The sequence below is a fragment of the Manis javanica genome, chromosome 11, assembly GCF_040802235.1.
Source record: "Manis javanica isolate MJ-LG chromosome 11, MJ_LKY, whole genome shotgun sequence".
Taxonomy (NCBI): Eukaryota; Metazoa; Chordata; class Mammalia; order Pholidota; family Manidae; genus Manis; species Manis javanica.
The window spans coordinates 4,748,604-4,992,396 of record NC_133166.1 but is presented as its reverse complement, the minus strand read 5'-3'; the positions used below and the strand labels follow the sequence as shown (position 1 = coordinate 4,992,396).

Below are 243,793 nucleotides of genomic sequence, written 5' to 3'. Positions count from 1 at the left end.
TCATTAAGACAACTGCTGATATATTTGGATTTAAAAATACCACTTTTAACTTCTAATATGTATTTCCTGTTCTGTTTCTTTTTTCTCTCCTTCCTTTCCTATCTTTTATTGATCAGTAGGGTATTTTTATTATTTCATTTTTCTCCTACTGGTTTTCTACTTATACAGTTTGTTTCTATTCTATTCATGGCTAACCTAGAGCTGTGTTCCCCAATACAATAGGCACTAGTCACATGTGGCTACTTATATTTTAATTAATGAAAATTAAATAAAATAAAAATGCAGTTCCTCAGTTACACTAGCCATATTTCAAGTGCTCCAAAGCTATATGTATTTAGTGGCTTGTATATTAAACTGTATTAACTATAATGGAACATTTTCATCATCTCAGAAAGTTCTTTTGGATAGAGCTGCCTTACAAACTGCAACATATATACTTAGCTTATATGTCTAATGTAAATTAATACCTCCAACTACTTGCTAGGGTAATTCAAGGACTTTAGAACACCATAACTCAATTTAACCCATCCCAATTTGTATATGTTTGCTGCATATGTTAATTCATTAAATCTTACCAGGCAGTATTATTATAGTTTTATACAGTCAATATTCTTTACATATGTCTATATTTTCCACTCTATTTATTCATCATTCCTTCTTATGGTAATGGTAAACTCTCTGTTTTTATTTGCAAATATCTTTATTTCACCCTCATTCTTAAAAGATCTTTTTCATGGATAGAAGATTCTAGGTTGTCAAGCAGTTGATGAATAAAAATATTTTGCTAACTTTCTGTCATCCCTTGGACATAGTTGATTAAAATTTGCTTTTTGAACTACTGAGTGGTGAGATGTATAAAACAAAAGTCACATAAAATGTGTCACTTCACATAGACACATTTCTAGTGTTTAGGTACCTATTACAGCTTTATCCTGTACGAACAATGTAGCCACTCAAAGCCCCAGCACAGGAGGGAGTTTGACAGAAGAGGAGTAGGACTGGAAAGAGACAGGTGGGGATCCTTCAGGTTCCCCGAATCAAGTAGAAGAAATGGAATTCTCCCACCACTGGGAGGCAAGGCTATCAAAACCAAGACCCACTGACAAAGTTTTGTTTCTTCTGGACAGAAAAAAGAAATCAGAGCAGAAGTGGCTTCAAGTTCTCTCTGTTTTCACTTCCCTTAGATTTTGGTTTAGTGAATCTTTGGTACATGTGATTTCTCTTTTGTTCTGTTAAGAAGGTTATTTTTTTTTTTTTTGAGAGGACATCTCTTATATTTATTGATCAGATGGTTGTTAACAACAATAAAATTCTGTACAGGGGACTCAATGCACATCATTAATCAACCCCAAGCCTAATTCTCAACAGTCTCCAATCTTCTAAAGCATAACAAACAAGTTCTTACATGGTGAACAAGTTCTTACAAAGTGAATAAGTTCTTACATGGTGAACAGTGCAAGGGCAGTCATATCACAGAAACTTTTGGTTTTGATCACACATCATGAACTATAAACAATCAGGTCAAATATGATTATTCGTTTGATTTTTATACTTGATTTATATGTGAATCCCACATTTCTCCCTTATTATTATTATTATTATTATTTTTAATAAAATGCTGAAGTGGTAGGTAGATGCAAGATAAAGGTAGAAAACATAGTTTAGTGCTGTAAGAGGGCAAATGTAGATGATCAGGTCTGTGCCTACAGACCAAGTATCAATCCAAGCTAGACAAGGGCAATAAAACATGCACGGATGCAGAAGATTTCTCTCAGAACAGGGGGGGTGAGGTTCTAAGCCTCACCTCTGTTGATCCCCAATTTCTCACCTGATGGCCCCCCTGCGACTGTGCCTGTCTTAGGTTGTTCCTCCCTTGAGGAATCTTACCCGTCTCTGGCTAACCAGTCATCTTCCGGGGCCATACAGGGAAATGTAAAGTTGGTAAGTGAGAGAGAAGCCATATTGTTTGAAAAGGTTAGCTTTTTATAAGAAGGTTATTTTTAATCCAACATTTAAAACTCAAGGAGGAATGAGATACCATTTCATATCCAATAGGATGTCTACTATCAAAAAACATACAACAATGGCCCAGCTATTGTGGAAAACAGTATGGGGGTTTCTCAAAAATTAAAAGCAGAATTAAATATGATCCAGCAACTGTGCTTCTGGGTGTATATCCAAAAGCACTGAAAGCAGGGTTTTGGAGAGATATTTGCATCTTCATGTTCACAGCAGCATTGTTCACAATGATAAAAGGTGGAAGCAACTGAAGAGTTGATTGACACGTGAATAAACAAAATGTGGTCTACACATACAATGGAATATTACTCAGCCTTAAAGAAAAAAGAAATTCTGACATACGCTGCACCATGGGTCACTCTTGAAGACATGATGGTAAATGAAATAAACCAGTCAAAAAAGGACAAATACTATATGATTCCACTTATATGAGGGACTGAGAGCAGTCAAATTCACAGAGACAGAAAGCAGAATGGTGGGTGCCAGGAGCTGGGAGGAGGGGAGCAGGGGAAGTAGTGTTTGATGGATACAGAGTTTGCCTTTGGGAAGATGAAGATGTTTCAGAGATGAATGGTGGTGGTGGTTTCATAACGTGGATACCACTGAACTGTACATTAAAAAATGGTTAACATGGTAAAATTTTATATTACATGTATTTGGCCACATTTTAAAAAATTATAGGAGGAGTGTGGGCCCCAATAACCTCATTGACTCTTACTGGACATAGAAGCTGGGGCTCACATTTACATTGAATCCTGCTCTGTGCCATAGGTGATGTCATGTGCCCACATAGTGCTACTTCATATAATTAGTAATAATTTAAGTAAGAACTACTTGTGTATTTGGCAAGCAGTCACTGAGCACTTACTATGCACTTACTACGTAGGCATTGAACTAATTACTGGAGATTCAGCAGTAAGCAGCATTAGCTCAGTTCATGCCTGTGGAGGGCGGGATGCAGACACCATTACAGGAAAGATGATGAGAACAGAAAAGGGGCAGCTGCCCCTGCCTCCTGTGTTCCAGGCTTCCTGCTAAATATTTACATACATTATCTCATTTAATTCTCCCAGCAGCTCTAAGAGTTGGGACTTGTTATCCCCATTTTACCAAGGATGGCCTTTAATCTCAGATTTAACTTACATAAGACTGTATAACTAAGTAGGTGGTAGAGCTGAAATGCAAAGACTAAACCTGCTGTTCCAAAGCCTGTGTCCTCTCTGAATATGGGATCCCCAAACACTTCTGTGGATGCAGCAGCCTCAAAGAGAGTTTCACCATGAACAAAGAAAAAATAGTAAAGGCAATACAGTGAGTCTTCTATTTCTAAAAAAATCTTATTCCATTCATAGGCTGTCCTATATACTGCCATTGGCCCCTCTTTACAGTTTGGTACTAAATGTTTTTTACTTTCATGAACTGATGGGCATAATAGGTGGTAGCTATAACTCTTTTTTGGGATCCTAATATCTATAACCTATTCCTATGTTCAGGAAATTCTGCATTTTATCAGTCTTGCCTCCAACCCTGGAACCTTACTTGCCATGAGGACATGAGCTTCTGAGCTACCCCCCATCGATGATAAATTCACCCCAGACTTTGAATCAGAAACTGGCATTATGAAGAAGCAAGGACTGCCCAGAACCCATTCCAGGGATGAATGGTGGCCATGGCAATGGTTGTACCTGGTTCCAAGCACCATGTGTCAGTCAGTGAAGCCGTCCAGCAGCAGCACTGGCGATGTCAGCAGTTAGCCTATGGCAGCAACAGCTTAATGGCAATGGTAGCAAGGGTATCTTTATCATACCAGAGATTTGGGCAGGGTTCTTGGTAGCTTGGCCCTAAGCTACCAAGACGAGTTTGTGAGCCACACAAAACCCTCATCATAAATTCCTTCCTACTTAAATCAGCCAGAATTAGTTTCTCTTGCTTGCAGCTAAGAACCCTAACTACAAGAGTAGTTGTTTAAGAATCATTCTTGACAACCTAGAAAGTGTCAACTTTAAGCAGTTCCCCCAGCATTAAAAAATATATATATACAATTGGTTTATAGAATTAAAAAAATATTTAGGTAAAAATGTAGCATACTGCTATATATTATAGTGCCCTAATCTGTGCATTCAAAACTCTATCTAATGGACAAATAAACTAACCTAAATTGAACTGATTTTCTCTTGGACAGTATAGTGACTAAATATAACTCTGGATAACCGTGTGGTCTGTTTTTCTTAGTTGTTAATATGGCCAAAGTAACTGGACCGACTCTTGCAATAAGTTTGCCTTCTTAGCATACAAACCAGATAGACAATGTGTCTATATAATTGCTTTCTTGGCTGTTGTAAAATGTTTCATACAGTTAACAGTATAGATCAGCTCCTCTTTTAAACAGATTACAACAGCATGTAGTTAATTAACCAATTACTGTATTGATTCATTATATTTACTTACTGAGTACAACTCTAGGGTTTCATCAAGCAAGATACCTGGCACGCACAAAAGATTTGAAGCTCATGATTGCAATTAGAGACCATTCTTTCCACCTCTCTTGCAACGTCATTAGTGGCCAACCCCAGTGACTTGTCACTGGGCTCCAGTTCCTGTAATTGTTCCCAGCTAGTTTCTTTTCTTCTGCTCTTGCCCTGCTGCCATCCAATTTCCACTGAAGAACTAGGGCATGCTTTTAAGACATTAATTGGTTCAACTACTGTTCTGCTATAAATTCTTTAAAAATTTTTCCAATATCCTTAGCTTTAAATCCAAAGTTCTTAACACAGCCTGGAAGGCTCCACATGATCTGCCTGTATGTCTAACCTCATCTCACTCCTGCCACTTGCCCCTGCTACACTGTCCCAAACATACCATCCTCTTAATGCATAAAATGCCTTGATTTCTTTCCTGACTCAAGGCATTCAAACATGTAATGCCTTCTACCTGGAATGTTCTTCCTGCTGTTCACCTGGCCTAGTCAGCAGCCAGCAGGCTAAGCCCTACTTAATGCTTTCTGTTTCAGAGTTCACTTCCTCAGAGACACCTTCTCTGACCACCTAACTTAAGATAGACCCCTGATTTACTCCATTAACATATCTGAAAGTTTTCTTTCAGAGTCATAATTGCGATCTGTGATTCTGTATTTACAGGTTTGTTTACTTATTTAATGTCTGACCTCTCCACACTAGTTTGTAAGCTTTAAAAAGACAAGGACCATGGCTGTCTGGTTCACCACCCAGCACCCAGAAAAGCACCTTGTATGGCTGGCTTTATTAAACATTTATTGAATGGATGAATGAACAAACGAATCCAAGGCTTACACAATTCTGTAAAAATGTTCTGGTCAAAAAGTGCTGGAAATCATGGAAAAGGGAACTCAGAGGAGCCTTGGAAAGCTAAGGAAAAGTTTCTGGGGTGATAGCACCACAGGCGGGCTCCAAAGGGTGGGTGATATGCAAACAAGATGTAATGAGACCTGTGGGGAGAAGCTTCATTTTCCAAGGGAAGGGTGGGACCAAAGAAATGTGGCCACTTAGCAGAAGACAGTGAGGGATCATGCCTGGGTGCCACCTAGATGTCAGTGAGAAGTTGGTGTCCAAATGTACAGCAAGGCCATGAAGTGACTTCTCATTACTCTTCTCTCTTAAGTAAACACATTTATGCAGTGAAACTGCTCAGAGTATAGACTGCCAGGTGTGGGGTGTGGCACTGTGACAGACACCTCAGGCTGGCTCCCTCAATTCTATGTCAGCCCCTGGCAGGGGTGTGCTTGCTACGTGTTTGGGTCTAGAGACCTAAGGCTACATGCCCCGACTCTCTTCAGTCCCGTCTAGATCCTGTCAGGCAGAGAGCCCTGGGCCAGGTTTGGAGGAAGTGAACATCACACACAAGAGGCCATACTTCTGCTGCTGGGTTTTGCAAGCAGAGTTCTAAGCACTTGTGTTGCTCAGACAGCAGTAGCAAAGGTCCCTAATTCTGGTCACTGGCTTGCAGGTTATGGAAAGGCACGGCACACAGTATCCTTTTTTGCTCATGCAAATGATGGCCAAGGTAAAGCGGTTCCAGGAAACCTCATAGAGAGTCTATCATTTTGGGGTCTCAGCTAAGACAAAGTTCAAAAGTCACTTTAGATTGCAAACACAGTGTCAGTTCAGTAATTTTAAGTGCTCTCTAAACTTGATTTAAGTTAAAAATCTCCTTTCTCACATTGAAACTAGAGCCTACCCTAGGCTGGCTACTTCAGGGGGTTGGAGAATATGGTCTTTCTTTCTTTCCCTTTTCTTTTTCATCCAGCTTGCTTTCCAGCTTATGATCCCACTGGGACTGGAGATCAGAGAGGTTGGAAAGGAAAGGGGAAAGAAGAGTTTTCATTTTACTTGTACTTTTGTAAGATGTTTTCATGTTAAGAGTTGACTCACCTTGGGGGCTCTTTATAGACCTCAGTATCAAGGTAGTTTTTCACCTGCTGTTTCTCTGAATCTGGGCAAATGCATGCTATTCCTGCACGTCAACAAACTCTAGGGAATGGGTGACCCACCTCAGCTTCATTTCTGATGAGGTCTCATTTTTCCTCCAATGTTCCTAATAGAAAAGATCTAAGATGGTTCTTGCACTAGTCTAAAGTTCTTACATTTAGCCCACATCCTGGCCATAGGGAATATTCACACAATCCTTGTCCTGAAAACAGTGAGAGGAGGTCCATCATAGCAGCAGCTCTCTTTCACTCAGCCACCAAAACAGCTTGCCAGCCCATCTCCAGCCTCTACATTTAAGCAACATCCATGCAGGGGCAACAGCAAGCTACCAAGGGGTTCCCACACAGCCCCTCTTACTCAGCTTATGCTAAGAGCAGGCACCTTTCTCCCTTAAGATGCAGGCTTGAGACTCACAGCATACCTGCATCTCTTTCTTTAAAGAATACTTCATGCCGGGGATGTGGGAGAAAGGGGAGGGCTGTACAACACAGAGAAGACAAGTAGTAATTCTACAACATTTTGCTATGCTGATGGACAGTGACTGTAAAGGGGTTTATAGGGGGGACCTGGTATAGGGGAGAGCCTAGTAAACATAATATTCATCATGTAAGTCTAGATTAATGATAACAAAAAAAAAAGAAAGAAAAGGGGGATTACTCCCTCATAGGATAAAACTAACTGTAAATCAATGATTAATGCATGCTTTAAATATCCTTAATTTTGACCACTTAAAGGGTGTCAGATGATAGGCTATGGAGGTACATTTTTCTGATAATATTCCTTCCTCTTAAAAAAAAAAAAAGCAGTTCCTGTGTGGTGACCTCCAGTGAGTTCTACACAATGGTATAAAGGGCATATAAAAGTGTAGGCAAAGGGTCTGTTTGTGTTTATACAGAGGATCAAAGCCTAATTTGGCTACCCAGAAAATGAACTAAGATATGATATGAAAAAGAACTTCCAACATCAGTACTCTCTGGAAGACTCATGCCAGAAAATGATCATCAAAAAACCCCAACAACTGCTACAGCTGTAGATGCACTCATCCCACCAGTTCCTGGACTTGCCATGGGAATGAAGAAGGATATATCTAAGCTGGCCTGTGCATACAGTAAAACAACAAATTTGACTGGATCTATACTGTTGGAACTCAACCAAGAATTAGGAGAAGTGCAAATTGTAGCGCTCCAAAATCTTACAACTACAGACTATCTACTGTTAAAAGAACATATGGGATGTGAACAGTCCTCAGGAATGGGTTGTTTTAATTTGTCTGATTTCTCTCAGACTGTTCAAGTTCAGTTGGACAATATCCACCATATCATAGATTAGTTTTCACAAATGCCTAAGGTGCCTAACTGGTTTTCTTGGTTTCACTGGAGATGGCTGGTAATTATAGGTCTGCTTTGGTTATGTAACTGTACTCCTATTATGTTAATGTGTGTGCGCAATTTAATTAGTAGTTTAAAACCTATACATGCTGAAGTTACTCTACAAGATGATATGTCAAAGAAATAATCAATCTTCCCATGTTTTCTTCTGCCTGCTACTTCTATAGCTTTTCTTCTTCCTTCCTAATTACAACCCTTAAATAGAATTCATGCCTCATATCGAATTTACCAGGTATCATAATTCTTCCAAGTGGTAAAGATACCTCAAGACAAATGCTGGGCATAGAAGCCACAGGGCATAAATATGCAAAGAAGTAAAAAGCTAAGCTTTTCAAACAATAAGGCTTCTCTCTCACTTACCAACTTTACATTTCCCTGTATGGCCCTGGAAGATGACTGGTTAGCCAGAGACGGGTAAAATTCCTCAAGGGAGGAACAACCTAAGACAGGCACAGTCGCAGGGGGGCCATCAGGTGAGAAATTGGGGATCAACAGAGGTGAGGCTTAGAACCTCACCCCCCCCCTGTTTTGAGAGAAATCTTCTGCATCCGTGGATGTTTTATTGCCCTTGTCTAGCTCGGATTAACACATAGTCTACAGGCACACACCTGATCATCTACATTGGCTCTCTTACAACACTAAACTATGTTTTCTACCTTTATCTTGCATCTACCTACCACTTCAGCATTTTATTAAAAATAATAATAATAAAGAGAGAAATGTGGTATCCACATACAAATCAAGTATAAAAATCAAACGAATATTCATATTTGAACTGATTGTTTATAGTTCATAATGCATGATCAAAACCGAAAGTTTCTGTGATGACTGCCCTTGTTCTGTTCACCATGTAACTTATTCACTATGTAAGAATTTGTTCTCCATGTAAGAACTTGTTCGTTATGCTTCAGAAGACTGGAGACTGACGACAATTAGGCTTGGGGTGGATTAATGATTGTGCATTGAGCATTAACTCCCCTATACAGAATTTTATTGTTGTTAACAACCATTTGATCAATAAATATGAGAGATGCCCTCTCAAAAAAAAAATACTTCATGCCAAATCCTCTCTCAGTCTCTACCCTGTCCCATCTTAAGGCCTGATAGGCGTAACTCCTCTAATCGTTTCCCCACCACCTCTGTCGCCTCATTTTGAAATTTCTGCAGAGCTATCTGCTTTACAACTCACTGATCATATCACTGCCTCAGTTGACACATGCATGTGACACATGCACATCTTTTTGCACCAGCTTTCATCTCTCCCCTCTCTCTTTTGGGAATCCATCCCATCTCTAGCTCCCTATGTAGATCCTGACTAGTATAACCCACCTACCTACAACTGAATCAGGATGAAGGCTGAAACTTACACAGGAAAATATTCTCTTGGTCTGTTAGTGGCTCAGTTATAAATTAGCCCAGTTGTATCAAAGGGCAAGATGCTTCCTCTCTGTTTCACCAGCTTGGTATGAGAAAGGAAGTGTGTCTTCCTAGTTGCTGCTGGCAGCCTTCTTGTGGTCGTGAGGAAAAACATCCTGGGAATACTACTAACTCGTGAATGAGGCAAAGCCAAGACCTGGAACCCTTATGATGGTGTGGGTTGGATGGCTCTATCTTTGGACTGCTTGTTGTAAGAGAGAATAAATGTCATTATCTTAGCCAATTTGAGTCAGAAATTCTGTTGTTAGAAAGCCAAAGTTAGTGATATTCTGTAGATTCACTGTGTCAGATCATAAGTCCTGAACTATTCACAGTGGAAATGGAGGCGTTTGGTAATGGAAAAAAATGGGAACATAGAGTGATGGATAACATTAATTGGCATAGCAGAGATCATTTCTTTCTTCCCTGGAACTGGGGGTAAAAGTAATTTTCCAGGAACCCAAGGGTTTGTTCATATTATGGGGGAGGGAAAGAGGTAAAAGAATTCTAAAGAGGCAAATACCCCACTGAGACTACAGGCAAAAGGTTTTGAAGCAACTTCTGAAACGATTATCTTTGGTGGTTGCAGTTTTAATGTTCCAGTTGCCTGGGCACTGTTAATAGCACTGGGGAAATTATTATCATTTGAGATTGTGTCACAAATACACTGTTGAAATCCACTATGCTTGTTTATTTCCTTCCCAATGAAATTTTTAACCTAGATGTTATTAATTTATGAGGCAACTAGGTATTTCGAAAAAAACAAATGCGAATGTATGGTATAGAAAAGTATCAAATCAACACATGAACTTACGAACTTCATTTTTAATTAAATAACTGCCTTTATGGAAAATTGCTGTCTCCCGGAATAAGGCTCTTGAGTTAACCATTTTGTTCTTATTCTATTAGACTATTTAATTCTATCAGTTTGGTTAATTACGTAGGCACTCTGCATATTTCTGGGAAGCTCAGGATGTCTTGGTAAGTATTTTGATGTGTCCATTGTGAAGAAATATGATTATACTATAAGCAGAGCCATTCTGCTTCTAGCTACCTATGGCAACAATGATAAAAATAGACAGGAATGAGACACTTAGGATGGCACCGTCTGTATTATGGTTGTAGAAATGATCAGTAACCTCTGAATGTCTCCTGCCTCTTCCCCTTCCACCACTTCAGTTCCGACTTTCATTATTTTGCTGGATTACTGCAAAGCCACTGAAGTAGTATCTTTTTAATCTCCTGTCTTCCCCTCTTCAGTCCAGCCTCATGCTGTTTCCAGATAAATCTTATAGGCACACTGCTCCCACCACATCACTATTTCACTCAAGAGGCTTCAGGGACCCTCCACTGCTGACTAAAATCAATGGCCCTGGTATTCAAGGGCCTTAAAATGTGACCCAAACACAACTTTTCAAACTTTCCTCTCAGTCTTTCCTGCACGCACGGTATGATTTCAATCAACTGGACTGTTAGCTGTTCCCCAAGTACCCCTCCTCCTCCCAGTTCCGAACCTTGGCTGTGATCTTTCTGCAGTGATGACTGTTTCTTCATCTGTTAGGGCTGCTATAACAAAACTACCATAGGCTGGGTGGCTTATACACCAAACATTCATTTCTCACAATCCTGGAGTCTGAGAAGTCCAAGATGAAGGCATGGGCAGAGTGGGTGTCTGGTGAAAGCCCACTTCCTAGGTCATAGACAGCTTCCTTTTAACTGTCGGCTCATGTGGATAATGCTCGGACAGAGCTGCATGAGAAGGGGAGTGCCTCACTGCTTGAGAACGGCCAGAGGCTACAGTGCTGGGGAAAGAATCCAGAAGGAGAGGAGGGCAGGGGAGCTCCCAGGAGAGAGGAGGACTGAAAAAGAGGCTATGTGACTAGCAGATATGTCCCTGGGTTAGAGAGCTCCAAAGGGTGACAGTAGCTTGGGACTTTATAACCACAAGGCTCTGTCTTAGTAATGGCCAACTTATGTGGGGCCAGGTTTCATGGGGTATACAAAGCAGCAAGACTCTAAATGGCTAAAAATCAGTTTGGGCTATTTTTTAAATGATTGGATGTGTAAGTGTTTCAGTGTGGTGCCAGTAGGCTTTTGAACTAACAGATCTCGACCTTCAGTGAAGTAATCAATAGCCTAGGGGTCAGTACACAAAGACCACCTTCGGTTCATTTATATAACATATTGGGTGATTACTAGCAGTCAGTGCTACAGCAACCATTTACAAATGGCATTAAGTATTAAACATGCACAATTTAGGTGGTACTCTGGCAGATGACAAGATAGATCTGTAGAATTATAAACTTGGAAAGAATGAAACCAGTTTGATTGGTGATGGCAGTTCTCAGGAATGGAGGCTGGGGTGAAGAAAATCAGCCTAGATGGTGCACTGTGGTTTTCGTCAGAGGGGAAATCATCACTCCCCCTCCCCCTTTTCTCCAAAGTAAATCCATGGGAATGCTAATCAGAGCTCAACCCAAAATGCCTGAACTGAGGTGATGACAACATTAATGGTGACCCCCAACAGTGGCTGTGTGTAGATTGTTTCTGTGAAAGGACTTTCCTTTAAATGGAAGAGAGGAAAATTGGATAAAATGTATTGCTCTTCCATAGGGTGGTGGAACATTAGAATTGTTTATGTAATCACAATTTTAAAATATCCCACAATTTATATTATTCCCTCAGAGAGTTTATCTTCTTTGGTTTAGGACAGGAAGCCCCTACAGCTTGGACTCATTTTCTATAATCTAGTGTTGATAAATACCTCAATAATTTGTTTGCATATAAGTTCAGAAGCACGAACAAGATTTTTGGCAAAATGAGAGCTTAAGCATATTAGAAATTCACAAGTCTCTTAAGAAGTTTCTGGGACATGGGTCATAATATAAGATTTTAATTATTGCTTAATACTCCCTGGGATGTTTCCTAAGTTAATTTGAAGGGGTGGTTTTAAACGTCTGACCCTTGATATCTATTTTTTATTCAACACATATTTATTGAGCACTGCTATGTGCCAGGAACTGGGCCAGAAAACAAGGACATGGCACAAAACAAGTTCACTGTGATTGCTCCGCCAACAATGTGGAGAATGATGCTGTGGGCTTAAAGCTGCCCCAACCCCTGCCCCCAGATTGAAGATTCTGACAAGGTAAGACAAAAATAAGCAGTTTTGCTGTTTTATTTCTTCTGGCCTGGGCTCCCCTGAGGGTGGAACTGATTGACTCCAGTTGCAAATCCTGCTGGAGAGAAAGTGCTATTTTTATTTTTTATTTTAAGGGAATTGATAGCTGTGTAAGCATATCACTGGCCTCAAGAGTTGAGCTTAAGCTCCAATTTGCTTCACCTAGGTCCCTAATCATCCTCAAGGAAGCCAGTCCATGGAATTCCATATTCTAACTTATGAAAATATTCATTTGACCTTGAAAACATTCTTGTTGATGCCATGCAGCTAGAAAACAAAGTATTTGAGCAAAATGTTTGCATCAGTGACTCCAAATTGACACAAACTCTGTAGGTTGTCTAGGATGAGAAACATCTCTAAGGCTCATTTTGTTTAGTGCCTGCAGGGTTTTGTTGTTATTCTCTGTGCTAAAACATGAAAACAGCATGTTAATTAAAGAACTGACATTCTTTCATTTACTCTTTTCTCACTACTTGCAATATTCCTCTTTCTCCCCTAACTCCCATCCCCACTCCTGCCATTCCCAAACAAGTGTAAATGAAAGGTTTCACAGTTTTTACATGAATACTTTTAGGACAGATTGAGCTCTTCTCATCAACCACTTTATAGCAAAGTCAAATTGTGTGTCCTGTTATGTTAAAATGTGATCATTTTAACACAAGAAAAAAATCATTTTGATAAAGGTCAATGCCTCCTTAATATTTATATACTTGAATCATATTGAAACTGCATTTTGAAATTCTGAAATCTTGAATTAATATGACAACGTGCAAAGACTGTGTGACACTATTTGTAATTCATTAGCACATACTTTACAATATATTAGCATCAAATGTGGAATGCTCTGTAATGGTTCTGGCAAGCCTGTGCGTTTCATCCTATTCTATTCTGTAGCACTTCAAGGTTTTGACATGGATGTCCAGAGACAAGTCCAAATGATTCTTGCAGATCAGGAATAAATTAATTTATTCAGCAACCTGCTAGGTATAATATATTACTCTGAGAAATATGCTCACCTAGCAGCCATCTAGCATATGTTTATCTAGTTCTGAGCAGATTTTGAACACCAGATTGCCATAATGTGAATGAATTGTGACATGGTCCTGGTAAATTGGGGACTGAATCTGCTGTACTGCACCTGGCATGTATCCTCCTTGCATAGAGAGTCTGAAGATGATTAACAGTCCACAACTCACATCATTCTGAAATAGTGCCTGGATCGTCAATGGCTCCTGGAACAGATGGAAATTTAACAGTGTCATAGATTTCATAAGTTTGTTCATTGCTGATGCTAAAATCCTCTGGAATATTTATTTTAATGACCTTTTCTCCCGGCAATCTGAACACCAGTTTTTGGCAGATACACACAGTGTCCAAAACAGTCATTTAATGGCTACACTTAGTTTAACTATCACCCCAAGTATTTAATATTAGCTCTTAAAAATCCCCAAATCTCCCCAAATCCTTTGGCATCCTAGAATACTCAGAGTTCCCTTGAGATTGAAAACTTCTGTAAGGAACATAGCATAGAAGTTTATGTTTTAAAATATTTATAAGGATGTTTCTGCTTTTATTATTATTAAACAGAAAGCTGAATCATCTGAATTTTAAAATTGGCAGGGATGTTTCATATTTATTATTGATCTTTGTGAGTGAACTATTTTAGAACTGTTAGAATTTTTTCTTAGTTAGAACTAATTAGTACTTTTGATCCATTGTATAGTGTTTATGCATAAGTGTATGTGTTTGTGCCCAGATCTTTATGGAAAACAGAAAAGGCATTTTTGAATGCATGAGTGTAGTGTTGCCTGCAGGATCATCTTATTCTTGATTCCTCCCTTTGAACAATGATAGACAGCTTTGCTTTTAACCTCATCCCAGCCATGCTGCTTCATCCTTCCAGTACTGTGTCAGGGGCTGCTGATTTCCTAATATCCATTTTCTCCCCTTTGTCATAATATAATGCTGTGTTTTAGCTAGACATATTGCTTCCCATCCAAATACACATTTTCCAGTCTGTCTTGCAGCTAGGTGTGGGCAATGACCTCATTTTACATAAGACATAAATGGACTGACCCTCCTTGGACCCTTTCCATCAGCCTGCAACCTGCTGCCTGGAATACCAACTTGATGGCTTGGGCTCCAACAGCCATCTTGTATGAATATCAGGTGAGGTCCATGCACTGAGCTGGAGGGAGTGTTTTGCTCTGACAACTGGAGGACCTCACCAGTCCTGTGCCCCCTATCTTCAAGTTATTTTATGTAAGAAAGAAATAAGCCTAGTTCAAGGCACAGTTTTTCCTGCCATTGTGGGTGTAGCCAAACTGAATCCTAACTGATAAAAGGGTCCTGGCCATTTTTTCCATCCCTGCCATTGATGCCATTTGTCCCTTCTCTGAGCCCTGCCATCCATGTTATCCATTGTGTTCCCAGGAGGCATTTCTTGCCTGCTTACTATCCTACAATAATCACGGGAGGTCTGCCTCTCTGTCCAGCTTCACTCTGCCAATCCTCCTAATCTTTAAACTCCATGTCTCACCAATACTGCTGTGTTTCCTCACACTTCTGGTTTGTGTTTATTCTCTGTCTAGAATGTGCCCCCTGTTCTCAGCAACTTAAAAACCTCAAGTCTTAACTCAAGTGCTCACCCCATTCTTTGAAATCTTCCATGATTCCCCCAAACAGATCAAGCTCATGTGTCCTTTCTCTTATATACCCCTTAACTGGGTTAACTAATTGCATTGAAATTCTTTGTATGTCTGTTGCCATGTTAAACTATAAGCTCTGGAAGCAAGACTCAGTTATGTATTCCTTATATATTTTATAAGAAGCACATTATAGTCACTCAATGTATGTATGCTGAATGAAAAAAAGTGAATGAATGAATGGTTCAGCTAGGGACCTATTTCATTAGGAAGTGCTCCCCCACTTTAGATAATCTAGTGTCAGTTTCTTAGTTGCCTAGGTGACCAAGAGTCTCAATGAGTTGTTAAACCATGATAGAACTTTATAGTATACTGTTTTAATTTTTTTAATTTATCTTCTTAATCTTGAATATTTTGGGGTAAAAAAAAGTGTAGAAAAAGATGTTTCATGCAAACAATAGGGAGAAAAAAGCAGGAATACCAGTACTTGTATCAGATAAAATAGATTTCAAAACAAAGAAAGTAACAAGAGACAAAAACATTACATAATGATAAAGGGATCTGTCCAATACGAGGATATAACCTTTGTAAATATCTATGCACCCAACAAAGAAGCACCTAAATATGTAAAAATAATTAAAGTGGGAAATAGACTGCAACTCATTCATATCAGGTGACTTTAACACACCACTTAAATCAATGAACAGATCAACCAGACAGAAAATAAATAAGGAAACACAGGCACTGAACAACACATTAGATCAGATGGACTTAACAGATATACACAGGACATTCTACCCAAAAGCAACAGGATACATATTTTTCTCAAGTGCATATGGAATGCTCTACAGAATAGATCACATTTTAGGACACAAAAAGAGTCTCAATAAACTCAAAAAGATTGAAATTGTATCAAGCATCTTTTCAAATCAGAATTATATGAAAGTAGAAATAAATTACATGAAGAAAACAAAAAACCCACAAATACATGGAGGCAAAACAACATGCTTCTAAATAATCAATGGATCAATGAACAAATCAAAGAAATCAAGCAATACATAGAGTCAAATGAAAACAAAAAATACAACAGTTCAAAATATGTGGGATACTGCAAAAGCAGTACTGAAAAGGAAGTACATGGCAATACAGGCCTACCTCAAGAAACAGAACAATCCTAAATAAATGGTCTAAAGTCACAACTAAAGAACTAGAAAAAGAATACATGAAATGCAAAGTTAGTAGAATTAGGGGCATAACAAAGATCAGAACAGAAATAAATAAAATAGAGAAGAATAAAACAACAGGAAAAAAATCCATGAAACCAAGAGCTGGTTCTTTGAGAAGATAAACAAAATAGAGAAATCCCAAAGTAGACTTATCAAGAAAAAAAGAGAGAGGACCCAAATAAACAAAATCAGAAACAAAAAAAGGAATAATTAGAATTGACATCACAGAACTACAAAGAATTATTAGAGAATTCTATGAAAAATTATGTCAATAAATTGGACAGCCTAGAAGGAATGAACAATTTCCTAGAAAAGCACAACCTTTCAAAACTGACACAGGGAGAAACAGAGGATCTGAACAGACCAATTACCAGTAGCAAAATTGAATTGGTAATCAAACAACTCCCAGCAAACAAAAGCACAGGACCAGATGGCCTCACAGATGAATTCTACCACTTAAGAGAGAGCTAATACTCTTCCTTATTAAAGTATTCCAAATAGTAGAAGGGGAGGGAATACTTCCAAATTCATTCTATGAGGCCAACGTCATTTCAATATGAAAACCAGACAAAGACAATATGAAAAAAAATCACAGACCAATATCCCTGATGAAGATACATGTGAAAATCCTCAATAAAATATTAGCAAACTGAATTCAAAAATACATCAAAAGGGTCATTCATTATGACCAAGTGAGATTTATTACAGGGATGCAAGGATGGTACAATATTCATAAATCAATCAGTATAATAACCACATTAACAAAAAGGAGGATAAAAACCATATATATGATCATTTCAATAGATGCTGAAAAGTCATTTGACAAAATTCAACATCCACTCATGATAACTCTCAACAAAATGAGCATAGAGGGCAGGTACCTCAACATAATAAAGACCATATATGACAAACGCACCGTCAACATCATACTCAATAGCTAAAAGTTTTTCCTCTAAGATCAGGAACAAGACAAGGATATACACTCTCATCCCTTTTATTCAACACAGTCCTGGAAGTCCTGGCCATGGCGATCAGACAAGATTAAGAGATAAAAGGCATCCAAATTTGTAAGGAAAAATTATCACTTTTTGCAGATAATATGATATTATACATAGAATACCCTAAAGACTCTACCAAAAAACTATTAGAAATAATAACTGGATTTAGCAAAGTTGCAGGATATAAAATTAACACACAGAAATCTATTGTGTTCCTATATGCTAACAATGAATTAGCAGGAAGAGAAATAAGGAAAAAAATTTCATTTATAATTGCATCAAAAAGAATTAAATCCCTAGGAATAAACCTAACCAAGGCGGTGAAAGACCTATATTCTGAAAACTGTAAGATGCTGCTGAGGGAAATTAAAGAAGATACAAATACTTGGAAATCTATCCTGCGTTAATGTATTAGAAGAATTAATATTGTTAAAATGGCCACCCTGTCCAAAGCAATTTAGAGATTCATTGCAATCTCTATCAAAATACCAATGGCATTTTTCAAAGAACTAGAGCAAATAATCCTAAAATTCATATGGAACTACAAATGACCCCGAATAGCCAAAACAATCCTGAGAAAGAACAACAAAGCTGGGGGTATTATGTTCTCTAACTTCAAGCTATACTACAAAGCTAGAGTAATCAAAACACGATGGTACTGGCACAAGAACAGGCCAGTACCTGTTCTAGAGAGCCCAGATATAAACCAACACATATATGGTCAATTAATATATGATGAAGGAGCCATGAATATACAATGGGAAAAAGACAGTCTTTTCAGTAATTGGTAATTTTCAGTAAATGCAAGAGAATGAAACTGGATTACTGTCTAACTCCATACACAAAAGTAAACGAAATAGATTAAAGATGTGAATATAAGATGAAACCATCAAGCTCTTAGAAGAAAATATGGACAAAAATCTCTTGAGCAAAATCATGAGAAATTTTTTTCTGGACACATCTCTCTGGACAAGAGAAACAAAATAAAAAAGGAACAAGAGGGACTAGATAAAACTAAAAGCTTCTGTATAGCAAAGGATATCATCAACAGAAAAAGGCAACCTATAGTATGGGAGAATATATTCATAAATGATTGATCTGATAAAGGGTTAATATCCAAAATATAGAAGGAACTCAAACAACATCACCAATAAAACAAATAACCCAATTAAAAAATGGGCAGAGGTCTTGAACAGGCATTTTTCCAAAGCAGAATTACAGATGGTTAAAAGGCACATGAAAGGATACTCCACATCGCTAATCATCAGGGAAATGTAATCAAAACCACAATGAGATTACCTCACATCAGTTAGAATCACCATTATACAAAAAAAAAAAACCCTTCTAACTGTCCCTGTCCCTGTCCCTCCCTCTGACTCCACCTCTACACCATCTTTAACTGTATTCCTTTTCTTATCTGTAACTATTCCTCTCCCATCTCTATCTCTATCCCCACCTCTGTCTCAGTCTCTGTGTCCCATCCCTGTCCTTACCTCTATTTTTCCAAAAAGTCCCTCTTCAAATAGCAATTGATGTGGACATCAATATACTACACTTACATTGTACCCTCTTAACAGCCCAAACAGAAAGCAAACATCAGGAAGCATCTTCCCCACAGGTCTGGAAGTAAAGTTTCAGAGAATATTTGACTGGCTGCCTTGAGTCATCTGCACGTCCTTAAAGTTGATCTTGATTAGGGAGACGCCATGCCTAGATCACACCCAATCATGGGAAGAGGATAGAGTGGGTTCAGCCACTACGTGAACTAACCACATGAAATGAGTGTGCCTACAGGAAAGGATTCCAGAAGAATGAAATGCTAGGCAGGCAAGAATTGAAGTTTTCTATCACAGATATGTTCTGTCCTTACAGATGAGAAAACTGAGCCCAGAGAGATCATTTTATTTTCCCAAGGACACACAGGAGGTAAGTCATGGAGCTGGGATTCAAATCCAGTTCTGAGTGATTCTAGAGTCTTTGTTCCCTAACTACTCTGCTGATTATGTTCCTTCATACAGTATTAAAGATTTAACTGGTGACCCAGAAATTTAAAAAAAATAATTTGCCCATATTTATGAGTTAGCACTAAGGCTGTGTGATCTGCATTGTTACCCCATATCCTACAACTAAGTTAGGTCTCCTTACCAAAACAGTATACTTATTTATATATTATTCATAAACAAAAATATACATGAGTCACTTCATGCCTTTAGAGATTTTATTGTTTCATTTTCCTTAAAGGTTTATTCTTTACATAGATAGTTCCTACAGAAATATTTTCTAAATGATACTTGAATTTTTAATACCTTTCCCTGGCTAGATAGAATCATAGTAACCTTAAACCACCCAAATGGATTCCCACACACACTGTCCAGCCATTGCTCTTAACACTGGTCTTGCTTTTTTGATTTGCCTAAGATAATACAGGCTACCCTACCTACATACTTTCTAGTTTAAGCACTTATCCATAGGACTCTTAAAAGATATAAAATATGCCATATCAATATTAAGGAATTTGGGTGCAGGGAAGGATCTTAGAGACCATTAAACCCAATCATCTCATTTTATACATGAGAAAAGTGAGATTCAGAGGTTAAGGGGCTTGCCCAAAGTCATACTCATTTGGCAGAACTGGAGGCCCTATGATTTCTGATGCATTGTCTAACCTCGTACCAGTGATGTTGCAAACAATGATGAATGGTACAAATGATGTTAAAATCACATTTAACATGCACCATTAGATGTTCCTCTTCAGGACATGAGATGCAACCTCCTCTGAGGCTTTGTGGGCCATAAAATTCAAGCCTTAAACTTTTGCCCTTGCACACTATAGTAATGTGATTAATACAAAGATGACACAAATGCAATCCAAATTCCAAGTAATATAAAAGTGCCATCGAAACATGCTGTATTTTAACAGATGCTGTGTTTGATGGAGTTAAGTATGCTTCTATGATGAAACTCATTTTCATCATAGACAAATAATCCCACCACTGTAGATAAAAATGAAAGAAAGAGAGAGAGAGGGAAGTAAGGGAGGGAGAGAGGGAGGGAGAGAGGAAGGAAGGAAGGAAGGAAGGAAGGAAGGAAGGAAGGAAGGAAGGAAGGAAGGAAGGAAGGAAGGAAGGAAGGAAGCAAGGAAGGAAGGAAGGAAAGGGGGGGGCAGAGGGAGGAAGGAAGGAAACTATAATAAAAGAGTAACAATAAGTCCTTGCAAATGATTGTTAAAAATTGTCCAAGTAATTCTGGTACTCTATTTTTCTATCACCAAGCATTTCTTTTCTCTTCCTTTTAACATTCCCTTTTCTGAAGCTGTTTAAAACTCGTTAAATCGTCCTATTGTCACAGTAGCCTCATCTCCAAATGTAAATTAACTGTATGTTGATTTGAACATTATTTTAAGTGTTATGCCAATATCACTAGTGTAGAGATTTGTGCTACTTTGAAAACTCTCAAGTAATAAAATTCTATTACTCATAATAGGGTAAAGCTTCAGTATATCTTCATGTTAATGTTCAGAAACCTAAATCACTTTTCAACTGCAGCAATTTCACCGGAATAATAGAGTTCCATGGTGATGACTTACGTCCTTTAATTACAATGTGTGTCAGAGTTCCATATACTGGACATACGTTCTAATTCTGTTACCATAAAACGTCTTCTGAGCTTGCTTGCATTTAAGTTCAGAAATGCAAGGCCAGGCCTATAAAAGATTAAGCATTTCCTCTCAAGCCAAGAATGGCAAATAGTTTCAACTGAAGACCCAACTCCAATATACCTGGAACAGGCATTGGGAAGGATTGTGAGTCTGCCGTGAGGCTCTGAGGGGACACAGAGCCGCTATCAAGTGGTAATGTCTCCCATGGACAAAAAAGGAAGAGGTGACACCATGCACATTTATACTCTCTAAAAGATAGTTCTTTTGGTCTCTTTGCTTGCTTTCTTTTCCATTTTAATTTTCATCCAATGTATACATATACATGGTTAGAAAGTCAAATAAATAGTCATGGTTAGAAAACCCAATAGAAAGACAAAGGCTTCTCATGAAAAATAGTAGTTCCCTGATCAACCTCTTCCCACCCCTGATTTTCACCCCCAGAGGCAACCATTTGAAGTTCATTAGCTATTCTGTTGGTGTTTGCCGCTGCAGTTCTCAGAGTTGTTAACAGCAAACAACAGACTGTCTCAGGATATTGGGTTTCTTGATGTGGGGATGCTAAGCTTCCAAGAACAATGGTTTAAACCTGGCAGCAGACTGACCTGAAGAAACACTTTTCCCACTGTCTGCCCCACTGATGCCACTTCGGCTGTGGAGCTCCACCTTGTGGCCGCCCTCCAAAGTGGACTGACTTGGCCACAACCCTCACCAGACAGATGTCCCTGTGTAAGGTGCCCCCTTCCTCAAGGTGCTCACTTCTAAGCCAAAATCTCAAGTGAGTGAGTCTGGTAGTGAAGCCCAGGTCACATGTATCTGTGCTAGCTGCAGGTGGCACTGGAACAGAATATGGGGGTTCATTTTGGGGATACAGGGCTCCTCCTATGGCAGTAAATTCCCAAACGTAATAGGCAGCAAATTCCCAAAGAAGCTGGACAGCAATAAATGATAAATGTCTACCACAGCTTTTTACATAAACAGGTTATTTACTATTTTTTAATTTTGTGTTTTAGATACTATCTAGCCTATCCTCACTGTTGAAGACTCATCATAACTTCCTGAACACCCACACACTTCCACACTTCTCCTACTTCATCCACCCATATATATATATATGTATGTATATGTATGTATATATATAATATATATGTATATATATATATATGTATATGTATGTATATGTATATGTATATGTATATAAATAGCTATATCATGTTTTTCTTACAGATCAGTATTTGGATTTGCATTATTCTTCCTACATAAACATCATTTTTATCTAAGTCACATACTGTTATATCCCTTTCTTATATAATGTTATGTTTTCCCTAGAATTCAAAATTATCTTTCTTCAATAGTTTTCTATATGCCTATCATGAACACAATCGAATTTTATTCCAGAATTATTGCAACTCCTTACAATTCTGCAACTTCTTGTATATTTAAAAATTTTTAAGAAGTCTATTTTGTTTTCTAAATGTTCTTTCTATAACGTGTGTGTGTGTGTGTGTGTGTGTGTGTGTGTGTGTGTGATGGCTGTAATGCCTTTTCCTATTGCCCTAAAAATAACTATTGGGTATTTTCCTTCTGCTTCCTACACTGTTTGCCTCATCCTTGTTAACTTTTCCTATTTGTTTTAGCTTCTCTGATGTTACAGGTTTCTCTGAAATTTCTCTTCATTCCTATTTTGGCTCACATTTACAAAAAAAGGTCCTAAAATTGTGGAAGAGAGTAGACTGGGCTTCACTGAAGGATAGTTGGATCGAACACAGCCATTCCATTGATGGACTCCAAGTGTCAATATTTTATTTTTCTCATTTTTCTCTTTGGTTGATACCTTTCCTCAGAGGAATCCTCCAATCTCCTGCCTTTAAATATGACTGCCAGCATTCTAAGAGCCGAGCCCCAGAAGAGACTGTTCAGAATAGAGGCTTCAGTTCCTGTTTTTGCTGTGGTAATCCTGTCCTCTTCTTTGCCAAATGCCTTAAGTCCAGAGATCTCTGGTTTGACATCACCAGAGAGTGAACATCTGATTTTTGCCAAATTCAAGAAGAGAGAGTAACCCACCTGGAGAGTGGTACTGAGGAAAGGACCTGGGTAATAATCTACATTTTATGTAGATTTCCAACCAATGAAAGGCAGGGCTGTGAGAGGAAAAAGAAATGAAAGGCAGGGTTTGCAGAGGGCAAACAATGCTACAGTTAAGAAATGGCTTCCCAGCAAAGATCAAATATGGGCCATTTCCAGGAAAACATGGTTCTAGAGATGAGGCTGAGGGTGCAACTATAAAACACCTTGTTTGTGACCTCAGAAAGATGGTGCCTCAGAGAACTGTTCAGTCAAACAGAGCTTTGAAGAAGCTTAAGGATAGTGTCCTTCCACGGTTCAGCAGAAGCCCAAGGTAGAAAACAATACCTTGAAGAGCTCTGTGCATGTGGCTTTTGCCCAATGAAGGGAACTCTGATAAGATTCATAGGTGGCCCACAAATCTGCTAAACCTAATTATTAATTATAGAACTACCACCAGCTTAGACTGAAGGAGACGGAACTAGTACACAATGAAAAGAGGCATTTGGAACTCCAAAATTTTTCTGAGAAAACTACACAGCTCCAAAACAGGCTATCTTCCAAGGAAAAGGATGAAACACACATAGGAGGGAACCATGATTCCAGAGGGTAGAGCCAAGTGCCAAGTACAACTGAGTCTGAATCAAGAAATTTCCAACACGTGGCCCAGTGGATTTCAGAATTGCTAAGAATAGTGATTGCTTTGGGGCTTCCATTTTCCTCTTTCTGAACCAGAATGTCTAGAGCAGTTTTCCTATGCCTGTCCCACATAGGTGTGTTGGGTGTGTATGTGAGCAGAGAGCTTGTCTCTTAAGCTCACAGGGCTTGAGATAGAAGGAACTGTACTCAAGCTGCTGCACTTAAGGAATGACACTGGATCTAACTAAGATGACCCACTTCTGGATTTGAAACTGATGCTGCACAGGGTTGAAGCTTGGGTCTGGCAGGGGTCAGGCAGAGGGGTTGAAAGGGGACAAGTATTATTTTCTGTGTAAAAATAATTTTAATAATTTGTGGCCAGAGGACACATTGAAATAGTTTTAAAATATATCCAAAAATGGTTCAACAGTTGTCCCTCCAAAAAATGGAGCTAAATTTGCTGGATTTGGTTACTTCGAATATTGTCAAATTGATAGAATATTGACTACAATATTGACAATGTAGAACATTATAGAAACGACAGTGTGTGACTTCTGAGATTAGGTCATAAAAGGCATTGCAGCTTCCTTCCTGCTCTCTCTGGGATCCTCTGGGCAAAGCCAGCTGCCATGTTGCGAGGATGCTCAAGCAGCTCTGCAGAGAGGTTCGTGGGGGCTGCTTGGAGAAAGACTGAGGTCCTCTGCCAACAGACATGTGAGTGAGCTCCCTTGCAAGCAGATCTTCCTAGTTACAATCAAGCCTTCAAAGACTGCAGCCCTGGCCCACATCTTGACTAATCTCATGGGAGCCCCTTAGCCAGAACCACCCAGCTAAGCCACAGCCAAATTCATGACCCTTAAAAACTGTGAGATAATAGATATTTGTTATTTTGAATTGCTAATTTTGGGGATACTCTGTTACACAGTAGTATGTAATTAACATAGGGGTATACTATTCTGTTGTTCTCCTTCTTACCTTTTTTGCCATTATAAATAATGCTGATTTGTTTCAACATGATCAGCAACATAGTTTGCAACATACTTTGTATGTATCTTTATGTTCTCAAGGCATTATTTCTATAGGATGAATTCTTAAAATTGAAATTTCTGGGTAGGCATACTTTGAGTTTAAAACCACATTATCAAATTGCCTCCCCAAAATAATTGTAATAATTTAAATTCTCCCAAACAGTGAATGAGAGTATCTTTCCCAATTTTAAATGTTATTAGTCTTTCCTAATTTTTCTCAGTCCTGTGACAGGAAACATCTGGCATTTTTATGAATTTGTATTCTTTAACTTTTGGTAAAGATGAGCATCTTTTTATATGTTTATGGCTGGAAAAGAGTACCTTGCTTATTTCAGACGAATTTTTTTTGCATGTGCCCATCCCTTGATCTTTTCTCTTCACAATGCCTAGCATAGAGTTCACATTACATGAATGTGAAGTTTTGAGTGGATCAATGGTGGAATAAATGAAATTTGGATATGCAGAAAAATCTCCATTTCACCCCCATGGGATTGACTTTTAATTGGAAAAAAATACTTGGCAGCCAATTAATTTAATTATATTTCCCTTTCTCCTTTATCACTATTCAGTTATCATTCAAGTATTCTCTGACCAAGCTCTTTATATCTTTTTCAGGATAATCTGCTTCTGAGAGTTTACATATACTTTTTCCTTCTGAATGTTTCAACACAGCAGAATAGCTATATAACAACAAATAATAACAAATACAATAATAATACCAGTAACAACAATAATAATGATGCCAGCTGCAACATTCTTGAGCACCTACTACATGACAGTGCATTATATACATAACTGACCTAATTTAATCTTTTCTATAGCCCTGTATAATCGGTTCCCACTACAGAAATGAGGATATTAATATTCAATTAGGGTAAATAAACTAGCCACAGTCCCATAGCTATTAAGCGGTACAGTTGGGATTCAGACTCCTGTCTTTCTGAATTCAAAGTCCACATTCTTTCTATAATCTTTCTATAATTCTCAGCTGACTTTCTTAGAAATAAATCATTTATATAGCTGTTTTCCCTTATATGTTCAGAGAAAGATCAAGAAAAGAAAAAAATTGTGCAATTTTAAATGATAAACTTCGAAATTATATGATTTCCCTGCCTGGAGGATAATTACTTATGCTATTGGTTCGTTTTTCAGAAGAATGAATGTTTTCCTTTCTTTCATGGTTTACAAACCTAATTCAGCCATCACCGGATAAGTGACTTATTCGCAGTGTAAGTGAGAAAATGCAACTGAAACAGTAACTCTGAAAAGAGAAAAAAAGAAAATGTGCTTTCTTCTCACAATGATCATCAGTTTCTACCATCTAAGGATTTATGTCAAGCTGAGAAAATCCTCTCAGTCAGTTCAGAAATAAGACAGCATAATGAATTTCAACACAATGCATGATGATGAGATTGATGCCTGCTTTACAAAGCAATTTGCAAACTTTCAGAGATAATTTGGGTTTCTGGCTATTGAGATCACCACAGACAGAAGGCTAGCCTACTTTTCAGGTAACATTGCAAAATGTTCCATCAGAGTGATGTAAATTCATTTTGGGAGGAAGATAACTCCCCTGAACTGTCAAGAGTTGGTTTCTAACAGGCTGTACACAGAATCATAGCCCTGTAGACACCGACAATGCGGAACGTAGACAGCACTGTGTATATGGGTACTATGACGTGAGTTTCGTGGTACCAGTTTCCTGCTTCCTTTTTGGAGATATTTAGTCTAGGAAAAGGAAAATAAAAATGTTTGGAGTTTTTTGTTTTCCTACTGAATGTGGCAAACTCATGTTCCCTCAATGCTGTACTCAGATGCCTCCAGGAATAACGTTTTGTTACAGGCATAACAACTCATATTCAGTAAAAACATCAACAATGCTAAATGCTTTATGCCAGAACATAAAGAGGCATAAAGGTGGCAACATAATCAGTAGTCTTGCAACACAAGCCTAAGTAACAAAGGGATTGGGAGTCATTTTTCTTTAATCTGCGTATTATTCACATGATCACTGAAGGATGACAGTGAAGTGGATAGAACACTGGTATCTCTCTGGAACAGGTGCTGCAGTCGCTCGCAGTGGTGACAGGATGTTTATTCACTACTGTGTGTTTGAGTATTTCTTCATGTATCTCTCACTAAGGTTTATTCTGCCATTAACCATTAACCATTGTTGATAGGACAACCAGAAAACTTGACACTTGGAGATGTACTGAAAGTAATTCTCAATTCATAGAAGTCATTTCAATAAAATTAGTAATAAAAGAACAGTAACTGAACTTCCTAATACAAAATTCTGTATTCCCAATATGTTTTAAAGCCATATTCTCTTGCTATAAATGATGATACAGTGTTAATTTTTCTCTAAAATCACCATGTGTGGCAGATGGGGTCTGATCTGGAAACATTATTTGTTTAACCCATTCATAACTTTTATCCTTCCTGTTTCCAAAAACAAAGTGATATGAAAACTTAAAAGACATTTATATATAATGGAATATGCAAAAAAATTTTAAATAATGTAGAAAGGACTTCCATTTCTGGCAGCATGTTTGATTAGATACCCTGAGTGACCCTTTTCACTGAAACAAATAAAATACTGAATACATAAATGTAGCACTGAGTTGGAATGAAAAGAATGGAACAATAGGTTTCAAAACCCATGTGCAAGTAAGAAATCTAACAGGGGAATGAGTGCTAAAAGTAGCTTTGCCCTTAATGTTTTTGCTTACACTGTGATGGTTACATGCAGAAATGAAATAGGATATAAAGTCCAGGACCAGGCCAACTGAGGATCCCAGTAGAAGACTTCTGCATAAAACTGGTATCCCACAAGGCTACCCTCTCTATAAAAGTAAATGAGATACAAAGAGTGAACCTTACTGTATACCAATGTTTAAAAGATAATTTAGAAGGTTGAAGGATGGGATGCAAAATGTGACAAAGAATCGAGCTGTATTACAATGCATGAAATAACCTCCCTGAAAGAGGTGGGGGAAAAGACGCCCATCTAACTAACTTTGGAAATGCATAGAATCTGTACACCCAAAGGCAAAATTAACTGTACCTAAGCACCGTACTCTAATTAACAAAATTGTTGTCCACAGGATACATACAGGTTAGCAATTCTGATATGGTCATACTTGTGTGCTGTAGATGGATAATTAAGTAAATGGATGGAGGACGGTGGGAGCCAGCTTTTTAGTGTTAGAGTAGAAGTTTACAGAAAAGCAAGGGGGAGGAAGCTACAATGATCCATGTGGGTTAAAGATTAGAGTTGGAGATTACAGCAGGAACTCATATTTAGCCTATTAAAGATACAAATGGTAACACATAGAAATATTTATAGATATTTATATATGCATGGATTAGTACAGACACACATTTTCTTGCTTTGTCAGCCAAGAGGGCCTAGAGTCAATGACTCCCAAGTAGCAGTGAACACACCTAGTGCTCATATGGTTTCTAATTGCATTTTAAAGAAAAGGAACCATGTTCCTTGGAGAAATACCTAATTCTAAGACTGAAGCAGGAAATATATATATACACAAGACGAGCCTGGAACATCTTATAATGCCAGAAAGTAATGCAGTGCTCCTGAAAAACAAGACTAAACTAAACTAAAGTGCACAATGATGAAGGTATGTCAAAGGGACACAGAAGTTGAATAAAAGAACTCTCAATGGCTAAAGCTGGAACAACTTGAGAAACAAAACAAACAAAGGAGCTTTGGGTTATAATTAAAAGTATATAATAAATATTAATAGTCTATACTGATATAAATAAATGGGAGCAATGAGGCAAATATTCAATGCAAAAGAATTCTAAATAATTTATACAGATACGGTACCAACAAGGAGGTGATGGAGCATAATTCCCGACTACTTAAGTGTGGACTACACATAATGATTTCCATCTAAAAAGTGCAGTGTGGAAAGAGAAGGGGGAGTGACCCTACAGTGGGAAGACCTGACAGACACTGTCTCATCTGAGGATTGAGATAATATCAACAGTCATAAATCATGCTGATGGTATGTATCCTTGGTACAATGTGATGAAAATGGCAGTTTACTTCTGGGATTTTTCTCCCCGAAAATCTGTAATCCCAGTCTAGACATGAGAAAAACACCAGACAAATTCCAACCAAGGGACATTCTACAAAACCCCTGACCAGCACTTTTCAAAACTGTCAAAATCATAAAAACAAATTTCTAGAAGCTGGCACAGTCAAGAGATGCCTAAGGAGACATGATAACTAAGTGTGGTGTGTTCTCCTGGATGAGACACTGCAACTGAAGAAAAGGACACTGGGTAAAACTAAGAAAATCCAAGTAAAATGTACACTTTAGTTCATAATCATATGTCTGTATTGGCTTATTAAATGTAACAACAAATGGGTCATGCTAATGGAAGATGTTAATAATAAGGGCTACTGAATGTGGGGCATATAGAACTCTATATTCACAATTTTTCTATAAATCTTAAACTTCTCAAATAAAAGGCTTTTTTTTTAAGTCATAAAAATGGAATAACAGAAAACAAACCTATCTTGACTTTAGTCCTGGGTAAAAGGAAATTCTTTCTCTGGAAATTTATATCATAACCTGCCCCGACACTTGTTTTTCTTTTCATTCATTCATATTACCTGTACTATATGAAAAATCTCCATGAAGAATTTAATACAAATTGATTTAGGGTTGGCTATGCCCCAAGGCAACTCTCAAAAGCAAATGTAAATCCTCTCTGGAGGAATTTAACCTCATTATTAGCCTCAAACATGTCTCAAAAATAAGTTTTTCCCCAAATTATCTCACAGTCATAAACCATAGAACATGCAAGAAAACAAGACAATGTAAGACTTAGTAGTAGTTGATTCCAAAATTCAGAGATTGGAATTATAAGATATAAAATAGGGAATGACTAAGATTAATATGTTCAAAAATTTAGAAAGAACACTTTGACAAGAAATGGAAATTATAAAAAGTGATAAAGATAATTTGCAAAATAACCAAATTATTATTATTTTCAATTTAAAATTAAGCAACTTGAGTACCCACTATATGCTAGGGAATGTACTAGACATTTTCATATATAGTATCTGTTTTTATTTTCATAACAATAAATAATTCTGTTAGTAAGTACTAAAGTTGTAAACCTCCATCTTAAATATTTTTCATTATTTTATCTTTGCCCAACAAGGTAGAAACTTTCTTCTGATCTGTTTTCCAATTCACAAATTCTCTATGCACCTGTATTAAATCTACTATTACACACATCCGTTGTTTTCTTAATTTTTGTTATTAGTAATTTTTTTCATTTTAGAATTTCTATTTGGTTCCTTATCACATATGCTAAGTTACTTTTTATATTTAGTGTTCCCTATAGATTTTTCAATGTTGTGGTTAATTCCTTTAAATACACTACCCATATTTTTATAATCTTTGCAAGATTCCAATATCTAAAGCTTCCGTGGTTGTTTCTATAATCTGTAGTTTCTACTGGTTTTCTCTGATGGTATCTTGTTTGCTGGTTCTGGATTATATTTCAGTGTGTTCTGCTCACTGTATTTGAAAAATTATGTTTAGGAATAATCTGAGGCCTAGAATGATTTTAATCTTCACCTGAGAAAATATTTGCTTGCTTCCTCCAGGAGTCTCAATCTACCAGTGCAGCACTGCCTCATCCATGCTCAGAGACTGAGGTTGCCCTGGATTAACGGGGTGATCCAAAGTTGGGCTGCAAGTCAGTGGGAGTACTGATTTATTTCCACTTCACTATGTTCCTGAGGGCAATGCCCTTTGGGGTTCCAGCTTAAAGGCAGAGGGTGTTTGGGATTTGTCTTCACAAGATTACCAAACCTAGTGGTTCAGTTTGATATCACATCCCTTCTAGGCAAAAGCAGCATTGAGCACTGGACCCACTTTTTAGGTTCCTGCCTCTTCCCAGACTTTGACCCAATAATTTCTCACTATCATATGAGCTTGGGACCTGAAACATTTTAACAGAGATGAGCTCTTGGAAAGCGTGGATCCGTGGCCCCCACTTTGTTCTCCCCACTGGACCTTTCCCTTCAGCATTGCCCTGTCATGCCTGATTCTAGGAAATAAGCTATTCCATCTGTGCAATTCTAGCTCAAGACTGTACAAAATCTTTGGTTCCCCCTAAAATCCAAGAGATGATGACATTTTCAAAACCACAGTCCCAAAACACTAAGAATCTAAAAGAAGGAAAAGTTCTAGGAAAAAATACATGACAGCCATTTTCCAAGGAATTTGGTTTTGTTTACTAAACCTAAAAGGAGACCTGGTATTTATCACCTCCCATCAGGAGGACACACTCCTTTGGTGCCCAGGCCCCTGGTCAGTCAAGACCAAGAGGTAAAGGCCCCTCTATTCTGAAGTCTCTTTGGAGAAGCAGCCCTGGTGAGGGAACTGACAGGACTGTGTGTGGGTCACGATGCAGTGAAGTTCTCCCCCTGACTGGCTAAGGGCCCCAGTTATGTAAGTCTCTTCAAATGTCTGATTCCTCTTGGAACCCAGAGAAGGCTGATGAGGATTTTGAGGGAGGAGACTTCCATAGTCCTTCAGAAATCACACTTAAATAATTTAGAATCTCTTTCACTGCATGACTCTTCACACTTACAGAGTTTAAGTACACTGACCAGGCACCTGTATTCTGGAGCTGTGCTGTCCCATACGGTAGCCACCAGTCATGTGCGGCTGCTACTTGAATATGGCTCTATGAACTGACTGTGCTGTAAGTGCAAAGTACACACCCTATTTTGATGGCTTAGTATGGAAAAAAATGTAAAATATCTCAATTTTTCATATTAGCTATATGTTGAAATAATATTTTGGATATATTGGGTTGAATTAATTTCACCTGTTAATTAGTCATTGCTGTCTCTTGGGTAATCTTGGTTCTAAAGTCTGAATCTCCTCTTTCTGAATGGTTCTTTTTTTCCACAATTAGAATATGCATTGAAGCATCTCCAGAACATCCCTTAAAGTTGCTCACATTTGTAGAAGTAGCATGATATAATAAGAAAAAACAACTTGGGTTCTGATATTTATTTTTGTCATTAACTACCAATGAAATTTGTCAAGTCATTTTTAACTCTCTGGGTCTGAATTTCTTTATGTAAAATGAATTGGGTGGACTAGGTTTCCTCTATGGTTTCTTCCAATTCTATGATTATTTGATTACTGTTATGTTAAAATTTTTCCATGCATAAGATAGATTTAGATCTTTGGTATGTTGCACATATAATTTTTGACCCTGCTTTTGAAAACAATATAAAAATTTAGGATACTTCCATTGTTAAAAAGGCACCCAGCTGATTTGTATAACCTTATATATGTTAAAATTGCATGTTTATTTTCTGTGCTGTTATAAATTTTGCCATGAGAATTGTTTTGTTAATGAAGGTTCTTCAATTTTTAAGGTTCAGCCTCTGGCTGTGATTATTATTATTCTATATTTGGTCCCTTAGCTTTTCTTCCATAGATCATCCTCATTCCTCTGCCATGTATGTCTCCATACTCTCTTTTGACCATTTCTGGTTATATTTTATATCTTATTCTGACCCTGCTGTGTCCTGGAGTTCTCTTTCAGGACTGAGCTCTCAACACCAGCACCCTTGTCACACTTTTCCCCCTCTTTAGACTCTGAGACTTCCTGATGAACTACCCATTTCAAAATGACCTCATCTGAAAAGATCTAATAATAGGTAAATTTCAGGGTAAATTCAAGTCTGTGCAATTCTTACTTGGGGAGTGGGGGTATGCCCTTCCATTTGAAGCCTTAAGTCTTATCTGGAAATGAAAGGCTTTATTCTTATTACATTGAAAGGGATGTTTCTATTCTATATTTAATGTTCTTAAAATCCATCACAGTATGTGAACTCTCACATACTTAATGCTTTGCAAGCCCTGCACATACTCATTCTTTCTCATGAAAATGTGGCTTTAAATACATCTGCAGTTACTATGCAAGATTCTGACTGCTAAATAAACCTATTCAACCTTCATCTTGCACAGAGTTCGAAGAGCACTGGTTTTGGAGTAACATAATCTAGGTTCATGTTTTAGCTGCTCTTGAACTAGATATATCATCTTGGACAAATTCTTTCTTCTCCCTAAGCTGTAGGTTCCTAATCTGCTAAAAAGAGCTATGATAATACCTGTTGAACTTGTATCACATGGTATGCTTCTGAACATCTAAGGAAATAATGAACTTATACGAAGGTACTTATCAATGGTAAAGATCTACACAGCATGAGTGATATTGAGCATCCTGAAACTCATTAAATTTCATTCCTCATTCCATTTTCCCTTCCTCAGGTCAGAATAAATACATTGACCCATTCAGTTTAGACAAGAACAATGAATATGACTAAGATTTTCAGAATAATGGAAAGTTTCAAGTTAAGATGAAATGATCAGTCCCTTCATTTAATCATGGTCTGAGAGCTATGAAACACTTCTTAGAACTAATAACCTGAGTTCCTTTACACAATTCACCTATGAAACTCAATGTCAAAAAAAAACCTAGCAAATAATTTTCTGAAATTCAGATAGAACCTGGATGGAGGGATCGAGGTCAGGATTAAATGGATAGCCATATTAAAGGAGCAAATTAATGTGAACGTTATCAAAGTGGAGTGAAATAAAAGATTTTAAGAATTAGAAGTTAATCAATGGGATATATTGGGAAAGAATTCTGTCCCTAAAACAGACTCAAGAATATTTTCCAAACACAAAATTCATTTACTAATATCACTCAAAGTATCAGTCAGAAAAAACGTGTGTGTGTGTGTGTGTGTGTGTGTCTGTGCATATATGTATATTCTTCCCTATCATTTCTTTGAAATCAGGAGCGTTGAGACAGAGCTTCTGTCATCAGTTACTCTTGGAATTTGGTGAAAAAAGGAAAGAATCTGGAACCGTCACTCTGGGTTCCCTCTGCGTTCCTCTCTTAGGAGCTATTTCCTCCTCCCCGGAAGGGAGGCAATACCGTCTGCTCCGCCCGGGTCGCAGAGTGGTTCTAATGCGCTGGGTGGGAAAGACAGGTGCAGCCGGCCGCTGGGGCCCCGACCGCAGGAGCTGCGCACCGGGCAAAGCAGTTAAGAAAACACACAGCTCTCGCCCGCTGGGCGGCACCGGACGAACAGGATGGCAGTTGTCTTTACCCCAAGTCTATTTCTTTTTCATACCCTTTCAAATGTGTATAACAGGGAGGAGGGTCTGGGAGGCTTAAGGAGCTTGGATACAGAGCCCTTCCCTCCCCACAGCTATTTACACCTTCTTCCATCGTTATTTCGTTCGTTCGTTCATTCAGCATGTATTTCTCGGACCCCCGATGGGCGCGGGACGCTGGGCGAGGCGCTGAGAGCCGCACTGAGGCAAGGGCCCCGAGGTGGCGTCGGGGAGCCTCGGTCTCGGGGCGGCGAGGCCCAGGAGCCCCGCCCCCGTCTCCCAGGCCGCCCGCGGCGGCGGCCCGGCGGCGCGCGTCCCCTTGGCGACCAGTGGGGGCGGCGCACGCGCGGCGGGCGGGGAGGCCGAGCCCGTAACGGCCTCGGGGGCCTCGCGGCGAGCGGGCCCGAGCGGCGGGAGCGCGGCGGCGGGCGGCGGGCGGCGGGCGGCGGCGCCCTCCGAGGGGCAGGGCTGGCGGGGCCGCGGCGTTCCCGCTCCCGGGGCCGCAGACCTCCCGGAGAGCGCGGCGCGGCGCAGGTAACCCGCCCGGTCCCCAGGCCCTCGAGGGACCCCGGCCCGGCCTCCCCCGGACGGCGGCGGACCCCAGCCTGCCGGCTGCTCCGCGGAGCCTGGGCTTGAACCGAGGGAGAGGCGGGGATGGGGGTCGGGGTCCCGGGGCGCGCGGCCGGGGGGGTGGGGAGCCCGGGTTGCCGGGGCAGTGCTCGTGGAACTCAGAGCGGAGTCCCTAAGCTAGAAGGTCTAGAGGCTCGATCTGTGCGGCCTTTGGGCAAGTCACCTAACTGGTCTGAACCTCAGTTTCCCTGACGTTAATGTAAGGGATTGAGAACCTCGAAAATCAACTTCCCCATCTCCGGTCTGCTTATCTTTCCGTTGCCCATCCCTGCCCCTCGCCCCTCTGCTCCACACACACCAGTCTTAAATGCCTTTTATTAATTAGGAAATGAAGTGAGCCTGGCAGTTTTCTCATCCTACCCTCTTGAATGCTATTTCATTGGGTTTAATTCAGTGATCCCCAGGAGTGGAAGTCCTTTTCAATACTTTATTATTTTTATTTTTTAACTAAACCTTTGCTGCTGGGAAACACTTTTTCTTTTCTTTTTTTTTCATTTTACTTTAGGCAAGTGCAAGCATCCTATTTTGTCAAAAGAGTGACCAGGTGTCCACAGAGCAATTGAGGAATTGTAAAATTTCTGTTTTTAGGCAATTCTTCAGCTTGTTGTCCTAAATCTTGTGGTATATTCATTCTAACAAACCTCAGAAAGGGCCACGGAAATAATTTACTCAAAGGCAAACTTTTAAGGGATCCACAAGAAAAGTTTGGGAATATTTAGCTGGAACTCCTCTACAATAGGAATTCTGTTTTACTCATGTACTGAGCACTTCGCAAAGTACCTGCACTAAGGTAGTGAATGGGTGTTCATGTCAGTACCGTGTATTTCACCTCATCACTGAGCTAATGTCCTAAACGCAAGGGAGCGCTGGAAAAAAAAAACCACCAAATGTATACATTTCATAGAATCATGAGCTTCTACACTCAGAAAAATTCATACTCCATGCTTTGCCAATAGCAGAATTTTCTTTTTTCTTGTTTAACAGGTTAATAAATATAAGTATTTTAGGAGTCTACATCATTTTTCCCCCTAACAGATTAAAATTCAAGAATTATAGACCAGGCACAGCAGATTCTTGACATGGAGAACAAAGCCCATAATACAACAGGGTAAGTGCTGAAATTTTTTACTTAATAATTTGGTGCTTCACTATGCCAAAACCTCCTTGATCATATATGAATTTTGAAATTGAGTATTAATAGAGGAGTGTGCCAATTATTTTTGGTGAGGAAAGTGGGGAGGAAATTTAAGTAACTCTAAGACTTTATAGTGTCTACGTTTCCAATTTTGACTATGCATCTGCACTTGGAAATCACCATTTTCCAACTTTTCATGAGTTTTCCCAGTGTTTTAGGGTGATGGGTGCCCGCCCAGGCCTCATGTGCTCTTGGGCTTCCACAGGGCAGCAGCTCCTAGCCAGCTTGCTCCTTCCTTGCTGCCTCAAGTGTCCCAGTCTTCCCTCCACAACTGCTCCTAAGGCTGAACTCAACACTTAACATGGCCTGAAAACACATATCGCTCCTTGAACAGCAACAAGAACTCAATATGTTACCAAAAGTTTCAAGAAGAGAGAAGGTATTGACCGTGTATAGAATTTGGCATTGTAAAAAGTTAACTTCCTTTTCACCAATATTTGTCCCTACCCCTTCCTTGCTACCAGCACCACAAAGGTGGTGCTTTGTCTTCCTATCATTTCATTAGCCAACTAATGGGTGGGGGGGAACAAGGCTGTGTGTCCAGGTGGGGTGTTGACTGTGACTGACTTTGGCACTAATGAAACCGCGTTAGGTGTCTCACTTTCAGTTATTCTGCTCAGACCATCACTTTGACATCAGGCTAGAGGAAAGTTGCACGAATCTGGATAGCTATCACTTTTTAAACTCCTACTGCATACTCCTTCTTACAGCAGTTCTGCTAGGTATCATTCTTACTTTACAACCAAGAAAATTAAATGTATTAGTTGTAGTCTAAGCTCTTGGAACAGAGAGACCCCAAAATACAGTGGTTTAAATAAGATTGAAGTTTGTTTCTGTTTCCTGTACAAGTCCAGGGATAAGCAGACTGGGACTGGTAGGCCAGCACTGCCACCCTTACCATATGATTTCCATCTCTGGGCTCCAAGAGATTGCGTCGGCTCTGCCATCATGACTGTGCTCTGCCAGAGGGGAGGAGAAACAGTAAAAAGACAGAGTAAGACCTGGAAGTGGAGGCCTCACTTCTGTTCACTTCCCATTGGCCAGAGCCTAGTCTCAGCACTACAGTTAGCTTCAAGGAAGGCTGAGAAATGTGACCTCTAAATGGGCAGCCATATGACCAGCTAAAGCTTAGAAGTTCTATAATAAAAAGAAGAAGAAAGGATATTGGTGGACAACTAACAGCCTCTGTCATGCTGAGCTCAGAAAGGTAGAAAAAAGTGAAATAAAGCAGGAACATACCCCAGAATATACATCTGGTTCATGGAGGAGGTAGGATTGGAATGCAGATGTTTCTGGCTCCAATCCCTGCATTCTTTGCTATGTTGGAAATGGATGGCAATGAGACCCAGAAAGCAGCCTACTTGGTATCTGTAGCAGTGCCAGGTTAGGATTCTGGACTGAGCAGGTGTTGTCCCTGATGTGATGATAGCACTATGGGCTAAGATGCAGTTTGAAGGTCTTGGACCTAAGGTTGGGTACCAGATATCACTTCATTCCTGCAAATGTGAGGCCATGGAGACTGCTATTTCTCTTCATTCACTGATTTGGAAGAAAAAAAATGATATATGCCAGGCACAACACTAAGCCCTATGGTTCATACAAAGAACATTAAGAAATAGACCTTAAAGAACTTAGAATTTAGTAGGGAACCATAGAGCTTGTTTGAGTACAGCATAATTACAAATCAGAAGCAGATGAGAATTCCTGGAGGTTTCAATGAAGAATTGCCCCACTCATTACAGCAGACATAGGACTAGACATCACCTCCCGTGGTTTCCAAAGCATGGAGAGACAGATTGGCTTTGTCTCTGTCCTGCAAGCTGTTGAGAAATGTGTAAAAATCTAGATCATAAAGACAATAAAATCTCATTCATCTGGGTCATGTTATGTAGTCTATCAGACCATGTCACCTACATACACAGTAATGTTTTGTGGAGCAACCTTAATTTATCAAATATTCATCTAGCATTTACTATGAGCCATTAATTGATGTGAGCACCAGGAATACAGCGGTGAACAAAACAGACCACTTCCCACTTATACGCTGGTAGAAGAGAAAGTGGGAGATACAAACATTTTCATAGGGTGATAGGAAGAAGGTGAATGGAGTGGTCAAACAAGGATTCCCTTGTAAAGTGGCATTTGGAGAGAGATTACATAGGAAAAGAGAGTTCCAGAGAGCAGGAACAGAAAGTGCAAAGGCTGAGAATGGGAGCTTTTACACAGAATACTTACAATGTGGGTGAATCACTATTCTCTGACATCTGGGTTATAACAGGGTTTGGTTTTAATTTATCCATGGTTTCTCCCAATTATAGGTGTTTATATTTGTGCCATAACAATCAATCTAAACTCCTCCTAATTGAAATAGTTACATTTAAGTGAGTTCATCCTTTTTTTTTTAGAATGCATGTGTGCCCAAAACATAATTATAGAATAAATAAAAACTATTCTTATTGGTTTTTTAAAGAGAACCATGTCTAGATTTTGCTTGTTTTCTTGTTCATGAATTGCTGCTCTTATTAATTTGGCCTTTTATAATTTATTTTAATTATCTTGTTCTTCTTATTTTTGAGTTGGAAAATATGGTTCAGTTCTTTTCATGATTTCTGATTTCATGATTTCCTTAAATAATAAAGGTATTTAGAACTAAAGTTCCTCTTGACCACATCTTTGCTGTGGGCCATAGGATTAGTTTTCCCACTATGCTACTTAGTATTTTCTAAATAGCTTATTATTTCTATTTTGATTTCTTCTTTGACTCAAGAAATAGGAGATGAAACTTCTGGGGGTGGGGAGGCCTAATTATCTTTTTATTATTACTCTCTGATCCCCCTAACACCATGGTTATAGAGTATAGTCTATATGATATTTCAATTTCATTAAGATTATTTTTTAAACTATTGCATGATCAACTTTTATAAATGTTCTCTGGGCATTTGAAAACAAATGTATATTCTCTATTGTCTAATTAAAAGTTACATATACAATCAGGCCTTTTACTTTATTATTATTTACCATATTATGTTTAAATTATGTTTTTCAAATATAGTTACATTTTTATCTATTTAATCAAATTTTAAGAAAGATCTTTATTATAACTGGTTTTGTCCAAATCTTCTTGTATTTCAAGCAGTTTCTGTTTTACATATTCAGCATTACATTCCTCAGTGTATGGGGTTTGTGGATGTTAAATCAATGTAAATTGCATGAATTTGTTTTATAAAATAACTCATAAATATAAGTTAATTTTTTTGTTTGTATTCTACTTTTCCTGATTTTGTCAAGGGATTTTTAATTGTCCTAGAGATTGGTTTATAGGATCTAAGCTAGTCCACATATAGGTAAATGTTTATTATTAATTGTATCATACATTTCTATGCATCAATATGAAATAATATTTCAGATATATAAGTTTATGGATAGTGGAGTTACTTACATTTCTAGATAACTGTAAAAACCAGCCTGAAGATAAAAGGTTTGGGCTTGCTTATATTTCACTGCCTTCTTACCTCATTCAGTCTCTAAACCAAGATGTTACTCAGATATGAGTAGTTACTATAGAAAAAGTTTCAGGAAAAAGTTTACCCGAATGTAGGTATCTTAACAGATTTTCCATTCATTTTAGAACTTAAAAAAATGAGACTTTAAATTTGTATGTAGTACGTAGAATTCTGATAAAACACTGATAGGGACTTGGGAGCTATTGCATTGCATTTTATTTCCATAAATGTCTTTCTTTGAGTATGATGATGAAGGTGTTAGAGTAAGACCTTTATAAGTACATGATTTTTCAGAATAGTGAAATTTTATACCTCCTTCACATCCCAACATTAAGCTTATTGCAAAGGAGAAGAATGGACTGAATATGGGCCACCATCTCAAATGTACAGTAAGTAGATATTATAATGCTGCTAAGTCAGCAACTCCAAAGATGACAGTAAATAACATTTTTGGGAAACAAGAAAAGTGCTTAAGGAAAACCTATTTTTAGCTATAATACAATAATTAATTTTGAACAAGGGCAGCCATGAAACTATGACCTAAAAGTCATGAAGAAATAAATATTCCACTTTACTGATTAGGAGAGACAATTGACTAAAGAGCAGGCTGACCCCACAGGCACATCTGTGAAAGTGAGTTCGAGCACTTCTCCTGGAGCCTCTCCTGTTTGCTTCCATGTATGTTTCTGATGTGGCACTGTGTTTGGTGTACAGAATAGGGTCTGTAAACCATCACAGAGAAGTTAAATTATATTTAGCTTAGCTAAATGTAATATAACTGAGACAATATGTTAATACATTTTAGAATCAGTTTCATTAAAGTATTTGAAAAAGTTGAGACCTAATATGGTTGTTCACATTGCTCATCAGCCTTTTAAAACTCATTTTCATGAAATAGTCTTTTTTTGCATGAGGTAGTCTCCTATTGTCCAGGAGATATTCTCTCAAAATCGTCCTAATTTGGATAACAGATCACATGGTCCCCACAGGTGTCTGTCTGATGAAGATCTGCCCTTTTAAGAACCGGCATGCAAGCTGATATGTCACAGGACAGTTGAGTGGCTGTATGTCCACGAATCTTACCCCAGCTCTTTTCACTCTGAATGATTCTCTTCACGTTACATTCCCCTGCCCCTCCCAACGTACTTGCCACTACTGCCTCCATTATATCCATTTCTCATTTTGCTTTCTCTTCATCTCACAACTTGATATCCTGATACTCTGACTCTAGGCTCCCCAGACTGGTATATCACCCTGAAAGTCTTAGCATGCTCCCTTCCTCCCGGTTAATGCATTTAGACCTCCAGCCTGACTCAGGATCCTTCTCTTGTGAGTTTCTCCCAAGGATAAACCCAATAGCAAGAGCCATGGTTTGCATGTCTTAAGTAGTATATAGGCAAATCCATCCAGTCTCCAAAGTTGGAAGGCTTGGAGGATTTCTGTTCTTTTTTAGCTTCTCAATTAACTCTTCTAAAATTGGCATAATAAAACCTACTTTATGGGATGTTGTGGGGATCCATGAGAAGAAGTACAAGAAAGTAATTAGCATTGTGTTGGTCAGCATTTGACTAAAGGAAAAAATGAAAAAAGAAATGTTGGTGCCCAGCTCTGCGAAGGAGGCTCAGTAAGTCTTTTGAATTTCATTTTAAAGTTCACTAGATATAGGAACAAGTGTTATTGTTAATGAGACAGCCAAACTGCTATTAATTATCTCTGAAAAACTAAAGAAAGGAAGATATATTGAATGATTGGGCAACTGAATTTCAAACAAGAATATTAACTTTGACAAAAAGCTTAGTTTAATGTAAAAGTGAGTTTGACCAAATCTTAGGTAAGACTGGAAGAAATCACTGGTATTTGTGAGCAACCCAGGGAGGAAGCCGTGGCCACCAGGACTCAGCGTGGATGCACCCTCATCTCTGCATGCCAGACCAGCGTGAATTCACGGGCCTCCTATGCTGGTGCATCAGGAACATAGAGATAGAGTTGTATTTGAGCTTCGGCCTGATATCTTACAGGGCTTTTCATGACGTTTTTTGTGGGAGGAAAAGAAAAAATTGTAAGGTTAATTAAGTGGACTCTCATCTGATTATTATAAAAGAAATAATAATAAAAGCCCTTTTCCCTGAAGGACTTGGTAGTGGAATGCCTTGGGGCTCTGTCCTTCATCCTGTCCTTTGTGATTTTTATAATCACTTGGATGAAAGAACATATATATAAAAACCAAATAGTGTTTATCAGATCTTCAGCTGACACAAAACTGGGAGGTATAGTGAATACATTCTCTGACAGAAACAGGATGTCAAAACACAAGCTCACCTTAGCTTAACGTAAGTTACCACCTTAGGAAGGTTTCTATGGTAGTCTTCCCTGTCTGCATTCGGTGCCTTCTTTTCTGTTCCCAAAGGAGCTGCATGTGTTCATCAGGCTCTTCTTATACCTGCCTTGAAAGTCTCTCTGTGTACAGAAAGTTCTTCTGTGTCTCTCTTTTCCCAGTTTTTCACAGAGTGGGCAGCAGTCACTTAATGAATCTTTACCTCTTTAAGGAACTAGTGATGACCATCCATATTGAGAGGCTGAAACTATCAAGTTGAAATTTAATAAGGATAAATATAAATCCCTGGCTGTGGAGCATCCCTAAAATACTAAACAGGCGCAAGATGGTGACTAGGTGGCTTTACTTGTAGTGTGCATGAAAAAGAATGTGTTCGGACAAGAATAAACTCACCTTGAAATGGTGTGTTAGCACTGCTTTGCCTGTCAAGCCTCCCAAATTCCAAGCTAAGGTGATCTTCAGCTGCTTGAATAAAAGTATACAGCCCGGAAAACAAAGTCTGAGAGTCCCTCTCCAAGCTGTTAGTCCACATTTAGGATATTATGTAAGGTTCTGAATGGCACATTTCAAGATGGAAATCAACAAACAGGAACTTGTTCAGAGGAAAGCCACCAGGATTATGAAGGGTCTGAAAATCTTACCATCATCATTCACTTTTTCATTCATTCAACAAATGTATGTTAAACATCTAGTATTTTTCAGATACTATAGTAGGTTACTGAGTGGTGGAGAAAAAAAATTTATGAGCAATTGAAGGAAATAGACACTTGTGGAAATAAACAGAGACCCCTCAGATGAGAACAAATGAAGCCCATTAATTCAGAGCTTGCTATGTAGCAAGGGAGTCAGCCACCATCACTTGCATTTGGCAGAGGCTCCGAAGCAGGCAGGGGAGTGGGAAAGCTTTATAGCAAATGAGAAAAGGCCTCCAGTGTATTCTGACTTGAGACTGTTGGCACAGGGAAGCTGAAAGCAGGCTAAGTAGAAGCAGGGCATCTTATGTGACTAGTTTGGGGCATAACTGGCCTTCTCCAGTTGGTCCTGAGTTGGACATGGGGGCAAAATAAGGAAGCTGTCAGTCATTGACCAAGTCCTGACCATTCTCAACTATTGACGTAGAGGTTGTAGGTCAGAGTCTATTGTCATATATTCTGGACATTGTACATTCAGTTCGTAATATTTAACATAGAGAAGAAAAAAAATAACTGGTAACTGTATTGAAGTACTTTAACATCTGTTGTACTGAAAAGGCATTTACTCTGAATGGTTAATCAAATTAGGAACAGTGGTTGAAGTCCTTCAATGTAAAAAAGAACTTAAAAACTCATTGCTATCTAAATACAATCTCACAGTTGTTACCTACTAAAGGAAAGAATTTAGACCTAAGCTGGGTGACCTCTTGGCTATGATATTTTCAAATAGATCATATACCTTTGTGTGCACCAGAATCACTTGATATTTTTGTTACCAATGCAAAGCACAGCAGCTCTGTACTAGACCTGCTGAATCTGATCAGTGGGGTATAATGGATGAGTCTCTTAAGAAACATTTGCAGAAGATATGCAAATACTGAATGGGTAGTTGGATTAGATGACTTGTAAAAGTCTCACATCCTAACATTTGAATACCATAGTGATAACCAGGAAATAAACTATTCATTCATTTATTTAGCAACATTCATTGAATAGTTTACATTATGCCACATTCTATTTAAGGCCTGTATTTTAATTCCATTAGCATGGTGCATTCCTACATGCCAAAGATATAGCAATGAAAACTCATGTGTTCATTTTTCAAAGATTTATTGATATCTGCTATGTGCTGGGGCACTGCGCTGAGCCCTGGTGAGATGGTGATGAGCATGGCTGATATAGTGCTTTTTCTTTCAGAGCTTACACTAGAAAAAATAGACAAAGTATATTTACAATGAAGGGCAATCCATGTTGTTATGAAAAAGAAAATGGTATGAAAACCAGTCTTTTTGTTCTCTTGTTTTTCCCCACATCATAACTTCAATTAAAATTCAATCAGGTTATTTATAGAGGAATTAATACTTCCTTTAGTCAGGTTTGTTTTAGGTTTTAAATAAAAACAGAGCCTTTGGGCCTTAGCCCAGGGATGCTAGACTTCAGAATGGCCCTTTGTACTTAAACCTCTATGAGGTCAACACTGGTGAGTCAGCCTTTGAATGAACCAATTGGAGGGACATCCCTTGTTTAGGTTTCCTCTGGGTTCTTTAGAAAGTCATTCTGGAAATTCTGAGTTCTTTGGATTTCTAACCCGACTGCAGTGGGGCTAATTTGTACTATATTTTTCAAGCAAGTTTTTATGTAAAATACCGTGTCTTTTGCTGTGTGGTATACAGGAAGGAGCTTAAAATGGGAGACAGCTGCCTGGGATCTAGTTCTGGCTCTCCTACTGATTAATGTGTGACCTTAATTTCTCTGGGCCTGTTTTTTCACAATGCTAAATGATCCTTAATTAACCCTAAAATTCTGATGTGGTGAAACTAAATAGAGGAAATGTCTTTTTGCACCTGTCATTCCCTCCTACCTTCCTCCGGGTATGCAAATACGTTAGAAGCCCCCTCATCACCATTGAATGGACACTGAAATAACTTGCTTTCCTAATCTGGACATTTATGTACTCCTTAGGCTGAAGTTTGAGGCCTCAAGAGCTACCTGTTTAACTTGTATGGACAATGGCTGGGTTTACGCCAGGTCCCTGGGAATGCTTCAGCTGCTCTGAAGGAGGAGAGCCCTGCCCTGGGATCACCCAACAAGCTGTCTTCTCATGAGCCTCTGGTCTATAATCCTAACAACTACCAAGAGTCTTGTTTCAAACACAACAGACCCTCCAAGAGCCCAGACATTGCACCTATCTGAGTTACCAGTATCCCCTTTGTCTAAAGACTTATATGACTCTGCCCACACCTACCTGATCAGATTCCTTCCAGACACCAGCCAGATGATTCCAGGCTCCCCTCCTGGAGGAGAAGCACTGTCGTTCAGGTGGCACCCTTGAATCTGATCGTGTCTAGCCCAGGCTTGCTTTTCTACCCCTGACACACGTGACTAAAGTCCTCTGTTATGATAGCCAGAGGTACCTGTAGTATTTGCATATAAGAGTATTGAGCCATTTTTCATAATTAGAATATTTATTAGAATTATCTCACTCCAAAGAAAGTGTTGTTTTATCTATTTACTTAATTTTCAGCTTGCTTTTTACTGTGACCTTATTTCTGACATAATCTGCATAATGTATTTTCATTTTTCGATTTCCTTGTCTAAGTCAGAACTGTGGTGTCAGGGAGATACACATGCTACCGTCTGCACTAAGAAGAAAATGCAGGCAGTAGTGAGTTATCAATGCATTGCATTATGATACTAACTCTATTTTAGAAAATGTCATTTAAAAATATCTAATGTGCTGAATATACACTGTGAGCTCTGAAATTAACCTTCAGTTTTAACTTTAAAAAATTAACCTCTAGCTTTCTGACTTCTTCCTATTTACGTAATTGAACAATCTGAGGAAGTAACGATCCAGCTATTCAGAGCATTATAATAATGTTTCTTGTCCTCACCTTTCACTCATTTAAAATGCATTTTACTTTTCTACAATTGCCAGAGCTTCTCCTTGTGAGGCTGAACTTCAGGAATTAATGGAACAAATTGATATCATGGTAAGCAACAAAAAACTGGATTGGGAAAGGAAGATGCGGGCCTTGGAGACACGATTAGATCTTCAGGATCAAGAGTTGGCAAATGCACAAACTTGTCTGGATCAGAAAGGTCAAGAGGTATTGAATGTGTTAATAAATCATTAATTCCTCAGACTGTTATAAATAGTATTCTATCATAATATGTTCTTCATCACACATACTTTTTATCATGGCATTAGCAATAGCATTTATTGATTGAAGTTCTGTCATAGTGTGTTATATGGGTTCTGTTAAATAAGTGACACTCACAGCCTAAACCCATAAAAGTCTGCTGATGCAGACAGATACATAGTGTTGACACCATCTAGAAAAGTGAGCAAACATTCAGTATAGACCTAAAATAATAATTGTTTGCAAGCAAAGGCATCAGTGCGTTTGCTGTTGTAGAGATAAAGAAGTAGTTGTGAAAGCTGTATCTTTGGACAAAGCAGAGTTCAAGGTCATCTGCCTCTTCCAATCTACTAGCAAAATATTTCCTGCAAAGAGTGAAATGTCCAGACGTGATTGTAGGGCAAGGGAGAAAAGAGTTTGGTCAAGGGGGTGTCTTTCTGACACCCACTTAAGAGGGACGCCCTTGGCCCCTGCGAGGCTGCTTACAGCCATGCTGGTGATTATAGAAGAGTGTATGAGTGGCTCCCAGGCCTGCAGAGTAGCTCAGGAAAACTGGATGGCTCACCTAATGTGGACTTTGTGAAGCTGACTCATGGGTAAGGCATAAGAGAAATGCTCACTAATCATATACTGAAACATCAGCAGATGTTTCAGTGGAACTTAGTTTTTGGCCTAGTTAGCTACATTATTGTTCGGCATAGTCAGCTTAGTTATGGGCATCTGGTCTCCCCGCATGGTAGGGCCAAGTCATCAGACCTCTCATACACCTTATACCTGTAGTGACCCAGATGTGTAAACAGATGCTTCACTTGCCTTTTAAGCAGACAAATTCCGTAAGTCAAATCCTCAGAATGTTTCTTAGACATTTTCCTTTTTCTTTTTAATACATTGCTCATTCTTCCAAAAATGTAACAATTACTCCATGGTATCACCAGAGCAGAGTGACCACCGAAGGCAGAGGGACCTCAAGTAAGAGCTCAAGTGTGTCCATAGAGGTTCTCCCTGAGTAATGATGATGTAAGCCTCTCAAAAAGGTGATGCAGAATAGATTCCAGACCTTGATTTAAAATGTGATGGCGACAGGAATCTTTTGTCAAACATCCATACCGAGCTGTCCTAATGTGTACCCAGTGGAATAGTGCTGACAGTGTTTGGTTTTTGTGATTTTAATGATTAATCACTGTTTTAAGAATGGCAGTAAATATTTATTCTTTTTTTGGGTACAACAGTTTTATTTGAATTGTACTCTTCTCTTGCACATCTTCTGATTTTGTTAGGGAAAATTCAGAAAAAACAAAATTAAATTTTATTCTTAATGCAGGTGGGACTACTTAGACAGAAGCTGGACAGTCTGGAAAAATGTAACTTAGTGATGACTCAGAATTATGAAGGCCAACTACAAACTCTGAAAGCTCAAGTAAGGAAACATATTACAATCAAATATCACACTTCTAAAAATTGTGTTAATTTTATTTAAACAAACTGTCTTTAATATAAGCAAAAATTATTATATTTTAACTACAGTTATATGTTTGGCCCTGTCTTTCATTGTTTTATATGTATTGATTTTGTTTCTTTTACTAGGTGGTCAGCTCTCTATCCCTTTAATTGTTAGCACAGTACTAGACTAATAGCTTTCTATTTATTAAGTGACTTGTTGATTAATTATATGATTAATTAGCTATGTGAACAATAAAAAAAAATTATCTTTTGTAGTCATTATTCTCTGCTAGGGATGTCCCCTTTTTCTATGGCAATTTAAAATATGGCAGTTTGCTCTGATGAAATAGATTGATCACAAAAACAAAATTGATTTTTATTACTTTGGTAGGGCTGTTTCATAAATGACAGGCATTTTGCATACAGGATGAGAGAGATACTGATTTCCTTCTTTATCCCTGTATCTCCCCACTGGGCTGGCAGGCATAACATCTTCTCTCCCTTACTACAGACAACACACAGGGCATAATCATCTGAGCATCTGGGTCTAGTAGATGCTATATCCTTGCTGCACTTAGCAAATCAAGGAGAAATATGGTTTGATTATGAAATTTTACTTTACAACCAACATTTTTTGGAGTACAAAGATTTCATAAGTGACAATATAATTAAATGAGCTCAAAGTAGTTAAAGCTTTCTTAAGTACCTTCTTAAAGAGGTCATCAGCCATTAAGATTGGAATATGGAACATTTAATGCCACTTAATAGGTATGCTTTTACAAGACTAGCTCTTAAATCTACCCAGACATTTGCCTGCAATTTAAATAGCTGCCACTAAATGTATCTTGAATTATGAAAATTTTAAGTTTTTTCTTAGCTAAGACTAAGCATTTAACACTTAAGGCTGTCAACTTTGCTTTTTCTATGTAAAGTTCTAAAATAGCAACATAAATATTAAATCATTGTAAGTGTTCAATGTAAACAAAAAAATCACAATCTGGAATAAGTATGAAATATAGAAATCTAGATACAAGTAAAATACCATCTCTAAATTATATTTAATCAGTTCATCACTGCTTACCAATTCTTTAATTTCTGGGCTTTTCATTCAGGTCTGCTGTTTATAGTTTTGGGTTTGTTTGCAGGTGTAGAGTAGCAGTCACTTACTATGTGAACCCTTGCCATTTGACGCATTGCAGCTCCATTTTATTGCTTGGTTGCTGCCTAACCAACAAATGTCTTTATGGCAATTTCACAAAAATTTGTTCTGTGGATGTGAATACTGAGAGTTTAGGACATGCAGTTTACTCCTTCTCCGCAAATTCACTCTGGAAATTCACTGTGCATGTTAATATTAGCATATTACAGGCTGGGAGAAATCCTGCTTTAAACAAATTCCACTTGGCTTTTTCTAATCTACCATTTTCCAAACAGATTTGACCTTGAATCTCTTTATCTTTAAAATTTAAACGGACTAATACTGCAGTAGAGTATCACAGTGTAAACACTGTAAGCAGGTTTTTCATAGAATACACTTTGGAAACGCTACATTATTGTTAAGAGGACAGCCATCGGCTTCCACTCCAGTTTTCTGCTTCTTTTTCCTTCTCTGGTTAAAAGAAAAGAAGGAAAAGAGTTAGGAGAGGGAGCAGAAGTGAAGGAAAGAAGGAGGGAGGTAAAAAAACAGAAAGAAAAATAAAAGTACTATACACCTGACTTGGTTTGCATAATAGCTAGTAACATATTTTTCTAACCAGAAATGATGTCATGTGACAAACATGCTTTTGGCTGCTGGATCACTCTGCGGCTTCCTTCTTTGAAATTCCTTGCTTATTTACAATTTCACTTCCCTAAAATATCTTAAGGGTACACTTTAGCACACTCTGTCTTGAATAACTCAACTTTGTCAAAATTTTCTTGTAGAAATTGCTTCATTTTTTAAATTGCTTCATTTTTTAGAAGGGGCATTTTCTTTTCTTTCTAACCATGGCAAAACTATAATCAAACTACATACATTATATTTGAGATTTCTAATTCTGGAAAGATGGAATAGATGTTCTTTTCCCTATTGCTCCTGCTAAGTGCAATGATAAATCCAGGACATTATTTATAAAACAACATAAGAAGACTCTGAGAAGTGGAGGGAAGGGACAGGGTGTTTAGAACCTTGGGACCCAAGGACCAGCACAGAGGTGAGCTCCCCGGGACTTCTTTTTGCCTCTCACATCTCAGACTGGGTAACAGAGAATCCAGCAACCCAGACACTCCAATGGGCACAAACAAAGCCCCAGAGAAAGTCTGCTCTCTGCTGCCCCAAGACCAGGAAAAAAACTGCCTAGCAGGATTAAACACTTAGATAATAACTGCTCTACTTCAGCCAAACACAACAAGACTACATCCCACACCCACCCATCAGCAGAGGACAGCCTCGGTTTCCACCCTCACCAGACTAAATCATGAGATAGCTAGGACCCCCTGCCTGGGTGGGGTCATGGAGGACTGAGTGGGGAGCCAGAGCTCTCGTCACCACAGCGTTAACAAGGCCCTCCCCAACGCATGGTGTCAGTGGAGACCCTGCGAGAAGCCTGGCCTTCCGTGCCCATCTGGTGGCGATGAGGCACCCCTCCCCTCCTTTTGGAATGTATCAGGGGAAGCCTAGTGAGGAGTCAGGATGTCCACCACCTCTCAGTGGTAACAAGGCCACTAATGCTCACTACAGAACCACTGAAGGCCAGGTGAGATGCAGTAATAAGGCACCTGTGCCCCTCCAGTCAAGGTGGGATAGTGAAGGACTAGTGGAGAGCCTGAACCCCCAGTCACACTCTGCAGAAGTAAGGAGCATCTTCCCTGGAATGATGACTGAGGCCAAGTTAAGAACAGGACTTCCTCTGCCACCTGGTAATAATGAGGCAGCATACCAGTTTCGCTGCTAAAATGTTGTCCAAAGAGGGCTGTTAAAAACAATATTTAAATAAAATCCAAAGTCTCCTAACACAATACTCCAAAATGTCCAGGTTTCAATAAAAAAATCACTCATAATACCAAGAACCAGAAAGATCTCACCTTGAATGAGAAAAAACAATCAAGAGATGCTAACACTGAGTTAATACTTATGTTGGAATTATCTGACAAGAATTTTAAATCAGCTGTTATAAAAGTGCTTCAGTGAACAATTACAGACACTCTTGAAACAAATGAAAAATTGGAAAGTGTTAGCAAAGAAATAAAACTATAAAGAAAAACCAGTTCAAAATTTTACAAGAAAAAAATACAATAACCAAACTAAAAAATTCAATGGGTGGGCTCAAAAGCAGAATGGAGATAGAGGAAACAGTCCATGAAATTGAAGACAGCAAAATAGAAATTACCTAGTGTGAACAACAGAGAGAAACAAACTAAAAGAAAATGAACCTCACAGACATGTAGAAAATAACAAAAGATTGAAAATATGTGTCACCAAGGCCCCAAGATAGGATTGAACTGGAAAAATGTCCACCTCAGTAGACTGTAATGAGTTGTGTATATATAACATAATACCTAGAACAACAACTATAAGAGCTATAGAAAGATACATTCAAAGATACTATCTATAAATCAAAATGGAATTCTAAAAATATGTTCAGATAACCTATGGGAAGAAGGAAAGCTAAAATGGAGAAACCAAAAACTGGGTGGCAAACTGAAAACAGATGAAAAGGTCAGGCTGAAACCCTACAATATCCATAATTACAGTAAATGGAAATGGACTAAATGCACCAATTAAAATATGGAGATTCATAAAGTAAATAAAAAAATATGACCCGACCATATGATCTGTTCCAAAACTTCACTTTAAACATAACTATATAAGTAAGTTGAAAATAAAAAAATAAAGAAAATATACCATGCAAATATTAATCAAAGGAAAGCAGATAATTCAATGGAGAAAGTATAGTCTCTTCAACAAATAATGAAGGGACAGATGACCTTCCACATGCAAAAGAACTGAGTTGGACCTTTACTTAAACCATGGAAAACAATTAACTCAAAATGGATCAAAGGCTGAAATGGAGAAACAATCTATAAAACTCTTAGAAGAAAACATAGGAGTATAGTCTTCATGACTTAGATTAGGCAATGGGTCTTTGATTTGGCACCAAAAGCACAAGAAAAATTAGATAAATTCAGCTTCATCAAAATTTTAAGAATCTTTGTGCTTCAAAGGACACCATCAAGGAAGTAAAAAGACAACCCACAATATGGGAGAAAATATTTGCAAATCATATATCTGATAAAGGACTCATTCTGTATCCAGAATTTTAAAATAATAATTCTTACTAGTCAACAGAAAGACAAGTGACCAAAATTTAAAATGGCAAAGATATGAATAGACATTTCTCCATAGGAGTTAAAAATGGCCAGTAAGCACATGAAAAAATGCTAACATCATGAGTTCTTACAGAAATGCAAATCAAAACCATAATGAGATACTCCTTTATACCAACTAGGATGGCTATAATGAAAAAGCTGGACAATCTCAAGTGTTGGTGAGAATGCAGAGATAGTGGAACGCTATACATTGCTAGTGGGAATGGAAAATGATACAGCCACTTTGGAAAACAGTTCAGCAGTTCTTAAACTTGGAGTTCCTGTATGATTCAGCAATTCTGCTCCATATATATATATATATATATATATATATATATATATATATATATATATACCCAAGCAAATAAAAAATACATATCCACGTAAAAACTTGTACGCAAATGTTCACAGCAGCATTACTCATAATATCCCAAAAGTGGAAACAACCCAGATGTCCATCAGTTGATGAACGGACAATAAAATGTGGTCTATCCATGCAATGGAAATTATTCAGCTATAAAAGGGAATGAAGTTTACAGCACTAAATTATGTTTTCTACCTTTATCTTGCATCTACCTACCATACCTACCACTTCAGCATTTTATTAAATAATAATAATAATGATAATAAGGGAGAAATGTGGGATTCACATATAAATCAAGTATAAAAATCAAACAAATAATCATATCTGACTTGATTGTTTATAGTTCATGATGTGTGATCAAAACTGAAAGTTTCTGTGATATGACTGCCCTTGCACTGTTCACCATGTAAGAACTTATTCACTATGTAAGAACTTGTTCACCATGTAAGAACTTGTTCGTTATGCTTCAGAAGATTGGAGACTGTTGAGAATTAGGCTTGGGGTTGATTAATGATTGTGCATTGAGTCCCCTATACGGAATTTTATTGTTGTTAACAACCATTTGATCAATAAATATGAGAAGCCCTCTCAAAAAAAAAAAGGGAATGTAGTACTTATCTATGCTACAATCTAGATGAATCTTAAAAGCATTATGCTAAGTAAAAGAAACCAGACACACCAAAAAATACATACTGTATGATTCTATCAATATGAAATGATCAGGACAGGCAAATCTACAAAAACAGAGCAGATTAGTAGTTTCCAGGGGCTGGGGCCAGGAGCAAATGTGTAGTCATTGCTAAAAGGTCTGGGGTTCTTTTTGAGGTGAGGAAAATATTCTGAAATTAGATAGTGTGATGGTCGCACAACTTTGTGAATATACTACAAACCAATCAATTTATATTTTAAAGTGTGGATTTTATGGTAGGTGAATTATATCTCAATTTTAAAAAATTACATGAGAAAGAAAAAGCAGAAGTGACCATATTAATACCAGATAAACAGACCCAATTATGCAAAGCTTTATTTGTAATAGCCCAAAACTGGAAACAACCAAAATGCCATGATACATGAATGGTCAAACAAACTGGTTATATCCATACCATGGAATCATACTGAACAATAAAAAGGGATGAACTATTGATACACACAAGCATCTCCAGGGTATTGTTCTGAGTAAAAAAAAAAGCTAATCTCAAAAGGTCATATATTGTTTGATTCCATTTTATAACGTTCTCGAAATGACAAAATTGTAGAGATGGAAAATAAATTAGTGGTTTGCCAGGGGTTAGGGGTGACAGGAGGAGGGGGATGAGGGTCATTACAAAGCCCCAGGGAGATCTCGTGGTGATGGAACACCTGTCCCAGTTGTGGTTGTGGTCACACAGATCCGCATGTGATAAAATGGCGTACAACTACACACACAGTGTTGTACCAGTGTCAGCTTCCTGGGTTTGATAGTGCACCATAGTTCCATAAGATGTAAACCCTGGGGGAAACTGAGGGAAGAGGGCCCAGAAAACCTCTGTAATGTCTTTGCAACTTCCTTTGAATCTATAATTATTTCAAAATAAAAAATTAACATAAAATCCTTTTGTAAATAGTTATATAGAAGTTTCTGCACCGATGTTAGCAGACCATGTTGCTTTTAATGTATTAGTGAAGGCAGAACAAGAAACAGAAAAATTAATACAAAGTCTACGTTATACAAAGAATTATTGGTGAGAGATTATTTCAGTTTTGCTATTTGAATTTATTGAAACATATCAACATCAGTAGCTTGTTTCTTTTACATTAAGTATTTAGTTTTTGTGAGTAAAATATATGCTGGTTATTTTGTAGATTGAATTACAGAAATTAGAATTGTCAACACAAGATGGCACTAAATAAAAGTAAAAAAAACTTGGTTTTTAGAAATTGTGAGCTTTGCTACATATGGTTAAAACAAAACTCAACCAAATATTTATCAAGTGAATCCTTGTTTAACTGTGCAGTTACTGAAGTCCCACATTTACACGAAAGCTGAATTGTGTTCAACTTCAGTAATTTAGTTTTAATAACTGGTTCTGTCTTCACTAATTGAAACATTTAAGCTTTACTGCCTTCTCTAATCATCACTTAAATTTTCAGAGGTACACAAGAAAAGATCTATAGTGAAATCAAGTTAGAAATACCCAGTAATCATAAAATGTTAGCATTCTCTATTTACAGTTTTCCAAACTAACAAATAGCTTTGAAAGACTGAAATTACACCAAATGAAACAAAACGAATTTCAACGAAAAGAATTACAGCACCCTGAAGAAGAAATACCCTTTGAACTGAGCAACTTGAACCAGAAATTAGAGGTGAGCTATCTTTTCTTAGTTTCTTCACATGTATTGTGAAGATTGATTTTCGTCGTCGCTGTTCTGAGCTGTTTGTCTGCAGCGTACACAACAGCATGTACAGCTGTGGTAACAAACACCATTACAAATCAACTTCCCATTGAATATATTTTCTTAGGGCACCTTCCCTTCAGGCACTTAGTGAATTAAAACATCACTTTGATTTATACATCTTTTATACATATCAGCATTTTTGGAGAGCCAGAAAAACAGTTCAAAGAACCTGCAGATGCTGAGTGAAACTGAAGGACATCCCTAGGGTCAGTTAAATCGAATAGCTAATAAATCTTTTAATGGCTATTTAACTATTAGGTTATTAAATCCCAGTGAAGACTCATAAAGGTTTGCAGAACAGGGCTTGGCGTTTCCTTAAAGAAGTAGTGCCACTCCACTATAGCACCCCCATATCACCCAAATTTCTAAAATCTTGGTCCCTCAAAAGGCTTACTGTGATCTAGGTGCACTTCTTCTTATCTCCTAATTTCCCAGCCATGGAAAAACAAACGAGCTACTTTTCTTCCCTGTGCTCTTGAGCATGCCTGCTACAGGTCACGTGACAGCAGATAGCTTCTGTAAACTCTGATTCTCTGCTCTTAGCTGAGTTCCAGTGCTGCTCAAGTATTGCTTTTTAATTGACCTCAAGTTGACCCTTTTTATGTTAGCCCACTCAAATTCCTCTTTTATTCTCAAGCCCTAAACCCCAACTTCTCCCTATCCCCAGCCAATGATTTCAGTTTCTTCTATTTCATTGGTAGGTAATGGTTCTGCACCTCCCAATCACCCAAGTAGAAACCTTATAGGAATCTTTGAGCTATTTATTTCTCTGAATCCTCCCGTTCCAGCCGAGGTTTGCCCTTTCCCTGGTCTAATGTGTCTTATATCCTTCTTCCTCCTATCTAATTGTCATTGCCCTGTCTCATATTTCACCATTCTACTCTTCAATTAACAGTCTTCCTCAAACTTTTCTTCCAAAATATCCTTAATAGAAGAAAGAAAAAAAATCTAGGATTACAGCCCTAAAACCAGTCTGTTGGAAAAACACTGTTGTTAGCCTTTAAATTCCTGTAAATTTTACATTCTACTGAATAATGTACATTTTTTTAAATACAAGTTACTACCACTACGTAAAGTTGATCCTTTAGGAAAATGCATCAAGTATAACCAGACTGGCTTCAGAAATATCCTTCTCTCACAGAAGATGCCCAAAGATGTACACTGTAATGCACATGTCTTCATGGAAAATGTAAAGATCAAGTCACTGATTATCCATTTGGCTGACTTTTGGGGGGATTAGTGGGAGAACCACATTCTTATAAATTGTTTAAACTAAAAAAAGCCTTAAATTAAGTACTTGGAGAGTGCATATTTTACATTTAAGGAATTAAAATGTTTACATAACTATATCTCATGAAATTATAGTGGAAATTAGTAGCAAAATATGGCTCAATATATTAGTACCTATATGAAACTTCTAGCACACTAAGTAGATAGTTTAAGCTGTGTGATTATGGAAACACTTCATGTACCTGTTGTTACTTTAACCTGTGAAAAATCAATGTGTAAGAGATGGAACTGTTCCAGTTTTAGTCTACATCTCAGCATGTTTTTCCTTTGGAACAAATATTTATACATTGGTATAGTACTAGAACAATGGGAAGTAGCAAGTTGTGGAAGAACATCATAGTTTATAACTTAAAACACTTCCTGACTAATTTATTTGACCTGTGACCTTTCGACAAATTGTTAGCCTCACAGAAATACCATTTTTTCACCAATAATTGTTGAGTTAAAAATATCTTAAAAGTGGCATTGTGGTTATGTAAGAAAAATGCTTGTGTGTGTGTGTGTGTGTGTGTGTGTGTGTGTGTGTGTGTGTGTGTGTGTGTGTGTGTGCTTAGATGCACACTGAAGCATTTGGGGGTGAAAATACATGAGGTCTAGAAGTTGCCTTAAAAATACTGCAACAAAAAAAGGTGGAGAGAGAGATGAAATAAAGATGGACTAGGTCGATGGTAGTTAAATTGGGTGAAGGGTACATGGGTTTTTTTTAACTCTACTTTTATGTAATTATGAAAATTTTCATAATGTTTAAACTATTTTACAGGTGGAGGTTTGTAGAAAACCTGACATACAACAATTGACAAAAAAGCAATTAGTTCCATCCCTGTATATTTAGTAGAAGGATTTAAAAATCTAATCATGTGGCTTCCCCTAGAAATCCTAATTTTAATGACCCTAACCTACTCTCAGCCTTCAAGACCAGAAAAGCTTTTCCAGTCATGGGGAACTTACTCTGGAGGTTTGGGCAAGTCTATAGACTCTCTGAATCAGCAGATACCTCCCATCTCTACAAAAACCTTTATAAAGCTCTCTAGGTCTGTGTATGCTCCATAGCTACTGGATAAACTGTGCTAGCTTGCTCATCTTGAAACCAGTATATCTGTAAGACCAAGAAAGCCAGGACTGTTAACGTACACCAGCTGATATGTCTGTGACACATATTTCTAGTCTTGCTTAGCTTCATTCTTGGCCTCATTTCTACCTGTTGTAGAATTTGTAAGGAATTGAGGTTAATGCCCCTGCCGCCTCCTAAAAGTATGCTGAGAGATGTTTATTGTCAAGACTGAGATTGTTGGGTTGGTAATACTAAATATTAGTCTTATCTCAAAGATATGAACTGTATAAATCAACCTGGCCCCCACTTCGACTTTTGACTCTAAAAACCACTTTCTAAATTAAAAAAACATTTTAAAATCTACATTATATTGATTTGAAACATTACCTATTCTGTGCTAGAGCTTAGTTTTTTGTAAATTTGTTAGTATTACAAAAGACCCTGTTTTCATGTACCTAATTTTGAATTCCTGAATGTCAGAATCAGTCAATAACTTTAATTGAACTACTTTTATTTATCTTAATAAATGTAGTTTATTCATCATAACGTATTATTATATATTTAAGAGGGGGCCTACCCATATTTCTCCAATCTTGTTACTACCATTCAATTTCAGGTCACCTTTAATTACTATAGAAACCTAATTTATAGCCTGCCTTTACTGATTGTTTTGGGACTTGTGGATTTATAAATTGCAAATTTCCCCAAATGTCTGTCAAAATCATTTCTCTGTAGAAACTATGAAATGCCATGTTTTCTCATTTTGAGCAAGATGTAGCTTTCCTTCTCTAAATTAGTGTATTTTCCAGCATAGGCAATCCAGTCATTTCAGCTATCTTCAAAACAGTGCAAATCACTTTCCAACTTGACATATTACTGAAGATGGCTAAGATCATCATGACATTCTCTACAGGGCTTTTATGTGTCACTATTATTGTACTTAAAATTATTTGCTTACATGTGCATTTCCCTACTTTGTTATATATTTCTTGATTTTTTTCTTTCAAAAATCTGTTTCTTTTAATCATGAAATATTTCCAAATTCTTTTCTCTTCACAGCAGCATGTGGACACTAGGTGCTTAATAAAAATTATTGAATTGATGCTTGGAAACATCAATACATTCATGCCATGTATCTATATGAAATAATATATGGTCATGGACTCAGTAGCTACAGAGTTTACTTCCAGCCATGTTGTTTGTTTTCTTTGCAAAGTTTAGTGAGAAATATATAAATTCTAAGAAATATTAATAGCATGCTTTTGTCTGTACATTCATGTCACAGCGTGGTGCCTGTACTTTGTTAGGCTCTGTGAATGATACAAAAGTAATGAAATACATAGTCGTTGCTTACAGCCTGGACAGAAAGATAAGATATAATGGTTAGCTCTAGGCAAAACTAAGAAGCAGTGGAGTTTTCTTTGGCCATATCTTTTCCTTGGGTGAAATTGTGAACACTCATGCTCCGTCAATACAAAACTTGAGCAAAAACTTGAAGCACTGAGCATGTGGTATCAAGCTGTTTCCTCTACTTCTTCCCCTGGTTAACCCAGCTGGCACTGCCTCAGTGAGGCCTGAGACGGTTATTCTGTTCCCAAGAATATGTTAATCTTGTCTTCACTTAGTAGCTGTGAAAGCCACAAGGGGACAAAGTCACTAATCAGTCCAAGCTCCAGCCCCCCAACAAACAACGGAACAGGTTTGGTGACTGAGTGTAGCGAATGAAAGAAGGGAAATAACTTAGGGTGTCAGCTTCAGGAAATAGAAAAGAATTACTGGTTGATGTGAAAAGCTGTTTGAAACTCCCTTCTTAGTAATCAGCATTTGTTATCAGAGAAACTTTTTACATCTTTGACAAAATATTTAATGTTCAAGATAATGCAGTTTAGTCTAGATAACTCCCATTGAATAAGTATTCAATTATTTTTTTCTTATTTAAAAACATCCTATAATGGAACACTTTAGAAAATAAAAATATGCTGTGAATACACAAAATGATTATTTTTTTAATATAAGGATTAAGTCACAAATTCCACATTTACTAGCAAAAATTAGAAACTACATTTAGTAATAAATCCTTGGATTTGATGCTTAATTTGTTTTCCTAATGGGGAAAGAGAGTATGTAGTTTTTTTTTTTCTCAGAATGAAGATGAACAAATGAAAGAAGCCCCTATTCATTATAGTTTAAAATGAATACTTTTCTTCAGTTTATGTTTGTCCCTTCACTTTTTTTTAAGGAATTTAGAGTGAACTCCAGAGAATGGGACAAGCAAGAGATACTATATCAGACTCATCTGGTTTCTTCAGATGCTCAACAAAAATTATTATCTGAGAAGTGTAAACAATTTCAGGTACATTATCTAATACTATCCTCTAAATTAGAAGAAATTAGAGGTTAAATTTTAGTATCTTTGCCATTTCAACATGTAATCTTTTTACAGGTAGAAATGCCAACTAAGGAAAATATAACCAGAGTAGGTCCAGCACTGGGTAAAGTCAAAAGTGTATGAAATATCTATCATGGTACATTTATTCTACATGTCTCAAAGGATGGTACTCTTAAAAGTGTCCATTGTAATTATGTCTAAATAACATGTTTTCGCATGCCGGTGGGAAGGCCCCTTAGAAAGCCTAAGATTGTTTGGTCCCTGCCCTCAAGAACCTGACAGCTCAGATGCAGAGATAGTACATGTACATATTTACAGATAATTGACAAGTAAATGGAAAGGGTCCAGATCCTTCTAGAATGCCGAGGAGTAAGAGAAAAATTGGGGCTGAGATAATGAAAAACTGTCCTCCAGCAGGGTTGGGACTGGGCCTGGACCCACATATTTTGAAAATGTATTCTAGGTGGTAGCATGAGCAAGATCACGAGGGAAGGAAGAAAAAGGCAAATTCTGGGAATGGAAAATGGGCCCAATGGCTGGAGTGGGGAATGGTAGACGGCAAGCCTGGCAAGTTGGATACTGATTATAAAGCCTAAAGGTGTGAGTTTGGAATTTTCATTAAAGTCAGTGAGAAGCTATGGCTTTTGTTTGATATTCTTATTTGTCATTCTTTAAGTCACTTATTATACAAGTTACATATGTTCTCTGAATTCATCAATACAAAATGATCTAATGTAAAATTAATAACTTCATCCTCTACTCCATTCTTACCCATTTAATTTAAACAGTGTTAACAAGTGTTTATCTTCCCGTACTTTTTCTTTATACAAACATGTAAAATACGTGTTTGTGTGGAAGTTGTATATTTTTTCTTTTTAAGATTTTAAAATAATAACAAGCCATGGATATCTTTTCAGGTCACTGCATAAAGTTCTACTTAATTCTATATAATATTTCATAGTATATGGCTTATATACCAAATATATGATATAGTATATAGTAGACATGCCATAATTATTTCAATCATTTCCTTATTGATGAACATTCAGGTTGCTTCCAGTTTTTTGCTCTTACAATATTGTAGCAAATAGCCTTGAATACATGTATCTTCAAATACTAGTATTTTCCTTTTGTTATATAAAAATCCTAGAAATGATTGTTGAGCCAAAGGGTATGTTCAAATTTTTAATGAATACTAGCAGATTACTTCCCAAAAGGTTATAGTAATTTACAATTCATGAACAGGCCATGGGAGTGCCCATATTCTCCCCAGCTTGGTGAAAGTCTCACCAGTCTTTTGATTTTGGCTTGATTTTGCGATTCTCTGACTATTTATAAGCTTGAACACCTCTTCATATGCTTCTTAGCTTCTTTCATTTCCTCTTCTGTGAATTGCCTGTTTAAAAACTTTGCTCATTTTTCTTTTGTGTTGGTTCTCTTTTTCTTACTGATGTGCAGAAGTTTGTGTTCATTAGGAATTATTAACCCTTGTTATATGTATTCACAACTTTTCCTACAATCCAACTGCTTTTTGTTTGATTTTGTTTGTTTATTTTTGGTCATAGAGACATTTTCAACCTTTGTGTAATTGAATCCATAATTTTGCTCTTTTTATAGCTTCTAAATTTTCCTTCTTGCTTAGTAAGATTTCCCTATGCCCAGCCCCCTACCCTACTCTACATCTCTGCTCTGAGGCTATACAGATATTATTTTCTCTTTATGCCATCTGAAACTGAGGTTTTAGAATAAACACAAGACTGAATTACAAAGGGCAAAGCTTCATTATCTAATAAGATATTTAAAGATGTTTCTCCTAAGTCTTTTCTGTCATGCTTGAACTTTACATAAGCTTAAATATGATATTCTCCACTTTATTGACATGGTCTTCATATTTCTCAGAAACAGGCACAAAGTTACCATACTCAACTAAATGGTAAGAAACAGTGCACAGAAGACAGCGGCTCTGAAACTCCTCAGCTGATTCATGAACCAGATCACAGTTTTGAAAATGAAAGAGATGAGTTCATTATTGAAAAATTAAAATCAGCTGTGAGTGGAATAGCATTAAGCAGGAATAAGCTACAAGATGAAAATCAGAAGCTCTTAAAAGAACTGAAAATGTACCAAAGACAGTGCCAGGTGATGATTTATTTATTGTTCAACTGTTACTGCAAAACAGTTATATAAATGCTGATTCAACAGGTGTAAGGATTAGAAAGCTTATTTTCTATTACATGTGGAAATTTGGTTCATATTACCTCTGAGTAAGTAATTCTCACTTGAGGAGTAAATTCAGTAATCCCACAGGTACTTTACTCCATGAGAGTGAACTTTGGCTCTGCCACCGTATGATGATATGTATTACCAGCGCAGTATAACGTCAGTCACTTGTAGACGTCTATGCTTAAAAACCATTCTCTCTGACCTTATGCCTCTTTGACTCACAAGAATCCTGCATCAGAGAGCCAGGACAGCATTAGGGGTTCAGCAATGTGATAACTCGAGGAAGCCATACATCTCTAGAAATGGAAAAGGTGGTGGTGATGTTTCCTCTAGCTTTGCTATAAGATAAATGAGATCAGCCCTCACTCTTCCACTTTAGAGGTTGTCCATGTGGCTTCTAACACTTAGCTTGCCAGCCAGCCTTCCTGGTCCCGTCCGAGCTGGGTTTGCAAGACTGCTGGTGCTGATGGGATTTTGTCCCTCTCAGGAGCTGCTTCCCATTCTTCTCCCGGGTATGGGACCACTGGCCATGCCCCTAGCCCTGATTTAAAGACATTCTGCAGCTGTCTGTCCTGCCAGCATCTGAACCAGGAACACAATCAATAAATAAGGAGATTATTTTTCTGGGTACTTCCCTAATATTCTCCCCTGGACTTCAGGTCATCCTGAATAAACTGAGGAGCTCTCTTTGTCCCTTCGTGAGGTTTTCTTGGCCCTGGTCTCTAGAAATGTGTTTTCTGTTCAGACCTATATTGTTATGTTCTCTTTCATTTGCCTGGAACATATTTCATTAGTGAGTCCAGTTATGAAGTCTTGGTTCTATCCTTCAGTGAGGTTCCACTTCTCCACTAACATCAGTTCCTTATAATCTCCCCAACAAGAATTCTGTTTGGACCTATTAACAGCATCCAAGAACATCCTTTTTTATAGGCTGAGGTCAGCTTTGGGCTCTTTGGCTTACTGGTTGAATAGATTTCTCTTTCTCTGTTCCCTTTTCCTGGCAGCATGACTGACTTTCTCTGTAATGCTTTCCTTGATTGACCCCACCTTTCTCCTTCTCAGAAGTTAGAGAATCTTGTTAAAAAAAGAATGTTACAAATAGAGGATGAGTGTAACAGTAACATTCCCAGTTCAGATTACAGTCTTTACCTCCTCTCCAAGTAAATGCCTTAAACCCCTGCTTCTTGCACTGACACACTCCTGCTGACAAGAAGAAATGCAACCTGGGAATGTGAGTGTGTAGCAGGAAGGTAGAGGACTCTGAACCACCTGACGGCCAAAGAGACATTGATTGTCCTTTAGTAACGCCATTTAACCGACTTATCCTCCTGCCCCACGTGCAGCTGGATATGATCATCCCCACCATGATCTCTAGACACTTCCAGGGGCTTATATGCATTCCTGAGAAGGCTCTGTAAATTGTTTGGGCTAAGGAATGTTCATATTACCCATTTTGACTTTTCCTTATGTATCAATGTATTAATGTACTTAATTTATTAATGTTCCTGAACATATACTAATAAAATAAAAACCCAGTTACTCTTACTCATAGAAGTTGACATAATTATGAAATATTTTTTGTTGATATTTATACCAAAGGTTATAAAATAACAGTCTCAATTGCCTAATCGTTATGACATTTCTTTGAATCGGTGGTTTCCTACTGGGGTGATTTGTTTCCAGGTGACACTTGACAGGAACTGGGTCCATTTTTGGTTGTCACTACAGAGGGAAAAGGTGTTATTGGCACTTGGAAGGCAGAGGCCAGGGTTGCTGCTAAGTGTCCTGCAGTGCACGAGACAACCCCTCCCAATGAAGAATGTTCCACACCAAAATGTAAAAAGTGCTGTGGTTCAAAACCTTGCTTTAAATTTTGAAATGTAATTTTTTCTCATATTCTTCACTAATAATTCTCTAACTCTACCTTATGGTGGTTCCATAGTTAATAATTGATTTTAATGTTAGTTATTTTTTATCCACCAATTTCTATGAGAAAATTTACCAGTCATTTTTACAAAGTTTTGTTCATTAAAAATTTAATTATTCTTGGGTCTATGAACATTATTCAATTTAGATGAAGCATCTCTGTTTTATATTTTACAAAGGAGTTGCATGTGTTAAAAAACATACCAAATTATTCTGAAATATGTTTCACACACATACACTCATAAATATGTTATAGTTCTAATGAAAAGGTTTTTAAGAAGTTATTTGGTTAAAAAACTTAGAGCTGTCAAAAAGATAAGATTTCTACTCCCAGGAAAACACTATTTTTGATGCATTTAGGGAAAAATGCTAAAAATAATGCTTTTCTTTAGCTTTTTCCCTATTTTATTTCCAAATTTTACTTGTTTCATTCTTTTTTGCATTAGTAGATATCAATTATTTATTATTTGGTAGCTGATTTGAAGTTTTTAAATCATTGCTTCTCTCAATAAACCATTAGGCAAATTTCTAACTAAACAGATGGGCCTTAACTTGTTTTACAAAATTTACATTTTACCAAATGGGAATAATTAGATGTAAATAATCACTGTAAGCAGTGCATGTATTTAGAGAGAAGTTTCTCTTCTCTTTTCGCAAAACCGTCATGACAGTGTTCCACATCTTGCACGTGAATTTAAAAAGACAACCGTTTCAATTTGAATGACTGTCACTTATTGCATATAAATTTCTCTTTAGTTTACAACACACTTTAATGCCAGATGCATCCCTGAATTTCCACATGAATCACATCTTCTCACTTGTCTTTCTACAACCTTGAAATGTGCAGTATACATATTCCATTGCATATATTTATTTACTATGCTGCCCTACACTCCCATTTTTTGAATGTGCAGTATTTCCCATTAAAGGTTAATGACAAAAATTAATTGTTCTGCATTTTTCTAACATTTATGCCGAAAAACCTGACCTTTTTTGTTTGCTTGTTAATGTACCTTAAGGTACTGGAGCAACAACGTTCAATAGAAATATATGAGCCACAAATCTAATTTAAAATTTCCTACTAGTCACATTAAAAGAAGCAATAAATGGGAGAAATTCATACGTAATAGTAATATATTTTACTCAATACAACATATATCCCAGGTATTATCATTTCAACATGTGACTGATGTAAAAAATTAGTGAGATATCTACATTTCTTTTTATATAAGTCTTCAAAATCTGGTGTGAAGTTTACACTTACAACAAATCTCAATTTAGATGCTAAGTAGTCACTAAAATTACTTGATTACCTGTATTTAGATTTCATAAAATTTACAATTAAAAAAAGTAGATTTACATACCTAAGTTGTTATGAACAAACTTAAAAATGTTCCAGTAACTACATCAAGTACCAGAGAATCATCTTCCTGAAAATTTGCATCCACATTGACAAGTAATTGATTTAACTTTTATGCAAAAGCATGCCAATTTTAAAACTTCATCTAAATTAAATAAATTCACCACTTCTTATGTCAACTCAGTGTTACTAACATTGAATTCAAAGGGATATTGCATAAGTCAAAAAACAACCCACCATTTATCAATATCAACAAAGCCTCTTTTACTTTTATATAATTTACATAATGCTGTCAATTATAATATAAAAGTTTGCCTATTCATACATGTTATAAAAATGGATCAAATCATCATTATTGATTTGTATTAGGAAAAGTTTCCATTTTAATATAAATACCTGTGTAGCTAGATAACAAATAAGTTTTCCCCTTAATAACATCTACAAGTGTCACCCTGCTGGGCATTATTTTCTAATAACAGTAAACAAATAGACTATTACCATATTTTGCATAACCTCAGTTAACTCTAGCCTACAGTGACCCTATAATTCACTAACCTGCCCCTCTCCCACAAGTGAAGGTAGTCCTACCTTCCTACGTATTAGATTGCTCCCTGGGGGCAAATGTGCGGATAGGGAGCCCGGTTAGGGTCCCCTTTGGCTGGGCAAAGTCTGGATGACATTCACATCAAATTAATTTGCTTTCTATTTGCTTATCTCTTGTTTCAATTTTCTTTTATTTTGAAATTTTAATCTCATCTGAAAAGTCCCTTGAAAGAGGGACTTTAACCAAACAAATCTTTATCCAAAAAATTAAATCACCTATTTGAATATATTGTTATACTTACTTCCCAGTCAGCCAGGAACTTCTGCAATTAGGTTCTTCACTGAACCCAGGTCACTAGATCTCCTGGAAAATAATAAATGTTTAAGGTTTTCGTAAAAAAAAGTTTGGGAACTTGTATGTCCTATATTGTCTACACAGTCATTTTTTTAGGTTTTGTGAATTTTGGGGTAGGAATTAATAAGAAAGCATATGTCCACATAAAAGCTTGTACATGAAATTTCATAGCAATATTGTTCATAATAGCCAAAAAGAAGAAACATCCAAATGTCTATCAGCTGATGAATAAATAAGCAGAATGTGGTTTATCCATACAATTAAATATTATTCATCAATAAAAAAGGAATGAAGTGCTGATACATGAGCATGAACCTTGAAAGCATTATGCTAAGTGAAAGAAGCCGGTCACAAAAGGCCATATATTGTATGATTCCATAAGTATGAAATGCCCAGTGTGGGCAATTCCATAGAAACAGAAGTGGCTGCCAGGGGCTGGGAGGAGGGACAACGGGGAATGATTGCTAACGGGTGTTGGGGTTATTTTGGGAGTGATGAAATGTCTGGAGTTAGATAGTGGTGATACTTGCATGACTTCATGAATAAATTAAAATCCGCTGAATTGTATGCTTTAAATGGGTTAATCCCATGGTATGTAGGTTATATTTGAATAAATCTGTTGATGTAAGGAATTATCAAATGATTTTTAAAAATCTATAGTGTTTTTTATAGCCTTCATTAGCCTGCAGAAACTTATGCCCTTAGAACATCCCACCCTGTATTTACCAATAAACTACAGGTCTGTTTCACTTATTTTACATGAAGCACATTATTTTTGCATCTTGCATGTTCTAATTAGGCGAGCAGACAAAAGATCTGGAATTTTCTGCTCCAAAATCTGCCACTTATGTGCTGTGTAACTTTGGATCAAGTCTGGCCCTCAATTTCCTCAACTATAAAAATGGCAATGGATAGGATGGCTTGGGTCAGGTACACTTTACAAATACTAGTTTCCCTGAATAATTGAGTTAAAGAGACCTGATGATAGGGAAGGACTTTGCCATTCCTCTGAGAACCTCCAAGTACTGCTGGAGAAAATGGCTTAACAGGTCATGGTCCCAAACTTCAAATGAGTACTCAGCACGGCCGGGACTCCTAACTCTGTTACTCCAGTCAGCAAACTTCTCCGGTCCCACTGCAGGTAGTTGAAACCTCCACTCTGCAAAATCACTCCACTACCACCACCTCCCCTTCTCCTTCCACTGATGTTGCCATTTTACTTCACAAGGAAAACAGAAACCTGTCTATCATATTGCCAATGTCTTAACTCTCCATATGCAAATGCGTATACTTGCCTACGTTCCATCTTCCTTCCTTCCTTTCCTATTGCAATAGCAGAGGGTCTCTCTTGCTTTCAGGCAATTCTTCCACTTGTGCTTTGGGACCCATCCCACCTACCTTCTCAGGAATGTGACACCGTTACTATTAACACCTTTTCTCTCCTAACTGGATCCTTCCCAACAGCTTTTAAATGTGCTTAAGCTTTTCTTATGAAGAAAATAAAACATGAGACTCACAGGATTGCTGCTATTTCTAGTTACCAGCTAAAGTAGGGCTACTCTTGGGCAATAGTGGAACCATTTACCATGGTTTACAATTTACCTTGTTGGCCAGCTTTGAAATTCTTTATTTTGGTGGTGGGGGGCTGTTATCTTGTTTAAATTGGGAATTATTTGCATTCATCCAAATTTTATGCATTGATGTTTTATTCATACTTTTATGTTTTCTGCTTTCAAATTTATATACAGTGTAACCATATTGTGTGATTAGTTATTCTTTGTCTTTATCACTAGACTGTAAGCTCACTGAGAACCAAATCAGTATCTGTATCGTCAGTGCTGAACTCATAAGAGTTCAGTAAATGTTGAATAAATGAATGAAGGAATTAAATTCTGTAAGACAGAGCCTAAACATAAGTAAGGACTAAATATCAGCTCATTTGAAATCAGGCTGGTTCACAGATGTAAAATATTTTTTAATGTATCATATGCATCATGATATCCAAATATAAGCATTGAAAATTTTTGATATTTTTATTTAGGCCATGGAAGCAGGACTCTCAGAGGTGAAAAGTGAGTTGCAGTCACGTGATGATCTCTTGAGAATTACAGAAATGGAACGACTGCAGTTGCATAGAGAATTATTAAGAATGGGAGAGTGCCAAAATGCTCAAGAAAATAAAAAAAGGTAAATTCTTTATATTCAGCAGCCTGACACTGTTCAAAACATGATGTTTGAATATTTTTAAGAACTTTATATTTGCAAGTAGAATTAAAAGTCTATTTGTTTTGTTTTGATACTGTTAATTATTGAGTAATATTAGATATTAAAAGTAAAATTAGTGATTATTTTATCTTCTAAATTAATATCTTTAACTAGAAAATTATATCATGTTGTGATTTGTGAACATTTAATGTGTCACACTGAGTCAGAAATTTTCATAGAACTTTTATTCTTTAGGATATTGCAAAAATAATAGTATTGAGCTGGTATTTAATGTTATATGTTGATAAATAAGATTTATTCCATATTTTCCAAATGCTTTTATTTTGACTGTCTATAAACCTGTTATTAACTTGTTCACTTGTAAATATTATTTATATTGGCCTCCACATTCACCATCTTGTCAGTTCCATTATGGGTTTTGTTAGAAGAGATATTTTTTTTTCTTTTAAAATCAGACAGATATTGCAGACTCCAGAACCACAAAGGTAATGGGATTGCTGAGGATTATTAAATGTTTTATGCTTATGACTAGGCAGTTTGACTACTGTAACCATTCAGTGATGTTCAAAGTCTCATTAGAACTTGAATCCTTCTTAAATCTCAAGGCTAAGGACAATTGATTAGCCAAATGGTGAGTGAGGAATAGTTTACTGAAAGATAATCATACTGCTTTAAAGGCAATAATTATTTCTTCAAAGTTGTGGGACCTGCTCACATTTCTTTAAGGTCTACACTTAACAACAAATGCCAAATTAAAATCCCCCAAAATGGCCTACTGTATGTCTCACTAAGGATGGCAGAATGCCTATGAGCTAGTCAGCATTATTGAACACTCCATGTGCAAGCTATATATCATCTTCACCAGTCATTAATAAATATAATGGAAAAATATTATATGCAAGGTACTGTCCCTGTGCAGTGAGTTGGTGAGAAATGTCTTCGCACAAAAAAATGTACTTGCCTAAAAGCATAATTGTCTAGAAGAGCAAACCATTCGGCCCATGTGTAGCTCTAGTTCTGGGAAGAGGACTGTGCGTACTTTCTACAAAGCTGTCTCACGAGGCCTCTGCTGGACTGCAAACATTGCCAACTTTCCTTCAACACATGATTTAATCTAAAATCTTGCAGTTGTTCACATATTTGACCAATGTCACTTTTTTGTTATGCCTCATTGCTCTCCTTTAAGTTGGTATTTATTTTGGTCTCCAAACTGTATTTTTCTCTTTTCACGGTTTTCCTCAGTTCTAGTATTCTGAGATTTGATGAAAGATATTTAACTTTTCCAGATTACATTGTATTTTAGACTTTGTGTATAAGACTCCTTAGCTTTCATCATGCCCATTTGAAAGTTTATAATCCTTTGAGTTGGTTCTCATGTGAATGTAGTTTTATCTTCTTTAATGTTTTGGTTTCTTTTATTTGGACTCTGTTTCTTCTTTACAGTTGTATTAAGGTAACGCAGCCCAGATACTGAATGCAGCTCAAATGCACACTAGTTTTATAGAAGTAGCACTGCAGTGTTTTCATTCATTTTCAGAAACTTTTTCATTAATGCTAAGATTTTGTTAGCTTTTTGTTTTTCTTTTTTTCAGTTGTAGAAGCACCTAGGGTTGACATGTTCTGAGAGTTATTAAAAATAATTCCAACACTCCTTTCCTACATGACAAATGATTGTTCCTTTATATATTTATATTAGCATGATTACTGTCTTCTTTGAATTTGTCCACTTTGAAGTTTGACATTTGTTACATTCACTTAATGAAATTTACAAGATCATGAGTTTTTTATCCATTCAGTTCAGCATTTCACTCCCTGAAATTGCTTAGGAAGAATTGAAAAACAGGAAATTTCATTTTTTACCTCTTCCAAATCATAGCAAATGAGAAACATATAAGACTGGTCCTGAAATAATGCTTTAGGAGAATATTGCATAAAATGCTCACAGTATATCACTGAGTGGGAAACAAAAGGGGACTGAAAAATAATGTGTACAACACATTCTAATTGTTTGTACTAGAAAACTAGAAATGTTTCCAACAAACTAATAATCTCTGTAAACTACAATGATCTAAATTTACAATATATCATACCAATTTATCAAGTTAAGCTTAATTTTTACTCATTTTAATTTGCAGACTTGAATCATCTTATTCACCTCCTCCTAAAGAACCAGAAAGGAAAAAGAAAGAGGTGTTTTCAGTGACCCCAGATAAACCAAATCATGAAAAAGAATTGAGCAAGGTATGGAAAATAATGAGTTCCATTCTCCAGGTAGATAAGAAGTTTTTTAATAGAAAGGGGGAAAAAATCTTCCTTCTCATTCCCTTCTTCTTCCTTCTATATTTTCTAAGATAATAGCCTATCAAGCCACTAATTCTGACACCCTTCTGTGTGATGCTATAAAAAACACAAATGTTGGGTCATCACTGTGTCGCTGGGAGACAGCCTGTGAAACATGGAGGGCCTGTGGCTCTGTGAGAAGCAGCTTACAGCAGGAAGTATGAAAGCACAGACCCTGGCACTCGGCCACATGTTAGGTGCATAAGCTGGGGGAAGTTGCCCTTGCAGGTTGCTCAGAGCCCTCCTTTGCAGGATGGGATAATTAGTACTTACCTTTAAGGCTGTGATGAGGGTTAAATGAGCTACCAATAGTGGCTACTTAAACAGCACTTGCCATATGCCAGTTGCTGTTCCAAGGGTTTAACAAATCCTAATTCATTTATTCCTCACAACTATCTTAACAAGATTGATATTAATATTATCCTCTTTTTACATTTACAGTAACTAGAACACAGAAAATATTACACAGCTAGTAAGTGGCAGAGGCCAAATTTGAATGCAATCAGGCTTCAGAGCCCGTACTTTTCCCTTAGGTTAAAATCCATAAAGCAATACATGTAAAGTGCTCAGAACAGGGCCTGGCTAGCTCAGAAGTAAACCTAGCAAATGGTGGCTGCCCAATTTTATTGGTTACACCCACATTTTGACACTGAACATCTAACTTGTACCTGGTACTCTCCCAGGAGCTAGGAATACAAGGATGAATAAGACCTGGGCGCTGTCCTTGAAGACCTCATGGCTCTCACTTCTCCTACAAAAAGTATATTCTCTTCTCCCTCTAGTAAGATCCAGTGGTGGCTTTCTTTGCATGAGTTTATCATACCTACTACCCACTTCTCTGGTCTTTTGGTTTGTGGATCAGACAGAATATTCAATGCTACATAATCAAACAATGGTGAAAAGTAGGAAAAACTTAGGCATGGCTTTGAATTATCATCCAGTACCAGATACACAATAAATAAAAGAAATATTTAGAGAATGAATTCATTAACATTAACACTAAGGTCTTGCATAATTGTGTAGGGTCATAAATTTAGCTGTTTATATACATTCAGTAAACATTTATTGAGCATCTAGTAGGACAATAGCCATTCTGTTTATTTCCATAGGAAATACAATAATGCAAAAGACAAATCCTGTCCTCCCAAAGAGTTGGCTGTCAGGTGACTGTTCAGTGTAGAAAAGGTGTTATGAATTGATGATCATTTTCCTTATGTTTTTCACATAACTCATGAAACTTATTTTCCTATTTAAAAATAGAATTTAAAAAACTGCTCTTGAGTGGTGTCCCCAGTGAATGCATTATGATACAGGTGTGACTAATGCCACCTAAAGTAGGATTAAAGCGTTCTTAACCTCATAGATTTAGGTAGAGTAACAAAACTTTGAGTAATATAAGGAATCTACTGATTTTGCATGGTTTTGATATGGAAGGAGAGAAGCCGAGGCACAAATCTCTTCATGGGCTTTTGGAGACCTCTAGAGAATGCATTGCTGTGTAGAAGAGGTAACAAATGAATTGCGTATAAATAGCAATAGCTTCCCAGAAGTGTTTGTGTAGAGGATTTTCATCCTCTTGTAATAAAACCACCAAAATCCATGTATTATGAATCTTGCCAGTGTTATATTTCTTTTTTTTTTTTATCCAATCCAGGACTATTTTTAGTCATTTATTTTGTGATAAAATTGACATTTTTAATAAAGCCCAAAGTCATTTAGCACTAGATAAATTAATTTCATTTAGAAAGAAGCTTTGCAGTAGAGCATGTTGTTTTAAGATCTAAATGTTGTGAAAATAAGAATAGTTTACTCCTTTTTCATAATAGTATATTCATTTTTTTTTTCCAACTTAAAAGTTCTATTTTAAGAGCACATGTTAACTAACTGCACCACAGGGATGCACTCAGCAAAATCCAAACTGGGGCAAACTACAGAACAGCCCATTTATTACACCAAATAATCATAAGGAACAAAACGGGAGAGAGAAGATGGGAGATGGAAGGCGACGTGGAGCACTGTCCTCTGGGTGAGGGTATTTGTCTCCCAGTCTCCTAGGCTACTCTTTTGCTCTAAGCTGCTGGAGAACTTAGGCCCAGTCAGTTCCCTTCCATGTGCGTCGGGTTTTTTTTCACTCTTTTAAATGATGGGGTTAGATTGTGTGATTTTTAGAGTCCTGTCCAACTCTGAAATTCTAAAAATGTTAGTAGTAAGAATAGAATCAAATGAGGGGCTGGTGGTATGAAGCCTGAGGATGGATCAAGCCTGTCCTCTGGACTTGCATGCTTTCCACATCAGGTCATCCCACTGTATCTCTTTCCTGCCTAGGAACCACCTTCTAGGGCTCTGCTCACAGAGGTTACATGCGCGGTTGGTAAGGTCCTGGAGTCAGACTGCCTGTCACCAGGAATGTGACTGTGAAAAGCTGCGTACCTTAATTTTCTAATCTGAAAAACAGATACTGTGGGGATTAAATGAGATCATGTATGAGTAGTACAAAAAGAGCCGCTTTAAGAAGGTATGAGCCAGTCTCAATTCAAATAAATTTAAAGAACATTCATTACACTTGTGACACAATTTTAAATTTGAATACTGCCTGGATATTTCATGATATTGAGGAATTATTATTCATGTTTTAAAGACATTATAGTGGTATTCTGGCTATGTTGAAAAAAGTGCCCTTATCCTTTTAATATATCTTTTATGCCTCTTAGACACACACACACACACACACACACACACACACACACACACACACACACACACATACACAAAGATATATCCTATGTTTAAAGATTAAATGAAAAAAAAATTAAGTTTTAAAAGTAAGTGTCTGGTGGCAAATTCATATAAATCTCTGTGGGTTGACCTCTACTTAAACTCTCCAGCTTTATTTTTCAAAACATGCCACATTCCAGCCCCTCCAAACACTTTCAGTTCCCCAAACGTGCGCTCTCTTGTCTCTCTGCCTTCACTGTATCCTTTGCCTGGGAGCCCTTCTGCATCTCTGTCTTCTGTCTGGCTTCCATTCATTCTTCAGTATTTGACCTGATGTCCACTCCTCTGGGAATCCTATCCTGAGATCCCCATGGGGTTAAGTACCCCTCCACTACCTACTACTGACATCCGTTGCTACACTGTGTTATAACTGTTTATTTTTCTGTTTCCCCCAGTGGACTATGATTTTTTTTTAAGATTGGTGATTGTGTACTTTATCTAGAGGCAATGAATGATTTCCAGAAAGACAATAAGAGGCTGGACTAAGACAATAGTAGTAGGAATGGAGAGCAGAGGTGAGATTTAAGAGAGGTTGAAATAGAAGGGACGGAATTTGCTGCCTGACTGGACTTGGGAGACCAAAGTCAGGACGGAGTCAAGGCGATCCAGAGGTCCCTCACGTGGAAGGCTGAGCTGTGATTAAGGACCTGAGAGTCCACTGGCTTAAGGGGAGGAGCTGATGCATTTTCATGGACATATTATGTGTGAAATTTATTATAACATGATTCTAAAAAACATAGTGTGTATTTACAAACAGGACAGCACAATTTAGTTCCCCCAAAAGGCACTCAGTTTAAAGCCAAGAGTCCTAGGTTCTAGCCCTTGCTCTGCCAGTTAATAGCTTTATGCCTTTGAGCAAGTCACTTAGCCATTTTTTTCTGCTCCCAAAAATGCTTGGTCCTTCAACTTCTGAGTTGTGGCTCCGTGCTCTTCCACCACACCACTCTGGAGTAGTTGTTCAGTGGGTATGAAGTTATGTTAAACATGATGAGTAAGTTCCAGAATGTGCCACACAGCATAGTGCCTGGAGTTAACACTAAGGCATTGTGCACCGAAGAATTTGTGAAGAGGGTAGTCTCATGTTAAGTGTTGTTGCCACACACCCAAAAAAGTTAAAAACAACAAAGGAACATGAGGAGACTTTTGGAGTTAAGAGGCAGATGTATTACCTTGATTGTGGTGATAGCAACATTTGTAAGTGTGTACCCTAACTGCACACATTAGTTATGGGCAATTATTTTGTATACCAATTAATAACTCAGTAAAGCTGGGGAAAAATCCTATAATACTTTCTCCACCTTCCCATCAAAGTAGGTATCAAAGTAATATCAGTAAGAGGTGATGATTTGCATATAATAGAAAATAGAAGTGAGAAATGGAAATATGAAATTGGAAGGAAAAATTCAAATGAACCATTATTGTAAGTACGTGTTTTTAATTTTGCATTGATCAGCTAAGGTGGGTGAAATAGGGCTGCCAATGTTTTAAGACTGAACATGCCTCAAAAAGCTTTAAGTTGCTTTATAAATAAAAGGATTTGTTAATATTTTCCGGAATATATCTGCTGCAGATAAGAAGCCAACTCTATCAGGAGGAAGAGAACCGCAGCTCTGAGCGGGAAAGAATGAGGCATGAGATCTGCGACCTAACAGAGGAGCTTCATCAGAAGGATGTCACTATAGCAACAATCACGAAGAAAGCCTCCCTTCTGGAAAGACAGTTAAAAATGGAATTAGAAATAAAAGAAAAAATGTTAGCAAAACAACAGGTATGCAGGTGGGCAGGACAGCACCTGCCCAGGTCACCCTCTTGCTCAGTGCACAGAGCACCCCTCATTATTGTCTAATAGAAGCATAAAAGTTCTGGTATTGTTTCTGTGACGAGACTAATGTCACAGAAATGCTTTATGGAGTCACCTGACACCTTTGTGAGATAATGCGAATATCACCAAAAAGAACCAGGGAAATAAGTGGCAGCACAAGATAATTTCATGAAATCTCATCCTAACATTTTCTTGTGACCCATATTTTGATCACCCCCCACAGAATGCTCTAGTCAAAGACTTCTTCCTCAGTTTTTCTATGTTCCCTTCCATTAACACTTTTATCTTTTTTAAAAAAAGCCTCTATTCCAGCTTTTCTTGAATATTTCCCACTCCCAGTTCATATATTTATTTTAGGATTTAGAAATATGGGTGTTGAAACATGAAAATCAGTGCACTGATTTCATGGTTCATGGGGGAAAAGCAGCAATTAAAACATTCTACTGTAAATATACTGCAGGTAATTTCTAAGTCCCCCCCCCCCTTGCTTCCTTCCTACTTATTTTGAAATTCCCTCAATCCCTCACTCTTCATCAAAATGATGACCTGCTCCCAAGAGCAGAGTTTATCTGCTTTTTTTACCCCACATTAGAGGTTTTGAGAGCACCAGTCAATAATTTTCCAGGCATTTGATAGTCACTCCATAGCTGTTTAAATCCTGTGCATTATAAAAACAAGAAAAGATTCAGCCTTTGCCCAGGTTTAAGTCTTAAACTGTGATTAATTTGTACAATACACAGGAAAACCTCATAGATGGGATAGCATTGGTAGTACCTGAAAAGGGTATTTTACAGATGTTAATGTTGATCCAGGTAGTTGGATTATAAATGACTTTTACTTTCACCTTTATATTTTTCTATATTTTTTCATTTTTTGTCAAGGAGAATATATTTTGTAATTTGCAAAAGTAAATCCTTTTAAGGGAAGTGTTTTATGTAGGATAAATAAAAGGGCATATACACTGTCAAGTAGAAGAAATAAGGGGAAGAAGTTAGGAGACAAAATGTAGTCACAAAAAAAGAAGGAAAATTTGGCAGAAATATCAGGAACAAAATTAAACATGAAAGTCATATTTGCATATTATAAAAATGGATCAGATAGTGAAGAAATTTAATGGACAGTGTTATTCAAGTATGTTTTTAAATTGTGCTTTTCTGGTGACAATTTGAGTTCAATAGAAAACAGAAGCGAGAAATGGGATTTTGGAATAGGAAAGGAAAAAAAATTAAATGAATCATTATCCTAAGTATCTGTTTTTAATTTAGCACTAAATTTGTATAAAACAAGTAAAGTGGGGCCTGCCAAAGATAGAAGACAGCACGAGATACCTGATTTATGATGCCCATGCCTAAGAAGTGTTTCCCTTCAGCACACTTATAAAGTATTTATATTAACAGCATATAACTAACTTTAATAGAATTGTGAGCTTTTCTTGTGAATTCTACACTTTACTTATTAATCAATCTCCTTTCAGGTCTCAGGCATGAGGTATAAAGCCGTCAGAAGTGAAAACACACATCTAAAAGGAATGATGGGAGATTTAGACCCGGGACAGTACATGGTAATATGCTGAAATCATTCAGTAAATTGAACCAAAAGCTGACTTAGGTGGTTATTTACTTAGGCCGTTACTTACTGAGCCCTTCCTATGTGTCACACTCACAGGAGTTGGGGTTGGGAAATAATCTTGCACTTAGAGTGAATTTACTTTGATCCTCAGGCCAGCACATGTGAATTTCAATTTTTCTCCTTTGTTCTTGGATGGGGCTCATTCTGATCATTTCCTCCAACATGCTCCTTCCTTGCATTTGCACTTGCTGATGCCTCTGGAATCCTCCATCCTACATGGCCTGACTCAAGCGTCAACCTGGCCCTGGAACTCGAGACAGAATGAATTGCTCCATCCACACTTGGCTTGTATTTTGGCCAGACTTGTTTTGTAGCTTGTCACTTCCCCACTGGGTGGTGAACAGACACTGTGTATTGTTTGTATCACTAGCGCCTCCCAGCGTCAGGGGTATAGTTCAGTGGAAGTTAGTTGAATAAAAAGAAGGATGTAAATGAATGATTGAGGATTGACCTTGTGGTTTAAACCAGTAGCTCTACAGGTTTACACAAGGCAACTTAAACAGGCTCTGTGCTTTTCGTTTCGATTATTGAATATAACAGTTGAAGGTAGGTTTTTATATGTAAATAAGAGAACTTTTATTTTTTGAACTAATGAAATAAAATTGTTTTTTGTTTACCATTTATTTGCTCTGTGAGAAAATTACGAAATAAAGTAATTTTTCAACCATTCAGGGAATGGAGAGGATAAGAGATGAGTACAGTAGTTGCTTTACCTGGCCTCAGTGTCCTCAGCTATGAAATAAGGACGTTAGGTTAGGCATTCACCACGGTCCCTGCTTACGCCAGTGGGCTGCATTTCCATGATAGTATGAACTTGTTCTCATATTCTATCATCAAAGATCAGAAGCATTCTGGAAGCACTCTGCCTTCCTCTTTAGGCTGGTTATGGATCCCGTGATTGGAGTATAGGTAAAAAGTATATGTGGTTTTCTACCTGTTACATAAAAATCTGTGTGACACTTAGGACTTTTATTTCTAAACATTGGATCCTGCCCCCATGAAGGTCTTCTTTTTCTCTTACAAAATGGTTTCCTGTTTTTTTAAATTTCAGTCTGAAGGTTTTTAGGTGTGTATTCTCGCCTGCTCTGAGCCTGCTTCACTCTGGCTCCTGTAGGCATTTGGCTTTGCTCATGTCTTTTTGTCTTTCTGAAACAAAACATCTAAAGATGTGTAAAAGAAGCCACTAATCATGCCCACTCCTGTCCCCAACCCCTGTCTGGGCTCAAGAGACAGCCAGTGCTTACACGCTCATGTGGGGCATCCTGTCACTTTCTCCTTGCTTGTGCACATGTATACAAGGGCTGTGTTGAGTATTATTTTACAGAAATAAATGTATAAACTGCCTTTGACTCTATTTCATGGACATCTCTGCAAGACAGCAGAGAAACATCTTTATATTTATCTTAATGTCTTAGGAAAGATAAATACATACTCATGTAAACATATATAATTTTAGCAAATTGAATCATAACTTTCATACCAGTGATTTTAGTGACGTTTCTCTTTCTTTCCTGCTTCTCACCTTTTCCTTTCCTCCTTTTCTCTACCCACCTCATACCCAGCCACCAGGTAACACATGTTAAGTCTTCAGTATTTTTCATTTTGTATTTTTTTACATATATGAAATCATATATATGTGTGAGAATATATATATACATGTATGTGTGTGTATATGTAACCATTTAACTTTTTTCAAAAATTGGATTATATTATGCATACTTCTCTGTGTCTTGTTTTTCTTTACTCAATGTCCTTTGCAAATTCTTACAACCAAATTGGTCTAGGCCTGTTTCATTTTGTATATCATTTTGTATAATGGCTTAATAATATCCCATGATGTGAATGTATCAGATCTTATTCAACTGTTTTTCAGAACTGAGTCATTCATAATTCATTCAACTCTGTTTCTAGATTTTTGCACAAACAATACTGTCAAAAACATGATCTTGGAATAGCTTTTAAGAATAGAATTGCTGATTCAAAGGATATGTGTGTTTTAATTCTAAAACATTTCTTGTCAAATTGCATTTTTACCGTCCCTATATGTGAGTACCTTCTCATTCATCCTTAACAGCAATAGTTACTGCTTTTTAGGATTTTTGTCAGCCTGATGACTATAAAGTGATTTCTCAATAGTACTTAAATTTGCATTTCCCTGATGACAGTGACCATATTTTTGTATATTTATTGGCAGTGTACTATGAATTAGTCATATTCTTTGCTCACTTTTCTGTTGGGCCAGCTTTTTCTTATAACAGTACTTTTCTAAATTTGCTGTAAGTTTATGTTATCTTTTTACCTTACAAAAAGTTTTAAACTTTCATTTGTCAAATATGTATATCTGTTTTTTATAGGTTCTAAATATCCTTTCTTGAATAACAAGGTTCTTCCAACTTCTAGACAATATAGTTTCTTAGAGTTTTTTTCAAAGATTTAAAAAATTTTCATCTAAGTTCTTAATTCATATGAATTGTAATTTTATATGTGATATAAAACAGGAACCCAAATTAAAATGCTATATGAATGTTGGCTCATTTTATCTAGTTTCTCCTGATAATTTCCTCTTGGATTTATTTGGAATCAAAGTAAATATATATATTAAGTTTGAAAGAATTGGCATTTTTATGATAATAACTTTGCCCATCCAAAGATATGAAGTGGCTTTCCATTTCTTCATATGTTATTTTATGTTCTTCAATAAGATCTTACACTTTTCGTTGCATAGTTCTGTGTCTTTTTAAAAAAATTATTCTATTCTCAGATATTTTATAATTCTTGTCGCTGTTTTAAGTAGAATATTTACCTTTCTCCATACCTAAGAACTTACTGCTAATATATAAAAAAGGCCAAATTATCTTTTAAATTTAGTAGGCATTTCATTAGAAGTTCTTAAATTTCTTTGAGATCTATAATCATATTAACAAAAATAGTTTTATCTCTTCTTTTCTACTGTTCCTATTACTACTTTTGTCATATTGCATTTGCTAAAACCTCCAAGAGAATGTTAAAAAAAATAGATTGCTGACAAATTCTCTTATTCTGATTTTAGATAAAATCAACTTAGAGTTTTACTGTTTAGGATAATATTTGTTCTTGGCTGCTGGTCTGTTATATCTATTCCTAATTTACCTGAGAGTTCTTAAGATTTTCTGCCGGTTTTTATCAAATGCCTTTTCAGCATAATGACATCATGTATTTTTTGTCCATTAATTTGTTGATGTCTAATAGACCATGGTTGACAGATTTCCTGATCTTGATCTACCTTTGAATTCCTGGAATAAACCTTGGTCATTGTATTTATTTGTTAGGCTGCCATTAGCAAAGTGCCACAAACTGAGTGGCTTCAAACAACAGAAACATATTGTCACAATTCTGGAAAATTAAAGTCCAAAATCAAGGTGTCAACAGGGCCAAGCTCTCTCTGAAACCTACAGGAAGGAGTATTCCTTGCCTCCTTATAGCTTCTAGTGACTTGCTAGCAATCTTTGGCAGTCCTTGGCTGGCAGAGGCATCATTCTAACCCCCTGTGTTCGCATGGTATCATTCACATTTCTTCTTCCTGTTTCTTATCATCTTCCCTTCATACCTGTCTGTCTCTTTGTCCAAATTTCCCCTTTTCATAGAATACTCATCACACTGGAGGAGAGCCCACCCTAACAACCTCGTTTTTGCTTAAATACTTCTGTAAAGATCCTATTTCCAAATGAGGTCAAATTCTGAGATACCAGGGGTCAGGAACTTCAACATATCTTTTTGGGGGAACAAAATTCAACCCATAACAGTCATATTCTAACTAAATTTTGATATACAGCTGTGTACATATGATGATATCTTATTTAGAAATGAAGATGTGTGTAGAAATGAGATTATTTGTGTATAGTTCTTTTTTCTACGTGTTTTAGTTATGCTGGCTTTATAACAAACTGGGGCTTTCCATCTTTATGAGTGGTTTAAAATAGTTTAAGTAATATGGAATTATCAATTCTTTAAAGTTAGAAGGAATTTAGCTGTAAAACCATCTGGACATTGAAGTTTCGATGAAGGAGATCTTCAATTACCGTCCCATTCTCTTTTAGGGTACCTGGTATATTAAAATCTCCCTTCTGAGGTTGTTTTTGGTAACTTATATTTTTCTGGGAACTACTTACCCATTACAATTTGTTTCCTTATCACTAACGGTAGTACTAGTACCCTACAATTCTTTTCAACTTTTCTTTATTTGATGTTTATGTTTCCTTTCTTATTCCTCAACTTGCATAGTTCAGCTCACCTCTTTCTTTTTCTTAAGTCTGGTACACTAGGGAATTATATATTTTATTACTATTTAAAAGTATAAGCCATTTGGATTTATTATTATTTAATCTATTCTAATTTCATTATGTTTAGCTTTAACCAGTTTTCTCTTCCTGGTTTGTTTTGTATTTTGCTGCACTTTGTCTAATTTCCCAAGGTAAGTGCTGACTTTCTTAATTTTATTTATTTTTCTTTAATTGTAAAGGCTTTTAAAGTCAAATATGTTCCTCTGGATTTAGCTTTTGCTGCATCCCTTCAACTTTGCAATGAACTGCTCTCCTGTATTCTTCTTTCTGAATGCGTTCTCCTGATCATAGAGTAGAGTGGGCCTGGTCTCTGAGAGCAGGGAGGGGAGACCACGCTTACTCAACAGCTAAGGTAACACAGCTGAGCAACAGAAAGGAGGAGCAACCAGAAAGAAGACTGCAACAGATGGCCTACATCTGTGAAAGAGAGAAGACCTCATGGAAATGGGTGAAGTAGCAAAGCCAGGATCCCACAGAACCCAAGCCCTCTCCCCACCCCAGCTCACTGGTAGGAGGAAGAGAAACATAGCAGAGATGGAGTAGAAGCCCAGGACTGCTAAATACCCACCCCTGGAGATCTACTCCACCAGCATGAACCCACATTACATGGTGCTGTGGACATTAGAGGGGTTGGAAAGCAGAGGCAGGTGGAATACTCAGAAAGACTGTGAGTCCAGCCAATTGTGGAAAACAGGTACAAAAGAAAGGCGGGCACTTTGAAAAACTTCCAAACAGCAAAAGAGCTGCTAAAGGGGCAAAGATTACACAGCTTGCTGCCAGGGAAAAAAAGACAGGTGGACAAAATTGTCCCAGCACACTCAGCCCAGCAGCTTGGGAACTTTCAGGAGCTTCACATGCTCCATCCCCCTGACTGGTAATGCAGCACCAAGGCCCTCCACTGCTATATGCAGCCTGCTGCTCCCTCCTCCCAGCTAGCACTGGTTCACAAACCTGCTGTGCCCGCCATCACACCACGCCAGCCAGAGGGTGGCCCCACCTACAGCAGCTACAAGGGTGTAACACAGAGGCTCCTCCCTGTGCACTCAGTCCACTGGACCTGGCTGTGGAGGCAGGCACTGCAGCTGGGTAGCAGGCAAGAGCTCTTTCCTTCCTGTAGGCAATGGACTTGTGTGCCTGCGACCCCCACCTTGCTCCAGGGACTTAGAAGCTCAAAGAGTAGAGATTCCTGGCACTAGAGGGTACCACCGACACAAACTTATTACTCCATAGTAATCATTAGGAATATGAAATGGCAAAAGAACCTGGTACAAACCCAAATCTCTCAAACACCACAAAGAGAGAGAACTCACCAATCTTCCTAATAAAGATTTCAAAATAAAAACAACACATGGAGTTACAGAAAAATATTCAACACATCAGAAAGGCTTCAAGAAAGAGATAGAAACTTTGAAAAATACAGTATCTAAAATGAAACATACAATGGAGGGATGTAAAAGCAGATTAGAAGAGATAGAGGAGATGGTAAATGAAATAGAAATTAGAGAGCAGGAATACAAAAAATTGAGGCCCAAAGAGAAAAAGGCTCTCTAGAAATGAAAGAATATTAACAACTGTGTGACCAATCCAAATGGAACCATATTTGCATTATAGGTGTATCAAAAGAAGAAGAAGAGAGAAAATGGGATAGTAAGTGTCTTTGAGGAAATAATTGCTGAAAACTCCCCCCTACCAATCTGGAGAAGGAAGTAATTACTCAGGCCATGGAAGTGCACAGATCTTCCAACACAAGGGACCCTAGGAAGACAATCCCTAGACATATAATAATTAAAATGACAAGGACATAGTATTAAAAATAGCCAGAGAGAGAAAAAAGATCACATACAAAGGAAAACCCATCTGGCTATAATCAGACTTCTCAGCAGAAACCTTACAGGCCAGAAGGGAGTGGCATAATATATTTAATGCAATGAAATAGACAGGCCTTGAACCAAGAATACTCTACGTGGCAAGATTATCATGTAAATTTGAAGTAGGGATTAAATAATTTCTAGATAAGTAAAAGTTGAGGGAATTTGCCTCCCACAAATCATCTCTACAGTGTATTTGGGAGGGACTGCTCTAGATGGAAGGGCTCCTAAGGCTAAATGGAAGTCACCAGAGAAAATAAAACCACAGTAAAGGAAGTAGACCAATTATTTACTAAGCAAATGCAAAATTAAATCAGCTACCCACAAAGTCAGTTAAGGGATACACAAAGAGTATAGAATATGACACCTAATATATAGAGTAGAGGACGAAGAAAAGGGAGAAAAAAAATAACCTTTGAATTGTGTTTGAAATAGTGTAATAAGCGAGTTAAGTTAAACTGTTAGATAGTAAAGAAGCCGTCTTTGAAACTTTGGTAACCACAAATCTAAAGCATGCAATGTCAATAAGTACGTATCTTTCAATAATCACCCTAAATATAAATGGACCAAATGCACCAATCAAAAGACGTAGAATTACAGAATGGATAAAAAAGCAAGACCCATCTATATACTGCCTACAAGAGACTCACTTCAAACCCAAAGACATACACAGACTAAAAGTGAAGGGATGGAAAAAGATATTTCATGCAACTAATAGGGAGAGAAAAGCAAGACTTCCAGTACTTGCATCAAACAAAATGGACTTCAAAACAAAGAAAGTAACAAGAGGCAAAGAAGGACATTACATAATGATAAAAGGGTCAGTCCAACAAGAGGATATAACCATTATAAATACTTACACACCCAAAAGAGGAGCACTAAAATATGTGAAACAAATACTACAGAATTTAAGGAGGAAATAGAATGCAATGCATTCATTCTGGGAGACTTCAACACACCACTTACTTCAAAGGACAGATTAACAAGACAGAAAATAAGTAAGGACACAAAGTCATTGAACAACACACTAGGACAGATGGACCTAACAGACATCTGCAGAACACTCCACCCAAAAGCAGCAGGATACACATTCTTCTCAAGTGCACATGGAACATTTTCCAGACTAGATCACCTCCTAGGCCACAAAAAGGGCCTCAGTAAATTCAGAAGGACTGAAATAGTACCAACCAGCTTCTCAGACCACAAGGTATGAAACTAGAAATAAACTATGCAAAGAAAACAAAAGCCCACAAACACATGGAGGCTTAACAACATGCTCCTAGATAATCAATGGATCAATAACCAAATAAAAACATATCAAACAATATATGGAGACAAATGAAAACAACAATTCAACACCCCAAAATCTGTGGGATGCAGTGAAGGCAGTTTGAAAAGAAAAGTATTTAGCAATACAGGCTTACCTCAAGAAAGAAGAACAATTCCAAATGAACACTCTAAACTCACAATTAATGAAACTAGAAAAAGTAGAACAAATGAAGTCCAAAGTCAGGAGAAGGAGGGACATAATAAAAAACAGAGCATAAATAAATAAAATTGAGAAGATAAAACAATAGAAAGAATCAATGAAACCAGGAGCTGGTTCTTCAAGAAAATAAACAAAGTAGGAGGGTGGAGCCAAGATGGCGGCGTGAGTAGAGCAGCAGAAATCTCCTCCCAAAACCACATATATTTATGAAAATATAACAAAGACAACTCTTCCTAGAATAGAGACCAGAGGATACAGGACAACATCCAGACCACATCCACACCTGCGAGAACCCAGCGCCTCACGAAGGGGGTAAGATACAAGCCCCGACCAGGCGGGACCTGAGCGCCCCTCCCCCCAGCTCCCGGTGGGAGGAGAGGAGTCGGAGCGGGGAGGGAGAGGGAGCCCAGGACTGCTGAACACCCAGCCCCAGCCATCCGGACCAGAGCACAGACACAGTGCATGCGTGGGGTCCTGGACACTAGGGAAACAGGGCAGCAAGACCGGTGAGCAGGTCCCTGAGGTCAGTGCCATAGGACAAGGAAAAGCGAGTGGCTTTTTTTTTTAATTATTTATTTAATTTTTTTTTTTGGTTTTGTTTTGTTTTGGTGAGTGCTTTTTGGAAGTCTTAAAGGGACAGGGACCCCAAAACTGTACGGAAGCATCCCGGGACACTTAATTCAGAGACAGGGAATCTGGGGATCTCTGGACACTCTAACCCCCTGGGCAGCAGGGAGCACGGAGGCCCCTCACGGAGATAAATAGTCTCCCGGCCACTCCCCCTGCAACGTGGCTCCACCATTTTGGAGCAGCGGCCTGAGCCAGACTACACCCACATCAACAGCGGAGATAAACTCCATAGTAGCCGTGCAGGAATCAAAAGCCCTGTCTGTGCGCAGCTGCCCAGCACAAGCCACTAGAGGTCGCTGTTTTCCCAAGAGAGGAAGGCCACAAACCAACAAGAAGGGAAGTTCTTCCAGCCCTCACTCGTCCCAGCTCTGCAAACTATTTCTATGACCATGAAAAGGCAAAATTACAGGCAAACCAAGATCACAGAGACAACACCAGAGAAGGAGACAGACCTAACCAGTGTTCCTGAAAAAGAATTCAAAATAAAAATCATAAACATGCTGATGGAGATGCAGAGAAATATGCAAGAGCGAAGGGATTAAGTCTGGAGGGAGACCACAGATGCCAGGAAGGAGATTACAGAAGTGAAACAAACTCTGGAAGGATTTATAAGCAGAATGGATAAGATGCAAGAGGCCATTGATGGAATAGAAACCAGAGAACAGGAATGCATAGAGGCTGACATAGAGAGAGATTAAAAAAAAAGAAAATAAACAAAGTAGATAAACCCCTAGCCAGACTTAATCATGAAAAGAGAATCTGCACACATAAACAGAATCAGAAATGAGAAAGGAAAATCATTATGGACACCAAAGAAAAACAAAGAATTATTAGAGAATGCTCTGAAAAATTATATGCTAACAAATTGGATAACTAGAAGAAATGGGCAAGTTTGTAGAAAAATACAACGTTCCAAGACTGACCCAGGAAAAAAACAAAATCTGAACAGACCAATTACCAGCAATGAAATTGAATTGGTAATAACAAACTACCTAAGAAAAAAACCCCTGAACCAGATAACTTCACCACTGAATTTTATCAAGCATTTAGAGAAGACCTAATACCTATACCTATCCTTTTCAAAGTTTTCCAAAACATAGAAGAGGAGGGAATACTTCCAAACTAATTCTATGAGGCCAGCATCACTCTAATATCAAACCCAGGCAAAGACACCACAATAAAAGAAAATTACAGACCAATATCCCTGACGAACATAGATGCAAAAATACTCAACAAAATATTAGCAAACCGAATTCAAAAACACCAAAAAGATCATCCATCATGATCAAGTGGGATTCATCTCAGGGCTGCAAGGATGGTACAACATTTGAGAATCCATCAACATCATATACCACATCAACAAAAAGGACAAAAATTATCTGATCATCTCCACAGAATCTGAAAAAGCATTTGACAAAATTCGACATGCATTCATGATAAAAACTCTCAAGAAAATTAGTATAGAGGGCAAGTACCTCAATATAATAAAAGCCATATACAATAAACCCACAGCCAACATCATATACTTCACAGCAAAAGGCTGAAAGCTTTTCCTCTAAGATCAGGAACAAGACAAAGATGCTCATTCTTCCCACTTTTGTTCATCATAGTACTAGAGGTCCTAGCCACAGCAATCATACAACATAAAGAAATAAGAAGCATCCAGAATTGGTAAAGAAGAAATTAAACTGTCATTGTTTGCAGATACCATGATGATGTACATAAAAAATCCTAAAGAATCCACTCCAAAACTACTGAAACTAATAAATGAATCAGCAAAGTTGCAGGATACAAAATTAATACACAGAGATCTGGCAATCCTATACACAAATGATGAAACAGCAGAAAGAGAAATCAGGAAAAGATTTCTATTTACAATTTCATCAAAAATAATAAAAGACCTAGGAATAAACCTAGCGAAGGAGGTGAAAGACCTATACCCTGAAAACTACAAGATACTCCTAAGAGAAATTAAAGAAGACACCAATAAATGGAAATACATCCCATGCTTATGGATAGGAAGAATTAATATTGTCAAAATGTCAATGTAATCCCTATCAAAATACCAACAGCATTCTTCAACAAACTAGAATAAGTAGTTCTAAAACTCATATGGAATCACAAAAGAACCCCAAATAGCCAAAGCAATCCTGAGAAGGAAGAATAAGCTGGGGGGATTAAGATCCCCAACTTCAAGCTCTACTAGAAAGCCACAGTAATCAAAACAATTTGGTACTGGCACAAGAACAGACCCATAGAACAAGGGAACAGAATAGACAGCCTTGATATAAATCCAAACATATACAGCCAATTAATATACGATAAAGGAGCTATGGATATACTATGGGGAAAGGACAGCCTCTTCAATAACTGGTGTTGGAAAAACTGGACAGCTACTTGTAAGAGAATGAAGCTGGATTACTAACTCCATACACAAAAGTAAACTCAAAGTGGATCAAACACCTGAATGTAAGTCATGAAACCATAAAACTCTTAGAAGAAAACATAGGCAAAAATCTCTTGAATGTAAATATGTGCAACTTTTTCCTGAACACATCTCCTTGGGCAAAGGAAACAAAAGCAAAAATGAACAAATGGAACTACATCAAACTAAAAAGCTTCTGTACAGCAAAGTACACCATCAGGAGAAAAAAGGCATCCTACATATGGGTGAATATATTCATAAACAGCATATCTAATAAGGGGTTAACACCCAAAATATATAAAGGACTCACACCTCTCAACACCCAAAAAGCAAATAACCCAATTAAAAAATGGTAGAAGATCTGAACAGACACTTCTTCAAAGAAGAAATTCAGAAGGCCAACAGGCACATGAGAAGATGCTCTTCATCGCTAATTATCAGGGAAATGCAAATTAAAACCACAGTGAAATATCACCTCACACCAGTTAGGATGGCCAACATCCAAAAGACAAGAAACAACAAATGCTGGCAAGAATGTGGAGAAAGAGGAACCTTCCTACAGTGTTGGTGGGAATGTAAATTAGTTCAACCATTGTAGAAAGCAATGTGGAGGGTCCTCAAAAAACTAAAAATAGAAATACCATTTGACCCAGGAATTCCACTCCTAGGAATCTACCCAATGAAAATAAGATCCCAGATTCAAAAAAACATATGTACCCCTATGTTTATCACAGCACTATTTACAATAGCCAAGATATGGAAGCAACCTAAGTGCCCATCAGTAGATGAATGGTTAAAGAAGGTATGGTACATATACACAATGGAATATTATTCAGCCATAAGAAGAAAACAAATCCTACCATTTATAACTACATGGATGGAGCTAGAGGGTATTATGATCAGTGAAATAAGCCAGGCAGAGAAAGACAAGTACCAAATGATTTCACTCATTTGTGGAGTACAATAATGAAACAAAAGTGAAGGAACAAAACACACTCACAGACTCCAAGAAGGGACTAGTGGTTACCAAAGGTATAGGAATAGGGAGGGTGAGTGTGGAGCGAGGGGGAGGGGAATTAAGGAGCATTATGATTAGCGCACAGAATGTCATGGGGTCATGGGGAAGGCAGTAGAGCACAGAGAAGACAGGTAGTGACTCTATAGCATCTTACTATGCTGATGGACAGTGACTCCAATGGGGTGCATGTGGGGGACTTGATAATATTGGTGAATGTAATAACTACAATATTTCTCACATGAAACCTTCGTAATGTTGTATATCAATGATACCTTAATAAAAAATAGTTATCAAAAACAAATAAATAAAATTAATTAATTTAAAAAAAAGAAATTAAGACTTTTAAGTTTTTAAGTAACTTGCCCAAGATCACATAGTTTGTAAGTTGGTTTGGATAACTCCAAATGCATATTAGCTGTTACAGTATCCTGTAGTTTTCGCCATTTCTTCTGTTTGCTCCTCTGCATGTTCCCCCGGTTTTGCCACTGGCCCTCTGCTCCTTTGGCCATAAGCTTTCCCTGCAGGGTGATCATCAGCCACCTCAGTTCTTTCCTCGGGATCACCAAGTGGCTCCCAAGCTGTCCACTTCCCAAACCAGATGTACTTTCCTTACATAACCTTTTCTGAGTCATTCTTCCAATCAATAACATGGGCTCGATTTCCGGTAGCAAGTCAGAACTCTTCATATTCCATGGCTTCCTTCCCCTCCTTCTCTGTGAAGTTAGTGGGCCAGTGACCTGCACAAACCCTCTGCTCTGACTAGACCTGTCCGAGCCTCCTCTGCGTATGTGATGCTTATTTCTCATGCTCCTCCTTCCTTCCAAGTCTTCCCACATACTCTCCTTCTACTAAAAATCCCCCTTCCCTACCTAACATGTCATGCCCTATTAATGTTTGAGGTTTCTCAGCATAAACTTTACATGTTACACAAAAATCTTCCACGATTTTTCTCCTTTCTGTTAAGTGACCCTCCTTGAAGCCATCATAGCACCTTTTATAACACTTATCATAGCACAATATTAAAATAACCTCTTTCTTGTCCGCTACCCATCCCGTCACCAGTCTACTCACCAAGGGCAGTTCCGGCCCTAGTTTACCAGTACACCTTAGCACTTAGCACAGTGCCTGAATACAGAGGGCAGTGAAAACAATGTTTTGTTAGATGAATGCCTGAACAAATGAATGAGTGAGTGAATGAACGAATGAATATATTATGTCTTCCACTTGAATGCTTTTCCTTTACTAAAGTAGATATTCTTTGCTCTACTAAATCCTACCACCCCTTTAAGACCAAGACTAAATTCTCTCCTTCTTGAGTTCATCTGTTTACTCTAGGCCCCATTTATGTCTTCCTCGTTGTCTGTCTTTAGTACTGTCATAACAGTTCAACACCAAGTTTTGAATTAGTTTTGAATTCCCTTCTTTTAGTTTTTAAATGTTCAGTATATGTATGTTTTGTCTCCTCAGTCATTGACTCCTTGAGGGAAGAAGTAGACTGTATGTCCGACTTCAGAGAGGGTTTGATAGAGGGCAGGGCTTCTTGATTTATGGTTCTCACCTTTAGCCTAAGAGGTATGAATAAATTATAAAGGTTTATTCTAAAATTAGGGCAGATTTGCAATAAATATAAAGGAAGCACAGTCTTAAAATTTTTTTATAATGGAAATTAATGTTCCTGTCATTAAAGATACCACCAAAGCTTTGTCTTACCCCATTTCCTGCATTATCTCAGTCCCAATAAGTGTTGCCACTCATTGATAAAAGAACATTTGCATACCTACTTGGTGCAACATAATTTAACACATAATTATACCTTATATTATTCACTATTTTTTCATACATGTTAGTTTAGTCAATTCTTTGTATCTTTCATGAAGGTAGGGTCACTTTTTCATATTTGGTTACCAGCACTTAGCACATACATGCACAATACATATTTATTTAAAGATTGGTTAATTGGATATCAGAAAATGGAATGCCATTTATGTATAGTCCTCAAGGTGATGCTTACTAAAATAATATTAATCATATATATTTTATGGAGGATTGTAATTCATATAGGAAGCTGACTTTATAATTGTATGTGAAGATATGGAATTAACTTTGATAATCGAAGTAGTCAAGCCACTACCTGAAGAGAAAAATCTTAAGTCTCTATTGAATAAAAAGAAAGAGTTATATTACAATTCTTTGCTCTTTAAGAGTTTACAATCTATTATGTCACTTGTTTAGCAATCATTACTTTAAAGATTTCCTGTGGAAATCTCTTATCTGTTATGTGTTAAGATCCCAAAATTTAGACAGTTAATTCTTTCGGACATAAGTGGAATGGATAAGTAAGCATAGAATTAAATACTGGTGCTGAAATTTTACCTCAGGCAATAAGGAAGAAAATATTTATATCATTATTTTTAGGTCTTCTAAAATATGTGGTATTTGGATAATATTAAAATAACAATTACTTTTTTTTCCTTTCTAGACAAATGAAATTACTGATATTAAGGTAGGTCATTTCTAAATAATTAGAGCTTTGAAAATTTTTCTACTTGACTTACTGTGGCAGTCCTTGCTTATTTTACACTTAGAGAAAGAAAATTATAGAGAAGCACCCAGCCAGTGGTAGGCTTAGGAGCCCTGCACTCAGTCAGCGTCCCCTGCACCTCTGGAGCCATGGCAGCTCCCATTTCCCTCTGAGAATGGACTGATGGGACAGACCACCTGGCATCTAACTTCTCCTTAGTATCAGTGAGATACTTAGAATAGTAACAGAACCAGCAAGACATTCTTGGCTCAGAAAATGATGCTTTCCTTAGATTTGTGCAAAAACCTGGCTACATGGAGAAAAGTAAGGAGTTTACCTTTATTCTACTTCTGGAAAACTAGAAGAATCAAGTTTATTATGATTTTTGCAATCCCATATTTACTTAGACCTGTAATTGTATTTATCAAATTTCCTTTCATTTAATGAAGGCATCACAAAATCAGATTTAATCAGAACTCAGAATTTATGGTAATTTTTAAGACCAGTTTGCCTTTCACTATCCATAAAGTTTGCTATACAAAATAGTAGGATAAAAATGAGTACCTTCACAAGTATCTAAAAATATCCATTAACATACTAACCATAAAATATGATTAAAGCCAGTCCTTCTGTAGAAATACTTTGTCAGCCTATCATTGTTGATTATACCAAAATTTAAAAGAAAAAGTATATATATAAAATACTATTATTCAGACACTGCAATAATTCAACTGGTCTCATGCTAGTGCATCCAGATAGATACTAGGAGGTTTTGCCATTACAAGAATAAAGAAATGGATTAAAACTACAGAACCCTAAAATTAAAAAAAAAGAAAAAGAAATTGAGATAACAGGCCTATAAAATAACCCATCAGAAATATAAAAGTAGAATTTAAGCAATACCTATTTTCACATGATAACCATCTAGTGGAAGATAAGGTCCTGAAATTGCTAAAAAAGTATTTAAGAAAAAGATGAAATGAGAAAGCCCAAGAAAGTTGTCAAGGAAAATGGGATACACTTTTAAATATAAATCATGTAAATACTTTGCATAATCCTTTCAGGTCATGCTCTCAACATTTATTTAATTATGGTACATTAGAAAATTGTGGGTTTTTTAAAAAAAACCATCACTTTCATTCTTAATTACTTTAAACCCACACTGGACCAAAAAGAGTCACCGTTGAAATCTAATTTTATAGAAAAAGCTTGAATAAAATTGTACCTGAGCAGCAGACCATCAGGAATTACATGACTGTAAGATGCCTTTTTAGGAGTAAAATTTTAAATCTTTTCCATGACCTTTTCCTATTGGATCTACTTAAATGAATATTTTCCTTGTGAAGGGCAAAAATTTTTAAGACTGTGCTTCCTTTATATTTATTGCAAATCTGCCCTAATTTTAGAATAAACCTTTCTCTTTTAAATCAGACTACAGAGTACTCTCTTATCTGTACTGGTGTATCTCAAATGAACAAATGTTAAAGACATAATAAAGGGAAGGGCCTAGAAAGCAGAAAAGCACCTTCAGTGGTCCTTCTTTTCCAAAGGACACCTTGATCAGTAGATCTGTAAGTACTTAACCCTTTCTGAATTGTTTGAAGAGGTTTGCCCTCTGGGAGCATTTTCTTTCATTCACAAGTGAGACCTTCCTAAAGATTTATTAACTCACAAGGGTGTGTTCTTTTTCTACATATATATATGTAGTAGTATATGTATGTATATTTATGTATGTAGGCAGTATATATATATGTAGCAGTAATAGTAGTATAACTCCATTCGGGTACCTGTACCAGATTTCAATGTGTGTAAGTATGTGAGAGGTGGTCTTCCCACACATACTTACACCAAGCAATTCTCAAACACCAGGAGGGTGTTGGAGAACTCAACTCTAATTTTGATGCTATCTGCCAGTACATAGCGCCAGATTCCCAGGTTAAGGGCTCCATCCTACAAGACTGCCCTTCATCCCCCACTCCAGAATCCCGTCACAAGCCCCAGGCAGTTTACCTCTGCTTCTGACCTACTGACTACAGACTGGAGGTTCCCACGGCCTTCCCCTTAGGTTCGATTAATTTGCTAGAGCGGATCACATGACTCAGAAAAACACTGATGTTTACCAGTTTGGTAAAGGGTACAACATAACAGCCAGATGAATAGAGACATGAGGCAAGGTCCCAAATAAAGGAGCTTCTATGTTTGTGGAGCCTAGGGCCTGGCTAGGCGGCATGGGGAGGCGTTCTGCTTCCCCAAGCTTAGAAGCTCTCTCTGACTGAGAAGCAGAATCCAAAAGAGTAGAGAGAGAAGCTCTTCTCAGGGGGTTTTGTGAGGGCTTCATTGCATAGTCATGACTGACTAAATTCTTGGCCATCGGCTGATTCAGCCTCCAGCCCCTGCCCTGGGGTGGGAATCCAGAAGCCTTTCATTAACTTGAGGAGACACCCATTTCCCCTTTAAGACCCTGCAGTGTTTTCAGGAACTGTGGATGAAGACCTAATATACCTGGGAAATAGATACTTGGTCATATGAGTGACCAAATATGTATTTCGTATGACTCATTATATTGCAAAACTAATATGTTAGGCAGTAAATAGAAAATGTAGTAAGCAGGCTTGGCCTTTGATGCAAAAAATAAAGCAAACAGGTAAACATTTTTAATACCTAATATATATATATTTCTATACTTTGTATCAGAAATAATACTAATATGATAGTAGATGAATAACTCAAAATGTACAGTTAAATTTGTTTGAATGACTTTATGGGGTGCTAGCCCATATGAAATGGCACTCACGTTCTAAAATCTAGGAACTTCAAAATCAAAGTTCTAAGCCATACTTTTCTGAAGTCTCATGGGCTTTTAATTGAAATTTGAAGCTTCCAAGGAGACATTTTATCTATGTGGTGCTTTTTGTGCTAAAATACTACCCCTCTGACAGCAGGGAACTGTACTTTCATCAGCAACTATGAAACTCACAAATACTGAAATCATAGGACTAAAAAAGACTATGTAGAGTCATTTAAAACATTTTCATCAGTTTTCATGTGAGAACATACCCTGTTTTAAAAACTTTGTAAAAAGAAAAGTTGAGACCCTCCCTAGGAAACTACTTACAACATTTAATTCAAACAGCATCAGAAATACTTGTTCTTGGTCTAAATCTCTCATTTTCTGATTTGAACATGTTTCTTCTCTTCCAAAGACACCCTAAAATCGGTGGGCACATACCAGATAGTAAAAGTTTATCATGAGGCTACGCTGTGTGTGGCACTGGCACGATCTCAGCTGTGAGGTCCTGGGCCCTGAGGGGCCCAGCATCAGACCCCGCTCTGCATGGGATTCAGTATCTCGTTTGCTGCAGCATCCAGTCTGTGATTTTCTAGTGACATATATTCGTTTAATCAGAAAAAAAATTCTTTTAAAATTGAAATGTATTAAATTCTGCTTCCATCCTTAACCAACACTACAAAGCAAACCCTATAAACACCAAAACACTTAAGTCTAGCCAACTTGTTCTAGATACAGATACTAAGGCATGAATGAACCTTTTCTGTGTCAGAACATAAGCGGACGTGTATGCATTACTTTTGCTGCAATGTGTTGAGCGGCGGCCACTGAGTGTCTGTTGTGTGGTGAGGAGGTGAAGGTGGGAAAGAGCACTTGGAGGCACGTGAGGGTACAGCTACGTCACTGGACTCAGATGAAAGGGCCTTTCCAAGTACACATCCAAGTGCACAGAAAATATGCATCACTTATAAGGAAGGATTTTTTCAGTGATGGTTTATTCTATTCTTTAGGGTATGGGCTTCACTAACAGGGAACATTCAAGGCATGCATCTGTTAACAAACTGGAATATGAGAATGAAAGGCTCCAAAACGATCTTGCAAAACTCCATACCAGTGTAAAATCAGCATGGGCTAATCAAAATACCTGTGAAGAAACAGGACGGTACGCCTACCACAGCCAAATAAAAATGGAAAAAGATGAAGATAGGTATGCTAACTGCATTCTATATGGACGTGAATGTATAAACATTTAATTGAAATTTATTTTTAAATAGTTTAAATTATAATTTTATGCACTTTCTCTTCAGTTTAAATTTTATTATAGTGATAATGCAGTAATATAGAACACATTGCTTTATATGAAATTCTGTGTTCTCAATAGCTTTCCAAATATAACAGTGAAATGGGTAGAGTGAATTTTAGTTACTCACTTCAGACCCTTCTTAGAAGCTGATGTGACACACAAAATATACAAAGAAGTAATCTTATTTTTTATTCATAGTCATAGGGAAGAAAAACTGGATTATATGATACATATGTTGTTCAAACAAAATAGAAACAATAGGAAGTGTCGCTTCTGACTTAACTTCAAAAATATATACACTTTATACTGACACTCCAACAGTGGAAATGAATTTGGTCATTTCACAGGGAAAGAATCTGTGGATGGGTAAGAGAGGTTTTCTTAGTGAAGAGAAGCATATGGAAAAGCAGTATCTGCTGTCCACATTATCCCCATCCTCTTCAAAACGTCTTAGTTCAAAACCTAAGCAAATACAGCAACCATAAAATCACATAACTTATTCAAATTCAATAAAATATTTACTTATGGGTCAAAAACTGTCTCTGGTGGCCTGAAAAAACAGTGAAAGTATTTTTCCAATCTTGGGGAATGTTCCACAGAACAAGTTTCTTTGCTTTAAGATCCCAGAGCCATTAATATGTTGATAATACATCATGAGCTTCCAAAGAGGGGTCCGGTGTGGACATCCTCCAAACTTACTGATATCAGATTTATTAACATTCTGTGGTGCTGAAATGCTGAATTAACAGGTCCAGACCCAACTCCAAAACAACCTTTGCTCATAATACTGAGCATGAAAACCTTACATATTGTTTTCACACAACAATTAATATTTACAACCGGGGGAAATTTATTTAACCCTTGTAACCCTCAGTTTCCCATCTGACAAATAAGGACAATAATTATGGGTTTTTTGTGAGGAGGATTTTTATAGGAGAAAACATATAGTTTCATATAAAACATATAGTTCCATAAATGTTAACCATTATTATTATCTTATTAATATTACTACCAAAGTTGTTAGTGTTTATAGTAATACTAATACTTCAACAACGCACAGAGCCTAAAGTATGTTTTGGTGGGTAGACGAATGGCTGAATTTGACATTTCCTTAAAGGTAGCCCTGTGGGGGAGGGGTGATGTGAGGCTCATCTCTGGAACCAAGCATGCCCAGTTCTTCAAGCAGATAAATCCAGAAATCCATGGAACGTATTAAAAAAACATCTCAGACCTTCTAGTGGATGTAGTAAAGCATACTCCCATTTTCACTACCTCAGCCTTGTGTGTATTAGGATATATCCTAGTCTGATGTAAGAAATAGCAACCGTTCCAAAGTGCTAAATCAATTACCTCTTCAGGTAGTGAAGGAAGGGATGAGGGAACACTGCCTGCTACCCTGAGAAAGTACCCTGGTGGAGGGGTGGGTTGGTGACAGAGCATTGTGCACAAAGGCAGTACGGGGAGGGGGGAAGGGGTCACGGAGCCATAGCCATGGGCTGTAGTGAATATGGGTTATGGTGACTGCCTGTGATGACTGGCTGATAGAACTGAAAATCTGTCCAAAAGGGGTCTAATCTCAATTTGGGTATAAAAATATATCTTAATATCGAATAAGCCCTTTACAAAATGCTTTCCTACCCCTACCCTATGGATTCATTTCTCCATTCGTCAAATCACAACCCCATGTTCAGTTGACCCTTGAACAACATGATTTAGAATTGAGCAGGTCCACTTATACATGGATTTTTTTCAAATAAATATATTGGAAAAGTTTTTTGGAGATTTGTAACTATTTAAAAAATGTTTTTTTTTCTATAGCTCACTTTATCTTAAGAATACAGTATATAATACATATGACATACAGACCATGCGTTAATTGACTGTTCATGTGACAAGTAAGGCATGTGACAGTAGGCTATCAGTAGTTAAGTTTGGGGGGAGTCAGAAAGATGTGGATTTTCAACTGCATGAGTGGTTGGTGTCCCAACCCCTGTGTTTTTCAAGAGTCAGGTGCATATAGTTCTCTCATTGTAAGAGAACAGCAGGCCCCTAAAGGTATTATAAAGGGTCTTCCTGGGTCTGCTAGTGAGGACTAGTCTGTACTGAGCACCAATTCAGCACAGAATATTGTTTCCTGTTCTTACTTGTTGGGAGTAACTTAGCCTTAGATAAGGTACCAGGTGTTGTTATTTAAACAAAAAGTCTACTTTTTATTCTTTTTAAAAAGTATTTTTATTGTTTGGGTTGCCCCTTTTTTTCTTCTTGTTGGTAAGTACAGAATGTATTAAAGTGCCTAGCAAAAACAAGACAGTAGGGGACACAGAAAGCAGGGTAAGAGACAAAATGCTCAGCGGACGGTTATCTTAATAAGCTGGTTGCACTTCTGTCCCTGCTGCAACACCTTGTGTCCTGAAGTTTCATTTGTTGAAAGTGTCATTAAATTTGTTTTAATGCCTTGTCTGATTTCAGTGTTCTCCAGTGACCTGATTTTTAAAAGAAACAGCATTTCAAATGTTCTGAATAAATTATTACCCATGTAAAACCCACTATGGGGAAAGAGTTGTTGAGATGCAAGGACACTGTGAACTCAGCAGTGGAGAACTGTAAAGCACATACCTATTAATTTAGCAAGTGAAAAATAAAATATTCTTTATTTCCCTCACAGCAAGCTCACTGAAGTCAAATATATATGTATATGTATTTGTTAGGCATAAAATAATAAGAAAATGTGTAGGCCATATTTACATATCAATGGCTAATGCAATAAGGTCTTTTTAAACTATTTAGGAAGGAAAAAAGCTTTTATGTACAAGTATATAAAGATAAATGTTCCACAGATTTTAAAGTCTGTAGTCTAATTTTTAGCCACTTCCTGCTTTTAACTGAGAGATTTGTGTAATACATTATTGAAATAATCTATCCATTTGGAAGTAACTCAATTTTTGTTGTTTTTTACTCCTGTTAGAAGTGATCAGACGTTTGTCATGCTTCTCCACTTATGAAGCATTTTATGATATTCCAAAGGATTTTCTTTCCAATAAGAAAGTTATTCAGCACTTAAAAAAATATATGAATGATATGTAATTGAATTTGGTGAGGACATACTGAATACTCTTAAAGTTTTTAAAAGTTAAAGTTTTGAAGTTTAAGGACAATTTACAAGCTAGTTTGGAATAGTGGTATCTACAGTGATTAATACATAACTAATTTTAATGACAATTTTTAATAAATGGAGTTGTACCATTACCTACAGTACATACTTAAAATAATGAATGTTTGGTTTTAAGTTACGTCATGCATTGGAAAGATTTTAGAAATCACAAACATTAAACACTAAAATTGCTTTACATGTAGTTAGTAAATCAAAAGTTTCTAATCCTAAAAAAATCACAGTCAGTAGGTTTGTCATAACCACTGTCACAGGATCCTTTGTCAAGGAATCATCATCTAGAAGCGAATTTTGTACCATGGTGTTATTCAATAAGGAGAAAAACTTGCAGGATGAACAATTCTAGGCCAGGAAATAACGAATAGGTCATAGAAGAGGGAGCATTATGTGCGTGTTAGAAGGTGAGGTTGGAAGCAGGTAAATTAGCATAGTTTGTAAAGAGATCCTGTTCCCCCCTGAGGCCACTACTCTATAGTCCAGGGAAAATTAATGGAGGGCCAAGACCGGCTGTACAATCAGATAATTCTGAAAGTTGTGCAGATAAATGACTCATATCTCAAGTGACTAGGGTTTGGGTCCCCAAGAAAGCCACCAGCTCCTACCCTCCTGGCAAAAGTGGGCAGAGGCCATGGAATAGGGCCTGTGAAAAAGCTACCTGAACAGACCAGCTTGTGAGGGGGTATTGAAAGCATTCTGAAATAACTTTGAAGATAGCTTTTAAATTGATACACTTAGCATTTTTTGCAAGGTGTTTTTATGAAGTATTTGAATAGTTATATTCTAGGAGAAGAAATTGTCAGATATAAAGATGATTTAAAACAAAGTACTTTACTTCATAATGTGGTCTTCCCTTCCAATATCTACATTTTATTGATCTTACAATAAAAAGAATTTGTTCATATATAAATTTTAGTAATTAATACCATAAGACTGCTTCTATACATCCAAAGCAAAATGGATGATTGAGATAATTATTTAGATAATTTAGGGAAAATCATACTTTCCCTGAAATCTCTGTATAATTGAGATTACCGAGAAAGAGATTTCTTGAATCACTTCTATAATTATCTAATTTTTCCACTGTGCTTTGAAGTATAGATGGTAACCTCACTCAAATTAAAAGGTTCAGCTGAATATTCTGTGCAGATGTACTATGCAATTGTTATAATTCTATTTGAACTGTGAGATGTTTCAACTTATTGTACACATCATAAACCATGTTATTTCAGTTTAATTTGCTTTTCTGTTTCCATGGTAATTATGGATTGGGAGAATGGATTTAAAAAAGATATATTTCAAGATAAGTAAAAATGGAAAACATGTTGTTTGTTTTTTTGTACTAATTTACAGATGCCTCATTTAACTTTTATTGCTATTTGTATGCACAGCTTTGAAGATGTTTACATAATAAGAAACAAATCTACATAGGCAGTCTTTGGATAAGAGCAGAGAAAAATAATGTAAAAATTTTTTGAAATGTGTGAAATTAAACTATGAAGACTTTGAAAATGGTTAATCAATGCCTGTGGAGGACTTGAATCATTAGTAAAAATAAATAAGTATTTTTAAATTGAAGGGAGTTTTATATTTTCATTGTCTTTGATGATTTTGATTCAGTTTCAACCCCATTTTCATGAATTAACATTCAGAAAGGTATTTATTTAGTCCCAAACAGCCCATGCTATTAAGACCTTTTTGTGAAAATTTTAGAGTAAACTAGGTTTGTTCCTTTGTTTTTATTATTCATTTGATTAGTCAGCATACCAAAATCTTAAGTATCAATGGTATTTTATTTAGTCTCATCTTCTACCCTATATTATAGCACAAATTCTGTATTGTGCCTTCCATCCAAACTGTGGAGTTCAGTTATCATCACAACCGTTTATATACATGAAAAATGAAAGTCTCAGACAGATATAGTCACCTGGTCAAGGCCATACAACTCAGTGTGAAGTAACTTAAGGAGATGATGTAAACTGAAAACGTAAATTACCAAGCCCTATAGAAATCAGAATCATTGTTACACAGAGACTTGTTCTAGCATCAAAAAATATGGTTCTTTTAAGAAAAGTCAGGGAGGTTAAGTAAACTAGAGAATAGAAAAAGAGTAACTACTTAGAACTGTCAAGGGCAGCAGTGTTAGCTGTTCTGAGATTTTTCTCAGACTGGTTTCATGTGTTTTAATTAAGTGGCAAACAGATATAAAAGTAAAATGCAGAAAGAGAAGCAGTACAAATAGGAGAATATTTCTAACAATTATACAGTTTTCTGCTTCACTATTAATTGTTTTAAGTCCTTTAAGTGGAGTAGAAATAACTCATCAGGAAAATTATCTTCAAAGAAATACCCAGATAACAAGCCCAAACATGTTGTGTTTTCCCCCAAGTTAGACATCCAGAAATAGAAATCCTTAGCTACCTAATCAAGCACGTGTCCTTGCCAACTAGAACAACCATTTCTTCTCTTTCAGGCTCAGCCGAGATCGCCAGCCGAACAGAAGCACAACGCCCCTGTCGCCGCCTTTGCCATTTCAAACCAAAGAAATGACAAGTCCTTTGGTTGGTGATGATGAACTATTCCCATTGGTGAGTTGCTGGCTACTGATTATATTTTTTCCTTTAAGGGGTGCTTACTCTTACTGATACACTGGTGTGTACATAGTTGTTTTAAAAAATGTTGTTCCTTGACTAGGACCCCAAGATGGGCCTGTGAGTCTCTTGGCCATACCTATCTATGGTAGGAAGAGAGATTGGTGATGTTCCACGAAGCATTTCAATCCGTGGTTTTTCACCTCTAGTGCACGCTAGAAGTACTGGTGGTGCTTTTTAAAAGTTCAAGTGCTTGGAACTCAGCCCTGGACATTCCATGAGTCCTCAAGGATCTGTATTTTTAAAGAACTACAAGTGATCTTTTGTGCTAGTTTAAAAAAAAAAAATCTTTTTTACTGTCTCTGACATACATACAGAAACATGCCCAGATCAGAATTGGACAGCCTGATGAATTATCGCAAAGGGAACACATCGCTGTAACTACCACACAGGTAATAAACAGAACATTAGCAGCACTCCCTTCACGTCCCCTCCAGGCACTCTCTCACTTGCTCCCAGGGTAACCACTGTCCTGACTTCAAATATCATAAATTAGTTGTGGCCATCTGTAAATTTTATATGAATAGCATCATACTCTGTGTGTTCTTTTATGTCTGGCTTCTTTTGCTCAACATTGTTTCTGAGTTCATTATCTACATTGTTGTATGTAGTGGTAGTTTTATCTGTTTTTGTTTCTCTATAGTATTCCATTGTATATAGATACACATAGACTGATATTACAACTTATTCAGGCTACTGCTGACTGGGCATTTCAGTTATTTCCTGTTTAGGGCAATTACAAATAACACTACTAAAAACATTCTTGTATGTGCCTTTTGGTACACATGTATACATATTTCCTAAGAATGGAATTGTTAGGTCCTAGGATACCCATAAGGTAGCTTTAGAAGGTACTGTCAAGCTGTTTTCCTAACTGAGATGGTTAATACCCCAACAAGTAGTGTCTGAATGCTCTCCTTATCCTACATTCTTTCCAGTACCTTCTGGTATTACTAGTCTTAAATTTTAGCTTTTATGGTCAGTGTGTACTAACATCTTATTGTGGTTTTAATTCTTATTTCTCTGGTGCTTAATAAGGTTGAATACATTTTCACGTACTTCTTGGCCATTTTGATAATCCTCCTTTGTAAAGTGTTCAATTTCCTTGCCTAATTTTCTACTGAATAGTCTTTATTCTTATTGGTATGTAGGAGTTCTTTATATATTCTGGATATAGGCCCTTTGTTGATGATATGTATTGCAAATATCTTCTCCCACTCTTAACTTGCATCTTTACTTAGTGGTATCTTTTGATGGCCAGAAGTTCTGAATTTTAATACATTTTCATTTGAACTTATGAATTTTTTTCTTTATGGTTAATGTTTTTGGTGTCCTGTTTAAACTTGTCCTGTCACAAAGTTATAAAATTATCTTATGTTATCTTCTAGAAGCTTTGGCTCTTTGCTTTTCATATTTAGATCTGCACTTGGAATTAATTTTTGCACAGGGTGTAAGGTAGGATTCTCAGTCCCTTTGGAAATATTCAACTGAACTTGCACATGTATTACAGTCCTGTAGATTCTTTTGGATTTTCTATATTCAGAATCAAAATAATGAGCTTGATTTTCTACTTCCAAATCTTCATACCTTTTAAAATTTCCCTTACCTTATTGTTCTTATTGCAACCTCCTGTATATGTTTAGTAGAAGTGGTATTTCCAGCATCCTTCTTTCATTCTTCATTGCAAAGGGAAAGCATTCAATATGCTAACATTGTGTATGATAGTTGCTGTAGATATTTTGTAGATTCTTTTTAAAAGATTAAAGAAGTTCCCTTTTATTCCTGGATTGCTAAATTTATTTTCATGACTTGATATTGAATTTTATCAAATTCTTTTTCTGGCTCTATTAAAGTAACCATATAATTTTTCTCCTTTCCTTTGTTAATGTGATGTTTTTTCTTGATTTTATATCATTAATCTAACTTTGGTTAATTGACTTAATTGGAATAAACCCTGCTTGATCACTGGATTTGATCTGTTCACATTAGTTTAGAATTTTTGCTTTGTGTTCACAGGAGTGATTAGCCTGTAATGTTCCTTTGTTGTCCTTGTCAGGCTTCGGTATTAAATTATACTGACCCAAAAAAACAGGTAGGAAGGGTTCTTAGTTTCATATTCTTCTGTTTCCTCATTTTCCTTGACTCCCTGTGTTGGTCTTTATGTAAAAGATAAAAAGAGCAACTCTCCCAGTCTTGAGGAAGTAGCCTCATATTGGTTAATTTTAGTTTTAATATTTTTCAGTTCTTGAATTTTCACTTGATTCTTTTTTACAGTTTCTAGCTCTCTGATGAAATTTTCTATCTTGTGATTTAATTTATTGACCATAATAATCACACTTTTTTAAAGGTATGTAATTTTTCAATTCAGAAAATAAGTAGCAGTACTCTTAGCAATTACCATCATTTGTATTCAAAATATATTATGTCATTTTTCGGTGCCTCTCCATAATATACTAATATTGCATACATCTTCTAAAAAATAACAAGCAAACACAGAAAAATTTTAAACTGGACAGAGTATGAGTTCTGTTCTGCTTTTCTTCGACTCTTTCACCTTCTCCTGGTAGAGACTGGAAATAAGATTTAAGCTGTTGTGGAAGAAGAAAACTTAAAACTTAACTTTTGAGGTTTTACAGATCTCTAAAGCCCTGAAATACTCCCTTGTGTTCATCTCAACTTTCAGGACTCCAAAGTAAGCACATACTCCAGTCAAACAAGAGAAATAAAAGAGGGATAAGTGGCTAAATATGCCATTGTCCTAATAGCAGATGATTTTAGGATCACTAGTTGCTGTTAGTTCTCAGCTAAGCAGGCACACATGAAGGAAGTGATGGGTGTGTGGGAATTGCTTCAGGCTGAGAGCCCAGGAAAATGATCCCCGAGGAGGGAACGTTTAAGTTGAGTTTAAGTCGAACATTTAATAACAAAAAAAAAAAAAGATCCAGCTTCACAAACATCTGGAAGAATAAGGTTTCAGGCAGAGGAAACTACTGGTGCACATCTGTAAGTTTGCTAAGTTTGAGAACCAAGACAGGGTGGGGGGTGGGGTCTAGAACTTAGGGAAGAGAGAATGGAATGAAATGGGACAGAGGAAATCCAGATGTGTAGAGACTGTAGGCCATGGGAAGGAATATGGATTTTATTTTAAAGTGCTGGGAAGCCCCTGGAAAATCACAAGTGGGGGAGTACATGATCTGTTTAAAAATTGTTTTAAATGATCCTTTTGACTGCAAAATAAAGAATTAGTTAAAGAGGCAAAGGTAGAATTGGGGAGAACAATCATCAGGCTATTTCAGTCCAGACAAGAGATGAGGCTGGGCTTGGCAGCAGTGGAAGTAGAGCAACATGGATTCAGGAAATGTTTTGGAAAGCAGACCAAACTGACAACGGGTGTTTATGGGGAGTGAGGCAAAGAGGGCGCAAAGATGGCTCTGAGGATTTTATCCTGAGCATTGGGTGGAAGCTAGTACCACTTCCTGACATGAAATACTAGGGGAAGGAGAAAGGTTAGAGGGAAAAATCATGATTTCTAGGGTGGACATTTAAATTTAAAATGTACATTAGACATGCAGATGAGACATCACATTGGCATTAGGATATGCGAATCTGATATTCAAGGGAGAGATCAGAGCTGGGAGTAAAATATGGGAGTAATCAGCATTTGGCAGATATTTCGATCTACAGGACTGGATGAGAATACTTAAAAGAACAGAAATAGAGAAATTATTCCAAGGCAAAGTCTTAGACCATAACATTTACAGGTCCAATGGGAGTCCTTGGGGAGAACAAGAAAGTCTGAGGGTAAAGGAGATGGAACTCAGGGAGGGGCAAGATTCATTTGCAGTGGTACAATCATCAGAAACTGGCAAAGAATAGAATCCACAGTACAGGTAGAAGAAAGAGTCTCTGAAACAGAGCGTGGCCTCGGATATGGCTACAGGTACAAACAGGTGTGGAGAGATGAAGGCGCTCCCACGTAAGAGTCAAGGCCACGAGCAAGTGCCTGCGAGGGTGAACAGTAGAATGGTCAGGCAGTGGAACTAACCATCTGTGGTTCTGCTTGAATGTGGTCATGAATTGAAAGAGAGCCATGCTTTGCAGTACTGTACTTCCTCCTCCATCCGGCTTCCCCAGCATTCAGCAGCCCAGGGGTAGGCATGGCTTAGGCCTGGGTTATACCAAGTATTTATTTGCATATCTTGGATGATATCAGTTGGACTCACAGCTTTAATTATTATTTATAACTTCCAAATATGTATCTCTGACCCAGACCTATCTTATGAGATCTAGACTGATCTATGCCACTTTCTACTTGGCAATCTGAGTCCCAAGCGTTCTGCAGAATCAAAAGCATTTCCCTCATTCATATGTTAATTCAAAAATTTTATTGAAAATATACTCTGCCAGAATCTGTCAAAAATAAATAAGATCTTATCCATGGGCTCCTTTTCTGTTTTCCCTCTTGCAATAAGTGGCATCGATGTCACCCAGTCACTCAAGCCAGAATCTAGGAAGTCATCTGTCTGAGGTCAGGCTTCCTGAACTTGAGGTGGAGATGCTTGTGAAAGCAATTTATTGAGGGAATATTCTCAACAGCAGCAGTGAGGCAAGCAGTCTAGGAGAGGGGAGGAAAGCTAAACAAGGAAGAGGTCTCAGCTAGAGATTAGTTTAGCTTGATCTCCCCAGGAGCTTGGAGCACAAATTGCGGAAGAGTTGGTTTCCCTGGAGACAATAAGTCTGGCTTTTTGTGTACTTGCATTAACCAGTCATTGTCTCTGAGAGGAGAGCGGATGGGTTGAGGGGGTTTGCAACTTCCAGATGAGGCAGGAGGCTCCAGTTTGGCCAAAGGCAGGTCTCTGGAGAAGTGGCTAGCTGCGAGCTATAAGCAGCCACACCCAAAGCAGCCAAGCACAGATGTACTAACCTAGTGAAGGGCACTTGGGTAGGGCACCCACTGCATCCCCTAGGGGCCACCTGTTGACAGATCCATGTTCTTTTCATGTTCATTCCATTCAAGTACAGCTTCTCCAAGACTCTGGCTGGCATACTTTCTGGGGAAACTTGTAAGAAGAGGGTCAGTGGCACAAAGTATAGCCCTAAATGCTGCACTTGGTCTCAAGGACTTAACTGCAACTCATTATCTCATTGCCCATTCTAGATTCCCCTCCCCACCAGCTGGCACTTCATATACTCCACTGCCTCCATTATGTAGCAGTTGTCTTACCTCTTCATGAGTTACCTCTGCCAGTATAGTGCCTCTTTTCTGTGCCTCTGATCTGTCAGCCCAAGGAGCCCACAGTGACTAGGTGCCAATAAAGCTTTAAGTTTACTGAGCCTCTTACAGGTCTCTTGGTGGCATTGCCCCTGTGAGACCAACAGAACCTAAAGATACAGAGACAGAAGGCAGGCACAAATTCTACAATCTGTGGATCAACTGAAGTGATAGAGAATGGAGCCACTCCTACATCCTGCCTTTTTTCCCTCAGATCCATGCATTCCACCTATTGGAAACACAGTAGCATATAATGGCCATTGGTTTGAAGTTTATATCATATCCTGAAGATTGGCACCCCATCCTCACAGCATATAATTTCCAAGCTGATGCCTCAGTGTGCCTTCAAGAAGCCTCTCGGGTTGTCATCTTCCAGGTGGTTCTGTATGCGGTAGGACCAATGGGCAGCATGGTCATGCCCCCACTGCCATAGTCCGCTGCTGTAGGGTAGATTCTTTTACTACTAATCAGGACACCATGTCAGTGAATCAGTCCATCTGTGTGCCCTCACTCCAAGGCCCTACAGGCAGGAAAGGCAAACCCATGGAGTACATACCCATTTGGTAAGGAAAAACATTGCCCTTTCCAAGGTGTAAGGGGCCTGATGTAATTGCCACCAAGAAGCTGGTTGGTCTTCTTGAGGAATGGTGTCACCTCAGGATCTCAGCTTTGGTCTCTATTGTAAGCAGATCACTCAATAGCAACAGTAGCTTGATTAACCTTTGGAAACCAAGCTGTTTGGTGCCCATGCATAATTTCTAAAGGAGAGGGGCTGGATCAAGAGGCTGTCCACTTCTTAGATGCTCTGTCTCAACCAGGGCTTAATAGCATGATGAGCTGTTCTGAAAATAATGTACAGATTTCTGCTGCAGATGGCATAGCCTTGCTCCAGAATCTTAAGGATATGCAGCACAACTTTCCCATTAAAACTTTCCAGAGGTCCCACAAGGCATTTTTCTCTACTAGAGAGTCTTTAAGTATTGGATCTGCTAAGTCATTTGGCCCAAGAGCTTGTTCTCCATTCCCAAACTACTTGGGAGCCCTTTCTTGCTTTAGACCCACCCCGCAGAACAGCCTTCTCTGTCAACTAATAAAGAGTCAGATTATTCCACTCAAAACCTACCAGCCTCTGTGCTTCTTTCATACTGATAAGAAATGCAAGATGCATTAATTGGTGCTTAAGAGATGTCCTGACATCCTCCATATGACTGGATACCTAAAAACAATGTGTGAAGCCTCTGAATCATTTATGGCATTTATCTTTCACTCTCTGGAGTACAACCTTTCCAAGCCTTAGCACTTCTTGCTCATTAGGTTTTAGAATGATGTTAAAGTTAATAATGAAGTCCTACAGTCTATAGTCCTTAGTGTCCAGATGGCCCAGCATCCTTCAGAAGGTATTGTGACAGCATCATTAATGTAAACATAATGTTGAGGCAAGAGTGTGGATGTGTACTTTTGGGTATCCCACATGAATGCTAACTGCTTCTGTTCTTCCTCCTCATTGGATATTTTTTAAAAATGCTTTTTCAAATAGAGTAAAATACTGAGGAATAAATCTAACCAAGGAGATGAAAGACCTGTGCTCTGAAAAGTAAAAGACATTGATGAAAGAATTTGAAGGTGCCACAAATAAATGGAAAGATATTCCATGCCCATGGATAGGAAGAATTGATATTGTTAAAATGGCCCAATGACTGAACTCGAACCAGAAAAAGATGGCAGCATGAGAAGTGAGGCAGAAACCACCTCCCAGAACCACACATAACATGAAAATACAGCAAATACAACTAATCCTGAAAGAGCAACCTGAAGACTGCAACAGACTGCCTATATCTGTGGAAAAACCTCAGAGAAAAGGGTAAAGTAGCAAAGCCATGATTCAGCAGGACCCAATCCCTCCCCCACCCCAGCTCACAGGCAGGAGGAAAAGAAACAGAGCAGGGAGGGAATAGAAATGCAGGACCGCTACCTACCCACCCCTGGAGATCTTCTCCAGGAGCACCAACCACATTACAAAGGGCTCTGCAGATTAGGCAGAAAACTTGGAGAGACTGAGATTCCAGACACTTGTGGAGAACAAGTACCCCTAACCAGCCACTCTGGGACAAAAAAATGGCAGGCACTTAACAAAGACTTCCCAATAGTAAGAGGGGCGCTAAAAGGTCAAGGATTACACAGAGTTTACTGCTCAGGAGAAAGGACATTTTTCCAAAGAAGACATACAGATGGTCAACATGAAAAGATGCTCACTGTCATGAATCCTCAGGGAAATGCAAACCCAGACCATTAATGATATGTCACCTCATACCAGTCAGAATGGCTAACATCAACAAGACAAGAAATAACAAGTGTCGGTGAGGATGCGGAGAAGAGGGAAACCCCCTACACTGCTGGTGGGAATGTAAACTGGCGCAGCCACTATGGAAAGCAGTATGCAGGCTCCACAAAAAACTAAAAATAGAATTACCATATGATCTAGTAATTCCACTCCTGGAAATTTGCCCACGGAAAACAAAATTACTAATTCAAAATGGTATGTGCACTCCTGTGTTTATTGCAGCATTATTTATAATAGCCAAGACATGGAAGCAACCAGTGTTCATCAATAGATGAATGGATAAAGAAGATGTGGTGTGTGTATATAAATATATATAAATATATATATATTTATTTATTTATTTACACACACACACAAAAAAAATGGACTATTGTATTATTACTCAGCCATAAAAGAAAATTAAATCTTGCCATTTGTGACAACATGGTTGGACTTAGAGGGCATTATCCTAAGTGAAATAAGTCAGACAGAAAGACAAATACATATGATGTCACTTATATGTGGAATCTGAAAACCAAATATGGATTCATAAACACAGAGAAGAGACTGATGGTTGCCATGAGGGAGGGAGGTGGGGGTATGGGTGAAATAGGTGAACGGGGAACTAAACTAGAATGTTTGATATCTTGATCTGGGTGATGCTTATATGAGTGTATGCACATGTCAAAATTCATCAAGCTGCCCACCAAAATTTGTGCATTTCATTGTACACACTCAAAAAACAAAAAAGGAATGCATTTGCCAGATAAACCACAGCATATCATGCACCCACAGATGTGATATTCTACTTTAACAAAGATACTATTTCTGCACAGTGGCTAAAGTTGGGGCTACTATGGGATAAGTTTACAGTATCTCACTGTCGTCTGCCATGACCCGCACACTCTCGGCAGAGGCCACATTTGTGAACTAAATCTCCCTGTAACAAAGTTCACCTGCATATAAATTGTCAACTCTTCAAACACTTATTAAAGTCCCATTCTTCCCAAACAAAAGTTAAAGAGTCTAGAGACCACAAAACTAGAAAATTAAAGAATTTCCACCTTATTTTTTTTAATTAACCTAAAAATTATTTTGAATGAAGCACTGTAAAATTATCTGATACTGATCTTTATACCTCAGCCACAGATTTCGTGTGTGTGTGTAAACGAGCACTAAACAGGTCGCACTCAGTTAACGGAGCACTCCCGTATCACCATGGAGGGAGCCCCTGAGCCCTTGTCGCGCGGCTTTCTGGACTATGATTGGCCAAACCAGCCGCATTACGGCCCTCCCCACTCAGGAGCCGCTTGCAGCCTTACCTGACTGCTCCTCACCCGGCTAACTCCAAACAGCGCTTAACCCCCTTTTAGGCCAATCTTTAATTTTTTTTTCCCCTATATAAACTTTCTTTGCCTTATTCTACTATAATCTTTACTTTAGCTTTTTGGAGTTGCCTATTTTCAGATGGAAATCATTGGCTTTGCAAATTCATGGAGTATGACTTAGGCATGTTCCGTGGTAATTATGTTGTCCTGCATTTGCAGTTGGACACTATAATACTCATTTCCAGGGCTCTTTAAGGCTGTGATGCCTTGAACTTCTGTGACGTTCCTGGAGTATTTTGCTAGCAGTGATTGCATTACGCTGGTAGAGGGAGTTCTGCTTAAGATACAGTCTTTCATTAAGAGTTGCAGGGTTTGACAATATGTCAGGGATGAAGCATGCCTGGAAATAGCAAAAGGTAAAAGGCTTTGTGTTCCTTATCTAACTTTTCTTTCTTTCTTTAGTCTCCCCTAGATATATCTTTCCCAGCTTCTTTGGCTGCACAGCAGTTCTTTCTGGAGGAAGAAAAGCAAGCAAAAGAATTTGAAAGACTTCTAAATACACATATTGATGAACTGCAAAGACATACAGAATTTACTCTTAATAAATACACCAAGCTCAAACACAACAGACACATATGACCTTTTAAACTTTTTTATTTACTTCTCCTACCCCAAGAAAAAAAGCTCTGGCAAAATATTTACAAAGCTGATTAATGAAACTGAGAAATTTTGTTCTGTTTTCTTGACTAAATCATTTTTGTAAGGCAGCTAGAAAATAGTAAGCATTTTGTTCATTAAAGCTGTTTGTGTTTCTGCATTAACATAATAAATTGTTTGGCTGTAGAGTTACTATAAAATAAACATAACTACAAAAGAGGCTTTTTTTCCAGTCTAAGGAATATTTTGGAATTAAATATGCAGTTTTTCTTTCCCACTTGAATCATGTATACTGAAAACCCATTTCCTCTGTAATAACACAGCATGAGGGAAGGGAAGAGACTTAATTCAAGTGTAAGCAAATCAAGTACCACTCAGTGTCTAAGGTTTGAAAACTCAAGGATTTTTACAAATGAAAAGTATTAAGTATTTGGGGCTATATAAACATCCTAAAATCTATTTTAGGAAAAAGAAAGGTACAGCTATACTTATACTGTTCCTGCAGTCATCTTTGTAATGTCTCTGTTTTAGCACAAGACAAGACATGGAATATGCTGTTTACACAGTGACATATATGTGCCTAAGATGAATCCTTTCCTATTAGTACTAATTACTTTATGGACCATGGTAAAAAATAAAGTAATGCTTTATATTTTGTAAGAGAGAAAAGAGGTATGAATGTAACTGTTGTTACATTTTCCTTTGTAAGACCTCTGTTTTTCATACAATAAAGAAATGTAAAATTCAATGAACTTAAAAGCATAAATGCCAAATCTGTATTGAAGAGCAATAGCATGACAGCAAACAATAAAACTCTAGTTATAAATACACAAGTATGATATCCATTATTCTTTCTTTTAAAATGACATTTATATAAAGTTTAGGAATCCCTATTTTAATTGAGGTAAGTCCTACAGCTTTTACAGTTTTCTTTTTCTCTCTGAACAAACTCGGTCTCAACATACTGAAAGATAAGTCAAGATGCCTTTAGGTTAACGAGTGTCACTGTCACGTGACAAATGCAGAGCCCTCCCTGTTCACTGTAGGTGACACGACCACGTGGGTTTATACAGCTCTTGATATTTGCCAAAACCATTCTCCTAGCATTATTCATCTCAACTCAAGACAGGCCAGTGAAGTCAGCATGGCTGGGATCCTTATTCCTAGGAATCAAGCAGTTAAGAAACTTACTAGAATTTTGGTAAAAAGAGTCAGAAGCGCCTGGCTGCTGCTTCCTGACTCCAGCTCTTACTCCTGCCCTCTCATAAGCAAGCAGGTGGTGAGCAGTGCTGAATTCACAGAAGTCATGTTTCATGACACAACACCAGAGGGGTACCAAGCCCTTAGTGTACCCCAAAAAGCCCCACCTGAGGATAGTGATAAAAGTTGCAATACTTTTCAAAACCTTTACATATGTAATGCAAGTGCAAACTATGCAAAGGTCTAAATATACATATCTTTGTGATTCCTTAAATCTTGAATGCCACTTCATTTTCTTCAGGGTTAAAATGTGATTGAAAATTGCATGCTGAAAGGAAGATCTAGGCTACAATATTCTTAGAATTCAGCAGTCAAGAGAGCATGAACTTGGAGTATGTCCAAGACTAACAGTGAATTTTCCCATCTGGATTATTTCAAGTCTATAAGCAAACTCCTTTTAAATCCCTCAATACAGCATTCCACTTAATACTGGCTTTCATAAGAGTAGTTTTCAATATTTTTTGCTCAAGAGCAGGATTCAGTGTTCAGAAGAAATCATATGGTGAAGCCCAACACATATATAATCAAGACAAAAAGCAAGCAGCTCTGGTTGAACGTGGAAAGGAGAGCAGTGACACCTCCCTGCCGTCCCCACCCCCACCACACCCTTTCCTTTCTGCTACGGAGACAGACCAGAGGGGTTCCAGCGAGCAGTGGCCCCAGATTTGGGAAGCGCTGAAGAAGAGGCAGCTTTGCATAGGTTTTACTTCAGCACAGAACACATTTTCCTGTAGAAACCATGTTATGGCTAATGGCTAAAACCTCCTCCAAGCCACAGAAAGCCAGTTTAGCCCATGAGTTAGCTGAAACATGATGAAAGCAGTAGAAGGAGGGACGTGGGAGAAAGGCCAGTCAGGCCATCCAACTCTGGAAGTCAGCTCAAAGTGACCTGAGTTAAGTGTTGCCTTACAGCGGCTTAAATATATCCCTTTACTTTGAAATTGCCCAGGAGCATGTTAATGGGTTTGGGAATTAAGCAAATTCGGAGGAGGGAGGGCTGCTGGGAAATCACAGATAACCCCCAAACTTCAGTTAAAACAAAAATGACAGACAACTCTTGATTATCAAGAGCTGCTCTGGCTAAGGAGAGTTTAGAGGCTCCCCAGTACCATTATTCTGAGCCTTGGCCCGCCCAGGCCCTGACTATTCCCTCCCACTCTTGGAGAGCAGTCAAAACCAGGCAGCTTTGGTGGCCTAATGGGAGCAGCCTGCCCTGCAGGTGAGTTTGTCTAGGGCCCAGCGAGGCCTCAGCCAAGGTCAGTCTGACCCAAGCAATCTAGAATCGATTACAGTTTTAACAGTGATTTGGGGTAAACCCCTCCCCACCCCATTATCTCAGTGTAGATTTCCTCTTTGTATTTCCACTCTCATCTCTCCAACTGGCCTGAACTCTCCCAGGAGAGAGGAATATTCTGAGCTGCTTTGCCTGCCCTGTGCTCCTAGCCCAGGTCCTCGTCCTGGGAGGTAAGATAAGTAGTGACTGATGGGTGACCTGAATTGAGACACCAGGGATGCCTTACAAAGGCAAAGAGGAGAGGGGTCTGAGGCATTTAGGGCACAGTGACAAAATTCTAAACATATCAAATTATCAGCTGCAGGAAAGTGCACACACTGAATTTGCCTAAATGCTGGTAGATGGGGGCTGATTTGCATGCATACTTGATCTCACACAGGACCTCTGAGCATCTACACGCTCCGTTTATATTTCTAATAGGAACCTAATAGAGAACATTAGCCATGGGGCTTAGTGGTCAGAACAAAGGAAACCCTAAGAGTACCAGGACTTGAGCAATGCAGTAGGAAAGATGAGAAGGAACTGGGCCCAGGGACATTAAAGCCCAACTAGCAACCAATAATCTGCTCCATCCTTCCAAACACATAGTCTAGAGCATCACCAGCAGCGTAAGCCCTAAGGGATAAAGCATTCCAAGGAGATGGGAGGCCCTTTCTCTGATAGCGCAGCAGCACCATGGCCGAAGGATGATACCGAAGGGACTATGGGGCTACAGAGTGAGGCTGAGGGGTAAGCCCAGGGAAAGTTTTCCTGACTCCTGAGGAACTCCCAGGCCAGAGGTGAGGCACAAACATTGGCATGAGTCACAGCCACCACCCAGGCAGCGTTCAGAAGTCACCACACGTCACCATCCTCCATCGTGAGTCAAGAGGGGTCACAGTCTTGTAACAAGGATGAATATGAGTCAGGCAGGCAATTCCTGTTACAGTAACCATCAATTGAATTGCACAACTGAACTGCCAGGTAATCTAGAACAGCAAGGTTTCAAACAGGGAGAAGGCTTTAACAGGGCCAAGCATAGAAGAGAGCAGATGCACAGAGTGATCTTACTGGCCCCTGGGCCACACTAGAAATTCTTAAGTCTTAAAGGTTCTTAATTCATTAGGACAGGTTAGATCTGTTGTTGGAGGCAAGGGATTCTCCATATCCTAGTCCCATGACCTTAAGGAAACTTCCATTCCTTACCTGTAGAACAGGCATAAGAATCCCATCTGTGTCTGAGGACTGTTGTCAGGATTAAAGGAGGTAATGTACATAAACTGGTTAGCACAGAGTCAGGAACCTCCTGAGGACTCCGTGAATGCTAGCTGTTAGCACTTACTGCCATCCTTGCCCTCTTAGCCATCAGGTCTGAGCTCAGAAGATGAAATATATCCTCTAAGAATAATACTATCATTTTTTGAGGACCATGTGCCAGCCACTATAATATAAACTTATTTAATCATTTACATACCATAATCGCCCATTTTGAGGGTAAAATAATGACTTTCACTATTTACAAAGTTGTGCAACCATTGCCACAACCCAGCCTCAGAACATTTCCATCACCACAGAAAGATCCCTCACGCTCATCTGCAGTCACTCCCTACTCCTGTGCCCCCCAGGCAGCCACTAAACGATGCTCTGTCTCTATGATTTACTTGGACACTTCATATAAGTGGATTCACAGAATATGTGGCTTTCTGAATCTGGCTTCTTTCATTTAGTATGTTTTTGTGGTTCATATTGCAGCATGGACTGGAATTTTGTTTTTTTAAAAATTGCCGAGTATTATATTGTTGTATAACCACATTTATCCATTTCACTAGTTATGGACAGTTGAGGTGTTTCCAGTCCAGCCATTAAGATTAAAGCTGTTATGAACATTTACATTCAAGTCCATGTGTGGACATGTTTGTGTTTCTATTGAGTAGATTCCTAGGAGCAGAATCTCTGGGTCACATGATAAATTTATGCTTAACTTTTAAAAGAAACTGTCAAACTGTTTTCCTAAGTACTTGTACCACTTTACATTCCCACCAGCAATGTATAAGAGTTCCAACTTTTCTGTATGTCTCCTATACTTATTATCATCTATCTTTTTGATTATAGCCATTTCCAGTGTGTGTTAAGTGGTATTTCTTTCTCATTTTAATTTGTGCTTCCCTAATTATAATCATGTTGAGCATCCTTTTGTGTGCTTAATGACTATTCATGTATCTTTTTTTGGTTGAAATGTCTATTCCTTTTGCCCATTTTATAATTATTTCTCCTCCAAATTATGAGAATTCTTTATATATTTTGGATACAAGTCCCTTATCATATATATCATTTGCATATATTTTTCTCCCAGTTTGTGGTTTATCTTTTCATTTTTTTAAGAGTATCTTGTAAACATACATTTCTTATTTTGATATAGTACAATTCATCCATTTTTTTCTTTTATGGCTTATCTTTTGGCATCATATATGAGAAATATTTGCCTGACTCAAGGTCACAAATGTTTTCTCCTATAGTTTTTCCAAAATTTTTATAGTTTTAAGGTTTGCATCAGGTTTATGATTCATTTTGAGTTAAGGTTTTCTATGGTGCAAGGGTCTAGATTCATCTTTCTACAGGTGGATATTCCATTGTTCCAGCACCATTTGTTGAAAAGGCTTCTTTCCGCCATTGAGCTGTTTTGGTACTTTTGTCAAAAAAATCAATTGACTGTAAATATAAAGGTTTACTTCTGGACTCTTAATTCTGTTCCATTAATCTGTATGTCTATTCTTATGCCAGTTCCATATGGTCTTAATTAGTACAGTTTTGTGGGAAGTTTTGATATTGGGAAGTGTAAATCTTCCAAGTTACATGATTGTTTTGAATATTTGGGGCCCTTTGAATTTCCACATATATTTTAAGATTAGCTTGTGAGCTTCTCAATTTTTGCAGAAAAAGCCTACTGGGATTTTGATAAAGATTAAAATGGCAATTCTCTCCAAACTGACCTATACTGAATCTCAATTTGGGGAGAATTACCATTTAATAATATTGAGCCTTCCAATTAATCAGTGAACATGAAATATTCCATTTATTTGGATCTTCTTTCTCTTAGAAATACTGTACAGTTTTGAATGTTTAAGTCTTGGCAGTTCTTTTCTTCAATTTATTTTTAAGTGTATTATCTACTTGATGCTATTACAAATTGAATTTTCTTATTTTTTTCTGACCATGTGATTCATTGTTAATATATAATCAATGTTTGTATGTTGGTCTTGTAGTCTGTGATCTTCCTGAGCTCATTTATTATAGCAGTGTGTGTTCCTTAAATTTTTCTATATACAGGATCATGTTGTCTTTAAACAAGGAAAGCTTTTATTTCTTCCTTACCATTTTGGGTGTTTTTTTTTTTCTTACCTTATCACATAGTTAGAAACTCCAATCCAGTGTTAAATTGAAGTCCTGAGAGTTACCATGTTTGCTTTATTCCTGATCTTAAGGGGAAGGTTTCAATCTTTCGCCATTACATATGATGGTTCTTATAGGTTTTTGGAGATGATTTTTATCAGGTTGAGGAAGTTCTCATCTATTTCTAGTTTGTTGGGAGGTTTTATGATTAGATGTTAGATTTTGTCAAATGCTTTTTCTGCATCTATGGAGGTGATCATTTGGTTTTTGTCTTTTTTTAATGAAGTATATTATGTTAATTTTATGCTTTAGGACAAACCAATCTTGCATCCCTGGGATAAATCCTACTTGATTGTGATGTATAATCCTATTTATATGTTTCTGGATTCTGTCTGCTCATATGTTGTTGAGGATTTTTGTGTCTATATTCATGAGGGGTAGTGGTCTACAGTTTTCTTGTCATGTTATGTCTTTGTTTGCCTTTGGTATCAGGGTAATTCTTACTTCGTGGATGAACTGGGATGTTTCCCCTACTCGTCTATTTTCTCGAAGAGTTCATAAAGGACTAGTATTACTCTTTCAAATTTCTGGAGGAATTTACTAGTGAAGCTATCTGGGCCTTCTTTGTGGGAAAATATTTTAATTAATTCAATGTCTTTCTTTGTTATAGGTCTATTCAGGTTTTCTACTTCTTCTTGAGTCAGTTTTGGTTACTTAGACTTTTAAATTTAATCTTTATAATAACCCCTCAAAGTAAGAATTAGGCCCAATTTATTTTGAGACTTAAAAGATGGAGTGATTTATTTCAAGGTCAGATATCTGGAAAATGGCCAGTCTGTAGGGCTTCAAAGTCCATGCTGTTTCCACCAGGCCACATTGCCTCAAAACAGATGGAGGGCTTTTTAAAGTGACCCCCACACATACCCCCAGATCACCACTATAAATGCCCTAATCCATCCAAATTTTTCTTTTCTCAGAGACTTGTGTCTCCCTGGAATGGGAGTTGCTGGCAGCAGGGAGGCTGCCTACAGACCAGGGTTCTCCAAGGCAGCCCCATGGAGAACTGCTGCCTTATGAGTGCCAGAATGATGCTCCCAGGGAAGCCCTGCTGGGAAGGCACCCAACAACAGGCTGCACTCAACAATTCAAACTGACACCTCCCTCCTTTGCCTGCCAGAGAGGGGGGAAAACAAAACACCCAAGGACCTGAGTGGTTAGAATGAACCACACTTGTTTTGACATTAACAGTTGACATCCATAATCAAGGCCTCTGCTAGAAAAGAACCTGATGTGTGACTTCCTAAATGTTGTTTATTAAAAACAGAAATGATATGGTTTTTCCCCTAACAAAGAACTCAGCAGAGATAACATTTCTTTGGCTTTGTGCTTCACACAAAATAAGATAGAAAGCTTTTGACTTTTCCGGCCAATAATTCTTTATCAGGTATGGTGAACTGCCTAAAAGATTATTACATAAGATGAGGCCAAAGGACCCACGCTAAGATGCTATGTTGTACTTGAGTCATGCACAACAGCTCTCTGTTAGAAAATTTTATACATTAAAATGAAAAAGAGAAAAGAACTGAGCTAACATTCTTCCCACTTGGTATGATTTCTTTTGCTTTTGTGCTTCTGAAAACAACATTGCAGCTTTGAAATTCCTCATTTGCATCACTTGAGAAAAATCTTCCAGAAGGCTGTACTGTTTGAACTCAAAACATTTCCAATCCCAAACATATCTCCTGGCTGAGATAAATTATCTGATGAGTCATTTCCAAATGATTTTGATGGATAAAACTATGAATAACCAAACTAAAACAGCTCTTTGGCTTCAAAGATAAAGTTTGCTACATACAGAGTTTAGTTTAGTTTATAACCAAATGTTTTTATATTAACAAGAGTTGCACCCAATAATTTTGGGAGAATACACACACACACACACAGATATGTCTGTACATGTGTACATATACAAATATGTATGCAGTGTATACACACACATACATACATATAGATATACATGAAGCTCTGAAAATAATCACCAATAAAAGAAATAAAGAGGGTGGGAAGAACCTTTTAGAGATGATAGATATGTTTATGGCATAGATTGCAGTGATGGTTTCATGTACATTAACTGCAAATAATCAAGTTCCATATATTAAATATGCACAGCTTTTGTGTATGTCAATTGTATCTCAATATAGAGGCTTACAAACACAAACAAGTCAGGAATAGTCTCAGAGTTTGTAAAGCAAACACATAGTTTGCTCACTATTTTTAATATTAAAAATGTGAGTATTTAAGGAAATATAGGACTTAATTGCCAAACACAGGATCTTCATTTTTGAGAAAATGCATTTATTTCCTTGAAGACACTATGCTAGATATATAAGGCACTCAACATTTTGGGTCTGTTGTTTAAACCTCCCAGTTTGTAGTACTTTGTTACAGGAGCCCTAGCAAACTAGCACACATATATATCCCAGACTTGAAGCTGAAAAGCTGACAACCTTGAAACAGTGGGCTCAAACAAAAAAGCCCTTGCAAAGCTTGCTCACTCTAGACAAAAGACAATGAAGTGGGGAAACACACAGAGGCAGAAAACATTTAGACAATACCCACTTTGGCACAGCCAAACACCAAAAAATAAAAAAAACCACTTTCACCCCCACCAGCAAAAGTGGATGGAGAGTCTAGATTTCCAACTTTGTCCCAAATTCCCTACTGCAGTGGTGTCAGAGAAGGCTGAATAGGCTGGCAAAAACTTCATGTCTGCCAACAGGTGATGGGGCAATCCTCCTCCACAGTATCAATGGAGACTACGTGGGGAGCTCCCATACAGCACTATCAAGGCAACCCTACTCTTCTCCACTAGGGTAGTGTCAGTAGACCTAGTGGAGAGTCAGGAAATTCACCACAGCTCAGTGGCAATGAAACTACAACCATGCCACCCCCAACAGTGTCACTAGAGTCCATGTAGGAAACAGTAATAAGGCACCCCTGGCCCTCTCAGTCAGGGTGGTATCAGCAAAAGACTAATGGGGAGCCAGAACTCCCACCCTCACTCAGCAGCAATGAGGAGCCCCTCTGCCCAGGTGTCAAAAGAAGCTGAGTAAAGAACTTGGGCTTCCACTACTATCTGGCAATAATGACGCTACACCACATTTCCCTACTTGAACAGTAACAAGATCCAGAGTCCCACAGTATAATGCCCAAAATACCTAGGTGTCAAAGCTGACTTATCATACCAAGATCTCAACTTGAATGAAAAAAGACAATCAGTAGAAGACTACACTAAGATGACGCAGATGTTAGAATTATCTGGCAAAAACTTAATCATCATAAAATGATTCAGTAAGCAGTTAGAAACATGCCTGAAAAAATGAAAATAAAGACCCTTTTAACAAAGAAATAGAACATAAAAAGTAAAACCAAGTGAAAATCTTTGAACTGAAAAATACAATATCAAATAAAGACTCGGTGGATAGGCTGAATAGTAGAATGGAGGAGACAGAAGAAACAATCAGTAAACAACAGAAATTGAACAACAGAGGGAAAATAGAATGGGGAAAAATAACAGAGTCTCAAGAATAGGTGAACTCTAATAAAGGACCTAACAATTGTGTCCCTGGAGTCTTGGAAGAAGAGAGAAAGGTCAGGACTGGAAACGTATTCAAAGAAGTAACGCCTGAAAACTTCCCAAGAACTGAGCAAAACCCATGTAGGATAAACCCAACAAAATCCACATTATGACATATGTTAGTCAAAATTCTGAAAACAAAAAACAAAGAAAAATTGAGAAGCAGGAAGAAAGAAACCACACAGTACTTACCAAGAGAAAACAATTTAAATTAAGGAAGATTTCTAATCACAAACCATGGAGACCAGCAGTAAATGGCACAATATTTTGAAGTGTTGAAAGAAAAGAACCATTAACCCAGAATCTTATACCCAGTGAAAGTATCCTTCAGGAATAAGAGGAAGTTGAGATATTCACATATGAAGGAAAACTAAGAGAATTTTTTACCATTAGATCCACCCTAAAAGAATTGCCAAAGAAAGTTGTCTAAACAAAACAGATAGATGATAGATAGGTAGGTAGGTAGGTAGGTAGATAGATAGATAGATAGATAGATAGATAGATAGATAGATAGATAGATAGACAGACAGACAGACAGACAGACAGACAGACAGATAGATAGATAGATAGACAGACAGACAGACAGACAGACAGACAGACAGACAGACAGACAGATAGATAGATAGATAGATAGATAGATAGATAGATAGATAGATAGATAGATAGATAGATAGGTAGATGGATAGATAGTGGAAGGAATCTTGGAATATCAGAAGGATAAAAAACACCAGACAGGTAAAAATGTTTAAATACAATAGACCTTCTTGAGTTTTTTAGTGTTTGATGGTTAAAGAAAAATTATTACACTTTATAATATGATTTTAACTGTATGTAGAAGAATTGTTTAAAATAATTATGTTATAAACAGGCAGGGTAAAGAGACAGAAAGAACGTAAGGTTATTTTCACATCACTGTAACTGGTAAAATGATAATACAAGAAGACTGTGATAAGTTATATATACATGTGTGTGTGTGTGTGTGTGTGTGTTTGTGTGTGTGTGTATATATATACACACACATCCAGATTCTTTAAAAACATAACTCAGATGAAGGCAGGCTTAAGCCCTTAAATATCAATAGTTACATTTCATACAAATGGTCTAAATATACCAATTAAAAAACAGAATGGCAAGTTAAAAATGTAAAAGTGTAGAAAAATATATCATGCAACTAATGAAAAGAAGTAGGAGTGGTTAAATTAATATCACATAAAGTAGATTCCAGAGCAAAGAAAATTATCAGAAACAGAGAGGGACATTATATAATGATAAAAGGTCAACCCAGAAAGAAAGCAATCCTAAATGTACATGCACCAAACAACAGAACTGCAGAATATAAAAAATAAAATTGACAGAACAAAAGTTTAAATAGACAAATCCTGATAATTGTTGGAGACTTTAACACTTCTCTCATCAATTGATTGAATGTGAGAGTAGAAAAACAGTTTTATGGAAAAAAAATCAACAATGCTATCAACCAACAAAATTTAATCAACATGTATAGATATGCCATACAACAGCAGACTACACATTTTCAAGTGCCCTTAGAATGTATGCCAAGATATACCATACCTCAAACAAACCTCAGCAAATGTAAAAGAAATGAAATAATATTGTGTGTTCTACCACCACAATGGACCCAAACTAGATATTAATAACAGAAAGAACTAGAAATCAATACAGGCAAATCTCCAAACACTTGGAAACTAAATAACATTCTAAAAAAATCAATGGGTCAAAGATGAAGTCTCAAGGGAAAATGCACTGAACTGAATGAAAATAAAAATACAGCATTTCAAAATTTATGGAAAAGAACTAAAGCAATGACAAGAGGAACTTTATAGCACTAAATGCACACATTCGAAAAAAGAAAGTCTCAAATCAATTAATGTAAGCTAGTTTCTCGAGAATCTAGAAAAATGAACAAAATAAATACAAAGCAAACAGAAGGAAAGAACTAAAAAGAGCATAAATCAATGAAATTGAAAGCAGAAAAACAACAGAGTAAATCAATGAAACAGAGAGTTGATTATCTGGAAAAAAATCAGTTAAATTGACAAATCTCTAGGGAGACTGATGAAGAAAAAAAGGAAGACACAAATTACCAATATCAAAGTTTAACAGTGAATATCACTGTAGACCCTGCAGAAACCAAAAAGATAATAAAGGAATGCTATGAACAATACTATTATTAATGCTATGAGCACAAATATTCGACAACTTTAATTAAAATACTCCAATTCCTTGAAAAACACAAATATCACAACCCACCCATTATCAAATAGATCACTTGAAAAGCTCTACAGCTAGGAGAAAATTGAGCTCACAATTTAAAAACTACCAAAAAAGAAATCTCATGGCTCAGATGGCTTAATTGGAAAATTATAATGGAAGTTTAAATAAGAGTTAACATAAATTCTACACAATTTCTTTCAGAAAATAGAAGATTTCCCAATTCACTTCATGAAGCTATTATTACCATGATAACAAAACTAGACAAAAAGACAAAGTCAGTACCAAAAACACTGCAGACCAATATCCATCATGAATACAGATATGAAAATCCTTAACAAAATTTTAGCAAATAGAATTTAGTAATATATAAAAAGGATTATACACCAAGATTAAGTGAGATTTATTCCAGAGATACAATGCTGTATCAATATTAAAAAATCAGTGTAATCCAACTAAAGACATTGTAAAATTAAAGGAAAAAGTACACAATTATGTCAGTTAATGAGGAAAAACACTTGACAAAACTAAACAACCTTTCATAATTAAAAAACACTCATAGAAACTCATAGAAAAATTATGACAGAAATGAACTTCCTCAACTTGATAACAGTTACAAAAAAACTACCTATGGATAACATTTTATTTAATGGTGAAAGAAAAGGCTTCTCTCCAAGATCAGGAACAAGGCAAGAATGTCCATTCTCACCACTTTCACTGAACACAGTGCTGGAAGTTCTAGCCAGTATGATAGGTGAACAAAAAGAAATAAAAGGTACCCAGATCAAAAATGAAGGAAAACTTCCCTATTTGCAGATGACATGATTGTCTAGTAGAAAGTACCAAGTAATCTATTTTAAAAACTTCTAGAATTAATAAGTGAATATAGCAAGTTCACAGGATACAAGGAAGACATACAAAAATCAATTGTATTTCTATATACCAGCAATGAATACATGGACACTGAAGTTAAAAATACAATGTCTTTTACAACCATTCAAATAAATGAAAATATCTACATGTAAATCTAACAAAACTTGTGCAGGACTTGTATGCTAAAGTCGTGATGAAAGAAATCAAAGAAGATTTAAATAAATGAGAGATATACCACAGATGAAAGACTTAAAATAGTATAGATATCAGTCCTCTGAAAATCTATAAAAAGGTTTAACACAATTCCTATCAAAATTTCAGCAAGAGTTTTTGGTAAATAAGCAAGATTATTCTAAAATTTATATGGAAAGGAAAAGGAACTAGATAGAATAGCTAAAACAATTTGGAAGACAAGAGGATTCAGTCTACCCAGTTTAAGTCTTAATATATAAGAAAAGTAAGCAAGACATAAGACATGTTAAGTCTCATACTTTATACAAAATCAATTTTTTGTAATTAAAAAATTAAAAAATTAATTACACAAAAATGGATTATGGACTTAAATGTAAAACTGTAACATTTTTTGGAACAAAAACATAGGAAAGAAGCTATGGGACCCAGGGCTAGGCAAAAAGTTTTTAGACATGAAGGAAAAGCACAATCCATAAAAGGAAAAATAGATAAAATGGAAGTCATCAAAATTAAGAACTTTTTGTTCTGCTAAAGGCCCTGTTTAGAGACTGAAGAAAGCTACTGGGAGAAAATATTTGCAACCCACATATCCAAAAAAGAACTACTACCTCTCTCAAAACTCAACAGCAAAAAGATAAATAAATCACCCAAATAGAATATAATTGAAAGACATGAAGACATATTTCATTTAAGAGTAAAACATACAGGTTGCAAATAAGCCCATAAAAAGATGTTCAAGATAATTAACCATTAGGGAAATTTGAAATAAAACCACAATAAGATAATACTACACATCTATCAGAATAGCTGAAAATTAAAAATAGTGACAACATGGAATGCTGGCAAGAAGGAAGAGAAATTGGATCACATTGCTGGTAGGAATGTAAAGTGGTACCGCTACTCTGGAAAACAGTTTGGCAGCTAACATATGATCTAGCAATTGCACTCCTTGGCATTTATCCCGGAGAAGTGATGACTTATGTTCACACACACACACACACACACACACACACACACACACACACACACACACACACACAAACCCTATACATAAATGTTCATAGCAGCTTTATTCATAACAGCCCCAAAGTGGAAACACAGATGTCCTGCAACAAGTGATTGAAAAAAAAAAAAAAGGCAGAGAGAATTGACCACAAATGGGTGGGAGAGAGGCAATGTTGCTGGCTTTTGAAGGTGGAGAAAGGCAAGCCACAAGCCAAGGTAGACCCTGAAGGTGGACCACCAGCCCAGGAACTCAGGCAGCTTCTAGAAGCTGGAAAGATTTTCAAAACAAAAATAGAGTTACAGTCTCGGCAGAACTGGACAAAGAGAAAAGAAAATTACTAATGCAGAAACAGTCTTCAACAACTCATCCTGAAGCTAGACTGCAGTCCCATGACCCTCTGTTAAGGACTTCCAGGGTCATGCTGAGCAGCAGTGCATTGCACCCCAGCAAAAGGCAGCTTTGAAGCATTCATACACATCTGGACACTGCAGAACTCAAGCCCATGTTTGGGAATCTTATTTTTTTCTTGTTTTACCTGGCTTGACCCAGAAGGAAGAAAATGTGTGTAATGAAAGCAAGATAAAGTTTATAATATGAAATCATTCAGTGCTAAACAAACTTTGACTTTCAGAATCTTGGTCAACTTTTACATTATTTGCTTCTCTGAAAGAAACGTACGTGTAAGTGAAAACAAAAATGGAGGGTAACCAGGATGGTGAGAGTTTTAGGAGCTGGATTATCTGAGGACCTAATTATGCTACCCATGACAGTGACCTTTTTGAAATACAGTTTGATTTTTAACTCTAAATCAGATTCTGAATGGGTCACAAATTCACCCTCCAGCCCCCAACTTGAACTAAGTAGAATATGTCCACATTAGACTTTCAAGAACCATTTATACTACTTAAATTTAAAGAAATAAGGGTGTTTTTTAAAAAGTGAACTAATAGGCTTAAATACATTTCTCTTGTTTGCTGTTTATAGAACTTATATCAGTGTACTTTTTGAGTTTATAGTCAACATATCCTGAAAAATCCTTTAATCCAGGACTAGTCTCCTATCTCACTTTTGAAAGACAACCCAAGATAAGGCTAGGTTACCAGCCAGTCTTAAAATCCTTTATAAACCTATGGCACTACAAATTATGTGACTAAATGATACTAAAAACAATTTTAACAAAGAAAAAGTGGTACATCCATACCATGGCATACCACTCAACAATTAAAAAAAAAAAAGAACCCGATTAACAAATGGGCAGAGGATATGAAGAGACAGTTCTCTAAAGAAGAAATTCAGATGGCCAACAGATACATGAAAAGATGCTCCACATCACTAATCATCAGGGAAATGCAAATTAAAACCTCAATGAGATATCACCTCACACCAGTAAGGATGGCCAGCATTGAAAAAACTAAGAACAACAAATGCTGGCGAGGATGCGGAGAAAGGGGAACCTTCCTACACTGCTGGTGGGAACGTAAGCTAGTTCAACCACTTTGGAAAGCAATATGGAGGTTCCTCAAAAAACTAAAGATAGAAATACCATTTGACCTGGGAATCCCACTTCTTGGAATTTACCCAAAGAATGCAAGTTCTCAGATTCAAAAAGATATATGCACTCCTATGGTCATCGCGGCACTTTTTACAATAGCCAAGATATGGAAGCAACCTAAGTGTCCATCAGTAGATGAATGGATAAAGAAGATGTGGTACATATGCAGAATGGAATACTATTCAGCCATAAGAAGAAAACAAATCCTACCATTTGCAACAACATGGATGGAGCTAGAGGACATTATGCTCAGTGAAAAAAGCCAGGCAGAGAAAGACAAATGCCAAATGATTTCCCTCATTTGTGGAGTATAACAATGAAGCAAAACTGAAGGAACAAAATGGCAGCAGACTCAGAGACTCCAAGAATGAACTAGTGGTTACAAAGGGGAGGGGTGAAGAAGGGCAGGTGGGGAGGGAGGGAGAAGGGGATTGAGGGGTATTATGTTTAGTACACATGGTGTTGGGGATCACGGGGAGAACAGTGTAGCACAAAGAAGGCACACAGTGGATCTGTTGCATCTTATTACACTGATGGACAGTGACTGCAATGGGGTATGGGTGGGGACTTGATAATATGGGTAAATGTAGTAACCACATTGTTTTTTCATGTGAAACCTTCATAAGAGTGTATATCAGTTATACTTTAATAAAAAAAAAAAAGAGACCCAACGGATTCATATAAAACATAGAGGACTCTCCAGAGAATTATGATGAGCAAATAAAATCAGTCCGAAATGGTCACATTTTGTTACATTCTTGACATATCAGAACTATAGAAATGGAGACCAGACTTCTGGGTGCCATGAGACAATGAGTGAGTGAGTGAGGGCAAGAGGGCGGTGGGTGTGCCCATAAACGAGAACCTGAGCATCCTTTGCAGTGATCTGTTCTGTATCTTGACTGGGCCATCGTCCTGGTTGTACTAAAACATACTACAGGTTTGAAGAATTTAATATTGGGGCAACTAGGTAAAGGGTACACAGGATCTCTCTGTATTCTTAGAACTGCATTTGAATCTACAGTTTCCATTAAATAAAAAGCTTAACATAAAAAAAGTAACTATTCTTAGCTCTCCACCTGTTTGAAAATAGGTAGCCGAGTGGATTTGGCTCACGGGCTGTAGAAGTTTATAGTTTAATGCAAACACAGGAAGCCCTGTATGTTCATTCAATGGTGTTTCAGATGCTAGAACTTTACAGAGATCTAAACACAGTCAGAGGTCCTAAAATGTGTCTTCAGTCATTAGTTCATATAATTAATGTAGTGGTTTTCTAGAGGGCAACTGTCTACTGCCAATCCTCATTTGAAAGGGGTAAGAGCATAGGTATGGACTCCTCTGGGTTTGAAATCTTCAAAATCCTTTTACTGTTGTAGATTTTCTTTTAGCATCAGGAGCTCATCTTCTCCAGTTACACACTGATGTTTGAGTTCTACATCCTGGATTTTCACTACATTGTGGAAGCTGGCATTAGTTTTTGTCAGCTCTGTTGTGAGCCATGTAAATATGGTTGTTCTTTGAATAGGAGTTCTGTTTGATTTGTACAAGTTGGTTTTAACTTTTTCAGTCTTTCCATTTACAATCTGTGTTGTCTACTGCATAGAACAAAAAAAAACAACTGTAAAACCATACTTAAAACATCTATATTCACAATCATATTAGGAAATCTACTTTGATCCAGTTCAACAATCATTATTCAGTTAGTCACTATGGCCTCTGTTTCTTTAGATTGCTTTTTAACTGTTTCTTTGTTTTGGCCTCTTTTAAAAATTGCGGTGTGATCCTTAGCTGATTGTTTACAGAGTGGGGCACTGTAATGCTCTGTGTCCGTGGGTGAGGGTAAGGCTTGGTGGAGCTTCCTGACCCAGGACTTTACTGAAGGCTCATCCAAACAGATTACTTCTTTGGGTGGCACACAAGGTTTGTGCATTTAGGCCTTTTTTCCTGGGCCTACGAAGTTACTTGGAAAAAATGCTTTTCTGTTTAAGGGTATAATCCTCCTTGCTGCATTCTGGGGTTTAGGCATAGGGAAGGGCTGCAATCTCAGCATTTATGTAGATCACTTAAGGCCCATAATTTTGGTACAAGACCTCATCCTTAAAACTATGCCTGGTGTCCTCAGCTAAGACGTGGTTTACCTTCTAAGAATCCCCTGCCTTCTGCCAAGGTTGGGGAAGGAATCTGGGTTCTAATGAGTTTAGACTGACTTTCAGCCAATCTCTTTTTTTCCTGCTCTGGCTTAACAATTACTTCCAGAAGAACCTTGTTATATTGATTCCTGGGGTGGGGGGCATCTGCAGGGAAGGTGGGGCTGGTTCCTAGGTGCTCTCATTGCTAGCTTACCATTCAGCACCCTAGGTCTGCTAATCCAGTTACCACTCATCCATTTGCTTTCCAATGAGAGTTTCCAAAATGTTGCTATCATCTCTGCTCACTTTCTCTTCATCCTGGGAACTTAGTTCTTTTTCCTTTACTGTTGTTTTATCACCAGGAGGGAGCATGCATTCAGCTTGCCATTATTACCCAGAAGTCTTTGTTTAAATAATGACAGTCTGAGCAGATGCATCAGGAGCTGCTGTGGTCTTAAGATTTAACATGACACCTGGTTTGTCATCATCCTTACCCAGCGATGAGCTGGGATATGGCCATATCACCCTTACCCCATAAATATTTCATGCACATGGACTCAAATTATCATTCTGGACATGGCTGAGATTAGTTCTTGTCATTACTAGAGAGGAGGTCAAATCCCAACCCTTACTTGAAGAAGGAAGTACAGTAAGGTGTCTTTATTTGCATGTGAAATCTTCACAATCCTTTTTCTCCTTATTTTTTTGCTTGTCTTTTTGTTAATACCAGCATTTGGGCCCATCTTCCACAGTTGTGGGCTCTCCCTACCCTACATATTTTATCAGAATTTATCAGGGTGCTACAGGAAGAGGTAGGAAATTGAACCAGTAACCTCTACAGACCTTTCAACTCTAAGGTTCTAAAATTCAAATAGGTTTTTGTAGAATCTATTCTGTAAATCTAACCATGAACTATGTACCTTTATTGCTATGTGAAAATGTGCTGCGTTCCATGTCGTAAATTTATGTCAGCAACAGGCTAAAGGACAACCTGTGGGAGAAGCTCCCTTGGGGGACAGCTGCAGAGAGGGCCACGATAACAATGACAGGCAAGAACAGCTAAGCACAGAGTGGGGGCTGTTCAGGAGTGCGCCCACCTCTGTCATAGGCTGTCAGGACGCTATGCCATTCTGTGGCCAGGACACCCACTAAAGTAAAGGACAAGTTACAATGTAACATAACACAAGCAGTACAATTCCTTAAGGTCATGGCTCACCTGGATGTTTGCCTGAGGGAATTAGGAACTGGGTAGAGCTTTTTTTTTTCCTATTCTGATTGACATTTTGCAGTTGACACAGTCTCTAGGTGTGCATTTATATAGACAAGGCAGGATTTAGAGCATGTTACTTTTTTAAAGTTTTGCCAATTTGGAAAGTTAAATGTTATTCTATTATTATTTGAACAGAAATAACTTTGTTCATAAACTTGCACTTTTTTTTATCCTCATGTGCTTATCGGCCATTTGTATTTTTCTTTTGTGACTTCTATGTTCTTTTGTGTAAAAATACTTATTGGTCACCTCTGTTAACTCCTGGGGAAATACAGTTAACAAGACACCGAACTTCCCTTCACATCTCACGGAGTTCGTGATTTGGAGTAAGCACATAATTCAATAATTTTTTTGTAAATGTTTCTGAAACTTGAAAAAAAAAATAACCTGTTTTTAGTGACAGAATTTATTACACTCGTTAATCTACTGACATATGTGAGTCAGATCTATTTTATTACGGTGTTTGTCTTCTAAACCCTTGTCTTTTATTTGCTTGCTCCATCAGGGGCTAAAGATGGTGAATGTTAAGTCTCCATTTACTGTTTCTATGACCACTTACTGTAGTTTCTGTAGTGTTAAGAAAAATTTGATCATTTTTGCATATATATTCATACCTTTCAGATCTTCATCATGAGTTATGCACATTGTCATTATCATGTGTCCTTTATCTCTTCCATTTTTTTGTTCCATTCAACTTTAATCGTGGAGCTGTGACTACTGCTTCCTGTTTCCCTGACAGTTTAGTTTTTCCATGTTTATAGATGTAAGTATTTAATGCTGTGGATTTTCCTCTCAGCACTGCTTTAGAGGTATGGTTATTTTCTACATGTATTACTAATATACATTTTTGTTCATCCTTTATATTTCAAACATTTTGAATCAGTTAAGGTGTATTTTTTTAATATGGCATATACTTGGGTTTTCCTTTGTAATTCAGCTTTCTTCTTAAAAGAAGTATATTCAGCCTTCTGCATTTAGATATGACAGATGTTTGGTTTGTTTCTATCATATTACATCACACTTTCTACTCTGATCGATTAAAACAAAATCCAATCTTTGACTTGCTTACTTTGCTCATGTGTATGCTCTGATCATTCTGAAAGTTGTCTTACTTTTAGTTAAATTCATTAATCTACTGCTTTAACTTCTAACTACTGACACCATTTATAAGCAACAATAATATGCTTTTACTTCCTCACCTCCTCCTCCACTTAATTAGCTGATTATTTCTATTTATTCTTTCAGTACTTACCCTTATAAAGTATATTATCAACTCTAATGTTTACTTTTAATAAGAGTTATGCCACCTTGTATCTTCTCATTTCCAATTTCTACTACGAAACATCTTTGTAACCATAATTTCCACAGTTGGTCCGTTCATCCTACAGTAGATTCTTTTGCTGTAGTTTCTCCATTTATCTCTTGATTGGTCGGATTCTATCCTCTTGTAGTTTCTTTACCAAATGCTCATGAGAAATACATTCCTGAACTTTTCCATGTTTATAAATGTTTATGTATTGCATTCACACATAAGTGGTAGTTTGATTGATACAATCCCTCACTAGAATGTAAATTACATAGATGGAAGTATGGGTCTGTTCTCCTCACTGGTTTACCTCCAATGCAAAGAACAGTACCTGCCATATAACCGCACTATAAATATTTGTTAAATGAATAATACACAAAGGAAAAATAGAAGAAAAAAAAGGTCTTGAGTCTGGCTTTTTCCTCCAAAGAATTTTATTAGCATTGCTCTTCTGGTGCTAAATGGTAAAGAAGGAAACTGGAGGACTATGTGATTTCTACTCCCATTACAGTCTGTGGTGGTTTTTAGCAATTTGACCGTGAGGTGCTGAGATGTGGCAAAACAATTCACATGACTTGTGTTTATCTTGCTTGCAATTGTTGAACTTCTTGAATCTGTGGGTTTATATTTTTCATCAAATTTTAAAGTGTTTAAGCCAATTTTTATTAATGTTCCATATGTGCCTTTAAAAAACAAAGTTCATTCTCTGTTGAGTGAAAAGATTGAAACAGGCATACCTCATTTTAATGTGCTTTGCTTTACTGCAATTTGCAGATGTTTTCACAAAATCAAAGTTTGTGCCAGCACTGTATCAAACAAGTCTATTGGTGCGATTTTTTTCAACACCATTTGCTTGCTTCACATTTTGACGATTCGCATGATAGTTTTCCATTATTGTTGTATTATTATTTCATTTATTCAAATTTTTCATCATTATTTGTTATGGTAATATAACCAGTGATTATGACTGCCTGAATGCTCAGATGATGGTTAGCATTTTTTAGCAATAGAGTATATTTTAATTAAGGTATGCACATTATTTTTTAAGACAATTATTGCACACTTACTAGACTGCAAAATAGTGTAAACATAACTTTTATATGTACTGGGGAAACAAAACAATTCATATGACTTGCATTATTGTGATGTCACTTTATTGTTGTGGGGTCTGGACCCAAACCCACAATATCTCCAAGGTATGCCTGCATTGATCTACTAGCTCAAGTTTATTAATTTTATCATTCAAGTCTTCTACATCTTTGCTCTTTCAAGTCCCTGATCTATCCATTTCTGAAAGGTATATATTAAAACTCCTCAACTGTTGGATCTATTTCTAGTCTGTCAATAGTTGCTTTACATATTTTGAAGCTATACTGTTAGCAACATACAAGTCCATGATCATAATATCGTTTGTTATTACATTACTAGTATATATCATCCTTTGCCCCTTATGTCGTGTTCATCCTGTAACTGTTTTGCTAATGTTAAAATTGCTGCCACAGCTTTTGTTCAATTAGCCTAACACACCGTTGCCCACCTTTTTAATGTTTAATCTTTGGTACACTTTTGTTTTAAATGTTTTTTGCAGATATTGCTACATCTTTTAAAATCCAATCTGGGAGGACTGTACGAGGCAGGGAACTTCAGTGACTCCAGAGAATCTGAATGGATGAAATAGATGGGCTGAACTTTGAGTGAGCCTGTAATACAGTGAGAGGCAGAGATATTTCAAGGTGGAAGGTCTTGTAAAAGGAGACACGATGGCTTCCTTAATTTACTCCAGTCCAAACAAGTTGATGGCTTGGGGGTTAGGTCTAATCCCAAAAGGTTTAATATACTTCCTGAAAGAGTTTAAATGATCAACAAGTGGCCAGCTTTGCCTTGTTTCAACTGAAAAAAGAATATTCACAGGCTGGAGAAGTTTCCTTCCCAGGAGGGTTCAAAGACAGACAGCCTTCATCTAATGAGGGGGAAGTGAACAAGGGAAGGAGAGAGATCTTTAACCATGACATTACTGACCCAAATGCTTGTTCTGGTCTACATTCCTTAAATTATTACTCAACAGTTCAAGGGATTAAAAACTTTTTGAAAAGACTGGCTCCTTTCCACTTTCTACAGAACTGGCAGGTAGGGAGATGATACAGATGACCCAAATGAAATACACTGAAGTCAGACACATTTGCCTTGTAATGAGAAAACACTCAAACAGAAGAGGACAGACTGGCTACAGGACTACACAAAGAGCCATAAGAAAAATTAAGCCTAACAGAGTGGGTGAGGCAAGATGTGTGTGCATCACTGTTCGTCTTGATCTTTGAAGCCCATGGAGAAAAGTGGAACAGGAACCCAGAGGATGTGCAAACGCTTATCCAGTTCTTGTACAGATATTCTGAAAGGATCAAGAGGAAGCTACTCATATAGTTCCTATCCAATCATTTTTAAAGTTTAAATATTAAAAATTTTTTAGTATCTCATTTTTAATATTTAAGCAAGTCTATGGCAAATATTGTAGAGAACACAGAATTAGACAGTTTCTAACTTTAGAACCTATTAGATGATTCCTGGAAAAAAAAAACTGCATCCAAAGGCAGGCAGGTACCTTCAGGTGACAGACCATGGGAAGCATTTTCATTACAGGACCGTAAATGCTAGAGATATACATATGTACACACACACACACACACACACACACATTTGATGGTAAACTTCCCAAAAGAAATCTAAGGCCCATAATTTCAAGAGATTTTCTTCTTTTCTACCTCTAGCAAGTAAATAATGATGTGTATTTCTTTCCGGGAAAAGGGAAGAACAATCATCTCTTTTGTTTTCCTAACAACCCTGAGGCAGGTGTTACCCTCTCCAATTTAAAGATGAGTCTGGCTGCAGTTTTTCTTCCTAATAGCACATGAAGGAAAGATGGATGTGAGCTGCTCTGTCTTTAAATTGACTGGGAGAGAAAGAGGGGTGTCTGCTGCTCTGTCTTTAAACTGACTATAGGGAAATGGAAATTTTATGGCCAGTATTCTCATTTGATCTTAATATCACCCACTGTATACATGCAATGACATAATACTTAACCTACTTGCATATCCTTTAGAAGTAAACTATTTATAGCCAATAGTGCTTTAAGAAGAGAAGCCTATGTCTCGGAGCCCTGTGCTAGGAAGAGAGAAGAGAACAGGAAGAGAGAGGGAAGCAGGAGAGGGGAGAGCAGAGCCTGATGCTAACAGCATGAGGGAATGGAGCTGGGGCCATGAGCGAAGGCAGCACCAGGGCATCAGAGCCTGGAGCTGGGGCCAGAGACTGAGACGGGTGGACAGGAGTTTGGCACTCAATCTACTCATACCTTGGTATGAGCTGCCCCTTTTTACCTCCAACATTCCATTGTTATTATTTGGTCTCCCCAAATTCATAGTGAACTTGCCCAGAGCGAGGAGCCCCCTCCTCCTGGAGCAACACTGACCAAGAAGGAAAGATGGGTATGTGCTGCTCTGTCTTTGAACCGACCTGGAAGGAATTAAAGCTGGTGGCTTCAGAGCCCACAAATACACAAACATATCTTGATATCATGATTTTTTTAAATATAAAGTGATATCTTTTAAACCAATGACAATGGTTTCTAACCTAATTCCTATTTGCTCTTCAAGAAAGTTAGGCTCAGTATTGAGGACTCCAAAAGCCAAGAGCCCTAGATCCTACCACAGAACCTAGCATGGCTTTCTGTGAAACTCCTAGTAAATCATTCAGTTTTGCCTGGAATCCATTGAGTAACTGGGGATAATTTGGAAGCTGGTGTCTCAAATCATTACCCAATGTACCCAAATGGGAGTATTATTTACCTTAAGAATTGTTCAATTCCACCAAGTCCACAGTAAACTAGCATCTCATCCCTGCCAGGAGGTGGCTCACATCAAAGTTGTGTTAACTTTCAAGAGTACATTTTTAGCCTGCTTTCACCAAGCCTGTCTAGTAATTGCCTTCTCCTAAAAACCCAGTCCAAATTCACTAGGCCTCCTGATGGACAACAGAGAAAAACAGTGGGTGAAAATAAGAGACAGGTGCACCTAAAGGATCTACTATTCCGTGTGTGGGGTAATGTCAGGCTGGCAAGTCAAGCCTTGGGAGGAAAGCCTTGATGTATGTTCTGGGAGGGCTGAACACACTGACAAGAAAGAAGGGAATGGTCACTTAGTGAATGTCTACAAGGTACTGGGCATGATGTCATGCCTGTTTCCTATTTCAATTTATCCTCCCATCATCCTCTATAGAGTAAAATAAACCTTGACAGAAGCTGATAAATGGGGGGCAGCTGCAGCTTAGGCAGTGGGATCTGACTCAAGTCATTTGGCTGGAAAGGGGTTGAGTTAGGATTCACATATGTCTCTGCTCCCCAAAGCTCATGTTCTTCCCACGTCATGCCCAAGATATCCTAAGTAAAGTGTTTTAATAAGGAGCCATGGAACACATATTTCTCCTTGATTGTCCCTGGGGTAAGGCTCCTGTTCCTCCACAAGATGAGAGATGGGGTGAGGCATGAGATACCCCATGGGTGAAGTTGAATTCACAGCTTGTTCGTCTAAGGCTGTTGCAACTATTACCATGAAGACTGTTTGCACACACCTCGCCAGGAAAGGTTTCTTTACATTGGGAGAGTGAAGAGAAGTGTTTATTAAGAGATAATAAATCTTAATGGTGACATGCATGGATTCTGGAGCCAGACTGTCTGCGTTTAAATCCCTTCCCATTTTCTTGCAGAGCAAACCAAAGTGTGTGTGCATTGAGGTGTCTGGTGTGGGGAGTGGTAGAGATGACTGGGCAGGAGTGGTCATGTGTTGGGGTTTGCTAAAGCTGGTCAACTGGTACATGAGGTGATTTATTCTACTTTTGTATGTTTGAAATTTCCAAAAAAAAAGGCATAAAAATAAGCAAACCTGGGCTCCTCCACTTACTAGTTGTATAACAGTGACAAGTTTCTTGGACTGCCTCAATTTCCTCATCTGTAAAATTGAGTATTTAGAGTACCTACCTCACAGAGTTGAATGAGAAATAAAAGAATTAATACATGCAACATGCTGAGCTACTATGACTCTTTACAGAATAACCACCACATCCAGGTCCCAGACTTGGCTTTACAAATGTACTACTATTTCAACTGATTCCTCCAAAAATCCTATGAGGCAAGATAACTATTTACAAAGAATTGGACTCAGTGGGGTTCTGGCAGCAAAACCTTCATGAAATCCCAGGTTTCTTCTAATACCTGTTTTCTCTTAGATGGTCTACTTCCCTAAAAGTAACTTAACCAGTTACCCGCAGGTGGGGAAACTGAGGTGCAGTGGGTCTGAGTGATCCACAGTTCTGAGGGGTAGGCTGGGAACTAAACGCAGAACAGGAGGTTACACAAGCAGCCTGGCTCTTTCTACCAGAGAGGACAGACTGTCTTCTCACCAGCCTCCCACCTCCTCCCTTGGGGCAAGTGGAGGGAGGAGCCGGCATCCTGTGTTTCAGTGGCCCTGAGGCCACCATGAAGAGCAGCAGGTCTCGGGGGCAGGAGCCTTCTGTGTTTCTCAGACCAACAAGTACCGTAAGAGAACCAACTGAGCGGGGAGTGGGGGACGGAAACCTAAGAGGACCTCTACGCTAGCAGCATCCACATTAGATACCTACTTTAGCCAATCTCCTTCCACGGTGGGGGGGAGGGGTGGTGCGGGGGGTGCCGTGAGCGAGCAGCAGGGGGTCTGCCTCTGGGATGGGCTCTCAGCCCTGCCTCATTCTGGGACCTCCAAGCATCAGCTGGATCCTCACTTTCAGCAGCTGCTTGTCTTCCTGAGAGACTCACTCCAAGAGACCATGTCCCCAATAACAGCCTGTGCCATCACTGAGCGAGCCACGCAGACAATGAGATTAGAAGAGTGCTTCTGTCCCCACAAGTCTCCCTGTGATCGGCAATGACAGGAGAACAGACACAGTCTGAACAGTTACCATGAATCTGGCTTCCAACACGGGGCCACTCCACCAGGAAGCAGGCCCAGGGCTAGTGAAGCCCTTAGAGGACAATGATGCAACCCTGCCTGCAAGGCCAGGCTGCCTCAAAACCTCAGTGGGGCTGCCAACACTCTGCATCCTTTCAGCCCCAGCAGAGCCGAGGCTGGCCTCTACCTCCAGGACCACCTTTGGGCGACTGTTTGCAAACTGGTGTAAAAAGCACTTATGGTCATAGTCCAATGAGAACTTTTATTTTGCCAAAACAGACCAATTAACACACGCTTCCAGTCTCTCTCAAGATTCTCTCAGCCATAAAAGGATCCAGACAAAAAGCACAGTTTTCCTGGCAGGGAGTCACAGCAAGGAGCCAGGGATGGGGAATAGAAAGCCTCAGGGGAGGTGGGGTTGGGGGAGAGGGACACAGCCCAGAGACAGAGCCCGACAGACAGCGCCTCCACAGACAGCATGGCCACCTTCTAGCAAAACAAAACAAACATCCAGTTTAAGGCTATTATCTCCTTTATCAAAAAATAAATATTTCACTTTTGAGTCGACATATTTCAAATGACATTAAGCACAGAGAAGAAATACAGTCCCTTTGGAAACTGTGACCACGTGTAGGAAAAGGGTCATGTTCAAAGCAATAGGGATGGGGTGAACACTGATTCCAACTGATTCATGACCCAGAGATGCCCCCTCTCACTGCGTGGAGCTCCATACTGATTTTGGGAGAGAAAAACACACACATACACACACGTACACACTGCTTTGAAGTCTGAAAGGCACATGAAGTGGACCATAGGGTGTATGGCACGCTCACTGATATAATGTTCCCTATTCCCTCCCAGGAAAATTGGAGAAACTTTAATCAAGTCAAAGACCAGAGAACACAGGGGCTCCTGCTTAGAGCTCAGCACAGGAAAACCTCTATGAAAGCCATTCCCCTCCCAAGCCTCCTGGCTCTGCCGGGGGGCGGCGGCTGGGGGGGATGTCCGCCCCGGCGCTCACTCAGCGACAGCGGGGCGCGTGGCCACGTACACGAACACCACGATCAGGAGCGCGACCACGGCCAGTGTGGGCAGCACCACTGTGGTGATCTGCTGCCGGGCCTCCTGCATGGCCTGCTTCCGCTCCTTCTTGTCCTTGGATGTCTCCTTCTTGGGCTTCCCTTTGAGCTGCCGCATATTTCTAGGAGAGGCTGTGAAGCCACGTCCACAGAGAGCTTTGAAGGAGGGGCCACACTCTTCAGGTCAAGGCGCAGGACCTCCTGTAGAGAAAACCATCATCAAGAACGAATGGGGTGAAAGGTAAAAGAAATCTTAAACGCAAATGCTAAACTAGGAAACATATCTGCAACTTAATAAGACAGGGTTAGGAAGGGCGAGGTCACACAGCAGACCTGCTCCTCTGAGTGTGTGTGGGGGCAGTGGGGACCATGCCCCAGGGTCCCGCCTGTTGGCACATCCTGGCTGGCAAGCACAGGCTTACTGCCAACAGGTCACCAGCATGCTCAGAGGGCACCTCAGCTCCTGGGCGGCAGGACAAGGCCCTGGGTACCACGTAAACATCACCACTTTCTATGCCACCCACGACATGAAAGGCCTGGAGGGTACTAACTACACTGCCCTTCCAAGGCTCTACCTACCTACTTCCCCATCCTACACCCAGTGATCTCCCCAGCCCACCTCCAGTTAGTAACCAAAGGCCACCTTCCTGCCAAGCCCCAGGCCACATCCGTCTCACTGGGGCCGAGGAGAGCCCAGAGGCACCAACTTCTCACATCTCTCCGTTGGTCCCTTTACCCACCCATCCAACCTCCCTGAGCACCTAGTAGGTGTTGGCATGGCTGAGGAAGGCAGGGAGTCTCGGCCCTGTCCTCAGAGCCTGCGGTGCAGAGGTGCCCCGTGGCTGCAGACAGAGCAGAGCTTTGGGTCAGACAGACGGTGAAGGGAGACTGGCTACGCCTGCGGTCATGCCACCCTCTTAACCCAGGAGTCTCGTAAATTCTGTGCCCTGCAGAGGTGCTCAGGCAGTGAGGCGGTGCCCTCAGGGGCCTGGAGATGAATGAAAACCCGTGAATAGCCAGAGAGCACCAGCTCTGGCAAGTCTGACTCTTAGCTTTAGGCACAAGAAACAGACGTTGTCTCATTTAAATTGAGAATTTCACTCCAAGGCCTTTGGCACCTCACGGGATCCCCAGGAAAGCCAGAGGACCAGGCTCAGGAAGCTGGCAGGACAAGGGAGCTCTGGGGACCCAGGTGGGGCCTGGCTCACACTGCGGGCCGCAAGGGTGCCACTGGCAGAATCACCTCCTGGATGCTGCCCTGGAGCAGGAGGCGCTGAGGCCACTGCCCCCAGAAACTAGACACAGCTGCTGTCACTGCCTCTGGGAGAACCCTCCCGTGCCCTGGCTCCCGCACGTGCGGGACTACCCAAGGGGAGGCCAATACGCCTACAGCCTCTGTGGCAAGTGCAGAGTTTTTTAAACACAGTGCAGAAGCGCGGGTTGGATCCTGGGCAGGGAAATAAAAAAGACAAATGCCCACCATAGTATCTGGGGAGACCAGCATGGAGTTTGGTGCCCTCAGAGGCAGAGCAGTATGCACAGTATTCCTCTAACAAAGCGACTTTTGTGATAAGTCTTGCATGTGCAGTTGAGCCAGGGTAGCAGGTGGCCTGCCACCACCTTGATGAAGGCGACGACATTTATTCCCAGGTGACGGTGGTAAGTGGCAGGATGTAAAGCTGGATTCTGAGTCGGGAAAGGTCTTGTCTGGTGCTTCCTGTGGGTACGGGGGTCCTCATCTCTTACCAATTCCCTCATCCTATGTGGACCCCACAACTTTTTTTGTATCATCCACAATCTGGCAGAGTTTCTTAAGGGGCAAGATGATTAATATTGCGCTGGGATGATAAAATGCCAGCCAGAAGCAAGTATTAAAGTTGAGGGCAGCCCCATGTGGGCAAATGTGCAAGTTCCATCGGGCTTTTAAAAATACCCATTACTACTTTGAGACCTGACAGGCGTTAAGTTTCCCTGGCTTTTACCATTTTTCTTTTTCACATCTTTCAAAGGACTTTCAGACAGCCCTGGTGACAGACCCAGGACTCAGCACTCACGACTAGGTGGCTCTGGGCAGGTCGTTCAACTATGTTAGGCCTCCATGTCCTCATCTGAACAATGAACAGCTGTCCTCACAGGGGCTGACCAGGAGGATGGGAAGACACACAGTCCGAGGTGCTCTGCTGCCCACAGGGAGGCAGCACGGGCGGCCCATGCAGACGGAGCTGGAGGCCTCTCTCCCCACCGCCCACCTGCTCTGCCACCCTGCGCGGGCTCACTGAGCTTCTCTGAGCCTCAGCCTTCTCCTGGAAGGTGGCAGAAATTGGAGTGCCCCCCCTCACAGGCTGTGGTGAGCATGAGACAAGAATCCACGTGACACGGTGCTTGGTGTAGAGAAGGCACTCAATCCGCGTTAGCTGGCACCAGGGGCCTTACACCGATAGCCTGCGGGTTGACAGGACAGGCTTCTCATCCCCATTTTAGAGACAAGGAGACCAAGGAGCAAGCGGAAGACTGTCCAGCCAATGGTCAGCCATCTGAAAATGGCATCAGTGGCTTTTAACAGAGCAACAGAGCCCTTGGGCAAAGCTACGAACCACAGTCCATTCTCTCCCTGACATGGACTCACAAAATTGTCTAAAAAGAGACAAGCCCTTAGCAGCACTCTGATTTGCAGCCATTTCTCCACAGGGTTAATGGCCTGACAGGCCTGTGGAAAGGAGGAGGACCCCAGGTTGTCCTCATGGGATGGACCGCAGGCAGGCAGCACCAGGTCCAGAGACGACAAGGGCCCTGGCTGCTCTGGGAAATAGCCTGGCCCTGCCTTTCGTCCTGGCCTTTTAGCTGCTGTCTGCACGGCCCGTGGGTGTGCAGCTGACATTCAAAGCCACCAGCCTCATGATGACCAGCTCCTGACATTTGCAAGATGCATCTGAAAGTTCCTGGAGCCTTGGGGAAAAGCCTCGAGCTGTTGGGGACAGCACGGGCCTGGTGAGGTTTAAAGGACAAACACTTGGGTCTGAATTCTGGGTTTTCCATTAGGCTGCAGCCGTCGGCCACCCTGCTCTCCCTCACCGTTGGTGCGGACCTCAAACCACACTCTCCCTGGGGCCAGAGAGTCAGAGAAGCATCTCTAGATGCAAAGTGAGAAGAGTGTTGGGGACCAACGGGAACAGAGGTGGGAAAACAGCAGAGGGAGTAGAAAGAACCAAGAGAGGGACAGGAGATGAATGTAGAGTGCGCGGTCGAAGTAGGGCCACCTAGGGGCTCACAGGCCACTGTAAGGAGTCCACTTTATTCCAGCGACAGAATAAGGCTTCACACGGGCACTCGTTTTAAAAAGCTCCCTCTGGTGTGTGGACAGTGGGCCATGGGGAATGGAAGGGAGGCTCTTGGAACAAGTGGGGTTGGGGGTGGCTCAGAGGAGGATGGAATCAGATCATATTTAATATTTTGGGGGTACAGCAGGAGCTGACAAATTAGTAGCTCCTAATTTGTGTGGGGGTGAGGGGGAACCACAGGCGGACCAGAGTTTTCGAGCTTGAGTAAGGGACTGGGTGGTCCTGCACATGGGGGACAGCAGGGTGCGGGAGGATGGATCTGGGAAGGAACACTACCGGCTCTGCCCACGCCTATCCGTGTGTGAGGATGCCTACTAGACTTCGCCATGAAATGTCAAGGGGGCGTTTGGAGAAAAGAGGCGCTTGGTTGGGGCTGAAAGTGTATATTGGAAAGTCGTCAGCTATTGGGTGAGGTGAGCTCACGAAGGCCAAGAGAGAGGCGAAAAGGGCCTGACACAGGCCTGCAGTGCCCAAGAGACGACAGGCAGGGGATCAGCAAGCCCAGGAGCCTGGGGAGAAGAGGCAGGAAGAAGAGAGGCAGAGAACAGGGGTCCCAGGGACCAAGAAGCAGGAAGGGCACTGCTTCAAAGCACTTCCTCACTATTACGGTGAGGATGAAGCACACATGCTGGATTTGGGTCCTGTACTGTCCCCCACGTTGGGGCCTTGCCATTGCTTACCAGCCCCTCGCAGAGAGGAAATCAAAGGTGACACTCACACAGCACAGCCTGGCTTTTCCCTGCAAGCAGCCCACACAGGACAGAGACGCCACTAGCTGAGCCCCAGCTTTACAGCTGCAACTGCCACCCCGTCACCCCACTGCCTCTAGCTCCCCTAACCAGGGAAACAGAAGACCTCATAAACATTTGAGTTCCACCCAATTCTGATGAAACTCTACCTGCTCTACCCCCACAGCAGCTGGTCAGCACTGGAACATTCCAACTGGCCCCAGTGTGTGTGTAGTGGGGGCAGTTAGGGGGCAGAGGGAGGGAGGGGGAAAAATCCCTTCCGACAGAATCATTTTTTTTTTTTTTGATGTTTTATGCAGACCGCTTAGACTTCCTTGGAGACTAAGCACGGAGTCAGTGTTCCCCTGCACTTTTATTAGGTCACAGCGAGCAAAAAGACAGGTATTGATCAATGATTACAGGATGAGTTTTTTCATCAAGCTAAATAATTGCAGGCTAATCATTTCTTTTTTTTTTTTTTTTGAGAGGGCATCTCTCATATTTATTGATCAAATGGTTGTTAACAACAATAAATTCTGTATAGGGGGGTCAATGCTCAATGCACAATCATTAATCCATCTCAAGCCTATTTCTCGTCAGTCTCCAATCTTCTGAAGCATAACGAACAAGTCCTTACGTGGTGAACGAATTCTTACATAGTGAATAAGTTCTTACATGGTGAACAGTACAAGGGCAGTCATCACAGAAACTTTCGGTTTTGATCATGCATTATGAACTATAAACAATCAGGTCAAATATGAATATTTGTTTGATTTTTATACTTGATTTATATGTGGATCCCACATTTCTCCCTTTATTATTATTATTTTTATTTTTAATAAAATGCTGAAGTGGTAGGTAGATGCAAGATAAAGGTAGAAAACATAGTTTAGTGTTGTAAGAGAGCAATTATAGATGATCAGGTGTGTGCCTGTAGACTATGTGTTAATCCGAGCTAGACAAGGGCAATAAAACATCCACGGATGCAGAAGATTTCTCTCAAAACAGTGGGGGTGAGGTTCTAAGCTTCACCACTGTTGATCCCCAATTGACAGAATCATTTTTAAGTTTGTGATTTACCTTTAATTATAGCTCTCCAGTCTTTCTTCATATATATTTACATACATATACATGTACATACACACATGCCTACTAAATTCCTTGTGTGTATTTTTTCCAGTTTAGAGATCAGCCTACAGAGTTGGACCCTTATGAGGCTAACAGCTAGGAGCAGAGGTAGGAACACAGGTTCGAGACCAGGTTTGAGCTTCAACTTTGCCTCATGTAGTTATATGACCTCGGGCAAGGCACTTAATCTCTGCTGTTCTGACTCTCTTTCTCTGTGAAATGGGAATAAGGACACTCGCTTTGTAGAGTTACTGACAAAATTAAAAAGAATCTTCTGAGTATCCAGTACATTACTAGCAGGCCATACCAGATGCTCGGTAAATGGCACACAGGCACCTGCTAACAGGGAGGTCTGTCCAGCGGAGATGCGCATAAGAGGGTAAATGCCAGGGAATTCTGCCTTGTTTTGTCTTTGAACCATATAATCCTTGGGTGATGGGATTCCCCCAGTTTTTTTTCTCTTTTCCCTGCTGAAAACCAGAGTCGCCAACCTGCTGCTGGGCGGGCTTGTTGAAAGGTCTGTTGGGAGAATAAAGTTGCTTCAGCTTACAGAGGGAAGCTTCAGGGTTACACGGATCACTCCCAGCTGCACACTGCAGACCCACTTCACTTAACCCATGCTGCCCACCACGGTAGCCACTAGCCACAGGTGGCTATGAGATTTGAAATTTGGCTGTGGTCCAGCTGAGTGGTAATGTAGTGGAACATACATACTGGAGTTTGAAGATGTAGTGCTGAGAGAATGTAAAATATCTCATTAAATTTTTTTTATACTGATGACATGTTGAAATAATATTTTGGATATACTGGGTTAGAATGTTTTACAATTAATTTCATTGACTTTACTGTTTTAATGTGGCTGCTAGAAACACTTAAATTCCACAAGTAGCTCACATTCCACTTCCACTGGACAGGGCTGTGCTTGCCCCACGCAACACGGGGCACCATGTGCTGCCCGCCTGCAAGCTTGCCATGTCAGAGCCCCAGCTCACCGGGGTGAGGACTTCCTAACCTTCACAACCCAGCCCTACCTCATCTCTCTGGCCTCCTTGCACCCATGTGACCCACAGCTACCGACACCCTGAGCTCCCACCCTGCACGTTTATAGCAACACAGCACCTCTGCAGAATGTCCTCTCCCTCTGCACTGTCCCCCCATTGCAGTCTCTCCTCCTTGGTCAACCCCGTATGCATGCAAGGCCTTCAGCAGCCTCCCCAAGGAGAAGCAGTGGCTCCCTTCTTGTCGCTGTCTTAGCACTTGTCTGCACCTTTACTGCAGCCCTGACCAGGGGCCCCTGCCTAAGGAGCTGAGCCTCTCATGTCCCCACTGGGCTCAATGCTCCTTGAGGATGGCAAATGCACCTTGCTAGTAATAATATACCCCTGGGCTGGCATGATGCCTCTCCCATAACTGGTGCTCAGCAAACATGTGTGGGATTGAATACCAAATCTGGAATTAAGACAAGCAGTTCATCTTACGAACAAACCATAAAGTTACAGTAGAAAATTATAAACCAGCTAGCTACCCCTTATAAATGCTCCTCCTGTTCTCAATACCGTCTTGCAAGATAGGTATTTTTACCCCCATGTGACATGAAGAAACTGAGATTCAGAAAAGTATGGGGACTTGGCCAAGATCAAAGAGTGTAAGGAAATCAGCAGTCTCAACCCTGTAACATCCATAACAAGCACTCATTAAGTATTTACTGACCGAATAGAATGATGATCTGAACTCAGACCTAATTCCAAAGCCCACCCATCCTCTCTGCATGAGCCAGGTGCCCCAGCCACCCCATGGTCAAGAACAGCAGCGACCACTTCCTGAAGGCTCACTGTCTGTCAGGCTACTGCATGGAACACCTCCTCAAACACACAGACCTCACTGCCGCCTTTATCCCATCTTGTGCACAAGGGAATGAGGCTTGGAGCACGTGAGTGGCACAGCTGAGTCAGACAGCACGTGAGTGGCACGGCTGCGGTTCAAACCCAGCCCCAGCTGGCTTGGAAATGGTGCCCCTGCTGCTCCACACAGCTGGGGGCCACCAGGGGGCCTGGACACCCCCTAGAGGGACGACAAATAATGGCAGGCAGAATCGAGCGCCCACACTTGGTTCTTGCCCATCATGTCCAGGAGGCCGAGGACACAGGGAGGGTGTGTGAGAACAGGGGCGCCCTCAGTGTGCCTCACTTGGCTGCAGATAAAGCCTGTTCCTTGCAGCCAGACCTGCCCTGATTCCTGGAAGATGTCTGGGCAGGCATCCTGGGTGTAAAGATGCACCACGTCCTGCTTGACTTCTCACTGTGGGCCAGGCTGCTCCAGGCCCCCGGAATGTCACACAAACTGTTGGAGGGGTAGCTGCCCCAAACACTGTGATCAGGCCTGGTGACAATGGTAAGTGGCTCAGGACTCTGTCAACTGCTCCCCCACCTCCCTGTACAACAGATTCAAGAACAGGAAGCAGGCTCAGGCAGAAGTGCTCCTGGACAACCACTCCCAGGGAGGGAGGACAAAAGGCAGTGCTGTTCACCTTTCCTAAAGTGCCACAGCAAACCTGTCTTCAGAGAAGGCAGTTTCAGGGGCTAAGAAAAGGGCTGCATTTTTCTCCCACTTCAGAATCAGGACTGTGAATGACTAACAGCACAGAAGACCAGTGTGTGGGTGGGTGTGGCAGGGGGACGGGGTCTCCACCTCTTCTTGTAGCTGTGTCACTATCACCACAGAAATATTAGAAGGGCGAGTTGCTCCAGGCTTGGGGTGCAGGGAAGCTGCGCTGAGTCCAGGGAAACACAGACTGTGCGCTGGACAGCAGTGGCTCTGCGGCTCATCAGGTGGGCCTGCTTCGTTTTACGTCCCTGGTATTTAGCCATAATGGGCCTGTGATCACTTTGCTCCAGTCGGCCACAGAGTTGGGGCAGGGGGTGGGCAGGCTGCCAGGAGAATTGTGCCAAGTTGGGCCTCCTGACACCCGCTAAGCACCTGCTGATAACATAAACGCCTTCCCCGGGAGCATAGGCATGAACAATGACAGCCACACAGACCCCAGCTCTGGGCCGGGCTGCTGACAGGCCACGAGGTCTGGGGGCTCTGGACGTGATGGCCAGGGTGGAGGGTCAGGGCTGCAGATGGACAGAAGTCGCCAGACACAAGCACACGTGCACACACTTCTCTCATCAAGGGCAGAGGAAGCAGGAAATAGTAATTTGGTGGTCGCAATATCAGGAGCTCCTAAATAAAAACTCAAGAGTCCAAAGAACCTCTGGGTGGGTTCCTGAGTAACAGACATAAAAAGCTAGGGTTCTCAATATATTAGATAAGCAGCATCTCTTTGGCAAAGATCTTTTTTGTATATCATCCATTTCATCCTCACAGGAACTCTGCATGTTATGTATTTTTGAACTTAGGGAACAAGAAAAAGGTGCATACAGAGCAATTGAGTTCATGTCAGGGCTTCAATCCTCGTCCTGGCACTCTAGGGTCTGTGGCCCTGGGCAAGTAACTTAATGGCTCAGATTTTCAATCATTCTACTTGTAAAATAGGGCTATTACAAATATCTATTGTTCAAATACTTTTTGAGCCTCTACTATATACTGGGACATGTTGGAGATACAGCTATGAACAAAACGAGCCAACCACTGCCCTCAGGTAAGTTTACAGGGAATGTGGGAGGCGACAACTAACAAATGAACAGAATATGTATCAAGATGATGCTGTGCACAGTAAAGAAAATAAGCAGCATGGGTGTGGCACAGAGATTGCAAATTTAGAGTAATCGATCAAGCAAGACTTCTTCAGAAAGTGACATTGGATCAGAGACTCAAGGGGAGTGAGAGAATGACCACTGCGGATTCCTGGGAAGATCTCCCAGCCAGGGCAGAGCACGTGCAAAGGCTCTAAGGTAGGCCCCCATCTTCGGTCCCCACACGTCTGAAAAGGAACATAGCAGCTGGTATGGCTAGAGGGCAGAGGGGAGCATTTAGAGGTGAAGTCAGAGCGGGAGCAGGTAGAGGGTGAGATGGAGGCCACGAGAGACTGCCTGAATCTAAAACAAGCACTGTTGGACAACCAGCTACTGGGGGGCCAGGGCTAGGCAAGGAATCAGGGCAGATGCTAATGAATTATTCAGGTGAGACACAGCAGTTTGCTCCAGGGAAGGGGCAGATGTGTACAGATCCTGAGTGACTTTGAAGGTTCTAGAGTGTGAAACAAGAAAACAGACTAGAGGCTCTGTGGCCTGAGCAAGTGGAAACGTGAAGGCACCATTTAGGGATGTGGGAAGATGCAAGGGCCTTGGGTGCGGCAGGCGCGGGCCTGGTGTGGGGTGAGGAAAGTTGTGTGCCAGGTGGGAGATTCCAGTGGAGACCCTGGCCAAGCAGGCAGATGCAGGAGGCTGGCTTGGGGGGAGAGCTGGGCTGGAGATGGGCCAGGGAGCTGCTGGCACTGAAGGCTGTGAGGCTGGTGAGTGGGTGCCCAGAGAAGGGGCCAAGGTCTATGCCCCGGTGCAGCCCACCGTTCAGGCCTTAGAAGAGGATCCCGTAAGAGAAACTAAACGGTATGAAAGGAAAAAACAAAACAAAAAACAGGAAGAATATGGTGACTTCCATGGAAGGAAAGTGAATAAAGTGTCCCAGGGAAGAAGATGGAGCATTTGATTTGGTCACGTGTGGGTGATGGGTGATGTGACAGAGCCGTGCTGGGGGAGAGCTGGGGTGGGGGCAGAGGTGTGGGTAGGTCCCAGGGAGGAAGGGCGAGGGGACACCCCCCATAAGGAGGCAACTCTTCTCAAGACAGGCCTGGGAGGCTGTGCCCGTGCTGAAATCCAGTTCTGCCACTTATCAGCCCTGCGGCCTCCAGCAAGGTACTTATCAATCTTTCTGTGCTTCATTCACATCTGAAAATGGGGTTAACGCTCACACCTAATGCTGCTACCTGACAGCAATGCCTGGTTCATCATTGCTATAAACAGGGGCAGGATCTGAAGGGGATGAGGACAGGAGTCTTGTTCTGTTTATTTCATAAGGCAGTTACAGAATGTTTGTAGTAGAGCGAAAATGCACCAGGAGAAGGAAGGGCAAGGGCCTGGTGGAGCTGCTCGCCCCACGGAGCTGGGGTGGGTCTGGAGCAGCAGCGGGCTGGGCCCTGGACGGGGGAGTCTGTGCAAGTTCGCAGCCTGCTGCTTCTGATTCTCTGCGACATGGGAAGGCAGGCAGGGAGGAGACACAGGAAGCTCTGCAGCAGTGGTGCAAGAGGGCGACAAGGACAGAGGACTGTCGCTAACTGCCAGCAGCACAGGGCCCACCTGCAGTCACAGGTCACAGACCTTGAGGCTAGAGGAGTCAGGGGGCACCAAATGCGCAGGTACTGGTACCGGTGTTGGGGATGGGGTTGGGGGTCGGGGGCCGGGGCGCTAGACTGAAACAGGGCAGGGCTTTGGCCGGGCTTGTGTGACAAAGGGAGAGAAAGATAATGTGGGGGTTCCATGAGATTACAAAAGTGCCTGGCACAGGACCTGGCCTGGGAAACGCTGCTGTCACTCAGAGCTAAGGGGTTTGTCCAAGGAACGAGCCCCCACATTGTCCCCCACAACACACACACAGAGTTCAAGACCTGAAACCCTGCTGGACTTTCAGTTCTGCTCTTCCCACTGAGCCCCATCCCTCCCTTTTCAGTTCAAGTGACTACCACGTTTCTGGGGCCAAAACGTGACCAGATGCTGCCTCTTCTGCTTGTCTCAGAGAACAAAGCAGCCCACATAGTGCGTGCAGGCTGGACCCCACACGCTCCTTCCAAGAACCAGCAGCAAAGGGGGATCTCTCTCAGCCTTGAGGAAATATGGGCTTTGCTGGCCCTGCCCTACAGTTCCATGTAGCCCTCAAGGCAAGGAAAGAGATTGAAGCAGGACCTTTGATGGATCTTGCTGTGAACGCTGGCCAGCCAGCCCACTGTCCTTCTTAATAGAGGAGCTAAATTCATAGCAATCAGCCACCTTAGGCACAGCAGCTTCCCTTTTAGCTAGTTGACCAGAAGCAAATTCAACTACAGAAAGGATAAAGAAAGTGACTGAACAGAAAAAAAATAACTTAAAATTCCTGTAAGAGGATCAAAACGGTGGCTTTTGAAATGGTTATACTGCACAGAAAGAAATGTAATTAACAGTAGTTAAACTGAAACTGAAGTTTTACAAGGTAATGTGCAAGCTTCCTATGTATAACACATGCTGCTATTTTCTATTTAAACACCAGGTTAAGAAGCTCTCCCATCAGTGGGGCTACTAAATGGTTACATCACGTCCCCAGTGAAGCTGTGGACCATTAGGTCCAGTGGTCTATATATCAAAGAGAACATTGGTCCCTTGTTGAAGTCCCAGGTTTAGTTGTGCTCTAGGAGACAGAGGCTGAACCAGGCAGCCAGACTGGACTGCTTTTGGAGCAGGGAGCTCTGTTTCTGGGAGAATCCAGGAGACGAACAGGATGCTGCTGAAAAGACTCCAGAATCAAATGGAAGAGATGGACCCAAGAGTTGCTCAAGTTTCTTTCCTCTCTGACAGTCTTCTCTACCTTGATGAATAATCAGCTCTTATGAGAACAAAACAGAAGTAATGGGTGTGCAAACCTCCGAAAGGTTACAAGCTCTTCTAAGTACTGTCAATCCTTAAATGGCAATTCTTGCCCAAACTTGTAGGTTCCCTCAACTGTCATCTGCCACTCAATTAGGTACATTAAGATAGGAGGCACTAGAAGCAAGCTTTACAAATTGATCACTTTGATAATGACAGCTCAACTCTGTGACAGATCAAGCCTAAGGCAAGGTTGGAAGCGGGAGGGGGACATGCATACCAGTCAATTGTGTCTTGGGTTTTTTAGCTAACTTTTTCAGCTCAAACACAGCAGAAATGAGTGACTATTCATCCCTGAAGGCCAGGTCTGGGGCAGAGCCACCACAAAAAAAAACACCTTCATTTGTCTCCTCTGTTATCGTACAATGTCAAGCAATTATATGTATCATTAGTCCTTGTTCACTTAGGATGTGCACGGCACTGTGATAAAAGCCTGCTGTGGCTCTCACTGAAAGCTGACAACATCCCTGTGCTGTAGGCTCCCATCTTAGAGGTGAGAAATGAGGGTTTGAGAGGCAATGTAATTTGCCTGGGACCCCAGAGCAAGTAAGCGGTGGGCCAGACTCAAACCTAGGCTGGTCCCAGAGCACTGCTCTTGAGTTCTAAGCTGTGCTGAATTCTCCTCTAACAAACATCCATGCTTGTTTTAATATTCTTTAAATATTACCTCCCCCAAATCTTTGGGTAAAGCATGACCTTCAAGGCAGGTACACACACTCACCCCAGGGCTCCACACACCACGGAGCACCCTGGGAAAGGAGAACCATGCCTTCACAACTCACCGGCCTGTCCTAACACTTCTGTGGCTGGGCAAAGGCTAACAGCACTTCTCTCCTCGACGGGTAACACAGTCCTCATGTTCTGTTAGGCATGAGCTTCATTAACAACCAGGATATCACAAGCGCTGGTTGTTTATGGCATCTTTAAAATGAGAAATTCATCCCTAAGTTAAATTACAGCAAGTTAATTGCAGTGCCTGGATGGAGGTAGACATACTGAGAGAAGAAGGTATTGACTGAATCATCAAATACAAACAGCAACTGCAACTGCACGTACCCTAGTCCCAGCACCTCTAGGCCTTCCTCACCTGAGGACACTGGGAGCTCACTCCATCGAGAGGGTCAGTCTCAGAAGAGGCAGGCAAGCTCTCTCACCATTCACTTATTCAACAAACACCTGCTGAGCACCTCAAGTGCCAGGCACTGGCTGATCACAGCATCCCTCACTCCCAGTTCAGTCATTCAAACACTGACTGAGCACCTGCCATGTGCCAGGCATCGAGCAACTGTTGTGAATATACAGCCTGATTAACTATCCATCTATCAGTCACTGATTCACCACATACAGGGCAACTGTCCTGGCAGTGGGAACAGAATAAGGAACAAAACAAAGTTCCTGCTCTTACAGAATGCACATTCTAGGAAAGGGAGACAGACAAGAGACAAATAAATATGTACCGTGTCAAGGAGGGAAGTGCACCAGGTGACAGGGAGTAGCAATGTGCTGTAATACAGAGACTTACAAGGGACTGGTCAGACTGGAGAGCAGAGGCCTGAAGGAAAGTGGGAGCAAGCTTCGGGCAGAACCAGACAGGAAATGGGAAAGGCAAAGGCCCAGAGGCAGGAGTGCCCCAGCAATGTCTGTGGGAACCCTGGGGTGCCAGTCTGGCTATAGCATGTGGCTGATGGCAAGGGAGAGGAATAGCACAGGAGGTAAAAAGATCAATCCAAAAAGAACTGTGCAGACCCACAGGCGAATGCCTCAAAGCCTGTTATCTGTGCTTCACTGCAGGCTTTGATTGCTCCAAAATTCAAATACTCTGCAAAAGGCAGACAGTAAACCAACATGCCACCAAACAGTTCCATGGTGGTGTGCCCATGCTCTCTGGGGTCTCCGGGGGATCGACTTTGGGGCAGAGGAAGGAGAATGACTCCCATCAGACCAGGAACTCAGGCCGTTGAAGTTGAGTTATCACTAATAAGTGATTAAATATTTGATCTTTAATTTAAATGCCACCTTTTTTGCTGAACCGTAAGCTGGTTTACAATCTGAATAGTCAATAAGGATGGTCACAGGGCTCAGAACCTGCCTTTCGAGCCCTGAAGAGAAGGTTCCTGATTTTGCCAGTGACCCACCTGCAGGCTCTACGGAGATCCCCAGGTCAGCAGTGAGAGCGTCCCTGCAGACCCGTACAGGGCTGCAGCTAAGGCAGATCCAGTCACTGCATGCGGAAGGGGTCTGCAAGTCACCTTCCCTCGGCCTCCCTCACTACCCCAGACCCTGTTTAATAACTTACTAGGGGCTAATTCTTCTTTTCCTGCACTGACTCCAGATTCTAGGTCCCACCTGACTTCCAGGTGAAATGAACACTCCACAGACGTGCACACACCCCAACCCCGCATATTCTCCTACCGTCACTGAGGCCCTCAGCACCTCTCACCCACGTGTCTTCCTGCCTCCCGTCTCCTGATTCCTCAATCTCCAGACAGAATGAGTTTGCTTAAACCAAGGTCTTATCTTAGCTCTCTCCCTGGAAAGCCTTCAGAGGCCCCAATCTGATTTGGCCTAGCCTCCCAGCGGGTGTTCTGAGCCCAGCCCTGTGGCCTACATCTCATCCCTTTGCGTGCAGTGGCAGAACTGGCCAACATGTGCCTACCCAAGTCTTCTCCTTGTGGCCTGCTTTACATACTCTTGCCACTGAGAAAGCTTCCCTGATCCCCTTAGTCAAAATTAATTGTCCTTTGGCCTACTCTTATGCCTTTTTTAAAAATAGTCCTTCCTTTGTTTTGCCTTTTTAAAGAGTTAATCATTTTTTGTCGAGTTTCCCCACCAGGGGTTCAGTAAGTATTTGCTAAATGATACAAGCCTGATTCTCTTACTAATATTGCCCAAGCCAGAAGCTTAGGAATCATCCTGGGTGCCTCCCCTCTCCCTCATTCCCTATGTCCCACTCTTTCCCAAGTCCTATCAGCCCCTTCTCCTAAACATCTCTCAAACTTCTCCGCCCTTCTCCAGCCCCCCTACCACTAGGTCGGGCCCTCACCTTTGTCCATGAAGATTTCTGCATCATCCTCCTAGCTTGCGTCCCTGCTTTACCTTACCGCTTTCCCAAGCCTTGAATATACAGACATTTCTAGATCCTTCTAAAAATCAGTGCAACTTGCCCATCCCACACACTTCCTGCTTACCAGCAAAAATTAACATGGCGATAATCTTGCAGTACTGCAGAAGCAAACACAGGGGATGTATGGATGACTCATTTAAACCTCATACATGTTTTAAAGTCTAGTTGTTGGAAACTCTTAAGCCAAAACACATCCCTGGTATAAATACGTATCATCACTTCACAGTTCAAGGTTAACAACCAGGCAAGTCATGTTAACCAAATGATGAGAAAACCCAGCTCACAGTAATGGATAATTTAACACCTAGATTCCTAGCAATTAAAAACTGGCACAAATTTAAGATGATGCTGATATTGCGCTGTTAGAGAGCCATTTCCAAGAGTGGTGGGGATTCCAGAGGTCTGAGTCTGTGCTTCATAAAAGCCTGAATGTTCCAGTACCAAGCATGGCAGGGCAGCCAGACACCCAGTGGAATACAAAGTAGAGTCATACATAGACTCCAGCAAGCAGTAACAACACCCATTACATTTCAGTAACTTTTAATTGCATCTCTGTGATCACTGGGAGATAGCCGATAGTCATACCTTTAACTTGGGAGTCCGTAGAACTTTGAGTCCCACACCTACAGGACCTGTGTGCCTGAACTGGATCACTGCCATTCAGGAGAAGCCTCAGAGGTAGACACCAAGCCTACAGAATCCCTACTGTAAAAGATGAATCTAGTCCAGTAACTCCCTTGTGTAAAATTCCCCAGGGGAGTTCCACTGCAGGATCTGGCCCTGCCACCTCCCAGCCCCAATCCCACCCCACCCCACCACTGCCTTCAAACACAGCGGCCATAGCAGGTCTCTGCATGGTTCTCCTGAGCCCCCATCCACACAGCTGTCTGAAATGCCGTTTCCACCTCATTTCTCTCAGTCCCTCAGCTTGGCAAACTCCTTCTTCAAGACCCATGTTAAGGTCACATACTCCTGAAAGCATTTCACAACTTTGCAGTCCCCAAGGAGAAGGAGGAGCTCTTCCCTGTGCTCCATGACACCTGGTGACACCACCACGGTGCCGCACACTGTACTGAGATCACCTCGTCTGGCATTCCCACCACACTCATCAGTGACCTACCACGTTGGCACTATAAGCATTTCAAAAGTCAAGTTCATAGACAAGTTGTCTTAAGCTGAGGCCACAGTACATCAAAAATAAAGTTGGAATTTCAGTATTCCCATTAAATACGTTGAATGGAAGTCCTGCAGAGGATGGAGGAGTGTGTGCTGTGGTGTGTGTGTATGTGTGTGTGTTTCCACAAACTTACATACAGAAGTAAAGCTCAAGGCTAAGTTAAGGAAAGCAAGTAGGTTTCAGGACAAGAGAAATGTGTTTAAAATGGAAAGCTGTGTAGTAATCTTTAGTTTCTTAATTTTCCCGCTTTTAGAATGTCCATCTTTTCTCTTCTACCAGCCTGGAACCAAGTTCATTCATGATTCCTGAGCTAAAATACTGCATAGATCTTTATACCCAAGTATTTGGTTGGGGGGGGATAAACAGCTACTTGGAGAGTAACAATGGGTGTTAGAATTTCAACTCATTACCTATTGGTTATTTACTTATTAAGGTTCCAAATGAAACAGTGGTCACATCTGTGTTTTAAGAGTTGATATTTTGGGGTTTAGAGGAACAAATCCCTCCCTGTATCATGTCCAAGAACACAATATCCATTCTAAGTACACCTTTGCCAGTCTGACAATTATTTTATTGCATTTGGAAAACCAAAGTCATTGCAATCTGCCAAGAAAGTTAAGAATGAAGGGGAAAAGGTCTCAAAAGTGACTTCAATGGGACGTCAGCAATGCTGTGGGATCTCTAGCTGGGCCTGGGACCCAGACAGTGCCATCCTCTCCAAGGGCCATGCTGGGCTCATGGGATTCATCCAAGTCCAGGAGGAGGTCACTGACAGGTTTGAGCAAGGGAGTGAAATGATGTGACAAGTATTTTTAAAGCTTACTCTGGGTCCAGAGTGATGGTCAGAAGAGATGGAAAGTGTTAGCAGGACCACTGGTTCAAAGGCCTTTGCAGTACCCTAGGCAAGTGGTGATGCCACTGGACATGGCAGGTGGACGCGGGAGGGCAACAGAATGAATTCAAGATCTACTTTAGGAGAAGAATTGTTTGGACTTGGTCATGTGGAAGGAGGGAAAGGTGAGTTTAACAGACAATTCCCCGGTTTCTGGCTTGCAAAAGCACATTAACAACTGAGCACCTAAATGAGATGGGGGAAGGGAGGTCTGGAAAGGTGCTGTGGTAGAAGACCATGAAATAAAATTGGGCCCTATTAAGTTGGGAGTGCCCATGAGAGATATATGTTTGCTAACTGCTATCCAAGGTATAAACAGTGCTTCAGAGCACAGAGGAGTCATGTGGAATGACAGTTGCCCGGGCCCTTCTCACTGTGACCCTTCTTGCCCGCTTCCCGGGGTGCTCGGATGTCCGCTGCCATGCCAACTCCAGGTGGGTGCAACACATGAGGAGGACCTTATGGGGTCAAATTCAGCCAGGACACATGCAGGCTGCTTTTCTGATGACCCTCAGTAGTAACACAAACACCAATTTGGGGCTAGGAAAACAGTAACAGTAAGATGGTGTTTGCATCACACACCAGTGAGAACTACAGTAGGTAGCACGGTATTTTCTTCAGTTACCAGCATCATATTAGGTTTGCAGATTTCTTGACATGGATGTTTCCATGGAGTGCCAGTGGAAGGGTCTTGGTATCTAGTCCTGTGCTCCACAGTCACACCACTGGGAGCCACATCTGTTTGGAGGATTCCAAGTTAGGGCCCCCCGAGGAAAATGTCGATCTAAGGTGGCATCAGATGCAGTGGAAGGTCTCTCTCTCTCTCAAAAAAAAAAAAAAAACAGAGAAGAGGGCCTAGTTTAAGAAAACGATGACTCACTCAAATCACAGGCTGCTCTGAAGTTATTATGCCTCCTTCTGGACCAGACCCTGGTTTCCTATCCAGGATGGGTCTATTTTCCAATTCCCCCCACTAAAGGACAAATCAAAATGTCATTGAACAGTCTGCTTTCTAATTAAAAGTTGAGCCATTCTTTAAAAATCGCATTTAACTAAACAACCCCACATGGCAGCAAAGTGCTGTGCCCTGCTGCCTTGACGGGCGGAACCGTTTACAATTACTCTGACAAAGAGGAAGGGAAGGAGCATCATTTGATACAGCTAGACTAAGCTGATCCAGCCGCTGTCGGTGGTGCTCATCCAGCAAGACAGTGCGGTATTAGGTAAACTAATTAAATTTTCTGCATTTATATAAGCCCTAACAAAAACAAACCTGACAGGACAGACTGGGAGGTCTCAGGAGGAGGACATCTGCTTTTTCAAGACAGCGGCCAGGCTTTTGTGGCAGGGGGCAACACCAGGGTCAGATTGCATCCCTCAGCAGAAGGTCAAGGCTCCCCTCCCTGGGGACACTGGGAGTGGGGAAGAGACAGAGCCCCCAGGGGTTGTGACAGCACCAGTGGCTTCCAGGGGGTGCAGAGCAGAGAAAAAAAAAACCACCATCACACTGGAGATGTGACCCAGCGTGAGACATCTGGCGGCTCTGAGCCTGCTTCCTGGCTAAAAATGATAAGTTACCATTTGCCCCACTGGTTTCCTAGGACTGGTAGGAGAAGCAAACATGGCGATGTGTGCAGAGGTGCCCTATAAAAGGGGGATAATTCCAGGAATGTAAGCACCAACTGCTGCTTACTGTTGGGGAAGGAAAGGCTGGGATGAGTCTTCTAAAGGGATGGTGGCCAGCCAAACCAGTGAAATTAGTAGGAAACTCCCTTGGGCTAGTCAGCAGCTACAGTAAGCAGTTTGAGAAAAGGAACCTGCTGGCTCATTCATACAAAGCAAAAACCTGTCAAGCAGGGAGGTGGGTTACGATGCACCATCCACTGAAGAAAGCAGCTCAGAATGTCATATAGATGGATGGAGAAAGGGGGTCTGCTATCCAGCAGACAGGAGAGGCGCCGTGGCCACAGCAAGACCAACACTCCACCTCATGCAACCCCCATCTGACGCCAGCCTCAGGAGGCACAAGCAGGCTGGGGAGCCAGCAGGCCCCCATGGTCACTGGTTTCCCCACCTGCCTGTCACTTCCCTTCCTTTCTAGTTTCTGGATGACTGTCCTCAACATGGGCCCAAATTACCCATGAAAAAGAAAATCAGACTCAAAAGCTTTACTATTAGCTTCATTTCACTAACAGCCAAAACACAAAGGACAACTAGAAAAGATTAGCAATTCCTGACGAATGCACAAAGAACAGAATCGATTTGAGAATGATCTATAGTATTGGCGGGTGGGGGGACGTACAAAGTGAATCCACACCGGAGCTGGCCGTCCACTGGGGGAGGCTGAGTAGACACTGAGGGAGCATCTACTAAATCCCAGGCACAATTCAGCCAAGCCCTCAAGAAGCCAACTGGGCTGAACAGCAAACAGGCAACTAGAACCAAGGGTGGGGGTGCTAGGATGGGGAAGGGGAAGGAGCCCCTACACTCAACACAGCCATGGGAGAAGAACGGTCAGAGGAAGGGCATGAAAAACAAAAGAAAACCCTTTGGAGCACATGGCACTTAGGAGACAGCCTTCTAGGGGTACAAAAGCAAGAGGAAGCACTGCCAGCCAGGAGGGAATCAAAAGGCTTCCATTTCCAGGAAAGTGGCATTTAATAAGGCCTTGAGCGACAGACAGGAACTTGGCCAGGCAGAGAGGAGAGGTAAGATATTCCATACAGAACTGGGCATGTTGAGACTGACAGGGACAGTAATCCCTCCCCAAACGTGGGTTTCCCTTATAAGAGAATTAGAGTAGGTAACCAATTTACTTCTGTTTACCTTTTCTCCAACTTTAAAAGCTGATGCTGCAGTAGGTTCAGCAAACTGATGTCCAATAAAGGTGACTTGAGTTATTCCTGTTGAGAAATCAGAAGAAATACAATAGGTTTGGAGGGGCTACCCTACTCCTCCACACACTCCTTTCTGGGACACCCTCCATCCAGGCTATGCTAAGAGGACAGGGCTCCCCTCCCCCAAATGGCTGGCTTGGGGATGGACACTCATCTCCATCAGCCACACTGCCTGCCCCTCTTTCCCTCATTTGGGAACAAAGACATGCAAACTTAGGCAGGCAGTGGAGAGCTCTGATGAGAGAAACACACACTCACACACAGGCGGGAGGCGGGGGGAGCGTGCAGCCCCTGAATTAGAAGGGTCTTCCTGCTCCCACTCCAGCAGGCTGGTCTAGCTTGGCTCCCTGAGTTCCTGAGATTCCTGCAACAGCCCTTTGCCAACTTAAGCTGGCATGAGAGCCTTTCTGCTCCTTGCAACCAAAAATCACTGATTTAAGAATAAGAGATCCAGGGCTGGGATGAGAAAAAGAAACAAAAGTAGAGTGTTAGTGAACCACAGGCTTCTGAAACACAGCGTTGGGAAAAATAAAAGATGAGAGAAAGTGACCTGGGCCTCTGAACTGCTGTCCCATCATGTCTGAGAGGAAAGGGAGAGAGAGAGAGATGTGTGAGACCCAGCGGGTAGACCCAACAATAATTCACAAAATCCCAGGGACTTTCAACTTTGAGATGGAGGCCCAGATACTGCGTGGGGGAAGGGGCTCCTACTATGGGCATTTTCCATAACAAAACAAAATAAATAAGGACTTTATTGAGAATACAAAGGTGAGAGACTCTGAAAAGTGTCAACAGCAAACAAGGAATATCGTTGTTACTAAAGCAAGAGGTATTAATAATTCAGAGATTAATCTTAATTAGCTGTGCTGCCTTTTTGGGGCTGTTAAACAATAAACATTGTATTTACTCATGTTCTGGTGGGTCAGCAATTAATGCTGGGCTCAGGGGATGGTTTCTCTTCTAGTCCTGCCTGGATTGCCCGTGTGGCTACAGTCACCTGGTAGCTCGGTCAGGCTGGCTGGTAGACCAGATGACCACTCACACCCTAGTGACTGAGACAGGCTGTTTGTGATGCCTTATTGGTAAAATGTGAACTTCTTTTTTCCCCTTGAGCTCTTCAAAGATTTATGCTCATTATCCCCTTGCCATATTTTGCCACTGGTTCTAGAGTTGATCGACCATGAACTCAGCTATTGAAGGGCTTCAAGAATCTAACCTCTTCTGATCCCCTCTCCAAGGAAGCAACAATTTGGGTAAAGTTCAGAGGTATGTGAAAGGGAGGGGTGGGAAGCAGGGCAGGAAAGAAGGTTCTTAAGGGGGCCAAGCTGGATGGACTTCAGTCAAGCAGAGTACGTCAAGATGACTTGTAGGCTAATCCCATATTCTCTAAGAGAAAATTACCACTCAGAAAACATAGAAAGCTGAAATTGGGCTGCAGGAGGAAAATAGACCCGAAACCATAAGACTGAAACAGTCAGCTCAAATTAAGTCAATAGCAAGCTGTGACCTTTACTCCCAACAGGGTCCTTGGCCTGCTGCTACTGGCTCATAGCTGCTCATAGCTTCACAGTTCTCCTGACTTGCAGGCTGTGCAAGCAACTCGGTGCTCCCGGGCCTCCGGGAGCATCAGCTCTCACTCACCAGGGTACAGAACAGGGAAGCAGCTGGCAGGCAAAACAGGCTGAAGGGCAGCTCTCCTGTCCACTCACCCCACACCTGGCCCCCAGGAGGCTGCTGGGGCCACATCGCGTCGGCCCACTGCAAGCAGCAGAGGCACCCATACTCTCATCGCAGCCCCCCCAGTCCCTCTCTGAGTCTGTTCCCTCACCCGTCACACAGGGAGGGAGACGACCAGGAGTACTCCATGGGTGGTCTGCAAACCGGGGCCCCAGCCATCAACTCTTTGCCATTGGTTCATGGCAAGGTAAGTACAGAAATTAAGAGAAGCTTAGAAGCATTTATAGTGTCTGATATTACACATACAGCCAAGCACGTTTGGTGGAACTGTCTTGCTGAACAGAGACTGGTACGTGAGTTTCCTGAAGCTGCCATAATAAATGACTACAAACCGAATGGCATAAAACAACAGAAATGTGTGTGTCTGTGTTTGTGTGAGTGAGAGAGAGAGAGAGAGAGAGAGAGAGAAATCTCCCTCTTCCTCTCATAAAGCAATTAGAGTCCACCTAGATAATCCAAGCTGATCTTATCTAAAATCTTTATCTTAATCCCATCTACAAGGACCCTTTTTCCAAATTAGGTAACACATTTTTGGGATTGCCATTTAGTCCACTACAACCAGTTTGGATATTGCTGACTTTGTGTGGCCAGGTGTACATGGCATACCATGTACACTCACATCAGCTCACCACTGCAGGGAGAAACCACTACGCTTTCACTCGGTTAGGACCCCTGCTCTTCCTCTACAGCCTAAGGGCCTGGGCTGGGCAAATCCAGACGCCAGTGAGCACCTCCCGGGAAAGGAAATTGGGCTAAGGTGGCAGGGGCGAAAAGAGCAGGGGCAGACTGTTCCCTCAGCCCTTCCCAAGGCTGTCTCTCCTCTCATCTGTTGGGCAGTGCAGGCACTATCCCCTTCTCACCCCATCTCCTTGTCCTTCACATGGTTTTAATTGTAAAGTGATTAATTTGTTTTCAGTTCAAGTGTGTTTCCCTCATCTCATCAAATGCTTAGAGTTTTCAATGTCCAAGTTTGAGAACAGAAAAAAAAAAAAACTGTTTTATTAAAATCTTTGTGCACCGAGCACTGCCCTGCTACTTACATATCCTCTCCCCCAACACCCCTCCCTGGAACCTCAAACACATTCAAGAAGTTTCCAGGCTTCATAACACAATGGTGAAGGCCCACGGAGACTTGACATGCAAGGATTTCATTTCTCCTTAGCCATGGTCTGGCCTTGCAAGAATATTCCTTGCTAAAGGAACCAGGGTGACTCTCTTTGTTATGTTACATTTCAGCCTTAAATGGCAGACCACGCCAAAATGCACAAGAATGTTTTAAATTGTAAAGCTTTATGCAAGCTTGGCCATAGTGAAACGGACACTCTCATCACTCAACTGCTCGTAGGGGCGTAATAGGCACAATCTTTCTGGAAAGCAATTTGGCAAATTCTTATTAAGAGGTTTAAAACTGTATGCACCCTTAGACGCTGTAATCCCATTTTCAGAACTCTACACTAAGGAATGAATCTGAAATGGGGGCAAAACTTAATGCTCAGTTATCCATGACAGTGTGATACACAGGATAAAAAAACTAGAAATAAATTTAACAGACAACAAAAGGAAATGTTAAGATAAATTACGGTACATTCATAAATAGAGATTTATGCAGCCATTAAAATGATATTTTACAAACAAGTTTTAATAAAAATAATAATAACAGCTAATGCTTACATGGGCCAGGCACTCTCCTAAGCTTTATCAAGTACTTTACGTATATTAGCCCTCTTAATCCTTATACCAACTCAGCAAGATAGGTACCGGTATTATCCCCACTGCACAGATCAGAAAATGGAAGCATAAAGGATGAAGACACCCAGGGCTATCTTGCCAGGGAGATAGCAGTAGGATTTGAGCCCCGCACTCTGGCTCCTAAATTCATGCTCATAAGCCCTGTGGTAGGCTGACTAATGGCCCATAGATATCAGGTCCTAAGCCTGGAACCTGCAAATGTTACCTTATATAGAAAAGGGGTCCCTGTAGATGTGATTAAGATGAGCATCTTAAGATGAAGAGATATCATGGACCATCTGGGTGGACCCTAGATGCCATCACAAGTGTCCTCCTATGAGAGGCAGAGGGAGATTTCACACACACACAAGGAAGGCATATGAAAACAGGGCCGATATTAGAGATGGGGGCCACATGCCAAGAAATGCCAGCAGCCACAAGAAGCTGGGAGGGGCAGGGAACAGATTCTCCCTAGAGAGATAGGAGGGAGCCCAGTCCTTCCTGTACCTTGATTTGGACTTCTAGCCTCTAGAAGTATGACAGAATAAATTTCTGTTGTTTTAAACCACCCCAGGTTTTGGAAATTTGTAACAGCAGCTACAGAAACTAATGAAGTTCCTGTGCCGTACTGCTCTGAATGCAAGAGAACATATTCCCATGTTAAATGGGAAAAGTAGAAATGAAAATTTTCATACAATGATCTTAATTATGCATATAAAAATGCATGCAAATACAACAAAATGTTTTGTACTGATTATCTCTGAATACTAAAATTATGGGTAATCTTCAGCATTATGCCTTCTGATATTTTTCCAAATTTCTACAATTAGTGTGAATTATTTTTACAAAGAAAACTAAAAAATAGCAACTCATGATATTTCTGCAAGTCTAACTCAATCACAAAAATTAGAAATCAAGAGGACCAAAATTCCCTGAGAAGTTTAATTCAATCTCAGAGCACCAGAAAAATCAGCAACCCAGATGCACGCCTCTCTCCAAATGGTTCCACTCAACCCTCAGCTTCTCCAAAGCCTATTAATTTTCAGACTCTGGCCCGAACATGATGTGGCTGAAGGAGTTTCAGGCTTTGAAACAAGAGGATAATCTGAGCTGGCAAACATTTTCCTGTCTATCCATGGAGGCGGTTGTAGGGGGAGTATGTGTGCTGGGGTGGATGGGAGGCATTCATGCATTCCTCAAGCTCATTCAGCCCAACACGGTACGGGACACATGCCAAGAAGCAAAAGCACTGGTTAATACACATGCAAATGTTTGATTTCTCTGTAGGTGACTTCCCAGAATGAAACACTTCAGATTAATCATTGGCTTAATCTTCTTACTAAAGCCTGACTCCAAGGCCATTCTGCTGTAAAAGCCTCCTGTTATCATGTGTCCAGACAGTTGGAAGACCAAAGGCCAATTCTGCTATATCAACATCATGTCCTTTGATTAAAAAAGTCATAAACAGTGTATTGACATTTCCCCCCAATGGGTGGGCAGTACTGGATCCAAATAGAAAGCAGGGTGTGCTCTGTTTGGCATAGAGGAGAAGGGAAGAGTCGCTGGTTCCCTCCAAAACGGGCCAGGTCAGAGCAGCAGAGCAGGACAAGCCTTTTATATGGCTCTGTTCAATTTGCTCTGTACAGAGAAGCCAGTTCAGGCTCTAGGGTGATGAGACCACAGTGTGGGGCTTGTTTCTCAAATTCTTCTGAGCACGTTTACTCATTCCTCGTTCAGCCAACCAATGTGCACAAGCACCTTCTCATGCCAGGCACCAAGAGGAGGTGGGCTCACATTTTAAAAGATCCTGTCTCCAACAGGTCTACTCTGAGCTGATATGGTTGAGTAAATGGCCCACATGTTTGCTGACCCTCCTCAGTCAGCTGGATTCCAGGGATGACAGCAGCGAAGTGTTGAGAGGAATGCCCAGACAGACCAGGCAGAGCTTCGCAGTGGGATAAATCAAAAAACGAATGGCTTAGCCCTGGTTACCATCCTCCGTAGTATCGGGGGGTGAGCAGATGAATATTGGACCTCCCCCTTAACCATCTGCTCCACACAAATAGCATATAGCTTTTCTTCAAGTCTGTCTTGGTTTTGTTGCTTGTCATGGGATGCCTAAATCTACTTGCATCTGACCTTCAGAGGTACTCATAAAATATCTGAGGTATAAAGTAATGCATGAATGAATGCAGGTAATTAATTTCCTCATCTGTAAAAATGGAAAGACCAGGTTACATGATTTCTTCCCAAAGAAAATTCCAAGGAACCTAAATTGTATGACATATGCCAAGAAGAGATGGTTCACATGATATTCAATTTGGGAAATACTACATTCGGTAGAGTCCCATCCCCCTTAGAGATTCACAGTGCACTTAATGCAGTAAAGGATCCAGAAAATCCTTCAATTAAAACCCTGTTTGAACATTCCCAAGTCTAGTTAACCACAGATGCCCTTTTGTGCTTAACATTTACTGACATGACAAAGAACCAATGTTGTAAGGAAACCCTGGAAAAATACTAACCCAAACTCTTTATTTGTTCAAAAAATACTTATCAGGCCCTTGCAATGGCAATGATGAAGATAGCTAACATTTAAAAGTTAACACTTAATAGGCATGGTACTTGGTTCACAGTCTACACTCCACTGGAAGATACCCATGAACACATGATTAGTATAACAGTATTAACTGAGGTGACACACACATATATGCATATATACACATGTACCTAGACACACGCACATACACATACGTGTTTATATGTGTGTGTGTGTGTGTATACACACTCACACAAAAGGATGGAGAAATGGTAACAATCAATGTCCAGAGATGGGAAGCAAGAGAAACTACTGTGTGCAGATGAAAGACAGTTTGGTCTTACCCAGTGGTTTTCAAAGTATGGTCCAAGACTCTCCTTGAGGATACTGCAAGATCAAAACTATCTCAGTTGTGTTGATATCTGCACCATTGGTGGCTAAAGCTGCTGGTGGCTAAGCAAGAATCCAGGCAGTGGCATCTGACTGTATTAGGAGTCACTGTATTCTCTACTGCCAGATATTCACAGTTGAGAAAAAAAAGTCAATGTCACTGAGGAATGTCCTTGATGAAGCAGTAAAAACTATTAATTTCATTAAACATCGACCCTTGAGTACATCTCTCTTAATACCCCACGTGACAAAATGTGAGCATTCATAAGGCACCGTGGCTGCGAACCAGAGCATGACCGTTGGCAGGAGGAAAAGCGCTTGAGTGACCAAGTTGCAAGCTGAACAGCCCCCTTTCCACAGACAGTTTTTACTGGAAAGAATGACAGGGAAACTATGACAATTCAGATTTGCATACTGTAGACATTTCCTCAAAAATGGATAAAGTGAGCGTGTTATTTCAAGGAAAGCTGATGTCATTTGTTACTAAAGAAAACATTTTAACTTTCAAACAAAAATTTAAATTTTAAAAAACCTGTTTCAGTCACTGTGAGCTTTGGAGTGTCTCAATACTTAAAGACTTTTCAGATGAGAGTGAGAGTAACATTAACAAATATTATTTTCCAAAAGACTAATGTTTGATATTACAAAATGCATGAAGGAGCCTTTCAAAGTGTAAGACGGATCAATAGAACTTAATGTGACACAGTAGAAAAAGCTCACTTACACGGTTTCAGATTCTATGCTGCAAAAATGTTTAAGAAGCTTCCACTTGTCAAGCTCTGATGTAGTTAAAAGGATTATCCATAATTAACTGAAAAGGTCATTAAAATTACTCTTCCTTCTCCCAACTACATATCCGTGCAAGATGGCATTTTCTTCTTAGAGTTGAACCAACACACCATACTGCAACAGAATGCATGCAAAAGTATTTGTGAGACTCCAGCTGTCTTCCATTAAGGGAGACATTAAAAAGATCTGGAAACAAGTAAAACAGTGCCACGCTTCTGATAAATGTGTTTGTTTTGGAAACAGTTATTCTTCATTAAAAATGTTATTTATGTTACATAATGGGTTATTATTGCTATACTTAAACTAAATAAACATTTGAAATAGTTTCCATTTCGATTTCTAATACAGTACATATTGCTAAATATAATTCACATAATTGGAAGTTCTTTGAAGAGCTCGCTGATTTTGAAGAATTTTTGAAGGGGTCCTGAAATGGAAAGTTTGGGAACTGCTAGTCTGGTGTTGGGGGAGTGGGGCAAGGTGTCATGGCAGGTGAGGTGAAGAGGGAGAGGCCACAGGGAGTGGGACACCAGTAGCCTCCTGCACTGTGACAAGGTGCTCAGAACTGATCCTACAAGAACCAGCGAAGTGTGTAGAGCCCCAAAATGATAGACAGATCTGCCTCTTAGAAAGAGAAAGAGATACTGTAAAGGATACTGTAAAGGTGTCCTCTGCTCCACGAACAAGTGATTCTGGAAATAAGTCAGTCTTGATGGAAAGTCAAACTATAGGGCATTGATTATCCATTATTACAATCTAAAAAATGAAACACAAATTTCTATAAAAGAGCAGGAACAGAAAAGTATTAAAATTTAATGATGGAAGGGAAAGAAGCAGGGTCTTGCAAAACAGACTTGCAACCAAAGGGTTTCTGCAAAATGAGGGAGATCATCAGTAATAAAGAGCAGGGCTTTAAACATCTTAGATGCCAAAATCAAGATGCATTTTAGGCAAGTCTGGAAAATAAAAATAAAGGAGCCAGCGAAGTGCAATAAACTGCAGCAGTAAAGAGGGAAAATGAATGTAGCCCCGAGAAGACAAACAGAAGCATTTAGAAACAGAAAATAGGGAGAAAAGAAAATCAGTTTCTATATCCAGAGCAGGCACACCACCTAGTCAGCATGCATTCCCTCCGGTCAGCATGCATGCCATCCAATCAGCATGCACTTCACCACTAGGGTGGGAACAGATGGAGCCGGAAGCACCTCCAGAGCCAAGGAGACCCTGCAGAGTCCATCACAGGAATGGATAGGCTTGGCCTGGACCAGGAGACCTTCTGAGCAAGTATCTCAGACAAGAAAAGTTGCATTACACCAATCAAGAACACAGACCATATAGAATAGATAAAACACAGCTATTTAAACATGCTCTCAAGAAGCTTACAGTTATCATTTTCTAAATCCAAAAGAAAAAAGATTAATAGGGCAGTTATAATTAAAGAAAGAATGGTGTCCTATAAAGAACTCCAAAAGGAAGATTCTGGCCAAGTTTCTCAAACTTGGGCCTCAGTTTTCTCTTCTGTCAACAGGGAGTTCACCACCTATTTCCCACAGTTGGGAAAAGAGGTGACACATCATGGCGCACACATCTGGCATATGGCAGATGCTTAATAAACAAAAGCTGTATTAATTATCATCAGTATAATTATGATTTCAGGGCTGAAGTAGAATATAGAGTTATCACTGCATAATTCTAAGCCAGAAATTTCCCTGAGGTCAAATATCAAGGTTTTAAAATCACCAATATGTGAACACAGAGAAGGAATTTGAATGGTTTTGCCCAGGGCTGAATTCACTCAAAGATGAGAGAGTCACCCTTGGCCTTGGTCCGCCTGGTACCGCTGGGCCTACAGGGCCTCTCCAATTACAAAGGCACATTGTCAAGCACACATACACCCAAGAAAGAAGGGAGAAAAAAACAAACTGCCACCTTCCTAAACGGCCAACACAGCTACTTCATGTACCTTTCACACAATTTATCTCCTCTGATTGTCAAGATTAGCCCGGATGTAGGTGCATACACTGTCATAATGCCCACTTAACGCATCAGGGAAGCTGTCTCACGGCTGAATTGCAAAGTGTTGTAAGTGGGGCCTCTATCTCTTGATGTGGGGGAACAGTACCCTCACTAGACCAACTGCCCACCCCCACAGGGATCCGCAGGCCCACCCAACAGATGTGAGCCAGCAGCCCTTCACCCAACTAAAATAGCACACTAGGAATGCACTGAATTAAAAGATAACCACAAAAACAAACAAACAAAAATACTCATAAGATTTTGACCCATCTACAGAATAAATGTGGCCAATTAAAGAAATGTTTTCTAGAAAATGCAGATAGGAAGAAGAGACTAAGGAGTATTTTGTCAACTCAGCCAAAAAGGGGACTCCTGTCTTTCTTCTGCATCCACAGCTAATGATGAGCATTCACTGACTGACATGCCAGACACTGCCCGCAGGCCTGGGGATGCCAGCCAGCCTGGTGCCCCTGCCCCCAGACAGACAACAGGGGAACAAGCCGTCGGTGCTGAGGATTCACTGTCCAGGTACCACGGGTCCTGGTACCACAGGGGCAGGTCATGACCAGCCTGGGCCTGAGAGGTCACAGGAGCACATGCAGAGGCCCGGAGGGGTCCTGAAGCCTGCGAGACAGGAAGAGCTGTGGGACTCAGGAGGCCAGCAGGGACCAGGCTACACAGCCTGGAGGCCATACAGCCTGAACACTCTCCTAAGAGCATGGGACCCCGCTGGAGAGGAAAGGCACCATCCCATTTCCACTGTAAAAGGTTATTGTGGCTGCAGCTCAGAGATCTACAGGGAATAAGAGTGAAGGTACAGATGTCTGTCAAATAGAAACTTTCCACCCCCTTTTTTTTTCTTTACCACAATTTGCACAATAAGAAAGATACTTTGCAACTCAGTAAGTACCTATACATGTACACACATGTAGAAAGAGTCTCTGAGAGGCAGGCTACCAACCTGGGCATTTACTGTGACCATGGGACAGTCTCTCAATTTCCCTAAGCCTCACTTTCCTCATCTGTGAAACAAGGACAATGATAATGATACCTACTGCATAGGCTGTTGTGGGGGAGATAAATAAGCCAATACATGTAAGGTCCTTAGCAATGCTAACCTTTTTTCTATAAAACTATTACTATACACAAATACAAATTTCACAAAATTAAACTCAGCCTTACTCCATGCGCTCTACTCCAATATTCTCTCTTCTACCTCTTCTTTTAAAATGCTGGTCAATACCACTCAATTAATTTCAGAACCCAGTAACCTGGCTCATGACCTTCAGTTGGAGATGACAGTTTGGCCGTGAGTGATGGCAATGGAGGGAGAGAACTGGAGACAGGGTTGGGGAATAATTACAGAGGGAGTGGAAGAGAGGAAGGTGTCAGAGCCCTCTGGGTTGAGGAGGCGTCCTTTCTAAGACGGGGAGTCCAGGGGAGGAGTGGGTGTGAGGCTGTGGGAGGAGCAGAAGGGATCAACTTTTTGGTCTAGACTTCCTCTTTCATTGAACAGTCTGCCTGGACAAAAGGAACCTTCACATGAAACACTTTATGAAGCAGAGAACCACAAAGAGAGCATCAGAACTGTGGCTACAAATAAAGAATGCATTCTTGCAGACTGTGCTGGGGGCGGGGGTGTGGGTACCCTCCAGGACCTGAGCACAGCAGCAACTGGCTGATGAAGGACTTGGGAACTTGGGGCTCCCACCAAATGTCTTTCCTTTCCAACCAACAGAAAGAACTGATCACATTTAATTAGTGTCCCTCTGTCCACCTGTTTCCTCTACCGAGCAAGCTGCTTCAGGGCAATAACCACCCTGTCTCATCAATCTTTCTGCTTCCCAGGCCTCCCCAGCATGTGGCTCTGCCCGCTGCCTGTAGTAGGTGTTCAATAAATATCTGCTGAATCCATGGCCAAAATTCAACATGATAAAATCCTGGAAAGGCTGCATACAGTGCAGGGAACTAAAATAAGGCAGAGCAAATGGGACGGAGGTGGTAGAATCTGCTAGAAGAATTCTGATCATTTTAAGGGTGTGAACCAACAAAAGGCCAACTGTTCACAAAGAAACTGCGCAAAAAAAAAAACACGTCTGAAATGCGTGATAGGTAAGGATCTTCACATAAAGATAGCAAACACTAATCAGGTCTGGGACAGAATTGGTTAAGAAAAAGGAAAAATAAAACAGGAAAAATGAGGCATGTGGTGCGTATATCATCTCACCTCTTGCAAAGATCAACCTCAAAGTTAAATATCACTTCCCTTGCTACACTTTTCCATCAGCTCTGCGCTATCTATGGATGCCTCCCTGTTTCCAATCCTCTGCCATCCTCTACTGCCCAGCTCCTTGTACATTACCTCTTTTTTTCCATACATACATGACAGGCATGGTGTTACATATCCCTTGCACAGGTGAGACACCCAATAGGAGTTTTATTCATGGGCTTTGGCATTAAATACCAAATTCAGATTCATACTTTCTAGTCTCACCCCCTTTAGCTGCAACTGCTGCTAAAGCTAGCATTTTTAATAGTAACAGCTGCATTTATGTAGCACCTATCACACATAAAACACAGCTACAGTCTTTAAATGCCTAATTTCTTATAATCCTCCATCTACAGGGTTGGGAGTTTTATTGCCAGTTTACAAATGACAAGATTGAGGATCAAAGACAACATAGTTTACTAAATGACAACACCAGGATTCAAACCCAAAGCTATTTAACTCCAAAGCCAAGTAAAAGTGCAATCACTCTACAATTTTAGCATGATTTTCCCTGGCACAGAGGCACAGAGAACAGCCCATCTGATAGGGATTCTACTCAATGTTCACCAAGACATAATTAGAGTTCAACTCAGAGAAGGCTTTTTTTAGGCTTGAAAAGGCTATAATCTATCAAGACCTATTCATTCATTTCCTATAAATACAGAGGTCTGGTCAAGCTTATTTTAACTCTGTGATGAAAAAGCAGAATATGCCAATGGCATCATTTGCTTTTGAAGGAATATTTAACTTACACTGAGAAACCAACAGTGGTCAGATCAAATCATTAATGTCAGATAGTTAATAAAATAATTATAAAACTTGTAAGAGCATTATCTCCTATCTCCTCCCAAAGCTTTCACATGTTTCATTTGAACTTCTCAGTAACTGAGGTGATTATTGTTACACCATTGTACATGTGACAGAAAAAAAACGAGACTAAGAGAAGTTCAGTAAGTCACCAAAGGTCACAATTCTATTAGAATCCTGGTTATAAGCGATAAAACCAGGTATCTCCAATCAGCTTGGGCAAAAGAGAAGTCTTGCCAGAAGGAAGGACAGTGAGCAGCTAGGGACTCCCAGCTGAACACGTGCCCTCTCTCTGCTTCTCTGCCTGCGGCTTCCTCCTACCTGCGGGCAGGCCAGCTTCCTGCTCCAGACAGGAAACCTGGGCCACCAGAGTTTCACCCCCAGATCCCCAGCCACCTCAGAGAAAAGGGCTCTTTAGCCTCAACTCCAAAACTTCAGGAAGACGGAATTGAAATGGGGTCCACCACGCCCCTCTCCTCTCCCAAGTCCTGTGCCGGTGGCAGGAGTATGAACAATAGACAGACGTCACCTAGTCCAAAGACATTTCTGCACTAAATCCTCTCCCGCCTCCATGGTCTGACCTGCCTCTCCTCAGCATCTGTGATCTGGCTGAGGTCCACAAGCAGCAACCCCAGTTCCCAGCTTCTCATCTGTGATTCCCACACGGGAGGCTGCCGCACGCACACTCCGGTATAGGATGCCCCGTACCAGAGGCTCTGCAGGCACAGAGGCAGGAAAACTCCCCTTTAACATCCTGTTACATGGCTTAATTACTGCCTTGGAGTCGCTGAGACACCTGAGGCCTCATAATCAACTCTTCTCTTTTACTAAAAAGAAAAGGAAAACAATTCAGAGAGGTCAGGTCAAGGGTCCACCTACATCACAGGGAGAATCAGGAGCCACACCTGGCAGCCCGGAGAGTGGACAGAGGGGCAGCAGCTCCCCAGAAGGTGGGGGCTGGGGTGGGGTAGGGGGTATAGTTTCAAAAAAATGAGAGCTGGGCAGAAATTAAATTGTAAAAATAAGTAGAAACCTGCACACACAACTGCTAAGCCACTGCTTTTCAGACCCCAAATCCGGTGACCTTTCTTCCTGCTACTCCACAGCTGACATGATCCGGGCATGAAGCTGTGACGCACCCACAGTAAGCAAGAGCCAGTCCACAATAAGGGGCTAACTGTGTAGTAAAGCTATTTAATGCAAATAGAATTAGGAAAGAGAGAGCTCTCCGTGTACCCATTTACATCAGAGTAATATCCCCAAATTAGAGATCTCCACACCACAACTTTGTGCTAAGAAGAAATAAAAACTGTTTCTTCACCAAAAAGTCAGACTCACGTCCCCACCCCGCCTTTGCCCCATCCAGCTGGGCGATGGCAGCCTCTCCCTCGGCGCAGCCTTCTCATCCTCTACCCCGAGGGAGGGCTCTTCCGGGCCTATGTCCCTTCTTCCGGGAAAGAAAGCAGGAATCAGAGACACAAAGCCAGTCTATTAGATGATCCCAATAGCATGATGCTCTGCAAACCCTGGAGGGCCAACAAAACATGCAGGCACCCCGTAATGTGCTCAGTGCTAGACCAAGGCCCCCGGGTGTAAGGACCAGGAGGCGCGGAAAGGAGGAGGGTCGGGGGGCACGTACCCCATCGCTGGCTCGTGAAGAGTGCCACAGCTCACTTGGGGTTTTCTTCTTTAATCAAACACTTCTATAGCCACTGACCAGGCACTGATCTAAATGCTTTACAAATATTCTTTGTTTAGCTGGTAGAAGTCAGCTTTCACAGCATCACTGGCTCTGCGTGATTATGGTGACTGACTCCTAAAAGGAATCTACGAAGTGGGATTTTTTTATTGTTTTCTTAAAGGTCTAACCTAAACCTAGATGCTGAACTCGAGCCCCAGTTGTCTAGTGCCAGCACTTTGCTTCTCTCCCTGAGTCCACTTCAACCTCTCCTCCCACAGACCAGAGACGAAGGTTAATATTTCTTAAGCACCTACAGTGTGCCCAGCACCGTCTATCCATTACCTCACCTAATTCTCCCGGCAATCCTATAAGGTAAGGTCTACTTTCAAGCTTTCTTTGCAAAAGAGTGAACAGGCTGGGAGAGGGGAGGCAACTCTCTGGGCTGACTGGCAGCCCTAATGCTGAGCAGCGAGGCTGGATCCTGGCCCCAGAGGGGGAACTGCACAAGCCCTGCTCATACCCACACTTAATGGAAAGCAACTCTTATACAGTGTCACTGGAAAAGCCACCCTTGGCAAAAACACATATGGGCAGCTCCTTCAAAAACAATTTTTTTAACTGAGGTGAAATTCACATAATCTAACCATTGTAAAGTGTTCAATTTGGTGGCACTTAGGACACTCACAATGTCCTATAGCCTCTATCTAGTTCCAAAATATTTTCATCACCCCAAAAGAAAACTCATACTGGTAAGTGGTCAATCCCCACATTTCCCATTCCTCCAGCTTCCGGCAACCATCTTTGCTTTCTGTCTCTGTGGATATACCTACTCTGGGTATTTCATTTAAATGCAGTCACACCATACATGGACTTCTGTATTTGACTTCTTTCATCAACAGTAGAATGCCTTCAAAGTTTATCCATGTGGTAGCTGTATCTGTATTTCATTCCCTTTCATGGCTTTATAATAATCCACTGAATGGACACGGCACATTTTATTTATCCATTCCCCCTGATGGACAGTTGGGTTGTTTCCATTTGGGTATTGTGAACAATGCTATGAATATTTGTGTACAAAGACTTCAGTCCCTGTTTTCAATTCTTTCACGTGGATCCCTAGGGTGAAATTGCTGGGTCCTATGGTAATTCTACATTTAACTTTTTGAGGCGCTCTTTAAAATATTTTAAAAATATGAAATCCTACAAGGAAAAGCCAAAAGAAAACTGAAAAATGTAAAACCTCAGTGAGATCAAAGAAGACAAAAAAAAAAGTTTTCTGAAAAAGTTCAAATTTGGGCAGAAGGAACCCAAACAGTGTATTTCTAGTTCAAAGGCAAGAACACTAGGAAGAGAATATTAATATACACATTTCTACCAAATAATGAACATGGGTTGGTGTGTCTCCATAATATTTTCAACAAAATCATACCTAAGCCAGGGCTCCACTAAAAACCACACAGCTGCCTGTAAGTCTTTTGACCAAAGAAAACAGTGGAGAGGACCCAACACAGGCCAGCAGCCAGGAAGGCTTTCTATTACTGGAAGACTGGATTCTCCACTCTGGCTTTCTCTTTTCAGTAAAGTCACTTTCTCTTTGGAAAGACATAAGTTTCTGGTGTCAAAAAAGCCAGCACTCTTCAAAAAAAATTCTTACAACATCACCCGTCATCAGGTAAATGCAAATTAAGCCATCAAGACACCTCTATACTCTTATGAAAAGGCCAAAATCTGGAATACTGACAACACCAAATGCTGACAAGGATGCGGAGCCACGGGAACTCTCATTCATTGTTGGAGGGAAAGGAGAGAATGCAAAGTAGTCTGGCTTTTGAAGACAGAAGACAGTTTGGCAGTTTCTTACAAAACTAAACATACTCTTACCCTATGATTCAGTCATCAGCTACATCCAGCTCCTTGGATTTACCCAAAAGTTTGGAAAACTATGTCCACACACAAACCTGCACATGGATGTTTACAGAAGCTTTATTCACAACTGCCTAAACTTGGAAGCAACCGAGATGTCCTTCAGTAGGTGATGGATAAAGAAACCATATTACATTCAGACAACAGAATATCATCCAGCACTAAGACGATATGAGCTACTGAGCCATGAAAAGACATGAAAGAACTTTAAATGCATAAGACTAAGTGAAAGAAGCCAGTCTGAGAATGCCACATACTGTATGATTCCAACTATATAACACTGTAGAAAAGGCAACACTATGGAGACAGTAAAATCAGTGGTTGCCAGGGGTGGGTGTGGGAGGGATGAACAGGCACAGCACAGAGGGTTTTTGAGGCAGTGAAAATACTCTCTGATAGCATAATGACAGAGACATGTCATTATACATTTGTCCAGAACCACAGAAATGAACCCCAGGATATAAACTGTGGCCTTTGGGTGACTGTGATGGCTCAATGTAGGTTCATCAGCTGTAACAAATGTACTGCTCTGGTGGGGGATGTTAATACCAAGGAGGCTGTGTATGTGTGGGGCAGGGGTATAAGGGAAATCTCTGCACTTCCTGCTCAGTATTGCTGCGAACCTAAAACTGCTCTAAAAATGTAAAGTCTTCATAAGGAAACAAAAATCTATGTCCCATCCCCTAAAAGAGTATTTCAAATCAGCTCTGGAAGCAAGCACTACTTTAAGGTTTTCTAGAAACTTAGTCTGGGATAGAGGGAGAGTGAGGCAAGCACAAGAACCAGCCCAGGAGGTGAACATACTCTTTTTCTCTGCCTCTGGTCTCTTGGAAGCTTTCATGATGTTGACAGTCAGCAGTGCTTTCAGCTAGGAGGACAGTAGCCAGATGGGAATGCACAGGGAGTGTATGGAAAGAGGACACATGAGCACCTTTAAGTTAAGTGAAGAAGGAAACAGTCCTCTGAAGGACACAGTAAGCTAACCACAAAGACAAAACCAACTCATCTGATCTAAGCAAGACACTGCCATGTCAGGGATGCTGGCAATCAGGTAAAGGGTAGGAGCACTGGCTGCATTTGCTAGACAGGTGTTCAGTAAGGCAGGAAGTGGGGTGAAAACAACTCCATTCACTCACTGTGTCTGCCTGTCCCAGAGAACAGGAAGATAAACCTGAAACACCAGCGGCAGGCCGGAGATGAATTCCACAGCTCCACTTTGTGCAAAAGTAAGGGTGAGTGAAAATGCACAAGCAAAACGGAAAATTGCATCAACATTAACCCTGGTAAGCCCTTCAACATCCAAACTAAAACTGCAGGCCAGGAAGGAAACAAAGGAAGAAAGGTAGCTTATTATGAATCAAAAAAGTCATCTGTTTGTCATGAGTGGCTCAGTTACCTGCAGCCCTTGGGGGTTGGGCTGGGGAATGTGGTAAGTACAAACACAGACACAACTGTAAAACCATCAGCAAAGTGATAGGATCCCACTCTCTGCTTACAAGTTACAAGCTTACTTGTAACATTCCCTGTGTGGGAGGCTCTGCCAAGCTGAGACTTAACTCCCACCCACCATGCACATCCCTGGTCTGCACACACTGGAAAAAAATCTACAAAGAGAGAGGGGTCGCTTGTAAAGGGGAGATACACCAAGAATACACAATCAAGGAAAGAAAAACAAGTTATCAAATCAACATCTGGCAGGGGGCTACAGGTCCTTAACAGAAAGTGGGACCTCACCCTCCTGGCAGCCAGCAATGCGTCAATCAGGCTGGAGAAGAAACAGAGGCTCAGCATGCAAAGCAGAGCCTTGAACCAAGAAGGGGTCTGAAGCACCTGGGCTGCCCCCTTGTTTTAGAGAAAATAATACTGAGGTTCAGAGATTCAGCAACATATCCAGGACCAACTGTTAATAATGGCAAGGCCGGCTCAAAAATCCTGGTCTCCTGGAAGGCCTTCCCTAATAATATTAATGTGATAATAACAATAGCGCCCAGGTGCTGAAGAGTTTATGAGCAGACATCCGTAACAAGGAAGGCTTTACATCTATTATCCCATTTAATCCTCAACAAACTATAAGGTAATAGTATTATTATTGTCCCATTTCACAGATGGGGTACAGAGAGGGTGAGCTACTTGCCCAAAGTCACACACTTGTTAAAAGTACAGGCAGCTTTGTGTCAGCATGGATGAAGCTGGAGGGCATCATGCAAAGTGAAATAAGCCACACACAGAACGTATCTCACTTACATGTGGAATCTAATAAAGCCAGACTCTGAAGCAAAGAGTAAGGATGGTGGTTGCCAGGGGCTGGGAGAGCGGGTGGATAAGGCGCTGTTGGTGAAAGGGTACAGACTTTCAGTTATAAGATGAATAAGCTGGGGACCAAATGTACAGCCTGGTGACTACAGTTAATAATGCTGTATTGTACACTTGAAGTTGCTAAGAGAACAGATCTGAGGTGTTCTTCCCCCCACAAACACGGTGGTGCTACATGAGGTGATGGACGTGTGAACTTGATTGTGGTAATCATTTCCTAGAGCACAAGTATATCAACTCACCACACTGTGTTCCTGAAGTAGATGCGATTTTTATCTGTCAATTAAACTTCAATAAAGCAGGAAAAAGGCCCAAGCAGGACGGAAACCAAAGTCGAGTTAAAGTCTGTGCTCTTAACTACTCTATGCAACTGCTTCCAGACAAGGCAGAGTCAGATTTTCAAACGCAGTATAGACCAGAAACTTCCTGTTACTGGTAGTGTCTTATGTCTACCAGCTTCCCTCCCAAGACACAAAAAACAATCAGCACCGGGGATATAAAGAACAAAAATATTTTAACTTTGGGAAGAAAGAAGGCTCAAGATTCTTCCACCTAGACAAGAGACCTGAGCAGACCCGGACTGGAAAAATTAGGGGCTTTTGCCGAAAGGCAAGAATCTTACACCTTCAACGTGTATTTTCATGTAGTTCTGACTGGACAGTGGTGCTGTTGGCCCAGTTGCTGGTGTCAGAAATCAGTATTTACCAGACCTTGGAGCTTCCACTAAAAACATCACTGTGCTGGCCACAAAATCACCAGTTTAGCCATACACATGGTTATCTTCAGTTTCAGGAAACAGTTGCCTTCTTTTTATTGTGGTAAAAAAAACAAAAAAAAGTAGCATTAAATTGAAACTGTTGCTTTTTGATTAAGTAAAAAGCACTTGGCTTTTTTAAGCAATGCCATGTGTATTTTTTTAAGCAATGCCAAGAATATTCTCAGATGCCATAATGATAGTCCTCTTTTACTATGGATAGAAGATGTTTTGTTTCCTCTAAACTACAAAATCAGAACATTCCCCTGCATGCACAGACACCCACTCCATTGCAACATCCACTTCCTCTCCCTGCACAAGCAAACCACAGGTCAAGGTCAACATCAAGATCCACGACTATCCCTGAACTGGAGCTCCAGAAAAGGGCCTCCTGCAGTGGACCTGGCAAGAGCCACTTAAATCTCTCTTAACATTAATTTTTAAAACAAGAGTAGCAGATAACGCGTCCTGACCATTTATGAGATGCCAAGCACCGTACTAAAGGCACTTGAGTTCTCTCTTCTAATCCTCACAATACCTCTGAGGTAGGTGCCCTTATTACACCCAGCTTAGAGATGGAGAAAGTGTTGAGGGCAATCTGGCTGTGACATCTGTCACTCCATCTGTTGCCAGGCTTGATTCGGCTGATCTAGCTAGGTGGGTGTCCCCTTCCTCCATTCCATGTACGTCCATCCTGTAGCCTTGTGCTCAAAGAGGACCACCTTCCCAGACAGAGGAGGACTGTCCTTCAATCAAGAGTATATGAGTAGCTGCACTCCCCTGCTAGACCCTCCAGACAAGCTCCCAAGGTTCATCTGTAGGAGAAGGTGGGCTAGTCCACCTTCTAAGACTCTAGACACATTCAAAGAGGTGCTGCATGTGGCAGTCTGCTTTCTTTAAATTAAAAAAAAAATGGAGAAAGTAAACCTTAGCAAGTGAAAGGAAGTTGTCTAAAGGCACACTTGGAAGCTGCACATACAAAACTCAAACTTCAGGTTCCTCAGACTTCAGAGCCCAAGCTCTCACCTGTCATGCACTTGGTGTCTGTCTCTCTGTGTTCCTCACACACAAAGCCCAGGAAAGACCATCACACTCATTTCCTTTGTGAGGACAGCACAGGGTATGTTCTGTCTTCTTACAGTGTGGAAAACCAGAGCAAATTCCCCCAGAGAGACTAACCATGTACTCAGCACTGAGTTAGCATGGATGGAACATAAGGAGAAAAAGAGATAGAACAGACCCCTATATCCAAGGACTTTCCAGTCTAACCTTCATTGATCTCAACTATTGTCCATCTCTCCAGGACATCTTTGGTCATGAGCCACGTCATGATCCAGGACACACACACATACACACACTAAGCCTTACCATGGGTGACACAGAATTTTTTTTATTCTGTCCCTTTTCTTTTTCCTAATGTGTCAGTCCACTCAATTGATCCTGTGACTAGGGGGTTGTGAATGATATATTAAAAAGCTGCTCTAGAATACCCCCATTTTACCTCTAATTAAAAGAACAAAAAAACAAAAAAAATGTTAGGAAGTTCTTCCTTAGATCTAATTTAAGTTTCCAGGGCTATCAGGTTAATTTAATTAGTATGGCTGGACATGTCCTCAGGACACAGACGGAAGTGTATCAGATTAGTCAAGGGAGATCTGGAATTGGCAGAATGGCATTCAAATGCCGAAGGACTTATCTGCATGTCAGCTGGGGGGGCTTCTCCAGATCTTAGCCTATAAAATAGGAGAGAGTATCACACACCCTTTGAGCTTGTTACAGAGCGTCTATTTGGTACCTGGCTCCGTGTTCCTCAACAGAGGTGCTACAGGCAAGTGCTGGGGAAGGGAGACAAGCCTGGTTTGTGCAACCTGCCTGCACCTTACAGGACTTTCCACGTCCCTGGTCCTACACAGCTCCTAACGCCCCCTGGTGGTTGAAGGCCAAATCTGCAAAATAAATATCTACACTTGACGGATGACCTGCCCCACACCCTTCCACCATCGTAAGGGATCCCAACTCCCTCAAATCTTTATGTAGCCATCAGTTGTGTCCCACATACAACGTGTAAGATATCTAAGCTATAACTGGGCATAAGCCAAGTCCCTGCCTCTGCAGAGCCTGCCGTCAAGCTGGACAGATGGACAGGTAAACAGTTAACCATAACCCACTGAGCCAAACGGTATAACTGAAGTCTGGGAGCCCAAGGACAGAGCAGCTTACACTGGAAGTCCAGTCTTTAATCCTAATTGCAATCCTAATTGCAATTCTTTTAGTAGGAGAAAAAAACAGCTTGCAAATTTCTAGCGTATAAATGCATTAAGATTAGGAAACTACCACCCTGCCAAGACTCAAGCTCTGAAGAAAGCATCTTTATCTGCACCCACAGCAGTAATAGGATTGTCACAACTCCAGGTCTACCTCGCTGCTGAGACTAAGTCAAGCTCTGAAGAAAGCATCTTTATCTGCACCCACAGCAGTAATAGGATTGTCACAACTCCAGCTCTACCTTGCTGCTGAGACTAAGTTCTCTGAGGCTGGAAATAAAGGGAACTGCTCAAGATCACATGGCAAATATACACAAAACTGGAATCTCAAAGATCACAAATGACTGGTTATTTTCCTGCTTCCTCTGGAACCTGCCTGACACTTTTCTAGACTCAAACTTGCAGGAGTGGGGGGGTGGGAGGGGCATAGATGGAAGGCCTTCTATTAGGTGGTTAAAAAGGTAAGGCTGAATCTGCTAGATGCTTAGGCCTTCAGAGAGGCAAGACCAGAGGCCTCACATTTAGACTTTCAAAGTCATCTCCAGATAATTATATATTGATTATACATGTGTGTGCTAGAAGTACTGATATGCCCAATGTGCACATTTAAAACACCTCTGCTTCTAAAATGCTGTTTTGGCATTTTTTCATTTTTTTAAATACTGGCCAGGCCATTAACACAGATTTCCCAGAGCTCTGGTTCCCAGCAAAGGAAGCATGCATCACCTACGCCACCCCAAATGCAAAAAGAATGGGAAAATCTTGGAAAAGACTCTCGCTAAAATAAGGGTTCTTGATGCTCCATCTTCTCCCTCTTTCTTTGGGGAAGGGGATCTCTTGAGCCTCTAAGCTACTCAGTTAACTAAGGCTCTCAGGGAGGGGGAGTTTCCAGGCCTTTGTTTCTGTAGTTCAGATAAAGACAAAGTAATAACCCATTCATTGGGTCCTGGGTGATTTTATGTACACTGTCTCATTTACATCTTACCACGACTCTGTTAGATATTACTATCCCCAATTTATAGGATATAGACTCAGAGTGGTTAAGTAAAAAGCCAGGGAACAGCTGGGAGGGAAACCAGGATGGGTGCAGGCACCCCACCTGCCAGCCAATCAGACCACATTTGAGGAGGGCATTCTTCACTTCCAGAATACAACTAATTTTAAATAAACATTTCCTCTGGCATTATTTTACAAAACTTTCAGAGAAAGCTATGGAATATACTACCTAGAAGTCTCAGGTCTGTGATGTCCCTGAAGACTCCCTACCTGCAAAAGAGGGGTGACAACAGCTCACAGGGAGTGTGGGGCGGGGTGATGCCTTCATGAAGCAGCAGAAAACTCCAACATAGCAGCAAACAGAAATGCCCCCTGAGCAGAAAGAAGCATTACCACCAGGACTCTGTAACAGCTTAGGAGGAAGAAAGGTAGAGAAAGACAAGCAAACACACACCCCAAAGCTTGTATTCACTCCTCAAAAATGTAGGGAAAATACAGTGTACTGAAGATGGCAGAGTAGGTGGTTAAAATGACTCCATCACCACCTACACTGTCATGGACCTCACCACCTCACTCCACTCATCCCAGCTCTTAGGCAAGAAAACCTAGAGAAAAACACTGAAACTGGAAAAAATCCAACAGAGTAAAAATTGAGAATTCTGTGGTCCATTTACAGCAGAGTGATAGCCTAAAACGTAACTCCAATTAAACAAGGAAGCCCCTCTGCATTGGGGGGCCTGTATCCCCAATACCCACAGCTGGCCTCTATGGAGCACAGTCACATCTCACGTCAGAACAGAGCCATGAGCTGCTACCGTGCTCTCCACTCCCAGCAAGGAACATCTCCCATTCCCAGAGGTCCAGAGACCAGTGTGGTGTGGTACAAAATGCCAGCCTGCACAGAAGGACCTGGGTTCGAACCTCTGACCCTACAACGTACACACTTGATCTGTGGGCAAATTATCACACTTCTTTGCCCCTTCACCTGTAAAGTGAAGACAATAATACCCATTTTCTAAGGTAGTTGTGAGGAGTAAACATGATAATGAAATAAAAGGTTCAGCATCCAGTAAATCAGCAACTGGCATATTAATATAAGCAGAAGTCCACTAACCCTGGGTAACGATTAAATTGATTTGTTAAAAGAAGAGGTTTTGTGAAGTTAGTGAGGACCCTCAATTTTCAGAAAATTTGAGGAAGCAGGGTAGAAACACTCTACTCCCCTGGCTTCCTGAAGGTTTCTGAAACTTCTCAACCAATGGCACTCCTACAGGAATAGAGAAACTGGGTGTCTCATTACCTCCAGACTCCTCACACTTTATAAATATCACACAAGCCACCAGAGCATGTTTGCTGCCAACCTCCCGGGCAGCAGGAGGTTGATCCAACAGGATTTGATCCGGAAATTACATGTCCATGAAGCCCAGCCACACTCCGTTCAAAATAGATATCCATGACCTACTTAGTCTTCGAGTGCCGCTCTCAAAGCCAGAAACAAGTGGCCGATGAGACAGGGCGCTGGCGTCAGCATGGCTGTGCAGGGAAGGCCTGGCTTTCTTGTCAGAGGAAAAGTGCACTGAACAGTGATGGCAGAAATCGTTCTTGGGCGAAGCTGGATAGAAACCCGAGCTTTAGAATAGCTGCTTCAAACAGCTCTTTAAAAGCAAAGATGCACAGAAGTCCCAAGAACAATGATCAGCCCTGAGGAGCCCCAAGAATACATTTTCATTCGGACTACAGGCTACATGCCTCATGACAGTTACTTTTCAAGCCACCTATCCCTGGTCCTTGTGAACAGTTTCCTGATCATATGCATCTTCCCTACGAAAGTGTGTCTGTGAGAGCTAAGACCCTCTCTCCTTCACCTTGACATTGCACAGTGGAGGGTCTTCGTGCAACAAGAAGCCAGCACTGCCACGAGACTGCCACAGCAGTCTTCCATGAGAAGGGGAGCTCCTTTGTCACCAGTGAGTCCTCCAGATCCCAACCCACTGGCCAGGTTGGCTTCTCAAGATTTAGAGAAGAGAAGCAGACAGACTGCAGACAGACAAGGCTGTAAAAACTTGCAGACAGACGAGACCAGGGAAAGTTGCTGTGTCCTTTCAATTTCCACATGGCTACAAAATGACCTACATTACAGTTCACTTCACCAGGGGGATGAGAGTTTTGGGGAGGTCAGTCCAAGCACCCTGGCAGACATGCATTCCAGGAAATCCCAGAGCATTCTAATATCAGGTGCTAGTAGACAGTCAGTAGACAATATATATGTCACCAACCAAGTGATAGTGGGAGAAGCAGGCTGATGACAAAAACAAAAGAAACCTGCTACTCTTCACATCCAAATCCACCCTCCTCAAGTCTCTAGGGTCAGCCCCAGACACTCCTCCCGGACCACAGTTTACTCAAAATTCCCGAGAAATTTATTTGACAGCCCTTGAGCCTATGCAGCACTTTTTCCCCACATCAAGATATGTAATCATCTATAATCAGGGAACGCAAGTAAGAGAGCAATTTTATTATCCACTCGGAAATGAGGAAGTTGAGGTCAAAGCATGTCTACCACCTGGTAAAATCAGGACTATAGCACAGACCTTCTAACTCAAAGTTCAATGCCCTTTTTCTAAAACCACCCAGCATGGTGCTCCCTGACCTGGTGAAGCCAGGAATCTGGGCTCTAGGCCACTGTACCCCACTCAATCCTAAGCACCTCAGAGACTCAATCCCAACACAGCAGCCCATACACTCAACCTTCTTAACAAAGACAAACAGGAGTACACAAATTGTCAGACCTGGTGTCCGTCAATAGGCCGCAGCTATGTCAGCCACGTACCCTGAGCCAGGCTGATCTCCCACCTCCCTGACACATACACAAAGCCCAAGCCCAGAACTTTCCAAAGAGACACACACACCAGCGAGCTGGCTGTAATCAAGTGGCTAGCACAGGGTAGGGCGAATAGTCGTGGACTCCAACCACCACAAACCAGAGACCCCCTGATCTCTGAGCCTCAGTGTCCTGGGTTCAAATCCTGTCTCTGGAACTACTCACTCTCTGGGACTTTAGACAAGCAACTTTGTTCTTCTAAATCTCAGCTTCCTCATTTATAAAATCAGGAATTAAAAAAAAAAAAAGATCTCACAGTGAATGCTTAATGCTATAGAACTATACACTTAAAAATGGTTAAAAAAATACATTTTATATAATGTATATTTTACCACAATTTTAAAAATAGATTAACATTTGTATTTTTCTTAAAAAAAAAGTATCTCACATAGTGAGAATTAAGTAAGAGTGTAATGGCAAGATCTTACAGCCTCTAGCACCTATTACATCCTAATAAATAGCTATTTATTATTTATAGTAATTGTAATATTTATTATAAAGACAACACATGCTCAATGCAGAACATGACCAAAAAAACAATTATAAAAATCTCATATAATATCAAAATGCAGAGATAACCAATGACATAAAACCCTTTACAGTATTTTTCCTATGCTGTACTCTTGATCCATTCTTTTCTTCCTTACCAGTAATTACACAAACAATTCTTACAACAACATCCAGAACTAAAGGGACTTTGTTCAAGGCCAAGATAAAGAGTGGTGTGAAACCTGAGAGAGGAACAAGTTGCTCACATTGAACAATGGGAGACACCTGTCCCCAAAGCCAGGCTGGAGATTAATGCCAAATCCCCTTCCACCTGTTCCTCCTTTCCCCCTCAAAGTTCACAGCAACAAAGCGCTCTGGGGGTCTAGCCAACAGGACTCAGGCCATGAGGAAGCTTTGTGCAAGATCTGCATGTGTCAGGCTCACAGGACAGAGCGCATGTTCCTGCTGCCCTGGAGGAGTTCCCGCTGTAACCATGGGAGATGGAGGCAAATTCATCCCGGGATCCATGCAAAGGGCTGAAGGGGAAAGGGGCTCATTCAACCCCCGGGGTTAAAGATGAGATAAATGAGGTCCAGGTAGGCAAGTAACTTCCCTAGAGCAGTCACAATACTGGGCTGAATTCAGTGATAGCAGGGCTCTGAGCTCACTCACAGCATGCTGCCTGCTCAGAACCCAGCAAAAAATAGTCAGGGCCTACATCCCACTGAGCCTGCCTGCCAACCGGTATTTATTTTTACTAAGTGCGTGGGGCACGTCAGCACAGAGACAAAGGCCACCCTGGGCACAGGACAAGGCCATTTCACGGGAACACTTGGGGCCGTCTGGCTCCCACTCTGGCGCAAGGCCAGACCCCAGACTTCTGGGGAGGCTCCCTGAGTCAAAACTTCCTGCAGTGTCTGGCAGAGAAGGCTGCACGACTTGAAAGGCAGTGCCTCTCAGGAAGTGCTTTTGATGTGCTGGGGGAAGCACCCCCAGAATAACTCTGGAGAAGGGATTACAATCTCACAAAACACATCTTAGATGCTCATTTTCTAGCTGGTAGTAATCTTCATACCTTTCATTCTGTCTAGGTGTGTGCTGTTTGGGAGGTGGGGTAGGGAGTAAGTGGGTGGCACCCAACACAGCTACTGAAATCCAACCCAAGAGCGGCTGCTCCTGGTGCTGGAATTCTATTTCCATCTCTGCTTACACATAATTACCTTCCAAAGCAGTACTCCCCAGAGGCTTGACGGTGCCAGTGGCCCCCGAGATAACCTCCCGGAATGGGCTGCTCCTGACCCTACCCTAGCAGGTAGAGGCAGGAAAGGAGCCAGGGCCCTGCTTCCAAACATGTCCAGCCCTTTCCTTTTGAGGCCCAAAGAGGAAATTAAATGTCAGCCAGCTAAGGAGACTTCCCTTCGGCAATGACGCCAAGGAGCCCAAAGTTCTGATCCCCCAGCAACCACGCCAGCCCAGCCGGCACAGGCCCAGCCCACGAGGCCCACGTGCTGAGGGCCAGCCCCTGCCTGGAGTTCCTTCTTCCTTCCCATGACTGATGCTCAGATGGCAGGCTTAAGCGTTCTTGCAGCAAATAGGAACAACGGTGTGCAAAGCTTTGTAGGCCAGTTACAAAGGCAGTGCTGAGGGCCTGGGCCCGACCACAGCAACCACCCGACAGCTCCCTCAGTCTCTCCGCAGGTGCTTTTGGAGGTCCCTCCCTGCCCCGGATTTTCAAGGCCAAATGTGGCCCGCTGCCCAAGGAAGCTGACCCAGCTCTTTTCACGCATAGTGACTTTGCCTACAGAAAGATCTGGGGAGCCGAACATGCTTGGCTCGCACACTGACCTCAGCATTTTCTAAATCTGCTGGGGAGATAAACACCTCAACAGCGGGCATAGTGTTCACCGGGCAGGCCCAGAGCTAGGGGAAAATAAGCAGCTGACAGCGGGTCTCTCACACACAGTGAGCTTCCTGACAGCCTCAGCCACCCCCAGACTTGTCCACTTTCTCTTCTTCATGCTTGTGGTTTACATGTGGGGAGGTCAGTGGGTGAAAAGGCATCTAGAAGGACAAAGAACGGATAGGAAAGGGCGGTGGATAGCTAACACTTAAAAAAGAAACTGCAGAGAAATGGTTGCTGCAAACTACCTAGGTGTGCATAGCGCTCTGACGGCCATCTGCCCTTGTGAGAAATCCTAGAGAACTGGTTCATGCTGACCTGATTCCCTCCATGTTCACAGCCACCTCAGTGGCTCCTGTCTCACTGGGGCAAAAGGCCAAAGTCTTCACAAAGGCTGGCAAGGACTCCTTGATCCCCTCACATACTTCCTGGACCCCACATCCTCCTCATCTATCTCGAGTGCACACATGTGCATGCACACACACAGGACTTCAACCATGCTGTCCCTATACCATCCCGCAGGTACACACGTCTACCTCCAGACTTCCACATTTGCTGTTCCCTCTGCCTGGAATGCTGTCCCTCCACACATCAGCTTCTTCCCTCTCCCCTCCTACTGATGGGAGCTCAAACACTACCTTCTCAGCAAGGCCTGCCTTGATCCTCACCCCTGGCACTCCCCCCACTTTTCAGCAGTCACCACCACCTCACATGCTCTTCTGGGTTGAACAGTATCCTCCCAAAATCCATGTCTACCTGGAACCTCGGAATGTGACCTCATTTGGAAATGGGTCTTTGCAAATGCATTTAGTCTGGATGAGGACACATTGTGGTAGAGTGGGTCCTAATCCAGAGACCGGTGTCTTTTTATAAGCAAGCATAGAACAGATTCTCTCTCAGAGCCCCAGACCAGTAAGAGAATGAATGCCTGTGGTTTAAGCCATCCAGCATGTGGTCCTTTGTTACAGCAGCCCTAGGAAACCAGTACGCATGGCATGAATTGGAATCATTCATTGTCTATTGCTGCTCACTAGAAAATAAGCCCCAGAAGAACAGGATTTTAGCTTCTTTTGCTCAGTACAAACTGACCCACACATAGACCAGTGTCTGGCACCCAGCAGGCATGCAATAAATATTTGCTGAACACATTATAAGTGGATGAAGAAAGCTTAGAAGGGAGGTGGGGGTGGTGCTATGCCCATCCTCCAGAGGGCAAAACTGAGATGCTAGTGTTCTACTCAGAGAAGGAAAAGCCAGGACTGGAATGGACTTGGGAGCTTGTTCATTCATTTGGTAAGTAATACCAAGCTCCTCCAGGTGCTAAATGCCATGCCAGCCCTTAGGTAGCCATGACACACAGTAATCACTAACTACAGGTATGGCTGGAGGGACAGAAAGGAGAGTCTCCAGGCTCCACTCTCCAGAGGCCATGAGCCTGAACAAGGTAGCTCACCTCTGGGTCTCATCTGCAAACTAGAAGCCATGTCCACCTGCTCTCCAAGGGGCAGGCAAGGCTCGGTTTCATTTGGGCTGCTTCTGAGAAGCCTTCTCAGACCTCTGGAGCCAAGGTGAAGTCTCCATTCCACTCATTTACATGTAGGGCAGTACATTTGGCACTTACCACACCTTACTTTGAAATCTCTCTCAAACCACAGGCCACTATTATCTCATTTGCACAGTTAATGTTCACACACATTATATGGACTCAGGTCACAGGCCTCTGCATCTGGAGCTCTGCAAGCTGTGCACTCGCTGGGTGGCCCTGTTCCTCCCAGGCCAGCAGACAAGTGCACACACCAGCTCGGCTCCCAAGGTGAGGTTTCCTTTCCCCGCCTGCACCTTGGCGACCTGGCCTGCAGCAGAGGTCTTGGGTACAGCCATGTCCACGCTCAACCTGCAAGTCTTACCTCCAGTTTGGGTGACCCCTCAGCCAGCAAACTGGCGACTTCAAATGAACTTGCCATCATACAAAGTATGTGTGTGTGAACACACACACACACACACACACACACACACACACACACACACACACACACACACACACAGAGGCATCACTCTCTGAAGAGTGTAATTACAGGTGATCAGGTTGTGACACCAGCACCGCTAGGAATGCACCCAGGTGGAAGGTAAAAGTCCAAGCTTTGGAGCCAGGCAGACTGAGTGTGAATCCCAGCCTCGCCTTTGCCTGTGCCTGGCTTTCCCTCTCTGCACTTCAGGGACCACGTCTCAGGCCTGAGGAGCAACTGGCAGGCCTCCACAAAGCACCTACCACCACATAGTGCTCTCTCCCACATCTGGAAATTGGCAGCCCCTGGCAGAAATCTGGCCCCACCTCCACTCTGAATCTGCCACTGCATGGCTTGGGGAAGGACTTCACCTCGGGGCCTTGCTCAGCTCCTCAAAGCCCCAGGGGAGAAGCTGTACTAAGGAACCCCCAGCACTGGGTCTGTCTAAAAAGGGGAAGGTCTCTGCACTTGGGGCTTCAGGGTTTTGCAGTAGGAGGTCTTTGGTAAGAGAACAGCAAGCTTGCCCGCAAGCTGGTGACCGCCTGCCGGACCTCTGTTCAGCCCTTCCTTACTCCTGCTGCCCAATGGGTCCCAATCCACCTTGGGTTGGCTCCTCATCTTGACCTCCTCTCCCCGACATTACTGTCAATGCACAATGATGTACACTGTTATACATAGCAAATATAACATGCATCCATGCATTTTAAAACATTTAAGGGAAAGGGAACACAAATAAGAGCAGTTATTTATAATTACTGAGTACTTATTAGGTAATAAACTGAGAGCTTTACAAACATTATGTTCTCAATCCTCACAACAACCCTGTGCAGTAGGCACTGACCTGACCTGACTCCCGGTTTACAGCTGAGGAAGCTGAGGCCCGGGGAAAAATGCTGCTTTGCCCTTGTCACCAACACAAGGGGCCAAGTAGGAGCTGGAACCCAGCTTGGCCGGGCCCTGGAGTCCCTCCACCACCCCAGGCTGCCTCCTCCATCACTCCTTCTTTCTGGCCCGTTTTGAACAGCAGGTTAAGGCCACTGTCTTCCAGTAAACCTGAGTTTCTCAGCACCCCGGCAGCTCAGCCTGCAGGCACAGCGCAGGGGAGCCCTATTGGGAGGGTGTCCAGATGCCTCCTCAACCAGGGCAGGCCCCTAGAGCATCTTCTAAGACACCATGGCTTCTCCAAGAGCACCCTGCTGAGGGACAAACCGTCACAATAGTCCCTAGTCCCACAAACCAGGAGGGGGGACTGTCAACCTGCTGGAAGGAAAGACACACCACACACAGACTCTCGCTTCACTGAATGCACGGCAGCTATTCCAAAAGCAAGAGCGCCTGATTTTCTGGTATGCAATCTTGAATTGTTCTCCCAGTTCAGCTGTCCAGTCTCAAATCCCTGCCTCCGAGGGCAAACACATGGGTCCCAACATGCTACTTACGCACACTTGCTTCCTCGGGGGAGAGGTTCAGAGAAATACTCTGGCAGGTTACACCAAAATTAAAGTGTTCTGTTACAGTACTCTAGCCACAGGGAAAAGCGGAGAGAAAGTGAAACCCAAAGTGCTTGCTTCCAGGACCACGATGCCTCCTCTGGCAACACGAAGCTGAGACTTGATCCTCAAGGGCTCGGCTGCCCCATCCTCCACTGTCAGTATGGACTCACCGACTAGGACCCAGAGGCCAAATGACGAGTCTCACAGTCTCACCAGTCATCAGTGTCTACGTCAATGTCTAGAACTGTCTACTAAACATTATTCCTTTCACCTAGAAGAATGGCAGCCCGCAGGGAAATGGGCAGCCTCATAACACTATTCAGAGTTTAAGCCAGTACAGCCTTTGAGAGAACATTGTGGGTACTGCTGTAACAGTTTAAGTGTGTAGAACCGTTGACACACCAATGCCACTCCTAGAAAAACACATGCATATGTGCACAACAATATGTATGTATGAGGATGTAATAGCAAAACTAATCAGTTAGTTTATATGCCTATCAATAGGGGACTGACTCATAAATTATGATACAGCTGTACTATATTTTGTAGACAAATTAGAAGAGAGAAGCGCTACATGCATAACGAAATCTACAAGATACATTATGTGAAAGGAGAAAACAGAAACAATATAAATGATGCCATCAGATTTGTGCTTACAAAAGAAATAAAGCTGTATGCATTTGTATCTACACATGCTGATGGACAGCTTCAGGGCGTGTGCCAAGCCGCTAAAACTGGTTACTTCCGAGGACCCAGCCGGGAGGTGGTACATGGGGGATGGTGCCAGGTGAAAGAGGACTTAACTTTTTCTGCTTAGGACTCCTGCACTATTCAAATAGGAGGGTGGGGTGCCAGAACATAATATGTTCATGAAGAAAAAAGCAACTAAACTGATTAAACACCACCCCACTACTACCATCACCACCACCAAAATAGGATTCTTCTGGTGTGGAACTGCCATGCCAACCTGAACAAGTTTTGGTGCTCCAAGGTCTTCCCGAGAGGGATAACATTCAAGTCCAATTACGAAGCCGCTGATAACATGCTAGATCAGAATCATGGGAAAGAAGGGAAATGTGGGACGCAAGGAAAACCTGTAAAAGCTCCAATCCTCTCCTACCCTCAACCTGTGCAGCTCCAAAACTCAATATTCTGAGACTTTCCTCCCTCTCACCCCCATTGGATGAGAAGAGTAGCAAAATCCCAGGATTCAGAGAGAATTTCCTTTCCTACGGCAGAAGGAGGGCCACCCACCATCCCCAGCAGAGCCGTTCCCCCGAGAAAAGCATGCTGGACTCTGGAATCGCAGGGCGGTGGGGGGGCACACCCGGCAACCCCGAAGCCCGCTCACTCCCGTCCCTGCACTCGGCAGTCAGCCCAGGCATCTTTTCACACTCACTGCTGAAATCCAAACTGAACCAGTATACAAATCAGATGGTTCTGCCAATAAAACAGCTCCACTGTGGTAAAAGGAGAGATAAATCAGTGATATCCTGGCTACATATAGGTATTATTCTTTCTACTTGCCATCAGCAGTACTTCTGTAGATTCAAGCATTTGACAATATCCTTTTTGCCTCCCAGTAATAATTAAAACACACACACACCCCAAACACATACACAGCTAACCACAAAGCAAAAGGAAAAACAACGAAGGGGCTCTGCCTAGGACAATGTGCTTGAGAGGCAGGAGAGATGGCTAACATCCCCCCGCAAAAATGTTCTCACACTAAAACGGGTACCGGGTTAGAGCACTAGAAAATCTCACTGGGCACTTTAACAGTCCGCTGGCTGGGGGGGCACTACTGAGAGATGCCCTGGGGACAAGGAAAACAGGTCACATCTTAGAGGCAATGGGGTGACCATCAAGCAGAAAGTGGGGGAGCTGAGTCTTCTGCAGTAACTCACTGCAGAGATGAGCTGTGACTGTGGGTGCCAAGAAGCAGGCAGTCCAATAAAGGTAACCCTCAGCCTCCTCGCAATGAGGTTGCAGCCCACATAAAGCCAGAACCTGATCGACTGGCCTGAGCCAACCCAGAACAAACTATCTGAAGGGCATGGGTGTTGTGCAATCTGAAAAAGAGATGCCCAAGCAAATTTATTACAGAGTCTGGCAATGACTATGGGAGAGGGCATGAAGCCAGTCTTTCCTGATGTGGCAATAGTGCATCTCATAACAGGGATGTGTGAACACCTGCCACAGGGACCAACCCCCTCACCTTGCTCTGACTCCATCCACCAGAGCACCCCCTTCAAGTGACGGCTCACCTCCTCGCAGGGCTGGTCCCACTGTGACCTCACCCACCACCGCTCCCCTTCCCTGACCAATCACCTGCATGATTGGCGACCAAAAGTCACCCCCACCTAGAAGCAGATCAGCTATCGGGGAACAGCCAGAACCGAGGACCATACCTGCTGGTGGGTCCACTGCATCCACAGGGAACAGCAGGATGCCGACTACCCCCCAGGAGGTTCACTCTATGGGGGCTTCTTCCCTTTGACACCTTGTGCTTTAAGTCTGAATGTGCAAACCAACATTTCCCTCCATGGGGTCTGAGGAACCTGAACTCCATCCTGAGATGCTCCTGGAAAGTAGAAATGACAAGGCTAGGCAGTGGGCAAAGAAAGCAGAAGGTGTTTTCAGGTTTTACTCAGGCCTTTCTCTAGCTGGCAGAAGAGACTGAAGGAGGCAGTTTTGGTTTCTGCAGAGATGGCTTGCTGTGTACACAGAGTTGGTATCACCAATACCCAGCCTGGGGTGGAGGGGGTATCAGAACTGCAGTGGGGAGGCATGAGGAGAGAAAAGAATCAGTTCAGATTTGATCCCTCCCTTTCTCAACTCACATTTCCAAAAGACTAAGTACTATCCCCTTTTCTCCATCACCACTGTCTCTGTCTTAATGTCTTAAGTTCAAGCCCTTGTCATCAATCTTGCCAATTACTCTAAGGGACTCATTTTTCTACTCCTAATTTCATATTCCACATAGCCCATGGAGTTACCATTTTAAAATACAGACCTGACCCTCTCTCCCTTAATGAAAACTCCAGCCTACAAAACAGTGTCTAGCCCTGGCAGGGCACGGCCTCTGCCTGCAAAGACTTCAGAGCCACACAGACCACAGCTGACACAGTAACCTCTTGCTGGCTGTGGACACACAGGTGTTTCTGTGCCCATTTGCCCATCCATACATCAGGAACACCATCAACCTCCAGAGCTGCTGTGACGATTAAATCCAAGTTCCAGAGAGCACAGCCCTGCAAGAACACTCTCTACCTGTTCCAACCTGGTTCCCGAGTCTGTGCACATCACCACCTCGTGTAGTACCTCTTCCTAATGCATTACTATGAATTAGCTCAACAGATAAGAAGGTACTTCCGGAGATCTAAAAATTAAGTGCCATAAAGCATAAGAATTAGGCTATCAAAATGTGAAAGAAATCAAAATTAACTCATTACCAAAATAATGTGCGAAGAGGGGAAGGAAGAGAAGGAAAACATTACTTTGGGGAGATAATGCTTTTAAAATACATAGCTTTATGACTGTTTGGACTTATTTGTCCCAAAGACTTGGGAAGACTGCATTTCAAAAGCTCACAAAGGAGACACTTCTACTTTTTTTTAAACCATTTCTTAATTAATATCTTCAGAGAACTAAGAAGCACTTTTTTTTTCTAGGCTGACTGAATTGTAATAAAATTCTCAGAGAAATTCAGGCATCAGTCACAACAAACACCCTCTTGGAATTTAATTTCCTTTTCAGCACACAACTTACTACGGAAACTCATTTATAATGCCACCACAACCAGTCAAAATCTGCCTGGAGCACAAAAACTACAAAGCCCCAAAGAGAGCTTTATAGGACAAGATGGAAACTGGCCCCATATCTAACCAAATCCTACATCTAACCGAGATTTCCCTACACCAAACTTTCCAGCTTTTTCTGTTAGATTCGACTCCTCCCTCTCCTTCTCTCCTTCCCAGCCTGTAACTGCCCTGCCCTCCCACCTCACACTAGAGTCCTTCCAGTGCCATCTTCCAGCTAGAAAACCCCCAAATTTGTTTTCTTTTTGCAGTCCAATGAAATGAATAAAAAAAAGGAAAGAAAGGCACAAAACCGGCAAAGGGCAATGAGCTACATCCATCTTCAACTTATCAAAGACTTGTCCTTTCTGGCTTTGGGTTTTGTTCAATCCCCTCCTTCGAATTGATTGCAGGGCCTGGAATATTCATTTTGTGTGTTGTGGGCTGGATGGGAAGGCAAAAAAGCTGAAAGAATTATTCATAAGTACAAAAATGTACTTGAAAAGCCTTTTTCCCTTGAGGACAATCCCTACTGGGAGACTTAATCAATCCCATTATCCTTGGTGCCTGTGAACAAAGGGAGAGAAAGGGGTGGATGCTAACCTTGACTGAGAGCCCTCTGCAATTCAGTTACATCTCATCTAATTTAAGGCCCATGACATTACCCTATTTTCACATATAAGGAAACCGAGCTCAGAGGGGTCAGGCAATTGGCTCAGGATATACACCCATGCCCATCAGACACTAGGATTCATGGATTCCTAAGATTTCAGTGTCCCCAAATGCTTATGTTAAAATACTGTCCCAGTTTGGACAGCACTTTACAGTTTACCTGTTGCTTTTCAAATACACTATCTCATTTAATATCACTACCCTGCAGGACAGCTGCAAATTACTTTCCCACTATTACAAAACACTATTTGGTTTCAAAGATCATCAGCAAGCTAACACAGAGCAGTGCCCTGAGGTTTGCTTTCTTGCCTCACAGCTCCTGATAAATGGTAGAGGCTCATATGGTAGCTATTATTAGCACCATGATTTTTATCAATTTAGCAGCCCGCGGTTCAAGCAAAATTTACACACACACACACATATATATATACATATATACTACAGATATTTTAAAGATTCAACTTAATTAGTTAAGCCTTTCCTTGTTGGACAGGATATGATTTCACCACTACCTCAAATCAGAGATAACCACTAACTATAGCTTCCAAGAAACTGACAAGAAAGGATTACTTAAAAAGATGTGGCCGAACCCAGTATAGATTTTGAAAGCTACTAATGGAAGAAAACAGAAGAACAGGAGCATTCAGTTATAAGAAAACACACACAAAAAAACAAAAAAACCCTCTTCTTCTAGCACCATGGCTTGATCATTAATATGCTTTTGGCACAGCCATATCCTTTCAACTCTGTGATGACCCTCAGCATCTAAAACAGGAGAGCCAGCAGGGGATGGGAAGTTCTAGTGAGAGGCTGCCCAACGAGTATGGGGAATAGGGGTGGGGTAGACACATTTATTACCTCAAGCTATTTTTAATGTGCTGCATCTAATGCACTGTTTGCCTGTTAATTGCACTCACTTGAAAAGAAACCTGTGAAATTCAGAAATGCCAGATGAGAGAGGAAACAGCTCACTTCTCAAGCCACAAAGGAAAAGATGACAGAAGTGTAGTGGTACGAGGATTCCAGCATCCATCAGACAGAAGAAAATCTATGGTTTTATAACAAGAGATCCAGGGGATGAAATTCCAGGAAGGCAGCACCCAAGACCAATCCAAGTGGGCATCCACTCCACGCTTAAATGTTAAAATAAAACACTCAGGTCCACAGGTCTGATACAGGAAATTTTCTTCAAACACAGTTAATAACTTTATAGTAAAGACAGCGGGAGAGCCATGTACATCAATTACCTGCATAACAGGGTTCATACTGTAAATCTAGTACCAATTACTAGTTTTTGGTTTTCTTTTGCTTTTTGCTTCTTATTGTAAGTCCATCCTAATTTCTTATAAAAATAGGCAGAGTTTGATTTAGTGTGGCTGATCTAGTCTCACAAGTAAAAAGATTGCAGTCTCCCTCAGAAACTTACCCCTGCCTCCATCGGATTGCCTAGCTCTCATTATATTCACTTTCACAGATAAGAAAACTGCAGGCAAGAGGGCAAGTGACTCATCCAAGATCACATTCCTTGCTAATGTATGTAGGACTAGGGCTCAGGAAGCCCACAGTGTGGGTCTCCAGCTCTAACACTGTCACAAGCGCCCTGGCATACTTGTGTCTGGAATACAAAGTTTTTTTTTTTTTTTAAAGCCAGCATGAGTCATCTTCATTGTCAAGGGGCACCACACAGGTTGTTCTAATAAAGTATCTAGCATCTCCAGAACCACTTGTTCTGAAATAACCAACCCCAGCCAGAGAATAAAAGGCCTTGTCTTACAGCCCTTCAGGATACCCATGACCCTGTGAGCAGATGGGCAACTGCGCTTTGGGGACCTGCTAACACAACACAGGGAATGCTGGTGCATGGCAGTACTGGAGAGGGAAGGGGTCGGGTGTGTGAAGGAGGTCCGCGGTGCTTTCAGACATCTCTGGGGACAGTTATGATGTCATGCAGATGGATCCTACTCACCTTGGAACCCCTAAATGTCTCATCCACTCAGGGGTCCCTCAACTTCCCCAGAACAAAAGCCCTGCAGTCTGGGAGGTGACTCCGGCGACGGGGAGGGGCCAAGTGCCAGAGGAAGTAATGCTTAGCCCTCTGCCACCCTTAGGGAACTCCCCACAGGCTCCCCAGACACCAGGGGCGTCCCCAGCTCCGAGCCTGGGCCAGAGGGTCTCTTAGAGTCTGCCCCAACAGAGGCGGGTGGAGGCAAAGCCGACTGGGCTTCGGTGTAGCAGCAGCTCGCCCTGGCGCTCGGCCCCCCAGTGCTCGCCCCACGTAGCGCCTCCGACCCTCTGCACCGCAGGGACCCCGCCGGACACTTGTCCACTCCAGCCCCAGACCCTGGGCGCACCCCTCTCTCCCAGTACGCGGAGGACCCCGTCTCCCGCCTTCCCAAACGGGGATCCCGGCCGCCCGCCTTCTGCCTCCCGCCCAGGACGCCCTCTCACCGCGTTCCTCCTGCCCCCCGGAGTCCGCCCCACACCCGCACTTCCCGCCCGCCTAACGCCGGCTTGCGGTCCGCCCCAACTTTTCCCAGCCGCAGCCCCGGCCCCCGCAGCAGCGGGGATTCCGCGTCCCGCGCCGAGACTGGCGGGCGGGCTCGCGTCCCCTCCGCCCCCGCCCGCCCCGCCGGCACGAGTTGCGCTCGGGACCCGCTGGGAGCCGGGGCCTCGGCCGTCAGCGCGGCGCAGAGGCGGAGCCGGCGTGGCGGGAACCGCGCTGTCCCGGCGCCGGCGCCCCGGCCCGGTGCCCGCGCCGCCCCCTGCCCACCTGCCCGCGGCGCCGCTCACCTCCTCGCGCGCGGCCGCCCGCTCTGCCGGGAATACGTGGCAGTGGCCGCCGCCGCTCGCGCTCCCCGCCTCTCCTCTCGGCGCCCGCGCGGGCGGCTACGGCGCACCGGACCGCAGCGCCAGGCGCCCTCTGCCGCCGGGAAGCCGCATGCTCTCGCCCTAACCCTAACTCGCCGGCCGCCCCGGCCAGCCCCGCCCCCGGCCAGCCCCGACGCTCGCTTCCTAGTGGGTCCCTGCGTGCTGGGCCCCGGGCCCGCCGCTGCCTCCGGGGAGCCCGCCCTGACCACCCACCTCCGGCTCTCGCGCAGCCGCTGCAAGTCATCCCCGGGTTGCACGTTTCCTGCTTCTCTGAACGCCTCGCCCACGAGATAGTAGTACAATGGGGGTGGGCAGAGAGCGGTGAGCAAACATCTCCAGTGTTCACCGTTCTCTCCTAGGGCTGGGTTAGCGCCTTGCCTGGAATACCCAAACGCGCAATAAATACTTCTGGAGGGAGCGGAAAAAGTGAATGAATGAGTAGAGGCTGTTGCTGTTCTCCACGCAAGTAGGCTTTTAAACCTCGAGCGGTCAGATACCCTGACCTGGACTTGCTTTTTGTAAATTACACACACGGGTGCGCAGCTCTGAATGAATAAATGGGATGCACATTTTCCCACCTCAGATCAGCACCAAAGCTTGCACAAAGCCCACAGCCGAACGTTATTTAGGTTTCTGAGTCAAATAGACTTAGCTTTTAGTTCTCACTTAAAAGCCGGGAAATCTGGGGAATGCTAATTTCCCTGGGCACAGTTACCTCATCTATAAATTCAGAATAATAAAACCTACTTCATAGGGTTGCTGTGGGGATCAGTTGAGATCATGCGTTGTATGTAAAGCACTTTGCACAACCGGCACCTCCAGTACACTGTAGTACCTAATGGTAGCTATTGTTATTATATTACTGTTCCAGAAGGTAATAAAAACTGTAGGTAAAATAATGACTGTCTAATCGCCTGAGGACAACCTTAATACCCTTGTTCTTGAGGCAGTCACCTGTCCAATAGAGCCAGCCCTGGGAGCAAGGCCTCTCCAGGCCTGCCTCTCCCCACCCCCAAGGATTAACTGCTCTTGTTTTTTAAGAGCTGTAGCACCGGCTCCCCTGCAGGCTTGCCACCTGGGTTTCCGTGGTCAATCTCTAATAACAAGTGTTTATTTACTGCAAAGGCGGTGAACGGTTTGAAGTCCCCTGCCGTCTACTGCGTCTTCCTGTTTCCTTCCTGCCCCTCTCTCAGCACCTTGAGGCCATCTTTTCACTTTTGACAGTGTCTCCTTTCAGCTGCAACATAGAGGAGCAGTGAGTACAGTAAGGCAGCGTCAGAGGGGCTGGACAGGAATGGGAGCCCACCTCCCTTGGGCTTTCTGAGCCGCAATCCCCTCAATTGTGAGCTGTGGAGAAGAACGTTTATCTGTGACATTAAGAGAGACCTGGTAATCCTGTCTATGAGCAAAATCCCTGGAATACATAGGTGTTTAATAAAAGGCAGCTATTGATTAGTTTATCTAACCAGCATTTAGGGCACACCTGCTGAGTGTTGTAGGTGCTGGAAGGTTGAGGGAAACAAACCAAGGTGGGCTAAGATCCTTGCCCAAAAAGGAGTTTGAGGTCCAGTGGGTGAGACAGGCATGTACATACTGGGGTAGAGGGACTGGGGGACATGGATGCCACTGAATATTAAAATAGCAAACCTCACGTTCCGATTGAAACAGTGGTATTTTGGTGTAGATTGCTCTAATTCATTATAATTGTAAATGCCATTTTCCTCTAAGTATTATGTACATAACTTTCCAAGGCCACTGCTAAAAATTAATGAATAATTTTATGAGGCAAGCAGAGCCATTTGATGTAGGATTCAGTCCCTTAATAAGGTGATTCCAAGTGCTTCCTTATACGGGTAATAACATGTATATTATGTCTCTGAGTAAGCACCATAATTGATAAATTCACGTTGCATATCTTGTGATGCATGTCTAAGAAGGAAAGTTCACACATCATTTCCCTAATGACCTATCATGAATCATCCCCAGTGTCCATGCCCTTGGGATAGCCCCCTCCCACACTGACCCTGGGCTTGGCCACATGACACACTTTGGCCACTGGGACTTAAGCAAATATGGTAAAACAGGCATTCGATGAGCACTTGTTCCTTGTTCATTGCTCTCTTGGAATGTTGTGATGAAAGTGAAGAAATCTGGTCCGACCTCCCTGAAAATGGAAGCCTCCAAGCTGAGAGAGCCTCGCCCTCCCAGCTGTGCCAGCCCCCAGCCAACCCACCAGTGGAATGCAGCCACCTGCGTGAGCCCAGGCCAGACCAGCCAAAAAATGACCCAGCCAACCCAAGAATTCTGAGAAATGAAGAGGTTGTTGTTTAAGCCACTAAGTGTTTGGGGTGACTTCTTATCCAGCAATAGACAATTGATGCACACATCACACACAGGCATGTCAACATTTACAAGGTCTTGGGGAAATTGCCCCAGGAGTCACATGGCTACTTTGAAAGGGAAAGTTGTACCCAAGAGTCTACCTGGCTACTGAGCCTAGTGTTATTTAAAATCCTTTGGCAGCCAGCGTGATAATGATCTGGCAAAACCAAATTATGACCTGCTCTAAGTATTATCAGTCCTTGGACCACAACAGATGTTACAGAGGTCAGTGTGTTTATCTCTCCCACTTTTTTGTGAACTTAATGATGACTACCTTGTTTCATCTGATCAGATTTCACACTAGATCACGAAACATCAGAGAAGGTAGAGAAGTTAGAGATTAGGTAATCCACCACCTCATGATATAGATGAGGAAACGGGTTAAGAGAGATTGTAAAACTTAATAAATCACTAGGGTACTGAACTTGGCTCAGAGCAGTGTTGGGATGACCAATTCAAAGCTCTGGATGCTGTTTGTTGGATCATTCTATCTTGCCTTTGTCACTTTTGTTGCTACTAAAACTATCCTCCCCATGTTCACAACATCTTCACAGCTTTCCTTTGCATTCAGGACTAAGCCCAAACTCAATCTGGCCCCACGAGGCCTGGTGCAGCTTGCCGCTCTGGACATATGAGTTCTGCTCAACCTCTCGCTCAGCCCTCTCTGCCCACTCTGGGTTTTTCTGTCCTTAGATCACTCCACCCAAGTTTCCAAGCCTTGAAAGAAAGTCAGTGTGACCTAGCTTGGTCACAGGCCCCATGCCAGACTACCAAGAACAGGAGGACTCTTGAATGAAATCCCCCAAACATAATCATCTGGGTGTTGTTTCCAGAAGAAGAGAAGGTGGAAAGAAGATGACAAAGACCACAAATGCCCACTATGTCATCTCTCAAATCTTAGCTTAAAATGTTACTCTCGCAGGGGAAAGTAACTGTTCTTAATCACTCCATCTGTTACACTCTCCTGACACTTCTTGTTTTTCACTGTCCTTACCACATTTTGCAATTACATATTTATTTGTTTCTGTCATGTTCTCCCTCCAGGAGAGAAGAGACTGTGCTTGTTTGCCCTTTACTATATCCTGGTCACCTGGCATAGATCCTGGTGCATAATCCACTCTCAATAAATACTGAATGAATGAATGAATGAATAATATAGGCCTTGTGAATCTTCTGACTCAGTCCACATGTCATTACCTTTATAGGAATGGGTAAAAAGACAAAGAGAATATGGCTGAGTACAGGTTTGTGGAAGTTATGCCATGCTGGGTCCCTGTGTGTCGCTGGGAAGAGGACAAGGTCTCACACTCAGGATAAAAGAGGAAACACTAAGTACGTTGTGCATCAGAGATACGTCATGTTGTGCTGTGCTCTTCTGTAATTTATCTTAAGGGATAAATTACACAAGCAGTGATGCAAGGTGGGTGCAAAGGCCACATATCTAGAATGCTGCAGTCTGCGTGCCTGAGTGTGTACTGAAGTAAGAGCCTCAAAACTGAGATCAGCAGCGCGTGTTCATAAACCTGCTGCTCCCTGGGTGCCATCCATGCCTGGCTGCGTGGTTTCTACAATAGATGTTTCCGTCTCCTCTGCTGATGGCCACAAGTCCATGGAGAGGTTTTTGTCACTTGGGCAAAATGAGAATAATAAGGGTAATATAATGCTAAATGTGTTCTTGTAATGTTACTGGCCCGTGCAATCTGAAAACTTCGGAAATGACCACTTTACAGTCTCAGGGACCCAGGCAGTCCCTGCAAAGATTTGGCAGACTCAGTACACCATCATTGAATCGTCTGTTGTTGCTATTGCTTTGGTAACATTCACCCAGCCTCTGTTTCCTCAGTCTACCAGGCAGTCATATTCGTCCACGGGGTAGAACATAGGGCTAAACAGGCTTCCCTCCCAGGACTGCGTCCGTAGCCATGGCCCTGACGTTGTCCTGTCGGGAACGGAGCCCTGCGCTTCAAGTCTGGTCAACAGCCTGTGTGTGTGCTTGTGGCATGGCAAGTCCTTCTTAGGTCACCAACAGTGTTCCACCAAAGGGGACTGAATTAACCCGAAGGGAAGGTATTGCTTTTTAATCCCTATTTCACAAAAGAAGAAACTGGGCCCTAGAACATGTAAGTAATCTGCTGAAGACTTAGCTGAATTCAGAGTTCAAACCATTAGCCCCTTTGGCAAGGTTTCCCACAAAGGGTGCTCCATTAGTGTTAGTTGAAATTAAATCTGATGTGAATTCCCAGGAGCCTGACATGAGAAAGACTCTTGGAGAACTAGAAAAGGGATGGAATTTATCTTCCCTAAGCAGAAAGAGGGAAATATCCAACTTCTTATACTTGAGAAGTAGTGTAACGTTAAGTCCCATACATCTACATTTCCAGCAGAAGCTAGCCTACCCATTTTATACACTTAGCTGGAATTTGAATTCCTCAGAGAAAATACTAAGTATCAAGTACTATAATAAAAACATCTTTTCTTCACTGGTTGTAATATCATATGTATTTTGTTTTTTTAAACAGACTTTGAATAAAATTATACCTATTCAATTCTACCATAAAGATACCTTGCTCATTTTCATAAAGCTGTGAAATCCCATAGAAGGAAGTTTTAAGATTTCTGCATTCATTTGTATAAAGACACTGGAACACTAATGGAAAGTTCCACCAAGATCTTCATGCTCTCTGCTTCTGATTTTATGACACTGAAATCTCCAGCTAAAGGCGGGGAAGGGCTCCGTCTTCCACCCCCGCTGTCAGAAAGCCAAGCAAACTCTCAAACCAAGAACACCAGTGGATTCTTTGGACTTCATTTCTTCACAACTTTCTCCCTTAACGTTTGTTAAGTTTCTATGTCAGGAGAAATAAGAGGAAATAAGAGCTTCATGAACTTGCCTGTCTTCATGCTCGTCTCACTCCTTTCAGAGTTTTGGGGGTATTTTGTGGGAAAGGAAGACCACACAAACACCGCAACTCCCCAGAGCCCCATTAAAGGCAGACGGGTTGGCATGGGTGGGAAGGAGCACAGAAACTCTTCTTTTATTCCATAGGTTGTAAATAGCCCACCACAGGTTTTGAATTCCAGGCCCAAAAGCACCGCATCTTAATTCCCTTAACTCTCAGATCCATAACTCTGAAGATCTTCATCAGTGACTCATACACCAGCTGTCCCTTTTGGTCTGGTGCATTTTTAACATCAAAAAGTGTTTCTTATCAACCGTGTCTTTGTCCCCAGCTGAGCTTCATCATTACCAGACAGCACTGGTATGGTTCCAGCCTGTACTTAACTCAGTACTCCACATGTATTTACTGAGCACCTCGTATGTGCAGGCAATATATTGAATTTTGTGGGTACAGAGGCCAGCAAAAAAGACATAGTCCTTTCTCTCCCCAGAGAAGCTCACAGGCCAATGGAGAGAAAAACGAACATATAATTCCAGATTATGTTAAGTGTTTTAAAGGAAAAAAAACAGGGTACTATTAGAAAGTTTAATAAAGGGAACTAGTTTTAAAATTGAGAGGCCTGGGAGGAACTTTATGGAAGTAACCTTACAGCAGAGACCTGAGGGATGAATGGGCATTGGCCCTGTGAGAAGGCCTATGGTCCTCCTCACATCAGGCTTCTGTATCTCTTAAATAACGACCAGGACAAGGAGTACAACTTCTCAGGGCCCCGTGGCTTCCAGAGAGAAGTCCTAAGAACCCTGTTTCCACACAGGGGCAGACACAGGCACTCTGCTCTCTGGCCTCCTGACTCCCGGCAGCAGCATTTAGGTTAGCACTCCAGGTGATGTTTTTCCCGGGTTCCTGGGTGTGTGCGGTCTCTAGCTTTCCACTGCAAACTCTAGGAGAGTGAGTGTCTCTGTCTTATTCTCCTTGTGAACCGTTGCCAGCGCCTAGAAGAGAGCTTGACTAGTAGCTACTTTTCAGCGAACACCTGTGCAGCGGAATTGAATTTCATCTCAGCATTTAGCAGGGCGGCAAACATCTGATGTGAAATAGGAGCCAAATTAGACAAAGTAAATACGTTTTAGAAGTGCAGAGATGAAAAGAAAAGAGCATGAAGAGCATAGACGTGGAAGCACTTCCCGAAGCTTCAAGGAATCGGCTTGTATGGCTCCGATTGACTCTGCAAGACGGTTCCTCGGTTCTAACATGCAGCTGGAGGAGGCCACGCTGACTTCTCAACAGCTTAGCTTTTCTGGGAGTGGGGAGGATGGACGGGCTGCTTTCAATGTACACGTCTATTGAGAGCCATAGCCTGATTTCAAACACATTAAAATGTTCCCAGAAAGTATATCGCATTAAAAAAATTATCAATGCTCATCATTACTTTGCATGAGACTTACACTTTATTTTCTCTTTTGCCTGCCTCATGTCAACATCATTTTTTCTTTTCTTTTTCCTTACTTCCTTTTTTTTTTGGTAATAGCACCTTAAATCCCTCCTGAAAAACTATCCTTTCTTATTAGATACAGTATGCTGAGGTGTGTCATCAAGGCGCCCAGCTTTCCCCTAGTGAAGGAATGGGCACCTGACCCAAGCCAGGCAATGATCACAGGGTCGAAAGCCCGGCCCCAGGTGGAGCTCACGTGTCCTGCATGTGGGATGCAGATAAGACTGTCCAGAAGCTTCCGCTACAAAGACTTTCTAAAACTGCCTGGTTTCAGAGTTAGTTTCTGTTATTCACAGCCAAAGAGTGCCTCGTTGTACTGTGCCTTTGACAGTTGGTACACTTAGAACCAGAGTTAACCTGGGAGCCATGGACTTGGAAATGGTCCCTGGATGGGTGACAAGGGGTCCACAACAGGATATAATTTTTGTATTTGTAGATCAATGCTTTTTTTTTTTTTTTTCGGTGAGGTGTTCTCTCCTTTTGTAGCTTTTGTTAGATTCTCAAAGCAGTCACTGGCTAAAAATAGGTTAGAAACAATCAGCCCCAAAGCAAGGTCTGTGGGTGAACTTGGGTGGAGGAAAACCGTATCTTTGTTTTCACTAACTTCCATTCATGTTCCCTTCAGTTATGAATGTAAGTAACGGACCACAGTTTTATTAACAATATCTGTGACTTTGCCACCAATAGAAATCAGATATTTTCTTATCACATTATAGTGTTGCAGATATCTCAGAATATAATTTACACCTCTCATTACTTTAAAATTATGTTATTAGACCCACAGCTAGACCTTCTCATTCAATGTGTTAATAAGGAAGAGTATATATTACTTGACCACCAGATACTTTAATGTATATATATAACTGCATCTCAACATGATTGGTCGCCTTTGCAGTCCTGTATGCTTTACGTTATTCAAATTGTTATTTTGAGAAGAGGTCCAGGAGCTTCATCAACTGCCGAGGGATCAATTAACACAAAAATAAGAGCCCCTTCAAGAAGTACTTGATAGGGCTGTCTCCTGGCCCCACCTGTACTGGTGGTTCTACACAACAAGGGTCTATCCTGTGGTTCCCCTCCTTTCAACCACATGACAGATTGGCGCCAACCATCACAACGCTGAATTCTTCCAGAGCAGCAGCCATTGCCTGTGGTCCAGAGAAACATACAAGCTTTTATGAATCATAGGAAAGAAATGAAAGCAAAAAAAATAAAAATACATTTTAAAAATAAAGAGAGAGAGAGAGAGAGATCCAGAATAGGTAAATCCATGGAGACAGGAAACAGATCAGTGGTTGCCAAGGGCTGGAGGGCGGGGGGAAATGAAGAGTGACTACTTAATGGAGGCAGGATTTCCTTTTGGGGTGATGGATGCGTTAAGGACCTGGATCGAGGCGATGATCCCACAGCACAGAACTGTGAATGTCCTAAATGCCATTGAACTGTACACTATAAAAGGGTTAATTTTATGTTATGTGAATTCCATCTCAATAAAAAATAACAGGAAATAATAAATAAGTAAGAGGAAACTCCATTACAGATCCTCCTGGGAATTCAATGTCCCACTTAGGGGAATAAGGAAAATTGATCCTGAGGTTTTTATATTATTTAGTTTCCCTCACTCCTCCCACCTCTCAAGTTGCTCATGTACCCTGCAATTTTAGACCACTTATGAAATTGCTAATGTGTGCTTTAGCCTACACATTAAATTCTGGTTTGCACTTATGCATATTAAAACACACTGCTAAATACTCATTTGACAAGCTATATTTTAAACTTCAAACAAGGTTTTATTGTGCCTGGATGCATTTTAATATACCTCCTAAATTTTAACTGAGGTGAAAAATGCCTGGCAATGATGATTGATAAGGGAGCGGAGAGTTTCTCACATTCTATGCCACACATTCTGCTTCTGCTGGGGGACTAGGGGTTGGCAGTCCCTACTGCCTGAGAGCTCTAGAGAGCTTTCGGGAACAGATTTCAAGCACGATCTGACTGCCTCAGGCAGGGTCTGAGAGAGCACCGAAAGGCTTCCCATTCCAGTAACTTGCCTGGCACCCAGGACCTCAGGGTATCCCGTTAGATCTCTTGGTCCCTGGCAGAACTCCGTCAGAGAGGGCGTGGGTCAACCTGCACAGGCCTGTCTTTCATCCTTCACAATTCTCCCTCTGCCAGGGTATTCAAATTCCTGCTCACTAACCCTCACAGCTCCACACAGCCTGCAGGATGAAGTCCAAGCAGCTCAGCCTAGGATGGGAGGACCGGAATGACATTTTTTTGAGGCCCAGAAAGTGCCCAGTGCTGGGTTAGAGCTTCAGATCAAGTATCTCATTGAACTTTACAAACAGCACCACCAAGTCTTCCCACCTGGCAGGGAATGAGGAAAACTAGGCGCAGCGTCAAAGTCAAAGGTCAAGCCTTCACATTTCGCTGCCACCTTGCTTTTCAACCATTTCGCTGCCATTTCTGTCCCTTTCTTCAGCCAGTCTCCTGCACTGACCAGCCCTTGACTGTGTCACCAGGGGCCTCCACCGAGAATACCTCTCCCCTCCACATTTCAAATCCTCCCCTTTGTCAAAGATCCCCTTTCTCCAAGAAGCTTTCTCAGACGCAGTGCTCCCCTGCCCCCAAGAGCCCCAATTCCTGTGCCTCGTCTTCTCTGCCCCCTCACTTCTTTAAGCAAAACCTCCCTGAGGGCAGAGACTCTGTCTTATTAATCTTTGTATTTACTACATGAGAGATGGAAGCTGATTGATTCTCGCAGTCAGCAAGAGATTTACTATTTCAGGCCAAAGCATTAAGACTCTCACTTCTGTACTTCTCTGCCCCCACCCCCAGGAAGTCTGACGGGACTCCCCGTCCTTCTGTTTGCTCTGCCCTGCACAGGTGAACTCAGCTTCACTCAGGGCCTCCCTCCTGCTGCCCTGTCTCTCCTAGATGCAGCCTGTTTCCTTTGTAGCTAGAAAATGAAAAGGGCTCTTTTTTCCCTTTACATGTCTAATGACATCATCCCTTTCAGGCAGGGACTTTGGGAAATTCATGGCAAATGAAGTATGACCACTTATTCAGAGAATGAGCCGGTTGTATTTCCAGGTGTCTTAAAGCTACTGAGGGGGTGATATGTAGGTCGTGTTGGCAGGAAGAAGGGCTTCAGCAGCATTAAGCACCCACAGGAGAAGACAGGGGTCTTCGGATGAGGGACCTGAGTAGAAGGCATAGCTGCCTGCATCATAGATTTCAGCAATGCTGTAAGACCCCAGCATCCCCAACCATGATCCTCTGAGCTTGCAATGATTTTTTCTTTCCTTTTGTGTTTAAAACTCCTATTGTTTCAGGTCTTTCTGCTTTAGATTGTGTGGCTTCATCTCTGATAAACCATCTTTCCTAGATGTACAGGTTGGGAAGATTAATTAGGAATGGTGTGGGTAATGTCTGCATTTTCTGGGAAGATGAGTCCAGCTGGGGAAAAGCAAGGACAGCCAGAATGAGTAACCTTCCCTCTATCTCTGTAGAAGACTAATTGCCACTTTGGGGACACTTTGACGTGTACAGTGAGTCAGAAGAGCAGGACACGTAAGTCGGGAGTAGGAGAGAAGAGTGAGGAAGCATCTCCAGGGGTAAAGAAGTGAAGGTGAGTGGGAAGGAGGACTCAGAGCCCTTGACATGACTCAGCCTGACCAGCTTCCCAAGATGGACAAGCGTAGGTGGCCCAGCCCCAGGCCATTGGAAATCCAGCCTGTATAACACCAGGCTGAAGATGACAGTTTAGACAAGCAGCTGGTATCAGAGAGATGAAGGAGTGGCCAGCTCAAGAGGTACAAGCAGGAAGTTGGAATGAGTGACATCAGAGGTTCCCACAATATAAAAGCCCAATCCAGCCTTTGTAGGCAGGGACGAGAAGTGGAGAGGCGGCCTTAAAGAACAAGCAGCCCCTGAAGCAGAGGGACTGAGGGACTGAGCAGCATCTTTACAGAGAGATCCAGTTACAAGGTAAGGACAGAGTCAGTAGCAAGGCAGTAGCACATCCTGCCGTGTGAAAGAAACAAGGTCTTCAAAAGACAGATGCACCAGGGTTTTACAACTATTATTATCATGGCAAAATATACATAAAACTTACCATTTTAACTAACGTAAAATGTACAATTCAGTAGCATTAAGCACATCCACAGGGCTGTGCAGCCCCGACTACCATCTAGTTCCAGAACATTTCCATCTCCCTGAACAGAAACACTGAGCCTATGAAGCAGTCACTCCTCATTCACAGCCCACTCCCTGTGCCAGGCCCTGGCGAGCACTACACTTTCTGTTTCTATGCATTTGCCAACCCTGGATATTTCCTATAAATGAATCACACCACATGTAACCTTTTGTGTCTGGCTTCTTTCACTCAGCATAATGTTTTCAATGTGCATCCATCTTGTAGCATGTGACGGCTACAAGTGCAACTTAACTGGGCCATCAAGTGCCCAAATATTTGGCTAAACATGCTGGGGGTTTCTGGATGAGATTAACATTTGAATTGATAACATGAGGAAAGGAGGTTGCCCTCCAGATGGAGATGGGCCTCACCCAGTCTGCCAAAGGGCTCAATAGAACAAAAAGGCTGACTAAGGGAGAATTTGCTCTCTAGCTCTCTCTGCCTGACTGCTTTCCAGCTGGGATATTGGTCTTTACCTGCCTTTGGACTCAGTCTTGGACTGGAACTTACACTATTGGCTTTCCTGGGTGTCCAGCTCATAGACTGCTGATCTCCAGTTTGCCAGCTTCCATAATCATGTGAGCTAATTCCTTATTTTATATATATGCATGTATTTTATATATGTGTGTGTGCTTGTATTTTATATTTTATATGTATGTATATAAAATATATAATGTGTGGTATGTATTTTATATGATGTACATATATGTATATGTATGTGATATATATGATATATGACATGTTATATGTTGTGTGTATATGTGATATATATGATACATGTATAATATATAAACAATATATGTATATATAAAAGCAGTGTTAATATATGATATGTATTAATATATTATGTTTGTATTTATTAATATAGAACATTTATATATATATATGTTTTTTTTTCTGTTGGTCCTGTTTCTCTGGAGAATCCTGACTAATGCATGGCATGTATCAGTACTTCATTCCTTTTAATGGCTGAATAGTATTCCACTGTATGGATATGCCACTTTTGTTTATCCACTGGCCAGTTAGTGGGCATTTGGGTCATTTCTACCATGCACCAGGTTTTAATCCTGGTTAAATCAAATCTTTTAACCTCTCTGTGCATCTGTTTCATCACATGTGAAATTCTTACAAGGATTAAATGAGATAAAGCCTGTAAGAGCATGGCAGAGAGAGGACAATCAGTAAGTTGGTTCCCTTAACTGGAATTAGGACCTAGATGAGAGTAGGTCCAACAGCAGAGCTAACTTCCAAGGTATCTAAGGATCCTTAAATTCCCCTTCAAATCAGAACTGGGCCCAGAGTCAAGACAAGAGGTCTTAGTTCTGAAGGAATAAAACTGGGCCCTTCTTTGCCCTCCTGCCTCTCTCTAGCACACAAACTTGGGGAACTGAGGTGCTAAATCAGGGCCCCAAAACATGAGTATGCCTCTGTTTCACATTGTCTTAGGCAAATACATACTGCAATGAACTATCTCACATTTAACTTATTAGAAACACCACACATTTTGCAAATGTTTGAAAGACAAGGCCCACACTGCCATCACGTCCTATCTTAAAAATAAGTACTCTTCAGGTTTCTTTACAACTTTTGTTTAGATTATTCTATAGCATGCACTCACATTATATAAAACTTGTGAAAAAATAACACCTATCATTCCCTAAATCACAGTAATTTCAGCTTATGCTTATATTCACTTTATGTTCTGCAACTGTAAATGTTGCTCTCATATAAGTCATAAAAAGCAATCTAGAAAGTGAGTTTAAATGCACTGCTAAAGGCACACATCCGAATAGCTTTCTCTACATTCAGGAGTGACCAATTCAATGGTCAACCTAAGAGCCCCGGGTGCATGCTCCCCTGGGGCCATGGACAGGTCCCCTGACTGCTCTGAGCCTCAGGTTTCTTCTCTGTGCAATCCATTCATTCAGCAGCACCCCCTGTGGACAACAGTGGGCCAGGCACACCCCTGATGAATAAGACCCACACCCCTTACCCTCAGAAACTCACAGTCAAGCAGGAAAACAGCTACCACACTTCACCTTACCATTTGGCAAAGATTACTCTTCTATAGCACACATATTAGCTCATTAGATCCTTCCCCAAACCTTATGAGATGGATAATATTATTAGAGACACTATTATTATCTTCATTTTATGGAGGAGAAAGCTGAAGCACAGAATGGCTCAGTAGCTTAAAGCGGCTAGTCAAGGGCAAACCCAGGTGGTCTGGCTTCAGAGTCTGCCCTGTCAATCACCACCTGATTGTGCTCCAGTACGTACTTACAAAACAGAGCTCCATGCTACTGAGACTGGACCAAGGAGCAGAGCCATTGATTTTAACTTATCTTAAAAGAGTTAAGAAAGGCATCAGACATGACTACGTACGTATCTTGGCCAAGAAAAATGAATAGAATTTCACCTGGCAGTGATGGTAGAGAGAAACGGAGAGCTGAGAAACCAGCAAGAGCCAAACACTGCAGGTGGTCAAGTGTGAGGCACAGTCAGAGAATGCCAAGAAGCCCCTGGTGGGAAGAGCAAGGCCATACAGGTAAGAATGAAAAATAAGGACAGAGGTCCACCCTGACGCCCCTCCTAGTTCTTAATCCTGTGACTTGCCTACAAAGTGTATCTATCATCTTTCATTTAAGGGCATGTCTTGCCTATACATTAACTATCACACTGGGGCTTAAAGAAGCATATACCTCTCTGTCCCACCACCTAAACTACCTTTAGCCAGTTCATATAATGTGCTGTATATTGCAATGCACGTATTTGGAGTATCTGACATTTGCTGAGCAATCACAGTGAGCATTAAATCAGTGCACACCATTGCACCGTAGTGGAGGGAAGGTTCATATCTTGCCTGCAAGTCTGCTTTCTCCAATCCATGTCCCCTCTTCCATGTGGCATTAATCTAATTGTTCTGATTTCCTAAGATCTCTGCCACTTCCATGGCCGACTATTGCATCAAGTCTGTTCTCTCTAGCGCGGTATTCAGAACATTTCCCCATTGTTTGTGGTCTAACCTTCAACCCCACCTCCTGCGGCTCCTCACCCCATCTACCCCAAGTTCCAGCCCAAGCCAAACCACCCCCCATTCGAACAGCACATCCATGCTGCCTTTCTGACAGCCCCAGAGAGCTAGTCACTCCTTCCTCCCACAGCTCCCTGCTCTTAACTCATGTCAGGACTCACCTAATTATCAGGTCATATCTGAAACACTTTGGTATGCTTCCTGGCCAGGTTCACCTGGTCTGCTTTTCATATGATCACACAGCCCATGTAAGTGACTATATGAAAACCTGGCCTGTTACTTTATAAATATTGACACAGTTAGGTGGTTATTACTTACAAAGAAATGTATACAGATTTTTTTTGCTTTTCTTACTCAATATTCTTAAGGTAAATTCAGCACTCATTCACCAAATACATACTGAGCAGCTCTTCTGTTCCTTGCATGCACTGGACACTGAGCGTAGCGGGTAAGACAGTGGTTAGCAAACTGCCATCACAGAGCTTGCAAAACATTCTATATGGGAGAACAGATGAACATGAGAAAAGAAATAAACATGATCATGACAGGCTCTGATAAGTCCCTGTCAACGAGGACACACTGGCAGGAAAGATAACACAGTCAGAGGGAGCTGCTTAGATCAGGTGGTTCAGGACAGCCTCCTCAAGAGGTGACATTTTCACAGACACCTGGTGGGTGCAAGAGCATCCTGGGCCAAGGGGACAGCAAATGCAAAGGGCCAGAGGTGGGAAAAGGCTCTGTGAGTATTTGGCACAGAAAGGAACAGAGTGTAGCTGCTGTGTAAGGACAGGGGGAGAGCTAGAGCTGTCATAAGATTAAATGAGAGAAAGTTTAGTGGGGGCTCAATAAATACTATCTCTCAATGATCGTCGTCATCATATGAGTTTGGAGAGATATGCGACATGTCCCTTTCATATGATCACTGCAGCCCATGATAAGAAATCTGGGTTTTAAGGCAAACACAACTGCAAGTCATTATGGTCTTTGAGCAGGTAGGCGATATGGTCTGATTTATTGTTTTGAAAAGATCCCTGGCTGCTGGATGGGGAGAAATTAGAACAGGGCAAGCGTGGAAGCAGGGAGATGGGTTAGGAGTCCTTTAAATAATCTGTACAGGAATTAGCATAAGATGTTTAAACACCTGACTCTCATTTTGATCTAAATAAAGTTCATAAAAACAGAATTATATGTGTTTTTGAGTTGGTCCCACACTTTTGACAGAGATGTTTATATACTCTGAGGTCCATGTTTATGGATGGACAAATCTATGCTGCTTTCTCAAGAATGCCACTAGTTGTTTTCCAACACCACCCGCCAATCCTCTGATTCTCTGGGCACCAGCTGCATATCCCACAATTCAATTCCAGCTACCTGGAGTCAGCATCAGATTCCACAATTTAAAGGGCTCAGTTCCATAAGACTCCCTCACCTCAGATGCTGATCCCAGGGCCTCTGCACTTCTGGCCGACTGGCTATAAATTCGGAGTTCCCTAGCCCCTTTCTTAGGTTCAATAATGCACAAGAATGGCTCATAGAACTCAGAAAGACACTTAGCTTACTATAATCAGTTTATTATAAAGGATACAATGCAGCAACAGCCAAAGGGATGCACAGGGCAAGGAAGCAGGGTGGACAGTGCATGGCTTCTCTGGGCACTACCCAGCACCTCGGTGTGTTCACCAGCCTGAAAGCTCTCCAAACCCTGTCACTTAGGGTTTTCATGGAGGCTTCATCTGTTAGCATGGTTAACTCAACCTCCAGCTGCTCTCCCTTCCCCAGAGATTGAGGAACAGGACTTAAGATTCCAGGTATCTAATCAAGGTTTGGTCTTTCTGGTAACATGTTCCCATTCCAAAGCTATCTGGGGATCCACCACGAGTCCCCTCATTAGAACAGAAGACACTCCTAACATCCCTAACACTCAGAAAATCTGAGGGCTTTAGGACCTCTGCATCAGGAACCAAAATATATATTTCCTACCATGCCACACCCACCATTGGACTAATTTAAGTATTTTATCTGAGAATACTCTTGTCCATTGCATCTAAAATGAAATATATGGATAAATAAATGAAATATGCTAGTAGTCTATAAATGGTAAGCTGGGTTAGAATGGTAATGTCATGCCAGGTAGACCTGATTGTTTCATAACAACTCATTGACTTCACTGGACGTTTTACCCTCATAGAAATAAATGTTAGCTCCCAAAGAACAGGCTTGATGATTTTTTTGACCTTATGTTGGTTACTTAGTACAGTCCTTTGCACATAATAGGTGCTCCATGAACATTTCCCAAATGCGTGAATGAATTCGATGTGTTATGGTCTGAATGTTTGTGTCCCTTCCCCAGTTCACATGCTGAAATCCTAACCCACAATGTGATGGTGTCCGGAGGTGGGGCTTTAGGTCACGAGGATGGAGTCCTCAGAGATAAACTTGTGTCTTTATAAGAAGAGGAAGAGAGAGCTCTCTCTCTGCATGCACCCACACACACACATGTGAGCGCACGTCCAGGAAGAGGGCCCTCACCAAGAACTCGACCATGCTGGCACCCTGATCTTAAACTTCCAGCCTCCAGGACTGTGAGAAAAATGCCCTGGGAAACAAATGCCTCAGCCCATTGTGTTTGTCGTAGCAAACCTGCTGACTGAGATGTTATGGAAGCACCTTCCTAAAACATGGCCCCTCCCTTCAAAGAGCTTGTAATCCATTTGGGAAGGAAATAGAGACATGGACACTTAAATAATAATTATCTTCACTCCTCTCAGGAGAGAGAGGTGCTGATGTGTGGTTAAAGTGCTTAGAGTTTGCGGTTACCCCGGGCCTCGAGCACGCTCCCCTCACGCCCCTTTGTTAGCTTCCCTGTCATTTCCCGGGCAGAGTGGACGTGAGTAGATAATCCACATAAAGTGCTTAGAGTGGTGCCTGGAACAGCAAATGCTGCCAGTTTGAATCCCAGAGAGATTCAAATCATTTTTGTGCTGTGTAGCACTAAGTCAAGGCTAAAGTGTTTGTTTGAATTCATAAGAAACAAGATTAATAATGAGGTGATGTACGGGATGTGTGATTTGGCATCCTGTGAACCTTAGAGGCCTAACCTCAACCCAGCAGAGAGGTCTCCAGTCTTCAAGAGAGCAGCTTACATTGGCAGCCCCCTCCACGGCACCGGGACTGTGGCTGGGGCCTCCGTGAGTCGCTGCTGTGGAGTGTCAGCTTGGGAATGATCCAGGACATGCTGTGCTTGAACCATCTCCAAGAAGCCAGCCACTCTGCTTTTGGCTGGCAGGACATTTGGGGAGCCACTACTGCCAATTTCAGCTGGGCACTGGCCACATGTTGGCAGTGAGGTTCTGGGAAAATGTGACCTCTTGTTTTATTATATTCTGCACAGACGCGTCTCCAGAGCTGGCTTTGGGCCCCTCTTCTGGAGCTGGTCCAGAGCAATGAAGCAGTGGCTGCTTCGCGGGGAGACTGATTCATTAGCCTGGGCTCTGTGCAGGTGACTGCGTGGTAGCGGGCTCCCCTTGCCCACCTGGCCCCTCACCCCTACTCTAGCTGGAAGACAGTGCCCTCCCAGAACTTTCCCCATATTGCCTGGCAATACCATGGGTTTAAAAGCTGAAAAAGAGACTCAGAGCCAAACTGATATGCTCCCCGCTTAGCCCTCCCAGCCAACACTATCAAAGGAATGCCACACTATAGAAAACCCAACTGGAGAAGCCCAGCAGAAAATAAAGGTGATGCGCCCAGCCCTTGACATGTCAAGTTCTTCACCAGCACTTGAAATGGGACCTGGCGCATTTCTAGAGCATGACATTTTCCCATAAATCTGAGTATGATCATGGAACTATCTGCCCATCTTCTAATGCTTTTCTTTGCTACCCTGTATCTAGTTCGATGGCACAGTCTATTGTCCTTCCTTCTGTAGTCTTTTACTTTTCTCTGTTTGTAAAATATATTCATTTACATCAGAATTTGTTATATATTTTGCCTTTATTTTGGGGAGTCAGAGGATCATGGTGATGGAGTCTGACTGTCAGGTTGGAATTGCAGCCTTAACAATTTACTGCTGGGTGGCCGGAGCAAGTTCTGTAACTTCTCCATTTCCAGTTACCTTATGTGTAAAAGTGGGGCTTTGAGGAAGCACAAATGAGTTCACACATGCAAAATACTTAGAGGAGCTTCTAAAACATAGGAAGTCCTCGGTGAATGTTTGTCAATAATATTTTTCCCAAAGCCTCAGATCAGATATGGGCAACTCTTCCTTTTTTAGTTCCACTGATTACAAACATAAGCAGGCATGTAGTTAATTCATGTATCAGGTTTTTTCATGGAATAGTTAAGTATTTTAATTGATGATGATGATACAAATAATATTAAATAACAGAAGTTAATATTTGTTGAGTTTTTTCTGCATGCCAGACTCTGTGCTCAGTTATTTACACACATCATCTCATTTAATCTTCAATAGTTATCAAAGGCTAGACATGAACTAGTGCTCACGCAAGACTAAAGTTTTTAATAGCATAAAAGAGAGACATTGGAAAGCATTTTTCTTATAGTTATGTTCATTTAAAGAAATTAATCCTTCATACCTTTTTGGTGTTAAAATACTTTTTCTTTTATGGTGAGGGTAAACAATACTTTCTGTTTTGGAATATTCCTACTTAGAAAAATAAAATATAGGTGACCCTGTATTAGCCACTAGACTTTGTTTTGGGTCCATTAAATCTAACAGTCTAAAATCTGTTTTCACCACAATTCTGATGGGTTGATATTATTCCCATTTTACAAATGAGAGGCCAAGGCTCAGAGAGGTTCTGGGACTTGTCCAAGGTCACACAGCTAGCAAAAAGCAGAACTTAAACGTCCTAGCTCCTAAGTCCTTGATAATAACACTTACTGAGTACCTCCTGCACAGTGAACACATAGATCTCACCTCATCCTCACAGCCAGCTGCCTTGTGCAGAGCTGTAGTTCCCATTTCACAGAATAATGGAACATGGGAACGTTAGGTATTTGCCAAGGTTCTAGAGTCTGAAAATAGAGAGCAGGATTAGAGCACAACTCTCTGATTCTAATTCCTCTTCCCTTTGTACCTACCGTGTCCCAGACCCTGACAGAAGCTAAGCCTGTCACAAATAGCTGAGCAATGTACTCTGGCCTGAAGGGGCTCACAGTCTCAGCCAAGAGACACTCAAGGGCATATGTTCTGGTGACATCCTGAGGTGTACCTAAGGTACTTGGAGAGTACTAAGGAGGGAGAAGTTTATTCAGAGATTTTTGTAAACATTTCCGACAATATTGTAATCTTCTGCTATATTGTTAAAGAACCTATATGAAACTTAGGGTTTCATGTGACTACATTTTACCAACACTTGGCAGGAAATCATTTCTAGTAAGAGCATATTTCCTGTATTATATGACTCTGATCAGTGATTCGGCAAGGATGCTCTGGGAACCTGTAGGCTAACACATTTTATTTTTAAGGGTGAAAATGATTTTTAATAATAAAAAATGCATAAGGCACTTTAAATCCTGCAGCCTTTATTGTGACTTAAAGTGACAAAATACATATCTTTATGCCTTTAACTTTGGCAAAAGGATTAAAAGGAACTTGATTCAGCTCCCATCCCCCAGCCCCAGCTCCACATTCAGATTTTTATTTAATATTTGGTAAAAAATAAAATAGGAAGATGTACAAATAGCAGCCGAAGATTAAATTACTTCAGGGTAAAAAGAAAGTATAAAGGATAAATTTCATTTTGAGCCCCCAAGAGGTAGCAGGTGAAGTGTCTTCAGGCCAAATCTTTCTCTCCAAACTGCAGTGTGGAAGCTGAGTCAGACACGCTGAGCACAAGGAACTCCCACTGATGTTAGTGCACATTTGGAGAACAGGCTATTAAAGCTGCAGTCAGGCAGGCAGCCCTTATGTCAAAGTCATGCCCTTGGATTTTGCCTTTGAGGGTTAATGTATCACCAAGTTTTCACAGTGAGGGAGCCAGCTGGCTCCTGACATAGGGTCTCAGAATGTCTTAACCTTTGGGGAAGGATACATTTCCTTCTCTAACAGGAAACATGCCTCCAAAATTTATAGCGTCCTTGAATCTTGTTCATTCAAAGTAAATGATTCTCTAGACTTAGAGGCTAGGCTTGCATTGGTTTGTAGATCTGTCTTCTTAATCCATTTCCCAGGAGTCCATTCACTCTTTAACAAATACTTATTGAAAGACTTGCTATGAGCAAGGTCCAGGTACATGGAAAAGCAAACAGAGACATACATGGTGCAAACCTGCATGAAGCTGAGAGTCTAGTGGAAAGCCAGACACTGATCAATCAAATCATTCGCACTGTGATGTGTAAAACTGAATAGGAATCAGTAGATTTAAGAAGGAAAGAAGGTTCTTTGAGAGTGAATAACTAGAGAACCTGACCTAGATTGAGGAGTTAAGAGTAAGGATGGTGAGATTTCAGGCAAAGAAGGGGATGCAAGAGGGACTGAGAGACTAAAGATCACAGGCTGCTGGGTGGGAGGGAACTGAGAGCTGGTCAAGGCCAGACCGGCCTGGCTTGCAGAGCCTAGTTAAGGCTTTGATCCTTATCCTAAGAATAACATACTTTGGAAGTGTTCTAAGTTCAGGATCATATCTAATGCAATCAGAAATGCCCTAACAGCTGTATAGAAAAGAGAAAAGGCAGAGAGGTTATCAAAGAGTCTGTGGTAAGACCAATTAGGGGACGACTGTGGTGGTCCAGCCAAGCCCTAATGGTACCTTGGCTTGGGGTGGTGGCAAAGCAGATGGAGGGGAGAAAGAGATGCTTCAACATGGCAGTGCTCAAGATGGGCTGGAATAAGCATGAGGGAGAAGGAGGTGTTCAGGAAGGTGCCTAAGCATCTAGCTTTGGACCTGGCTAGATACTGATGCCATTTAATGAGACAAGGCCCTACAAGAGGACCACATGGTGAGGGGGAAGCTCATGATTCAGTCCCAGGTGCAGGAATTTTACAGTCCTTTGAGATACCCTCATGATGATGATGGTCTGAGCGGGCTGGAGACATAAACTTGGGAGACATCAGTTAGTCACAGGCAGTTAGGATTTGAATGACTGTGTGGAATCTGAGAGTGGAACTCACAGACACAGATTGGTGGTTGGCCAGAGGGGCAGAGGTGGGGGTAATAGGGCGATCCTGGTCAAAGGGCTTACACCTTCAATTATAAGATGAGTAAGCTTTGGAGAACTAATGTACAGCGTGGTGACAATAGTTAACAAAAGTTAATCATACTCTATTGTATACTTGAAAGTGGCTATGAGAGGAGAACTTCAACGTTCTCATCATAACAGAACAATGAAATGGTAATTATATGAGGTAAAGGATGTGTTAACTAACCTTATTGTGTTTCACAATTGTGCGCATCAAATCATCACATTGCACACACCTACAATGCCATATGTCACTTGTATCTCAATAAAGCTGGGGAAAAAAGAGAAAAAAAGACATGAATGAAATCCTCCAAGCCAGAATAGTACACAGCATTAAAAGAGAAAAGGGCTTTGATGTGTCTTGAGGAATTCTACTTCCTGGCTTGGAAGATGGGTGTAAAAACAGCCTGAGGTAGGTTTGCTTGGGAAGTGAGAGTCTCTTGTATGGGCCCCATTCAAGTCTTTTATTCATAATTCTGTATTCTTTTAAAGGCGGCCCCTACCTCCTGCAAATTGAAACTGCTTTAGGCTCTGCAAAATATGGTTGCACCTCTGGCATTCTCAGCGGAAGAAGGAAATTTAGAAAAATGGGCAACACCCAAAACTGACAGAAGATAGTGTTTCATGTAGGAGGACTGGTTCCAAATGTTAAAGGCTGCTGAGAGATTAGGTAAGATGACGGTCAGAATGTAGCCCTGACAGTGCTAACAAACCACCAGACAGGCGGGAAGGCAGGATGTGAGGGAGGGTGAGAACCCCCTCCCAGGTTTCCAGCTTGTGGGGCAGGGTGGCGGTGGTGCTGAGGCAGGAATTCAGGCAGAGAAACTGGACTGGCACAGCCCTTCCTCGGGGCTGTACAGAACTCCCTTCCTATCACAGAAATCAACCAAGATCCCCGTGCCCCAACTATTCTTCTTACTTTTCTCTGAACAAGCTGCAGGTCCAGAAACTGAAGACTCTTTCAGGTGTGGTGCAGGCAGCCCGGGAGGGCACTCCACCCCAACGCTCCCTCGCTCCACACTCCGCCTCCGCGGTTCTCCCCTGGAGCACCCTTTACCGCCGTGCCACCCTTTACCACCGTGCTTACTGGTCAAGTAAAGCACCCTGCTTTCTGTTCACATTCTGCTTGTAAGTCACATCTCCCCGCCCTATATGTGTGCCAGTGGATTTTTTTAACCCAAACACAATACCTTACATTTATCCTTGTTATATTTCAAATGTGTAGATTTAGTCCATCTCTATAACTTATGAAAGATATTTTCCAGTCCTGATTCTTAATATATTGTCTCTTCAGAGGTCTCTGTACTATATTGTGGCATGGGCTCCTGTGCCAGCGGCCAAAAGAAGGCAGGATAATGATGGAAGGTCATGTATTGTGGTGGATGAAAATTAGGAGCCATGATTGCACAATAAAACGTGTGCTCTGCTTATCCAGAGTTGGACGACACCTAGTTAAACATTTATGCAGGCATATGCAGGTGACCCTTGAACAGCGTGGGGGTCGGGGTGCTGACCCCCTGCATAGTTGAGAATCCACGTTTAACTTTTGACTCCCCCCAAACTTAACTGTTGATAGCCTACCATTAACCAGAAGCTTTACCAATAATAGTTGATTAACATATATTTTGTATTATACATACAAATATAAATTGTGTATGTATAACATATATTATGTTCTGTATTCTCAAAATAAACTAGAGGAAAGAGAATGTCTTTCAAATTGTCACAAGTCTCAGGAAAATTTTCCAATATATTTATTGAAAAAAATTCATGGGTAAGTGGACCCCTGCAGTGTTGTTCAAGGTCAGCTGTTTTCTTTAACTTATTCATTTACATTAGTTACATGTATCAACATGGATAAATCTAAAAATATAATGTCGAGCAAAACAAACAACTTGCAAAGTAATTTGTGCACTATTATGTTATTTGTATAAGTTTTAAAACATGTAAAACAATACCATGAATTATTTATGAATTCATACATACATGGTTTTAAAATATGCAAGTAAATGATAAACACCAAATGTAAGAGAGTCGTTACTTTTGGAAGAGAGGAAATGGAATGACATTGGAAAAGGGTACTTGTAAACCTTCAACTGTATCTATAAGTGTTATATTTATTTTTTACAACACCTGAAGCAAACAGAACAAAATGCCAATGTTTGACAAGGACGGAGTTAATTTGATTATTCTCTAGACTTTTCTAGGTGCTTGAATGTTTCAAATTTTTTAAGGTTCACAACTTAGTGGGGAAACAATAAGTGATACAAGAGAAGCACTGATGAAAAATTATGGGAAGACCAGAGAGGAAAAAAAATTCATTCTCACAGGAGAATTCATGTTGTTAACTTCATCATCAGTAGAAATACGGCCAGTACATGTGTCTGTTTCTTTTGATTCAGTGAACATTTATTAAGCACCATGATGTTCGTTGTTAGAGGCACAGGTGTAACTGTGGCAGAGTCTGTTAACATCAAATCATGCACAGTCTAGAAAAGGAACAGATTTCATAAACAAGGAGGTGATAAGCAACTAACACTATCTTAGGTTAAGTGACAGGTTTTGAGACACCTGTGTCTGCCTAAGTGGGGAATAGCTTCACAGAGTAGGATATCTCTAAGAAATAGAAATAAATAGGATGAGAGAGGGATATGCAAAAGAGGTGACAGGTATAGAATAGGTAAATGTGTGGAGCTGTGAAAATTTAAAGGTGAGCCTTAAAAGGGACCAGTTTCTGAATGGCTCTGCATAGGATGCTAAATGCTTGCCTCTTCCCTGTATTTATGGGAGGAAGGAAGGTAGGAAGGAAGGAAGGTAGGAAGGAAGGAAGGAAGGAGAGAGAGAGGAGAGAGAGAGAGAGAGGAGAGAGAGAGAGAGAGAGAGAGGAAAGAAATAAAGAAAGAAAGAAAGAAAGAAAGAAAAAAGAAAGAAAGAAAGAAAGAAAGGAAGGAAGGAAGGAAGGAAGGAAGGAAGGAAGGAAGGAAGGAAGGAAGGAAGGAAGGAAGGAAGGAAGGAAGGAAGGAAGGAAGGAAGGAAGGAAGGAAGGAAGGAAGACTTGGCATCTAAATGTAGAGAGTCAATGGAAGTATTTCATCAAAGGAGTGACAGGACATGATTACAGATGTGAGAAGTGGCTGGGGTTATGGGGGGTGGGAGCCTCCCACCCTGGTGCAGGGGAGGAATGCTGAGGACCTGAATAAGACTGGGCCATAGAGAGCAAGTCAGGAGAGATTCATTTGAGAGAAATGTTTGAAGAAAAGTCAGGACAATGGAATAATTGATTAGTCGTAGGAGGTGACAAAAAGAAGAGGTAAAACATGTATTTTTTAAAATTCCAGTCGGCTGGTTAAACCAACTTCACCAAGATATACTTTACATAAAATAAAAGTGTCTGTTTTAAGTATACAGCTTGATAAGTGATGACAAATATATACACATGTGTAACCACACTAAGCGATAGAATAATTCCACCATCCAAAAAGTTCTCTTAAGCTTTCTACAATCAATAAACAACTCGCCAACCTTGTCCAACCCCAATAACCACTGATACACTTTCTGTCCCTACAAATTAGTTTTTCCTTTTCCAGAATTTCATATAAATAGAATCACATAGTATGCACTTTTTTTTTATCTGGTTTCTTTCACTCAGCACAGTAATTTGAAATACATGCAGGATATTGTTTATTTAAGTAATTTGTGCCTTTGTTTTGCTGTAAACTATTCTACCACATTTCATTTACTCAGTCACCTGTTGCCAGAGGTTTGAGTAGTTTTCCGTCTTGGGCTATTACAAATAAGCTTCTGTGAACATTTATATACATGTCTTTGGTTGCAATATGTTTTTATTTCTCATGAGGGAAGTAGCTAGGAGTGGAACTGCTAGAGCACATAGTAAATGTTGACTTTCCTTTACAAGAAACTGCCAAACAGTTCTCCAAAGTGGTTGTATCATTTTATATTCCCACCTGCAGTGTATGTTGCTCCATATCCTTGTCAGCACTTGCATTGTCAGCCTTGTTAATTTTAGACATTTTGTGGGTGTATAATGGTATCTCCTTATGGTTTTAATTTTCATTTCTCTGATAACTAATGGTGTTGAGCATCCATTCACGTGCTTGTCCGTTTGTATCTATTCTTTGAAGTCACTGTTTAATCTTGTGGTTTATAAGGGTTCTTTACACATCTCGAGAGACTGGAAAGACAGAGAAGGCATTTACTGGGATAGGGCGCAGTAGAGAAAGAGCAACTTTAAAAGGGTAGAGAGGGAGCTAGGAACAATGAATGAGCCTCTTCTGTTTAAAGCACACATAGCACATTTAGGTTGAGATGCAGGAAGAAAGCTGAAATTAGTATACTGGAGTCCAAGAGAGAGCGATCCAAAAACACATCAAGTTTCCAGAAGCACAGGTCCATGCAACAGTGTCAAACGTCACAAAAAGGTCCAGTGAAATAAAGACTGAAAAAAATGGATGTTCAGATTTCAGCCATAGTTTTTAAAATGTGGGTGCCTACCTGTAGAAATCAAGTTAGTGGAGCTTTGCCAGTATTTTCTTTAAATGAAATAGAATGGAAACGCACACTGCAGGTACTAAGGTTAAATGCAGTGTCGTGAGACTTTTTTCTGTATATGTGCATTATGTACTGCGTCACAGTGTAAACTGTATCTTGCACTTTGGATTATGGTGAAAAAATTAATCTGGGGAGAAGAAAAGAAGCCCCGGTGTCCTTCCCAGTGTTACCCTAGCACAGGGGAGCCCCTGAGGATATGGAATCAGTCAGCTCTGGGTTCAAGCCCTGGTCTTTTCCTTTTTGTTAGATGTATGATCTTGAATGAATTACAGAAACTCTCTAATTCTCACTCTAAGTATAGATTGGGAGTAACGCTACTACTTACCCCAAAGCACTGTTGATGGGGCCACCCGGGTGCACACTGAAGCCCAGCCAGGGCCTCTCCCTCGGGATAGAACCGAGCCAGGGGGTCTGGGATGGATTTCAGCTCTCCGCCCCTCCACCGGCCTGCCTGGTGTGAGACCAACCGCACAAGCCTTTGCCCCATGAGGATTAAATGCAGCTGTGCTTGCAAACCGCTGTGCACACGGCCTCCATAACCATCGGCTGCTGCCATTACTGCTGGTTGTTCTTGTCAGGGCAGAAGCCAGATCCTCTGAGACTAAGGAAATGGCAGTAGCAATGCCTAAGGGTTATCCTTAAAAAGTTTGGTTGATGGAAACAATTCAGATGTTCATTACCTAATGAACTAGATGTGGAATATCTATGCAATGGAATGTTAGTCATAAAAAAGAATGAGGTACTGATACAGGCTCCAAAGTGGCTGAGCTCAGCTAAGTGAGAAAAGTAAATGCAAAAGGCCACAGACTGAATATGCCATATTTATTCAGAATGGGCAAATCCATAGAGACAGCAAGCAGATTAGGGGTAGCCAAGGGCTGGGGGCAAGAGGAAATGGATGGGGCGTGACTGCCTCCTGGTTATGGAGTTTCCTTTGGGGGTGCTGAACGTGTGCTGGAACTGACAGTGGCCATGGCCACACAGCACTTGCTGTACCAACTTCTACCCGACTGTCCACTTCAAAATGGTTAGAATGGTAAATGTTATGTGTATCTTCCCACAGGTTTTTAAAAAGCCTTGCTCAACATAAGGACCTGTCCCAGCCCAGTCACCATCTCCCTAGGCAGCTGCAAAAAGAAGCCGTTGGCTGGTGGAGCACAATGAAAAGGTTAGCTCAGGAACATGGTAGCTGAGGGAAGGGTCTCCTGAGAATCTTCCTGGGGTTACGGGGGTACCCCAGGAGAAGGGAAGCTGATGGAGGAAAAGGGGAACCATTTCTCCAGTGCAGAAAACGGCTGTCGATCTCACCCTCTGGCACAAATGTCTGGTTACCTCTGAGCAGTCCTTGGTCCTGACCCAGGAAAATCTCTCTCTCAGAAGGACCCTGAGCTGGTGACATGGGCATGAGTGGATCCCTCCTACCTTCATTAGATGTGGAGCATATATCATTGCTGTTCCTAAGAGAGAGAGGAATAATTGGACAGATAATTCATAGTAATCCCCCATGACTGCCTCGCTGGCAGGTGCTCGGCTATAGCCCCAGGAGCTTGGAAGCTAAATAATGCTTCATTATAAACTGATTTATCAGTGAATGTGACTATTGGTATTAATAATTAGAATCAATTTACTATTACATGCACTATTGAGTGGAGCAACAATGTGCCTAATCTGGGGAATGAGATGATTTTCTAAAAATGTTTTTTGTTATGTTACAGGTATTTATCTCCCTTTCAGTATATTTACTTTCTTGATTATATCTGACTTGAGATAATTTAAAAATCACTTTGCATTCCCAGAGAGGGGGCATACAGGCATCGTTTCTCCCCAAAACATGCTTGGCATACCCTAGCCTAAGAATTGGACTAAAAACCAGTATTTTTAAATGCTATAAATAAAATCATTGAGAGCAGGGTATATTAGAATGGTCATGGCAGAATTAACGAGTCTGTCTAATCTGCCAAAAAACATTTTGGCAATATCTACTAGTCAATAACATTTAAATCTCCTTGTTAGTCATTCATTCAACAATTTTTGAGGGCCATAGAACAGATGCAGGAAATGCAGAAAAAAATAAGATGCGCGATCATTACCCTCAACAAACCACACATAGAAACAAATATTTGTTATCAAATTTAAGAAGTATAAGGAAAAAGCAATCAGCTCAGCCTTGTGCTGAGGCCTTCAATGAAAATATGCATGAGAGCTACCTAAAAAAATTGTCTTCTATAGCCTTAAGGTATGATCTAGTTCTTATGTTTGTAGATTCAACCAAGTCAGAATTTGTAATACCCCTGTGTACCTCAGACTCTCTGTTTAAACCCATGTTGATTTTTATTATTTCATGTAGTATTACTAGCTTAATTGCATTATTATTGTTGCTTTTATTGCCACATTCCAACATGTTTCCATCAACTTAAAAGAATTACATTAAGTTACAAAGCTCAGCTGCTTACATGGTCTTAACAAATGTCTCAGGCCCCAAATATATCAGTACATTTTTGGCCAAGTGCAAGAAGACTGCTGGTCACAGCCAGACTCCAGCGGTGGGCCCACACAGGACTTGAGACATTGTGGGTGCTGTGACATTTGTTTTTGGCCAATTAACTGCCTCCCTCTATCTGTGACCTGTCTCTGGGCAGAACAGTCCGAGTACTCCAGGTCCAGGGCACTGCTGCAATTGGTGGGATGACAAGTGGGCATAATTTTCACCTCTCCCAGGTCTGGGGAAGTATCTTTGCTGTTCAGTATTCCATGTATTTTATTCTTTCTTTCTTTCTTTCTTTTCTTTCTTTCTCTCTCTCTCTCTCTCTCTCTCTCTCTCTCTCTCTCTCTCTCTCTCTCTCTTTCTTTCTTTCTTTCTTTTTCTTCCCTCTGGTTGGGAAGAATTCTCCTCAACACCATCCCAGTGGAAGAATGAAGAGAGAAAAGGTGATTTAATTCAAGAGCTGGATTGGATCTTAAAAGGCCATCTTAACTCATCTCACTTATTCAGTCATTTATTCACGCATCAGTATTTAGTGAATACCTGCTGTATGCCAGACACTGTATATGACGCTGGGGATAAAACAGACTTTGTAGGCCAGCTGATCTATGGAATTTACAGTCTAAGAAGAAGAGACTAGGAAACACAGAGAGACCCCGGGGCTGCACACAGAGGAAAGGCCCTGTGAGGACTCAGTGAGAGAGCGGCCATCTCCAAGCCAAGGGAGGGGTCTCAGGAGAAACCACACCTGCCGAAGCTATGAGAGAATAACTTTTGTGTGTAAGCCACCCAGACCGTGTGGTATTTAGTTACGGTCCAAGCCAACTAATAAACTAGCCCAGGATCCCTCACATGAGATACTTATTAAAAAACAGAATTTTGCATCCTATCTGCCACTCCAGACCAACTAAAGAAACACTTAAGTGGGGCAGACAGTAGGAATCTGGATTTTAAACAAGCACCCTCTCCAATAATAACAATTATAATAATAGTGGTAATGATAAAAGTAAAGATTCTCATCTACCCTGAAGTTTGAGAACCCCGAGCTTTAAGACCAACTGGCTCATTTTACAGATGAGAAAATTGGGTTCCAAAGAAGGAAAGCAACACACAAAACAGGCCGTGCAAACCAGGTCTCCTGGTGTTGAGCTTGGCCCTCTGTCCATGCCCCAGCAGGGCCTGGAAGTATGTTGCTGGGGGGCAAATCTAGATTCAGCAGAGACTGTCCGGCAATGCTGATCAGGCAATCGGTAGTGTTAGCAGCAGTAATCTGTCTCACGGGAACTGGGATTGAGCGCGCATGGGTGTGGTGGGAATGGGGATCAACAGAAAGTAGCATGAGTTGTTCCTCATCTCTTAATCATGCCTAGGCCATGCCCTTTGCTAAGACAGCTCAGTCATATGGACTTTTAATAATTCTATAATGAGGTTCCATGATAGCCTCTAAATTCTTCTTGCTGTAGGTTTAAGACCCGTTTCTTCTTATTTTTGCTGCCTGGCAAAAAATAATAATAATAATAATAATTGATCACTATTGCTTATAATATCCCTCCTATAATTAAAGGTATTGAGTGATAATTCCAATTTTTACCTTGAGCCAACAACCTTCTATCCCTTTTAGAAAAGCCCATTTCTTTACCTTCTTAAAAATTTGTTTTTTATAGTTTTCCAAATGCCTCCCATATTATAGGACCCCAATCTGATCATAATAAAAATTTAATACATGATTAATGAATAGTTATTAAAATAAATGAATGGCTCTCCTTTTGTGTACTCCTTCCTCCTGGGCTATGAGTTGCTATGGTTAAAAAGGATATACCTTTAAGAATAACAACAAAAAAGAACTTGCGTATTTACCAGGAGAAAACCTGCTATTGCCAAATGTCAGCTTATGCGAACTGCAGATAACTTTGCATCAGTCCCAACACATAATTGCCAGCTTGTGCTGACCTGGTCTCTCACGGCTTTGTTTGGTTCTTCAGAGGCCATGTTCATATTCTAACTTCTGATCAACTTGTCTTTTACCTCAATCCTGTTTTTATCACCTTTCATTATAAAGCACTTTTTTTTGCCTTGTAAATAATGAGAACTTGTTGTCATGGAAAAGCTTCAGTTCGGCTATTTACTTAGTTGCATCAGGGGCTCCCACACAGGGAGTAAGGGATCTTCAGGGACAGGAATAGATCCCAGGCACATTAGCTATGTAAATAAGCAAGGGCCTGAGTGAGATCAGGCTGGACCTATATTTAATAATTTCCCAAAACATAACTGGACCCTGTCATTCTCCAGCTCAAGTATGTGTATGTGAGCTTATATGTATGGATATATGTGCACACATACATGTAGAGTTTAACATACATCTTGGCATAGATAAGTATTAAGCACATGGTAGCAATTAATTATAAGGAGGGAAAGGAAGAAAGAGAGGAGAAAGAGGAGAGCATTTTCCTGGCAGCTAGAGCATGCTTGCAAGGATAATGGAAGAATTTGTTGGCATGTCTGTGAGGGAGAAAATGCTTGATTGGGGGTATTTTCATGGGCCCTAAGCTGAATGAGATTTGAGGGGTACATCCATCTAAGTGCATTTCCCCTAGGATCTGGAAAGCTGGTAGCTAATGTAATCAAATCCATCAAGCAGTACCTGGCTGGATATGTTATTACCACTATCATCACAGGAGCCTGGTCATAGAATCTCAGAGTTGGAAGGGGCTCTAGAAATCACTAAATCCAATACTGTGTCCAGATACAATAATAGCACTTCTTCATAGACTGTAATGAGAAGTGATGGGTTAATATTTGCAAAGCACTCAAAATAGTGTCTGATACATAACAAGACCTTTATGAGTGTCAGTTAAATAAATAAACACTATTTGTTGAATGCCCTCTAAATGTGGGCACCAATCAAGGTGCTGTATGTATGTCACCCTCTCCCTGGCTCTCAGTCCATTTTGGACATGAGGAAACTCAGCAAAATGAAGTGACTTCTCCAGCGCACACCAGTAGCAAGTGGTGTTTGAACGCAGTTTGATTCAAAGTCCATGTTGCTCTTACTGTTAACTCTGACATTCCAGTAACCTCGACAAGGAGTCCTCCTTGGGCCTGAGCAGTCCACAGACAGAAAACCCATCCTTCTGAGATCAGCCCACTTATAGATGGAAACAAACTTTGTTTTCTTTTAATAAGTCTTCTCTATATTGAGCCCAAATTTGCCTCTGGGCAAATATCTTCTCACTGGACTACCCAGAGTAAGTTTCTTGCTCTTCCATTCCACAGACCTTCAGATACCTGTCAACAGCTATCATGGGAGACGACTAACACGGAGCCTGCAAGTATGTGACTCATCTGCTAGTTGGGTCCAACTGAAAGGGAAGGGTCTGAATGCCACGTCACTGACTGTGCCCTTTAGCTTTTGCTTTCCAGAGACTCAGGGGCGTTTCTGTGGATGGTCTGTGAGCAGGGACTAATGATTGTTGCTGCAGTTCAATGGGGCAGGGAGAGGAGGATTCCTGAAGAGATGGTTCCTGCCAAGTTGCCCCTGCCAGAGTGACAGCTGTAATTAAAGCCAGCCTTCAGCTCGCACAAGGGCCTGGTGGTGCTGTCCCACTGATGTCCAGTGGGGGTCAGCAGAGAACCCTGCTGACGGAAGCAGCGGCAGGTAGACAAGCATGAGAAACACTGAGCAAAGGAGAGAAAATGGATCTGCGCTGGCTGCCGCCAAAAGGACAGTGGTTACAAACCAGAGCTCCGGGGACTGACAGCTTGGATCCCAAACCCAGCTCTGTCACCTAAATAACCATTGTCCTCAGGCGTTTCTGTTTCCTCCCCTCCCCCGTTTTCCTCTTTTAGAATAGGAGGGTGGTCACAACGGTTTCTCCTCTATACAGTTGTTTTTAATGATTTACTGAGATAAATATATGCCAGGTATTTAGGAAAGTGCCTGGCATTCCACAAGTGCTCAATAAATATTCGTTGTTGTGATCTGAAAGTTTCATATACATATAATTCTCACAGAGACACTCGGAGCAGATGTCACTGGCCCCGTTTTACAGCTGAAGAAACTGAGCTTTAGAAAATTAAGTAGTTTGTCCAAAATCAGTGAGTTATAGACTGGGAAGTGCATATTTGATATATTTTCACCTATACTAGTAATCAAGGAAGTTCACAGCTCAGGGAAATCAGCCCCACCAGGGCAGGGGGCTGGGGTATGGAGAAGACGCGGGAAATAAAAAGAGAGATGGGAACAGGGAAGAGCAGAACATTGGGATGGAACCAGGCAGTTCATTGAGTATGAGTCCAAATGAAAGCCTCCTAAAGAGAAGTAGAAAGGAAGTTCAGTGGCCTAGAGGAAACTGTCACAAAAGTGTCACCTAGGGGGTATGCTGTGCAGATGAACAGGAACTCGTTCTAGAAAGAAAGCCATCCAGATCCTCAATCTTCCTAACTCCTCCATCCAGGCAGGGAAGTAGTCCACATCACTACAGTCTCCGTACTCCACACACCCCCAGCCCCAGCTGTAGTACCTGCTGTCCAAGAGTCTTTTGATAAGGTACTAAAGGAGATCAGAATATGCCACCCCAAAGCATGCCATTTAGGCATAAGGATTATTTGGAGCTGAAAGCAAATAGGAAGCAGCAAATACAGAAAGAGCTCTTTGTCCTTCTCTATCTGACTAAAAGCAGATAAAAAATTTCCCTTTGTGGAGGTGTTTTCCCTCATCTCTCCTGTAACAGGAGGTGAACAACCCTTATCACTGGAGACAGAAAGTTGGCACCAAGATGGGTCTGTACAAACCTTGCGAAAATAACTATTATCTTCGATCTGTTTCCCCCATATATTTACCTTTCTTCAGTTTACTGGCCACAGTACTCCTTTTTCTTTGTCTTATCACTTCTCTTCAAGTGTATTACCCTTTGTTAAAATGGTTTGTAAGCCCTCAGTCCTCTGACCCCTCTTTGGGTCTTTTCCATGAGGGTCTCTGTACATGTAAACATTAAAAATTATTAACATAAATAAAATGGGTATGCCTTTTTGTTGTTGTTAATCTGTCATTTGTCAGTTAAATTCACAGGCCTCAGTCACAGAATTAAAGAGGGTAGAGGGACAGTTTTCTTTCCTCATTTAGAGTTCAAAGATTTTTTTCTGTAATATAAGAATATTTAAAAGCAGATATCCTGGGGAAGGCAACACATTGACATATAGACTATGCTCTTTGGCTGTAAATATATCTATCTTGTTTATTGGTGAAACACCAGCACCAAGCCTGGCACTTAAAAGAACATATAAATAAATGATACCAACATATTGTCTGAAAACCGGCTTTCTAGTGCCTGAAAATAGGTAAGTGCTCAGTAAAGGAGGAAATTACATGATGTTTTTAGAGAAAGGGCACCTTATGAAGGCAAAGAAGTTCAGGTTAGCTAGTTTCACTGTTGAAACCAACAGTTGAACCAGTGTTATTATAATTGCTCTCGGCTCTTTGTGTAAGACTTGTCTTCATTGGTTTCTAACTGTGTAGGAAAAGGAAAGAGTGACCAGAAAGAAATGGTACACTTGAATAATATTATTTAAAAGTAATAAAAATGTGTGCACGTGTGTGTGTGTGTGTGTGTGTGTGTGTGTGTGTGTGTGTTTCCAAAGATTTCTGGAGCTAATTAATATGGGATAGTTTTAATAGATTGCATAGATTGAGTAGGCCTGCCCTTTTGTAAGGCTTAATAAATGTCTCATAAATTAACTGAACAGAACTGAATATATATGTGGAATTGAACTTTAAAAGAGTTTTCCGGTGAAGGTAAACATTGCCTTAGGACACAGTTCAGGCTGGTCTTCTGTGCTTCTTGTGTTGGTACATCCAGTTGGTGCAGTTGAAGAGTTTTATTTTATCCTGAGAAGTTGTTGGTATTTGCATTGCTCTGAATAGGAGCCTCATAATCCTATTTTAATCTATTTTCTTCTCTTTTTTTTCTTGTTTCCTCCCTGTTCCTTTTTCCTTTTATTCTTTTGAATTGATAACATTGTCACAATGATTTATCTGTTTATATGCACAAGATCCATAGTAATGATAAGAAGCATTCATTCACTCACAAACTTTTCTCAAAAGAATTGCCTTGGGTTGTGGCTCGATCCTCATGGAAACTCCAAAATTCTTCGTTTCCCTTTCATCAGAGACACATTCCCCCAGATTCCATTTGAGTCCTGAGAGTTCTATTTCCCTATAAGTAACATCAATTAGAAATCAGCCCATCTGAAAGGACAATATTTCTATGTCTTAATACAGTAACACCTCAGCCACATCAAATTTTATTGGGTGGATAAAAGTAATGAAGAACTAAATGACTGAGGAAAAGAATGAATGAAATTTTTTTAAAAAGTAAAACAGTGTTTTTCTGGCTCTTCCACAAATAACCTACTTCTTATCAGTAAAACTTACATGTAGTGGAAAAACACAACGTTTTGATATTGCAGTCACTTTTTCTCACTTTAATATGAGTCCATTGGATATACATTAATCTTTGCTTGACTACCTAGGGTCACATTTCTCTGTGCTATAATGTAGAAATATACTTGAGAATTATTCAAGCACGTTATACTCTACGTCAGAAACGCTGGATTGGCAAGCATTGAGTTGGGACATCTGTTAGACATAGTAGACTGTATCTCCTCCTTCCATGCGCAATTACAGCTGCCGCTGCCAGCACCCTAATGGAACAGGTTGCTTCTGATCTCCAACTGGCTAAGAAGCCAGCCATTCAAGCCAGTTAACGTTGGGTCCACTGTAAGACTAAACTGATTCTAAGTGAAGAATTATGAGGCTGTTTTATAAGAAAAGCACATGAGTTGGAGTTTGGGGTTGTGGTTTGAGGCCACCTGTGTTATTTGCCCAGTATTTGAGAGTTGTCTGTTATTTTTGATTTGAGAGGAATATTGGAGTGGGGAGTGCTTTATTCTAGGTTATCTACTGTGTTTTAGCTAGTTGAGGCTGCTACCTAAGTGACCCCTGATTTTTCTAGTATCCCAAGGGCTGGTTATAAGCCTCTTAGTATCTTTCAAGAGAGCCCATTTTGGTATTATAAGATTTAGATGATTAGATTAATTACAAAAATTCCCGGGCTGGGATTTGGAAATCCTAGCTTCTAATTCAAAATCACCTAATCCAGTGTCAATTTTGGAACATGGTATATTCATGACCCAAAATTCAATTTTGGAACATGATATATATCCAAAAAAGATTAATTAGCTTCCCTTGAGACTACAGCCTTATCTTCATCCTCAGAACTTACATGGCATTACTTTTTCTCTTTCCTAGGTTAAAATGAAATGGCTTAAAATACCTATACAAACACACACATACACACACAAATGCTCCTTAATTGAGGTCCCACTAAATTTGAATTCGTGAAATAGGGACGTGACTGAAGCTTTCTTCTGAAAGACTCCTTACTAGGGCAAACAAAGTTGAAAAGAAAATAGTGAAGATGAAAAAGTAAAAAATGTGTCTCCACAGAGCCCTGCAGGTGCATCAACTTCCGGTGCCCAGTCACTAAGCTAGTCATGAATCCTCGTCAGCTCTGGTCACAGAACTGCCCCTCCCAGAACACCCACCTGGCAAAATTGACAGCTGATTTGAGTAGCTGTTTGTATTTAGTAAAGTTGCATTTCTTTGAAGACATTCCATAAATCATCTGCTTCCTCTCCCCAGTTAGTCTCCATAAGCAAGGCTTGGCAGAGCAGCCTGGAGAAAGAAATTGAGCAACAGCAATGCCGAGCATACACTTTTTTCATTTCCCCCTTTCATCTTTCAAAGGGAGAAGGACTCTAATCTTTTGATTGGTCTGATGTATTCTGACAGCATGTACTCCTCGCTGCTCTTATAAAGATGCTAACTCCCAGGACAGTCCTCTATTGAAGCCATTAGTTCTCTCCCTACTCCTTCTATGCATGGTATCCTCCACGGATCACTATCCTTTTATAGATAAGGCAGGCTATATTTTAATAATTTCTTACGGAGTTCAATCGACATAATGGGTATACTGCAGGGAGATGCATTTTAAAGTAGTATTACCGGGAGAGTATTTCCCAAATCCCTAAGTAATAAGGATAGAGACAGCAATTTAGAAAGTAGAGCAGAAAGTCTTTATATGTGCATTTCATAAAATAGATTGCACTTCATGAATTTCAATGTGGCAGGATATTCACTCTGCTGTCCTGCCATTACTAAACAAGATGCTTGTTATAAAAAAAGAAATACGCGTGATTGTTGAGGATGTTGCGTTATTAATGACTCGGTTCTGCACTCTGGAAAATACTTTGTTAGAATGTTATCCCCTGCACTGTAAGATATGCACAAACCTTCTTACCTAAATTATCCTGCCAAAGACATACAGAATATGCTAGCTCCACAAGTCCCCAAACAAAAAGCCAGTTTAACAAGCCCCCATGTTCTTAAATTTAATATAGGAATAAAATACCAGAACCCTGACATCCACAGCTGATCCTTCTCCAGTGAGTTGCAAGCTATTTCTCTTTATTAATTGCTCAGTGGAGTTAGTTTGAATTAGCAAAGGCTGTGTAACAGCCAAGTGACTTACATTTTTAGTTTGTGGATGTAAGATTGGCTTATAAGGTAAAGTTAGTAGTAAAAATGCAGGGTATTACTCAGTCTGAGGACAATGCACAGGACCTCTACAGAAGGAGCCAGTACTTCACCTCCTGGGGGCATCGGATGGGGACATGTATTTGTGAAAAGAATATATGTGTCTTCCTTTTAACCTAACCACTGCTGGCCTTGGGCCCTTGATTCTACCTCTCCCAGGTTCTTTCATGTTTTTCTTCCTTGTAATGTTGTCTCTCCTTTTTTCCACTGGCTTCTCCTTCTCGGTGTATAATTCTACTCATACCTGCCTCTGCCTGAAGACCTTTCACTTGTCCTGGCTGCTAGTCACACTGCGGCACTGGCTTACCTGTGCACCCCTCACTTATGTCAACCTGCCACTCATTTCTTAATGCCCAGAGATCTGCTCTCACCTCTACTTCTCATTGGAAATGGCACCAGGCAAAAACACAAATGACCTCCTGATCCCAAATCTAAGGGTGATGGTGGTGTGTCCTCAATGTCTTGGTCTCTCTGGAGGCATTAATATTGCCGGTATTTTCCTCCTTGAGACTTTCCTTGGTGATGCTCTGCCATCATAGTTCTCAGAACTCTTTCTATCTCTGAAAAGTCTTTCTGTCCCTTTCCTCTCCAAGTTCCCCTAGACGTGGACATAAGTCTGGAATGAATCCTCTTCTCTTTCTGCAGACTCTCAAAATCCACCTCTTCTTATGGTTTCCAATCCTTCTACTTACATAGCTATCAGATCTTTCTCCCTGAGCTTTTGCCCAGCTCATGTTTCCAGCTGCTTGTTAGAAAGTTCCACACACACATCCTTCCAGGACCTCCAATTTAACATGTCTAAAACTGGGCTTGTCGACTGTCTCCAGAACAGCCCTTGCTTCTAGGTCCCTTCTCTCTCTTAGGGTACCTAGCAGTCGGCATGAGACACATTTTGATCTCATTCTTCCATTTCATCCCTTTATCCATCCAGGCACCAATTCCTGTCATTTTCTACCTTGTTGAGGTATTTCCCAAGTCTTCTGCTTATCCCCACTGTTACCACCTGTGGCAGTTTGTACTGTACCAATTTGGTTAAGCTGGAACTTAATCTATTTCCCTAGATGGTGTCAAGTGAGACTTGATCAAAAGAAGAATGTGATGATCATAAGAATGATTTCCACAAATCCAGTAAATGCAGATTTCCAAATGCAGGGAGCAGTACTGACTGGACCCAGCCTCTGCTCTCCAAAATCCATCACCACATGAGCATGCAGGCCACACTTCCCCTGGGACACTCTTAGCCAACACGCAGTGTGGCAGGGCTACTAAGTAAGGGACACTCATACTTGGGAGATGGGACATTCCTCTGATGGGCAACTTGGGCTTGAGGAGTCTCCAATGGCCTTGGAGAACTGCAGACTATCTTAGAACTGCACTGACCCACCCAACCTTCCTTTCTCCCATCTCTCCTTCACCTAGGATCACACCTGCCCTGTGGTCTGAGGCTCTTTCAGCCTGCCCTGGCTCGCTTTCTATTTTCGTTCACAGATTATCTCTCTTAAAAAGCCTCTTGCACAGCTAGTCCCATTTTGGCCTCTGCTTCCTAGAGGACCTAGAGTACTGCAAAGAATTTGTGCAAATTTTGGAAGGTGGAGTGAATTGGCAGCCGCTACTCTCTGAAGGTCATCATGACTAGAAGTGGTGCCAGGCAGCTGAAGAGATGCAGGTGGGTTCCAGCTTGTTCCTGCTCTCCCCTACTTGACATTTAACTCTCTTTTCTAACTGCTGGCCCTGATGACTAACAGTAGCCCAGGCCCAGTACCAAATGCTTGGCTTCAGACAGAAACATACATACCCAACCTTCTATAGACTTTTCTACCACTTCTCCTTTGTTGTCTCACTCTGGAGGCTAGACATACCTATCCAGATTCCCTAGAAGCCCCAGCTTTTCCATCTACGCCGGTGCTTCAGGAGGACTAGTCAGTGACTTTTCCCTGAACTTCCAACTCCTCCTGCCAAACCCTGGCTTTCATAGTTTCTCTTACAATAGCGTAAGATCTATTCCTACAATAACCCCTTAGTCCATGGGACTTACAGTGGGTGTGCTTCCCTGACTGATCCCTCAGCCCCACCAGGGCCTTTGTCACCAACACTCAATCTGCTGCAGTGACAACCTAACCTCTCTCTCTCTCTCCCACCAGGGCATCTTGACCATTGCCACTAGACTCATCTTTATCAATAGACTCAAGGATGAGGTGTAATTCCCCATTGTCTACAAAATAAAATCTGAAGCTAGGTCAGGATCCTCCACAAGCTCACTTTTCAGACTTATGCTCCTCATTCTCCCTACATGAATCATTCTCTTCTGCCAAATTGATCTACTGACTTTCTCTAAATATTCCTACTTCTTGTATCGGCTCTACTTATTCTATTTATTCAAATCTAATACATCCTAGAAAAGCCAGTTCAAACCCCACCTCCTCTGTAAATACTTTTCTATCTCAGCTGGAAATGGTTGCTATTTTTACCAAGCAACTTCCTAAAGTAATTAGGGGCTTCTCTTGACATTTCTCTTCTAGCATATGTGATTCAGAAATTTGATTCTGAAAACTCTTTCTCCATTTGACACAAGATGAAACTATAATGCAGAATTTCATTTTTAATAGACTTTAGTCAACAGTAAAAAAGAAACAAGCATCATAGACTGTTAAGATGTATATTCAAACCAAGTAAAATACATTATTTACAGGAAGTTTTGTAACCTCCTGTCTTATAACATGAATGGGGCTCCCCTTCCCCTTGTCCAGTGCTGAGGATTCAGCTCACACAGCTAGTGAAGCCAGCATGGTCAGGCTAGGGGAGTGCTGGGAGGGGGAGACATCTGCTGATCAGGTGACTGCTTACATATGGAGGGATGGAGAAATTAAGGAAATGTATTGATGACGATGATGATGGAAGAGGGGAAGACTCGAACTCATGGTGACTGGGCCAAATTGGAAGTATCTACATGAATTCTTATATTTATAAATACAGAAATAGGTGTGTGTGTGTGTGTGTGTGTGTGTGTGTGTGTGTGTGTGTGTGTGTGTGTGTGTGTGTGTTGCAGATTGGCTTCTCTGGAAGCAAACATTAAGATACAGTTTGGCATGCAGGATGTTTTTTCGGGATCAAAACACACATGGAAGGAAACAGATTGGGCAGGAGACGTCAAACTGCAATGCAGGCCCAGGAGAGCCTTGGTTAACTCTACTCTGGAGCACATACAGCCTGTCAGAGTTGTTGCTTATCGCACCAAAAACATCAGCCTTTATGACCTGAGTGGTACATTTTCATGTCCACCACAATGTGTGTGCGTGTGTGTGCATGTGTATGTGTGTATGTACATACATATGTTTCCCAACTCTGAGAAGGCAGAGAAGCAATGAAACCTCAGTAGAATGAACACATCTAGTGCCCAGATCTTGATTGCTAAATACCATTCTCTGCTCAAAGGAACCAAGGTTCCTTGGAAAATGGCTAATTCCAGGGCTGATGCAGGGAAAATTCAAGATGTACCTGAGACATTTTATGCCATAAAGTAAGGACTTGATCAAGAATGATGAGAACTGGTCAAAAGAACATGGGCACCATCTTGAAGAAGCTCAGCCTGGCCAAAGCTGTAGTATCTGAGCAGCAAAATAAATAATGACAGAACAAATTATAACCTACTGAAAACAGAGATCCATAATTCCATACTGATATAAATAAAGAAATTGGGGGAAGGGAAGGCTCAGCCTTATAGCAGAATGACCACTAATAATTATAAAGAGCTAATGGAATTAAACAATCACCATTTGGCAATCACAATAGAAATAATTGATTCAGGCAAGAATTACCAATGGATGCTAAAAATGGCAGGTAAAAGTTTAAGGAGGAACCAGGTATTTAAGTAGTGTATTTTTATATACACAACAAGAGTGACTCCTTTAGGTTCATAGGCTGATTCCAGTGTGTGTGCAGGGGTGGGGATGGGGGTATTTCCACGCACACCAAGCAAATCTCAAAAACCAGCGGGTGTCTGAGAACTCAACTCAGTTCTGACACTGTCTGCCCAGAGACAGCACCAGATTCCCCAGGTTAGTTGCTCAGCCCTACAAGACTGCCCTCCGCCCGGCACCCCAGATGCCAGTTATAAACCCCAGGCAGTTAGCTGTACTTCTGACCAACTGGCTACAGATTGGAGGTTGCAACAAACTCCCCCTTAGATTTGATTAATTTCATAAAGAGGCTCAGAGACCTCAAGAAAACACATTTACCAGTTTAATAAATATTGTAAAGGATACAAGTTAACAGCCAGATGAAGAGATAGATATACAGGGCAAGTTCCCGAATAAAGGAACTTCTATCCTCATGGACCTTGGAGCCTGGCTTGGTGGCACATGGAAGCTTTCTGGTTCCCCAAGCATGGAAGTCCTCCCCAACAGAGAAGCAGGATGCAAGAGAGAATGCTCTTCTCATGGGGTTTTTGTGAGGGTCTCACTGCATAGTCATGACTAACTAAGTCATTGGTGATTGGCTGATTCAACCTCTAGCACCCACCAAAAGTTTCTCATTAACATAACAAGTCACCCATTTCATCTTTAAGTCTCTGAAGTGTTTCTAGGAACTGTGGATGAAGGCCAAATACACCTGGAAAATACATATTTGTTCATCTGAATGACCAAATATGCATTTCTTATAACTCATTATATCACAAGTAGACTCCAAGCATCTCCCATAAAAGACATATTATTATTAAATAAGGTATGAAATATTATTTATCTTTATAGTGGAGAAACCTGGCTAGATATGATCTTAACACATGATAAAAGAATAGGACCTCTTTTCTCATCTCTAGTAATGGGACAAATCAGCATGATGAGCCTCATGATATGAGTCACTGAGAACACATCACTTCTGTGCTACTCTGCCAAAAAGTGCATAGACTGAATCCAAACATGAGGAAGTACCAGATGAACCCAAAATGAAGGATTGAGTACCCGGCCTGTACTCTTGTAAAAAATCATATCACAGTCATGAAACCCAAGGAAAGACAAAGGAAGTCGGTGGCATACTGGAGCCCGCTGGGATTGGCTCAGACTTAATCCACAGAATCAACTGCGAGCATCTCTTCCTCCTTCGCAGTTTGGTGACAGTGATACCAAGATGGTTACTTGAAAATGGCCAGAATGGGAATATGTATTGTGTTTGCCATAAATATCGGCAACCACTGCAAATTAGGGCTCCTTGTTTCTCCTAGTGAGCCAGGTGAGCAACACACCCCTGGAACTGTTCCTGATTAAAGGAGATGAAGCCGACATGACCACTAAGAGCACCACATGATCCTGGTTTGATCCTGGAATTATACAGGACATCGCTGAGACTCTCTGAGAAATGTGAATGAACTCTGAGGATTGGGTGGCAGCATTGTATCAGTGTTCACTTTGATGACTGTACTGTGCTTACACAGGAGAATGTCCTTGTTTTTCGGACTTACACGTTGAAGTATTAGGGCATAAGGAGGTATCCTCTCTGCAACTTATTCTCAAAGGTTCAGAAAAACCTATATGCATAAATATTTATGGGAGGAGAGAGAATGACAGGGCAAATGCAGTAAAGTATTACACCAGCAGGAGGGAATTAGGGATTAGGAAGTGGGATCAATGTTATATGGGGTTTCTTTATACTACTCTTACGACTTTTCTGAAAATTTCAAATTATTTCAGGAAAATGTATGAAGGAATGGTATTTTAACCATCTGCTTTTAAGTCAGTCTGTGGCTCCCCTGCTTTTCTGCCAGGCATGCTGAGAACTCGGCCCCTTTTACATTCAAAGAAGTTTGAGAAATACTGAAGGGGAAACTGAATTGAGTAAATCTTCATTTGAGATACTCTGTAGCTAAATGCTGGACTGGCGGTCACTCCTCCTGGGCCTGCACAGAAGCGGGAAAGTTTTTTCACTTCTCTCTTCAGAAACACAAGGTTTTGTGGTTACAGCGAGACTGTTACTTTACTGCTGTAACTCCGGGGGAAAATATGTTCCCAGCCTGGGGCAAATTACCTTTGAAGCCGAAATCAGTCAAAGGGAGAGATAAAGTGGGAGAAACCCTTTTATCGCCTACAAGCAGTCATCCACCTCTGCTCACCCGTTTCTCTTACAACCCAGCTACAAAAAGGGACCTGAATAAACCTCTCTGGTCCAGATATGCCCTCACTCCCCCCACCCTATGATCACCTACTGATACAGAGATACACTAAGGCCTTGCGAGAGATTATGGAAATATTGCAATTTTAGCCCACAGCTGCCATTACAAACAAAAAGGATCAGAACTGGATTAAAAGCAGAGCTTCTAGAGGGAAATTCTTTTCTATTTATTTTGTTGATAGCCAAATAGGGATTCAGATATTGGTAGTGTAATGTTCTGAACCCTCATTACTATGTACCAAGTGCTGCTTCTTAAAGTGCTAATAATTCATTGGTTTAAAAAAATTAAGCATCGACCCTGTAATAAATTAATGTGACTTCTTTAAAATGTAAAAATAATGAACGATGATCACATGGAGAGCGGTAGAATTTATTTCAAAATTCTCTCTTTTGCCTCCCTCCTTCCTATCCTCCGTCCCGTGGTGGCAAATAAACACTGCATGTAGGTGTAGACTTTCCAAGCCGGTTTAGTGCTCCAGGATTATGGATTGTTCTTCTTCTGTCCCCCACAACACCTACCAGCAGTATTAGCCTTTTCCGTGGGTGATTGGGCTGCTTAATGAGACAACAAAGTTTACTGCTAATGCTGAAAGAGACAGCTAGTCCCTTGGGGACAGCAATCCAAATTGTCACTGTAGTTGATCTGCAGCAGGACGGCACCAAGTCCTGACAAAGAGCCCCTGTGGCTTCGGTGGGAATAGAGGTCGTCACGGCTCCCATTGTCTCAAAGCAATTTATAATAGAAGGTAGGGGACTGGAAGCGCTGGCTGTGAACTCATTTAACCAACATTTTTCTCTTGGGCTGTTCAGATTTGCAGAATACTCTCTACCTGGCATTTTAAAGGGCCCTACTGTGCTCCTGAGGAAAGATTAATAATGCTAATCAGGAGTTTTATGGCTGTTCATTTGTTGTCAGGTAAATTTCATCCCTTCCTTAAGTTCTAAAAATAGCAAAGAAGAAAGTTCAGGGCTGGTTATAGGAATTAACTCTAGGGTCTGCTGCGCGGTAAGTGCAGCTTGTGAGAAAAACACCAGCACCCGGGGAGACATGGGAGGGCCTAGGGGACGTGGATGCCCGCTCTCCGGTTTCATCAGGGCTTGGTTCCCAGCTTGGGGCTGAACGTGGACAGCCAGGGGACTGTGGGCTCACCCAGCAAGGGTCGTGTTTCCTGCAAAGCAAACAAAACTTACACTACCAAATCGTGTGTGAACGATTTTAAACTCACAAATATGTACCTTAACTCAACTACATTTTTTTTCAGTCTTTAAAACAAGCTTTTCGGTGCATTTTGGTAGCTCCCTAATGACATTTGCTACTGAGATGGTTCTGAAAATAAACAGGCCTTCTTGTAAATGTTGCTCAGGGAGCACAAAGAAAGATTTTTGCTGTCCCATTTCCCTTCTGTGGATAAAGTGAAGGTTCTTGTGTCCAGGATCCTCACGTGGCCCTGGTTGGCCAGCTCACTACACACATGTGGGCAATGTGTCATTATTGACTCTATCTAAAGAGCCCTGCCCAGTGCTCTGTGCGACATGGTGGCAGGGCTGCAAGGCTGCAGGAGAGCGGAGCAGAGGCTGGAGTGGTGGCAGTGCCGAGGACAGAGACTGAGATGGCTGCATGGGTAGAAAGGCCCAGAGGAAGAAACCGGCCTGCTGCATGCAGACTCGCTCCAAGTGGATGGGATTCTAGTGACTGACCTGCCACCGTGGGAATAAAGTTGTGTATAAACCCTTTCACCCCAAGAACATTCTACTGTCATTTCTTTGGTCACACTGAATCCACAGAAAACTTGCCTGAGCCTGAAACCCATTGGCCAGACACCTTCTCTTAGACTGACTGACAATGATCATTTTAACTGAGGAATAATTACATACAGTAAAACCAATCATTAAATTTTAAAAATTATTTTAATTATATAAAATATATATAATAGCAAATAGGGTAAATCCAGTCATATTGGAATTTATCTCCTAAAATGCCAACATTTAGTAGTCTCAAAATTTCCCTTTTTCCCTAAAAATGTATACATATTAACTGGAAATTTTTGTAAATATAATGCACACTAAATGATGGCTTTACATAAATAAAAAACCAAAAATGATACAGTATAACCCTTTCAGTGCACTCTGAGGATTTAATTTTAAATGTTTACTCAGGTATTTTACACATATGCTAAATGTGTCTAACTTTTTCAAAATTCCTATAGTAAAATTGTTCCTCTCTGTCACCTTTTTGTAGACAGTTATGTTTAGTAACCATTGAAAGCAACTTTTAATTACATACTGCCAATCAAAATCTTGGCACTGTGGGCTGTGTTTTAGTCCCAGGGAAGACACCAGTCTTTAATTACCATTACATTGTTTCAAATTCAACTTCTGAAATACATCCTCATGTGGAGCAACAAAATGTAAAAAATAATTTTTACATTTCACATTTTTCACTTACAATCTAAACTGCACAGGACACAATGGTAATCAGACTATATTGTTTCGATCCTAAACATAACAGTAATGGGAGATGAGGCTCCTAATGATGAAAAAATAGGCTTTTTTGATATTCATGGAAGGGGAAGATTATCTTACTGCTGAGTGACATCCTTTTGAGGGAACCCAGCTTCTGGCTGTGAAACCCGTTCCTATGTGATTTCTTTCTAACAAGCCAGAAAGCTGCTTTAATCTTTAAACATGAAGCATCATGCTCACAGCATCAAAGGTAGACAAGTTCCCCTACTGAGGTTCAAAAGCAGATAATAAGAACCTGGTTGCTAATGTCAGGCTGATGTCAGCTCTGAAACCACTTTGCGCTTGATTGAGCCATTTTGTCCTCTGAATCACTTTGTTCCATTCAGCTGTATTTCCTCCAGCCCCTAATATTGAGCAGCACACCCAGGGCTTCCCCAGGGGCTTCTTGTCAGAAGTTAGTGCCCCTTGAGCAATAGGTGTTGTTTCATATCCAAACTTGTGGAGATTGGGGCTGGCCAAGAAGTTCCTCACTGTGGGACTCCAGGCCTACTTCCAGCTGTGCCCCAGGCACTGACACTTCCCAGTCTGATGGGAAACAGAGCCCATAGGATGCTGTGGGTAAAATGAGGGTTCCTGTGGCCAGGATTCTCACCTGGCCCTGGTTGACTAGCTCAAGGCACACCTGTGGGCAATACATGGCTGTTGGCTCTATAAAGAGCTCCACCCAGAGCTCTGGGTGTGACACGGTGGCAGGGCTGCAGGAGAGCAGAGCAGAGGACAGAGGCCCAGAGGACGGCTGTGTGGGACAACTCTGCAGAGAGGCCCAGAGGATGGCTGTGTGGGACAACTCTGCAGAGAGGCCCAGAGCACAGCTGTGTGGGACAGCTGTGCAGAGAGGCCCAGAGGACATCTGTGTGGACAGAGGGGCCCAGAGGCAAGGGGGAGACCAGCTTGCTGCATGTAGATGCACTCTGAGTGTACGGGATTTTAGTGACTGACCTGCCACCTGGAAATAAAGTTGGAGTATATCCCTTTCACCCCAAGAAGGATTTGCTGTCAATTTCTTTGGTCACACTGAATACATAGCAAACTTGTTCGGGGCTGAAACCCATTGGCAAAGACAGATGCCAGACTCTACTTTTTTCCTGGAAACAACTTGCAAGATACTGGGTTTCACAGAGATTTTCATAATCCAGTTGTATGAGCTGAGGAGCTATACTGCAAAAAATCTCCTACCAAAACTGGAGGTGAGGTAAACAGGCACTGACTCTCAAAATGAAGTTCTGTTAGATTAAGCAAAGTGGAGGAGATAGATGCCTCCACAGACCACCAGCAGCCAATACCTGTATACGCACGCGATAGCAGATTGGAGAGATTGTACAGTCTGCAGTGTGGGGTATAATCCAACTTCAGGGAAGTCCCAAATCAAGGTGTTGGTGGGGCCACACTCCCTCCAGAGGCGCCCAGCAGGGATCCCACCCCCCCCGCCCTTGACTCTCTAGCTTCTGGAGGCTGCTTGTGTTCCTCAGCTTGTGACTGCGTCACTGTATCTCTGGCTTTATGACTACCCTGCCTGCTCCTCTTATCTGTGCTAAACCTCCCTCTGTTTTTCTGCTATAAGGATACAAACGATTGCATGTGAGGCCCACTCAGGCAGTCTAAGCTAATCTCCCCATCTCAGGATCCTTACCTGAATCCCATATACGAAGGTTCTGTTTGTTTGTTTGTTTACATATAAGGTAAATTCATAGGCTCCAAGGATTAAGATAAGGATATCTTTGGGGAGAGGAGGTTTATTCGTTAGTCTACCACACTGGTCCTGATTGCCAAAATATGGCTTTCCTGTCACTTGAAGGCAGGGGTTGGCTAAGAGGAGAGACGAGCAGTACATCCCACGTCGGGATGCCTCAGAGGGCATCCCAGGCTCCTAGGGCCCTTGCTGATTTAAACTACCCAACTAGACAGAAGCCTGAGCTTCCAGTCAGGCTGACGGTCTCTAGGTAGAAGTAAATTATAGGTCTTTCAAGCTACCTGAAAACTCCCTTTACGAGGATCCATAAACAGCTATTTAAATTTGCCCTGTGTTTGAGTAAAACATGACATGTAAACTTTAAATGTACTGGGCAGTGTGTGCATCTAAAGGTTCTAGGGAGATTGTACAATATAATTTCGCCATCTCTCTGGCCACCTACTGCTATGAGCAAATAGCTAATTGTGCATATCAACAGCCTCTCAAGGGGCTGGGTCAGAGGTTGGTGGCATTTGAATGTTTAGATTTAGCCCATCATGACCTCAACCTCAGATCCCTTCTGACCTAAATTGCCCAGCTTGCTGGCCTGTGCCAAGCAAATATACAGGATAATTATGCAGTGCTGGGCTTTGCTTCAGTTGGATACACACATTTAGCTTACCTAATCAAGAGCAGCAATGAAGCAATGCACCTTGGAAAAGTAGAAACAGCAGACCTCATTTCCAGAGCTGGATTTAATAAACAATGCATGGGTAACAAGAAAGTAATATGTGAAAAATAAAAAGCAAGAAACCAAGAAACTTCACCAGTAAGCTGGTGGGACTTTGAAAGCTTTCCCTATAAACTGCAAAGCCTGCTTGTTCAGTTGGCAACCTAGCCCCACTCTGAACTGCTTCACAGTAAAATCTACTCTGTATTAACTCTGAATTCATTCAAAATGACCAATAAAAATGACATCCCTGAGCTGCTAATTGATTGTGAAATGCTTTAAGAGCTTTATGATAGAAGGAAGGTACAATTAGTTATTATTAGATCATGCAATTCATTAACTTTAAAGGGCAAACAAAACCTCAATGGCAAGTGTTTCTACATTACTCCTGTAAGAAAATAGAGTTGTCAGGCCACTGTTCTCTGCTATTAGCTATGTCACCTACTCACCAGAGTGGAATTTGCATATTTTTTCACAATATTACATTTTCTTACAAATATTGTTGGGAGCAGATGTAAGTGTTCATTTAGATGGAATGCTTCATCTAGAATATAATTTGGCTATCATATCTAATAACCAGCACTCAAATGTAAATGCTTTTTAAATGTGTTATTATAATACAGTTGAAAGCAAAAAGGGAAGTCACAAGTTGGACACTGCTAGAAACCCATCAAAGGAACTCCCCATCTGTATAGAAAAAGGTTCAAAGCTATAAGGTTAC

General features: G+C 41.1%; 1 protein-coding gene and 2 long non-coding RNA genes across 24 annotated transcripts; 1 reads left to right on the top strand and 2 right to left on the bottom strand.

Moving 5' to 3' along the window:
• Window positions 1-12,387: 12,387 nt before the first annotated feature.
• On the bottom strand, window positions 12,388-34,197 carry LOC140844351 (uncharacterized). The gene is made up of 3 exons (XR_012122495.1): window positions 34,025-34,197; window positions 13,606-13,699; window positions 12,388-12,522 (listed from the first exon to the last, which is right to left on the bottom strand). It is a non-coding gene; the product is annotated as an uncharacterized lncRNA (long non-coding RNA).
• A 100-nt stretch (window positions 34,198-34,297) lies between these two features.
• Window positions 34,298-136,211, top strand: DEUP1 (deuterosome assembly protein 1). 22 transcript variants are annotated; one of them, XM_073215873.1, is made up of 17 exons: window positions 34,319-34,453; window positions 35,585-35,657; window positions 44,237-44,593; window positions 45,213-45,384; window positions 46,739-46,834; window positions 53,780-53,914; window positions 58,588-58,701; window positions 60,637-60,876; window positions 67,186-67,331; window positions 69,506-69,611; window positions 74,056-74,253; window positions 75,782-75,868; window positions 90,165-90,188; window positions 94,005-94,201; window positions 99,937-100,051; window positions 100,432-100,506; window positions 116,592-129,190. In XM_073215873.1, exons 3-17 carry the CDS (start codon window positions 44,376-44,378, stop codon window positions 116,766-116,768), a joined length of 2,100 nt encoding a protein of 699 aa, XP_073071974.1. In that variant the 5' UTR covers window positions 34,319-34,453; window positions 35,585-35,657; window positions 44,237-44,375; the 3' UTR covers window positions 116,769-129,190. The 22 variants fall into 22 exon arrangements, 19 of the variants coding, with proteins under 19 accessions (XP_073071982.1, XP_073071986.1, XP_073071974.1 ...); XM_073215872.1 differs by lacking the exon at window positions 116,592-129,190 and adding an exon at window positions 109,497-116,571 and having other exon boundaries at window positions 34,321-34,453; XM_073215884.1 differs by lacking the exon at window positions 116,592-129,190 and adding an exon at window positions 109,497-116,571 and having other exon boundaries at window positions 34,322-34,453; window positions 44,237-44,684.
• Window positions 136,212-136,977: 766 nt separating this feature from the next.
• On the bottom strand, window positions 136,978-195,184 carry LOC108399541 (uncharacterized). The gene is made up of 3 exons (XR_005059358.2): window positions 194,998-195,184; window positions 156,690-156,766; window positions 136,978-137,063 (listed from the first exon to the last, which is right to left on the bottom strand). It is a non-coding gene; the product is annotated as an uncharacterized lncRNA (long non-coding RNA).
• Between the last annotated feature and the right edge of the window lie 48,609 nt (window positions 195,185-243,793).

Coding starts and splice junctions, on each gene's coding strand:
- DEUP1 (XM_073215873.1), top strand. CDS start 44,376: ATGAGCCTCTGGTCTATAATCCTAACAACTACCAAGAGTCTTGTTTCA. Junction 44,594..45,212: donor GGAGAAGCACTGTCGTTCAG/GTGGCACCCTTG, acceptor TACAATTGCCAG/AGCTTCTCCTTGTGAGGCTG. Junction 58,702..60,636: donor AGAAGTGTAAACAATTTCAG/GTACATTATCTA, acceptor CATATTTCTCAG/AAACAGGCACAAAGTTACCA.